At 51.2% G+C, this 223,396-nt stretch overlaps 7 protein-coding genes across 14 annotated transcripts in view; 5 read left to right on the top strand and 2 right to left on the bottom strand.

Moving 5' to 3' along the window:
- The first annotated feature begins 41,494 nt into the window (after window positions 1-41,494).
- Window positions 41,495-61,030, top strand: TOP6BL (TOP6B like initiator of meiotic double strand breaks). Its single transcript, XM_090257957.1, has 8 exons — window positions 41,495-41,640; window positions 43,933-44,079; window positions 47,769-47,890; window positions 48,671-48,781; window positions 50,851-50,949; window positions 59,297-59,375; window positions 60,600-60,781; window positions 60,868-61,030. The coding sequence occupies exons 1-8, from the start codon at window positions 41,610-41,612 to the stop codon at window positions 60,925-60,927; spliced, it is 831 nt and encodes a 276-aa protein (XP_090114083.1). The 5' UTR covers window positions 41,495-41,609; the 3' UTR covers window positions 60,928-61,030.
- Window positions 61,031-61,103: 73 nt separating this feature from the next.
- On the top strand, window positions 61,104-64,172 carry RCE1 (Ras converting CAAX endopeptidase 1). 3 transcript variants are annotated; one of them, XM_090257954.1, is made up of 8 exons: window positions 61,104-61,322; window positions 61,472-61,574; window positions 61,652-61,735; window positions 61,988-62,066; window positions 62,558-62,725; window positions 62,845-62,916; window positions 63,187-63,249; window positions 63,555-64,172. In XM_090257954.1, the coding sequence occupies exons 1-8, from the start codon at window positions 61,138-61,140 to the stop codon at window positions 63,788-63,790; spliced, it is 990 nt and encodes a 329-aa protein (XP_090114080.1). In that variant the 5' UTR covers window positions 61,104-61,137; the 3' UTR covers window positions 63,791-64,172. The 3 variants fall into 3 exon arrangements, with proteins under 3 accessions (XP_090114080.1, XP_090114081.1, XP_090114082.1); XM_090257956.1 differs by having other exon boundaries at window positions 61,125-61,322; window positions 61,656-61,735; XM_090257955.1 differs by lacking the exon at window positions 63,187-63,249.
- Window positions 64,173-65,908: 1,736 nt separating this feature from the next.
- On the bottom strand, window positions 65,909-155,961 carry PC (pyruvate carboxylase). Of its 2 annotated transcripts, none has more exons than XM_090257950.1 (21): window positions 155,878-155,961; window positions 90,536-90,671; window positions 90,207-90,391; window positions 89,808-89,973; window positions 89,534-89,679; window positions 89,306-89,423; window positions 88,868-89,019; window positions 87,385-87,503; window positions 81,565-81,727; window positions 79,845-80,027; window positions 70,520-70,664; window positions 70,082-70,171; window positions 69,772-69,993; window positions 69,166-69,322; window positions 68,356-68,596; window positions 67,972-68,221; window positions 67,512-67,756; window positions 67,251-67,430; window positions 66,927-67,175; window positions 66,541-66,681; window positions 65,909-66,465 (listed from the first exon to the last, which is right to left on the bottom strand). In XM_090257950.1, the coding sequence occupies exons 2-21, from the start codon at window positions 90,669-90,671 to the stop codon at window positions 66,217-66,219; spliced, it is 3,537 nt and encodes a 1,178-aa protein (XP_090114076.1). In that variant the 5' UTR covers window positions 155,878-155,961; the 3' UTR covers window positions 65,909-66,216. The 2 variants fall into 2 exon arrangements, with proteins under 2 accessions (XP_090114076.1, XP_090114077.1); XM_090257951.1 differs by lacking the exon at window positions 155,878-155,961 and adding an exon at window positions 113,693-113,863.
- Window positions 72,821-77,243, top strand: LRFN4 (leucine rich repeat and fibronectin type III domain containing 4). Of its 2 annotated transcripts, none has more exons than XM_090257953.1 (3): window positions 72,821-74,074; window positions 74,518-75,876; window positions 76,406-77,243. In XM_090257953.1, exons 2-3 carry the CDS (start codon window positions 74,528-74,530, stop codon window positions 76,965-76,967), a joined length of 1,911 nt encoding a protein of 636 aa, XP_090114079.1. In that variant the 5' UTR covers window positions 72,821-74,074; window positions 74,518-74,527; the 3' UTR covers window positions 76,968-77,243. The 2 variants fall into 2 exon arrangements, with proteins under 2 accessions (XP_090114079.1, XP_090114078.1); XM_090257952.1 differs by having other exon boundaries at window positions 74,287-75,876.
- Window positions 155,481-175,911, bottom strand: LOC150017436 (scavenger receptor cysteine-rich domain-containing protein SCART1-like; the record flags this gene model as incomplete). The annotated part of the gene is given in 13 exon segments (XM_090291825.1): window positions 155,481-155,572; window positions 167,252-167,566; window positions 168,164-168,475; window positions 168,899-169,051; window positions 171,950-171,983; window positions 172,261-172,583; window positions 172,658-172,717; window positions 172,906-173,220; window positions 174,780-175,094; window positions 175,165-175,482; window positions 175,616-175,669; window positions 175,672-175,872; window positions 175,875-175,911. Coding segments are annotated over 13 exon segments (2,529 nt in total), but the record flags the coding sequence as incomplete, so codon positions are not given.
- Window positions 175,912-190,220: 14,309 nt separating this feature from the next.
- Window positions 190,221-191,938, top strand: CUNH11orf86 (chromosome unknown C11orf86 homolog). Of its 2 annotated transcripts, none has more exons than XM_090267438.1 (2): window positions 190,221-190,570; window positions 191,147-191,938. In XM_090267438.1, exons 1-2 carry the CDS (start codon window positions 190,232-190,234, stop codon window positions 191,240-191,242), a joined length of 435 nt encoding a protein of 144 aa, XP_090123564.1. In that variant the 5' UTR covers window positions 190,221-190,231; the 3' UTR covers window positions 191,243-191,938. The 2 variants fall into 2 exon arrangements, with proteins under 2 accessions (XP_090123564.1, XP_090123563.1); XM_090267437.1 differs by having other exon boundaries at window positions 191,144-191,938.
- Window positions 191,939-213,060: 21,122 nt separating this feature from the next.
- SYT12 (synaptotagmin 12) overlaps window positions 213,061-223,396 on the top strand; it is an 18,756-nt gene continuing 8,420 nt past the window's right edge. For all 3 annotated transcript variants that reach the window (XM_090257940.1, XM_090257948.1, XM_090257949.1), the window contains exons 1-3: window positions 213,061-213,254; window positions 218,606-218,662; window positions 222,788-222,981. In XM_090257940.1, the coding sequence (XP_090114066.1) occupies window positions 218,629-218,662; window positions 222,788-222,981 (228 nt within the window). In that variant the 5' untranslated portion in view covers window positions 213,061-213,254; window positions 218,606-218,628. The remainder of the gene's footprint in view (window positions 213,255-218,605; window positions 218,663-222,787; window positions 222,982-223,396) is intronic.

Here is a 223,396-nt window from a genome sequence, read left to right as displayed (position 1 = left end):
GATTCGGCTTTGTACAGAACAGTTTGAACGGAATCTTAGGTTATTCTGCCCATGAAGATGTGGACCTGTTTCTGCCAGGGAAATGCCTGAAATGGCCCAGGTGAGGGCAATGTGAAGAATGTGCTTTGCCTGAATTATTGGGTTTAAGGTTTTATTTATTTATGAGTCATGGAATTTTGGGATTTTGCTCCTTTCTGAAAAGGTATGCATACTGAATCAAATATATAAGTAATTGAAATACTTTCCAGATAGGGTCTTGGCAAGCAGAAATAATTTGTGTTAAACCCACCTGAAAACGTTTTCAAAGTCCGGAAAAGTCCTTTTACCAATCCTAATACTCATATCATCCCGACTCTCCGGCCTTGGTGTTCCGAGTCTATAAAATGGGTTGGGAGGAGGGTCAAGGAGTTCAACTGAAAGATGTCCTTGAAGTTCTCTTCTAGGTCTGATAGTCTGATTCTAAATTGAAGAGTGATTCTACCACCAAATTGGAACTTGGCCTTTTGGTGTGTGCCTCACTATTAGCTGTGATCAGTCTATTTATTACCTATTTTTTAAACAGTCACTCCTTCAGGCAGCGGAATCACAGAAGTGACAGCATAAGCTGTAACTGTTCCCAGAGGCAGAAGTGAGTGTGTTCGGGGGAGGTGGGGGTGGGGATGTTAAAGCTGGTGGGATGAGAGTCAGCTGATTTGCCAGAGGAGCTGGAACCCCCAACCTCTGCTGCTGTGCTGGTTATCCGGAACAGAGAGTCTCAACAACAGCCTGGTAGATTGTGACCCAATTAAAAGACAAGAATATTAGGCCTTCTCATTTAGCATAATAATGACGTCTTTTGTATAGTGAGCTCCCAAGTCCAGCATTTCATAATCCTTTAAAAAGCTTCATCAGGTAAACATCATTCCCATTTTATTGACAAGCAAACTGACGTTCGGAGAGCTAAGTGAATGCCCAAGTTTAGAGAGGGGGTTTAGCAGTATAGTTTAAAGTATCCATTTTGGAGTCAGACTGCCTGAGTGTAAAACCTAGTTTTGCCACTAGCTGTTGGCCTTGGGCAGGTTACTTAACCTGCCTGGAATTCAGTTTCCTCACCTGTAAAATGGTATCATCATGTGGGGATCTAATGAGTTACTGCAGATGAAGCACTAGAACAGTGCCTGGCACATAGTGAGCACTCAGCCAGTGTTAGCAATTGTTATTTTACCATATCATCACTTTGCCATACTGTCTCCCAATGGGGAGGAAGTGTTCTCCATAAAGAGAACGCTGAGATCACTTGTCTCAGCCCCGTACCCGAGTTGCTTTGGAAACTGCTATTTTGCTCTGTAGTGCGTCAGTACAGTGAAGGGTGAAGAAAACGTCTGCTTCCTCTTTACATAAGTTGCAGAAGTAAATTGAATGATGTCCACCAATTATGCTGAACTTCTCAGAGAATCCAGATTTTCTGCTTATGTTGCCAAGACTCATGGAAAGGTCTTGGTAGAATTTCCTGCCACCAAACCTACAGATGGAGCTAAATTCTTAGCTCTTGTTCCTGTACCATGAAGAAGAGTTCCTCCTTCTGTCTGAGATGGATTCTTCTGGCTCCTTCCCTAAGTCCCATCTCCTCCCACAACCTCATGGCTCTGATTCCTTCTGGTGAGCCCCCTCTCTTCTGGATCCTTCCCGTCAGCATTTAAACATGCTCAAGTACCTGCCAGCTTAAAAAATAAGTGAGAACCCCCGATCCTCCTCCACATTGCCCTTACTCTTTGTGATCACCATCTCCATGAGGCACTAGAACTCACGGGCTCCATTTCCTTGCCTCCCATTTAATTAAACATTCATTCAAAAACTATCTGGCTTATGTGCCAGGCATTGTGCTGGGATCTGGGGAACTAATGATGAGTAAAATGGACATTGCCTTTGTCTTCTTGGAGTTCATAGGCTGGTGGGGTAATATATTCATCACAAAGTATATATGAGGTCTGTCCAGAAGGTATCCAGCCATGTAATATGAAGAATAGAGACATTTATTGAAGAAGATACAAGATACAAGAAACATTGTACATAGGACAATGACTTCATAGTCCCCTTCAGAGTAGGCACCTTGGGACCTTACACAGTTCGCTGAGCTGCTATCAGCTGCCCTGTCATATTTTCCTGCCCTGTCATATTTTCCTGAATCTCATCGATGGTCTGAAATCTCTTCCCTTTCATAGGTGATTTAAGTTTTGGGAAAAGCCAGAAGTCACAGGGCACCAAATCTGAGCTGTAGTGGGGCTGAGTCACCTGGGTGATTTGATGTTTTGCCAAAAAACTTCTCACGAGACATTATGCATGAGCAGGTACATTGTTGTGATGAAGCTGCCCATCACCAGTTGCCCAGAGCTGTGGCCTTCTGAGTCATCAGAATAGTTTCTGTGGAGGGATGTTCAAGCTCAACACGAAATTGGATGCAGATTCGTTGCTCTGCTCGCTCAGTCATTTTGAATACAACGGCCACACAGTACACATGCTCACTCAATGGCGTCTACTGCCCCCACTGACTAGTACAATGAAGTCATCGTTGTTCACACAGGCGCCTTCCAATCCACTCTCATTGGCTACCAGGTTGCGTCGATATCGAGCAAACCATTTTTGTTATATTAACAATGGTTGGCCTTTTTCTGGACAGACATCAGATTTATAATCATAAAATATAATGAGTGTTATGATTGAAAAGTTCAGGATGCTATGTGAGACTATAACAGTGATTCATAACCTGGTGAGAGAGGTCAGATCTGAAATATGAGGGCATTAACCAGGCAGAATAATAATAGCCATTACTAACATTAATTGGGAATCACCTCTCTAGGACTTTACACATATAATTCCATTTAATTCTTGTCACAACTGTGAGATGTGAGGATCAACCCCATTTTACAGAAGAGGAAATGGAGTCGCTGAGAGATTAAGTGCCTTGCCCAGTGTCATTGAGGCGGGCAAGGGGAGAGCTGGGATTTTAATCAACTCAGACAGTCAGACACTTGAGCCATGTTCTCAGCCACAGGGTCACAGAGTGTGTGGATGCCAGGCCTGATGCTGTAGCATGCACTGTGCATGTGAGAGATGGAAGGGAGGGCCGTGGGCGGGAAAACGGAGGGCAAGAGAGAGAATGCGTGGTGAACTCAGGCCGGGAAGAAAGGGATTTTTACATTTTTCTGCAGAAGCTTCCTTTTAAATATCAAAAGCTGGAACCTGATAAACCGAAAGCTCAGAATTTATGCCACCAACTGTTTAATTGGAAAGAACATGTAAGTTTCCCTTCCACACACAAAATATAATATTTTTTAAGCTTGGAGCAGAATTGAAAAGGATTGGGAAAGGAGAGAAAGAGGGTTTAGATGCAACTGCAGGGCCTTGTTTGCTGTCTCCGCCATCAGACTGCCGTGGACGGGAGGGCCTCATGCCCAGCCATTCCTGGAACTCAGAGCAGGCGCAGCCTTCCCAAGTACCCTGTGCTAACGGGCAACCACCACCGAGTACAAATGGCATTGTCACCTGTGTAGGCAACAGCAGGTAAATTCCATCTCCTCGCCACCTCTGGCCTTCTCATCCCCTAAGCCTGATCCTCCTCGGCTCCTTGACATTTGGAGGAAATCTGAAGAGCTCCTCAGTGCCCTGCCCGGGAGGAATGTGCGAAGGACTCGGAGGCTGGAAGTCAGGGTGCCTGTGGGGATTGCTTGGCAGTGGGGGATGGGGGGTGGGGGGAACCTGGCCAAGCTACAGAGCAGATGGAGGTTCAGCACTCCCAGGAATCACTGAGGTGGGAGCCACCAAGCTCCCCATGGCACAATCACCGTGCTTTGTCTACACCAAGACCACAGGTTCCATCTGCCAGGGAAGTCTGCCGTAGATGCAGTGGCCGTAGAGCCCTGCGGCCAAGGCCAAGGCCAAGCGAAGGAAGCTGCTCTTTAGCAGTTACATAAGAGGGATAGAAGATGGCTCTTGACCTTGATGCCCCTACCCTGATGTCAGAGTGAAACATAAACCCAAACTAGAGCACCACGAAGGGAGGGTACAGGGAGGCGAGCCGTAAGAGATGGCATATACCACTTTTAAGGTTTATCACTTTTCTGCCATTAGTAGGAAGGGGGGCTGAAGGGCTACTTTGAGAAATAAAGTTACGTATTTCCTTACCAGAGTCTATGACCGAGATGAAAATAAGCCTGCAATACAAGTAAAGGTCAGAAAGGCGGGCTTCCAAGGGGAGCGCCAGTGCTTCACAAGGACAGACCTGACCTCCTGTGACTGCTGTGGACCAAAGGGCCAGTGTAACGCCAGCTCTGCCCATCATTTGCAAACAATGACCATATATTTGAAAGTGAAAGTCTGCAGATGAGCCAAGGTAGAGTCTTAAGTCAAATGGTGTATTCTGATGGTGGGGTGTGGAGAGGTGGGTCCTGACTGGAGCTCCCTTACACGGGGTGGAAAAGTCTGGGGCTCTAGGAGCCCTGAGGGGTGGGTTCTGAGCCGAGCACTGTTGTGGGTGAACACTATTGTTGACTGAACTGGAGAAAATGGAACTGCTTTGAGGGCACAGATGTATTATATCCATTTATCTTTGTCCAGCTTGGATCCAAAACAGCAGTTATTTATAAACTAGCCCTCCAAAACTATTTTTAAGTTCCAACCTAAACATCATTAAAAACTGGGCCTAAAAACCTATTTGAATGGTTCTAACCCATCTAGGAGCAGGCTGGGATCAACCATGGTCCTTAATATTTTTGATTTTAACCTGTCAATAATGAACCATTCCTTTCTTCTAAGAAGCTTATGCCACAAGCCCCCAATAACACACAGACCCCTTGAAAAAATGTCTGATCACAGCCATACACCTGAAATAAAATTGGGCACCATCTGTTTACAACTAATAGCTGAAAGGAAGTCTTTGGGGTTCCTTGATCAAATTGCACTGGAAAATGTGAATTGTCCTGGGAAACCTACCTAGAACCCAAATAGTGTAAATTCAGTGTACATCTTTGAAGCTATAGAAATTTTAGGTGTGGCTGAGTGGATTGAGTGCTGGCCTGTGAACCAAAGGGTCACCTGTTAGGGCACATGTCTGGGTTGTGAGCCAGGTCCCCAGCTGGGGGCGTGTGAGAGGCAACCACACATTGATGTTTTTCTCTCTTTCTCCCTTCCTTCCCCTCTCTTTAAAAATAAATAAATAAAATCTATTTTTTTTTAAAGAAATTTTAGGTCCGTTTTCTGTATGTAACCTAATTTACTTGTGCTGTGGTACTATTATTGTTCAACTATTATTGGCATCTGAAACTTTCTGGTGGTTAGGAACAAGACTCCGAAGTCTTATGGCCTTTTAAAAATTCTGGACCTTTACATTCTAACTGTGTGACCTTGAACAAGGTATTTAATTTCTCTGAGCCTCGGTTTTCTCATCTGTCAATAGGGGATGATTTTAAAGGAGTAAGTTGTAGTGAGAAATTAAATAATGTCTATCAGGTGCATGATGCCTGGTGCTGATAAGGACCAAACAAATGTTAGCTGTTGCTATTATCATTATTTGGCTTGTTTTGTATGTAGGCAAATCTTGCCTTAAGTAAAACATACAGGCATACCTTGGAGATATTGCAGGTTTGGTAGCAGACCAATGCAATAAAGAAAATATCGCACTATAGTGAATGAGTTATAATCTTTTTGCTGGTGGAGGGTCTTGCCTTCAATTTGTATAAAACACCACATCCCTGAAGCTCTATAAAGAGAAGCACAATAAAACAAGGTGTGCCTGTAATGAGGTATGAAAATCTCAATTTGCATAAAAGGTTAAGGGGGGAGGTTATTTGTATTACGGGGTTTCTTTTAAACAGTCAACTTTCCAGTATCTAAATCATCTAAAATGATTTGATGCACACAAAACTGAGTTTATATGATGTTTTAGGAACACAGCTATTGCATGAAATAGGGAGGTGAATTAGGACAGTGTTTCTCAACGTTAAATACACTAAACATATTATGCAAACTAGATCAATTCTCTATCTTGGATACCAGGAAGACATGAGGAAGGCGGGAGAGGGAGGCTGTTCAGGAAGAGGGGGTGGAGAAAAGGGAAATGAATTGGAAAAAAATATTGTTCCTTTGGTTGGGAAATACTACATTAAATGACTTCTAAGATTTCTGCTAATTTGAGGATTCTAAAACTCTCAAATTGTTTCACAGATGTTATTTTAACTATATTCCTGGGAGAATTTTCCTATTTTAGTTGTGGAAAACTAGAACGTAACTCCTAAAGCGGGTGGTAAAATGGGAAAAGAATTCAGACATTCTGACCCTTTTAGACTTTATATCCCACAGCCTGTTTTCAACTGGTAAGAATGAAAGTTAGAGAAACAACCCTGGCCAGGTGGTTCAGTTGGTTGGAAAGTCATTCCATACACCAAAAGGTTGTAGGTTCGATCCCTGGTCAGGGTACATACCTGGGTTGCAGATCTGATCCTCCGTTGGGAGTGTGTGTTTCTCTTTCACATTGATGTCTCTCTCTCTCTCTTAAAAAAAAAAAAAAATCACTAAGAACATCCTTGAGTGAGGATTAGAAAAAAAGAAAAAGAAGAAAGTTGGGAAAAACAGAAGATAGAAGTGGCCTGAAAGCTAGAACAGATGAAAATCAAGTCAACTTCAGAGATCAGTAAACAATCAGCTCACTTGAGGTTCCATGTTACCAGCTTTAAAGGCTGTATACCAGCATGGTGAGTACTTCAGAGTGCTGTGGGCATGCAAAGACTGAACCAAGACTGAACATGTGCAGCCAGTGTCCTTCTCAGCGGGGCTCCCAGAAGACAGCTTTTGTCCCAGTTAGCCTATTTGCCCTTCAAATAAAGTTGATCATCTGGCCTTTGGATCAATAGGTTTACTTGGCCATATGTGACCAGATTGTACTGCTGTTGCCATTCCTGAGTCTTCTACGCCACAAAGAAGACTTTCCTTCCAGTGAACATGAGCTGACAGGACAAATGCACCTGCCTAGAAAGAAGGTAAAAAGCCAATCACAGAGGGCAGAACCACTTTGTGATGTAGACTTTATTGGTTATCTAGGAAGAGGAGAAATTGGACACTAACTGGAAAGGAATACAATCTCTTGGGCGGGCCCAGAACCTGCTACTGGTGGAGAAACCAGAGACTTTGTGCGAAGGGTGATTATCAGCCAGGAAAAACAGGAAGCTGCCCAGTGCCATCCTCAGTCATTTTAAGAAGGAGGAAGAAAACAGGGAATGAGGGTGAAGGAGAAAACAGTCTGGTCATGCAAACTTCGATAGTGTCCTGAGCAGATCTTTACTTTGCCCATAAATCTTAGAGTGAAGAGGAACACATGCTGTAGTTGAAGAAATGGCACAAAAGTCAGCATCACTCTGGCCTCTAGTGCCCCTCTAAGCTGACATTCCTCTGCCTGAACATGCCTGTTTGACCCCTGATAGGAAAGTAGAGAGGTGAGTAGTGAAGCTGCCCCAGATTCTGTGCTCCAGGTGGAGAAGGCCTCAAGAAGGTGAAGGGATGAGCTAATCTGAGCTCCATGGCCCCATTTCCAAGGCTGTGATTAGTGGAGAGACACGCGGGACCTGTTCCATTTCAGGAAACCCGGTTATGGGAAGGGGTGGGAGGCAGACTTCGCTCAAGACCTGAGAGAAGCAGTTAACCCTTTCCTATTGTCTGTGTGGGAACGAGCCTCTTTTAATAGTTTCTCGGGGGGAAAGCAGCTCCTCAAATCAACTTCATTTTGCATCAGCCTCGTAAGGGGGACCTCAGGGATGTTTTTCACCTGAGTTCCTGTGGTCAGTCTCTTCAGGGCCTTTGAATGCTCTAGGGCAGCTTTGGATCATGGGAGGACCAAAGAAGTGTCTAGGAATGACATACAGAGAAAGGGCACACTCAGAAGGGAAAGCCAGCTCAACAGTTCTGAAAATGTCACTGTTCACCTGGCAGCACTCCCTAGGGTTCGGGTCAGGGTCAATCTGGGGCTCTTCAGGTGGGGTCTCCTCTGGCCAGATGGGGATTTCTTCTCAGAATAAACAGGATGTCCAAAGTGGACATGAAACGCTAATCCGCATCTTGAGGTGAGCGGGGGAACACAAGAAGAATCAGTACGCCACTAAGTTGAAGGACTGGGGAGTCAATGCCATGAAGGCAGTGCTAAAACCCTGAACACTAGGGCCGCAAATATCTAGACCAGCATCCCAAAGGCCCTTGGTTGACCTGGGTGACAAAGGTGACCTTAACCTTAGGCAGATCATTTAACTTCTTTGGGCTTCAAATTTCTTCATCTATTGAAGATAATTGATAACCTCTTAGTTCCTTCTGGCTTCAACATTCAATTGCTCTGAAGATGAGGTCCGAGTAAAAAGAGTTTTAATAATGTGGATTCAGTCCAATATTATATTAGATACTAGACCCCAAACAGGTTGGGGGCAAAAATTGCTGGGTGAGAGAGGGGCTGGATGCTATGGCGTCTTCAAGCCTTCGTTTGTGGGAGATGAGGACTTCTGAGTTCATTGGCTCCTTAGCTTTTATATGGAGGGATTTGCTTCTCATAGTAATATTCATGTTCCCACACTATAGACGTTTGAGACAAGCCATTAGGCAGGTCACATCCAGGTGGGGGATGCACTGGGTAGCTGTGGGGAGTCAAAAGAGGGGTTAAGAGATTCTTGTTTCAGATTTTGGCTCTGCCATGTACAAACTCAGTGTGATAGAACCTTTCTTGGACCCCATCTTCATCCTGTATAAAATGATAACAACATCTCCTAAACAAGGTTGGGAGGGTTACTTAAGATAAATAAGAAAAAGTGAAGACCATTTAGCACAGAGGAGATGCCCATGAAATGTCCAGCCCACATCAAACCTTGCCTGACGGCAGGAGTTTATGCTGTGGATGACGTCCTGATGGCAGGCCCTTGTATCAAACAAAGGCTCCCTTCCTCAATTCCGCCTGCATCTGGTAGGGAGGGGTGGGAGCTGCGTGCAGGGCTGCTTCTGTTAGGCCTCCCCTGCCTCGAGGATGGTGGTGTGTGTTCCACTGCACGTTCGTTCCCAAGGCTCGCTCCGAGGACAAGGGCTGTAAGCCAGGATGACCAGCTTGCCTGAAGTACTTCTACTCTGGCAACTGTTCTCCACCCTCCGTTCCCGATGCCATTCTCAAGGTGGGGCATTTTCTGCTGAGCCACGGGAGATATTTTAAAGAGCTATCTTCCTGAACTTGGTTTCTCACCCATCAAATAGCGACAATAGTAGTTGTCTCACTACATACTGAGAGAGCTAAAAAGTTACATAAAGAGCCCTGGCTGGTGGCGCTCAGTGGATTGAGTGCTGGCCTAAACCGGAGGGTCGTTGGCTCTATTCTCAGTCGGGGCACATGCTTAGGTTGCGAGCCGGAACCCCTTCCCCTCTCTCTAAAAACAAATAAATAAAATCTTTTGCAAAAAAAGTTACATAAAGAGGCAGTGGTGACAACAGGCAGTCAAAAAATGTCAGCTCCTTTCCCCTTGGCAACTACCCTTCCTAAAGGGGACACCTGAGAGAGAAGGGGGTGAAAGGGAGAGAAAGGCTTCCATGATCCCCCAAATGCCATCTCATGGAAGCCGAGATGGTATTATGATGAATTTTCCAGAAATAAAGGCCACCTTTCTCTGTGAGCAACTGAGATGGGGGAGCGGTCACCGCGCTGAGCTCAGACCCAAGAGAGCTCCGATCCGGTCACCGTAGGCTTGTTCTGCGGGCAGCGCCTGGGCCGTGCACCGCACAGGAGCCCCGCCAGCCACCCCTGCCTGCGCCGGCCACCCCTGGCTTGGTGGAGCTGGGGTGGAAGAATTTTCCCTGAAGGGAAGCGGCCAACACCCTGTCCCACCCTTCTCCTCGGGCAACTCTCCGCCAGGCAGGAACCTCTCACCAGTTTTCTTTCTGGTGCCAGATCATCCATTTAAAACAGGTTCACCAGCACCCGCCCCCCACCCGCGCGCCTCCGTGAACTGGCCCAGAGGACTTAACTACCTTCCTTTCGCGTGGGAACACTCTGGGCAAACCCCAGAGCTCCTCCTGTCCGCGGAGCCTAGGAAAGCCAGCTCCAGCCCTTGGTATCGTTAGCGGAGTCCGAGGTGGGGAGGCTCCAGGTCCTGCCTGGGCACCTTGGAATTAGGCTTGGGGACATACTTGGGACAGGTTGCCAATAAAAATACAGGCCGCCCAGTTTTGAATTTCAAATGAACAAATAACTTTTAAAATATGTTTGTCCCCACTATTGCATGGGGTATACGTACGCTTCAGATTTTTAAAATTGTTATTAATAAGTATTATTTTTGCTTTTTAAACGAACTCAAATTCAACTGTCTGCTCTGTATTTTTATTTGCTAAGCCTGGGACCCAGAGGTTAGTCTGGGCACTTGGGGTAGTCCCCGCAGGAGGCGATGCTTCTCGGGAGGGTCAAGGGCCAGCTGCGCCTTGGCGGGGCCGTGGGAAAGTCTCTTTCGAGAGGAAGGAGGAGTCGTGGCCTGGCCTCATTCCCGCTCGCCGTCAGCCTCGCTCACAGCCCGCGGGGTGTCTAGCCCGGCAGGACACCCACCTGCCGCCGCGGCCACGTGAGGCTCCCCACGGCTCCTCGCGGCTCCTGTCAGGCTCGGGTGGCGCGCGGCCCGGTGGGGGGCGGGGCGGCGTCGAGTGCGCAGGCGCAGCGGGCTGGTGGGCGGGGCGCACGCGCGAGCGGGAAGAGGCAGCGTGGTGTGTGCAGCCCGGCGTGGGCGCCCGCGGACTTCGAAGTCGCGGTTGGCACCCCGCGGCTGGGTGTCCCCGCCGCTCCCCGTGCAGAATGGAGGGGACGGCCGCGGCAGTCTGTGAGGTGATGCGGGAAAGGGGGAGAAAGCAGAAGACGCCAGGAGGAGAAGGGCGTTGTGAGGAGGCCGAGAAGTCGGGGCGGAGAGGTCTCTCGCTGCCTGAGGTGGCAAAGGGACGGTCCGGAGTGACATGACATGAGGCCACCCAGCCGGCCGCACGCGGGGTTGTGAGGAGCGGACGAGCCCCCCGGCGTGGGTGCATCTGGGCAGTGAAGCTCCGGGGCCTTCGGGGGGCGGGTAGTTACTCAGCGGAGGGAATGGGCAATGCTGCCGCCCTCGCGAGGCGATAGCGCCGCCCCCACCCCCCACCCCCGCGCAGGGAGGGCAGCGGGGTGGGCAACCCTGGGGGGGACCTCGGGACCACCGCGTGCCCAACGGAGTGAGGGGAGGCGGCTGGCCTGGCCCCGTCCTGGAGCAGCTGCTGGGCAACGCGAGGCCGCACGCGGCGCCGAGCGCACGGCGGACCGGAGGCCGGTGAGCCCAGCTCGCCGCGTTCGCCCCTCCTCAGCGCCTGCGCCGCCGTTAGCTGGGTTAGGGCTCGGCCCCGGCCTTGTGAGGTGCACGACGGCGGATGAACGGAGCCGTGAGCCACGCGGGGGGCGGGGGGCCTCCCTGAAAGAGCCCTTCCGCTCTTCTGCCGCCTTTGTTAGCGTCCAGGAAAGCTGGAGGGCGAGGTGTCGCGGACCCCGGGGCGGAACCCGGGGCCTCTGTCATTTCCCCGCTGCCCCCTCGTGTGGAGCGGGAAGCTGCGGGGCAGTCTTAACGCAGGGAGCGCGGCCCGTCGGAGGGCGCGTGACGGGCGGCGCTAGGCCTCGGGCGCGCCTGGCACGAACTCGGGCCTTAGTCTCCAAGCCCCCGTACCGAGGTCCCATTACCTTTAAAAACGAGGGGGGCGGGGCGGGCTCGTCCTTTTCCCTGTGGTACCTTCGTGTGGAAGGGCTACTTTCATAGGTAATAATGGAATTAAATACGACCTATGTCATTTCTAACTTGTCTGATCAGATCGAATGTTTGATCCAGCCACCTGGGAGACGTGCCCAACTTAAAACACTGTGTGGAGTGTTTACTGCCGCCGGCCTCCTTAGGAATGACGCGCGCTCTTTACTGAGCATTTACTACATGCCGGGCACTGTCCTAAGCGGTGCGCGCCAGACCGCTGCGGTAGAGCGGGTCCCATTTTTGTGAATGAGGACGCTGAGGCGCACAGAGGTGACCCGCCCACGGTCAGTCCGCGGGAGAATCCGGATCGTCAGGATTCCAGAACAGGCACCTGACCCAGAGCCAGGGCGCCCGACTGGCTTTCTGACCCTGGAAATGTTGATTTGGTGACAGGTAAAGGCCATTCGGAACTTAATGTTGGCTTTTGTTTGGGAAGGAGAAAAGAAACAGGAAAAACAACCTCCCACTTGATTTTTTCAAATTATCATTTCCAGATGAACTTATCCTTTGAATCGAGCAATTTAATGTCTCCGTTTCCTGTCTCGTTGGGCATTGTGTCGAATTTCACTGCCTCCTTTTTTGTCACTCCATCCCCCCAGGCTATTTCTTCTGTTTAGACACAGTGCTTTGGTCTGAACAAAGGTAAATGTGACATTTTGCAAGCAAGGATGTTATTTTTTGAAATTAGAATTATTAAACTGTATTGTACACATTTATGATCATGATTTCTAAAGAGTTTTTCTTTGAATTGTGCCCTTTGCAGATTTTGAAATATTTAATAATTCACTGGAAGTGTGAAACAGCAAAGGGAGCAAGGCTAGAAGGAGGACAGCTAGTGATTTCCATAGAAGCATTAAATTTTAAGCATCAGACAAATACTCTTCATTGTGTAACAACTAGTAAGTGGAGGAAGAAAAAAGAATGTTGATTTTCTGTCTTTCTTTGTCATCATTTATGTTATAGTTTATTTAAAAAAATAATTAGTCATAATCTTTTATCATGTTATCACTTCAGGGTTGCCCCATAGTTAAAATACTTAAGTAATTATGTATTAAGTACCTGGTGGTAGATTTACAAATGTGTCATGCAGGAAAGGTGAGTAGACTGACTCTTATCACAGGATTTAAAAAAAAATGTATTTTTAAAATCTGTTTCTATAGAGAGGGGAAGAAAGGAGAAAAAGAGGGAGTGAAAACATCAATGTGTGGTTGCCTCTCACGCGCCCCCAACTGGGGACCTGACCCACGACTCAGACCCAGCCGTGCATCCTGACCAGGAATCGAACTGGCGACCCTTTGGTTCACAGGCTGGCGCTCAATCCACTGAGCCACACCACCCAGGGCCACAGGAATTTCTTTTTTTTTTTTTTTTTACTGCTTAAGGTAAAATTGCTCAGAAACAATCTCTCTCTTGCTTTTTTTGTTTAACCTGTTCTTTCACAGAAAAATTATATTACATTGAATATTATATCCTTTTTCTTTCATGACTACCTTTTGGTACTTGGTGCATTGAGTGGCACTGAAACTGATTTTCTTGGACTTGTGAAGTGATAACTTTTTTGTTTGTCTGGGTGTTTGTGTGTGTGTGTGTGGTGTGTGTGTGTGTGCGTGTGTGTGTATTGAAGGATATTTTGGAATGAAATTGTCCCTTCAGTCTTAGAGGAGTCACCCTGGGCCCCAGTTCAGGTTGGGTGGTACTTCAGGCTCTACAAGAGGTTTCTCACCTGAACTGTAACGACCTGCCTTCTCTTTGTGTGCCTGGCAGTAAATATCCTCAAGAGAGGAACAATAGGTTCATTTGCTTCTATTCTACAGGAACCCCACTGTGACTGGACAGAGTTCCCACAATTCATAAGAGAGACGCCTTATGTGGCTTGGGCAGCGCTTTTCTATATCTGATATATTAGATTGTGCATTGATTCTAATACAGTAGACTGTTGCCAGGGTAGCAAAGTTGATTTCAGTCAAGGCGAAGGACTTGAGCCACAGTAGCTTTTGGCAAGAAACCTAATTCCAAAGGCATTTGGAGCCTAATGGATTTTTTTAGCTCATCTAGTATAGGGGACATTTCTCTTCTATACTGTCTCTGATCTTTCTGTAATTAATTTTATTTTGGTAGGGGGAAAGGTGATATATGCTTCTCATAAAACATTCCAACATTACAGAAATATATATTATGGAAAGTGAGACTTTTTGGTAATCTCACCCTTGTGATAATTATTCAATAACATTCAATATATATTCTTCTAGATTTTTAAATTCATGTGGTCATATCTTACCAGGTGGATGGAAAGCCAGATTGCCTGCATTCGGTGATTTAGGGGTCAGAGGGGTGTTGAATATCTCAGCATTTAGTGTTTATATTCTCTCAATCCATTTGCTGTTAGTACAACTTTGGTTCTCTTCTCAGTCCAGAGACCCATATTCTACCTTTTTAAGGGATAACCTCTCCCTCACCCCACCCCATGGGGGTCAGGGACGGCCATTCCCTAGAATGCTGAAGGGAGGAGGGAAGCTAAAGGTCTGACTGCTTCCTAAAGTCATTTTCTTCAGTCGACTCTTCTTATTTTAGCTCCTACCTTACCCCTACTTTCAGAGGCTCCTGATACTGCCATTCCTGAGTTTTGGGGGAATTCGTTGTATACTTTGGGTTGTTTCTTTCCTTCTCATTTTCTGTCTTATAATTCAGCTTGTTAGGTCTCCTAAATCCTTTCCCACAGTTCTGTTTTTCAGTTTCTAGAACTTTCTTATAATTGTCTCTGTGTCTTATTCTCTATCCTTGTGGTTTAGTCCCTTTAAAAGTATCATATTTCTATTGTTTTATTCAGATTTTGGGAGGGATTAAAAGAGATATTTGTGTTCAATCTGCCATCTTTACCTGAAAGTGTGATGTGGTGTTTTTCATCTGAAATTTTTGATGATGAGCAACTGAGTATTACTTACCTGGGCCTGCTGTAACAAAGTACCACAAACTGGTGTCTTAAAATAAAATACGTTTATTTTCTCACAGTTATGGAGGCTAGAAGTCCAAAATCAAAGTATCAGTAGATCTGGTTCCTTTTGGAGGCTTTGAGGGAGAAATCTATTTCATGATTCTCTCCTACCTTCTGGAAGGCCCTTGGTGTTTCTTGGACTGTAGATATGTCATCCCAGTCTCTGCCTCTGTCTTCATGTGGTGTTCTCCCCTGTTTTAGCCTGTGTCTGTGTCTTCATGTGGCTGCTTATAAAGGACACCACGGGGATTTAGGGCCACCCTAATTCAGTCCAACCTCATCTTGACGTGATAACATCCATGAAGACCCTATTTCCAAATAAGGTCATGTTCGTAAGTACTGGGGCTTAGTTCTTCAAAACCTCTTTTGGAGGCACAGAATTCAACTCACAACAAACCAGCAAATTTTATTACTGGAATGATTCATCCTGAGACGCTGAGAGGTGACTGTGTGGTTTCTTCTCATCCGTAGTTGTTGAAGGCCCTAACAAGCATTACTTGTTGCTGTGCTTCTCACAGTGTGTGCTACAGGGTGTTTGTATGAGTTACGACGAAGGAGTTATGGGGTCATCTAAATTTGGGAAATGCTGGTTAAAATCCAAGAGTTTAATTAATTTTATTATTTTTTCAGTTACAGTTTACATTCAACATTATTTTGTATTAGTTTCAGGTGTACAGCATAGGGGTTAGACATATACTTTACAAAGTGGAATCTAAAGTTTCATTACTTTAGGTCTTCTCAAAACCTCTATTATGCCAGCATGGACTGTGAATCATTCAAAATGGTTTGTCTATAACATTTCCCAAACATATTTGACCACATAGCTCTTAAATACCTTTTTTTTAAAGATCATCTTCTGTTCTACAAAGGAAATTTTGGAGAATGCTATTGCTTTAAAAATGTGTGCTACAGATTGGTCTTTACTGTCATCTTTGCATTTGAAGGATAGCACAGAAGCAGAAGTGTAGCTGAAAACTGGGGGCTGGATGGGGTGTAGAATGATTGCTTTCTCTGAGCATGTGCACCAAAAGAGACCCATTTTCAACAATTGTTGACATGATAATTGGTAAAACTAAGAAAAGGTGTTAGAAGAAACAGTGTGATATACAATTGAGAAATATCATGGACACACTGCAAGACATACAGGTTTTGTTATTTTTCTTGTTAATGTCCTAGCTCCTCGCTAATCACTAATATAGGCCTGCTACCACCTGCCATCCCTGTCCCAATTATCCACTCCCCTTTAAGTTAGGACCAGGATATGTCTGTGAGGAACACTAAGAAAAAAAAGATGATTGTCTTGCCCTGGCTGGTGTGACTCAGTGGATTGAGTGCTGGCCTACAAACTGAAGGGTTGCTGGTTCGATTCCCAGTCAGGGCACATACCTGGGTTGCCCCAGTTGGGAACGTGATGTATCTTTCCCCGTCTTTCTCCTTCCCTTCCCCTCTCTCTAAAAATAAATAAAAAAAATATTTTTAAAAGATAATTGTCTTTTATTAAATGTTCTATGCTACTTGAACTCAGGCCTTCTGAAACATGTACAGTAGTCCCTCTCTATATCGCGGGATTTTAAAAAATATTATATTTAATTATTTATCATGGATTTTTCGCTATATCGTGGGATTTTGCGGTACTGTATACGTATATTGTTAAAGTGATGTAGGTTTAAGAGTGTAGAATATATTTAAGAACATAAGTAGTGTTTATAAAAGTATGGGAAAGGTTAATAAAGGACTGGGAACAGTTTATAAGTCTGTGGGAAGGGTTTATAAAGCCTTAAAATATATATAAATACTAAAATAAATGTAAGGTTCCTACTTCGTGGATTTTCACCTATCGCGCGGGGGGCAGGGGGGTTGTCTAGAACATAATACCCACGATAAGTGAGGGAATACTGTACCATTTGTCTAGATCAGTAGTTCTCAACCTTCCTAATGCCGCGACCCTTTAATACAGTTCCTCATGTTGTGGTGACCCCCAACCATAACTAAAGCATAGTGATTAATCACAAAAACAATATGTAATTATATATGTGTTTTCCAATGGTCTTAGGCGACCCCTGTGAAAGGGTTGTTCGACCCCCAAAGGGGTCGCGACCCACAGGTTGAGAACCGCTGGTTAGATCATTCAAAATCTGGAGATCTAGAGCATTGCTTATCCAATAGAACTTTTTGCGATGATGGAAATGTTCTATACCTGTGCTCTTCAGTACAGTAGCCATTAGCTACACCTGGCTATTGAGCGCTTGAAATGTGGCCAGCTAGTGTGACTGAGGAACTGTAGTTTTCATTTAATTTAGCTAAATTTAAATAGCCACATGTAGTCAGTGGCTACTGTACTGGGCAGCACACCTTTAGAGAATGCTGTTGCCTCTCATTCTAGTTCAGTGATTCTCAACCTTTTTTTCCTGCTTGAAGGATACATGTTTCTTGAGGGATAGACACATTCCTATTGGTTCCTGTGGCAGTGATTCTTAGATCCTCAACTGTCAAGTCACATTCCTCAGGGAGAGGGCAGGTTCAGTTTGGAAAAAAGCCTCAATGTGGTCTAATGTTCAGATTTAGAACTCTAGGTACAGAGAATTCTTACCTGATAGTCTAGTAAAAGGTATTTTCTACTACAGAGTAAATTGGTTAAAAGAAGGGCCAAATTTTTTAACTGAATTTTATACTGGCATATGGGTTATTGGCATGATATACTTTGGTTACTAGCTACAGTTCACAGTCTTCCTATAATCCTTTTCTACCAGGAATAGTAGTATCCAAAGAGGCAGTCCTGGTATTGAATATAGCTGAAAAGACTTGCTATTTAGTCCCATACCCAAGAAGCTATTCTGCCCCCAAACACTCATGGTAGCCTCATAATTTTTCTTTGGTGCCTCCATTTTCACTGAACTTCCTTAGTCATGGTCACCTTTGTTTTTTTTTTTAAAGATTTTATTTATTTTTAGAGAGAGGGGAGGGAAGGAGAAAGAGAGGGAGAGAAACATCTATCTGTTGTCTCTAGCATGACCCCAACGGCGGACCTGGCCTGCAGCCCAGGCATGTGTTCTGACTGGAATTGAACTGGTGACCTTTTGGTTTGCTGAATGACACCCAACCCACTGAGCCACGCTGGTCAGGGGCAGTAGCGGTCACCTTTTTAATGTTGTGTCTATAAGCACTGTTTTCAGGCTTCCATTTGATTCTTTAGATAAAATCCGTTTAATTGTTTTGTTTGTGATATTTTCTTGTATTCTGTTTTTGCTTTTACAGTTGCTTCTGCAGGAAGCATTTATGGTGGTTTGATCTGCAAGACATTTCTAAAAGGTAAAGAATTACCCAATTTTCATGAGACTAAATCTCTTCCTGGCAATTAATTTAGTATTTTCTGAAACAGACTTATAGTGAAAGCTAGGTTTGCCAGACTTACTTAGCAAATAAAAATACGGAATGGTCACTTATATTTGAATTTCAGGTAAATAGTGAATAATTGTTTTAGTATGTTCCATTCAACATTTTACCTGGCAATCCTACTGAAAGGTGATCTATAAAATTGTAGAGATAAAGGAATGGACAAGACACCGAGGTCACTGTTGCGTCTCTTAATACTCTATGCAAACTCAGGAAAAATTTATCCAGATGTAAAATAAAAATTTTAGTAAAATATTTGTTCCCATATATCTCAGAGGAATAATGTATGGAGAATGCTTTTACCATAAATGATTTAGCTACTCTAAATACTGTTCTCACCATGCCAAAGTTGGTATAATTTAGGAGCTTTCAGTGATCTTGATATTAGAAGTTCTTTCCTTTGAATTGAGAATGATCAAGCTAAAGAACATACATTTATTTTAAGGAGACTAATATGCTCCTGAGAACTATTGTGCTTTCATTTTTATCTTCTGTGGTTGTGTGATTTATAAGTATTACCCCATAGGCCTAGCTTTTCCTGATGAATGGTTTAGTTACAAATTTTACAAAATTATTTTTAAAGGAAAATTTCCCCAACTAAATCTGGAAGATAAGTAGATTGTGGTGGTTTCTTTTTAAATTTACATTTTCATTGCTTTAAGAAAATATGTTATGTATTAAATATGGAAACAACCAAAAGGCTACATTAGATATGTCGTCGTCGGCAGCCGTCCGTCTCGAGAGACGATGGTGTAGCTTCTTAAGAGTCTATCTGCACCGCCGAGAATGGCTGTGCAGTCCGACTCGGGAGTGACACGGTATCTGTCTCCTCCCGTGTTGAATCGACATCTTGTGATGACGCCGGAGTGTCCTCTCCAGTGAAGCTGAAGCTACAGAGCCTGGGCAGGGTGATATGGAGGGTCTGCTGTTGCCCATGCAGCAGACCCCCCCTCTCTTCGCAGCTGAGGGATCCAAGGGAAAGACGGAGTCAATACAGCTTGGCTTCAGGTGCGCCGCAGGAGTTGCTGGTGTTGACTACAACGTCAAACCGCCTTAGGGACTCCGGCTCCGGATTTTCTGTCGGGGTTTACTCCCTTAGCCTTTCCCCTGAAGAGGTATGCCGCAAGGCAGCGGAGGTTTTTTGGAATCAGAGTTTTCCTTCTCTGATGTGCCCTGACTGGAAGATCGAACCAGCGACACTTAGCTCGCCGGCCGACGCTCAATCCACTGAGCCAAACCAGCCAGGGCACATTAGATATGTATAAGTAAATAAATAAGATAAATCTTTAAAAAAAAAAGAAATGTATGTTATAAAATAGATATTATGAAATGTATTACCATTGGATTTTTAAAAAATGGTAAGATCTCTCAGTGCTTTTTAAAATGCAATCAATTAAAATTTTAATTTGTACCCAAATTTCCAGCAACTTGGTTATTGCATAAATCAGAGACCTTCCTTTGGAATTTTAAAAAATGGTAAGATCTCTCAGTGCTTTTTAAAATGCAATCAATTAAAATTTTAATTTGTACCCAAATTTCCAGCAACTTGGTTATTGCATAAATCAGAGACCTTCCTTTGGAATTTTAAAAAATGGTAAGATCTCTCAGTGCTTTTTAAAATGCAATCAATTAAAATTTTAATTTGTACCCAAATTTCCAGCAACTTGGTTATTGCATAAATCAGAGACCTTCCTTTATCTTGGTCATATCAAAGATAAAGAAGAAACTATTTTTACTATTCATGAGATAAATGACTTTAAATACATAAATATATAGGAAACAATTCTACATTTTGAAACTTCTTTTATGAAGGAATCTTTAGTTTAAATATGAGTATTGAAAAGTGCTTGCTTGCTAAATTAAGGGTCAGAGAGAGAGAGAGAAAGAGAGATGTGAGAGAGAAGCATTGATTGGTAGCCTCCTGTACATGCCCCAACCAGGGATCAAACCTGCAACTTAGGTATGTCCCTGGCTGGGAATTGAACCTGCAACATTTTGGTGTCCAAACATCAAAGCCACCCAGCCAGGGCTTATATCCTGGATTCTTAAGAGACCTTAGCTTTTTGCTCTGTGATCCTAATTTTTAGATTTTGCTTGGTGTGCACACATTTAAAAGCAGTAATGTGGAGGAAAAGTAATAAAACAAGAAATAGATTTTTGTTCTTTGCTCTATAACAGATATTCTGTGGGAGCTTGGGTAAGATGTCCTCCCTGTAAAAATAATCACAGTGATGATTTACTGAGCATTTACTATGCACTGAACCTTGTGCTCGACACGGAGGGGTTACAGTGGTCAGCAAGCTCTATTTGGTGTCTTCCCTGTGCCCTTACATAGAATATCTTAATCGCTTAATTCTGTTGCCTCCCAAAGCTTATGCCTGGAAGAAAGAGAGAATCAGCTTATTGTCCTGGAGAGTTTGCTGTTATTGTAAGACTTTTAGGAAATCTGAATCCAACTTTAAGAATCATGAGTTGACTGCCTCAATATAATTGAATATATGTGTCAGTATTTAGTTCTCTTCCTTTTTGGATTATTCCCTTGAAATGATACAAAGAATGGAAAGATCATTCCTAATGCCGCTGTTCCAACTAATGTGTGTGAAGGTGCTTTGAAAGAAAGGGAGTGTGTTATTAGCACTAGGGAGGAGGATAGGAGTTTTTTCTTCAGTGTAAACCTATACTTAACATGCCTGTACAGTCATGGTCCGATCATACATAATGCTGCCTTTGCTTAATATTTGTGAAAGTGCTTTGAAAAAAAGTGAAAAGTCATGTAAGTACAAGGAAATGGTTTTATTATCATTGTTAATACTAGAGAGAAGATATCACTAGACAGTTTGTTTCATGGTGACTTAGTTTTAGTTTAATTATTTAAAAGCTCAGTGTAATTGTATGCATATTTACTTAATCTGTTTTTATAGTCTTGTGATAAAGTGGAGGTGGCTTTTGTACAAAGAGAAAGTACTGCACATTAAGCACACAATAAAAATCCAGTCTTTTAATCATACTGAGTAGCCGCCTTTAGCCTGTCTTCTATTTGGATGTCAGGACTCTTAATACTACTAATCTCCACTCAGTAATGCTATCTATTTTTACTAGTTAGTAACAGAAATGACTCATTGAAGCTCACAAAGGAAACTGTCCAAAATCAAAATTTGAATCCCTTAGCTTTCTGGCTTATGCATCATTCATTATGCTTTTACACCCCTCCCTATATCACGGTTCACTTATCGCGGCCTCACTATCGCGGGATTTTGCGGTGCTGTATACGTATGTTGTTAAAGTTATGTAGGTTTAAGAGTGTAGAATAAATGTAAGGTTCCTACTTTGCGGGGGAGTATGCGTGTGTGTGTCTAGAACGTAATACCCGCGATAAGTGAGGGAATACTGTATTTCTATTGTTATTTATTTAGCATCCCTGTAACATCATTAGCAAACTGCTTTAAATTGGTCCATTCACAAATCTTTTCATTCTTTAATTAGCTCTGGTGGCTGATTCATTAACCCATCAGATTTCTAGATGTAAAGAATTACGTATCTATACAAAATCAATAGTATGCCTCTGAATTCAGTTTGTTAACTACATTGTCTGCTTCATTGCTCAGTTCATTTCTCTCTCTACCTAAAATAAGGTCTGATGTCTCTTTAGGGGAACTGTGCAATGTAGAGCCATCCAACATCATCTTTCTTTAGTCTTCAATCTATTCTGTCAGGGTTGTATCAAGGTAATTTTTCTCTGGATCTGGAATACTTCAGATCAATTCCTATATAAACAGACTCATATTTCTAGGTGTTTTATTTATGCTGGAGTAATAAACAATAACCAAAAAAACCCTTCTTATTTTTCTACCTCTCTTTAATGGTCTGTGCTCTCTTTCCCCCCCCCCTTCCCTTAGTTCATGTCCATGGGTCGTACATATAAGTTCTTTGGCTTCTCCATTTCCTATACTGTTCTTAACATCCCCACTTATTTTGTTCCTACCAGTTATGCTTCTTGATCCCTAAACATTTTTCCCTATTCTCCCCTTCCCCCTCCCCACTGACAACCCTCCATAGGGTCTCCATATCTGTGGTTCTGTTCCTGTTCTAGTTGTTTGCTTAGTTTATTTTTTTTTAAGATTAATTTGTTGATAGGAGTTTGTTGTCATTTTGCTGTTCATAGTTTTTGGCCTTTTTTTTTCTTAAATGTGTTCCTCTAACATTTCATATAAGGGCTTGGTGATGATGAACTACCTTAGCTTTACCTTGTCTGGGAAGCACGTTATCTGCCCTTCCACTCTAAATGATAGCTTTGCTGGATAGAGTAATCTTGGTTGTAGGCCCTTGCTTTTCATCACTTTGAATATTCTTGCCAGTCCCTTCTTGCCTGCAGTTTCTTTTGAGAAATCAGCTGGCAGTCTTATGGGAACTCCTTTGTAAATAACTCTTTTCTTTTCTCTTGCTGTTTTTAAGATTCTCTCTTTAACCTTTGGCATTTTGATTATGATGTGTCTTGGTATGACCCTCTTTGGGTCTAGCTTGTTTGGGACTCTCTGTGCTTCCTGGACTTGTATGTCTATTTCCTACACCAAATTAGGAAAGTTTTCCTTCACTATTTTTTCAAATAAGTTTTCAATTTCTTGTTCTTCCTCTTCTCTTTCTGGCACTGCCATGATTCAGATGTTGGCATGTTTAAAGTTGTCCCAGAGGTTCCTAAGCCTCTCCTCTTTTTTCTTTTCCTTTCAATTCTTGTTTCTTCATTCTGTACTGGTTGATTTTATTTTTCCCTTATGTTCCAAGTCATTGATTTGAACCCCAGTTTCTTTCCCTTCATCATTAGTTTCATGTGGATTTTCCTTCATTTCTCTTAGCTTAGCCTTCCCTTCTTCCCTTCTGCATTTGTTGTACTCAAGCATATCTGTCAAGTCTATGAGCATCATTATCACCACTATTTTGATCTCTGTATCTGTTAGGTTCTCCTTGTTGCTTAATTTTTCCATTGAAACCTTGATCTGCTCCCTCTTTTGGGCCATACGTCTCTGTCTCCTCAACTTGACAGGCTCCTGTGTTTGCCTGTGTCTTAGGTAGAGCAGTTGCACCTGTTACATTGTAAGTGGTGGAGCCTTAGGTATTCGTCAGTACCAGGTGACCTGTTTCACCATGCCGTGGTGCTATATGTGGGGGAGGGATCTGAGAGGGAACAGTGCCGCTTGCTCAGCACTCGCCCCTTTCCAGGCACTTCACCTGTTCCCTCTATGTGGCTGGCGCCCCTCTAGCTGTTGTTCTGGTGATGGTTCCCAGAGTGGATGGGTTTGCAGATGATCTAGGACCAGGGGGCATTTAAATGGACTCTCCTCAGAGAATGGCAGTTTCTTCCACTGCCCCAGCCCCCATTGGTTTTCACAGCCAGAAGCAATGCAACTTTGTTTTCCTGGCTCTGGAACCATGAGCTGGCCTGAGGCTGGGATTGTTCCCCAGGTGTCTCTTCTGGATTTTATAATGTGTGACTGCTCTTTCCAAGAGCCAGCCACAACCACTGCCTTGCTGCCACAGCTGCCACACTGCATGTTCTCTGCCCCGACTCTGTCCCTCCTATCTGTCTGGATGAGTGTTGCTTCTTTATATCTTTGTTTGTTGGACTTCCATAAAGTTCAATTTCCTGGTAGTTCTGGTTGTTTTTTTGTTTTGAGGCAGATGTAATCCTTCTTATGGTTGTCGAAGGAGGCAAAGCCTGTCTACCTATGCCTCCATCTTGACCTGATCTCATTCATTCCTGAGAGGTAGGTCAGACTGCAGTGTTATCACCATTTCCATTTCAGAGATAAGGAAATTTAGACTTAATGTCAGCTTCATATATTAAGTTTAGAAGTAAGGAAGAGTGTGGACTCCTAGTCATTGGTTACCCTGTAAATCCACACTTAATCTTCAAGCTTTTTATATGTTCTAAACAGTCTCTTGCTGCCAGATTAGCATAATACATGTCAAAATTTATAAAGAGAAGATTAACTAAAGACCAAAATAAATTAAATGAATTTGTCTTCTTTTGCTTTCTTAATATTTCTTTACTCCTTTCCCTATTATGTTTATCTAATTCTACTTCACAATTGAAAATATGTTCAATATTTGATGTTCGATCCCTGGTGTGTATGGAAGGCAACTGATTAATGTTTCTCCTTCTCTCTCTCTCTCTCTCTCTCTCCCTTTCCCCTCCTCCTTTCTTCCTCTAAAATCAATAAACATATTCTTGGGTGAGGATTTAAAAAAAATACAAACATATGCCCTGGCTGGGTGGCTCAGTTGGTTGCAGTGTTGTCCCCATACACCCAGAAAGGTTGCAGGTTCTTCCCCCAGTCAGGGCACATACCTGGGTTGTGGATTTGATCCAGGTTGGGGCGCGTATGGGAGGCAACTGATCAAGGTTTCTCTCTCACATAGATGTTTCTCTCTCGCTCTCTCTCCCCCTTGTCAGAAGATTGGCGCAAAGCATTCTGGTTCAGTGCCAAGTTCATTAAACTTCAATGTTGCATAACCTTGCTGCTATATTATTCTGGGCTTTGTGATTGAATTATATTTGAAAACAAACTAATGGTAAGAAAAACATTACTCATTAAGATTGATAGTTAAAACTTGATCTTGGTAATGTCCATATTTTTTAAGATGGGTAAAGCTTTATTAGGTGTATAGTATGAATGCTTTAGGAGAAAATTGTGCTGTTATTTTGAGATATAGCTTATTGTTATTGCATTTTTTAAGTTGGATTCCTGTATAATACTAACACTGTCAACCTCATTTACAAGGTAGAACTTGCAGAGACTGAGATATCTATATTCATACTTAGTTCTTTATAAAACTGTAGAGAGGAAATAAGGGATGGCATTTTATAAAATGGAAAACTTGTTTTTTCCTTTTGTAATGGGAGTGCCAGGGTACAGAAAGGAAGAAGAGTGGTATATACTCTGAAGGCTCTTTGATGAGGGTGACCCAGGACTCACTGATTCCTTGTGGAAAGATAGTTGAGCCCACACATGTAAATACACCAAATGGTTAATTTATGAACTAAACTAGCAAGGTTTACTTTTCTTTGCTAAAGATTACCTTAATAAACAATATACTGTATTAGGTAAATGCCTGAGAGGGTCGTTCTTGAATTTTTCTGCTTTTGGTTCCAAATAAGCTCACTTACTGGGCTCATGTTTATTAAATAATGAATTGATTTATTAAAAATACAAGAATATCAGATAGAGCTATCAGCTGTGAAGATTTCTGGCATTGGATATGACCTTGTGGAAATTAACTGAAAACAAAAATGATTTAAAAAACAGGAAAAATTGAAAACATGAGATTAAATGTCTTAACCCTATAATGTAATTCTAAATGTTCAAGCAATTTGCTGATGCATAGCTATTTCCAGTCATATTTTAAATTTTGCAGATAATCTTTTCATCAGGGAAAAGCCTTCTTGGCTCTTAAGTTTAATAAACAATTCCAGAAATTCTGGTACCTATTCAAATTGCTTGTTCTATTTTGTCGTCATTTCTTCTCACACAGAAATGCAATCTGTACTGCCCGGGTTCTCTGCAAAACTGAACTGGACTTCGGAGGAAGCCAGCCATTCTCAGGACGTATCCAGGGTGGCACCTTTCCAGATGACTTTTGAGGCAGGTTTTGTTGTGGGTCTATAAGTCACTGATGTTTTGATTCTTACTTTTGTACAAATCTTATAACAGGAAAGAAAAGGCTTGGTGCATCACATTCCAAGTTAAAATGAGATAAAGCATTGGCTTCCAAAATACTAATATTTGTGTTCTGTTCCAAAAGATTCTGATTAACTGGTCTAGGATGTTGAATTAAGTCTGCTTGGGCTGCCATAAAAAATACCAGGGATTGGGTGGCTTAAACAACAGAAATTTCTTTTCTTGTACTTCTGGAGACTAGAAGTCTAAAATCAAAGTGCTCTGTTACTGTTACTGGTCTTTCCTCTGTACACATATGGAGTGAGCTGGCTGGTGTCTCTTCTTATAAGGACCCCAGCTCTATCAAATTAGGGCCCCAGCCTTATTACCTTGTTTACGCTTCATTGCATCCTTAAGGCCCTACCTCCAAATGCAGTCCCTATGGTGGGGTAGGCTTCAACATGAATTTTGAGGGATATAATTCAGTCCATAACAGGTGCGGCCTGGACTTTGGAATACTTTAAAAATCCCAATGATTCCTGATTTTTAGGTAAGTTTGAGAACCACTGAAAGAAGACATTATTTAAATTTGGATCTCCTGACAAAGAAAATAAAAATGGATTCCCAGTGCAGATCCTATTTGGATACATTTTTTATGTTGGCTTAAAGATTTTTATTGATTTGTAGCCCAGATTTATGAGTGACAGTTGAGTTATTTCCTTTAACAGTTATCCAGTCATCTATCTTTTCTTCCTTTGAGCTGGTGAAGACATAAAGAATTGGAGTACCTTGAACATTCTCCCAAGAAGCACTTGGGAGGCCTTTTTCCATATTCAAACAATTATATGCTCCTTCTAAAAGGAATGGCTATGGTATCAGGACAATAAATATCCCTGGCTGTGCCTTATCTTATTTAGGGGAACTGAAGGGTAAACAATCTGGAGAAATTAATGGTTAGTCAGCCCTGAAACTATTAATGTCAAATAGCAAATAAAAAGCTGATACCAGTGAACCAAGGAAGGCAGTTCTAGAAAAAGAGAGCACGTGCTTTAGCCAGTCTGCACAAACAATGATAATTCTTATACCTACCATTTATATATTATTTAAGCCTCCTGAAAACTCTGAAGTGGATAGGACAAGGATTATCACCCTATTTTATGGATAAGAAAATTGTGATTCAGAATTTGAATAACTTTCTGAAGGTCCTACAAAAGTTAAGTGACAGAATTTGAACTAGTCTTACTCATTAATCAGTGCTACTTTATTATCTGTTCATTCATTCAGAAACTTGTTTTTGTTCAAGTCAGCCTCACTATGCTAGAAGGTACAGGGTTCCAAAACATGTGACTTGATCCCAAAAAACTTGGAATCTAAAGGAAAAAATAGACAAATAATTCAACACAGTGTAATATGTCTCATGGTAAAGGTAAGCACTGAATGCTGTGATATAGAAGAAGGGTACCTAACCCAGTGGGAAGGGGTCAAGAGCTAGAGGTCTTGATGAGGCTGAAATACAGTTTTTCTGGATATAAGGGGTTCAGAAACTTGAAAGAATAGGAAGTTGTCATCAGAGTGATAAAGTTTCTCTTTATCTCTTTTTTCTTAAAGCAGTGTTTCAGAAAAATCAAAGTGAGCATTTAGAACACAGATAGTTTTACTTAATCAAGGTAGCCATCGTTAACATCTTGGTGTATAGTTTTTCACATAAGAGAGACATTTCAGTTTAAAGTTTCCAGATTGGCACAAGCTCTGGCTATGGAAATAGGTGGCTGGAAATGAGTGGAAGTCAAGATCATTGGAGTTGAAGAGGCCAGGGAGTTGTGAGACTAAGTTGTTGCTTAGCCTGGTCAACTATTTGGATGAGGAAGTCCGTCAAGAGGACGGCAGGACTTGGAATGCGGAGGGGAACCGTGAGCTTAGCGCCCAGTAGGCCTCTGGTGACGGATGAAGAAAGTTTGTGAAAGAGCAGTGTAACCTCAGAGGAACAAGGACTTCCTGAAAGCACTTGTTCCATTATGTCTCACTGTCTTTGGCACTGGGCAGCTATTTAAAAGTTATTTGAATGAAGAGAATGAGAGGAGAAAAAGGAGACTGTGAAAGATTTCATTACATACACCTCAGCTGGGGAGAAGGGTCGGGTAGCAAGATTCACAGCAGATATCCGTGAAGAAGCTGTAATAAACCCTGGCCGGGGAGCTGAGTGAGGGAGAGCTGCCGTCCTGGTATCCCAGGGCTTCAGGTTTGATCCCTGGTCAAGGCACATACAAGAATCAACCAATGAGTGTACACGTCAGTGGAACAGCAAACCCATCTCTCTCCCTCTCTCCCTCCCCCTCTCCTCTCCCTCTTCCCTTCTCTTTTCTCCTCTCTCTCTCAAATCAATTTTTTAAAAAAGCTGTAATAAATGATCCACTGCGTTGGGCATGCGAGGAGAGCTGATCTCAGGCAGGATGGAGAAAAGCTTCATTCAGGAGGGAAGCAGGAGGGGTTTGGTTATGCTGAGTCAGTCCTGCATCCTGGGGTCCGTTAGGCTGGGTAACATGTCCCTCCGAAAACAATTTGACTTTACAAGATCGTTTTGACATCTTTATCCTTTTTTATATTTATTTTTGCCATAATACTAAATGATAAAATGGATAGAGATACACATATATGCATACAAACATATCTCTATTTATACCTATTGATCTCTGTATTTATCTATTTAAAGAGACACAGTGATTGTCTTTCTCCTGTAAAGTCATAAAGGGCCCATGACTGCATACGTTTGTTTTTCAAAATATAGCAGTTCCCGTATTCTATCCTATAATTAGACTTGTATTTAAAGGTGAAGGCTGAAACATATAATTCAACAGTGGTTTCTGCTGCCCAGGGCTGACAGCATCTATTTTTTCCTAACAACACTTAAGTAAATTCACTGCTTCTGTAGGTATGTCAGGCTGGGGTACTGGGTTTCTAACACCCAATTATAAAAGGCTGTAAAAGACATTGCACTCAAGAGTATGTCTGTCTGTCTTATCTGTTTGTTGGTCTCAGTAATTTAGGAGTAGACCTTAAAAGAAGCTATTTGCTTTGTGTTAACTATCCTCTGCTGACCTGAATCAGGTCTCTCATCTTCTCAGTCTGGAATAGGTTCCAATCTTTGTATTTTTTTTAGCATCTCCTACATATCTAAATCATAATACTTTTTACATTGTTATGAAAATGATTTATTTGTATTTCTCTTCTGTTTAACTATGGTGTCTTCATATTGAGATTGTTTTACTTATCTCTGTAGGTCCAGGTACAAAATAAGCTACATTAAGTGTTATATGAGTGAATAAATACATATATTCAGTAGTAATACATAAACACTGCCAGGATTCATAAAAAAAAAAATGATATATTATGTAATATCTGATTCAGATAGCTGTATGTATAGAAAAAGAACATTCTTTGGAGAGGCAGCATTGCATAGTGAGAAGTGGGGTTTGGAGTTGGTCAGATCTAGGTTTGAATCCCAGTTCTGCCACTTAACTAGCCATGTGTAATGTTAGGCAAATTAATTAGCTTATTTAGTCTCATTATCCTCATCAGTAAAATGGGGGTATTTGGTGCTTGCATATAAACTGCTTGTCATGTCGCAGGTGTTCAGTAAATAGTAGCTCTCATCATTTCTAATAGTAGCCCCGCTGTGGTAGCTGCTTAAGGAACTTTCACTTATTTGATTGCCTTGTTGCTAGATATAATTAGCCCTTTCTGCGATACACCCTATAATCACCAAGGTTACGGGAGTCTGAAACTGTTCCAAGAAGTTGTTTTGGAAGTGTTAAGGACAGAAAATGCTTTAAAGAAACTATTGTTTTTCTTTCTGAACATTTTATAATAACAAGTTTTTAATGAAGGATGTGACTATAACGTGTGTGCTGCAGTTACCGCTTAATTACTGTTTGTGTGTATGAATACTCCTAGATTTGTTTCCAGAATTTTCTAATAATTCCCAGTAATTTTTCTTCATATTTTTATGTTTTTTTCTAATTATCCTCACCCATCACGCAGTTCTTTGTTACTTTTTCAGTGTACTTATAAAAAGTATTACAATTCATTCTTTAATAGATATTTTACATGTTTCTCTTGATTGTATTATGAGATTTTGAGGTTGGTTTTTCTTTTCTCTTTTTCTTTCATGTGTATTCAGTACATGGCTCTGTATTCTCTGAGTCACCAACAAGATCTTACTGATTTTTCTGACTCTGTTTCTTCTTCTCATTCTCTTGAACTTCTCCTTTTTTTGGAGACTTTTTCTGACTTTGGTTTTAGGGACACTATATTAAATATAGGGAGTTAGTATAGAAAAGTGGTTAATACTAAAGCTTTGGAACCAAATTAGGTACCCTTGGGAAAGTTTTTAATCTCCTTGAGACTCACTTTTTTTCATCCAGAAAATGTGAGTTATAGGTATCTAATAGGGTTTTTGTGACAGGTAATGAAGTAATATAAGTAAGATACTTCAGCACCATTCCTGGAATAGAGAAAGCCTTCATTGGGTGGTAAATCTCATTATGTTGGCAGGGAGGTGTCAGGGTATGTTGGAAAGAGCATGGACAATTAGATTTAAGTAGACTTAGGGTCAAATTCTGGCTCTGCCACTAAACAGCTTAGTGACCTTAGGTGAGTTGCGTAACTTCTCTGAGCCTCATTTTGTTTTTGTTTTTGTTTTTAATCTACAAAGAAAGGATAGTAAATACCTGCTTCCAGGATTGTTTGAGATTGTAGGTCTTACTCTGATTATTGTTTACGATCACCTGCATAGTGCTTGCCACATAGTAGGCATTTAACAAGTAGTATCTATTATTGTTTCCATGTATATAACATTTTCTTTTAGATTATTATTTGATCCTTAAAGTAGTTCTGTGATGCTTAGGGTATAAGCCCAGCAGTGGAATCACTTGGAAATAAGGAACAAACTGACAGCAACCAGAGGGGATGGGGGAGGGGGATAATGGGGGAAAGAAGAAGGGCCTAGTCAAGGGACAAGTATAAAAGACCCATGGACATGGACAACAGGGTGGGGATTGACTGTGGGGGGTGGGGAGGTGGCGCAGGGGAGAGCAATAGGGGAAAAAGTGGGACAATTGTAATTGAACAACAATACAAAATAAAAAAATTAGACTTCAGGTCAAGATGGAGGTGTAGACAGACACACTGTATCTCCCTCCACAACTAAGAAGGAACACAACTACCTCAAAACTAAAGACAACCAGAAGTTCCAGAAAATCGAAAGTGCATGAAAGTCCAGCAAACAAAGATATAAAGAAGAAATACTCACCCAGACAGGTAGGAGGGGCGGAGCCGGGGTGGAGAGGACGCGGTGTGGTGGCGGCAGTAGCGGTGGCAGCAGCAGGCCAGCAGAAAGCGCAGCCACTCGTTTTAAAAAGTCAGGAGGGACACCTGCGGAGCGTTCCCAGCTCCTCACCAGACCTCGCAGCTCACAGTCCCAGCACTGGGGAAAATCAAGCCTCATTGCTTCTGACTGTGCAGACCAGTGGGGGTTGGGGCGGAGGCAGAAACTGCCAGTCTCTCAGCAGAGTCCGCTTGTTTAAAGGTCCTCCACTGTCCTAGAACATCTGCAGACCCACCCACTCTGGGAACAACGGCCAGGGCAGCAGCTTGAAGGGCGCCGGTCTGGTGCGGAAGTGGGAGAGGTGCCTGGAAAAGGGGCGAGTGCTGGGCAGGCGGCGTTGTTCCCTCTCGGACCCCACCCACCCCACATACAGCGCCACAACGTGGTGAAACAGGTCGCCCTGCACTGACGATTCCCTAAGGCTCCGCCCCTTACAACGTAACAGCAGTGACAGCTCTACCTGGGGTGCGGAGGTAAACACACAGGAGCCTGTCAGAATGAGGAGACAGAGAAGTGTGGCCCAAAAGGGGAAATGGATCAAGGTTCCAGTGGGAGAACTAAGTGATGAGAAGACAGCCAACCTCACAGATGAGTAGACAGACAACCTAACAGACACAGAATTCAAAGCACTGGTGATAAAGATGCTCACAGGCTTGACAGACATGCTTGAGTACGGCAGATGCATAAGAGAAGTGAAGGCTATGCTAAGTGAAATGAAGGAAAATCCACACAAAACCAATGGTGAAGGGAAGGAAACTGGGGTTCAAATCAATGATTTGGAACATAAGGAAGAAAAAAACAGTCAACCAATGCAGAATGAGGAAGCAAGAATTGAAAAAAATGAGGAAAGCTCCCCAAATTTTGTGAAGGAGATGGGCATACAGGTCCAGGAAGCACGGAGGGTCCCAGGCGAGCTGGACCCAGAGGGACCACACCAGGACACATCATGACTGAGATGCCAAAGGTGAAAGATAAAGAGTCCTGGGGGCAGCAAGAGAGAGGCAGAGTTGCCTACAGGGGGGTGCCTATAGGACTATCAGATGATTTCTCAGAGGATACTTTGCAGACAGGAAGGGACTGGCAAGCAGTATTTAGTGTGATGAAAGGCAACCTGCAACCAGGATTACTCTGTCCAGCAAAGCTATCACTTAGAATGGAAGGGCAGATGAAGTGCTTCCCAGACAAGGTGAAGCTAAAGGAGTTCACCATCACTAAGCCATTATTATGTGAAATGTCAGAGGGACTTACTTAAGAAAAAGAAGATCAAAACTATGAACATTAAAATGACAACTCACAACTATCAACAACTGAATCTAAAAAAAAACCAAAATCCAACTAAGCAAACCAGAATAGGAACAGAATCATAGGTGTGGGGATCATTTGGAGGGTTATCAGCTGGGAGGGGGAAGGGGGAGAAATGGGGAAATGGTGCAGGGACTAAGAAGCATAACCGGTTGGTACAAAATAGACAGGGGGAAGTTAAGAATAACATAGGAAAGGTGAAGCCAAAGAACTTACATGCACGACCCATGGACATGAACTAAGGGGGGTGGGATTGCTGGGGGAAGGGGGTACTGGGCAGAGGGGAGCAAAGGGGAAAAATTGGAACTACTGTAACAACATAATAAAATATACTTAAAAAATAAAAAGATATCAAGGATATATTATTAAATGAAAAAGAAAACAAAAAATGTTCTACGAGGTAAAAAGGGTAAGTATTCCTCTTTTGCTGATTAGGAAATAATGTCCAGAGCAGTTAAGTGATTTTCAAAAATTCATAATTACTTAAGTAATTTTTACTAGCCAGTGCTAGAACACAGGTCTTCTGGCTTTTGAGCTGTCTGCTATACAGCTAAAAGTATTCCCTAAAAGTAAATGTTTGGAAAAATGAATTTACGTTCAAAATAGGTTTCTTTCAGCGTCTGCTCCTTTGACTTCATATATGTTCTCTTTTTTAAAATAAGATTATATTTAGCCCTGGCTGGTGTGGCTCAGTGGATTGAGCACGCCAGCCTGCAAACCAGAGGATCTCCGGTTTGATTCCCAGTCGGCACATGCCTGGGTTGCAGGCCAGGTCCCCAGTTGGGGGTGTGAGAGAGGCAACTGTGATTCATGTATCTCTGGCACATTGATGTTTCTCTCCCTCTCTTTCTCCCTCCCTTTCCCTTTCTCTAGAGATTTTGGGAATGGGAGGGAGAGAAACATCATGCAGAAGAGATACATCAAATCGGTTGCCTCTCACACTCCCTTCGCTGGGGACCTAGCCTGCAACCCAGGCATGTGCCATGACTGGGAATCGAACTGACGACCGTTTGGTTCGCAAGCTGATGCTCAATCCAGTGAGCCACACCAGGCAGGACCATTCATATTCTTAATAAATATTAATCCACATTAGGATTGTTGAGTTTAAATATAGACTTACTCTTCTCAGCTCCAGTGTGACTTACTTCTAAATTAGTTCTAAATTTGTCCCAAAAGGTGGTTTTGAGATTGTAGGTTTTACTCTGATCATTGCGTCTCTTGAAGTTGCATGAAATAAGTATTTTAACCGAAGAAATGATGGGTATTATTAGTTCCCTTTTTTGTTGAATTCTCAGACCCAAAGATGTTTCCCCTTTGACGTCTGCAAAGCTTTCTGAGGTGGAAGAAATACCGTAATTCGATTCGTTTGTACCTTTGGGTTTGTGTATGTGTGCTGGATGCTGTGCTGTGTTGTTACAGGCTGATGAAAAGCCCAGAGCTGTGAAGACAGATAGTCTGGTTATAAAGAATTTTTTACGCAGAATTGTCATGGTGCACCCTAAGGTAAGCTGTTCTTTTGAACAATAGACTCTCTTATTTAAGTCATGTTTTCAAGCGACCTATACTCTGTAAAACATGGAAGGATCTGGTTGGTTTTCTTTTAGTGACGCGATTACAGTTTTTAATATTGAATTGATTTGGTTTCTTTGTCCCAAAGGCAGCCTTGATATTGGTCATGTGACATAGCTGGAAGCCCTTGATATAGAGAGAACTCTCTTTTGGGTTCTTATTTTCACTTCTTTACTGTTTTATTGAATCATTTTGAACATCTCTTTTCCCCCTCTCTTTCATTTGTCTGTTAAACCTGGATGAAGAACCTTGCTGATTATCTCCTTTTCTAATGTGACAGTAAGAGCAAATAAGGAAATTTTGATAAAGAACTTTGAACTTTTGAGAGCTAACTTTTTATTATCTGTAATTAGATATGTTCATTAAGATGCACACAGCTAAGTATGCTCTATAGCTTCCCCCCTTTTTTCTCTTCTTGCCTTCCGACTTTTTTTTTGCTGTCAGCAGGGTTCAGTGCTTATTTTTTGCCAGTCACTCTTCTAAGTGTGTTCTGTGCTCTTACTCATTCAGCCCTCATAATGCCCCTCATGAAACAGGCTTTAGCATCCCCATTTTATAGCTGAGGAAACTACGGCACAGAGGTCACGTAACTTGCAGAGCCATGATGGGAGCGTTGAAATCTGGCTATGGAGTCCCTTATTACCCGTTATGTTATATAGAAAGGAGAATGTAGGTTGAAGGTAGGAAATAGTTATACAGTGAAATAAATGGGAGGGAAGACAAAAGTCAGATGGGGCAGGGAAGAAACAGCAAAGGAAAGAAGCACGCAATGGTCCTTGTGTGATTAACAATGGAAAGAATAGGGAGAAAAACCGATAGTTCCTTTAAGAAGGAGAAAAAGATACATTGGGAGAACAGCAAAGGATAAAAGGGTAGGATTTCCTGATAATTTGTGACTATTTGGAATTGTAGTGTTGGATGCAAATGTTTAAGGGGCAGAATTTGCCCTGGCTGGTGTGGCTCGGGGGTTCGAGTATCGACCTGCAAACGAAAGGGTCGCCAGTCTGATTCCCAGTGAGGGCACGTGCCTGGGTTGCAGGCCGGGTTCACAGATGGGGGCACGTAACAGGCAACCACACAGTGATGTTCCTCTCCCTCTCTCCCTCCCTTCCCCTCGCTCTAAAAATAAATTTAAAGATTAATTAATTAATTAATTTTTAAAATAGATGCAGAATTTGAACACAGACAAGTGCTAATTATGTTTAGGGATAGTGCAAGTTATAAAAGGGTGATATAAAGAATATCTCCTTAGGAATTGAGTGTAGATGTTTTTATTCTCCATCATGTTGGTTTTTTTTTTAAAGATTTTATTTATTTATTTTTAGAGAGAGGGGAAGGGAGAGAGAAAGAGAGGGAGATAAACATCACTGTGTGGTTGCCTCTCACGTTCCCCTAACTGGGGACCTGGCCCGCAGCCCAGGCACGTGCCCTGACTGGGACTCGAACCAGCTACCCTTTGGTTCGCAGGCCAGTGCTCAATCCACTGAACCACACTAGCCAGGGCTCTGTACTGGTTTTATGTTAAATATCACACCATTTATTTTGCAGATTAGGTTTAATTTCAGTGTAAAGATGAATGGAATCCTCTCCACGGAAATCTTTGGGTAAGTCCTTTTTTGGAGGGAGGGTAAGTCCTTAAATCACAGCTCTGCAGCTTTTCTCAGTCATTATTGTCCTATTTTCAGTAGGTTCAGAGACTGATTTATTGAGTCAAAGTTACTTTGAAACTATGAGACCCCTATACTTATTCTATATTAGTTTTTAATGAGTAAATAGATTCATCCAAGCCTTTTCTGTCCTTCCCTTTCACTAGAGTGGGTGAACTTAAAAATTGTCTTTTAGCCTTCATTAATTGGTTACTGAATTCCAGTAATCTCTGGGGGTGGTAATAGTCATGTATCAAAATTTGTATCAGGCAGAAATTGGTATTAGAAACTTTGAGGTATGGCTTAGCTTTTCTTTGCCTTGCAGGTCAGAGAATGAACCTACTTTGAACCTGTCAAACGGAATCGCTCTTGTCGTAAACTGTCAGCACTATATGAGGTGAAGGGGGAGAGCGTTGCTGTCCCTCTCCGTGTCTTACTCTCCCGTTCTCCACCTTCTCCAGACCGCAGGAAGTCCGTGGCGGAGGCGCTACATAGTATGGAGTAGACAGAACCCTCTGCCTTGTTTCCCTGTGCTCTTCAACTACCACAGAATTCGAAATGAACATGAATTATAGCAAGAGAAAAATCTTCCTTATATTTAGGTCCAACTAATTTATTTTTTTATTCAATAGTTTCTTCCTCCATTTATACCCTCTGAAACAGAACTTGGTAGTCATAGGATCTTAAGACTTGAAGAGACTGCTCATGGTTTTTAAGTCTGTTTTCCTACTCATGTCCAGAATTATACCTTAGATTAGAATATTTTTTTATTCTTTAATATGTGCAGGAAACAAAACCACCACTCCACATATTTCTTTTTTCTTTTTGCCTTTTTTTATTGTTCTTTTACAGTTGTCCCATTTTTTCCCCTGTTGCTCTCCCCTCTGCCCCCCGTCCACATATTTATTTAGTAGCCTTCTAGTACCATACATTCCTTATAGGTAGTCATCTTGTTATCATAGATCGTGGACACATTTCCCTGGGTGATGTGATTATTTAAGAGAGAGAGGAAAAGGTCCATTAATATTTCTTTTGTGTTTAGAAAAGAGTGTTGGAAAAAAAAAAAAAAAGAAAAGAGTGTTGGAAAATAAGCAAATAGTGAATTTCACTAGATTCTTCCTAGGAGAGAAAGGTGTCCTAATGTTTTCTCATTACTCCTATCAAACAGTAACCTCAGACCTTTTTCAAGGGACGGTGTAGCGTGTCTGGGAGAAGTCTTTAGTATCATGAGGCCAGTTTTAGGTTATTTGTGATTAAGAAGCCCCCTCAGTTCTACTTCTACCATGCTGATCTTTGAATGGTGTTGGAAACCTCTGCTCAGATCCATAGAATAATTTAATGGATGAAATACATTTTTGAGAACATAAAATTGCCACTGTGGCAGTAAAAGCAGGAGCCATGATGCCATTCATGAAATACGAATTTGTCTCTGTCTACTGCTTGTGATTCCCTGAGTGGGAATCACAAACTCCAACAAAACTGATACGGCGGGTTATATGGTTATGCTAGAGACTATAAAAGGAATTTTGAATGCCCTTTTAAAGAACTTCTTAAGAGGGAAAAAGCTAAATTTGTCTTACCTGTTTTTTGACAGTAGACCAAAATTTGGTACAACTCAATTACTCTGCAACAGAATCCATCCTGTTCTAGGACATCCAGTAACGCTTTTCATCCCTAATGACGTGGCTGGCACAGACCTGTTGGGAGGGCTGATACTGACTCCGGCTGCTGCTGTGTGTCCCTGTCCGAAGATCTTTTCCAACCAGCTGAATAGGATTTCTTCAGTTTCCATATCCTTTTCGTGACAGAATCCATATAATTGTCGTTGAAAATGAATTGTTATGTCCCGGTTTTAGAAAAGCCTTTAGCATATAAACTGTGTGTCCAGAAGGCAATATGATTTGTATAAAAACAAAAATCCAATGTGAAAGCCAAGCTTGAGAATTTTTCCAAGACACTGAAAACTGTAAGATGTGCCACGTGTGCCGCACGTTTCCCATTGTCCAGTATGACTAGAGCGTGGAATGAATGGGCAGAGGCAACATTTGAACAGTTAATGGCTGAAGCAGCTGAAACATTTAAAAGCTCAACAGTCAAGCAGGATAAATAAAAAGATATCCATACCTGTAAAAGATTAAAGACAGAGACAAGTCTTAAAATCAGCCAGGGAAAGACAGATTATCTTCTAAAGAGAAACAAATTGACAGCTCACTTTATCATGCCAAGAGCAGGTAGTAGAATCATATGTTAATATCTAGAAATAAAATAATTATCAACCTCGAATTCCATACCCAGTCAAAATATCCCTCAAAGTAAAAGGTAATGAACTTACCTATAAATTATATTAATGTTGTAGTCCATACAGTAAGAAAAAATAATTCAACTGACTTTAGAATTTAGGGTTTTGATTGTACATTCTTGATGGCATATCCTCTAAGGATGAAGTTAATGGCAAATAACTTTTAAAATTTATTCAATGTCTTGATTCTTGATAGTCATGTTACTATTATATTGAAATTTTTGTATGTATACTTATAAAACAAATAAGTAATTATGTTAACATGGTTAGGAACAAAAAATTTTAGCATAAGAGAAGATTTATGAGTATAAATTCAAAAAATGGAAAAAATTAAAACAATCTTAAAGTGGAATTGAAAATACTGTTGTGACTCACTAATTTGTCTGACTTTTAAAATTATATATTTTTTAGTTCTGTTCACTGAAAAAACCTAGAAGCAGTGAGCACTCATGACACCCAAAATGTGTTCTCTAAGTACCATTGCTCGCTAAAAAAGAGAAATGGCTGATTCTAGGTCTAAAATAGAAATGAACAAGACAAACTGGATATCTTGTTGGGCCACAAAGCAAGGAAGCTATCAAAGGCCCATAAGATTATGTCAAAAGGTCTTAGAAACTTCCACTTCCAGCCATTATAGAATAGCAGGGACTGGATTTAACTTCCCACTTTGAACAACTAAAAAATGGACAAATTATATTAAACAATGGTTTTCATATATTACACAACAGGTAGTGTAGGATATTGGATCTGGAAAGAGGCTACACAAAAAAGTGAACCCTGTGATTGCCCCACCAGACTTCCTAGAGGGGGTTTCCAGGCTACAACACAGGGAAGGGATGCATCTGGTGAATCTCTCTTTGCTGCCTCAATTTGGCAACCTCCTGTGCTTGTTTCTGTCTATTAGGTAGAGCTGCTTTGACTCTGTGTGTTAGTAGCATGGCCTGTGTAGCAAAATGCCTATAAATTGTGTGGGGTGGAGCCTTGGGTAATTGCCAGGGCAGGGCCATCGCCTTCACTGCTTTGTGGCTCTTTTTGTGGTGGGGGCTCAGAGAGGGGACAATGTCACTGCCTGACTTCTGGCAATTTGGCACCTGCCCCTGTTTCCAGTCACTTCACCCACTTGCCATATGTAACTGGCATCCTTCCAGTTGCTGCCCTGGGGTTTGAATACATTCTAAGACCATGGGAGCCCTTTAAGTGGTGAAAATCTGGCAGTTTCTTCCGCTGCCCCCACCCCCACTGGTTTTTACAGCCAGAGGTAATGGAGTTTAGTCTTCCCAGTGCTGGAACCGTGGGCTCTGTGGTCTGGCCTGGGGCTGGGATCGCTTGCTCCCAGGGTATCCCTTCTGATTTTTATCCATCACATGTGACTGTGGGACTGCCTGTTCCGCCACTACCGCGTGTCCGAGCCACCATGCCTCTCCACCCCGCTCTGCAACGCCACCCCTCCTGTCTATTTGGATGAATGTGGCTTCTTTCAGTCCTTGGTTGTCTGACTGCCATATAGCTCGATTGTCTGAGGTTCTGGTTGTTGTTTGTTTTTGAGGTCTAGTTGTAATTCTTTCTATGGTTGTGTGAGGACGCGAAGCACGTCTGCCTACGCCTCCACCTTGACCGGAAGTTGGAGCCACATCTTTAATGTAATGAAAGAAAAAAAGAAAACTTTTAACCTGGAATTTTATACCCAGATAAAATATTTTTGAAAAATGAAGGCAAAGTAAAGACTTTTTCAGGTATACAGAAGATGAAAGACTTCATTACCAGCAGTCCTGTGTTATAAGAAACATTAAAGGAAATCCTTCAGGCAGAAGGAAGATAATACCAGATGGAATTCTGGATGTACTCAACTAAAGAGGAGCACTAGTAATAGTAACTGTCTTGGTATATATGAAAGATTTTTGCCCAGTTTTTAAAATCTTCTTAAAAGATAATTGTTGAAAGCAAAAATTGCAACAGCATATAAGACTTATACCATATGTGGAAGTAAAATTGTGACAGCAACAGGAAGGTGAGGAGGGGACAGAGGGAAGTGTATTGTTGAAAGACCCGTACTGTGTGTGTGTCAGCTGTTACAACATCACTTGGAGGTAGACTATGATAAGTTATTGCTGTATATTATAAAGCCTCAAACACTCCCTAAATTAATACAACAAATAGTTATAAGAAAAAAAGGGATAAGTGGAATTATAAATTATATCCAATCCAAAATAGAATCCAAAGAATAGAAAAGAGAAAAGAGAAAGCAGAATGCTAGGAACAAATGGAAAACATTTAACAAGATGGTATATTTAAATCCAGCCATAGCAGTATTCTTATTAAATGTAAATGGTTAACCCGACTGAAAGGCAATCACGTATTTTGACTCTTCAGCTACTCCACTCTTATTTTGAGTTTGAGCACCTCGAAGCTCTCCTGGCTCTAAAGAGTGAATGTGTGTTGGCCTTAGCTTATGTTTTTAGATTTGTGATGGACACTTCTTTATGGGCACTGCCAACCTTTGTTCTTTTGTGACTTTTGATAATGCCCAGTGCCTACTGGGTAAGAATTTTAATCTTCACATTCAGTGCCTTGTGTTTATCCTATTAAAAAGATGAAAACAAAGAAAAGTAAAGGAAAAATATATTATGGTCTCTTTGGTTCAGGGGCAAAAAGTGTTAGGCAGTAGTTCATAACTGGGCAATTTTGCTTTCAGATGACATTGGCAATGTCTGGAGACATTTTCGATTGCCATGAATGGAGGGAGGGGTAGAGGCCAGGGATGCTGCTGAACATCCTACAACGCAGGACGCGGCGGGACACAGACAACAAAGAATTACTTTGCTTAAAGTGTCAGTTGTGCTGAGATTGAGAAACCTTGGGTTAGGGAAAGGATGAGAGTGGAAATGGGAAGTCAAGAGCAAGGAAGCCATCCCAGGGGCTTGTCCTTCTTTGTCTTGGTTATGGGGTTAGAGAAGGTGAGGAGTTTTCTTTCCAATTGGAATATACTCAAATACTTACTGGAAAATATTCCTTTGAATATACTTCTATGCTAGCTTATATCACATTGTATTACAGTTTACTGGTTTTTACATGTGTCTCCCATACTATATATATATGATAACTTGAAGGGAAGTATTTAATCTGAATATTTCATCTTTGCATCTCCAGAACGTAGTACACTGTTTAACTGGGGTGCCACTCAATCTGTGATTGGATGAGTGGGATGAATAAATAACTAATTGTACTAATACTATACCTGTAGCTCACACACATTAAATGCAGAATAAATTTCTGAGGATCTAGTGGATCTACCTCTGGTACCTGACACCTGTCTTCAATGTGTAAAGGGCTTAATACATAACTGCCTTGCACACTAGTTTATTTCTGGGTGTGTGAACCAGGTTAATGTTATGTTTGTTTTATGCAAATGAATTCATATTCATAAAAAACTAAAATTTGCAAGTTTTCTTTAGCACCTATACATATTTCTGTATGGACCTTCAGGTCTGCCTCTGCTACTGCCAGGCCAGGAGCAGTCAATTACTGCCATCTTCAAAGATATCTCTCATTTCATTGACTGGAAGAAATACCACTTGTGTACGATGCCCAGCGTGGACCTCAATTTGGAGAGAGGTATATCTCCGTCTCTTAGCACAGGAATAAAGAAAACTGGAGACTATCAGAAAAATGCAAGGAAATATAAGTAGCAGGTGTAAGTTTGAGATTCGCTTGGAGTGAGGCAAACGGTGTCTAGAGGGAGTGCCCGTCAGAGCCTAGCCGTTTCCCATTACATGGTGATGCTGGTTCTCCTCTCACTCCTTCTTTTGCCACCTCTGTTTCTGGTCCTCTTGAAGTAACCAGTGGCCTTCATCTTCCAGGGACTCGTTCAGAGGGTTTCTGTTGTACCTTAATCTGTCCGTGCTGGGGTTTTAGAAAGGTTAGTAAGGGAACAATTACATTTTTGAACTATTGTGGAAGAGAAATGTTTCCTAATGAGGTGAGAAAATCCCACATAAAATTACTTAGAAAAAATCAGAACACCACATAAATACAAGGCAGCAGGATAAATCTCATAGTAATAAACCTAGGAACCTGGCTGTAATATTCATGTAGCGCCTACCCAATATTAGTTTTGGGTGAATCATGTTGGAAGTTGGATGCTTAAAAACTGGACTAACAAATAAGACTGTGAAATAGGTATATGCAGCTGTGAGTTGATGTCTAGGAAGTTTATGGTCTTGAGCTTGACTGTTGTTAGCTAGACTCCTTGGACATTTGGAAGGTAGTCTGGTCATCTGGATCCCGAGGAAGATGACCAAAGCCTCCTGAGATGGGGCAGTATCTCAGGGGAGTGATAGAATCTTCATCTAGGAAGTAAGCCTTAGAGTAAGGCTCCTTTTTGAAAGTAGGCAGTTATTCCAGAGGGTGGACTGAAAGGAGGGTGTCCTTGGACAGGGTCCCTGGAGGTAAGTGGTTTTGTGAAGAAAGAATGTTTGGTTTTAAGAGGATGTCATGTCATCAGGATTTTTAAATCTCTAGGGCTCTCCATGTCTTCTGTTCACTTTCCCTTTTATTTCCAGGCTTTGTTGGTTTCTTTTATTTTTTTGCCAATTTATGATGCCTGAACTTTCTCAGTTAGCTTTGGAAATGAGTGATGTAGAAAATGTCCCCTTGTCTTACTTCTTACTCTAAAGGACAGACCAGGAACCCAAGGTACTTCTCTATGTGGAGCTGGGTGAAATTTAGGACTATCCTGATTATATTGTAAAGGACCAAGGTACTAGAAAGTGACCACAGGATGTCAGATTACTTGGGAATACAAATATCACAGAGTATTGTGATTAAAAGCAGATTTTGGAGCCAGTCCGGAACTGTCTCACAGCTTACTCTTTCATGTTGGGCAATGTCTTTAACCTGTCTGTGCCTCTTGTCTGTAAAAGGGCCTAAGAATAGGTCCTACGCCATAGTGTTGTGAAGTCTAAATGCAAAGAATATAATAGGTTACATGGCATGTAGGGGGCTGGTTTGGCTCAGTGGATTGAGCGTCGGCCTGCGAGCTAAGTGTCGCTGGTTCGATCTTCCAGTCAGGGCACATCAGAGAAGGAAAACTCTGACTCCAAAAAACCTCCGCTGCCTTGCGGCATACCTCTTCAGGGGAAAGGCTAAGGGAGTAAACCCCGACAGAAAATCCGGAGCCGGAGTCCCTAAGGCGGTTTGACGTTGTAGTCAACACCGGCAACTCCTGCGGCGCACCTGAAGCCAAGCTGTATTGACTCCGTCTTTCCCTTGGACCCTTCAGCTGCGAAGAGAGGGGGGGTCTGCTGCATGGGCAACAGCAGACCCTCCATATCACCCTGCCCAGGCTCTGTAGCTTCAGCTTCACTGGAGAGGACACTCCAGCGTCATCACAAGATGTCGACTCAACACGGGAGGAGACAGATATCGTGTCACTCCCGAGTCGGACTGCACAGCCATTCTCGGCGGTGCAGATAGACTCTTAAGAAGCTACACCATCGTCTCTCGAGACGGACAGCTGCCTACGACATGGCATGTAGTAAGCATTCCATACAAGTTAGCTGTTATCATTACTCAGGTTTGACTCTGACCTCTTAGTCACAATACTTAACTTTAGAAAGTTTTATAAGGAATGCATGAATTTACTGTATCATGCTTCCCAGTAAATGCTGGGGAGTGCTGTTTGGTTTGTATTTTGCACACCTAGCTGTTGTTTTGATGTCCTTCCTGTGAATCACTATTATTTCGCTTCTATCCTGTGGACAGAGAAACAGATTCAGGGGAAGAAGTGAGTGTTCAAATTTAGATCTATCTCAGATCCTTCTTTGTTTCAGGTATAGGTTCTTTATTCAGGTAGCGTTTTGAGGGCTTTACTTACATTAGTATACTATGTGATCTCTTGTCCCCTAGATACGGTGCTTCCAGATGTGAGTTTCCAGGTGGAATCCAGTGAGGGGGCTCAGTCTCAAACTATGGACCCTCAAGGACAAACTCTACTGCTTATTCTCTTCGTGGATTTCCACAGCGGATTTCCAGTCCAGCAAATGGGGCTCTGGGGTAGGTGTGAGAAAACGGGTATGCTTAAATGTTAAGAAAATAAAAGAAGACTTTATATGATGCACATATCTCAGATATACAGTATTCCCTCACTTATCATGGGTATTACATTCTAGACACCACCACCCTGTGATAGGTGACAATCCGCGTAGTAGGAACCTTACGTTTATTTTAGTATTTATATATATTTTAAGGCTTTATAAACCCTTCCCACACACTTATAAACCGTTCCCAGTCCCTTATTAATCTTTCCCAATCCCTTATTAACCTTTTCCACACTTTTATAAACACTACTTATGTTCTTAAACATATTCTACGCTCTTAAACCTACGTAACTTTAACAACATACGTATACGGTACCACAAAATCCCGTAATATAGCGAAAAATCCGCGGTAAGTAATTAAATATAATATTTTAAAAATCCCGTGATACAGTGAGGCAGCGATAAGTGAACCGTGATATAGAGAGGGACTGCTGTATTTCTGTAGAATAAAGAATTTCAATAAAGAAAAACCTTGCTTCAGTAAAGTTAGACAAATGCTCTGTGGAAAAGATCTGTATCTTGAAGCATCACTTAAATGATGACATTTCTAGGTTTGGTGACCAAAAATCAGCAGACACTTCCTCTAATGCTCCCTACAGGGTATATTCCCTTGGATGGGTGGTTTTCACCCTTAGCTGCACAGTATATTACCTGGGTAGCTTCTAAGAAATGCCCAAGCCTCAGCCTCAGAGTTTCTGATTTCCTTGGGCTGGGGTGGGGCTCAGGTATCAGAACGTTTTTGAAGCTTTTCAGGCTTGAGAACTGTTCACTTCCCTACTGCTTATCCAGCTGGGATTAAGAAATGCTACTGGATTTCCATGAGGAGCTGTGTGAGTGTGCTGGTGTGAACAGCACTCTGTGATGGCGGTGCAGAGCTCCGACAAGGGAGAAGTTGTCCCTTAGGCACAGAAGGGGGAGCCTGGGGCGTTTATCTGACAGATGGGTGATGACCTGTTGTCCGAAAGGTTCTCTCTGTTAGAGGTAAAGCAGGGTTTTCACTGTTTTCTGGTCCGTGAAATACATGCATCAGAGTCATCTGGAAGATTTGAAAAGGTGCAGCTATTTTGCTATAATGTAAAAATCTGGCATGGCTTAAGTATTTTGCATTTTTAACGAGATTCTCAGGTGATCCTTAAATATAGTAAAGTTTGAAAACCACTGAGTATAAGTGGGAGTTGACTTACACATTTTAACCCAATAAATCTGGGACCCAAGTTTAAAAGTGTTTCTCAATGTCCTTCTAAACGTCGAAGGAAGTAGCAAGAAGCAAAGCTTATAAACTTTCGGGGAACGGTTCGTAACCTTTCTTTCGGTGTTCCTGGAATGTTTCTGAGTTCCTTCTCTGTGGGCCAATGCTTTTGCTTGGGATTCTGCTCTCAGAACATCCTGGGGCCGTTTGATGTGGCCCTGCTCGCACCGGGTCACCAGAGGAACGAGACAGCCCGCAGCCCCGATCAGAAGAGCTCACGCTGACTGGGGCCAGCTATCTGCTGAACAAGCCTCGTCAGCTGTGGGACCCTCCTGCGGCCTGCTCCCCATGCCCCTCCTGTCTTTCCCCAGCCTGTGCGAGTGCTTTCCTGGGCTCTGGCTTGCAGCTCTTCATTTGAGGAGCTGGTGTTCTATGGTGTCCCCCTGTTCCACTCATTAAGGCCCTTCCAAGTCTAAAGACCCCCCCCTTTTTTTTTTGAGACCTGCTGACAGGAACACCATATTCAGTCTTCCTTGTGATGACATAAAGCCTGATACCATGTTCTGAATCCTATTGAACGTACCTTACGAACTCAGATCCCTCCGAAACCAGTGTTCCCTGTCATTCTTGTAGTACCGTGATAGTGTGAACACCTCTGTGTCGCTTGACTCTAAAGGCCTGCAGCATCTCAGGTACTATTCAGTATGAGATTAAACAGGAATACATTACTGCATTAATGAAAAGTACCTTTGCCCTGGCTAGTGTGGCTCAGATGGTTGGAGCATCGCCCTGTAACCAAAAGGTTGTGGGTTCAATTCCTGGTCAGGGCACATGCCTAGGTTGTGGGTTTGATCTCTGGTCCCAAAGCCTCCGATCCCTGGTCCGGGCATGTACAGGAGGCAACCAATTGATGCTTCTCTCGCACATCGATGTCTCTCTCTCTTCCTTCTCTCTGAAAGCAATGAAGAAAGGTCCTCCGGTGAGGATTAAAAAAATTTTAATAGTATTTAAAAAAATTTCCTTATGCATCTGGTAGTTTAGGATTAGGCTTTGAAGATGATGTGCTGTGAGGGTGGGTAGGTACAGGTATATGGATAGAGATAGTCATTTTCTCGTTTTCTCTCCTTTCTCATATCCTTGAAAGCTTTCTCTAGTGCTCCTTTTCAGAAACAGATTGGGCAGAACTACAGTCTGCTTCCATGTGTCTTAAAAAAAACCACCCAATTGGCCTTCTGCCCACCTCGTCATGGTAACTTTGCTATGATTAACTCATTATTTTGCCACAGTGTTAAAGGCATCTGGTGGTATCCGCAGTTTTAGGAACAAACTTGTAGCTTTTTAATTAAATGCCTGCTTTTAAAAGAGTTCTGAGTTCTTGAGGCTATTCTTAGGACCAAACTGTGGAAAATAGTAATCCAGATGATACCGTCATAGCAATGGCAATGCTTCCCCCTTGAATATTGCAATGTACATTTCAAAACACTTCATCTATGTTATCCCAGCTTATTTGTACAAAATAGCCACGAGAGCAGGTGATATAAAGCCCTTTTCTGTATTGAAGTGAGAAAAACGAAGGGACTTTGTCACCACTCGTTGGGAGTAGAATTGACCCTGGAATCTCTGTTCTCCTGACTCCAGTTGCAGACCCCCTTTGAGCAGACCACATATTCCCTTTCCTGCCAGTAGAGCATCATGGTGCCTGCCTCATGGTAGAAAATGCTCTCCTGACTTGCATTTTTAATGCAATCCTGAGGGAAGCCAGCCAACCGTGGGCTGCTTCACCATTGTACCTTTGAACAGACGACCCAGGGGAGAGCAGAAAAACACCGAAAAGAGATTAATTAAGAAGCACTTTGGGCATGGGCCCCGTAGAGTGGATTTGTTGTCCTGGGTCGCATCAGGACCATCAGTGCTCGCTGTTGCTGAGGACACGTTTTGCCCGTCACTCTCGCACGTTAGCTCTTCTGAATGAGGCTGAGTAGTGGTGCCTGCGGTTACTTTATCGGGGACCGTCTCCCATTTACAAAGGGCCTTAAACAGAAGTCTTCAGAGTCACAGTTGTGAGGCCTTTTTCTCTGCCCCAGCACGTGTGAAAGGACTGACACTGACAGGGACGGGCTTGCCGCGGCAGGCGCTCAGGGGTGCAGTGGGGGGCACCGGCACCCTTGGTGGTAGTGTGTGGTATGTATTCGTGTTTCTCGTGTGAATTCCACAGGGCCCTGCATTTGTTTCTTCAAAATTAATGTCATCTTCACTTTAGTTTTCCTGAGCTTTCTCTCATTTGTGAGTAGGAATTGGGTGAGTTGGTAAGTTGCTGGGGTTTTTGTTTTTGTTGTTGTTTTTTGTTTTGGTCTAAAATAATTATTCATGGGTGGGCAGAAGTAAACTAGCGGAGGAACAGCAGCTCTGAAGTGGTCGTGCTCACTCAGGGTCACCAACATCCTCTCCCCCTTTAGGAGTCCACACTTTGCTCACAACTCACCTCAGTGCGATCCTCAGGGAGAGCCGCCACATGGTGCCGGATTCCATCCAGCTTGCCGTGGACCGGGCCTTGGAGCAGCACCACCGAGCTGCCAAGGTAACGAGAAATTCACAGTTTTCTTTCTCCTGCCCTCTCTACCAAAGGGGCAGCTAGACTGTACGGCAGGCAGGGCCCGAGACCCTGTCCTTCCTAGTGCTGCTTCCTTTCCTCTTTCCTCCCCGGAGCTGACCCCGTACACTGCATCTAGCCCAGGAACCCAAGCTTTCACGCAGACGGGCCACTGGAACCAGCCTGCTTAGTTTTACTTCCCAGTCAGGAAGTTTGTAAATAGGGATAAAATAGTAGAGAAAAATGGCTCATAACGCGCCCCCTCCGTGCCTATGGGCCTCCCTTTCCCACACATGCTTCTGGAGCTCCTGCTTCACCGAATCCGCCGTCTTCCTCCATTTTGTAACCATCACGACGCTCTTCTTCTAACCTCACTTTCTGCATTCCTTCAGCCTGAGCACTTTTGGTAACACATTTCCCACTTCATATGGTCCCCTTTTCAGGGAAAAAGCACACACTAAGAGACCAAAGCTTAAAGCTTTTAAAATCATAAGTGTATCTGTTTTACAGACCAGTGTCTTGTTGATTGTCTTTTCTGAGTGTGTCTGTCAGTGTGTCGTCCTTACGAAGGGAGAAAACATTCTTTTTTACTTATTTCAATCCCTGAGCACCCTTTGCATGTCATGATCTCAGGAACTATTGCTGATGCAGGAAAGATGGTGGCAGTCTTGCTCAGACTGAAACCTTTGGCTCCTTTGGGAAGCTCTCAGCCAGCAGCTTGGGATTATTATAAACTGTGGGCTCCGCCTTACTTGTGTTGCTGTCTAGGCTCGTCAGAAACTGCAGACCGCGCTCTCCGTGGCCGTGAGTTCCGTTATGAGCATCGTGACCGGCAGCACCAGCCACAGCTTCCGAAAGATCTGTTTTCAGGCCCTTCAGGTTAGTGGGAGGTTGGGAATACTTTCAAGCACCAGGGCTTTAATGACCTTCTACCTTTCTTAGTAATATGTGCAGTGCTTTTAGGAACATTATTGAATTAGATCTTATTGTGATCTTATATAGTACCAGGCCGGTGGTGTCTTAAGAAATATTTGTTGAATAGATAGATAGTGGTGTGTATACTATTTTATGAGAAAATAGATTATTTAAATTTTTAATTCCTTTAGGTCAGGCAGCTAGTTATGAGCAGAGTTAGGATTAGATCAGTGATTCCCAATTCCCTGTTGAATGTTCTATTACCTACTGGTGACAGAATACATTGGAAATACTGAGCAGCCTTAAGGCAGTATGGAGTGATATATAACAAGTTTGGGAATCAGAGGCCTAAGTTCAAATCTTGGCTTATTTATAATACTTATTAGCTATATGGATTTAGGCCTGTACTTAACTTCCCTGAGCTTCATCTGTAAGTTGGAAAAACTAATAGTACCTCGGAGAGTTACCATGTGGGTGAGGGCTAAATGCAAGTGCATAGCACGTGGTGGGTTCTCATAAATGTTAATTTCCTTTCTTTTAGGAATGTGTGCTATTTGGTATTATCAGTGGGATAATCCATTAACTCCATGTCTGTGGCTTCATTTATTTAAACATTTTTTTCTTAAAAAGATAGTGTACACATAAAATTATAAATAATAACTTAAAAATTTTATGACTTTATTCATATATAATTTGACATTTTCCTGTTTCAGCAGTCTCAGAATTTGTATTGGTTACCTGATATTCCACTGTGTTGGTTTAATCTAATTTAATAAAGCATTTCCTTAGTGATAGATATTTAAGTTGTTCACATTCTTTTTGCCAGTATAAATAGTGCTTCAGTTATATCCTTTACTTTATGATGCCCTAACTGGCATGGCTCAGTTGGTTGAGCGTTGTCCGGCAAAGCAAAAGGGTCCCCTTTTTGATTCTGGGTCAGGGCACATGCCTGGGTCGGCCTGGTCCCCAGTTGGGGGCGTGTGAGAGGCAACACACATCCATGTTTTCCTCTTCCTCCCTCCCCTTCTCTCCAAAAATAAATAAAATAAAATCTTAAAAAATTTTTTTAATTGTTTAAAAATATCTTTAACTTTCTGAATTTCTTCATCCTGTGTACTTTTGATAATGTATTTCTTACTTCATATGGCCCCCTTTTCAAGAAAAAAAACAACCAGACTCAGAGACCAAAGCTTAAAGCTTTTTTTAAAAATAGTGTCTTATTGCTTGTAATTTCAGATGTCTTGCCTCTTTTGAATTATTTCCTAAAATAAATTTCTATAAGTGGAGCTGCTGGGTCAAAGAAGGTAACACCTTTATAATCTCGTGCATTTTGCCGTAGCTTCAGCTTTCTGGGTCATGTGGGCAGTATGGGGTGGTGGGAGTACTCTGTGGGCAGCTCTATGGTCATCCTATAAGACTAGCTAGCTGTAACATCTTTGGTTGGTCACTTCTTAAATTTCTGTTTTTTTAACTGTAAAACTAGGATGTTGCATTAGGTGATAATTCTGGTCCCCTTTAACTCTGCTACCCTACAATTTTATACTAAAAAGGAGAGGCTGTTACCCATTCCTTAGGCATGCAAACTGTATTATTTTGTTCCTAGTCCCCCTAAAAGACTTAACGGAGGAAAAGTTCTTGCATCAGTCTTATTTGTTCGGTGGGACATCTGCTCTCTTGGAACTTGTTTTAGAGGAGAGCAGTTTACATGCCCCCTCAGGAACAGATGGATCTCTGGGATATTTATCTCCTATAGAGGTAGGAGAAGAAAGGCCTTGCTTGACAGAGCTTGCTTACGTAACAGGAATTGAAAGAAATATAGGAGCCACTACTGCCAGAGTAATGCCAAGTGTCTCGGGCCTTCTTTCCACCTCTCTTGTGTCCATAGGAACTCACAAAACTCCCAACACGACATGAGTAGTGTCAGTGGTTTGCCTTCGTATTTGTCTCATCTTTCAATATAAACTTTTTCTGCATATCTCTCCTTTGGTTGCCAGTACTGGAACTGAGGACATTCTGTCTCTGGCCCGTTTTAGGCAGCTGACACGCAGGAGTTTGGGACCAAACTGCACAAATCGTTTCATGAGGTCATCCAGCACCGAGTTCTTCCCCACTGCTCATGTGAGGTGAAGCAGGTAATTGTGAAGTAATAATCAGTACTCTGGTGGAAATGCTCCATATTTATGTACGGGAGCCCCGAAGACAGGGTGGGTAGGTACAGGTGCTGTAGATTGCACAATCTGAGGTTAGCTTTTCAGCAAGGAAGCCTGTGGTTTAGAAAAACTTCATGAAACGCAGTATCACTTAGGGATTAAGAACATTGTTAGATGTTGCTTGATTTCTATTTCTGCCATTGACCAGTTGTGTGGTATTGTTATGGAAGCTAGTTAACCTTTCTAAGCCTCAATTTATCTGTAAAGTATTCTGATGCATACCTGAAGTGATTGTGAGGTTTGAATAAAGTAATGTATGGATGTAGGATGCTAAGCACATAGCTATTCTTATAATGGTGATGTTATGATAGAATTTTCTCGTTTAGTCTTGCCTAATAAAACACATACTTTCATCCATTCCACTTTTTGGATGCTGGAGATAAAGAGTTGCATTGGGGTCTCTGCCCTCAAGGTCTGATAGGTTCATCCAGTTTTGTGACAGGCTCCTCTAGTGAAATTTTGTATCTCAATTCCAGGTATAGCTGGTGGTAGTGTTCCAACTGCAGCCCATTTTTCTGACTCTTGGCTCCAATCAGTATGGTTGAATTTTCTGGAACTAAAGTATAAGATGAGTAAATAAAAAAGATTAAGGGCAAAATTATTAAACAGTGGCTTCTGGCCAAGATGGAATAACAGGACCTAAATTTACCTTCCTGCCTGAAATAACAAAAACTGGACACAGCATCAGAAACAGTGGTTCTCAAGATATTGGGCATCAGATGATGCGTGGGCTGGTCATTCCTGAGAGAGAGACAGAACAAATGAAGTAAACCCTGGGATTGCCTGAGCATGCTGCCTCGAGAAAGTGGAGGCCGTGAACAGGGAGGGGGAATCCAGGTAACGTTTAGTGGTCTCCCTGAGCTGAAAAAATGAAGCTGGGAATCCAGGGGCGCCAAAGCAGCTTGAGTTCTCGGGGCAGAGAAGAGAGAGCTGCACAGAGAGGGAATTCTGGAGATCTGCAGAGGCTCCTCCCTCTAGTATTGAGTTGAGTACTGATGAGCTCATTCATGCGAAGAAACTATCCAGGTAGAGAACCATCCAGAAAGATTAGAAGAAAAAATAAGAAGAGCTTACACAGGGATGACACAGAGAGAGGAAAGGCAGAATTTTGGAGACAATAGAAAGATCACTGGTTGCCTGGGGTTACAGGGGAAGGAGGAATGAATAGGTGGAGCATAGAGGACTTCTAGGGCACTGTAATGGTGGGTCCATGTCATTATACATTTGTCTAAACTCATAGAATGTAGGACACCAAGAGTAACCCTAATGTAAACTACAGACCTGGGATGATACTGTGTCAGTGCAGGTTTATCCCTTGTAACGAACGTACCACTCTGGGGCGGGGGGATGTGGATGTTGATAATGGGAAAGGTTATGCAGGTATATGAGAAATCTCTGTACCTTCTGCCCAATTTAGTATGAACTTAAAACTGATCTAAAAAGTTGTCCTTTAAAAAATAAGGCAGAAAAAGATGAAAAAGAAGAAAAGGATACAAAAGACAAATGAGACAAAAACAATGAGCAAGATGATATATTTAAATCCAGCCATATCAATTATCATATTAAATGTAAATGGTCTAAACAACCCAATTAAAGACAGAGATTGTTAGACTGAGTGAGGAAGCAAGAGCTAACTATGCTGCCTACTAGAATCCCACTTTAAATATAAAGACAGAAATAGATTAAAAGTAGAAGGATGGAAAAAGGTATACCATGCTTACACAGAGAGAGAGCGTGCGCACTGGAGAGGCGGTAGTAGTGTCAGGCAGAGTAGATTTCAGAGCAAAGAATGTTTCCAGGGATAAATAGGGTTATTTCATAATGATGAATATACATACAATGAGTAAAATATAATGTAGACAGTAGCCCTAAACATTCATGAAACACTTTAGAGAGCTTTAAAATACATGAAGCAAAACTAATAGGACTATAAGGAGAAATAGACAAATTCACAATTGTGTTTGGAGATTTCAACATATGCCTCAGTAATTGCTAGAACAAGTAGACGGAAAATCAGTACGTCTGTAGAAGTTTTGAATTAACGCTATGAATTAACTTGACCTAACTGATATTTATAAAATACTCTGCCCAGCCACAGCAGAGTATACTTCTTTGTTTTTAAGTACACAAGGGACACTTAGCAAAACAGACCATATTCTGAGCCAGTAAATATATCTCAATAAATTTTGAACAATCCAAGTCATATAAAATATCTTTTTGAACACAATGGAATTAAAATCAATAGCAAAAAGACACCTAGAAAATTCCAAATATTTGGAAGCTAAATGACACACAAAGAAGTCCATGGGTCAAACATAAAATCAAAAGGGAAATTAAAAAATATTTTAGTTTCCTTAAAATAAAAACACAAGTTAAAATTTGAGGGATGGAGCCAATGTAGCACTTAGAGGGGAAAATATCTATGTTAGGAAAGAAAAAAGCCTCAGGCTCTGGCTGGTGTGGCTCAATGTATTGAGCGCTGGTGCGTGAGAGGCAGCCACACATTCCTGTTTCTTTTCTTTTTTCTCTCTCTTCCCCTCTCTCTAAAAATAAATAAATAATCTTTCTTTAAAAAGTACAAATTAAAAAAAGAAAGAAAAAGGCCTCAAATCGATGACCTGAGCTTCCAACTTAAACTAGAACAAAAAGAGCAAATTAAATAAGTTAAAAGAAATGGTATAAAAATCTGAGTGGAAGTTAGTTAAAACAGAAAAACAATAGAGAAAAATCAATGGAATTTAAAGGTTGTTCATTGAGAAGATTGATAAATATTGAGCCAGACTAATCAGGATAAAAAGAGAGAAGGCATAATTGTCACTACCAGAAATTAGAGAGATGGTATCAGATATTAAAAGTATTTTCATGGAACATTATGAACAGCATTATTACTGTAAATTTGATCATTTAGATTAAATGGACAAATTCCTTGAAAGACATAAATTTTCAAAGTTCACTCAAGAAGGAATAGCTCTATATACCTGGTAGAATTATGTCTATTAAAGAAATTTAATTTTAGTTTAAAACATTACTGTATATAAATATTCATAATATTTACAAACTCTAAAAACTCAGTAAGAAAACAAGCAACCCAAATTTTAAATTGGCAAAAGATTTGAACATTTCACAAAAGGAGAGACAAAGATAGCAAATAAACATATAAATATACTCAACACCGTCAGTCATTAAGGAAAGGCAAATCAAAACCACAAGAAGATACTACTCCACACCTGCTTGGAGTAAAATAACTGACCATGCCAGGTGTTGGCAAGAATGTGGAGGAACTGGAACTCGTATACCCTATTTGTGGGAGTGAAAAATGGTGCAACCACTTTGGAGAACTGTTGGCAGTTTCTTAAAAAGTTAAATATACACTCATCACACAACCCTGCCATTCTCCTAGGTATTTATCCAAGAGAAATGAAAGCGTATGTCCGCACCACGACTCTTACACTGAGGTTCATGGCATCGCTGTCATACTTGTAACAGCAAAAAGCTGGAAACCACCCAGTGTCAACAGGTAAAGCGGACAGACAAGTGTGGTATATTTATTCAAGGGACTACTGCTCAGCAATAAAAGAAACGGACTATTGATACACAAAATAGCATGGATCAATCCCTACACAGCCATACTGAAAATTTAAAAACCTGGAAATTCAAGAGTACATACTGTGATTGCATTTATGTAAAATTTTATAAAATACCAACTAAGCAATAGTTACAGATCGGTGGCTGCTTGAAGATGGGCGGGAAGGGAGTTGGAGGGAGCTACTTTTAAGGGCAGAGGAAACTTTTGAGGGAGATGGATCTGTTCTTTGTCTTGATTGCGGTGATGGTTTCACAAGCATGTACATATGTCAAAACATCAAATTGTACATTAGATATATATACATATATGTGGTTCATTGTATATGTGCAAGGTGTATCTCAAACTTGTTATTAAAAATTACAGGCATTGTTTCTAAGAGAAGAACAGAGCCCTAAGCACTTCTGCCCTTCTCTCCGTCTCCTACTAGTTTGCCTGATTGGATGGGCAAGTTGAGGTGTCCAGGCTTGCAAGGGCCGCAGCATCTCCTCTATTTTCCCATCCTTTGCTTTGTAACTAGAAAGGCAGAGGACAGCGGCAAAGCCCCTGTAAATGCTCCCATTAGTACACCTTTTTCCATGGCTCCATGAATACTCTTACTGGTTTCCCTCCAACTTGGAAACCTGCTGCCCACAACTCAAAGCGAATGCCCATTGTATCAGTTTCCTACAGATGCTGTAACAAATTACCATTAACTTGGTGGCTTCAAAACAACAGAAACTTGTTTGATTCCCAGTCAGGGCACATCCCTGGGTTGCAGGTCAGGTCCCCACTTGGGGGTGCAAGAGAGGCAACCACACACTGATGTTTCTCTCCCTCTCTTTCTCCCTCCCTTCCTCTCTCTCTAAAAATAAATTTAAAAAATTTTTTAAAAACCCCAGAAATTTATTATCTCAGTTCTGGAGTCCAGAAGTCTGAAGTCAAGGTGTTAGCAGGGCCATGCTCCCTCCAAAGGCTCTAGGGGACACCCTTGGTTACCCCCTTCTAGTTTCTGTGGGTTAAGATGTTCCAGTTCTCTGCCTCCATCTCCACATGCCCTTTCCCTTTGTTTCTCAAACTTACCTCTGCCTTTCTCTGAACTCAGGACACCTGTCATTGGGTTTAGGGCTCACTCTGACTCCACAATGGTCTTATCTTGAGGTTCTTAATTACATCTGCAAAGACCCCTTTTCTGAATAAGGTCATATTCACGGGTTCTGGGGGTTAAGACTTGGCGATATCTTCCCGTGAGTCACTATTCAATTCACTATAGCCATCCACAGCTTTGAATTTCTATGGGTAGGTTCAGGCTAAGGTGCAGTGCTGTTGCCATAGGACCTGGGCGACATAGGCAGGATCTAGAAGTGTTTCCGGCTGTGACTTCCTTTTGCTTGGGCTTCTCTGACACCCTAGTGAGATCTCAAAGGAAGTGATCTGACCTCTTTTGCCCCATTCTGTTGCTATAGTGATGACTCATAGCCTCAGGGCCATTCACAGCCCAGTTAATTTGGCAGGTGGCTAATAAACCTGAAGTTCACTAACCTGTGCCAAGATTTCCACTTCACTCTCCACAAAGACCCTGTGAGGTAGGTTGTAGTTTTCCCATTCTATGGGTGAAGAAACTGGTTAGAGAAATCTCTGATTTGCCCAGAATCACAGTCAATAAATGGCAAGGCTAGAATTTGTACTGAGGTCTCCTGGTGCTGAAGCCAGGTAGGACTCGATCGCAAGCCCAGGGAAGATTAGTAATCAGAGGCATTGAGTAGAAACCATGCTTCTCCACTTGAGATCATTACTGTTTCCCTCTGACAATGGCTGTTTAGTGATAACTCGCTAGTGGCACAAGAGTGACACCCAGTGGCTCCAGCTAAAAACTACAAGATGAATGGTAACAGGTCAAATTCTTTTACCTCTGGACCAATCAGTCCCTCAGTTTCCATTTCTAAACAGGTAAAATAGCTGTCCTCTGGAATATAGAATAACATTACCTACGGCTATTATATAGCTTATGGAGAATGGGAGGAATGAGAGAATATTGTTTCAGAGTTTTGTAGAATATATGCAGGGAAAGGTTATGACCAGGTGTTGGAATAGTGGACAGTGGGCCATGAAGCAGTAGACAAGATCCTCCAGGGTTTCATGTCGCAGATGTGTGTAGGGACTGAAAACTTCAACTAGAATAAGCAGGAGCAATAACAGGGAGGCAGCTTTCTAAGGAAAAATACTGTTATCCCCAGGGTGGGGGCGGAGTGGAGACCAGAACTGAATGTCTCATAGAGTGTAAAATCCAAGGACGTGTATCCTGAGGCTAGAGAGGCCTGTCTCCTTCGGGGAACCTGATGAAGAAGGGTGGGCGAGGCTCCTCTGGGGCTCAGAGCTTTCCATCTGAATGTGGGTATCTCCTTGGCGAGCCCAGTATCAAGATAGGAGGTTTGTCTGTTACATGAGATTTTCTTCTCTCAAAGAAGAAAAGAAGTGTTTGGAAATTTTCCTAATACTTTTCTTTTTTCGCATTTTGGGGCCATCTTTTTACCCCTTCTATATAATTACTTAGAAATTGAAACTTACTTTAGTAAACAATATATGGTAGAATGTGTATTTTTATTCAGTTATAAGTCATGCACCAGAAAACTTACCAATTTAAATTGTACAGTTCAGTGGTTTTAAGTATATTTACCACTAAATTCAAGAACATCTCCATCGTGCCAAAAAGAACTGCTGTACCTGATTTGTAGTCAGTCCGCATTCTACCTCCCATTCCCTGGCAACCATGACTGTACTTTCCATCTCTGTGGGTTTGCCAAACTTGGTATTTTATATAAGTGGAATCATGCAATAAGTGGCCTTTTGTGTGTGGCTTCTTTCACTTAACATGTTTTTAAGGTTCATTCGTAACATTAACAGTATTCATTCCTGGATAATATTTCGTTGTATGGATACACAGTAGTCCACCCTTTTCCTCCGGGGATACATTCCCAAACCCCCAGGAACCCTGTATATACTATGTTTCCCCTGTGCTTGCTTACCTTTTCACTTAAACAGATTAACCTATTTACTCATTAAGTAAAATAAGAGTTACTTGAACACCTAAGCACTGTGGTATGACAGCAGTCAATCTGATAACCTAGACTGCTACTAAGTGACTACGAGGCTGGGAGCGCATACAGTGTGGATACGCTGGACCAAGGGAGGAGGATCCACCTCCCGAGTGGGATGGAGCAGGACAGCATGAGATTCCATCACACAACTCAGAATGGTGTGCAATTTAAAACTTCTGAATTGCTTATTTCTGGAATTTTCCATTTAACATTGGACCGTGGTTGACGTGGGTAACTGAAACCACAGAAAGTGAAACCAAGGAACCAAACCAAGTGAAACCACATTTTATTTCTCCATCAGTTAATGGACATTTGTGTTAGTCCTACTTTTCGGCTATTATGAATAATGCTGCTATGAACTTTTTTGTGTGGCTATGTTTGTAATTCTCTTGGGTACATACCTAGGAGTAGAATTGCTGGTCAGTCATATAACTCTGTATTTAACTTTTTGAGGAACTCCCAAACTGTTTTCCAAACTGGTTGCACCATTTTTCTTTCCCACCAATACCATGTAAATGTTCCAATTTTTCCATATCTTCACCAACACTTGTTATTGTCTGTCGTCATAGTGGGTGTTAAGTGGTATCTAATGGTAGTTTTGATTTGCATTCCTCAACTAATGATATTGATCATCTTTTCATGTGTATGTTGGGCATTTGTATCTCTTTGGAGAAATGTCTATTCAACTCGTTTTTAAATGGATTATTTGTTATTTTGTTGAGTTATAAGTTCTTTATTCTGAATACAAGTCCCTTGTCACGTAAAACTTGCAAATATTTTTCTCACTCTTGTGTTGACTTTGCACTTTTAATGTTTAAAGAGAGGGAAAGGGAGAAAGAGAGGGAAAGAAAGATCAATGTGTGGTTGCCTTTTGCATGCCCTCAACTGGGGACCTGGCCTGCAACCCAGGAATGTGCTCTGACTGGGAGTCGAACCAGTGACCCTTAGGTTCGCAAGCTGATGCTCAGTCCACTGAGCCACACCAGCCAGGGCTGCATTTTATAGTGTCCTTTGAAGCACAAAAGTTTTTAACTTTGATGAAGAGGATATCTATTTTTATATAATTGTACTTTTGAAAAACAAATAGCTAGGAGGATTGGGTTCTGATCTTAGTACCTTTGTTTCTCTGTCCAAATTGAATCAAGTGTGGCAGGACTTTGAAAGGCTAGTGAGGACTATAAAACGTGCCCTGTGGCCAGTCATTTCTTGAGTGTTTACGCTGTGCAAGGTACTGTGCTAGATGTAGAGATGTAGGCATGATTAACCTTACCTTTCAAGGAATTTATGGTAGAAAAAAATGGACCACATAAAAATGAACAGAGGCTTACAGTGCATGCTTCAGAGCCCGAGGAGTGGGGCAGACAGTAGGTGGGTGACCAGAGTTCAGAGGAGGAAGGACATGCCTGGAGTAAGCTTCAAAGCTGTAGCACAAGTCAGTCTTGAAGGCTGGGGGCTGGGTAGGATTCACAGGAGCCAGGAAGAGGTGAAAGGGAGTGGCAGGTGAAAGTGGACAGCCCTGCACAGTGAACAAGGCCGCGAGGCCCATTCATGTCACTGGGACACGTTCATGCTTCTGCAACACTAACTCAGGACTTCTAATTTTCTTAAGCAACTGCTCCCAGAGAAAAATGATACAGAGGACAGACCAGAGAATGCACATGAGAACAGCAGCCTGGAGCTCCTCATAGGTAAGGTTTCAGCTTTTCAGGTGAGCTCTGGATCAAAGCTGGGAAGTAAAAAAACATGACTTGAAGGCTTTCAAACTGCGCCTTCCACCACACCGGTGTCCTTCTGGAGCGCTGTTGGCTCTCGCCACCACTGGGTGTTCTGGGGCAGCAGGCAGCATTCCATCTCAAAAGCTGGCATGACAGGACTAGAATTTCCTCCTAGTTTGTGCAGTTATGGATAGGTGTGCATGATGGGGGCGGGGCCCTGAAGCCATGTCTCTTCTTGATTATTAGTGTTGGTACCACAGCTCTCCCTAGTTTTGGTTACTAATCTGTTGGGAGCTCCAGAGGCTGCTTCTGGAGGTCGTTCCTGGGTGCAGACACCACCTCAACCTTGAGGTGTTATAGAGAGGTGTCAGTGTGTGTAATGTGATGGTGATTATACTGGTCTTTTCTCCCCCCCACCTCACCCCCAATACTTAAAATAGCACGCGGGCCCAGCAGAGGCAGGGATAGTGTATGGCTGGAAATAACCACAGCCAGCGGTGCCTGGACCTGTGTGGTGCAGGCGCCAGGCACTATTCTGAACTTTAAAAAATGTATTAATGCTCTTAATTCTCCAAGTAATCCTATGAGGTACAGGTGCCTTTATTTCCTCATTTTACAGATGAGGAAACTGAGGCCCAGAGATGTCAAACTTAACTCACTCAAGGTCACACAAGTAGTAAATGGCAGAGCCAGAATCCAAACCCAGGCAACCTGGCTCCAGTCTGTCTCTAAAAGGGCCAAACTAGCGGGGATGCACTGCCGGACAAAATAGTGCTTCAGATTTGGGAATCAGCCAGTAGGAAGGCTGCCTGTGGGCACTGCCCAGTGCCGCACGAGCAACTACGGGAGGCCAGCTTTCAGGCAGGGGAATCCGAACTTGGCAGGGAGGGAGGCGCCAGCTAGTGCAGCCTCCACGGAGAACCTGTGCAGGCGGTGACCAGTGGGTGCACGCCCCAAGAAAGGGCTTGGGTACGATCCCAGTTGCCCCTTCCCAGGCTTAGCTGAGGGGGATGGAGAGACCCTGATGCCATGCTGCAGCCCCAGCCTGAGCCTGAAGGCTAGGAGCTGCTGGGTTCGAGGGCCTCTGCGGGGGGAGCGCTTACAGAGCCGCGCCCCAGCCCCTCCCCTTCCGCCCAGGCTTTCCCCAGGGTCCTTAGAGCACAGGGCGGCGGGACCAGTACGCTCGTTTTCTCTTAGGAACCAGCGGGCAAGTAGAAAACAAGAGGCTCAAGAAGGGCATCCTCCGCGCGGAGGAAACGCGGGCTTTCCACTCTGCCAGGGCCCCGAATCCTTCAGAGGCTGCCCTGAGGCGCACGGATCCGCCCGAGGCCTCCCGGACCCCTAGCGGAAGCAGGGCGGGCCCCGGGAGCGGCCCGGAGGTAACCAGGCGAGGGCTGCGCAGGGGAGGGCTGGAGCCCGGCTGCCGCCGACGCGTGCTCAGCCCGGGCCCCCTTTCCTCCCGCAGGACGCGCTGTGGCTGCAGGAGGTCTCCAACCTTTCGGAATGGCTGAGCCCCGGCCCCTGAGCCAAGCCCTCTCCCCAGGCGTCCGCGCCGGCCTGGCCGACGCCGAGGCCACGTGTATTCTGTTGTTCAATAAACCTGCTCCCAGCGCGTCGGGTCTGTCTCAGTGTCGTGGGCGGGGCCCGCGGCGCCGCCGGATGACGTCACCGACGCGTCCCGGGGGCGGGGAGGCGCCGGGTTCCGTCACTGGTGCGCGCCGCGGGCCCGGGCGCGATGGCGGCGCTGGGCGGGGACGGGTTGCGTCTGCTGTCTGTGTCGCGGCCGGAGCGGCAGCCTGAGACGGCGGCTCTGGGCGGCCCGGGCCCCGGGCTGTGCTGCTGGGTGTCCGTGTTCTCCTGCCTCAGCCTCGCCTGCTCCTACGTGGGCAGCCTCTACGTGTGGAAGAGCGAGCTGCCCAGGTGCGGGGGCTGTGCGCGCCCGGGCGCGCGCGGCGGAACCTGCGCCTTCGTGAGGCGGGGCTGCGGGGCGGAGCGTGGGCGAGCCGAGGGCGGGGCCGAGCTGTCAGGCGGCGACGGTGGGCCCCCTGAACATAATGCCCCCTCCGTAGGGACCACCCTGCCGTCATCAAGCGGCGCTTCACCAGTGTCCTGGTGGTGTCCAGTCTCTCGCCCCTCTGCGTGCTGCTCTGGAGGGAACTCACTGGCATCCAGGTGCGGAGGCGGCGGGGGAGAGGGCAACGGGGGAGCTCGGAGGGAACAAGACTGATGCCCCCTTTCCTGTGGCTCAGCCAGGCACATCCCTGCTCACCCTGATGGGCTTCAGGCTGGAGGGCATTTTCCCAGCAGCGCTGCTACCCCTGCTGCTGACCATGGTGAGTCCTCTACCCTCTGCCTCTGGTCTTTGTTATTGGTGCGGCGTCCCTTTCTGTGACCTTTTTTCTTATCCTGATTGTGTCTAGTTTCTGCCTGATGGGAGACAGGAATTGTGAGGTGGTTCGAGGCCCGCGGGTATGCAAGGGTGGGAAATCCGACAGAGAAGAGGAAGCTCAAGACCTTGTCTCGGCAAAGGCAGTGGGTTATAGTTTAAGCCTTTCATTTGATTGCTCCGGTTTTTGTGTTTCCAGATCCTTTTTCTGGGCCCACTGATACAGCTGTCCATGGATTGCCCCTGTGACCTGGCAGATGGGTTGAAAGTTGTCTTAGGTGAGTCCTCAGGGCTGAGGGCTGAGAAAAGTACGCAGACAGTGGATCCAGGACAGAGGGAATTGGGATGAGAGTTGAACACGTGAGATGTTTTGTGTTTTATTTATCAGTCAGTGGGAACATATAGCAGGTGTCCTCTAAGAGTTGTCTTCTGATGGTCAAGGAACTCCCTAGGGACCTCTAGAAGGGTACGTGGTGTGGATTAGAGATCATCTTCCCTGCTTCCCCTAACCTTTGGCTTCTCCAAGCCAGAGGTGGTCTTGGGAAGATTTTGATGTTCCAGACATCCCGTCTCAACTACTGATGGCTTCCCATTCAATCTTCTTGAGACATTGTCTTACACTGATAAAGCTGCATGCTTAGCTATTCCGAGTATGAATGACTAACCTGAGTTTGGCCAGGAAAATGTAGTGGGAGGGGCCCTTGGGGCCTCTATGGTCTCTGTGTTCAACAGCTAGCGACACGTTGTGTGTCTTGAATCTCTTCCCTAGCCCCTCAGTCCTGGGCCCGCTGCCTCACAGACATGCGTTGGCTTCGGAACCAAGTGATTGCACCCCTGACAGAGGAGCTGGTGTTCCGGGCCTGCATGCTGCCCATGTTAGCACCGTGTACTGGCCTGGGCCCTGCTGTGTTCACCTGCCCACTTTTCTTTGGAGTTGGTGAGTCTCTCCAACTTGGTCCAGCTGAGATGTTCCTAGCATGAGAGCTGAGAATGGGGCGTGGGGCAAGGGTAGGGCAGGCTGGGAGCAATGTGACATGGTTCTCACCTTCTTCCCAGCCCATTTTCACCACATTTTTGAGCAGCTCCGATTCCGCCAGAGCAGTGTGGGGAGCATCTTCTTGTCTGCAGGTGAGTCCTAGAGAGCATGCCTGGGGCAGTCCTGGGTTGGGGTGTGTGAGGTGCCTCTAACAGCAACTCTGGAAAAAAGAGCTGGGATGAGGTCTGTAGTATCAAAGGGGCTGCAGACCATGGGGACTTGGGGTGTAGAGGACAGCCATAGGTACTGGAGGAGGCAGTCATTGCCCCCAGAGGGAAGGGGATGTCTCTGGCTGACGAGCCTCTAGTGCTGGGACAGGAAGGGCATGCAGGTGTGGTCACTCGCGGCCTCCCCATCTCCAGCGTTCCAGTTCTCCTACACAGCTGTCTTCGGTGCCTACACTGCTTTCCTCTTCATTCGCACAGGTTGGTCCTCATTCTCTCACGTGTCCCCGGGGGCTCAGGGGCCCACAGGAGTGGGTGGGAGAATGGGGAGACTGTTTATTCTAGGAGCAACAAGATTTTTAACTACAGCCCTTGAGCCAGGCTGAGCCAAAGCCCCTCAGCCTGGTGAGGTCTGAGAGGTGGAAGGAAGCAGAGGCTGTGGTGTGTGGGTAGGTGGGCAGGTGGGGCACTGATCTCCTGTTCCAGGGAATGACGGTCATTAGCCCCAGAAGGGCTGGAGGAGGGGGTGGGGCTGCTCGGCAAGCCGCTCTGTCTCCCCTCCCCAGGACACCTGATTGGGCCGGTTCTCTGCCACTCCTTCTGCAATTACATGGGCTTCCCTGCCGTCTGTGCAGCCCTGGAGCATCCACAGAGGCGGCCCCTGCTGGCAGGCTATGCCCTGGGTGTAGGACTCTTCCTGCTTCTGCTCCAGCCCCTCACGGACCCCAAGCTCTACGGCAGTCTTCCCCTTTGTGTGCTCTTGGAGCGGGCAGGGGACTCAGAGGCTCCCCTATGCTCCTGACCCATGCTCCTGTACACCTATGAACTCTCATGGGCTCCTCAGCCCCTCCCCATCAAGGGGTCCTGCAGGGGAGGAGCTGGCTGGGATCCCGAGATCTCAGGAATTTTTGTAGGGGATTGAAGCCAGAGCTAGTTGAATCCCAGGGACCAAGAGAAAGGAGCAGAAAGGTGGGGTCCCTCTCAGACGGGGGGTTGGGGAGCAGGTCCCAGGAGCCATGCACTCCGTTCCTCGCTGTGGACTGTTTCTCTGAGCTCCTGTGCCCCGGAAAAGCTGCTGGGGATAGAATTTACAGATCCCCTCCCCCCAACTTCCCAGGGTTTTCTCATTGTCTTTTTGCATCAGGACTTTGTATTGGGATATTAAAGAGATTTAACTTGGGTAACATGGCTTTGAACCTTTGGGAATTAGACTATTTGGGTCTTGGGAGTGTGCCTGGTAGGGACAGTTCCCTGCAGTAGGGTCAGGATGGGGGCCTCTGGCTGCCTTGGGTCTTGTAGCTTCCTTCCTGAGGCCAGCCCAAGTCAGCCCAGGTGGGCCTAGGCCTGCAGGTACCAGGTATGAGCCCGACTCATCCCAGCCTGTGACCTGGCTACCAGGGTCAGCATGTGGGGACCCCAGTGATAGAGCCTCTAACCCGTGTCCACTGAGAGGGTTGAGGATTCCACTATGGGGCCTCTACTAGGATCTCCCCAAAGTCCACCAGCCTAATGTTACATAAGAAGAAACAGAGCTACAACGTGAGCAGAACCAGTTCAGAGGCACCTGCAAATAGCAGCTTTCCTGGCTCTGCACCTCGGACCTCTGCTGCCGTGCTACTGGTCTGGTCCCGGGAGGAACCGGAACAAATGCTGTAGCCCTGAGGGCGGCAGCCCCGCTGAGCAGCACTAGCCCAGGGTTTCTTCCTAGCGCCTGCTGGCATCCTCAGCTCTTCCTCTTGTTTTTGGAATGGCTTCCAGGTCCCATTCCAAACTTAACGTGCATGTTCTGAGTCCCACTCCCTGAGGAACTCAGGACATGGATGTGCAGTCACTCCCCATGGTGCCCCCGGGTTGGCAGTGACTAAACTACATTCACCTGGATCTGAAAGGGCATCATGACAGTCACACGCCTACCTTGCTGGAAAGTTCTGTGCAGCAGCTGTTGGAGAGGCAGAGGGAGTAAGCGCGGGCCTGATCAGAGGGTCTTTGGAATCTTGGAGTCCAGAGAGGAGGCAGCCCAGGCCCATGGAGAGAGTAAGTTGTGGTACCCTGAGAGCATGGGCTGGCAGGGTGCCGGGATGGTCCCCTGGAGGCTGGGGTCAGAGTACCTGGGCTCTGCCATACCCCTTCCTCACATTCGTGCTCAGGAACTGACCCTCAATACATCACCCACCATCCCCTCGCTAGCCTCCCTCCCCTGTACAATGACGCGGGCAGGGTGGCTGTCTCACCATGCAGGTGAGGGAACTGGGGCTCAGGATAGGATTCTTCTGAGAGCTGGTAGTGGGGGGTGGGCAGGATCAGATCCTAGGACTCTCAGTCCAGTGCTCCTAACCTCCCAAAGTCACACCCAAAAGTTCCTCCAGTAAGGGTCTCACCCACCTCCCAGAACCGGTGCCAATTTGCATCCAGGGCTGAGAGAATGGGTGGGAGGTTGGCCCGGGGTTTACAAAGGGAAGCAGTGTGGTTGGGAGACAGGTCCCCTGACAACCTAGGTTTGAGCCCTTTCTGCCTCTTACTAGCTGCGACATCCTGGGCAAGTTATTGAACCTTCCTGTAGTTCCATCTGTGTCCATAAAATGGGTGAAGGTGATGACCTGACTTAATAGGCCCCACTTACCCCACCCATCCCACCCCCAAGCTCTCAGTAATGCCTGGCTAATCCTGTTTGGGGTGTGTATACAGTAGGTCGTGGCTTAAATCAAGGCCACTACCGTCACCCTCACTACCCTCCAGGGAGGAAGTTACAGCTGGTCTGAGGAGTCGGGAAGCCCTGCCCCTCTCTTGAGTGGCACGTGAGATGGGCTGCAAAAGACCCACCATGGAGTGCAGGGGAAAGTCAGTTTTATTGAGCAAAGTTCTTAAGACCTGGGGTGTAGGTTTCCTCCCCCCCCACCCCCCCAGAGGTCGGACCCCCCCCCCTCCGGCCCTCCCGCTCTCCTGGGTCCCAGGCCCACCTGTGCCACTACCTGCAGTCTCCAGCAAAGACAGGACCCTATTTGGCAAGAGGTGAATGTGTGAGCTACCGTCCACCAGCAGGGAAGGGACAGATGGCTGGGGAGGGGGATGGCCGCTGCAAGCACTGCCTGCTGCTGCAAGCAGCTGAGGACAGGATCTCGGGGCGAGGCCTTCCTGCCCGTGGGGCACTGGCTGGCGGGGCCTGCCCAGGCAGCACGGTGGCTGTAGAAGGCTGAGGGTGGGGATGGCAGGGCTGCGAGTCCAGCAGGGTCACTCAATCTCCAGGATGAGGTCATCACCCTCCAGGGTCATGTCTGTGGTTACGTGGACCTTGAGGACAGTGCCCTCTGTGGGTGAGGTCACCACAGTCTCCATCTTCATGGCACTGAGCACACATAGGGGCTGGCCTTTGGCCACCTTGTCCCCTGCTGCCACCTTGATATCTATCACCTTCCCAGGCATGGGTGCTCCGATCTGGCCCTTCACATCCTTCAGAGCCTTCGGGTGGAAGTGCATCTCCTGCAGGTGGCAGAGAGGACATGAGACACCAGGCCCTGCCTGTCCCCACCACCTAGCTGGGACGGGGAGCTGTACCTTCATGGCCTGAGTGTCCTTGACCAGAATGGACCGCAGCTGTCCATTGAGCTCGAAGAAGACCTGCCTCTGGCCAGCCCAGTTCAGGTCACTTACAGCCAGGGCTTTGATGTGCAGCGTCTTGCCCCGCTCCAGCTCCACCTGCAGGGAGGGTGCGGGCGCTCAGAGCAGAAGGGGCAAGGGCAGGGAGAGCAGCCCTGCTGTGTGTCTCGGCTCCTTCCTAATAAAGGCCTGGCCTCTTGGTCTCCCAAGGGTGCTTTGTGTACCCACAGCTCTGGAGGCCTGGTGACAGCCAAGCCGACTTGGCACTCTAGATGTGCTGGGGTCCTTAAGGGAGGGGGGCAGGGCACCTTGGCTGGAGTGTACATAGATACAGAGCCACTGACCTCAAACTCCTCTGCAATTTTGGGACCCTGCAGGAAGAGGCGGGTATCGAGGCTGTCCACGGGGCCAAAGGTGGCAGTGAAGTCCTTGAAGGTGGCGAAGACATCAGGGTACATGGCTGCTGAGAGCACGTCCTCCGGGGTCACCTCCTCCCCGTGCCGCTCTGTCAGTTCCTTCTCCAGCGCCTGCAGGTCCAGGGGAGGGAGGGAGGCTCCAGGCCGCCCCTCCACCCTTGGCAGGTCCTTTAACACCTGGGGAGCACAGCAGAGGGTCAGGCCTAATTCTTGCACCCAATCCCACCTCCCATTGGTCTGGGCCTTCCCTACCTTGGAACGAAGGGGCTCAGGGAATCCCCCATGGGGGATGCCGATGTAGCCCTGCAGGAACTCCACCACAGAGCGGGGGAAGGACAGCTCTTCTGCCTGGGCCTCGGCCTCTGCCCGGCTCAACCCATTCTGCACCATGAACTGGGCCAGATCCCCCACGATCTTGGAGGAGGGTGTCACCTGAGGAGATGGGCCCTGGGTTAGGGTGCCAGGCACCATACAGAGGCCCAGAAGCATAGGTAAGGACACGGTGTGGCTCACCTTGATGAGGTCCCCTAGCATCTGGTTGGCCTCCACATAGGCCTTCTTGACCTCCTTGAACTTGGAGCCAAGCCCCATGCTGTGTGCCTGGAAGTGCAGGTTGGTGTACTGGCCGCCTGGGATCTCATTCTCGTACACGTCTGAGTTGCCAGACTTCATGGTAGCCGTGCAGTCGAAGGCCGCGTACAGTCCCCGGGCCCCCTCCCAATACTCACTGTAGTCAAACACGCGCTCCAGGGGTACCCCTGCAGGGAGGCCAGAGGCAGGGGAGAGGGTGGAAATGTGCTGAACTCTCAGCTGCTCCTCCCAGGACCCCAGGGCAGCTCGGGTCCCAGCTCAGACTGAGGTGGTGGAAGGCAAGGCCAGGCAAGAGCATTTGAAGCCTAGGATAGGCCAGACTTGGACTGGTCGGGGCTGTGGCTTTCAGAGGGGAGTGGCCGTGGGCTGCCCCTCTTCCTACCTGTATCTAGGGGAGTCCCTCGGGTACAGGCCACCAGGGCCCCCATGCTGGGCTGTGAAGTCATCCCGGACATGGAATCAGATGCCACATCCACCACATCAGCCCCAGCCTGAGCGCAGGCCAGCATGGCTGCCACGCCAGCCCCTGATGTGTCGTGGGTGTGGATGTGCAGCGGGAGGTCCGGGAAGCGGTCCCGGAGGGAGCCGACCAGCATGGTGCAGGCCGCCGGCTTCAGCAGCCCTGCCATGTCCTGGGGGAAGAGGAAAAGATGGTAGGAAGGGGGCACGTTTGTGCACGGTGGAGGAGGTGGGGGGGAATTTGGGAGGGAGTCAGAGGCGGTGGGAAAGTGGGGGGACTGCTGGAGGGGAGGCTGGGCCTAGGCACCTTGATGCACAGGATGTGGGTGCCAGCTCGCACCAGCTCTTCAGCCAAGTCCATGTAGTACTGCAGCGAGTACTTGGTGCGGCTGGGATCGGCCACATCACCCGTGTAAGAGATGGCGGCCTCGACCACGCCGCCGGCCCTGCCCACTGCCTCCATGCCCAGCAGCAGATTGGGCAGGTAGTTGAGGGAGTCAAAGACCCGGAAGACATCCATGCCATTCTCCTTGGCCACCTCACAGAACCTGAGTGGGTAGGAAAGCCCAGGGGTTAGCCACATCACGCTCACCCCACACATCCTCTGGCCCCTGGCCCACCTGCAGCCCCTGGGGTATGAGTGAGGGTCAGGCCTGGCCAGAGGTGTGTTGTCCACAGAGCAGGGGTGGGTACCACAGTGTGGACAGGGGCCCCTCCAGGGCAGCTTGGGCTGGGCAGGGTGGTCCTAGAGACGTCCGGCACTAGCTGTGCCCAGGTCAGAACTGTTAGCTGGGGGTTCTTTGCTTTTCAAAGGAATGAAAGGCTGAGGGAGAAAGCACTGAACAGGAAGTCCTGAGGTCAGGTTCCAGCCCCAACACTACACCACATGGCCTGGGACAAGTCACCTGCCTTCTTAGGACCTCCACTGTTGTGATCTAGAAGCCATTCCTGTTCTCTGTAATTCCGCATTTCATGACATTTCCAAATAGCCCTTACCAGTGCAGCTACTGGGAGGCTTGGTTTTGAGCCTACTGTGGGGAGCAGAGGCCATTGCAGTGTGGCCTGGCACCTACTGGGCCATGCCACGTGGTGTCTGCCCACCCAGCCCCAGGCTCACTTGAAGACCACATTGTCGGGGTAGTTGGTGTAGCCCACGGCATTGGCCCCCCGGAGAAGCATCTGGAACGGGATGTTGGGGATGAGCTCCCGGAGCTCCTGCAAACGCCGCCAAGGGCACTCATACAGGAAGCGCATTGCAACATCAAACGTGGCTCCTGCACAGGGACCAAGAGGTCCAAGTCAGCCCCACATGTCCCAGGGACCCCACCACACCCTGCAGCTCTGAGGCTCTGGCCCTAATGCCAGGCCCTGCTTCAGGGTACCTCATATTCCCACCCAAAATCTCAGACTCTTTCCTTTAGTGATCTCGGGGGGGCGAAGGGGGGATACAGGCTCTCTCTGTCCTTTCTTTAACAGCCCCCACCCAGTTCTCTGTGCTGTGATTAACGTTCACCCTCTGGCCCTGAGCTGCCTGGGTCTCAGCTTTGATCTCACCTGGCACCAGGCCTGGCCAGAGTGGGCACCAGTTACTGTTTGCTGAAAAAACTTACACTGCTCCTTGTTCAGTTCCTACCAGTTCCCTCGATGTTAATGTCTCCAGCTCCCCCTAGCCACACTGTGGGTGCCCAGTTCCTGCCAGGTACTGCCCCACCTTCCAGCCTACCTCCCCAGTTCTCTATGCTGAAGAGCTTGCTGAAGTTGTGGGCAACATAGGGGGAAATCTTTTTGAGGTCGTGGGTTCGAACGCGAGTGGCCAGCAGCGACTGGTGGGCATCCCGGAAGGTCGTGTCCATCAGCAGCAGCCCTTGATGGTTCCGCACAGCTCGAGCAAAGCCCTCAGGCCCCTCTTGCAGCAGGATGTCTCTGAAACCAGCCGGGGGCGAGCCTAGGGCAGACCGGGTATTAGCACTCATCCTGCAGGTGGCATCCCTGTCCCCCCCCCCCCCCGAGTTGGCAGAATGGATCTCACCTACCTATGGGCACCACAGGGACAACAGGGTCTGTGGAGCTGGGGCTGGCCTTGACGGGGATTGGAGTGGTTGGGCCATTCACCATGACATGTCCTGCAGGGAGAATGGGCAGTGGATCAGGGCAGGTTGGGCTAAGTCTAAGTTGAGGGCAGGAGCAAAGTAGGTGGGGTTGGAGGTGGGGGTTCCCTCCAGGTTCCCCAGGACAGCTGGCCCCTGTCCTCTCCAAAGCCAGGCCCTCCTGTGTCTAGGCAGTGGGGACCTGTTGAGGCCATGTGAATAGAAAAGGGGGTCTCTAAAGTCAGGAGCAAAGATGGTGGGCAGGGTGGGAAGGCAAAGCAAAGAAGGACCAGACTGAGGGCAGGGGCGCTAGGAAGCTCTCTGGGTAGGGGACCAGGACAGAAGCATCTGGGAGGGGAGAGGAGGGCAGGGTCGGGGCCGGACCGAGGTAGTGCAGCAGCTTCTGGGCCCGGTTCTGTGCGGGCCGCAGCTGGAATAGCTCCGGGTTCTCGTCAATGAACTGGGTGTCCACGGTGCCCGCCAGGAACTGCTGGTTGTTGAGCACGTTCTGCAGGAAGGGGATGTTGGTCTACAGGACAGAGATGGGTGGGAAGGTGTCACCATTCAGCATGAACAGGGACAGAAGACGCTGAGGATGCCACCCAGGCCAGCACAGCTCCCCAAGCTCCCCAGGATGCCAAGCTCCCTGTGGAGTGGAATTCCCCCATCTCCCCACCACCATCCGCCTTCTGGCAGAGTTCCCTACGCTGTCAGGGGGCTGAGCCCACTTCCTCCCTCCTCGTTCCCCGCAGAGCATGTGCTGACTCCCACCTCCTCCTTCCTCAGGGATCTGAAAACAAGCGCCTCCATGCCTCCCACAGCTCGGAGGCACCAAGCAGCCAGCCTCCTGCCCTCCCAGTCAGGCTTCTTGAAAGAGGCCCCTCCCTTCCACAGACTGGCCCCCACCCCCAACACAGTGATATTCTCACTAAAGCCCCTCCTGTGGCTAAGCGCAGTGGCACCTCCCAGACATCTTGCCCCCTCCTCCTCCTCCCTGGGGGCTCCTTTTGCCCCTGCAGGATGGAGTTTCCAAGCTGTCACTGGCCTCTCACAGCAGGCTCTCCCTGGGCAGCCCCAGCCTTGGCCTCCCGCTCCAGGACCAAGACCTGGAGTGGAAGTGCCTCCTGGGCACCTCTCCTGTGTACCTCATACAAGCTCACCAAGCCCAGAACCAGCTTCCTCACCCTGTTCTCTGTCTGCTAGTGGGCACCTAGCTGTCTGCCCAGTCCAAACCTGTGACTTGTCCCCCTCACCACGCCCTCCTCCCATGTCACTGGTGAAGCCAGGCTATTCTGCCAGGGCCATCTCTGGCCATGCCTGGCTTGCCTTGGGCTTTCCCACCTTTGCGCCTGCCTGGTAAGCTCTTCCTAGAAGTCTGAGGTCAAAGGCCTTTGTCCTCAGCTCCCTCCCTCCCAGCAGAGCTGGCTCTGCTTTCTAGCAGGCCGCAGGCCTCAGGCCTCCAAGGGATCAGCTGTCAGAAAGCTCCTCCCTCGGCTTTGTCCTTTGGAATAGCTGCATTTCTCACATGCCTGGAAGCATTTTGAGGGGCAGGGTGATGTCTTAGGCACCCATGTCCCTGTGTATTGCGCACACGGGCCCCCTTGGTTCTGCTCATTAAATAGCCAGGTGATGATATGAAGCTGCGATAGGGAAAGTCCAACCTAGAAGCTGCGCAGGGGGGTTGCCAGCCAGCGCTGTGAGATGCCCTGTGACTATGAGGCCAGGTGGCCATGCAGCTGGGATTCCAGTGTGTGTGCTATGATCACATGGCTACAGCCCTGGCTGTCACTTCAGAGGAGGCATCTCCTTGTGTCACCCATTCGTGCTCTCTGCTGGCACCTTCAGTAAAGGCTCCAGGTCCAACTGTTGCTGCTCTGAGGAACTACCTGCCCCCCTAGGGCTTCTATCACCTGGAGGCCAGGTGGGAAGGGTGCCTCCCCCACCACCATCTCACAGGTGGCCCAGCCAACATTGCCTCAGAGGTTGGCGTGTCTGTCCCTGAGATTAGTCCCTGCCCCTATTAAAGAGGAGACATTTTAATTGGGCCAAGGTGTGGCATGCGAGTAGAGGAAACCAAGTTAAACAATCTAAAGAGCCTAAAACCACAGAAGTAAGGAGGAGCCTCACGGGCCTCCTGTAAAACCCTGCATTTCTCTTCTGGAGACTCTGCCCCCTCTGTCATTTTGCGGGGCATGTCATCCCGCTGTGCTGTAAGTTCCACAGGGGCAGGAACCAGGCTCATCTGGTCCCTGATGGTACCCCAGCCCCCAGTACAGGGCAGCACATGATGGATGCTAGCAAACATGTTCAGTGAATGAAAACATTTTTGATGGGGAGACTAGGAACAAAGAACTAGCTGATGCCATTGAGCCTGGGCTAGAATCCAACGCCTTCATCTTACAGACTCAGCAGCTGAGGCCCAGGGAGTGGCAAGAGAAAGGCTTCCCCGCTACAGGTGGCTAAGCCCCCAAGTGGCATCATTTCCTCACCTCTCACCAGTGTGGTGCAGGAGTACAAGCATTAACACCCCTTGCCCTAGATGAGGAAGTTGTTTCAGTGGTTAAATGACTTGCCCACAGTTACCTGCTGTACCAGGCAGGATTAGAGTTCCAACTCTTCCCAACTTCCCAGCCACCAGGCCCCTAAGATTCATGTCTGGAGGGAAGGGAAGGAGGCAGGGGCTTTCCAGGTTGCCTGAGGACTAGGACATAGTAGGCAGTGAGGTTCCTTCCCAGTTTCCTTCCTGGGCAACCACTACGAAGGATCAGGGCACATGACCTAGTCTGGAGCCCTCTGCGCTCCCACCCAAGCCTGGCTATCAGAGGCAAGAAACCGGGGCTCCCCACCCCCACGACCACCAGGAGTCCTTTTTCGGCTGAGCCAAGCTCATCCCAGACCACTCTCCTAGGGAAACGGCCCGCACGGCCGAAAAGGGAGGGACCACTGACGCGCAGCTTCAAACGGCGTGCCTCCGCCGGCCTGCTGGGAAACCGAGCCACGCAGACCAATCGGACTGGAGGCAGAGACCGGTTGGCTCCCAAGCTGGCTGGTCGGGCGGGAGCCTGGGAAGGGGGAGGGCAGGGCAGGCAACGGGTGCGGCGCCAACTCGGAGACTAAGCCCTCCCGGCCCCACCCCGCAGCAGCCCTGACGGGGGCGTCGCCCCAGCCCCCCTTCCAGGGCTCCGTGCGTATTGGGGACCCTCCACGTGACTCGGTGATGCAGAACGGTTATGACCTTCAGCGTGTCTGTGAATGCGAGGGTCCTAGCAACAGCGCGGGTTTGCGCCCGGCCCCGCCTGTGGGTGTGGGGACGTGGGTGTGTGGGCATGTGTGGGTGTGTTGGGGAGGGCGCCCAGCAACATGTGACAAAGACTCCCATTTCTGGGAGATGGTGAAGGGGCCCGCGAGCTGGCGCTTTGTCTGGCTGTCTGCAGTGACGGTTCGCGCAGTGGCGGCGGGCGCCCTTGCGGTGCAGGATGCAGGGGCGCCAGGGTATCCGGGGGCGCGCGCGCCTCTGCCAGTGTGAGTGCGCTGCGGCAGGGCCCGGGGGCTGCGCGCGCGGTGGGTCCGCTTCGGCCTGGGCCTCGGGCGTGACCCGGAGCCACCCGTGAGAGCTGCAGTGGTCGCGTGTCCCTGTGACCTCGGGAGCCGGCCCGGGTGGATCCCCGCGCACTCCTCCCTGTCCGCCCTCCACGTGCGTGTCCGCGCCGCGCGTGCTCGCTAGCGCGCACCCGCCTGCCTGTCGCCACCGCCGCGAGCCGCGCCGGGAAAAGGTGCCGGGGACCGATTGAGCCGGGGCTGGGCCATGGGCCGTAGGGCGAGCCGTGGGCTGGTGGTCAGCCCCGGGCCTCACCCCCACGGGAGAGCTGCCTGGAGTCGGTGGGGGCTGGCCGCACCCACGGGGAGGCCGGCCTGTGTCCCCTGAACCACGGATACCAGGTGAGCACCCCCCCCTTCCTCCTCGGGGCACAGCGTTCGGGCTGGCTTGAGAGGGAAGAGCACCAGGGAGGGGTTTGGGGGACGGCTTACCTGGTGGGGGAAGGAATGGTGCGGAGGTGGGGTGAGTGGGTGCTGGCGATTCCAGGGACGCTAGGGAAAGGAAGTTACGGGACCCTCCCTGCTCTCATGCCCACCTCTGCTTCCTGCCTCAGGTGGTGAGCCTTGTCCCCAGAGCCTGGACTCCCCCTAACTGCTTGGGAGATGTGACCTTTACTCCAGGGTGCTGGCCCTGCAGGCCACAGCCTTCCCTCATCCCTGAGGGGCCCCTTGGGCCTCTGATGAGCACCCACACTCAGGCCACGCTCTGGAAGCTGGCCCCTGGGACTGGGCCCTGGGCACCTGAGCCAGCCCACCTGTGCCTGGGCTTCGGCCCTTCCCTGCAGGGCTCCCACCATGGCCCTGCCGCTCCTGCTGCTGCTGCTGGCCAGTGGAGCGGCCGCCTGCCCGCTGCCCTGCGTCTGCCAGAACCTGTCTGAGTCGCTCAGCACCCTCTGTGCCCATCGGGGCCTGCTGTTCGTGCCACCCAACGTGGACCGGCGTACAGTGGAGCTGCGGCTGGCGGACAACTTCATCCAGGCTTTGGGGCCACCAGACTTCCGCAACATGACTGGGTTGGTGGACTTGACCCTGTCCCGAAATGCTATCACCCGCATTGGGGCCCGCTCCTTTGGGGACCTGGAGAGCCTGCGCTCCCTGCACCTGGATGGCAACAGGCTGGTAGAGCTGGGCACCGGCAGCCTGCGGGGCCCCATCAACCTGCAGCACCTCATCCTGAGCGGCAACCAGCTGGGCCGCATCGCACCGGGGGCCTTCGACGACTTCCTGGACAGCCTGGAGGACCTGGACCTGTCCTACAACAACCTGCGGCAGGTGCCCTGGGCTGGCATCGGTGCCATGCCCGCCCTGCACACCCTCAACCTGGACCACAACCTCATTGACACGCTGCCTCCGGGCGCCTTCGCCCAACTTGGCCAGCTCTCCCGCCTCGACCTCACGTCCAACCGCCTGACCACCCTGGCTCCCGACCCACTCTTCTCTCGGGGGCGCGACGCAGAGGCCTCGCCCTCCCCCCTGGTGCTGAGCTTCAGCGGGAACCCCCTGCACTGCAACTGCGAGCTGCTGTGGCTGCGGCGGCTGGCGCGGCCCGACGACCTGGAGACGTGCGCCTCCCCGCCAGGCCTGGCCGGCCGCTACTTCTGGGCAGTGCCCGAGGGCGAGTTCTTCTGTGAGCCGCCCCTCATTGCCCGCCACACGCAGCGCCTGTGGGTGCTGGAGGGCCAGCGGGCCACACTGCGGTGCCGGGCCCTCGGGGACCCTGTGCCCACCATGCACTGGGTCGGCCCTGACGACCGGCTCGTCGGCAACTCCTCCCGAGCCCGGGCTTTCCCCAATGGGACCCTGGAGATTGGGGTGACAGGCTCTGGGGATGCAGGGGACTATACCTGCATTGCCACCAACCCTGCTGGGGAGGCCACAGCCCACGTAGAGCTACGGGTGCTGGCCTTGCCCCATGGCGGGAACAGCAGCGCTGAGGGGGGCCGCCCCGGGCCCTCGGACATTGCTGCCTCAGCCCGCACTGCTGCCGAGGGCGAGGGGACACTAGAGTCTGAGCCAGCCGTGCAGGTGACAGAGGTGACTGCCACCTCAGGGTTGGTGAGCTGGGGGCCAGGGCGGCCCGCAGACCCCGTGTGGATGTTCCAAATCCAGTACAACAGCAGCGAGGATGAGACCCTCATCTACCGGTGAGGATGTACTTTGCAGCCCTTCGGCTCCACCCCTCCAGGGCTGGCCACCGCTCTGGCTCCTTCTGTCCTTGGGGCTTCCACACCCCCCTCCTCAGCTTCTGAGCGGCCTGGGGGCGGTAGGCTATGGGGGAGGGGAGGCTCAGGCACCAGGAAGAGGAGGTGGGCGTGCGCACCAGGTCTCTCCCAGGAGGCCGAGCCACCGGGGGCCTCCTGGCTGGTGCGTGAGCACACAGCCAGCTGCAAACGCACCCCACTTGTCTCTGGTGGTGGGGTTCTCTCCTTAGTGGGCCCTGGGCCTGAGTGTCAGGGCGCACTCCCACCTGGCCCCCGCACTGTCTCCAGTGCCGCACACGCATGCCTGACTTGGTTTCTCTGCCTTCCTGAGTGAACACACAGGGCCCCTGTGGTCCTGGGGGAAGAGGGTGTTCAGAGCTGGGACCTGGGAACACAGGGGAGGGCGGTCACGGGTGGGGCTGGGGCCTGGACCCCAAAGATCTGGGCTCTGACCACCAGACCTTGCCTGCAGGATCGTCCCAGCCTCTAGCCACCACTTCTTGCTGAAGCACCTGGTCCCTGGTGCCGACTATGACCTCTGCCTGCTGGCCCTGTCACCTGCTGCTGGGCCTTCCGACCTCACGGCCACCAAGCTGCTGGGCTGTGCCCACTTCTCCACGCTGCCAGCCATGCCCCTGTGCCACGCCCCGCAGGCCCACATGCTGGGCGGGACTCTGACCGTGGCGGTAGGGGGGGTTCTGGTGGCTGCCTTACTGGTCTTCACTGTGGCCTTGCTGGTTCGGGGCCGGGGGGCCGGGAATGGCCGCCTTCCCCTCAAGCTCAGTCACGTCCAGTCGCAGACCAACGGAGGCCCCAGCCCCACTCCCAAGACCCACCCACCACGGAGCCCCCCGCCTCGCCCCCAGCGCAGCTGCTCTCTGGACCTGGGAGACACCGGCGGGTGCTACGGTTATGCCAGGCGCCTAGGAGGGGCCTGGGCCCGACGGAGCCACTCTGTGCATGGGGGACTGCTCGGGGCAGGGTGCCAGGGGATGGGGGGCAGTGCGGAGCGGCTGGAAGAGAGTGTGGTGTGATGGGAAGGGAGTCAGCCCCAAGGGACGGGTGCGGGGCAGGCAGCCACCTCGCCTGGGTGGATCGGCCCTGCCTGGGAGTCCCTCCCAGTTTTACCCTCGGTACCTCAGGCCCCTTGCACTTGGCAGGACAGAGGGCCCTTTCCCTGGTTCCGGCCCACAGATGGGCATAAGGGGACAGGTCCCTCCGACGGGTGCTCACAACCACCAAGGCAGGGGCTGCAGCCACCAAGTGGGAGTCTTGTTTTTCTTTATAATAAAATTGTTGGGGACACCTCAGTGCTGGTCTCTGGTGTCATCCTGCTAGTGGGAGGGGGGACAAGTGGGCCAATGGAGGCACACAGATAGGACAGGGTCAGGGGCTGGGACTGCCAGTCCCGTGGAGGTGGCCCAAGCAGGTCTAGATGCTCTGGTCTGGTGGCTTCTAACCCGGTGAGCCCAGGCCTGGCCCCTGGAACACTAGACTGGATGAGTGAGCCCTCTGTGCTGTGCCTGCCATGTGAGAGCATCCCCTGGGTGTGGCCCCTCCTGGCACGCCGTGGACAGGATGTGACGTCCTCACGGCAGCATGGATGATACAGTGCACAGAGTGGCCACAGCCCTTTGGGGCAAAGGGCCCCGGCCAGGCAACAGCCTAACACAACTCAGTGAGGAAGTCCCCGCGGCCTTGCTTGTGACTTATTCACCACTTCCCAGGCCGTCTTCTGGATTTGTAAAATGCCACTGTCATCCCAAAGGGACGGGGACGGGCTTGGACTCTCACTGCCCAGGGCCCCCGGGCTTTGCTTGGGCTCATCTGCAAAGACCAAGTCAAACCTCCCTCACTGGACACAAGAGGGACCCCCATCCCTGCCCGGCCACTCTGCTTAGTTCCCCCTCAAGGAGCCACAGTCCATGGTGGCGGCCTTGTCCTGCTTCCTCTGGCCCTAGGCGTGGGCTCTGCCAGCCCCCCGAACCCTCGCTGCTCCTGGGCACCAGCTGGGAGGGAGAGTGCTCTGAACCCCACATTCGCAGGCACGTGTGCTACTCCACCCCACGCCAGAAGCACCCAGATGCTTCAAGGATGTGCAGGTGCCCGGGCTCCACTGTGAAGGGCGTCGCGGGCACACCAGGGCCTGCAGTGGTGCCTGGGCCATGGTGGCCCCAGTGCCTGTGCTGACGGCTGTGTGTCAGCTTCTGTGTGAGGCCCATGTGGTTCTGATGAGCAGCGCGGTGAGAGCTGGCCCAGTAAGGGGTGCGCACACACGTGTGCAGGCCAAGCTCACACGTGTGGGTGTGCGCAGTGATGACACTCACGCGTGTCTGCCCGCCCAGCCCGGAACACATACCTGGATGTAGCCCAAGAACGATCCTGGTTTAAGTAAATGAAACAAGGTTCTCAGAGAAGAGCAGGGGCCGTGAGCCCTCCCCGGGCCGGGACAGAGGGCGGGGGCGGCACAGGGCTCCGGGCAGGAAGGGCGGGAGGGCAGGGCAGGGAGCGGCGGGGGAGGCAGAGGCAGCAGGGCCAGGAGCTGCAGGGCTGGTGGGGCTCCAGGAGTGGCAGGAGCCCGTGACCTGGTCTGGCTGCACATTTGAAGGGAACACTGGCCTTTCACCTTGTGGCCCACGGCCCTGGTCTTCCTGCTCCACCTCCAGGGCTCGGGAGCCCTCCAGGCTTAGGAACAGGTGGCCCACGGCCCAGAGGCACAGCCACAGAGCAAGCCAGGGTCACCAACAAGGGTGACCGGGCAACAGGTGGGGGCGGGGGCGTGGTGGGGTGGCTGGGTCCCCCACAGGGGTCACTGTGTGCACTGGCCACCCAGCCCGGAAGCAGCCCCAGGACACCATGCGGGGGAAACCGAGCTCCCTCAGCAAGAAAGTGGGGTGAGCACATGACGTCATGAAACAGCCCCTGGACCAGAAGCCCTGAGGCTCCTCACAGAAAAGAAGAGGGCAGGGCCCCGCCCCCCAGCACCAGGGAACGTGTTCCCTGCGAGCTGGGCTGACACTGAGGGGAGACGGTGTGGGCACAGGCTCGCACCCTCCCCCCTTCCCTCCCCTGTGCTTTTTCCAAAGGCTCTGCACCCACCGGGGCACCTGCAGGCCGCACCCCAGACCGTGTCAAGGGGAGAGGGGTGACTCAGGGCGCTGAGGGCACCACTGCCCACGAGCCTGACCGCACCGGCCGAGTCTGGACCACGGGCAGGGCTGGACGCAGCTGAGAGGAGGTGGCGAGGGAGAGGGGCCCCAGCCAGCACCCCTGCACCCCTCACGCGCAGCAGGCAGGGAGGGTGCCCCCTGCTACGGGCGGCTGTCCTTTAGGAACCCCCAGAAGAGGAGGAAGAGTGGGGCTGCCTGGCGGCCCCCCTCACAGTAAGGCTGGGCGGCACAGAGCATCTGATGGCAGCGTCTGCCCAGGGGATGCCCATGGATATACGGTCAGCACTGACCTCAAGGACAACATGTGGCTTCGTCTCTAGCTACAGACTCGGGTCAGACCGAAGGACACACTGGGTCCTGCCCGGCCATGGGGCTGCGAGCCCCTGAGGGCGGGCCCCTGGCTGCCTCCTGCCCTGCACTCAGGCCCCTGGCGGCAGCCTCCCTTCTCGGCTGTTCCCGAAGCCCCAAACACTGCTCAAAACACAGGCTCCGAGGCCCCCACCCAAACCTATCCCAGAGGGAGGCCTGGTGACGGATTCACACACTCTCCAGGTGTTCTCACTCAGGAGGGGTAGGAGAAGTGTGGGCCCACAGAACAAGACCACTCTGGCTGCGGGCTGGATCCCAGGCCGACGCCCGGGGACGCCCAGGGGCCTGGAAGCGGCAGGGACAGCATGCAGCCGGGACAGGCCACGTGTGGCGAGGGGCGCGGCGGAGGCGGGCCGGCCTGCAGTCTCTCACCTTCACGCCTCGGACGCGGAACTCGGCCAGGGCCCTGCTCATCTTGGTGGCAGCTGTGGGGTGGTCTTTGCCGTGCGCGATGACTTTGACCAGCAGGGAGTCGTAGTGGGGGGAGATGACAGCTCCCTGGAAGGCGGAGGCGTTGTCCAGGCGGATGCCCATGCCCTCCCCGCTCCGGAACACCTACGGAGAGAGGCGGGCGGGCTCAGGCACGGGGGCGGCCCCCAGTCCCGGCTGGACAAGGTGCACCAGGGCGCCCCGGCAAACCCCAGCTCTGGCGTGTGAAGTTCCATTTAATTTCTGCCAGCGCCCAGAGAGAAAAGCAGGGGGAGTGGTGGGTCAGAGAGGCAGACCTCGGGGGGCACACAGGGGCTCCCGACGCACAGCCTAGTAGAGAAGGGACACAGGCTTGGGGTGTCTGGGGTGACTAGCCACACGTGAAGCCCGTGATGGGGGCAGGGGAACCCTATGTGGCACAGGTAAGGAAGACGAGGGTAGGAGCGACAGCCCATGCTTCCGCTTCTAAGGGACACAGGCCTGTGTTCAATAAAAAGGAACTTAATAAAATATTTAAGCGTGAACACTCAGCTGTGAGCAGAACTGCCAGCTAAAAATATTCTGTGGTAAACCAGGCCCGGAGGAGCCAGGCCTGGGAAGGGGAGGCGGAGGGAGGCAGCGGCCAGTGCAGGGCTGCCCCTTCCTGGCTGAGGGCAGAGAGGCCCGGACAGCACCCTGGCCTCTCGGCCACCCCGCCTACGGCCTCGGGCTGTTCCCGAAACAGAAGCCCGCTGCCAGGGTGGCCTCAGCTCTACCAGCTCTGTGCAACTTTCGGAACCCAGATGGCCCCTCCCGCCACTGTCGCTTGTTTCCCAGAAGCCTAGGATGTGTCTCAAACTCGACCTCGGTCTCCTCCCTGGACTCAGATTCTTCTGAGCCCCGGTCCTGCGTCCTGGGAGGGGCAGGCCGTTGGGGAGGCAGCAGAGCCAGAGACGACAGCGCTGCCAACACCAGGACCCAGAGGGAGTCCTCGCCGGCGTGAGACGGGGCCAGGGAGCGGGCACAGAGCAGGCCAGAGGGCTGGTGCTCTCCGCGTGGGGAAGGGCGCAGGGACGGGAGGGGCGCGCGATGGCTTCCCATGTGAGAGGAAGGAGAAGGTGCGGGAAGGGTCCCCGGAGAAGGCGCGGGTCCAAGCCCACCTCAGCCTCCGGCCATGAGCCTGCCTCTCGGCCTCCTCCCTGCCCTCCACCACCTCCCCGACTCCCACATTTATCCTTGCTCAGCGTGGCCCCTCTGCTGGGACATCAGGGTGCTAATCCTCTGCTGTAGCCCCTGGATGCTGGCTTACCAGCCACCCTCCCTCGGAACGAAGGCAGGACAGAGGCCAGTGGCACCACTCTGTTTTTGGGCTCTTGTGAGAACAAGAGTCCAGGGCCTCGGCCTCATTTCTGGGGACCCTGCCTTTGGCTCCACCGTCTGCTCTGCCCCCTGAATGGGTGACCCCCCTGCTGGCTTACTAGCCTGTACACAGGGCAGCCTCTCCCCAGGGTGCCCCTCCCTTCCTCTAGGACAGGGCCTGGCTCCCATGCACTGTAAGCCAGCTTCAGACCAGCCCGAGAAAGGGTCCTCCCTCACTCTGTGCCCCTCAGAAGCAGTCGGGCCTGAGAGTCCTGACACAGGCAGAGACCTTGACTGCCAGGCCAGATGTCAGAAAGTGGCCCACCTCAATGCGGCCGGTATCCGGCTGGAAGCTGCGGGCGGGGTCCTCAGTGGTGACCCGGCACTGGATGGCACAGCCGTTGATGCGGATGTTCTCTTGCCGCAGACCCAGGTCAGGCAGGCTCCGGCCCTCGGCCACGTGGATCTGGGCGTGGACCAGGTCCACACTGCAGGGAGGGGGGGGGGCACAGGTCAGGAGGGGGGCATGAGGCAGGCGATGAACTTGGCCCCCCTGCCCTGCCCGACCCCCGGAACTCTGCACAGTCTGAATAAGGAGGACGTGGCAGCTGGAGGGGCAGCCGAACCCTTGCATCTACCTGTTCTTACACCCTCCTCCCAAACGACCCCGCCCTGTGCTCTGCCCTCTTTCTCCCTGGGGTCTCTCAGCCCTCCTGCTGTCCCCGACCTCCCCCTGGGCGAAGCCTGGGTTTGAAGTCTCAGACACCCTGTTCTTAGAGTCATTTGTGCTGCTCTGTGTGTGTGTTGGGGGGGGTGGCGTTGTGAGAGAATGGGGTGTGAAGGCCAGACTCCTTGAAATGGGGACCACAGTTCTGGGAGGGTCCACACAGGTGGGAGCTGTGGCCAGGATGCCGTCCTTCCAGGACCTTGTTGCAGGTCCCCCGACCCCCGAGAAGACCTGAGGCCACGGAGTTCTCCGAGTGGGCAGGCTTTATAAGCTCAGCCTCACTGACTGCTGGCCCCTAAGGACAACAGCAAACCCAAGTGGACGAGCTGTTTGTAAAAAACTGCAGTGTTGGACTTCCAGTCAAGATGGAGGCGTAGGCAGATGTGCTTCGCCTCCTCACACAACCACAGAAAGAATTACAACTAGACCTCAAAACAAATAACACCCAGAACCGTCAGAAAATCATGCTGTATGGAAGTCTGACAACCAAGGATTTAAAGAAGCTACATCCATCCAAACGGGCAGGAGGGGTGGAGACGCGGTGTGGCACCCAGGCCAGATCGCAGAGCCCAGGGTTCCAGCACCAGGAAGGTAAATACCCATAACTTCTGGCTGTAAAAACCAGTTGGGGTTGGGGCAGTAGAAGAAACTACTGAATTTTCAGAAGACTTCACTTAAAGGGCCCGCATGGACTTAGAACTTATGTAGACCCACCCCCTCTAGGATACAGCACCAAGGCAACAGCTGGAAGGGCACAAGTCACACAGGGTGAGTCCCAGGCAAACGTCCAGAAGCCAGGCAGCAGCACTGTCCCCTCTCTGAGCCCTCCCCGCACACAGAGCCACAAAGCCATGAAGTGGGTCGCCCTGCCCTGGAGATTACCTAAGCCTCCACCCCACATAATTTACAGGTGCCTTTTCTACAACAGGCTACGCTACTAAGACAAGGAGTCAAAGCAGCCCCACTTAATACCCAGAAACAAGCACAGTGGGGCTGCGAAACTGAGGAGACAAAGAAACATGGCCCAAATGAAAGAACAGAACAAAACCCCAGAAAAAGGACTAAACAAAACAGAGATAGCCAACCTATCAGATGCAGAGTTCAAAACACTGGTGATCAGGGTGCTCAGAGAACTCACTGAGTACGGCAAAAAAAAGGAAGAAATGAAGGCTACATTAAGTGAAATAAAGAAAAATCTACAGGGAATCAACAGTGGAGGGAATGAAGCTGGGATTCAAATCAACAATTTGGAACATGAAGAAATAAGCATTCAACTAGAACAGCAAGAAGAAAAAAGAATTCAAAAAAACAAAGACAGTATAAGGCGCCTCTGGGGCATCTCCAAACATATTAACATCTGAATCATGGAGGTGCCAGAGGAGAAGAGTAAGAGTAAGATATTGAAAACTTATCTGAAAAAATAATGAAAGAAAACTTCCCTATTTGGTGAAGGAAATAGACATACAAGTCCAGGAAGCACAGAGGGTCCCAAATAAGTTGGACCCAAAGAGGACCACACCAAGACACATCATAATTAAAATGCCAAAGGTGAAAGATAAAGAGAGAATCTTAAAAGTAGCAAGAGAAAAGCAGAGAGTTACCTATAAAAGAGTCCCCATAAGACTGTCAGTTGATTTCTCAAAAGGAACTCTGCAGGCAAGAAGGGACTGGCAAGCAGTGTTCAATGTGAGGAAGCAAGGACCTGCAACCAGGATTACTCTGTCCAGCAAAGCTATCATTTAGAATGGAAGGACAGATGAAGTGCTTCCCAGACAAGGTAAAGCTAAAGGAGTTCCTCATCACCAAGCCATTATTGCATGAAATGTTAAAGGGACTTTAAAAAGAAGACCAAAAGTATGAACACTAAAAAGGCAACAATTTCACAACTATCAACAATTAAATCTAAAACAAACAAACTAAGCAAACAACCAGAATAGGAACGGAATCATAGGTGTGGGGATCATCTGGAGGGTTATCAGCTGGGAGTGGGGAGGGGGAGAATTGGGGAAATGGTGCAGGGACTAAGAAGCATAATCGATTGGTACCAAATAGACAGGGGGAAGTGAAGAATAATATAGGAAAGGGTGAAGCCAAAGAACTTAAACGCACGACCCACGGACATGAACTAAGGGTGGGGACTGCTAGAGGGAAGGGGCATACTGGGCAGAGGGGGGCAAAGGGGAAAAAATTTGAACAACTATGATAGCATAAGCAATAAAATATATTTTTAAAAATAAAAACAAACCACAGTATTTTAAATTTGTTACTGAGGCTTGTGGTAAGGACAGCCCGGGAGCCACCCTGGCAGACTGTCCTGCGTGTTGTATATTTCTTGCTAAATCACTTCAGAGCAGGGATGACGGTCACCATGCATCACCACGTCTGCACGCCATGGGGCTTCATCTCCATGATGACGTTCTGAGAGCCACTACCGCTTTAATCGGAGGAGGGCTCGAGGGTCAGAGAGACTGCGGCCCACCCAAGCTCCATGCGGCTGGTGACCTGGGAGCAAGCTGCACTCCTGCCTGTGTCTGCCTGACACAGACGCCCGCTCTCCAGCAAACCAAGGCTTCCCTTCTTCACAGAGCAGGCTGGCGGCAGGCTCATGGGGGACAATTTTACAGCAGCACAGTGGGGACAGACGTGTGGGGCCAGAGTATGAGGCTGCAGTGTCATCTCCCTTCAGCCTTTATCTCAGGAGAGCAAGGAGTCTGGGGCCCCCGTGCACCTGCTGGGCCTCCTCAATCTCAGGGCGGTTAGGGGTCGGGGAAGGAACGGTCAGGATAGTTCCATGGTGAGATGGCCTGGCTCCAAGGCAGGGCTTACCACTTACCACTTAAATGGTTCAAAATATGTATCTGGAAACAATGGAAGACCATTTTATTTGTTTATAAAATGGACAGGTTTTTAAAAATGTCTGTACTTGATGCTTGTGGTAAAACGAATTGGGATGAACAACGGAGAAAACTATTTTGGTGAGACACTGCTTAACCTCGGCTCAGCCCCCCCCCCCCCCCCCACGGTGGCAGCCCTCACAACTCTGTGGAGACACAGGCAGAGGGTCAGGCACCGCAAGGTGAACTGACGCACCCTTGGTAAACACCAGAGCCAGAAACCGCCTCACTGTCTAGTGACAGAGAACTATGTGAACAACCGACTTATTCAGATGACGGAAGAGTGTGCAGCCCCTGAAGGTATTCAAAAAGTCCAGTGGCCTGGGGGATGCCTTCAGCTAATATTGAACTTAAAAAGTCAAATAAAAATTCTATACAGGACTTCCGGCCAAGATGGAGGCTTAGACGGACACGCTAGGTCTCCCTCTACAACTAGAGAGGAATACAACTACTTCAAAACAAAGGATAACTAGAAATTCCAGAAAATAAAACTACACGGAAGCCCAACACATGAAGTTATAAACCAGCGGTGCCATTTGGGCAGGTAAGAGTTAAAGAGGGCAGCGCTGTTTGCGGTCGCACCTGGAGCGGCAGGGCGGCAATTCCGGCTGCGGTCAAGCCCCTGGCGGTGCGCGACCCCAGCACTGGGGAGAGCAGCCACCGCATCGCCTTGAACAGTGAGGCCCAGGGGGGCGGGAGGACGGATCCCGGTCTCCTAGCTGAATAACTGTGTGAATCCATCTTGGACCCCCGCCCCCAAAGAAAGCACCACAGGGCTGCGAAATAGGTCGCAGACAGGCGCCGGTCGCTGATTTGTGACGCGTACGCAGGCACTGCCCCCTGCCCCCTATAGCCAGCCCAAGAAAACAAAACGCATCTGTCAAAATGAGGCAGACAACTATAGAAATCCCGGTGACACAGCTCACCAGGCAACAGATAGAGAACCTGACAGACGAACAGATAAGAAACCTGTCAGAGGCTCAGTTCTGGGCCATTGTTATCAGGTGGCTTACAGAATTCACAAAAGAGCAGGAAAAAGATAAGAAAGAAGCGAAAAACATTCATAACGAAAGGAACAAAACCACATACGAGACAGATGGTGAGGAAAAAAAATCCAGAGTTCATTTCAACAAACTGGAATATGGAGAAGGAACAAGCAGTCAACCAATGCAGCGAGAGGAAATGGGAAGCAACAATGAAAGGATCAGAAACCTCTGGGACAGCTATAAAAGGCCCAACATAAGAATCATTGGTTTGCCAGAGAGTGAGGAAGATGAACTAGAACTTGAAAAATTGAGTGAAGATATAATAAAGGAGAACTTCCCAGACTTGGGGAAGGGAATAGACTTGCAGGTCCAGGAAGCAAGGAGAGTTCCCAAGAGACTGGACCCAGGGAGAACCACTCCAAGACACATTATAATCAAAATGTCAAAAATTAAAGATAAAGAGAGAATCTTAAAAGCAGCAAGAGAGAAGAAAAGAATTATGTACAAAGGGGTCTCAATTAGACTATCAGCTGACTTCTCAAGGGAGACCCTACAAGCAAGAAGGGACTGGCAAGAAATATTCAAAGTAATGAAAATCCAAAACCTACAACCACGAATACTCTATCCAGCGAAATTGTCATTCAGAATAGAAGGACAGAGAAAGTGTTTCCAGGACAAAATAAAACTGAAAGAGTTCATTAGATCCAAACCACTGTTATATGAGATGTTAAAGGGACTGGTTTAAAAAACAGAAGCTAGGGAGATGAAACAAAGGCAAACTAAACAGGCAACGAGAGTGGAAAAGGAACTGTGGGTACGGGAAGCATATTGGGGGGAGGTCAACAGGGAGGGGGAGTGGGGAGAGGGAGGGAGATGATATAGGAATTGGGGATCATGGTAGGAGGGAATGGAATAGACGGAGAGAAGTTGGGAGGAACTGTATGCACAACTAATGGACATAATCTAAAAGGGGGGGACAACTGGAGGGAGGGGGGCCACCGGGTGGAGGGGAGCAGAGGGAAGGGAAATTGGCACAAATGTAATATTTTAATCAATAAAACACATTAAAAAAAAAATTCTATACAGAACATCGCAATTATGTTAAACTATTTACAAAGTAAATAAAGATGGAAAGAAACCAAAGATTTCCAGTGGATTTAGGCTTGGGTTCCAGTCCCAGCTGTGTGACTTGGGCAAGTCTCTTAACCTCTCTGAGCCTCGGCTTCCTCATCTAAAAAATGGGGACAGCTGGCCCCTTCCTCCCGTGTGGCTGTGTCTTGCAGCCCACTGCACGGCTGGGAGCCTCTTCAGCATCCAGTTCTGGGGGTGGGGCCCCAAATCATTTTTATTCGCTGCTTTGTGCTAATACATAACCACGTGATGCTTTTATAATAACTTCTGTAAAGAGTAACCAGACCCCTAAGTGCTCTCTGCCCCAAGGAGAGTGAGCTGAGCTCCTGGCCCCGGAGCCACCTGGGCGGCTCTTACACAAAGCCCAGAGGACCCCTCTTCCCTGCCCCTGTCCCGCCCCCGCTCACTCAGTGATCTCCTCCGTGACAGTGTGCTCCACCTGCAGGCGGGAGTTGACCTCGATGAAGTAGTGCTTGCCGTGCTTGTCCACCAGGAACTCCACGGTGCCCGCGTTCTCGTACCCCACCTGCGGGCGGCCGTGTCAGTACGCGGGCGGGGCGCCGGGGGCCTGGCGGGCAGTCTGACCTGCCGGTCGGTGCCATGAAAACAGACCGCAGGCAGCCGCCAGCTCTGCGCTGGGGAGGGGAGCACCCAGAGCCCACGGCCGGGCCCCTGCCTCGGTGTCTCCCCACGCGCCACCAGAGCCTCAGAGGGCTGCACCCAGCTTGCCTGGGCCAGGCAGCTGCCGAAGCTCCCGTTGCCCCAGGCTCAGCGCCCCTCCCCAGCGGCCTCCTTGGTTTTCCAGCACAGGGACCCCCCCACCCCACCCCACTCCATGTACCCCGGCCCCTTCTGGGCCCCTCCAGTTCTCAGAGGTCTTCAGAAAGTCCCCCTCTACTCCGCTCGGTTGTCACCTCAGACCACTACGCAAGGAGAGGCCACGAGAGAAATCAGCCAATGGTGACTCTCACTCAAAATTCAACCCTGAGGCCAGCTTCACTGTGGTCTTCCCGAACCACACGCTGGACTTCAGACAGCTCCCTCACACTTGTTGTGGAATGAGAATCACCACCAAAATCATCACCCAATTAACAGGACCAAAATCAAGGTAAAAACCCTCCTCATAAGAAAAAACCAAAACCGCAATTCTTAAATCAGTGCCTCGAGGTGACTGGCTGAAGCCCACCGCGGCGTGCCACCCTGGTTTTCAGGTTGGGGAAGATGACAGAACCGCCTGCCGCCCCCACTCCTGGACGGCCTGAGAGTCTGGGAGGGGCAGATCTGAGCAGACGCGCTCACTCGGGGCCGGGAAGGGAGCAGAGGTGGGGACGGGAGGCCTGGACTCGGAGAGGAGGTGGGCCCAGAGAGCAGGTCCAGCCATGGCAGGTGCTCCCCTGAGGACAGGGGACAGGTCACTGCTGGGGCCACGTCCGGCACCATGCGCCAGCAGAGCAGACTGGCTGAAGCCGGACCTCAGAGGTAAAGGTCATAATGAAGGTGACGCAGGGGCCGCTGAGAACGAGTGGAAGAACTGCCGCAATAGTGTTTCTTAGTCCTGAGGGGGCCCGCTGACCTCACCGCTTCTGCGCCACGCGGAAACCGAGTCTGCACGGGGCGCGGAGGGCTGGCTGGCGGGCTCTTCCCCTCCCTCCTCTCCGCCCTTCTGGGCCCCAGGCCTGGCCTCCGGGCCTGGCACCTCTGCTGTCCCAAGGACTCCTCATCAACCCACTGTCCCCCAACAGAGCCCCTCCCCGCTCCCAGAGCCGGTCACAGCGGGACCCAGTGATCACCGGCCCTGAGGCCCACGCCAGCAGGGGCCTGAAGCGAACCTGTAGGAGCAGGCTCCTGTCTCTAGGGGGGAAACTGTGCCCAAGAGCCCCTGCCCTTCACCTGCTTCGCAAGTTTGACAGAGTCGCTGGTGAGCCGGGCCCGAAGCTGAGGGTCCAGGTGGGCGGCAGGCGCGATCTCGACCACCTTCTGGTGCCGCCGCTGGATGGAGCAGTCCCGTTCGTACAGGTGCAGCACGTTCCCGTACTGGTCCCCTAGAGTGGGGGGCGAACGGCTCGGCTGCTCCTGGAACCCAAGCACCTCCTAAAGGCCCCCCAATCCCACACACCCGCCGCGGCCCATCCGTGCCCGCTCCCGGCCGCCGGGGCGGCCGCGGGAGGACTGGCGCAGCATGCGGGGCCCCGACCTGCCCAGCGCCCACAGCCCGGCCGGCACGGCAGGGCGGCTTCCTGAGGGAGAGCGCCCGGCCCGGCCCGATGGCCATGCAGCCGGGAAGGCCGGGCTTGCGGGCAGCTGCGGCCCGGGGACAGCCCCGCTCACCTAGGATCTGCACCTCGATGTGGCGCGGCTTCTCGATGAACTTCTCCACAAACAGGGCCCCGTTCCCGAAGGCGGCCAGAGCCTCCGAGTAGGCCCGGGTGTAGTTTTCCTCCAGCTCCTGGGGGCGGGCGCAAGCCGAGCAGACATTGGGCCCCTCTGCACCAGCCCGACCGGCTCCCAGACCTGCAGAGGCTCTGCAGTGGCTTCCCGGCCCCGGCCCCTGCTCACCTCGTAGCTGTGCACGACCCTCATGCCGCGGCCCCCGCCCCCGTAAGCAGCCTTGAAGATGATGGGGAAGCCGTACGTGTTGGAGAACTCATGGGCCTCGTGCAGGGACGTGATGGGGGCGTCCGTGCCAGGGACCACAGGGACACCTGTAGAGACAGACATGCGGGGCCTTAGCCATAGGCTGGAGTCCCTGCCAAAACCTGCCAGCCCCCCACCCCCGGAGGGCCCCTCTTGAGGAGCCGCACAGTCCCTGTGGCTTGCTTGCCACATTTACCTGCGGCGATGGCGATGGCCCGGGCCTCCACCTTATCGCCCATCTTTCGCACCACCTCTGGGCTTGGCCCAATGAACCGGACCCCGGCATCCTGGCAGGCCTGGGCAAAGTCCGCGCGCTCCGACAGAAACCCGTAGCCAGGGTGCACCGCGTCCACGTTGTTTTCCTGGGGACAGGGGTGGCAGAAGAGCGCCGTGCCCCTCAAGTTCCATCACACAGGCTGTGACCAAACCCTGTGGCCCTTGCGCCCCCCCCCCCCCCCGGCCCCTCACTTGCCCCGTCCATCCGTCCATCCATCCAACCACACACTTCCTACCGGCTGGCGTGGTGACTGGGCACAGCACAGGGAGGGCACAGGACCCTGCCTGGCCCCTACGAGGCAGCCCCGGCCCGGCTCACCTTGGCCACCTTGATGATGTCTGGGATGTGCAGATAGGCCTGCACGGGGGCGAGGCCCCGGCCGATGAGGTAGGCTTCATCCGCCTTCTGCCGGTGCATCTGGCCCGTGTCCTGCTCCGAGTACACGGCCACCGTGCGGATGCCCAGCTCCGTGCAGGCCCGGAACACGCGGATGGCGATCTCACCTGGGGGGACCGGGCCAACGGGACAAGAAGTCAGATTCCTGGGTCCTAAGAGAAGCCGATATCATGGCGGGGAGCCGGGTGGAGGAGGAAAGCTGAGGTTGGGGTTGGACCCATGGCTCCTCTTCCTGTCCCCAGAGCGCTCACCCCTGTTGGCCACCATGACTTTCTTGATGGGCTTGTACTCCAGGCGCCGGACATTTGGGGAGGCAGCGGGGGCGGTGGAGGTTCGGCGGATGCCCTGGAGCTTCAGGCCCCCACAGATGGTTCGGAACTTCAGCATCTGGGGAGGGAAGTCAGAGCCAGGCTAGAGCAACCTCAGCATGGAAGGTCCCTGGGAAGAGTGAGGGTCCCACCTCAGCCCACAGCAACCTCAGGCGAAGGCCAGCACCATCACCTTCCCCGTCCCCTGGGGGGCTGACTGGCCGCAGGGAGGGAAGTTCATCAAGCCTAGTGGGCCCAGGCTCACCCTGACACGCTAACGCTCACTGTTACAGCAGTTTCAGGGCCGCGCAGAGGCCCGGGGTGACCGAGCCGTGCATGCGCGTCCTCAGAGTCCCCTTCGATGCTCTCTGCGGGCTGCAGCAGCCCGGTTGGGAACCTCCCCCACCACCCTGACCCATGTGTGTCCCGCCCTTGGGGTTCTCTCTGGCTGGATGATGATTGTAACCATGGCCCAGGGAACCCACATCCCTGTGACCTCTCAGGAAGCAAAGCCTCTGTTCGGTTAAAACGCAGGTCTCCTTAAACAGCAGCAGCAACCTCCCTGTCTCCTGCGGGCTCCTGACACACCCTCGGTGAGTCAGCTGCGCGCAGGGAGATAGGCTGGGCAGAAAAGGACAGATTCTGCACGATGCCACTCACGAGGTCCCCAGAGTCCAGTTTACACACAGAGACAGCAGGACGGCCGGTGAGAGAGGCTGGGAGGGGGCAGGGAGTTAGGGTTCCATGGGGACAGACGAGATTGGGGTGACAAAGTTCTACAGATGGATGGGGGTGTGGGTCGGACAGCAGTGTGTGTGTACCTAATGCCGCCAGACTGGACACTTACAAATAGTTCATGTGGCAAATTCTGTTATGTGTGTTTAACCACCAAAAAAAAAAAAAAAAAAAGGATTTTTAAAAAAACCAACTGAGAGAAACTTACATCCCAGAATGTAGAACATCTTTAGAGGTAAACCTCATTTTACAGATGAAGAAAACCAAGGCCCAGACAAGTTTTAAAAGATTTGTTCAAAGTCACACAGCTGCCCACCCAGCCTGGCATTCGGTCCTTCACCCTCTCCCTTTATCTAAATAACCATGTGATTTATTTCTTAGTAAAGTTTAAAATGCTTGACTCAACCATTGGTTCTATGTAGGGAACATAAAAACATAATAAATAAAACAGATATTGGCTTCTTATGGCCAATGAGATGGAGAAGGAGAAATAAACACCAAATAGAAAGACGAGAAGAAACGAAAAAAGGAAATAAATAGAAAAAAGAGAAGAGGGAAGCTGTGGGACAAGGGAGAGGGGCCAGGCGCAGCCCGGCCCAGCGCGGGGACAGACTGGGCAGGCCCCTGCTCTCCCAGCATGCGTACCAGAGGAAGGAGCAGAGAAAAGGAAAATACAAGACAGGAATAAGGTCCTCTCAGATCCCAACTGGTGCCTCAAAAGTAAGAGAACAGGCAATATTTTGTGAGTTTCCTGGTAGGGGTGGGGGCCGGGGGGAGCTCCCTGGGGCTGGGTACGAGGGCGGGCGTCTCTGAGGAGGGGCGCACACCAGCATCTACACAGGAGAAGCAGAAGCAGGAAGCCACACACAGACCGGGGGGAAGCACCAGGCAGGAGGAACGGTGACCACCCAGGCCCGAGGGGAGGAGCTGGATGTGTTCAAGGTCCAGGGCCAAGAGCTGAGGGGCAGGGGCACCCAGGGGTGAGGAGAGGCTGAAGGTGCTGACAGCGCCTTGGGCTCCCAGCCTCTCTCCAGCCTCTTCATTTGCCTCCGAGCACCATGGTGGGAGGAGGAGGGGAAGACCTGCTGCACTTTGGGAAAGTCTCTGCACTGGAGAGCAGCGAGGGCTGCATGTTCGGGCCGTGCAGAGGCTGAGACGGGCGATACAGTGGGAGCAATGGGGGATGGACAGAACTGGGAGATGCCCTGGCCGGTGTGGCTCAGTGGACTGAGCACCAGCCTGTGAACCGAAAGGTCGCTGGTTCGATTCCCCGGCAGCGCACGTGCCTGGGTCGTGGGCCAGGTCCCCAGTTTGGGGTGTGTGAGAGGCAACCACACACTGATGTTTCTCTCACACATCATGTTTCTCTCCCTCTTTTTCCCTTCTTCCCCTTTCTCTAAAAATAAATAAATAAAATCTTTTGTAAAAAACTCAGTATTGTTTAAAAATTGGGGAGACTTGGGGGTGCAACAGGCAAGATGCACTGAAAGATCCGCTGTGGAAGATGAGGGAAAAGGAGTCGCCCAGGACAGCAGGTGGGAACGCCCTTCCCTGCAGCAGGAGGGACTGGAGAGAGCCAGGCCCCGTGGGGACAGGGCTGGAGCCCTCAGAAGAGCTCAGCGCAGGCAGGACGCCTGGATGTGGTTGGCAAATGGGTGGCTTTTGAGGCCATGGGCCTGGAGTAGATCAGCCGGCAGAGAACGGGCTAGAGAGGTTGGCAGGCACCTTTGGGCCACCCCAGCTGAGTGCGGAGGAGGAGGATGAACCAACGAAGGAGACCGGAGGGCCGCCCCAGAGAGGGGAGGAAAGGCGGGAGCACGCGCGCTGGGGAGCTGTTAGCCCTGAGAGGCAGAGAGCCGAGGACCGTGCAGGTCACTGCTCAAGTCAAGACAAGCCGTGGTCCAGGCGGGAGGCTGCGCCCGGGGTCGAACCCAGCTGCGTGAACACGGCATCAGTCCTGCTGGGCCCTGGCTCGTCCTCTAAAGTGAGAGATGCTGCCCTTACTTACTCATTACAAAGTGGGCGGAGCTGGCAGACAGCATGGTAACCAAGCGATCCAGGTTAACGTCGCTGGCATGAAGCAGACATCACGTGCCTCCTGAGAGGGGGCCAAGGAAGGCCTGCAGGTGTCTCTGCCAGGCTGTGGCCTAACACGGAGGCAACAGGAGCCAAGTCCAAACTAAGGGGCATTCCACAGAACAACTGGCCTGTACTCTTCAAACATGTCAAAGGTCGCGAAAGGCAAATGCTACAGAACTTCCGGGTTCAAAGAGACTAAGGAGATGTAACATGGAAATGCAGGTGTGACCCTGGACTGGACCTGGGATTTCTGTTCGACAAAGGACATTACAGGGATACCTGATAAATTTTAAATACGGTCTGTGTCAACGTTTAAAGGTTTAGGGGCATTATGCCTGCAACTTACACTCAAATGGCCCAGGGAGAAACAGAAGAATGAAACAACCGTGGTGAATAGCAGCGGTAGGGGAACTCGGGTAAGGAGTGTAAGAGGATTTTTTGTACTGCTTTTGCAACTTCTCCGTAAATCTGAAATTATTTCAAAATAAGAAGTAAAAAGGGCTATATTCCTAGCAGACACTGATGGAGGAGACCACCATGGGGAGCGACACTTGCTCACAACAGGTGCCAAAGTATCTGCTAGGTGCTCAGTGTTGGACACGCTTTTACCCCTTAACCTAAAGCCCAGTGAACGGCAGGTGCCACCTGGTTAGCTCCCCGCAGACCTCAACCAGCAGCTGGCTCCAGGTGACCTGGCTGGCCCCTGGGAGGGAAAGCCTTTCCTGGCTGAGAGGCTGGAGCAGGCGGGCCCTGGCAGTCGATGGTACACACACCAGAGAGCAGGTGTGGGGTGCAAATCTCATCCTGGCCACCAAACGCCTGCTCTGCACAGGGGTGCAGGCAGGATCTGCGGGCGGGGCAGGGCAGGGCAGGGCAGGGCAGTGTGAGTCCAAACTACCGCACAGGGCAAAGACAAGAAAAGGCAAAAGGCTGCTTCAGGGCAACGCAGCACCAGAACAGTAAATACAGGTGGCTGACACACCCTTAACACGCTCCCTTCACCAGAAACCATCGCGGTCAGAAGGGAGCAGTGAGGGGCCACTTTTGCCTGTTAAATGAGCACCAGTGCTGGAAACAGTGACGTCAGTGCTGGTGAGCCCCACCAGAGACAGGCCCGGGAGGTGCTGTCTGGGTACCAGCGCTCTGGAAGCCTTTGAAAAACCTATCAGGAGACTCTAAGATATATGTGCCCCTGGGCCGGGTCACTGCCATTCTAGAAATCCAACCCAAGGAAATGTGCTAAAATGGGACCTAGGGTCCCCTGCTGAGAGAGGAAGCTGGCCTAGACCTGTGACCTGAGCAATCCAGGCCCTGGGGAGCAGGGTGAGAGGAGGGGAAAGATCAGGGCCCTTGGGCTGGAGTCAGGCAGGAGGGAAGTGAGGCAGAGGGCAGCCCAGCCAGAGGCCAGAGCCAGCAGGCCTGGGGCTGCCTCCGTGGGGCCTGCCCTGCTGTGGGATCCGCGCGCCTGAGGCCTCACCTGCTCTGTAAGATCAGCCCCCCCCCACCTTGGCGGCTCGTCCTGGGGGTCAGTGGGCACTAAGTCTGAGCTGCTCTCACTACCCTCCCACAGCCTTTCCACCCAGATGAGCACAGGGGCCAAGAGGGAACCCCTGCCCTCCCCAAACCCCCACACTCAGACTCACGACCCACAGCATTGCTCTTACTCCCCGCCCACCGCAGAGCGGGGAACTCGGTGGGCATCCTGGGGCCAGGGCCAGTGCACACGGCTCCTGTGCACACAGATGACAGACTGGAGACCCACACCTGACTTGGGCGTGAGGGGACGCGGGGCTGTGCCCTCTGCAGAGCACTCACCCCTCACCAGCCAGGAGCCCTGAGCTGCTTCTGCCAAGGAGGCCCGCAGGCAGCCGGCTGCTCCGCCTGAAGTCACTGGCCCCAGAAGACAAAGTTCTCAGGCACCAGCTCGCTGGAGGCGTGGGCAGCAGCTAAGGCTGAAATGAGGGGAAGAGGGTGCTGCAGTGGAGCACCTTCCGGCCTCCTTCCACTCTGGGGCCCAGGAGGACAGGTGGGGAGGTTGGGTCATGCAGACAGGACACCAGGGAAAGGAGAGGGACAGCAGGCTTCTTGCTGCCACTGAGGTTAAAGGTGCAGAATCATCAGCCAGAGGGCAGAGGGTGGCCTGAGGCAGCTGGTCCCCAGGGGCTCTTGAGGATGACAGAGGCCATAAGTCACCCTGCCCCTCAGAGCCTAGAAAGCCTGCAACCCACTTCATGGCTTAGTCACACACGACAGCTCCCACCCCCCATGACAGGCTTGGGACCCGAGGACACAAAGATGAATAAAAACAAGTCCTCGTTCCAGACCATCCGCACTCCCCTCAGAGCCCAGAGCCCAGTCTTTCCTTCCCAGACCTGAAACCCAGGGGGCGGCCGCCTGGTGCTTCCTTGGGCCTTCCCAGGAGCAGCTCCAGCTGGCGGCAGATGTGGGCCGCCTCGCAGAGCCCCCTCCTCCTGGAAGCTGGGCCCTCGTGGGCTGTGTGTGTGCCGATGCCGCGATGGGTCCAAGGGAGGAGACTCCCATTGCTTCCTGAACCTTGTCCCAGCCCCTGCACAGCAATTGGGCACCAGAGGCAGAAGCCGCTTGGTTGGAGGCACCGGTGGGAGCCGCCCGGAGCAGCAGAGCACCCGAGGTGGGAGCCGAGGTCTCGGGGCACCCACCTCCCTTCCCACAACCCGCTGGAGGGGCTGCCTCTGGTGGTAAACAGGACCCCTGGCCCCGGTCCAGCCCTGGCTCCCTGCGGTGACCTGAGTGCCAGCACCTCCTCAGTGGCACTTTCCCAAAAAGAGCTTCCAGAGGACTGGCCTTCCCTCTGGCACTGTCCTGGCGGCATCCCTGTCTCCCTCGCACAGGAGGCAAGGGCGCTGCCGCAGGAGAGAGGTGTGGGCAGGGCGAGGCTCCCGCCGTGGGGCCACACTGTGCCCTGCTTTTCGGGTTTTTGATTGGTGGATGATAACCAGGAAGTCCTCAAGGTCACTGACAGTTTGGCTAAGAAGCTTCCTTAAAAACTGAGGGCCTTGTTCAGCCAAGCTGGGTCTAGGAAACCCCGGGCTCCGTGGCATGAGCTGACCCCTCTGGGGGCGCTGAGCCCGGGGCCAGCTCCTCACCAGCGCCGTGGCTGGGTCTCCGCGTAGGAAAGGCTGCCAGGTGCAGCGGGCCCCTGGCGACCTGGCTTGGGGACACTGCGGCACCTTGCTCAGCGATGGTGAGGCCCATGGGCAAAACTCTCCTCTCCTGAGCTCAGAGACCGGGGAAATGATGACTAAGAGGAAGCAACCAGCATCGCCCGCAGACTCTAGCCCGGCTGCCTCTCTGACAGGAGCTGACAGTCCCAGAGAGGCCTCTTTGCTACTCTTCCCAAATGCCAGCTGACAGCCAGACCCCTTCCTCAGCCTCGGGTTGTGCACGAGAGACAGGGAACAGCACGGCCTCCCACTGGGGACGTGTAAACACGCCTGCTGGCGACACCCGCCCCTGCCTCTCGGCAGGGCTCCACGGGCTGTCTACTTGTGTCTAAGCTTCAACTTTCTCCTCCAACCCCGGGCACTCAGTAAGCTCGGTGGTCTCCCTCCAGAAGGGAGTGATGACAGCCAGTCCCGAAGGAGCCTACGCCACCCCGGGGAGCGAGGCAGGGTGAAGGTCCTGACATCGTCTGCGCCGGTCCTGATGACCTGCCTGTGTCGCTTCTGCGTCCAGCGTTCCCCGGCCCCACCCGCATGCCCGGCCTGTGCCCGGGGCTCCCCACAGCGGTGCTACAGACACCAGCTCAGGGGACCCTCAGGCCTCCTCCTCACTCCCCGTACAGGTAACGGGCCCGGGGTAATGGGATTAAGTACACCCACGGTCTCCCAGCAGGCCCAGATTCGAGCCCAGTTTCCGTGCTCCCTGCAGAGCGGGAGCCCTGACGCATCGCACACGGAGTCAGGCACGGTGGCTTTCCTCAGAAGCACAGTGTGACAGGCACTTGGAAACAGAGACCACGCCTGATAAAACGACGGCACTGAACCGGGCTGCAGCGGGGCCGCCTACGGCACCCTGCCCCCCCCCTCCCCCCCCCACCGAAGAGCGGGCTGGCAGGGCTGGGTAGCCCTGAGAAGCTAGGGAGTTTCAACTGGTCCAGTCAATCATCAAAACGGCACCAGAAATCTCACCACTTCAGAGCTGAGCTACCTCCCAGGCGGCCCTTGTGACCGCTGTCGGGCCGTCACCGTCTCAGTTTTGGTCCAGGTGATACGGCCCGTGTGTGCAGGGCGGCCACGCTCTCGGCCAGAGCAGCCTGGCGGGACCAGGGCAGGGCGGCCACCTGAATGGCCCTGGAAGGCTCCTTCAAGGGTTTGTGTTGCTCCTACCCTGACATCCCTGTTCTTCACGCAGCATCTCCACCAGCCTCCGAGGGCGGCTGCGGGCAGGAGGCCCGGCGGGAGAAAGGCCAGGGCTCAACCTCAGGGCTGGCTGGCCAGCAGGTCCGCTTCAAAACCCACTGTCTGGGCCAAGCCCCCCGGCACCGACACCTCGGAGGTGGGTTAGAGAGCAGCCGGGGCGGCGATGAGGAGGAGAACTCGTCAGAAACAGGGCCCAGGAATCTCCAGATTAACCAGCGAGGCTTCTCTACGTGACTCCCTACTACCCCCCAGCACCCCCAGCAGCCCACCAGGCTCTGCCCCCCGCGCCCCCGGCCTCAGCAGCAGCCAACAAAGCAGGTCAGAGCCATGAAAAACGGTTTCCCAGCAGAAACCTCACGCCGTGGCGGAAGCGAGCCTCTGATGGACGGGGCTGCTCTCCCTCTGCCTCTAGAGCCCCTTCCTCCAGGCAGCCCTGTGCTGCCCTGTGTCCAGAGGGAGTGGGGGGACACCCAGGGCTGGCAGCCGGCGGGGACAGATGAAAGGAAAGGACCACCTGACCTTCGGGGCTGCAAACCGTGGGTATCAAAGTGCCCAGAAGACAGACTGAGGCTGAGCTTATAGGTGGGGATGCAGAAGCCAAGAAGGTGGCAGAGGAAGGAGGAAGAAGGTGAAAGAGAACACCGAAGGCAGGACGCAGCATGGAGGAGACATGCACGTGGGCCTGGGACAGCCCAGCCAGCGGCGCCTGCCCTGGGAGGCCCGCGGAGCTTCAGCCCCGGCCAGCGTGGCTCCACATCTCCCAGGCCGCGGGAGAGAGGGGAGGGTGGGACAGAAACATCCGGGACAATGAGCACGGCGTGGGCCACGGGGTTTGTGGACTGCGGGGTGGGAGGCTGCGAGGAAGGAGGCGAGGGGGGGTCTCGGAGCCTGCGGGGAATGGCAGGGAAGTACAGGCACAAGTGGGGGGCTGGCGGGTCCCAGCCTCATTGAGGGCAGGACGACTTTCAGGGCGAACACTGCCCCCTGGCGCAAAAGGAGCGCTACTGCCGACCTGCACACGCCTGCCCCGTCCCTGAGCCGCGGTGGGCCGCCTCTGGCCCTGAGTTCTCCCCATCCTTTCACACCGGCTCAGGGGGGCCTTCCTGGACACCCCCGCCTCCTCAGCTGGCTCGGGTGTCCTCCCCGGGGCAGCCATTCCAGCTCTACCATTGTCCTTGCCACCCCCCACTGCCCTCCTGCTTAGGAAGCCTCTCCTGAAGGTCACATCTGTGTCCTCGGGAAGGAGCATTTAATGTTATAACCCATCTCAACGGGACACTGTGAGGACCTTGGGGACAGGACCCTCCATCTGTTCTGTCCCCCAGAGTCTCCCTAGCACTCTGCATAGTGCCCGCCACTGAATTACATGTCTGGGGAATGAACGAACACACAAATGAGTGGATGGACGGAGGGCTGGCTGGGTGACAGACGGCTGGATGCTCCAGGTCACACAGTGAGTCTGCAGAGGCGCGTGAGCCCAGAAGTATTACAAGCTCTTAGAGATTAACAAGGCACGGCCCCCGCCACGCAGCACACGCACGTCAGCGGGACGGACAAGCAGCGCGTGCACGTGGAGCAGAGCCCCAAGTGTCGGCACAGAAAGTCAGAGGGGCGAGACCGGCAAACAGTGCCGCACAAAGGTGTGGGCGGGAGCTTGCGGGCACTGAAACGTGGGCGGCGGGACAGAAGAAACCGGGCAGGGAGAAGAGGAGTGCAGTTCAGGGCGCCCCCTCTGCCATTCTGAGGACGCAGGATTTGGGGAGGACAGACCAGAGACAGAGGGCAAACGAGAAAGACGTCCTAATGCAAGGAGGGATCATGAGAACCGAGTTAGTACCGCCGGCACCTGTTAGATGAGGGGGGAAGAGGCCACAGGTCAGGGTGACGCTGGGCTCCTGCTCCAAGGGCAGGGTGAAGGCCAAGTTTAAACAAGGGGACTCTGAGGAGGAAAGTGGCATAGAGAGTAGATACTTAGAAAAAGCTAGAATTCCTCTCCCCAGAGGAGAGAAACTATTGCATTGAGAGGCGGCAGCTATTTTAAAAAGGCAACAAGAAAGAGCTCTAGGAAATTAAAAATAGCGTTGAAGACATTTTAAAACATAATAAACAGAAGAATTAGAAGACAGTCGAGGACATCACCAGAAAGCACAGCAATAAGACTTGTCGCACGGCCAACAGGAGAAAGGCACGGAGAGGTGAGGCCAGGTACAGGGAGCCCGGGCCCGCTTCCGGGAGGCCCCAGGGCGAGCAGGGGAGAATTACCCAGGACGCTTCCTGGGGCTGAAGGACGTGCCCCGCAGTCTCTGAGGTTCCAGCACGAAGCCCAAAGTCACGCCTGGAAATGGGATCCAGGGGCAGCCCACTGGCTTCCTGTATTCATTTCTCGGGGCTACGGTACGAATGACCGCAGGCCTGGGGGCTTGAAACAACAGAAGTGTACCCTCTTTTCGTCTGGGAGGGAGGAGCTCAGCATGTTCCACTGGGGTGAAATCAAGGGGCTGGCAGGGCCCCGCTGCCTCCAGAGGCTCCCGGGAAGTGTCCTTCCTCGCATCCTCTAGCTTCTGGTGGCTGCTGAAGGCCTCTGCCCGTGACTGCCCCATCCCAGTCTGTCTTCACACAGCCTTCTCTGCAAAATGTGCCTAATCTGCTGCCTCTCTCTCTGAGGACATGTGTGGATGCATTTAGAGCTCCCCAGACAATCCAGGATCATCTCCCCATGTCGAGGTCCTTCACTTCATCACAAAGGCTGGTTTTCCTTATAAGGTGACATTTACAGGTCCCAAGGATGAGGCCCTAGGTGCATCATCACTCAGGCTACTACACATCTAAAGAAAACAAGGACAAGGTGGTCACATCACAGTCTTCAACAGTGACACGGAGCCAGAAGCTACTTCTAAGGGAAAATGTTCTCCAACCTAGAGTTCTCTACCCAGTTAGACTATTAATCAAGTGTCGGGGCAAAATAAAGATATTTCAGACATACCTGGCCAAGGAAAGTTTACCTCCGTCATGCCTATTTGCCCGGGAAACTCCTGGGGGACAGACGCTAACAAACAAGGGAGGAAATGAACCAAGGCCGAGGAAGACTTGGGATGCAGGGACCTGGGAAGCCCGCACAGAAGGAGGCAAGGGGAAGGACTCTCAGCGAGCGGGGAAGGAGGCTCCTGCGTGCGGGCTGTCTAGCCGCCTAGGGCACCACAGGGCAGCAGCAGAGGCCAGAAAGCTTCCAGGGGTAGGGACTTCCCCAGGGGGAAGAAGGGGAGGCTTAAACAAACAAAAAAGGCTGGATTATTTGAAGTCTCTGAAGCAATAGAGGAAATAACAATTGACAATGTGACTCGGGACAAAGGAACGAGGCAAACAGTAACTCCTGGAAACTGGGAAGTTATACCAGAAAATGTTACCACATATACACACGGTATCCTCAAGGGTGAGCATTAACTTGATTTCAATAATGTAAAAACTAAAAATGTGCTTCAACAGAAACGGTCTATGCTGAGAGGACCGGGGACAGTGGGCCCAAGTCTAGGGGCTGGCTCGGGGGAGGTGACAGGGAGCTAACCCTTCCATAGACGGAGGCCAATAAACTGAGCCCGATGTTACCTGGAAACAGGAGGGGAAGCAGCTAGGCGTTAAAGGGGCTCTCTCAGGGGGGCCAGCCAGGGAGGCCGGGCTGGACAGGGACTGAGGGGTTTCTCCAGGCCTCGTGGCACAGTGTGACTTTCTGAAGTGTCCGCATGTACTATTTCGATGAAATAACAGTTAAATTTAACCAGAGGACAAGCATGCTCCACAAACAGTTGCACTTCCCCTTCTTCCCTAATCCCCAGGGGCTGCACCCTCCAGGGTGGCTGGGTGTGCTTCCCCTTTGCTGATTTCACACTGATTAGACATCTGGGTACCCAGAACCATGTGCTTGTGTTCTAATTCTTCCATAAATAATTTACTGTCTTTTTTACCTTGCTTTTTTCACCCAATATAATATTTGGAATCTATTCACAGGACACAAGGAAATGTAGCTCAGCAACTTCAATGGCTGTGTAATAATATTAAGTGTACAATTTATCTCAGAGAAGGAAAACTCTGACTCCAAAAAACCTCCGCTGCCTTGCGGCATACCTCTTCTGGGGAAAGGCTAAGGGAGTAAACCCCGACAGAAAATCCGGAGCCGGAGTCCCTAAGGCGGTTTGACGTTGTAGTCAACACCGGCAACTCCTGCGGCGCACCTGAAGCCAAGCTGTATTGACTCCGTCTTTCCCTTGGACCCTTCAGCTGCGAAGAGAGGGGGGGTCTGCTGCATGGGCAACAGCAGACCCTCCATATCACCCTGCCCAGGCTCTGTAGCTTCAGCTTCACTGGAGAGGACACTCCAGCGTCATTGCAAGATGTCGATTCAACACGGGAGGAGACAGATACCGTGTCACTCCCGAGTCGGACTGCACAACCATTCTCGGCGGTGCAGATAGACTCTTAAGAAGCTACACCATCGTCTCTCGAGACGGACGGCTGCTGACGACGACGACAGTTTATCCATGCCCAGCTGAGGGGCCTACAGGTTGTTTTTCAATTTTAACCAGTAAGAACTATGACACGTAGGTTGGCAAATGGTTGCTGTTGAAACCGGGCACCAGGTGCATGAACTTCACTGTACTATTCACGCCATTCTCTATGTATGTTTGAAAATAGTTATGCTAGAAAGTCTATTAAAATATTAAAAATGAATAACCGTGGTCCCATACACAAAATGTGCAAGAATTCCTCTAAGGTCTACACCTAAAATTGGAACTGCCACATGAGATGGTAGGCACGCTTTCAGGGTCTATGCTGCCGTATTGCTCCCACGTCCTAGTCATTTCTGCAGCCATGTGGAAGGATAACTGCTCTTCTACTTGCCCACCTCCCTGCCAGCTCCTCTACTGTCAGACTTTGATTTCTGTCAATCTCATGGGCATAAATTTTCATTTCCCTGCTCGGTAGTAAAATTGGGTATTTTCTCATGATTGTGGAAATAATTTTAGGTTTTCTCTTTGATGAATTGTCTGTTTGTATCATTTGCTCCTTTTTCTGCTGGGCTGGTTGTCATTTTCTTCCTGAGCTGTACTAAATCTTTTTTTTTTTAAATCCTCATCCGAGGACATGCTTATTGATTTTAGAGAGAGGGGAAGGGAAGGAGAGAGAGAGGGAGAGAAGCACTGATGTGATAGAAACATAGATTGGCTGCCTCTCATACATGGCCCTATTGAACCCGCACCCTAGGCATGTGCCCTGACCGGGAATCAAACCCGTGGCCTTTTGGTTTACAGGAACAATGCTCCAACCAACTGAGCCACACCGGCCAGGGCTGTCCTAAGTCTCTCTGCATTGTAGACATGAGTCTATTCTTCATTATAAAGGTGGTAGACGTGAGAAAATGCCTAGCAAGTTAGAGGAAGAGGAACGGAAAAGAAAAGGGCTGCAGAAGTAGAGATGGGGGTGCGGGTAAAACCCGGAGCAAATGGGGGAGGAAGGCTCTGAGGCTCAGGTTGAAGGCTGGCCTTGAACTGGACGGAGAACGCACCCCCCTCTGAGACCAAACATCTCCGTGTTCTGGGGCAGTCCTAAAGTACAACACCCCAGTGTCTGGCCACAGGCTGCTATAAGGGTGCAGCTGATCGGGACCCAGGGGTCACCCAATGCACAGCCTCAGTCAGGGTCTGAAAGGACCAGTGGCTTTTGCACTGTGGCTCTCCAGGCCGAGGAGCCCAGCATTGTGTTGCGGGAGGCATGGCGGGAGAAGCAGCAGCCCAAGCAGACAGGTCTGCAGCTGACAGGGCTTCCTGTTCACGTAGAAACCCCTTGTTAGCCACGGCTGCTCCAAGGGGCAGGACTAACGCGCTTCAGCTGCACCAGAGACGGCTGGGATTCATCGTGAAGCAACGCATCTGGCCAGGCAGCCCAGTAACACAGATCAGTTAGAAAAGGCAGTGGCGTTTCCCTCTGAGGGCGCTTGAAAGGGACTTAGTTTTCTGAATGGATGGGTTTAGGTCGAGAGAGTCTTCTGGAAGAGGAAAATGTGAAATGGACGGTATGAGATTTCTTAAATTTCTGTTGTGATGCTCTATCCTTTGAGAATGAGAAGCAAAGCAGTTTTCTACCTGTATTTGGCATGCTCCTGCAAAACGCTGTTTTAATATTCCTTCTTTACAGAAAAAAAAAGCAAAAGTTAGACACGCCTGGAGTTTAGATATTAAGTACGTTTTACTTTAAAATGAACCATGGGCCCTGGCTGGGTAGCTCAGTTGGTTAGAGCGCTGTCCCGACACCAAGGTTGCAAGTTTGACCCCGTCAGGGCACGTACAAAAATCATCTAATGAACACATACATAAGTGGGACAACAAATCTGTGTTTCTCCGCCTCTCTCTCTCTCTCATATGAATAAATAAAATAAAATAAAATGTACCACGAGCCAGGGATTTGGAGCCCTCAGAGCAACCTGGCTGGGAGATGTTAGCAGCAAGACCAATTACTGGTCTTCCCGCTCCTCCCGAACCCCTGACTCTGTCAGCCAAGGAGATGCTAACGAGCTGAGGGCTGCAGGTGTTAGTGAATGCAAATGCGAACTGTTCAGTTAAAACCTGAATTTCAGATAAAGAGCATTTTTTTTTTTTTCGGATACAAACTTCATCACCTCCCCGAGAGCCACACCTGAAAAACCGCCCAGGCAGCCAGGTATGCCACCCTGACCCAGAGACCAGCAGCGAGAGGAGGGGCTGGGTGAGTGGCCTCCTCTTCCATTTTCCCTTTTGGCTACGGAACCCAAAAAGAGGCCTCTGCTTCTTTCGTGAGGCCTGGAGTACAGAGCGCTTAGTTCGGTCAGTGCACGCGGATGAGCCAAGGGAGAAAGGCTGAAGCCCTCTCTCCACGCCTTAGGGTAGCTCAGAAGCCTTTCTGCAACACCGACTAACCTGCGAGGCTATCAGAATAAAAACTTTAATAATCTCAACATGAAAATTATTCTTTTGTTTTTAAGGCACTGATTTATATTGTTTCTTAACACCCTTTCTCTTCCTCCCTCTCTATTTGGAATTTTTAAATTCTATTTTTTTTTTTTCAGTTAGATTTGACATTCAACTGGGAGGAGACGAGCACATTCGGCCTGCTCGATGTCCAGCCACCTTCTCGTTCACTTAACTCCCACGGGAGCAGCCTTCATTTTACTAAACAAGGCCCCACAGGCCCCACAGGAAGCGGCCAGCCTATCCAAGTCCAGAGTCCCTGTGTTCTCACCTCGCTTGGTTCCTGGTTTGCATTAGGGGCCCCAAACTGTTACACTGACCCAAATACAACTGAGTTGGAGTGAAGACTTTCTACCTGAGCTGGGGTCTTCCCATGCTCTGAGGCCCCGAAAGAGAGGCCGAGCGTGCACCTCTGCCTCGCCAGGGGGCCAGGGCCAGGGCCAGCAAGCAGTTACAAAACTCGGAGCGAGTTTCTTCACTAAGTCAGTCTTTTAGCTTACCAGACCACTCCCGGGGGCCAGGTGTTTGCGTGTGTGTTGTTGAGAGCATTATTGAGATACAATCCATATACCATACAGTTCATATAGTTATGTCCCCTCTTTAATCGCAGATGCATAAAAGAAGCTGCAAAACAGTTATTCTCTGGAGCATTTGAGACCTGGCTCCCTGGCCTGTGTCATCAGTTTCGCTCAGATAACCTCATGAAAATTCTCTACAGCTTTGGACGTTTCTTACACCGACACCACTTTTTGGCTATTGTGAACAATGCTGCTATGAACATGCGTAGAAGCCTTTGGGGGGGGTCACGTGTTTTCATTTCTCTTGCGTATGTTTTCAGAAGTGGCACCGCTGGATCGGATGGTCACTGCAGGTGGAACTGCGTGAGGAGCTGGCAGGCTGCTCCCCACAGCAGCTGTCCCCCTCCTCGTCCCACCGCATTCACGTCTCTCCGATTAGCCCGCCTAGGGGGCGTCGAGTGGCCCCGCACTGTAGTTTTGATTTACATTTCCCTGATGGCTAATGGCACTGAGCATATTTTCATGTGCTTACTGACCATTGTCTATCTTCTTTGGAGAAATACCTATTGAGATCCTTTGCCCATTTTTAAATTGGATTATTTTATTATTATTATTATTGTTATTACTATTATTATTTTTAATCCTCCACCTGAGGATATGTTTGTTGATTTTAGAGAAAGGGGGAGAGGGAGAGAAAAACATTAATCAGTTGCCTCTCATACACACCCTAACCAGGGACCTGGCCCACAACCCAGGCATGTGGTCTGACTGGGAATCAAACCAGCGGCCTTTCACTTTGCTGGACAACACCCAACCCACTGGGCCACCCCAGTCAGGACACATTGTGTAACTGTCTTGATTGCCATAGCTTTGTAGTAAGTTTTGAAATCAGGATGCGTAAGTCCTCCAACTGTGTTCTTTTTCAAGATTCTTTTGGCTGTTCTGGTTCCCTTGCATTTATTTAATTTTAGAATCATCTTGTCAATCTGTGGAAATAAAGGCAGCTGGGATTGTGATAGGGACTGCACCGAATCTGTAGATCAAACTGGCGAGTATTGCCATTTAACAACATTAAGTCTTCTCACCCTGTTGTGTGGCTCAGTGGGTTGGGTGTCGTCCCACAGACTGTAGGGTCACTGGTTCAATTCCCGGTCAGGGCACATGCCTGGGCCAGGTCCCTGGTTGGGGGAATGCAAGAGGTAACCAACCAATCGATGTTTCTCTTCCTCTCTTCCTCTCTCTCCAAAAATAAATAAATAAAATCTTTTTAAAAAATTAAGTCTTCTGACCCACAAACATGGGGATTCCATTTGTTTAGGTCTTCTTTAATTTTTTTCAAAGTTTTATAGTTTTCAGATCACAAGCTTTATACTTCCTTTGTTAAATGTATTCCTATTTTATTCTTCTTGATGCTATTGTAAATATAATTTCTTTCTTCATTTTCAGTTTGCTCGCTGCTACTGTTAGGAATACAGTTGATTTTTGTACATTAATATTTGTCCAACAACCTTCCTGAACTCACTTATTAGTGCTAGTAGATTTTTAGTGAATGCCTTAGGTTTTCCTATACAAGATCGTGTCAGCTGCAAATAAACTTTTCCTTCCTCCTTTCCCGTCTGTATGCCTTTCACTTCATTATCTCTCATAATTGCCCAGGTAACCGAATATGGACCTGGTGACTGATTTCAATTGGGAGGCAGACCCTCCCGCTGAAGCAGCAGCTGCTCTGACCCCCGGCAGGCAGCCGGTAGCTCTCCTTCTCCCACTTCTCCTGGCTGGTTCCTCTCTGCTCGCTTCCCTGTGCCCCCCATCTCTGCCCACTCTGTGTCCAGGAAAACACCCCTGCAGACAGAGGCGCCTCTGCTCCCTTGCTTACTGGCCGGCTGCCCAGGGGTTCAGCCAAAGGGAGGCACAAGACAGAGAGAGGAGGGTGGGAGGAGAGAGCACGGGGCATATCTTCCCCACTCTCTACGGGCTCTGGGGCCGCAGTCCTGGCCAGGGTTGTGTCCTGCCACTATGACAGTCCCTGGTGGGTGTCCCAGCCTCCACACTGTCAACCCTCCATTTCCTCTCCTGACCCCTTCAAGCCTAGCATGTTGCTCCTCCCCGAGTGCCTCAACTTCCCTTGGGTGCCCGACTTACATGGGCTGATTTGGTTTTTCAGAACTGGTGTGTGACCACCCACATTGCTGGCCAGCCTTTACAGCCTGTTCTGGGGGACACCCGCACCGCACACATCCCCCAGAGGAAGGCACTGTGGAACCTCGCTCGGCGTGAAAACATGGTTCTCCCCGCAGTGCAGAGTCCATGAGCCAAGGAAATGGCAAGGGAATTCAGTGGCCCAGAGCTTCAGTTTCCAAAAGGCAGAAGTAAACAGCAACCCCGACAGGCTGTGACCTTGACTGGGGTTGCTGCTGCTCTCTCTCCCTATTCTTGACCCCCTGGAAAATGTAGCTCTGTAACCCTTAAATTTGACCTTTCGCTCTCTGCTTTGGAGTTCAAGCATGAAAACTGGGCCAGAGGCTTCCCAGAGATGGTGCCCTGGGCCCCCACTATTGCTGGTTTTTATCCTAATGACCACAGCCACCAGGCAGTGCCAAAACCACTGATGCTGTTTGCGTTTGCGTGCGCTGGCTACTGAGCGCCAGTGATTGCTTTAACCCGCATCACCTCATTTAATTATCAGAAACTTTGTAAGGCAGGTGTTAAGGACCCGCCTGTGAGCAGATTTAAGATCTATGACTCAATACAAGTTAACACACTCTCTTCCCTGCCTGCCAGCCTCCCTCTACGCCTCCTCACCCCCCCAGCTTGGCACCTGGCCAATCCCAGGCCTTGGATCACTGTGTGAAGGGCCTCCTCCCCCTTCAGCTGGGTCAGAGTCACACCCATGTCTTGTCCCCTCTCTACCAAAGCCCTTCCTCATCACGGTCACACTGCCCCTCCATGGAAGGAGGCCCGCTGGGCACCCCGCTGAGTGGGGCAGAAACTTCCCCTGCGGTGTTCTGCAGAAACGATCAGAGGCTCAGAGGCTCACACCCACCTGCGCCCTGATGTGCACACCCAGGAGGGGCCAGGAGCTCTGGCAGCAGCTCTGAGCAGGCCGACTGGCCAAGCCTGGGAGAAGTCAGGCTGCTGGAAATTCCCTGGGGAGGAGGGAGCACCCCAGCTGAGAACTTCAGACCTTACGGGAAAACTGGGTTTGGACTGAGGTAGTAAGTGAATTACGAAACCTCCAGGTGACAAACGGCCTTTCGCATCTTCACAGTCCCAACCCCAAGGGCACATGTACAAGGATGCCTGCCCCTGTCTGAGGGAAGAGGTGGTGTCTTATAATAACAGTGAAAACAATTATTCATAATAGCTACACGTGTCTGTTAAGTGCCAGGCCCTGGACAAGGCACCACTCAGGTCATCCTCCCAACACTTGTAATGTGGGTATTATTCTACACGACAGCTTTATTGCGCTGTCACTTGCATATTATAATTATATTTGACAATATTTTTATGGCAGTTTATAAAGTACTTTAATAGAGGCTCTCATATGTTGCTAATGGCCACCTTGACCAGCCGGAAGGGCAGGATGATCTTCATTTCACAGATAAGGAAAACCGGGCTTTCCAGCCCCATCTGCTGTGGCCCCCCCCCCCCCCCGCCCGTACCCCAGCACTGTTTCTGAACTCACTCTCCCGCAGGATAAAGGGAAGGATAAAGGGGAAAGCAGCTAAGGTCCTAGAAGGCTGGGGATGATGGAGTGCCAGCGAGGGCAGCCTTGAAGAGGAGGTGGGGACCATATGTCCCCATGCGCTGCTGTAGACCGTGCACTGCTCTGATTCCGTGGAAAGGGCAAGGTCTCAGAGTCAGAAAAGTCAGATTCAAATCCTACCTCTGACACCATCTGGTTGTATGACCTTGGGAATCACGCTGTCTCTCTGCACCTGTATGATATTGTAATCTATAAGAAATATGAGGCCTGTCCATAAACTATCCAGCCATGTACTATGAAAGACAGACATTTCTTGAAGAAGGTACAAGATACAAGAAACATTGTACACAGGACAATGATGCCTCAGTCCCCTTCAAAGTAGGCACCTTGGGACCTCACAAAATTCTCTTAGTGTAATGAGCTTCTTGAAGAAATCTGGTTCATAGGTAGCGGTTTGAATCAGCTCATTAGCAACTGCACCATGATGTTCCTTCTGCTCTGGTAGAAGCTGGGGAACGAATTTTGCCATGACGCGTTTCATGCCAAGACCCTGCATCAAAATCTCAGACACAGTGGTGTTTGGAGTCCCCAGATGAGCTTCTAGTTCTCACACTGTCAGTCACCGACCTTTGTTGATTGCAGCCTGTACACGCTAAACATGCTCAGGTGCTCTGCTCGTTGCAGGCCTTCCAGAACTTGGATCACTTTCAACAGACTCTCGACCATCTTTGAAGCGTCTGTGCCGCACTTTTATTTGTGCTGCACTCAATGCGTCATCCCCGAAAGCCTTCTGAATCACCTGAATAGTTTCTGCGGAGGAATGTTCAAGCTTAACGCAAAATTTGATGCAGATTCATTATTCTACTCACTCAGTCATTCTGAATGCGACAGCCACACAGTACACACGCTAACTCAGCGGTGTCTACCACCCCGCTGACTAGTACAGTGAAGGCGTCCTTGTTCACACATGCGCATTCCAGCCCGCTGGCCTGGGCTGCCAGGTTACAGCAACGTCCCACAAACCGTTCTCGTTATATCAGGTTGGTGTGAAAGTAATGTCTGACTTTTTTACAAGAAAGTTTTAGATACTATTTATTAAATTTGTGCCTCTTCTTATAATTTTTTGATGTCACAGTGACTAATTTATACCTTACTTTTTCAGATTATCAAAGTATTGTTCATAATCATCTGCAATATTTGAACCCATGTTCGTCCCATCTAAAGACCACATTAGAAATGTTTTACTCTGTGAGTTTCATAAAAGTGCCAATACAAGGACAGCAGCAAAGTCTAGTCAGAGCCCTTATGGGGATGATGCAGGGACTGAAAAAGAAGTTGCAGGAGGTGGTTCTCCCATTTCCAAAGTGGGGATTTCAGTTTAAAAAATGAGCCAAAAGAGGGTCATCCAAAAAAACTTGATTCCGAAGTGTTGGAAGCTGTTGTCACAGAAAACCCCACCATCACCTCTAGGGAATGTGCAGAACAATGTAACGTAGACCATACAACCGTGCTACGCCAACTGAAAAGGATCGGAAAGGTGTCAGTGGTTGGAAAATGGGGCCCATACGAACTGTTCTCCAGAGAATCTGCAACAGTGCGTTGACTGTTATGAATCATTGCTTTATATTAAAAGTGGCTGTACTTTTTCCTGACTATATATATATATATGAAATATATAATTACATATGAAATATATAATTTGGTTTTTGTCCCTGCTTCCTGGTACAGAGCTCATGAAACCCTTATAATTTTCTGCGGGTAGGGGAGACAGGAACATCTTTTGTTGTTCATAATAAGCCCCTTTTGAATGCATCTGAGTCTGTGCAGATGAGATCACTCCTAGGGAGTCCCTACACAGCTTCAGGATGGGGGCTGGTTGGCAAAGAAACCAACCCTGAGATTAGAGAGTTGGGCGGGGGTCAGGGCTGGAGACTGAGTTAATCACCAATGGCCAATGATGTAATCAACCTTGCCTATAAAAGAACTCTAAACAATGGGGTTAAGAGAGCTTCCAGGTTGGTAAATGCATCCATGTGCTGGGAGGGAGACGCACACCAACTCCATAGGACAAGCTCCCGCCCTGGGGGCCCTCCCACACCTCACCCTATGCACCTCTTCATCTGGCTGTATCCTTTACAATAAACTGGCAGTAGTAAGTAACACACTTTGAGTTCTGTGAACTGTTCCTGCAAATCATCAAAACTGAGGAGGGGACCAAGGGAGTGTCCAGTTCGGAGTTGATTGGTCAGAAGATCGGGAGGGAGGCCTGGACTTGCCATCCGCATCTGGAGTGGGGCAGCTTGCAGGACTGAGCCCTTCGCCTGGGGGGTCTGCACTAACTCTGGGAAGTTAGTGTCAGAACTGAATTGAATTGTAGGACACCCAGCTGGTGCCGAAGAAAATGGAAGAACTGGTTGGTGTGAGAAAAAAAACCCACGTTCGGTGTTGGAAGTGTTGAATTAAAAACAGTTAAGCCTTGGCTGGTGTGGATCAGTGGATTGAGTGCCTGCCTGTGAACCAAGGGGTTGCCAGTTCGATTCCAAGTCAGGGCACATGCCTGGGTTGTGGGCTGGGTCCCTGGTTGGGAACATGTGAGAGGCAGTCACACACTGATGTTTCTCTCCCTCTCTTTCTCCCTCCCTTCCCCTCCCTCTAAAATTAAATAAATAAATAACCTAAAAAAACAAACAGTTAAAACCTTGCCAGCTCAACTATAAATTCTTTACCCTCTAGCACACAAGGCTGACCACTAAGCATCCTGACGCATGTGAACGTTCACTGTCCTTCAGCTTCATCGGCTGTAAACCACAATACACCGTTCCAAGGACTAGGGTTAGACTCATACCTGAGCCATCCAGTGTTTATTGAGCCCCGAAGGCCCACAGCACACACTTGCGGGACAGAGGGTAACATAAAACATGGGCTTGGCCTTCAAGAAACTTTTTACCTGGTGAGGAGACAAGACCAGCACACCCAAAACATGAGGCACACTGACTGCCTACTCCTGTATATGTCAAGACACTGCTTTGAGAGAAAAAAGAAACGGGGAAGGGTGAGCGATGCAGAGCAACGTAAACCCTCATGGGGGCGGGGACCTGACCTGGGCGCAGAGGAAGAGTCCTCGCACACGATGGGGTGTCAGCACCTGGACAGGCCGTGAGAGGGAACAGGAGGGGTCAACGGTCTTCTCCCTGCAAACATGGTCTAGCTTGACTAATCGAGGGGTCAGGGTCGGGTGGCACAAGGTACATGCTGATCAGAGGAGAAGTCTGGCACAGAACCAATGGAAGGTGGAGGCGGAGAGGGTTAGTGAAATGATAAGCAGAGAAAAAGTCCTCATCCATTCACTCATTCATTCATTCATTCATTCGATATTAACTGAGCCTTTGCAACGTGCCAAGTTCTGGAGATGGAGCTGAACAAGAGAGAAGAGGTCCTGCCCTCACGAACTGACATTTCATTCTAGTCAGAAGGAGACCAAGTGCACAGGCAAGATTATTCCAGATCCTTCCAGATTAGTAAGTGCTGATTTGTCTCTGTGCCTCAGACTCCCTTCTGACGACAGATGTCACTTAGAGACGTGACAGTGAACAAAGCCATAGGCGCCCATCCCTCCATCCCTGGTCCAGAACCCCAGGGAGAAAAGGGACAGAGCAGAGGGGACTGTCTGTCCCTGGGACCACACACATGCACAGCCAGTTTCTTTCTCCTTGAGCTGCTATCCCACAACTTGGAAGAGAGTCTGCTTGTTTGCAGATGAAGATAAGAACCAGAAGCCATCTGGGGCCCTATCAGTTTCTCCTCCCCCTGAACTGAGTGAAAGGTTTTTCTAAGCAAAGGGGAGAAGTTCTCTCCTTTTAAAGCTAAGCAGTGAGTTCTGCTCAAATGCCGGAAAGCTGGTTTCCCAAAAGGCGAGTAATTAGACGCTTTCCCTTCACTGCTGGCTAGGGTAGAATCACAAATGCACGTCTTGGGGAGAGCTGATCTATAAGGGCACATGTTACCCTCTTGTGAGCCACTGGCCTGCCATGCCCTCCTTAGGAAGGTTTGTAAATGCTTGAACATACTGTTAACCCACCCAGATCAATGCATTCGATGTGGCGTTATCCCAGCCACCACACCAGTCAAGAACAGGCCTCTCCGCAGGAAAGACTGGCCTTTCTGCTCGGCAGCTCCAGAGCGCTTCGTCAAGGCCCAGACGGCCATGATGCTGAAGCACAGCACTTGGGGGCCCCTGGGCTCCTGGCCTGGTGCTGGACTCAGAGCAGACCCTTCCCTGACCCCTGGCAGCTCCACCATTTCCTAAGAGATCCCAGTCAAGGAAACCATGTGACTTTTCCCCCAACTGTCACCACCATACCAAAGCATTCTGGGCCAGAGCTCAGGGACCCATGGCCCATCTTCCTCTGCCCCCATCTCAGGCAGAACCCATTTTCATTGTCAAGTGGGGTTTGCTACCTTGGTGCTCCTCAGCTTTGACCATCCCTGACCAGGACCGGACCAATGGGCCTGTGAGCAACGATCCAGCCCACCCCTCCCCTGGATTCCGGTTTCTAAGGACAGTCCCAGAATCCCTCTGCCCTCTCCTTCCCCAAATACGAGAAGGCTGCCAGGTGCCAAAGGGAAGCGAGACAATGGGCACCCCACCAGGACAGCATGCCTCTTACCGTGGCTGCTGGGCAGCAGAGCGCCAGGGAGGCTACACTGTTCCTGGTGCCCGGACGCCCAGATCCGCCTGCTGCCTGCTCACAATCGATGTTTCAGCCTCGGCCTCTATCAACGACTTTCCAGAACTGCCCTCTCCCCTACAGCCCAGAGGACAGACAGGCTGCCTGTGAGCCAATCTCTGGCTCAGCGGTAGACCTTGAACGGACTATCTGAGGGAAGAACATAAAACAAAACCAGGTCAAGGGTGAGCTGGGCGGGAACGGTCAGCACCCAGCGCCCAGGATTCCAACGGAACAATGAAAGGGCCGTGGTGTTTGGGTTTTACACAGGAAGGAGGGCCAGGGCCAGGCAGGCAGCGGCAGCCAGGAGAGAGCTTCTGGCCTAAGAAAAGGAGCAGAGGAGCCAATGGGAGAAGAAAAAGATCAGGAGTCTAATGTCGTCCTCTTTCTGCCGAGACCTTGCTACGCCTGAGGATGTCCCCCTGGGAACTGGTGAACATCGTGGGGCCAGGAGACTGGGTTCCTCATGAGGAGACATGTTACCTAGTGGCTCTTATGAGCCACTGGCCTGGTATGACTTCATTAGCAAGGTTTTAAATTGCTTGAACATACTATTAACCTCACCCAGATCAATTCATTCAATGTGGTGTCCCAGCCAGTCAAGAACAGGAATAGAGTTCCCACCCACTGGGCGCCGTCTCACTGTCACCCAAGCAAGCAGCAAGCCAGGCTGAGCTCGGAAGGAGCGCGTGGAGAAAGCCCAGTCAGTAACTCACTGTGTATCTTTGCTTAGCTTCCAGAGTCCCAGGTTAATTAGTTAGAGAGGGCCTCCTGGGCCAAGCCCTCACGCCTGACAGGGCGAGTGTGGCTGAGCCTACGAAGGAAATGCGGGCACCTGCTGGGGCAGAGGGCCTGAGTCAGGCAGAGGTCGGTCCAAATGCACCCGTGTCTCCAGGGGACCCTCTAGTTAAATGAAAACTCAAGTGTGGGAGGGAACCTGCTCATTCCTCCCAGGTCCAGGATGCTGACCTGCACAGGTACGTCTGATCCCACCTTACTCCATCCCCCTCCAGAGCTGACAACAAGCAGCTTTCTGCTTCCTCTCTAGCCCACCAGGAAGGATGCTAACCACGAGCAAACCCTGACGAAGGCAGACAGGGCAGCTCCCGGAAGATGAGGACAGAGTGACCCCCGCTGGAGGCACTGCCCGGGGTTAGCAGCAGAAGAGGGTTGGCTAGAACACCGAGGTGAGGGAACCACCAGCGGAGACTCCCTGCTGGTGGCGTTTTGCCCTCTGAGCTGGGGCTAGACTAGTCCTCCTCCTGCCTCAGGACAGGCGCCTGGTGCTTCTTCCCTGCTGGAGGCAGAGAGGTGCCTCTGACTCCCACTTCTGCTTTGAGACTGGTCATCTGGCTGGTGACCTGCTGGGTGGGTGAGCTGGAGGGAATGGTCAGCATCGGGCCGGCAAACAGGCCTCAGCCTCATCCCAGGAACAAGGACAGGAGCAAGAATGGTCTAAGGGACATTTCTACAGCATAAGATCTTAGCCTGTTTTTCAAGCGTTTTCCATACCTTCCCTGGGAAGAAGCCAGGAGAGGGACATTTATCGCCACTGCTGGAGGGAGGGGAAACCCTCAGGACACTAGAGTAGGAATTTGTTGAAATCAGAAGGATGGGGACACTTTACCAGATGCCCTGGATAGGCCAGTGACACATGGGTTACAGAGCTGGGTGACACCAGAGTCTCATGGAGGATGAGCCAGGCATGAGAGAAGAACAGGATTCTGGAGTGAGACAGACCTGGACTTCACCTTAGATCTGCTATGTGTGACCTTGGGCAAACCATTTTACCTCCGAGTCTTAATTTTGTCGTTTGTAAACTGGGGATTAACCACACATCCCTTGCAGGCTTGTTTGAGAGAGCTCAACGGATCTGATTTTTGTGAATAACCAGTTTCTATTTCCAAATATTCCCAGTTCTTCTCATAAAAGTAGAACCTTCCTCATGAGCGAGGTGGGCAGACAGGAAGAAGAAATACACCCTAACATGCTACTGTTCCTCCAACTTCTGTTAAACTCCCAACATTGAAGAGCTCAGCAGAAGGACAAAGGTAGGGGAGGGCCCGGCGGTGAAGCAGGCCCAGGTGGCCGGGAGCGCACACTCCTTTCCCGTGACCTTCTCCCGGCCACTTTCTGGCAGCCCAGAGGGCTGTGAAACCTGGCACCTTTCTCCTCGTGGTACTCCGCGTCTGGGGCGAGATCAAGGAAGTGAGTCACCTAGCTTTGAACAAGATTAGTCTCAGGAAGTACGGAGTCCTGCGTTCTGAGAGAAGAGAGGGTTTGAGGGGATGCAGGGCTTTGCTTGGGTTTCCCCAGGGCCAGAGGGGACTGCCAACAGCTTCTCGTGGCACTGATGCCACTCATGGGACGCTTCTCGTGGGCCCCAGCCACCTCCGCTCATGCTTTATCTCATGGAGACCGGGCAGAAGAACAGCAACCTTTAGAACAGGTGTCTCTACTCCTCCTGCAGAGTAAAGGCTGCGTGAAAGCTGGTCCACCTCCGACTCAGCTCTGCCTGCAGTGGCCATTGCAGATTGTTCCTGGGCTGGGTCCGAAGTATCACCGCCAGCCGCCACGGCAGCAGCTGTGCCGTGTGTTCTGCTCAGCCCAGTGCAGCCTGCCTGGGGCTCCGTCAGCAGGGGGTGGGGGGCAGAGTGGCTGGGGCACAGTCCTAGCCTCCTGGTCCTACCCTCCCGGCTCCCAGGATCAGGGGAGTCGGGAAACATGCTTTTTAACCACCAACCAGCAGTCTGCATGCTCGTGACCTGTATGCTCACTACAAGGTTCTCCCAGTGGGGGGGGGCTGGGGGGGGCTTTCTGTCCGCAAAGCAAACACAGTGCTGTGTGACTCCTGGATGTGGGACCCTCGTCTTTATCTATTAATTTGTCTTAAAAATAAAGCTATAACAGGTTAACATAAATATAGTTAATAAAACATAACTATATTTTTACAAACTTAGAAGAGTGGTCTTGTTTTACATTTTTGCAAATCTCTTTAAGGTCCCGCTTAAGACTGGATTCTCATATCTGCATTTCTGTGTTCAGTCTGTTGTGATAAATTATGTTTACGAGGACAATCTGGACTCGCCCAGTAACAGAGTTGTAAAAGGAGGAACACATTAATAGCCTTTTCAGACAATTGTGGATGCTCCTGTTTGAAACCACACAAAAACTTGACAAACAGTACTTAATTATAGTGTGAAATATAAAACCCTATGAGCTTGTAATGTGCTCTGTTATGTTAATAAAATCTATTGCTTTGTCCTGAACTGTGAAAGGGCCTTTTACCCAACAAGATTCTGTAACCCACATACTGGTCACCGGGAAATAGCGGTTCATGGAGCTATGCCAGGGGTTTCCACACCGTATCATAAATGTCAGGACGGTGCCTGCGGAATCTCACCACCAGCCTCATCAGGAGAGTCTCTGAAGTGTTGCGAAGCCGCCCGGCTCATGATGAGGATGCGAGCTCGCCAGAATTCTAATTCTTTTCTGGAGAGCTCTAATTTCACCATTGGCGACGAATACTATTAGCTGTTTTCTTTGAAGCAACAGGCTGAGCTGCATTCCCTTTAGAGAAAATACCCATCAGATACCCGTCTGAGCAGCCACCGCGGCCTGTCTGTCGTTCTTTCAGCAAAGGCAAGCGTCCCCCGAAAAACTGGCTAACTCGGCTGCCCCTCGAACGACCCCGGGGGCGCTTCTCCCCCAGCCGACCGCCGCGGGCCTGGGCAGCGTTCCCGTCCCGTGGCAGCACACAGGTGACTGAGGACAGCGCGCAGCGCAGAGTTAACACGGGCCACTTTACTGCTGCGAGGCCAGTCTCGCCCCCCTGACCGCCAGCGCCTGGGGGCGGAGGGCTGGCTCAGTAGGTGCACAGGGGCCACGGCCGGACCCCCGCGGGGGCGCCAGCAGGTTTGCTCTGTCAGCGCTTCTGCCCCATCAGCGCAGAGGTCAGCCGCAGTGGAAAAGGCAAACAACTCTCGGTATTATGAAAATCTTTCTGCCTTGGGGACCTCCTTGAAATGGTCCGGAGAGGCTGCAGGGGCCTGGGGACCCCACTTGAAGAGGCACTGGTCTGAGAAGGCCACCCCCACAGATTGAGCAAAGGGAAAATCAACCTGAAGGGAAAACCCACAGCCTTCTTCGCTCGGTGACGGTGATGGGAGCAGAGGTATCAGAGGGGAGCTGAGGACGGGTGCGACTCCTGTAAAGTCAGGACAGGGGGCTGGGGGACGGGGGGCTGGGAGACGGGGGGCTGGGCCCGCAGTCTCAGCTGAGCAGACTGCTGCCTGGGGCTTCAAACCCAACAAGGTGCCGGCTTCCCCCGCGCCCCCCACACCACCTGCCCAGGCTTTGGCCTCAGCACAGAAGAGGCTCCGTGACTCCTCGGGACTGTCTGCCCGCCTCCACCCTAGAGATGGAGAGGTGCTGAGCGAGCCGGGCTGGGGAAGGAGAGCCAGCAGGCTTACAGAACGAGGGCAGCAAGTACCAGCATGTGCCTTTGCCCGGCCGCCCCCAGCCTCCATTCACCCAGGGGAGGGGCGGGGGGGGTGCCCACCAATTCTCTAAATCCCCACCCCATTCCTCCCTTCCTGCCAATTCAGAGCAGGCCTAGTTTCCTGCCAACGAGCTTCTTGGTTCAATGTTAACAACGGGGCTTGTCCCTCTTCTCCCACAGCTAAGGTCTCTCCATAGGGAAGACCCCTTCCCTCAGCACCCCAGTAATTACCTCCCACCCAGTGGCAAGCAGCATAAGACCCCGCTGGCTCAAAGCCCTCCCCTCCGAGGATACTCAGAAAGACAGTGTGAAGCCAGGTGGGGTTCTCCTCAGACACCAGACGTTACAACCGTAGCAGCAGGAAAGCCTCTGGCCTGGGGAGCCAAATGCAGAAAACAAAGTGGCATTCAGGGCCCAGGGACAAACAATAGGCCCTTATCCTCTTCTCTGGTCCAGGCCAAGAGCTGCTAAGCAGAGCCGGAGGGCCCAATGGGTAGCCCCGGCGCAGGGCTGCCCCTAGGATGTGCGATGCCCCAGGGAAACATTTGGGGGGATCCCCTCCTTTATATGAAAGACTGGAGTCACTCAAAATCAGTGTGTTGGCATCTTCTGGGCAGCTCAGTCACATGCTCTGCGACCACCAGGAGGGGCTTTCCTGCTGGGACTGGGCCCAGACGGGGGCCCTGGGACAACCCTGCAGAGCGTCTGGTTGATCTGGTTGGCCCTACACAGGGCGGAGTGTTGAGAGCACCCCAAAGGGGCCGACGTGATCCCAGCCCGGGTTCGGAAGGCCCAGCCAAAATGGCACTGGAGGGGGACTAAGAAGACTTAGAGGGAGATACTCCGAAGTTGCCTCCCTCCAGTGCCGAATCCTGGACCGAGGCCACCGGGCCTGGGGGAGGGGCTGGCCCCGCTGACACAGCCACGGTGGTGGGCCGGAAAGGTTAGGGAGGCGGCCTTTGAAACACAATCTAGGCACACACAGCCCAGGTGATTCCTGTTTCCTGGTCGCCTAGGCAACGCCAGGGCTCAGTCTCCTCCACCTGCCTCCTCCAGGGGGCCAAGGTGGTTTGTTTTGAATTTCACAGCCAGTCTCTCCCAGGCTGGTGTGGCTCAGTGGATTGAGTGACGGCTTGTGATCTGAAAGGTTACCAGATCGATCCCCAGTCAGGGCACAGGCCTGGGTTGCAGGCCAGGTCCCCTGTTGGGGGCGTGCGGGAGGCAAAACGGGTCAATGTGTCTCCCACACGTCGATGTTTCTCTCACTCTGTTTCTCCCTCCCTTCCCTTCTCTCTAAAATAAATAAATAAAATTAAACAAATAAATAAATAAAATTAAACTGCTCCTGCCTTTCAAAAAAAAAAAAGGCCAGGAAGAAAGACACCCAGAAGACTTTGCTGTGAGTTCTCTGAGGGAAGGACGGAGCCTGCCTGGAAATAAAACTGTGAGGAAAGAACAAGCCCCAGTAAGCCACAAGCAGATAATCCGCTGCTAGCCCAGAAAGCACTTAATTCAGCTTGAAACAGGCCCTGTCCCCTTGAGGCCTTTCTGCCATCTCGATGACGCCACAAGGGCAGTGCCACCCAGGATGCAAGGACGTGCCCGCGGGAAGGGGCTCACCAGGTGGACAGACGGCTCCAGGAACCCGATTCCAGCCCAGGACCGGCCGCCGCTGTAGCCCCTTCCAGCCTCTGAGGCGGGACAGTGAGAAGCTCGGGAAATTCTTTGGCAGGTGGAACGGGAAACTCAGACAGATAATTGATTCAGACTGGGCCCACCCAGTGCCCGGACTCACCTGCCTCCTTCTGCCCTGCCCAACCACTCCCTGAAGCATTAAGTCCCCTGGGGCAATGAAGTTCTGATCCCCATCAGATAATCTTAGGAACAAAGCCTCAGGTCTGTTGACCACAGAGAGAGTTTGGGGCAAACTAGAGATAACATCTAGGCCTGTTGTTTCAGAAAAGCAGCAAAATCAGATAAAGTGAGGCCATGTCTGACATCAGGTCCAGATGCAATGACCACTGGTCCCCGACCCTAGTGCTGGCCAATCAGTAGAGACAATGACCCTAAAAGGACATACATGGAAAGCTGATAAATATTATATTGAGATCCTTCCCTGAGACCACCCCTAAAATTTCTGTCTTTAGAAAACAGATAAAAACCCTTAAGACAAAGAACCCAGCACACATGCTTTGCTTTCATTCTGCAAGGGCTTTGCTTTTGCCTCAGTATGTTGCTTCCTGAGTCCACGCAGCCCAATGGGCTCACTTCTTCTGTCTCCAAAGGGCTAACGCAGCTCCGCCAAGGCGACTCCTCTTCTGTGATCTTTCCTCTTCTGTCTCAGCCCTTCCTTTGTCTCACTGATCCCAGCTTTAATAAACATGCTCTCGGAACTTCGAGCCAAGATGGAGGTGTAGACGAACATGCTGCATCTCCCTCCACAACTAAGAAGGAATACAACTTCCTCAAAACTAGAGACAACCAGAAGTTCCAGAACATCGAGCTGCATGGAAGCCCAACAAACAAAGATATAAAGAAGAAATACTCATCCATACAGGTAGGAGGGGGGGAGCTGGGGCGGAGAGGACATGGTGTGGTGGCACCAGGACAGTGGCTGTGGCTGGCAGAAAAAGCAGTCACACATTTAAGAAAAAGTCAGGAGGGACACCTGGGCAGTGCTCCCAGCACCCGACCAGACCTCGCAGCTCACATTTCCAGCGCTGGGAAAATCAAGCCCCATTGCTTCTGACTGTGCAGACCAGTGGGGGTTGGGGCAGAGGCAGAAGCTGCTGATCTCTCAGCAGAGTCCACTTGTTTAAAGGGCCCCCACGGTCCTAGAACATCCACAAACCCACCCACTCTGGGAACCACAGCCAAGGCAACAGCTAGAGGGCACCAGTCCCGTACGGGAAGTGGGAGAGGTGCCTGGAAAAGGGGTGAGTGCTGGGCAGGTTATATTGTTCCCTCTCAGACCCCCCCCCCCACATACAGTGCCACAACAGTAGTGAAATAGGTCGCCCTGTACTGACGAATACCCAAGGCTCCACTCCTTACAATGTAACAGGAATAATAGCTCCACCTAAGACACAGAGGCAAACAAACACAGGAGCCTGTCAAGATGAGGAAACAGAGAAGTATGGCCCAAAAGAGGGAGCAGATCAAGGTTCCAGTGGGAGAACTAAGTGACAAGGAGATAGCCAACCTAACAGACGCAGAGTTCAAAACACTGGTGATAAAGATGCTCACAGGCTTGACAGACATGCTTGAGTACAGCACACACTTAAAGGAAGAAGTGAAGGCTATGCTAAGTGAAATGAAGAAAAATCCACACAAAACCAGTGGTGAAGGGAAGGAAGCTGGGTTTCAAATCAATGATTTGGAACATAAGGAAGAAATAAACAGTTAACCAGTACAGAACAAGGAAATAAGAATTGAAAAAAACAAGGAGAGGCTTAGAAACCTCTGGGACAACTTTAAATGTATCAACATCCAAATCATAGGGGTGCCAGAAGGAGAAGAGGAAGAGTAAGAAATTGAAAACTTATGTGAAAAATAATGGAGGAAAACTTCCCTATTTGGTGAAGGAAATACACATACAAGTCCAGGAAGCACAGGGAGTCCCAGACAAGCTAGACTCTTAAGAGGACCACACCAAGACACATCATAATTAAAATGCCAATGGTTCAGGACAAAGAGAGAATCTTAAAAGCAGCAAGAGAAAAGCAGAGAGTTACCCACAAAAGGGTGCCTATAAGACTATCTGCTGATTTCTCAGAAGAAACTCTGCAGGCAAGGGACTGGAAATAAGGTATTCAAAGTGATGAAAAGCAAGGACCTACAACCAAGACTAATTTATCCAGCAAAGCCATCATTTAGAATGGAAGGGCAGATGAAGTGCTTCCCAGACAAGGTAAAGCTAAAGGAGTTCATCAACACCAAGCCCTTATTATATGAAATATTAAAGGGACACATTTAAGAAAAAGAAGATCAAAACTATGAACACTAAAATGACAACAAACTCACAACTATCAACAACTGAATCTAAAAAAAAAAAAAAAAATCCAACTAAGCAAACCAGAATAGAAACAGAATCATAGATATGGGGATCATTTGGAGGGTTATAAGCAAGGGGAAGGAGGGGGAAGGAGGAGAAATGGGGACATGGTGCATGGACTAAGAAGCATAACCGGTTGGTACAAAACAGACAGGGGAAGTTAAGAATAATATAGGAAAGGGAGAAGCCAAAGAACTTATACGCACGACCCATGGACATGAACTTGAGGAAGGGCGGTTGCTGGAGGGGAGGGGGGTACTGGGTGGAGAGGGCAAAAGGGGAAAATTTGGGACAACTGTAATAACCAATAAAATGTATTTAAAAATAATAATAATAAAAAATAAACATGCTCTCAAAATCACCTGGACTCTTTCCTGTGTGACGTCAAGACCCAAGAGCCCACATCATTGGTAGCACCCCTACTCCAGGTCACAGAGAGTCTGAGTCGCTGAAACCTGCCTAAGGTTCCCTCCCCAGACACTGTCAGCTGGGGAGGCAGATAAATGCCCAGGGACAGGCTTCCCCTGGCCCGTCCCCCAGGTTAGGGCACACCCCTCACCCCCAGTGCTCCCCTTTGCAGCACTTATCACCCCTGTAATTAAACAGTAACTGGCATTCTGCCAGCCCCCCCGCCCCCACCTCCCGCAAGGATGGGAGTCCAGGCTCAGTCGTTCTGGTGCCCTGCTGTGTCTCCAGCACTAAGAACACAGTGACTGTTCAAACAGCTGTGGAGCAAAGCAAGCCTTTCTCAAGTCTGTTGACCACAGACACAGAGTGGCACCTGGAAGCTGAGGGCCGGCTGCAGCCCACTCCCTGCCTGGTGGCCATGTAGAAACCAAGGGCTCTGGGGTGGACTCATCCCTGCCCTCGCGGAAGCTACCGAGAGAGGGGAAACAGGCCTCCTCAAGCCTCACTCACGGGAAGTGAGTCCGTGGGAGACAGTGTGCCGAGTTCCAAGACTAATATCCTGAGGTCTCCTGCTGGAGGAACAGAGGGTGCAGTACTGTAATTTGTAAGACTGGTCACTCAGATGACCCAAATATACTTCCCATGTATATGGTCTGGCTGGAAACCCTCGTAATTCCCCAGTAGTGATAGTGAAAGAGGTGTCCTGTTGGGCCGACGAGATGGCTTGTGGGAAGCACCCACAGATGGGGGCTGGTTGCCAATGGAGCCCCCGTGAGCTCCCCATGAGCTTTCAGTCCCTGCCCCACTCTCCACCTCTACCCAGCCCACCCCCAACCTCCTCCTGGGAGGGGAGAGGGGCTGGAGGCTGAACCAATTGCCAATGACTTAATCAATCGTGCGTACGCAAGAAGTCCCCACAAAAACCAAGCGGGTGGGTTCGGACAGCTCCAGGACGGAGAACGTGTGGCGACCCGGGGGGAGCAGCGCACCGGGCGAGGGCATGGGAGCTCTGTGCCCAGTCCCGCGTGCCTTGCCCAACCTACAGCAGGTTGGTCAGGGCACAGGTAAGAGCCTGGGCTTGCCTTGGCTTCTGAAGCGTGTTTGGGCTGGGGGCGGGGAAGGGCGCCTTGTGGGACTGGGCCCTGGAGCTGTGGAAGCTGATGCTATCTCAGGGAGACGGTGTCAGAACTGAGTTTGGTGGTGCAGGGGTCACTCCCTCGCCCCCGCACTGAAATTGGGCCTGGGAACCCTAACGAGGGCAATCAGGTAGGAGTCCTGGCCGAGGAGCAAGCATGGGGAACAGAAGGCCGGTTCCAGTCCTCTGAGGCCCCAGACATAGTCTGGTCCCCCACTTCTGTTTGGGTCTCCCCTAAGCTATTGCTCCCAATTCTCAGCGCTTCAGGCTCAGTGCTAACTTCCTTTCCCCCCACACTAGCTCAGTCTCCCCTTCAGTGCTCCCCACACCGTTACCTCCCCCAGCCCCGCCCCCTCCTGTAGAACACGCCAGCCTGCATTTCTCCTACACCAAGGGTCTCCCGCTGGTGGCACCGGCAAGAACAGACCTCCTCCCTGCTCTGCCCCCCACCTCCAGGCTTTCCAGGGAGGGCACCTGGCTCTCACTCACCGCAGTAAGTCCTCACGGAGGGACCCCCACCACTGGGCCCAGCAATGGGCAGGCCAGGCTCGAGGCTGAGGACCACATGCCTGTTCTGCTTGGTTGCCAAGCGGTTTCATACATGCAGTCTGTGTTCCTAACAAGTTCAAAGCCTTATTTCCCAAGTGACGTGGGTGGCCAGAGGCAGCGAAGCGGCTCACCCCAGTGCCAGGCCTGAGACCATGGCTGATTCAGTCTGGTGTTCCAGATCTGTCACAGCAGGGGGCCAAGTAGGCACCGAGTCAGTGTTTAAGGAATTAATAAACGCTGAAGGGAGAGAAACAGGGCATCACAGAATGTGCAGGAGACGTGGTGGCAGAACACCCGGACCCCAGGTGAGGTCCTCCGTGACCTCAGGCCAAGCATCTGCAAAATGATACCCCATAACCCGCTCAGGAATGCATGTGAGAGTATTGTACTTAGCTTCCTGCGAAGGTCTGGTATGTACAGGTTTGCCGAGATGGCCCCTCACCGTTTCCTACCCGGGAGGAAGGAGCTCAAGGGCGTGGAGAATTGATAAGCTACGAAAAGAGGTCAGGTCTGAAATTCCAGAAGTAAGCTCTCAGGAAAGCTGGAGCCGGGCCTAGAGGACCGATCCTGTTTTATAATGGCTGTGTGTTTGCTGCCTCGTCCGTGGTTCTCAGGCTTTGCCTGGGGTGTGTGTGTGCTTGGCCTAGGCCAGACCTACGCTTCAGAGCACTCCATCACCTAAATGAAGGCATGTCAATGGCTCTGGCGGGTGTAAGAAAGTCACCGATGAGGGGAAAGGTCTGGAAAAGAGCTGGTGTTCTGTGTACTGAAGGCGACCAAAGTTCTGCCACCCTGAAGCTGCCTTTTTGGGATACTGACTTGATGCTGTTTATTAAGAAATAAAACTCAGAGGAAGAATATCTGACCCTCCCCCCTCATCTTTTTGCCCAAGAGACCCTGAGAGGAAAACCTGCTCTAGGAAGGAGACCCCAGGACGTCCGCCTCTGCCAAACCCGAATTAAGCACAGCGGTGTGAGAGGGCTCCAGGCAGGGCCCCGTGGGTTCCCACGCACTTGGGGGTTTCTCCTGTGAGTCTGTCTCTGTTCATTTGATTATTACCCGAGCTAGAAGAACTTAGAAGGTGGGAGGGAAAGTATTAACTTTTTTTTTAGCCCTCACGAGAAAGGACTGACCTTGGGTGACCTGGGGCAAGAAGGGCCTCGGCACCAGGCCTCCGCCTTCTGGGGCAGCAGTGCTCACTCGCAGCCAAGGGCGACCGGAGCCTGGGAGCCTAGACGGTCCAGGAGGCCCCCCTGCTATGGCGACAGGGGGAGACTGGCAGCACTCCCCTAAGCCGGTACGGGTTCTTATCCCTCGCGGAGCAGCCCCTCCACTGCAAAATCTGCCAAAATGCCCAAGTTCCTTCCGGGCTGCAGCCTTTGAGCTCTCTAGGTGGTATGGGGAACAGCAAGGGAAACCCTTCCTCCTCCCTAAGGGTTCTGCATGAAAGGAAAGTTCATGTGAAGACAAACAATTCTTGCTTCCACCCGCAGCTCCTGCCGCAGGGAGACACACCATCAGGTCTCAAAGTCCACAGTCTACGCCGCTCTTAACGTTTCCACTTCTAAGGCTCCCCCACAGGCTGAGGCATACGTGTGTGACCTCCACATGCTCAGCTCACCTTGGCCTCAAAGCAGAGCCCCCCAGGAGGAGAGGGCCCCGGAGGAGAGGAGGGCAAGCCTCAGGTCCTGGAGACCTCTTCTACCTGGAAGCCACTCTGCCCTGCAGCTCAGAGAGGAGCCAGGCAAACTCACAAACTTCATATCCCCACAAATCGGAGGGCTTCATGGGCATCCCTGCGAGAGACTCAGGCAGTCCTGGCGCCATGGGCCCAAATGGACTATCTCAAGCCACTGGGTTAGTCTCAAAGGGTAAAGGAAATGAAGATGTTTCTATTTTCAAATTCTCCCTTTACTCGTACCCTTAAGGAGCATCTTTGCAGAACCCTGGGTATGGCTTCCTGTAGCTGATAACACTGGGGAGCATAGTTTTCATTGCGTTAGATCTGACTCTTGTTTTTCACTAACTTTTGGCATCTGAATCCAAAAATGATCAGTTTTTCTCTGTCACATCACCTTTTTAAGATACAGAATACCCTCCCTTTGTCCCAAAAATCATACAAAATGTACATGCAAAGGAAAATAAAGAAAAAATTACCTAAATATATTGTTTATTTAGAGTTATTTTATCCATATAAAGGCTATATATTGCTACTCTAAGTCAAATTGTGTACAAGTAGTAAAGTTCTGCTACCAAACATACATATTAAGGTATTTTATCTTTTCAAACAACAGGCTAGGAAATGCCAAAATGAGATACTTGAAACAGTCTCCTTCAGTTGGCAAAGCTTTCACAAATTGCTTCAGGAGACCCAGTTTCATGTGCAGAGGTGAGAATATAATGTTTCTGTCAACAAGTGGCTCATGGAGAATGTCTGGATCACCAGGTTTGAGGTCAGATCTTGGAGGCCAATTTGACTCCACCCAATGCTTCTCACGAGCTCTGCTGTCCCACATACACAGAAAACAGGGATACTTGGTGTATCTGCATTGCTGACCAAGAAGGAAGCAGAACATTTTAAAGTCAACACAGATGATCCAATTGTGCTTGTGATATTGCAACAGATCAATGACTCTCTTTATGTCTTCATATTCTTCATGAAAACAAACTGAATGGCCAATTGGGACTGAGCCAAATAAATTGCCATCATGGAGCAGGACACGCCTCAAGCTCCGCTTTGAGCTATCAATGAACAGTCGCCATTCAGTTGCGTTATAGATTGGAATTCCCAATTCCTCCATTAAACCATGTATGTTATGGCAATACACAAAGCCACCATCACTTCAAAAGTACTGCAGAAATGCACTTCCTCTTGATTGACAGTAAGATGTCTTCGCTCCTTTTTCAAGCAAGTTTTTCTTGTGCAGTCTTGATGCTGGGAGTTCTGAAGCTTTTTTGGATAATCCCAAATCCCATGCCAAATCATTCAACTCATGCTGATCAAATCCCTTACGAACTGAGTCATCTTCAATTTCAAAATCTTCATCGTTGCTGTCACTTAGTTCTTCACCCTACTCCTGTCTTTCGTAAGAGGGTAGTTCAGTGAAAACTGGCACTGGGATTTCAGCTGAATGAGGCACTGGGCGTATAGCTGATGGCAGACTAGGGTACTCTATTTTACATTTATTTTTCTTTTATATCCTGACGTTTTCACTCTACAAAAGTAACAGTCACTTGAATGATCTCTGGGCTCTCGCCAACCATAGGCATACCAAATGGCAATTTATCACGTGTTCCCTTCGGCCGCATCCGTAAACTCTGGACACACTGCTTGCACACCTTGTGAGGGGCCCAAGACTTACCTTGATCACCAAGTTTTACTTTAAAACATGCAAAATAGGCTTGCCTGACAAATGCGCTGTTTGTCCTTTGACTGGGAATGGTGAAACTGCCACAGATATAACAAAACGAATCAGGGTTGTTTGGGCACTTACGAGGAGAAATAGCAGAGGCAGACATGATCTGAAGGAAAGGAAATAAGTACGTACGTAAATAAAAAATAAATTCTGCTAACCCGTTGTATACAGACAAGAACTCGGACTACACTTCGGAATATGATTCACTATACAGAGCGGCACACAACCTCTCACCACACTGTCTCGTGTGTAACTGAATAGCCTAGACAAGTATGAACCTGTCGTTGGTCTCCAAGGTCATCCCCCGCCCCTCCCCACTTGAGGGAGGTTTGCTCTCAGCCAATAGGAGAGCACTAGTGCTTCCCTCGATCCAGGCTCCATCCAGCCTAGAGTGGTCACATTAAGATAAGCTGTAGAGAAAAACTTGATGTGGTAGAAGAAAACTAACTGTAGTTTTGAAATCAGCACACCTGTTTAAGTCTAAAATAGCTGAAAAATCGAACTCGACAGGGATTATGTTAAAAATTGTTCCCCTATGTATGATGTTATGTGTATAAAACCTGAAAAATGCCACAAAAAAGCTGTTAGAATAAATGAATTCAGCAAAGTAGCAGGATGCAAAGTCAACACACAAAAGTCAGTTGTATTTCTATATATAAAGAATGAACAATATGAAAAGAAAATTACAAAAACAATTCCATTTACAATAGCATCAAAAAGAGTAAAATATTTAGAAATTAACCTAACCAAGTAGGGGAAAGACTTGTATAATGAAAACTACAAAACACTGCTAAAAAAAATTAAGACATAAGTAAATGAAAATACATTCCATGCTTATGAATTAGCATGTCAATACTACCCAAAGAAATCTCACAGATTTAATGCAATCTCTATCAAAATCCTAATGAAGGCCCTGGCTGGGTAGCTTAGTTGGTTAGAGCATTGTCCCAATATGCCAAGGTTGTGAGTTCAATCCCCATTAAAGGCACATACAAGAATCGACCAGTGAACGTATAAATAACTAGAAAAACAAATCAATGTTCCTTTCTCTCTCTATCCCTTCTCTCTCTCTAATCAATAAATAAGAAAAAGTTTTTAAAATCCTAATGGCTCTTTTTGCAGAAAAAGAAAAACCTACCTTAAAATTCATATGAAATGTCAAGGGACATTGAATAGCCAAGACAATCTTTAAAAAGGAAAACAAAACTGGAGAAGTAGTGTAAGAGAGTGGACAGAAGCCTCAGAATTTGGGGAACGGGACTCGGTGGAGCACAGCTGGTTTCCTGGGAGACGCCTCTGCGCATCTGCGGCTGGTAGCTAGTTTCTTAGTTATGCAAATGGCTGTGGCCATTTCACAGCACCAAGGAGACTAGAGGGGCTTTGACCATAGAATGGTGACAAAAAAGCTGATGGGGCCTGCATGAGATTTTGCGAGTGGCCAGGACCTGTCACCACACTGACTGTCATCACAGGCCGCGGTCGGTGTTTAAAAATAAGGCGGCAGCCATGTGAGGAGGAGGGCCACGCGGTTCTGAGAGGACACAGAGGAACCCCACCGGCCTGCCCTGAGGGCTGACGTGAAGGAGGCCCCACTGTCCACTGGGGGAGGAAGCATGCGGAAGGAGTGTGCTGGAGGGGCGTGACGGAGCCGCAGGTCGTAGCGGCCATGTGGGAAGCAACCACGCAGTGTACGGTCAGGGTCCAGCCATGTGGCCGGGGCTGGTAGGAAAGTGAGCCTGCTGCTGCTTCGACTGTGCCCACTCCAGCTGGCTCAGAAGCCACTGAGGCCCGTGTCTTGCAGACCCGGACTCTCTCTGGACTCTTGGAACTCGGAACAAACAGAGAGGACACACTCTTAGGACTTGTGCCTTTCCTGGACTTCACCAGGATCCAGTGTAACACAGCACACATTTTCCAGGACTATGATACAGAGTCTGAAGACATCGTACCCCAGATCCTGAAGGAGACAGCTGACAGATAAGGGATGGGGGACTTCTGGGCATGTTTTTGGCTTCTAGCCTTTTGGGGAGCAAGGGAAGTACGGGGTCCCGTGGGAGAACAGGGCTCTGCACTGAAGTGCTCACATCCCGTCCCCCCCCTCAGGTTGGAATATTGTAAATAAAGACCTGTTTTTCTCAACACGAATTGTTGGGTCTTACACCAGGGTGCCACATGAATGACCCCCCCTTTGCTCGGTAACACCCATACCTTTTTATTTCAAAACCTACTACAAAACTAAAGTCATCAAAGCAATCTAAGGCAAAAGACAGACAGACAGACCAATGAAACTGAACAGAGAGCTCAGATAAACTCTCATATATATGGTCAAATGCTTTCTGAAAAGGATGCCAAGACCTGCAATGGGGAAAGGACAGTCTTTTCAACAAACAGTGCTGGGAAAACTGGGTATCTACATGCAAAAGAATGAAGTTGGACCCTCACCGAACACCATATATAAAAATTAACTCATAACGGATCAAGGAACAAAATGTAAGACCTAAAACAATAAAACTCTCAGATGAAACATAGAGGGAAGAATGGAAGTCATTGATTCACGGGGACAGAGTTTCAGTTTTGTAAGCTGAAGGAGTTACAGGGATGGACGGTGGTGATGGCCGGACAACACTGTGAACGTACTTAATACCACTGAACTGCACACTTAAAAATGGTTAAGACTGTAAATTCTCTGTTATGTGTAATCTACCACAATAAGAAAATAGGGCTAAATAAATTTTTAAAATTAAAATAAGGAGCCCTTTTGGTATACAGACAATAGAAAAATATTTGAGTTTTTTTAAAAACACCAAAACAAACAGGAATCAGGTCAGCCTGAAATTAACACCTACCAAGATCAATGTGGCAGTAGCAGAATAACAATGGAGTATTCACGCAGTCTCCTCCGGAATGCAAAAAAAGTGTAGGAATTATGGGGAATTTCAGAAATCAAAAGGGCAAAATATTTGGAAAAAGAACTATGTGAAAGTAAGAATCTGCAACTGGAGATAAGGAGGAAGGGGGACAGGGGTGTGAAATAGATGTCATTTTTAAAGATCCCTTAAGACGTGTATTAATAATTGCCTGTGTGATATTCCTGCCCTTGAAAGCAACCCTTTCTATACAGTGAATGGAGTGGACCTAGCCCCTGGGAAGACCTAGTAGGTATGAATATGCCAACAACAGGTCTCTAAAACGGGCAGACCCAATTGATTCCCTTTTCCATTACAAATTCACAAAGTGGCCTTCTGGGAAAAATCAGCGTCACATGAGTTTGAAATTAATGAGTCAGATTTTCAGGTCCAACCTAAGCATCAAAGGACTATAATTCTGGAGGAGAGGCCAGACAGACCACCTCTATACCTTCATTGTGATGTTGGTGGACTAATTTTCAAGTGTGAAGGCCAAAGACCTGGGAGAATGAAAGCCATATTCCCAGGTACGCAAGGACCTGACCAATAACCACCACCCAAAAGTTAAACAGGCTTTTCTAGCTGGACTAGATAACCATCCACCCCTTCTGTTGAAAACAAAAAAAAATACTGAATAAAACACATATGTGTATGTATATGTGTGTGTAAGCATGCACACACATACACACATGCACGTGCACGCAAATGTTCCTAAAAGCATAGACAAGTTAGCAGGCCAAAATCTAAACCAAGAGACAAGGAAACACTGAAGCATTTGTCCTGAGGGCATTTGCAGAACCAGGCAAAGGCACAATCTTCAAAGGTTCAAAGGGCATAGGGGCACAGGTGAGAAGTCTAAGGTGACCTTCCCTCATGTGAAATTGGGGACTTTCAAGAGCATACCTTGGAGATATTGTGGGTTCGGTTCCAGACCACCGCAATAACGTGACTATCACAATAAAGTGAGTCACATGAAATTTTTGGTTCCCTAGTATATATAAAAGTAATGCCCACGTTATACTATAGTCTATTAAATGTGCAATAGCATTATCTCTAAAAAAAAACAATGTACACATTTTATTTTTTAAATACTTTATTGCTAACCATCATCTGAGCTCTCAGTGAGCGGTAATCTTTATGCTGGTGGAGGGTCTTGCCTTGATGGCTGCTGACTGATCAGGGTGAAGGTTGCTGAAGGCTGGGTGGCTGTGGTAATTTCTTAAAATAAAACGATAAGGAAGTCTGCCGCATTGACTGACTTGCGCAAACAATTTCTCTGTAGCATGCCATGCTGTTTGATAGCATTTTACCCACAGCTGACCTTCTTTCTCATTGGAGTCCATCCTCGCCAACCCTGCCGCCGCTCTCTCAGCTAGGTTATGTAATGTTCTAAGTCCTTCGTTGTCATCTCACCAATCTTCGCAGCATCTTCATCAGGAGTATGTTCCATCTCAGGAAACCACTTCCTCTGCTCATCCATAAGAAACAATCCCTTTTATCATGATATTTCAGCAACTCAGTTATATCTTCAGGCTTCACTTCTAATGCTTGCTATTCTACCACATCTACCGTTACTTCCTCTGCTGAAGTCATGACCCCTGACCCCCAATGAGGGCTGGCACCAACTATTTCCAAACTTCTGTTAATGTCGGTGTTTTGACCTCTTCCCATGAATCACAAATTTTCGTAATATCATCTAGAATGGTGAGTCACTTCCAGAGGTTTTCGATTTACTTTGCCCAGATCCATCAGCGGAATTGTAATCTATGGCAGCTATAGCCTTACAAGATGTGCTTCTTAAATAATAAGACTTGAGAATCAAAAATTACTCCTTGATCCATGGGCTGCAGAACAGATGCCGTGCTAGCAGGCATGACAACATTAATCTCACCGTACACCCCCACCAAAGCTCTTGAATGATCAGGTGCATTGTCAATGAACAGTAATATTTTGAAAGGAATCTTTTTTTGAGTGGTAGTTCTCAGTGGTGGGCTTAAAATATCCCGTTCATCATGTTATAAACATACGTGCTGTCATTCAGGCTTTGTTATTCCATTTATGGAGCACAGGCAGAGTAGACTTATCATAATTCATAAGGGCCCGAGCAGTTTAGATGGTAAATGAGCACTGGCCTCAACGTAAAGTCACCAGCTGCATTAGCCCCTAACAAGAGAGTCAGCCTGTTCTTTGAAGATTTGAAGCCAGACACTGACATCTCCTCTATAGCTATGCAAGTCCTAGGTCTTCTTCCAATATAAGGCTTCCCATCTATGTTGAAAATCTGTTGTTTAGCGCAATCACCTTCATTAATTATCTTAGTCCGTCTTCTGGATAATCTGCTGCAACTCCTACAGACGGTTTCTTCCCTTAAACCTCATGCACCCACCTCTGCTAGGTTCGAACTTTTCCTCGGAAGCTTCTCTGCCTCTCTCAGCATTCATAGGATTAAAAGCAGTTAGGCCTTTGCTCTGGATTAGACTGTGGCTCAAGGAAATGTTGTGGCTGGATTGGTTTCTTCTACCCAGACCACTACAACTCTCCTCCCCATCAGCAATAAGGCTGTTTTGCTTTCTTAACATTTGTGTATCACTGGAGTAGCACTTTTAACTTCCAAGAGCTTTTCCTTCGTCTTCACAACGTGGCTAACTGTTTGGCATAAGAGGGCTAGCTTTCAGCTTGTCTTGGTCTTTGATTTACCTTCCTCACTGAGCTTAATCATTTCTAGCTCTTTACTTGAAGTGAGGGATGGGTGACCCTTCCTTTCACCAGAACACTACAGGCCGCTGCAGGGCTATTAACGGGCCTCATTTCAACGTAGTTGTGTCTCACGGAAAGGGGGTCCCAAGGAGAGGGAGAGAGATGGGGGGTGGCCGGTCAGTGGAGCAGTCAGAACACATACAACATTTATCAATTAAGTTCGCCATCTTACAATAGCAGCATTAAAGATCACTGATTACAGATCACCTTAACAAATGTAATAACAATGAAAAAGTTTGAGATACAGCAAGAATTACCAAAATGTGACTCAGAGACATGAAGTGAGCAAATGTGGTTGGAAAAATGGAGCCAACAGACTTGCTGAACATGGGGTTGCCACATACCTTCAACTTGCAAATAAAGCAATACCTGTGAGGTGCAATAAAGGGAAACACAGTGCATGAGGGATGCCTTGACTCCCTCAGAGAGGCGTGAAGCAGAAATGAGCCTGATCTACCTCTCTGCACCCCCAAATGTCTCAACCCTTGTCACTGAGCAGTTAGAGAAACAAACTCACCCCAAGAAGCTGTCATCACAAGACAGCCCTCACAGATCTGCAGGCCAAACACCGAGTGTGTGGGTGACCAAAAAATACTCAATGTTCCACACTGCTGCTGGGAAGAAAGTCTCACATTACTTAGAAGAGCTGGACGTGCCAGCAATTCCGCTCCTAGTTCATACCTGGAGAAACTATTGCTCATGTACAGCATACAAGAATGCTCACCGCAGTGTTGTTCCTAAGAACAGAAACACGGAAGCAGCCCAAAGGCGTCTTGGCACAGGAAGGATGGACACTGTAGCACATTCACAAAGTAGACAGCTTGTAGTGGTGAAAATGAATGGAGCTAACGTATCACGGGGACGGGTCCCAGAGGTCATGCTGGAGTCTATAGTACTGACTCCACACCTTTGATGTTCAAACAGGCAAAACTAAACAACAGGTTAGTTAGAGGTTGTTCACAGGCGGTAAAACTATCAAGAAAACCAAGAGAATGATTACCACTAAAGTCAGAATAGCTGTGGGGTTAAGGGGCTTCAACTGGGGACGGCACATGGGGGCCTCCATGGTCCTTATCCTTTATTTCTTAACCTGGAGGTGGGAACACAGATGTTCACTTCATTATTTTAGTTTAATGTGTGTGTGTTTTAAATACACTTTCTGTAAATGTGATGGATTTTGCAGTAAACACGAGGAAAAGGAAAAACAAGCAGTTGAAGACAGTTTAGCCAGAGGTGTCCTCTAGGGACGTAAGGAAAGTGTTTCATTGAGTTCTATGAACCATTACAGCAAATGATCAAACCTAAGGAGGGTGTTGCGGAAATCCCCTATTTGTAGCTGTTTGGTCAGAAGCACGGGTGGCAGGCAACCTGGGGCTTGTAACCGGCATCAGAAGTGGGGGGCAGTCTTGTGGGGCTGAGCTGTTAACTGAGGTCTGCCCTACGTCCGGTGTATCAGAACTGAATGAAATTACAGGACACTCGGTTGGTGTCACAGAGTTGGAGAATTTGTTGGTTTGGTGGGGGGGGGGGCACATTTAGTGTCAGAACTGTTGTAAATTAAAACACACACACACACACCCCCATCAGAGACCCCTGGCTGGGACCCTAAGAATGACTGGGCTGTTGGGCCTACTTGGCTAGGCTGGCTGCTCTGGGACAAAAATCTCAAAGAAGCAGTGGCTGAAATGTCCTTCTGGGGCCATAAATCTGCTAAGAATGGCCGTATTCGCCCTCTTCCCCAGAAACGCCCTTCATTAGCCCCCTGGGGGAAAGACCTCTTAGAGCTGCGTGTTCTCTCCAGCGGGAAAAGCCAGCCAGCGGGGGAAAGGAAGAGTCCGGAAAACACAGGGGGACGCCAGTCTCAGGACTGGGCTCGGACCTTTCCTTAGACAGGCACAGCGTCCCCCAACTCGTCTCCCGTCTCAGTGTGCTCCTCCCCGTCAGGAGGGGCCCCTCCAAAGTCCCGGCACATGAACCGTGACAACCAAGTCGGTGGGAGAAAAACAGAAACCAGTTACAAATTCATACTCTGAGTATGCGAGAACCCCTCCCTCCAAAGTGCCTCCCTCATCATGCACAGGAAAAAAGGCCCTCTCAAATCTAACATCTACAGATACGCTGTTTTGCTCAGTGTTGAGCAAAAAAATAAAATAAAATAAAATCAGAGCCGAAAGCCCTAAGCCGCCCACAGCAGGGCCCAGCCAGGTGCTTTTTATCCGTTGTTTTGGGGAAGGAAGATGTAAGTGCTCTGAAAGAATTTGCACTGGCTACAGACAAAGAGGCGGGAGGAGGTGGAGAGGGGGCAGTTCTGGGGTAGGGGCACAGTCCATAGGGAGAAACACTGACTGCTTTTGACCGGCTGTGGGCAACACCCCTGAAAGCTCACGCAGGGGCCCGTGGCGGCGGCGGTGGGGGCAGCTAGTTTTCTGACAGCGGCGGGGGCTGGATTCAAAGCTGCAGCAGACAGGTGGGCACCCTTGTTAGCTGGCCCACAGCTCTGAACTGGTTAGCTGTCCTTTCCTCTTTCCCACTCTCTCCCGCCAGCTGTCACTTAATTTAGGACACCTCAGAATTTTTCTCCTGCCATCAGAGTAATCCCCACACTGGCAGGCAGTTCCAGCTGCCTCCCATCCTGCCCTGGAAGCAAAGGGAAAGCGCCAGGTCCCCAAAGGTGCTTCTCTTGGGATTAGTCCTTCCAGCCTGACCTACCCAAGCGGCAGAGGCTCTGGCGGGCTCACCCCTCAGACACATAAATAAGTGGTAAAACTGCCATTTTCCAGAGTACGTATTTTCTCAAGCCACTGAGATTTTGCTTCCCAGCAACTGTTGTCAATTTGATTCAAATACACTCATAAAAATTCTCAGAGGTTTGGACGTTTCTTACGCTGACAGTCGCTGCTTGAGCATGTGTGGGGCCCAGCACATGATCCCTTCTCCCTCCGTCGTCGTCGGCGGCGGCGGCAGCCATCTGTCTCGAGAGACGATGGTGTAGCTTCTTAAGAGTCTATCTGCACCGCCGAGAATGGCTGTGCAGTCCGACTCGGGAGTGACACGGTATCTGTCTCCTCCCGTGTTGAATCGACATCTTGCGATGACGCTGGAGTGTCCTCTCCAGTGAAGCTGAAGCTACAGAGCCTGGGCAGGGTGATATGGAGGGTCTGCTGTTGCCCATGCAGCAGACCCCCCCTCTCTTCGCAGCTGAAGGGTCCAAGGGAAAGACGGAGTCAATACAGCTTGGCTTCAGGTGCGCCGCAGGAGTTGCCGGTGTTGACTACAACGTCAAACCGCCTTAGGGACTCCGGCTCCGGATTTTCTGTCGGGGTTTACTCCCTTAGCCTTTCCCCTGAAGAGGTATGCCGCAAGGCAGCGGAGGTTTTTTGGAGTCAGAGTTTTCCTTCTCTGCCTTCTCCCTCCAATCACAGGATAAGTGACCAGGGCCGGGAGCCCTTGCAGCCTCCAGCCTCCAGGGAAGAGCTGCATCCACAGAGGCACAGCGATGCTTGAGAAAAGAACAGCTTCTTGGAATACTGCACAGTCATAACTTTTGCCCTTCTTAGGCCATGCAGTCAATTGAGAAAACTCAGGATTAGATCACGGGGACTTGATTCTGCCAAATATTGAAATCACCCCTTAAGACTATCAGAAGTAAAAAAAAAATGAAAAGGTGGCCCAAGTCAGCAAAAACACTAATGGTTGTTTTGCAACTGATGGGGGACTCAAATGCTGAAAAATTTTCGTTTCAGGTCACAGCTAATAAGCTTAGTAATCAATGTGTGTAAAAAGCGATTGTTTCAGGAGCTGGAGGTCTGACCCACCTTGCCTCCAGGAGACCAGAAGCAATCCCACCTGTGCCTCAGGAGGCCTGCAAGCCATCAGGATGGTATCTGAGCCCCTGTGCTCCAGGGTGAGGCGACCACCGCCCAGGACACGGGACCACCTCCCAGGGCACAGGGACCACCGCCCAGGGCATAAGGACCACCGCCCAGGACACAGAGGAAAGAATGCTGCAGCTTTTATCCGATTAACCTTTTCCCTGAATTTTAAACCCCTTATCTACTCTTCTCCTTATAAAAAGGGCCCATTTATAGTGGAATTTAAGACGGCCTGTTAGGGAACAAACCCACTGTCCTCTCAGATTGCCGACCACCTGAATAAAGCGCTCATAAAGACTCAATCCCTGTCTCTGCTTATTGGGTCTGGCAGGTGACAGGCAGCACAGACACCGGCTTTTCCAATTTCACAACCAGCTGGAATGGGTTAGTCAAAATCCAGGAAAGCTGAGGAAAGCCTTCAGGGCTTACTGAAATGGCCTCGGTAAACATGACACAGGGAGGAGAGGCACAAGTGCAAGTGACAATATTGTTAGGCAGCCGTCCGTCTCGAGAGACGATGGTGTAGCTTCTTAAGAGTCTATCTGCACCGCCAAGAATGGCTGTGCAGTCCAACTCGGGAGTGACATGGTATCTGTCTCCTCCAGTGTTGAATCGACATCTTGCGATGACGCTGGAGTGTCCTCTCCAGTGAAGCTGAAGCTACAGAGCCTGGGCAGGGTAATATGGAGGGTCTGCTGTTGCCCATGCAGCAGACCCCCCCTCTCTTCGCAGCTGAAGGATCCAAGGGAAAGACGGAGTCAATACAGCTTGGCTTCAGGTGCGCCGCAGGAGTTGCCGGTGTTGACTACAACGTCAAACCGCCTTAGGGACTCCGGCTCCGGATTTTCTGTCGGGGTTTACTCCCTTAGCCTTTCCCCTGAAGAGGTATGCCGCAAGGCAGCGGAGGTTTTTTGGAGTCAGAGTTTTCCTTCTCTGATGTGCCCTGACTGGAAGATCGAACCAGCGACACTTAGCTCGCAGGCCGACGCTCAATCCACTGAGCTAAACCAGCCAGGGCCAAGTGACAATATATGGCTCTAGTTACAGAAGCTACAAACGCCCATCAAGAGAGGAAGTAGGGACTTCCGGCCAACATGGAGGCCTAGACAGACACGCTGCGTCTCCTTCCACAACTAAGAAGGAATACAACTGCCTCAAAACTAGAGACAACCAGAAGTTCCAGAACATCGAGCTGCATTGAAGTCCAGCAAACAAAGATATAAAGAAGAAATATTCATCCAGATAGGTAGGAGGGGCGGAGAGGACACGGTGTGGTGGTGGCGGCGGCAGCAGCGGCAAGCCAGCAGAAAGTGCAGTCACACATTATAAAAGTCAGGAGGGACACCTGGGGAGTGCTCCCAGCCCCAGACCTGACCTTGCACCCCATGGTCCCAGCACCGGGGAAAATCAAGCCTCATTGCTTCTGACTGTGCAGACCAGTGGGGGTTGGGGCGGAGGCAGAAACTGCCGGTCTCTCAGCAGAGTCCGCTTGTTTAAAGGGCCCCACGGTCCTAGAACATCCACAAACCCACCCACTCTGGGAACGACGGCCAGGGCAGCAGCTAGAGGGGTGCCAGTCCCATACGGAAGTGGGAGAAATGCCTGGAAAAGGGGCAAGTGCTGAGCAAGTGTCATTGTTCCCTCTCAGACCCCTCCCCCACAACAGCGCCACAACGTGGTGAAACGGGTCACCCTGCACTGACGAACCCCTAAGGCTCTGCCCCTTACAACATAACAGGAACAATAGCTCCACCTAAGACACAGAGGCAAACACACACAGGAGCCTGTCAAGTTGAGGAGACAGAAAAGTATGGCCCAAAAGAGGGAATGGATCAAGGTTCCAGTGGGAGAACTAAACGATGAGGAGATAACCAACCTCATAGATGAGGAGAGAGACAACCTAACAGACGCAGAATTCAAAACACTGGTGATAAAGATGCTCACAGGCTTGACAGATATGCTTGTGTATGGCAAACACTTAAGGGAAGAAGTGAAGGCTATGCTAAGTGAAACGAAGGAAAATCCACACAAAACCAGTGGTGAAGGGAAGGAAGCCAGGGTTCAAACCAATGATTTGGAACATAAGGAAGAAAAAAACAGTCAATCAGTGTGTTACAGAAACAGGGGAGTCCAAAAATCCCCAGAGTTTGCAGCTAGGGGATGGGGAGAAGGAAGCAGCTTTTAGAATGCCTCCACATGCCTGAGGCTGGTGGCCAATGTCTTTCTTATGCAAAATGGCTTTAATGCATGCAAAGCCTCAGGTAGATGGGAGGAGTCTTGAACCAGAGGACAGTATGGAGAAAGCACACAGAGCGTACGTAAGGTTCTGTGAATGGTCAGAACTGTTTGCAACGCCCACTGCGTCAGAGGACACAGTCAGGGATATATAAGCAGCTGCGGACATTTTAGCTCTCTCTCTCTCTCTCTCTCGCTCGCGCGCTCGCTCTCGGGCTCTCATGTGCTTCCTCCACGTGGCTTGGTGAAGGGGCCTTCTCCATGTGGCTTGGAGAAGGGGTCTCCAGGCTGCTTTAAGAGGCTCTCACCATGCGGTTTTAAGGAGAGGAGATCCATGCGGTTTGCAGGAAGAAGGCAGTTTGCAAGGAGGCTGAGAATCCAGGCGGTCCTGCATTGAGAGCTGGAGGGCACCACAGCACAGAAAGGACCTCCCCAATCATAACTGAGTGTTTGGCAGCTGCTGGTAAAGCGGAACTGTGTTTGGAAAGTAGGGAAACGGTTTCTCTAACTTTTCTAAAACTAACCTGGTTTGGTAGGGGGGAGGCAAGAATATGTGTTTATAGGTGTTTTAAAGAATATAAGACTTAACAACAGAAATCCGCAAATAACTAAATCTATATAACTGTTAAATAAACAATTCTTTTTCTTTTCACTAAACTCTGGTATTGAGAGTTATAATTTTGGCAGCAGGCCATCGGACCCCTAACTAAAGAGCCCTTGGGTTTGTTTTCAATTGGAGCAGCCCAGGGGTTCTGTAACAAGTGCAGAATGAGGAAACAAGAATTGAAAGAAAAAAAAAAATGAGGAGAGGCTTAGGAACCTCTGGGGCAATTTTAAACACGCCAACATTGAACCATAGGGGTGCCAGAAGGAAAAGAGGAAGAGCAAGAAATTGAAAACTTATGTGAAAAAATAATGGAGGAAAACCTCCCTATTTGGTGAAGGAAACAGACATACAAGTCCACAAAGCACAGAGAGTCCCAAACAAGCTAGACCCAAAGAGGACCACACCAAGACACATCATAATTAAAATGCCAAAGATTCAAGATAAAGAGAGAATCTTAAAAGCAGCAAGAGAAAAGCAGAGTTACCTACAAAGGGGTGCCTATAAGACTATCAGCTGATTTCTCAGAGGACACTTTGAAGGCAAGAGGGGACTGGCAAGAAGTATTCAATGTGAGGAAAAGCAAGGACCTTCAACCAAGATTACTCTATCCAGCAAAGCTATCATTTAGAATGGAAGGGCCGATGAAGTACTTCCCAGACAAGGTGAAGCTAAAGGAGTTCATCATCACCAAGCCATTGTTATATAAAATGTCAGAGGGACACATTTAAGAAAAAGAAGATGAAAACTATGAACATTAAAATGACAACAAAGTTGCAACTATCAACAACTGAATCTAAAAAATAAGAACAAAACCCAACTAAGCAAACCAGAATAGGAACAGGATCATAGGTATGGGGATCATTCAGAGGGTTATCAGCTGGGAGGGGGGCGGGGGAGAAAAGGGGAAACGGTGCAGGGACTAAGAAGCATAATTGGTTGGTACAAAATAGACAGGGGGAAGTTAAGAATAACATAGGAAAGGTGAAGCCAAAGAACTTATATGCACGACCCATGGACATGAACTAAGGAGGGTGGGATTGCTGGAGGGAAGGGGGGTACTGGGCAGAGGGGAGCAAAAGCAAAAAAAGTTGGGACTACTATAACAGCATAATCAATAAAATATAGTTTTTTTTAAAAAGGGAGACGAAGTAGGAAAGGCAGAGCTTCACGCTGGTCTCTTCAGCCCTGTGCAAAATGATACCGGGACAGCACACCAACATCCTGTGGGAGAGCAGGAAGAACACGAGGCCAGGAATCAGGATCGCCGTGTTCAGAGCTCGCTCTGCCTTACTGGTGGAGCTGGGTGAGTCATCGAACCCATTAAAACCTCTGGTTCATCATCCACAAACACCAAAATCATAACTTTAACCAGTGACAGTAAGAACTGTCAGGTGAAACTATGGATGAAAAACGGGCCACATACTAAACTGACAAGCTCAGGGGAGGCCTGCATGGCCGCGGCATTACAGACAGAAAGTAGCCACATGGGACAGTCAGAAATTAAAACCCCCTAACTAAAGGCAGGTCATGGCAGGCAGTGATGCCCTAGGCTGGTGTCTTCCCAGACAAAGGTCAGTCTTTACCTTAACTGAGCTTGTCTATCGTCTTTTTGCATCTAGGATAACATACCTTTGGAAGGTCAGGGAATTTCCTTTCTTTCCCCCCTGGACCCCTCCAGGCACAACCACCTCAGCAAAGAATAGACCATAAATTCCCTCATTGTTATTGTTATCTTGTTTTCATGTTAATGTTGGCTATTAACTATCCTACACCGGCAAGTGGAAAAGAAGCAGGTGTCTGTTCTGTCTACTTTGTATCCATCCAGAGATTCCCCCACTTTGGTTCTCCTGGCGCCCGAATCTATCACCAGTGAACTTCCCGGAACCCCCTTATGTCTTCCCCTTTGATTCTGATGTATAAAATATGTGGGAAAACTGCCATCTTCCAGAGCATTTGCTCAATCCAGAGACTTTGCTTCCCAGCAAGTTTTGCCAATTTGGCTCAAATAAACTCATAAAAATTCTCTACAGGTCTGAACATTTCTTCTGTTGACAAAATGATAAAACTAGAAAGTGCTGTACACATGTGGAAGAAAAAGGGGTTCTGTAGGAAAAGTGCCAAGACCAGTGAAAGCAGCCGCACAGGGCGATCTGACCCTAAGTCTCTAACGGGGCGGGGCACGGTAGGCGGTCAGGCCCCAGGCCCATAACTTGAGTAGAAGGTTTATCTTTGCCTTAAGGGAGCCCTGCCCAGGTGCCTGCGCATCTAGGTTAACACGCCTTTGGAATGCCGGAGGGATTCTTTCTCAGACCCTTGGAGGCAGGACCACCCCCAAGGGAGCACGGACTTGGTTAATTAACGCTCCTGCAGTCCAGGCCCACACCTTGCTTCTCACCCCCCTCCCCCCGCGGAGTCTTTCTTAGGTCTTCCTTCAGTCTCTTAATGCCGAAAAGCAGCTGCAAAACTTCTTCTCCAGAGCATCTGAGATCTTGCTTCCCAGCATATGTCCTCAAATAAACTTTTAATAAAATTCTCTATAGGTTTGCATGTTTCTTACATTGACATGGTAAAGGCTGAATTCACCTTTGGGGGCCAACCTTTTTTTTTTTGTATCGTAATTCCATTCTGCCATCCCCAGGCTTTCAGCAACATTTAGTGAAATGTCTGGTAATATTTTTAAAAGCTGTGTTTTAAGAAATTACAAGACAGGTCTGTTTGTATGTTTAAGACAAAATGGTGCCTGAGACAGGGAGAAGTAAGTGACATGAAGAAAGGAGTGGACAGACAGCTGGCCAAGGAAATAAGAAACCCAGGCAGATTTCATTCATCTAACAAAAAAAAATTTTGAGCCCATGTATGTTCCCGGCTTGGTGTTAGGGCCAGAGACCCCATGTTGCCTGCCCCCAAAACCTGCCACCTCCGTCAGGACTTGCAAAACAGGCTGTGGTCAGTGGCCACTGTGTTCTCAGGAACGATGGCCTGCAGTCTCGCAGGACCTGAGCCGACACCGGGGATAAAACAAAGAGGGTGTCCCTCACCAGCCATTTACCCCATCACGAAGGTCCCTATTGTCAGAGGCGACAGAGGCACAGCTGCCAGCACCGTGCTGAGAACTGGTTTCTCTCCCCCTGAGCATTCCCCAGGAGCAAGGGCCATAAATATCCTAGACTTTGTTCCCACAGCAACCATCCCTAACCAGAGCGCACTGTTACTTCACCTACATCCTGGACTCTGGAGCTGACCAGCAGGATGACTCAGGCCCTCTGGGAGACTGTGTCCTGCCCTTAAAAATCCCCCTACCCCGTCCCTTGTCCGCTTGGACTCCGCCCACCTGCTTGAACATCCTTCTATAAAGGCTTTGAATTGATCCGCCCGACTCCTCCCTTCTTCGGGCACAATCTAACACTTGGTAGAACATATAATAAGAATTCCTTAGGTATTCCTAGAAATACTTGAGGAAAGGAAATAGGTAAAAGACAGACGTCCTGCAGGTCAAGTGTAAAAGAAGCTTGAGTAATTGTTTTCGGGGGACTAAACTGACATGGTATCCCTGAAGATGTAAGAGATCAGAGCCACCTAAGACTCAAAGATCAAATACAGTTGAAGGTTTCACATGGAACCCAGTTTCATACCACTGCCTTCTGGGCAGCCATGGTTCCCAAGGGCAAATGAGTTCTTAGCCTTATCAAAGATGCGTGGTTCGTAACGAGTTGCTTATCTCTTTGATTATGAAAGGGCTAGATGTATGTCTCTTTTGAGTTTATCCTGCTTGGAATTCACTGAGCCTCTTGGGTGCATAAATTATTGTTTTTCATCAAATTTGAGATTTTTTTGGCCATTATTTCTTCAAATAATTGTTCTGCTCCTTTCTCTCTATCCTCTCCTTCTAGGATTTGCATTATGTGTCTGTTGATAGACTTGATGGTATTCTACAGGTTCCGAGGTTCTGCTCATTTTCCTCCATTCTTTTTCTTTCTGTTCCTCAGACTGGATAATCTCAACTGACCTTTCAACAAGTTGGCTGATTCTTTCTTCTGCCAGTCGGACTCTGATACTGAGGTCCTCTAGTGACTTTTTGATGAGACACTGTTCTCATACTTCCCTTTTGTTTTTTAGACATATTGTAAAATAGCTAATTTAAAGTCTTGTCAGCCCTGACCAGCGTGGCTCAGCTGACTGGGCATCGTCCTACAAAGCAAAATGTCGCCAGTTTGATTCCCGGTCGGGGCTTGTATGAGAGGCAACTGATTGATGTTTCTCTCTCTCACATCAATGTTTCTCTTCTCCTCTTTCTCCCTCCCTTCCCTTCTCTCTAAAAATAAATAAATAAAATTTTTTAAAAGTAAAAATAAAATTTTGTCTATAAAGTACAAGGTCTGGGCTTCCTCAGGGACAGTTTCTACTGACTGCTGCTTTCCTGTGCATGTGCCATTCTTTCTTGTTTCTTTGTGCACCTCATAATTTTTGTTGTTGTTAAAAACAAGATTCAGCCATTTTTCTTGAATAAATGTCCCTTACTTGGATTGCTGTAAGTCTTTGGTTAATTACCAGAATTCTAAACAAGTTGATTTTGAAGATTTTTGCCATTTTTCCCATTTCCTCAAAGGAGGAGCATCTTTTAACAAGTCCACCATTCTGCAGGAATCTGTATTTCATATGGCATTTAGAAAGAGGTTTTCATTTCCCAAAATAGCCCCAAGTAGTGTTATGAGTAGCATCCTTCTATTTTTTTAAAGATTTTATTTATTTATTTTTAGAGAGAGGAGAAGAGAGGGGGAGAGAGAGAGAGAAACATCGATGTGTGAGAGAAACGTTAATCAATTGCCTCTCACAAGCCCCCAACTGGGGACCTGGCCCACAACCCAGGCATGTGCCCTGACTGGGAATCAAACCAGCGACCTTTCAGTTCGCAGGCCAGCGCTCAATCCACTGAGCCACACCAGCCAGGGCTGCACCTTTCTATATATTTTTTAAGTTTGATTCTTTAAAATTAAAAGACACGGAAAAAATTTATAAACATGTAACTTTTTCATTTACACATCGGAGAAAAAAAACTGTATAGCATTCCAAAATAACCTAAATGAGACGTTATGTATTGTTTAATGTACCTTTCTCACGGCTCTTGTTGTGTGGTAATAAATTAAAAATGACAGTTTGATTAGGTATATGGACTATTTTTAAAGCTGAATGGAATGACACGGAACAGACCACATCTGTAGCAATCTTTTCTGATGTACATTTTGGTGTTTCCATATTTCCTGGTATGAAAATGCCGACCTGAACAGCATAGTGTGTTTGTGCGCTTGCCCCGCTATACTTTAGGTTACATTCCTAGAATTGCAGTTATCCGTGTCAAATGCTTCTTTTTTTTTTTTAAGTTTTAGGTTTAATCTTCTCTGTATTCCCTCCCTGCCATCTAATGCCCTGCCCTGTGGTGGAGCACATTTTCCTCTCTCTGTGAACACAGAGCCTGTCACTCAGTGACGTCACTGCCATCTTTCGCTGTTCATGACACAGGGCTCCTTCACCACCCTGACGGGGGGACTAGAACCAAAGGTGAGGAGAGACTATTTAAAACTCCTGCAGAGTAGGAATCTGAACCAGCCCTCCACTCAAGTATCCTTTTCTTGGAACCCCACAAACTGTCCCTCTTTACCCACATGGGGCCCCATACACAGCAAACATCAGGAGAGGGCTCAGACTGCACTAAATTGTCAACCAGGTCCCACTCACCACCCCCCAGCTTCCTCAGGCCACATCCAGTGACCAGGACAGCAATGCAAGTCCACATCTGTGTATCACCTAGGACCCAAGTCTCTACCAAGAATTTAATAGCTATGGTCCCTCTGAAGAGATCAGTAGCTCTCCATGGGGAGGTCAGGGAGAAGTCAGGGTTCTCACCATATCCAGGGGGGTAAACTGACGAATGAGAAAAGGCAGGCATGCGTTTCAGGTGCCGGAATTTCTTGGTAACCAAGCCTGACGGAAACCGATAACTCTTAAGTACTAGACTCCCTTTCTCTTCACCTGCAAATATAGAAGATATAGAGCGGAAATGCCAGGCCTGGACTCGGAAGACTGAACTCAAATTCTAGCGCCGCTCTGTCACTGGTCCTTGGTCAGACGAAGCCTTGGGAGATCCACAAACTCTAAATTCCCTCTACTCCTGTGGCCACAGTACACAAGATATGAAACCTTCGATAGATCAGTACAATCCAGCCACCAGGTACAGCAGCTGGGGCAGAGGTGCGGAGTTCCACACAATGTGTCTGTTCCATCCAGGGCACATGGGCCGTGAGACCACCCCGACTGGGGAGCAAAATGGCAATAAATCAGTGCTCTGTCTAGCAGTTGGAGGTCAAACGTCAAGACCTAGTTTCATCCTAGCCACGGATCTTTTAAATGATAAAGAAATGTCATCCAATTGAGAAAGAAACTCCAAAGTTTCATAGGAAAAAGTAATTTAGTTTGAGATCCTATCATTATTTCCTTACTAGGCAAGCGTCTTTAATTCCGGGAAGATGTAACATTATCCTGCCCTGACCGGTATGGCTCAGGTGTATTCCCTCCCTGCCATCTAATGCCCTGCCCTGTGGTGGAGCACATTTTCCTCTCTCTGTGAACACAGAGCCTGTCACTCAGGGACGTCACTGCCATCTTTCGCTGTTCATTACACAGGGCTCCTTCACCACCCTGACGGGGGGACTAGAACCAAAGGTGAGCATCACCCCACAAAGTGAAAGGTCGCCGGTTTGATCATGCCTGGGTTGTGGGTTCAGTCCCAGGCAGGGCTCATAGAAGAGGCAACCCATCAATGTTTCTCTCCCTCTTCCCCTCTCTCAAATAAATAAATAAATAAATTTAAGAATAAATATCTTAAGAAAATTAAAAACCACAGTATTTATAACTTTGTGTTAAGAAATCTGTATTTGTTACTTTATGTACTTCAATGTTCAAGGAAATTTGGTCTGTTCAGAGTAACAAGTCGGTCTCAAGATTCCAATTAAAATATGTAATTAAGTCATTGGTGTGGACTTGTGGTTTTCAGTAGGAATTGTACTAAGTTTTTAATTTTAATCAGTATTGGCAGATGATAGACAAGCACATGCAAGGATGCTCAATGTCATTAGTCACCAGGGAAATTCACACTGAAACCATGCAACACCACTACGCGCCTTTCAGAATGGCTAAGGTAGAAAAGACTGACCATACCCAGTGTTGATGAGGTTGTGGGGGGACTGGAATTCGCACACACTGTCGGTGGGAACGTGAAACGGTGTCATCACTTTGAAAGGTGGCTGGGCAGTTTAAGTTAGACAGACACCTACCATGTGACCCAGCCACTCCACTCCCCAACATTTGCTCAAGAGAAAAGGAAATATATGTCCATACAAAGACTTGAACACAAACATTCATAGCAGCTTTATTTACATTCACGAAAAACTGGGAACAACTGAAATGACCAGTAGCAGGTGAATGAATGGGGAAACGGATCGTGGGAGAGCCACATAATGAATACTATGAAGCAGCAAAAAGGAGGAACTCTTAACATATCCAACAAATCTCAAAATAACGATGCTGAGTGAAAGAGGCCAGACAAAAGAGTACATCCTGTATGATTCCACATATATAAAATTCCAGAAAATGCAAACTAATCTATGGCAGCAGAAAGCAGTTCAGTGGTTACTTGGGAATGGGGGGAGCAGAGACGGATGGAGGGAGGGATTGCCAAGGGGTACGAGGACACTTGGAGGTGACGGATATGGTCTATCTTTATTGAGGTTAAGGTTTCACAAGTATATGCATATGTCAAAACTTATATATTGTATACTTTAAATATATGCAATCTATTACATCAAAAATACATCAATAAGGGATTAAGAAAAAAAAAACCTCATAGACATAGACAACAGTTTGGGGAGGCAAGTAGAAGAGGGTAAAGGGGGGATAAATGGTAAGAGAAGAAGACTTGACTTTGGGTGGTGAACACATAATACGATATACAGGTGAAGTTTTGGGTTGGCCAAAAAACCCATTACATTTTTTTCCATAAAATAAAAGACACATTTTTTCATTTTCACCAATAACTTTATTGATCTGGATATTTTGAGTATGTCGGCTCCCTCCTGCTATTGGCTTCTAATGGAGAGAGGCCAGGGTGCTGCTACACATCTCCCAATGCATAAGACACCCCACAGCAGAGAGTTATTTGGCAAAGATGTCAACAGTACCAAGAAACTTCACAAACCACTTTTGACATGTGCGATCAGTCACAGCACCTTCTCCATACACTGCACAAGTCTTTTTTTGTGTTTCAGTCATGTTTTTACCTCTCTTGAAATAATAAAGCATAATATGCTGAAAATGTTGAGTATTTTCTTCAATCTTCATTAAAATGGCTGCACAAAAATTCACCAATTTTGATAACTTATTTTTAAATGCATGCTGATATGACAGCTGTCACAACGCAATCTAACAAAATTGTTTCAAATGAAGTTAAAGACAACTAAGCGCTACTAGAGCCGTCACCAGGAAAAAAACAAATGAACTTTTTGGCCAACCCAATAGTATAGAATTGTACACCTGAAAACTTGAAACCTATAATTTTATTAACCAATGTCACCTGAACAAATTCAATAAAATTTTTAAAAATATTTCAATAAAGCTGTTACAAAACATAGGGCTGTAAGAATGTTTAAGATCATTTAAGAGTCAGCTTAATGTATTAGACTTACAGGAATTGTTTTTAAGTATTAGGAATGTCTGTTAAATCAGACACTTGGAAATACTAAAATAATTAAAGGAAGATAAATGTAATTTATAAATTTAATTAAAATTTTTTAAACAAGTTAAGTTCACAAATGAGATCACGTATGAATCAAAAGACCCCTTCAAAGTGATTATGAAAATTTTCTAGAATCATAAATAGAACAGGAAGATTATAGGCTACATGTAAAACTAATCTTGGAAGACTAGCCCTTAAAGGAACACCAGCCCTTAAAGGAAGACCTAGATTTTTGAATTTGTAACGTTAACAAGTTGAAAACCAATTTATCTTTTCATCCAAAGTAACTTCTGAATAATCTTTGCATTACACAAAACCCAGGGGTAGGGATGGGCATGGCATCAAAAGCAGGCATGCACGGTGGGGCTCACACATCAGCAGCTGGTGCCACTCTGTAGGGACTGCGGCCTTTCCCAGACCCTGGCTGGCCAAGGGCAGAAGTATCCTCAGACACTAAGCATGACTCAGCATGGCCAGGTCATGGAGTTTTCCCAGAGGCCTCAGCCAGGGATGGATGTCATCAGGGGAGAAGCTGCCACACGTGGAGATTGGCCCTGCTCCACGCACGGCTGGTGGAAACGTACTTGGATCAGCTTTGCATACCCCAGTCCCTACCTCCTTCTCTGGCCTGCAGGAAGGGTAAGGACCAGGAAGCAAGGGCCAGCAGCAATGAGGGGATGCGTGGGTCATGCCTGCTGGCGTAATACTCTAAAAAAATAAAAATAAATAAATAAAAGCCAGCCCACATCCACCTCCCTCCAGAATCACCAAGGAGATACAGCAAAGGAGGACGGGACCTAGTTCTGGTAACTAAGCAAAGCTCCAGGACTCAGCAGGGACTGAGGGACTGAAGACCAAATAGGCTTTAACACGTTAAATGACCTGGGAGAAGGCAGCTGCCCTCGGCCACTCGTTTTCCCCTCCTGCTGTTGGATTTGGGGGGAGGTGGGGTGGGGATCAGAATACTGAACTCTGCTCATCAGCCTTCTCTGGACCCCCATTTCTCAGCTCCATCAGATCGGTGCTTAGGGGCCTTCACACAGCCCCCACCACTCCCTGCAGACACGCAGAGCAGAGCAGTAACAGTCACCTCTGCCACCAGGAGGACGGGCGTGAGCAGAGAGAACAGGGCGGCAGGCACTCTGCCTCCCTAGCTTAGCTGAGAAAACTCAATCAAGGCTGCTGGCCCAAGACCCAGGACCAGAGGGAACTGTGGGAAAATCTCAGAACGGAGAACAACTCCCAGGTCATGAAGGGTGTCCTGAGGAAAACCCCTGTACAATGAGTGGAAACCCAGAAAAATCCCCGCACAAAAGAATCTCTGCTCTGGGCGCTGAACACGAGCTCTGGGGAAAGTTGTCCCTGAGCAACCAAGTCCCCAGGACACCTGGCTATGAGATGGGACAGCAGCTGGCGTGCCTGTGGGTGAAGGCAAGAATGTTAGCACGTCTGAAATGTGGGGGCGAATGCTGGACAGACAGCGATGCTCACACCTGGCTCAGATGCCCACCGGGACCAGAAGCGGGAGACAGGACCGGACCCCACCCCGAGGGCCTCGGCACGTGCGCTGAGGAGATGTACCCAGCTCGGTGCAGTTGGGGGGGGGGGTACCCGTGTGAGGGAACCCTGAAAAGCAGGAGGCTATGCACAGGGCAGTGCTGCCCGAGCACTGAGAGAGGACTGCCACCTTTACCCCTGCGTCGCTGGGATGCACGGAGGTGGAGCGCCCAGTGGTTTTACAGCCACGGGCCTCCCAGCGTCCCTCACCGGCCAGAACCTGCTCTCCATGCTGACTCAGGGGCCTGCTCAGAGGCCACACGGCCCTAGAGATGCTTCCTCTGGTCCTGAGGAGCCTTGACACCCTCCCCACGACCAGCGTCCCCAGCCACACCCTCCCAGAAGTAGGGCTTCCTGCTCAGGCTGACCAGCTGCCAGCGGAGCCAGCAGGGAGCCAGGTGTCGCGGTGAAAACCAAGGAAGGCTGGGAACAGACGAGGACGGCTTATATATTCCCACAAGCACAGCTGGGCCTTTGTCGCGTATGGAGCCGGAGAGCTGACGTGCCAGGCTGCTAACGCTGACCGCCGCTCCTGAGGACGCGGCCCCCGCAGTCCCCTGACCTGGGTGCAGGCGCGGGACTCACCCTCGGGCTTTGTCAGCGCTCAGGGCAGGCGCTATCGGAAGCAGAAGACAAAGAACTGTTAGCCCCACTTGCCCAGGCACTGCCCCAGGCCCCCGGGGGTGGCAAGAACACAGGTTCAGAACCCAGAGGAGAACGGTCACTTTGCTTCCATCAATTGGGGGTTGGGGGGGGGGCTGAGAGCACAAGGCTGAGACCGCCCAGGTCTGTGGTCCAGGCCTGGGCCCCCCCCCCCACCCCCCACCACTGTGCTGCTGGCCCCTGTAACCCTCAGAGCCCGTCCCCGCATATGCGAAGCAGGAGCAACGCCACCACCCACCTCATAAGGTTCCAACGGGCCCACGCACACGCACACGCGGCGCTGACACCACGCCTGTCCAGAGGACACAGACGTTGGCCAATGTGCTCAGTAAGAAGCGTGTAAGTAAAACCCTTTCTTGGCACCAGCTACACAAGAACAAGAAGTTCTAGAAACTTCTTGTTTTATCTGAAACGCTTTCTCTTCCCGCCCATTTCCACCCAGCCCCAGGCCTGCTTTCTCAGCAGAGCTGAGTCTAATGCTCCAGGAGCTGCCCCCTCCAGATCAGATTCTCCGAGCGCGGGGCCTGTCTCACTCCGCACTTGGTATTCATTCTTCTGAGCGCCGACAGGTCTCCGATTTCCCCAACCATTTCCTCAGCTCCTTTCCTAAAGAGCCCCCTCAGTAACAGCACACCCGTGATGAGACCCCTGGGAGCCCAGAGCCGGTGGTACGTGACCACTTTGGGAAATTTACAGACTGCTTTGTTTTGAAAAGGCCATACCTGTCACTCAGCTCTAGCCCCTGGTAAATAAAGAACAAAATGGAAACCCAGGCCAGACAGCCATCAAAGGGACTGAATCCATGTTCCAAGAAAACCAGGTGCCTTGGTCGATTATGTCAAGGCTGAGAATGAATGTTTGGGGCATTCAATTCAATAAAATATTTATTGGGCATATACTGTCCACAGGAACCACTCCAGAACACACAGGCTCTGCTCCCAAAACGCCAAAAAACAAGTTGTCGGGGACCGATACACAGAGGGTAAAAGTGGGATAATACATGAGAGCGACCCACGCAGGGACTCAGCCTGACAGCCTGAGACGGACCCCAGACACGCTGTTTCCTAGCCCGGTGACTCCGGGGGCCTTAGCTCACCCACAGCCCCTCACCTGTAAGTGAGGAGCCAATGGTCCCTTTGCTGTAGGGCCGTTGTGACAATCAAATGGTACGTGAAAGGGGCTTCGCAAGGCCCCTGCCACCACATAATGAAAGCGGGCTTTTCTTATTAATAACAATACGTCATTACTTATCATCATTATTGAAAGAGAGAAGCCATGTCCAACTGAACAGACTGGGCAAGGCTGAGTGCAGGAAAGCCTGAAGAACAGTTTTGGCAGGCTAAGAGGAGAAGTCCTGCAGAGAACAAGGACACCAGGGACAAGAACAGTGGAGGAACAGACACTAAGAAGCAAGTTCGGGGGCAACAGCAGTCTCATGAGGACTGAGGCAGACAGAGGAGGGCACCTGTTGGGTCAAATGGAAGAAAAAGCCCAGTCGGGGGGTCAGATATTTTCATTCGACAGGTAAGAGAAAAGGGCTTATTCTTCGTGTCACTTGCCCCTCTCCCACCATCGGGCCCTCCTCCTCCGGCTGAGACCACAGCTGGGACCAGAGGCAGGTAAGGCAGAGGTGAGCAGTGGTCTGTCAGGCCCAGGTGAGGTTTCCGCGTGAGCAGGCAAAGCGCCCCACTTCTGAAGGGATGTCTCCAGGTGACAGACAGTGCGCTTTCCGGGCGCCCACTCAGAAAAGGGTGAGACGCTGTTGGGAGGCAGCCCAAGAGGGGGCGCATGCCCATCCTCCAGGGAAGCGCTTCCTCACGCGGAAGAGCACCACAGGGCCCTGGGCCGGCTGGGCCCCGCACAGGCCCGGGACGGGGTGCTGAAGTCGGACCGGGGGAAGCACGGAGGAGAACAAACAGGCAGTGGCCTGTCCTGGCACAAAGGGATCCGAGGCTGCGACCCCCAGGACAAGCCTCCCTGGGGGTGAGCGACCCCAGAGGCGAGAACTGGCACACGCAGGGTCAGTGACGCAGGGTCAGTGACGTGGAGCACGCTTCGGCAGCAGGACCTAAGGCACAGAGGGGGCTGGCAGATAAGTTGCGGAAACTTTGGATGACGGCCTAACTCAATTCGACAAATCAATACTGAACAACTACAGCTCCTTCCTGCAGCGCAGGACAGGGCAGCCACTGAGAAACGCAGGGCGCCTGCTCACAGTGGCGTGGAACACAGACAGACACGGCTGTAGCTCAGGCCCCCCGCGGGGCCCTCGGAGCCCAGCCAAGGGCCCTGGCGCCTGCGGACGGACGCAGGTTCCTTTCTGCCTTAGCAGCACCTCAGCAGGTGCCCTCACCTTGTCACACCTGTACAGGCCTCTTCACAGCGACCAAGCAACCTTCTCACACCCAACTGGGAAGTGCTATTTCTCCCCCATTCCCCTTCCACCTGACTCAGCCTTCCTCTTGCAGGTCCTAGTCACTTAGAACTCACCTCTCCTCCATAATAAAACCTCGGCCCCTCAAATCGAATCCCTGCTTCTTCTGTCCCGGCTCCTGGGGAATCAAGGGAGGCTCACGGCTCATCCCATCCACAAAGTTGTCCCCAATCCACCCCGTCCGGCCCCCAGCCAGTCCCTTTAGCCTCTCCCAGGCCTCCTCCTCCGTATGCGGTTACGCCTGATTTGTGGGCGTCTCCTCAACTTCCTCCCCACGTTCTTGTAGGGGCCACAGCTCACCAGCATGGGCTCTCCACAAACATCTGCCGCGTGCTGACTCGCTGCTGACGTTCTATTTCTTTTTCTCTCCCCCAGTCAGTTTGTCAGTAATTCTAGGGCAAGGACTAATCTCATCTTCCAAGTCTTCTCTCATCCCCCAGTCTGGGGATCTGAACGTGGTAGGTGTGCAAACGAAGGCCATGAAGAGTCAAGAGTTAACAACAGTTTGGCTGAACTAAGTGGCTGGTGGTTATGGACTGAATGATGCCTTTTAACCCTGTTGCCAAATCTGTTGCCCCCAGAAGACAACAAGGATGCCAGCCTGTTAAACCAAGCCCGCCGTGGTCCGGGGACAGCCAACTGACCTGGAGTCTGCACGATCCTTCCCCTTGTGGGAAGGCCGCCCTCCCCTCCACACCCCCACTCTTATTAGGGATTTCTGGACCCAAGGGTAGGTAGGATGATGACCATGCCCAGCTTGAAGCAGCTAGAGGATCACGAGACCTTCACCCATTGTCCTTTATAAGATTATAAAGGGTCTTAAGTCTGAGAGTGAGGGATTGTTATTTTTATTGTTAAAATAATTAATTAATCATTTATTTATTTTAAAAAAACAAGACTATATGAAAGGGTGAAGCGGGAGAGCTTGTATGTACGACCCATGGGCATGGACTTGGGACGGGATTGCTGGGGGAGGGGGTACTGGATGAAGGGGAGCAAAGGGGAAAAATTGGAACTATTGCAACAATATAATCAATAAAATATACTTTTAAAAAAAAAGTCAAGAGTTAAGATGGAGAGCAGGCAGACAGCAAGGCTGTAGCTCTGAGTTCATAGAAATGCTGGGCACATGCACTCCCAGCAGGCGCATTTGCATCACAGGCAGCGGCAGGAGGACCCGGGAAGCCAGGGCTGCCGGTCACGGTGGGAGCAACCGAGAAGGCAGAGACTCCTGGGTGCACTCGGGAGGCTCTAGAGTTGCGACCTGGCAAACACGGGCGCCTCTTTAAGCCTCAGTTTTCTCGGCGGCAGAATGGGGATAATGAGCCCTGGCATGCTTCCTCGCAAAACGAAGAGTCAGGTTTTTAAGACAGTCAAAGCTGCCAGGGAGCAAGGCCCCGGCCTAAGCCCAGCACGTGTGGGATGAGAAAGGAGCTTCCCGGAGGCGGAGCAACTCACTCCGGGAGGCACCTGCACGCGAGTCCTGGAAGCCAAGGCTTCTGGGTCCGAGGCCAGGAGGGCACTTCCCAGCCCGCCGCTGCCCGCCGCTGCCCCGCGCTGCCCCAGCCAAGCGCACTCTGTAAACTGCTAAAAACCATAAGGAACGGGCTGGGTCCAGCCCCACCTCCCAACTGAGCGGCCGTGGGCGAATCGCCGCTGCTGGGCGCCTCAAGCTTCTTCGCCCGAAACTAAGTGGAACGCAGGCCACTCCGCGGCGGAGCTAGGAGAACCCCAGTGGGACACGGCAAACCCTCGCGGTACAGGCCACGGCTTTCTACGGAACTAACTTCCACTACGACGGGGGAAACTTGGGTTCCCGATTCCGACAGACGCGGGTTCAAACCCTCCCTCAGGGACCTAGCGCGAGGGCATTTCGGGCTCGGTGCGTCAGTTTCTCCATCTGCAAAACGGGCCCGAAAGCACGAATAAGGTCGCCGGCGGCTGCCAGGGGTGCGGGGTGGACAAGGCCTGACTGCGTCCGCACGGGAGGGATACTCGCGTGGGTCCGGGGCGGCGGGGCGACGGGCCCGCGCCGACCGTCTCCCGCGAGAGGGGGAAGGGAGGGGCGGCGCTACTCGCGTGGCGTCCCGCCCGCTGCTGTCTCCTCTAGCCGTCACTCGTGAAGCCCGCGCTTCCTTGGCACGCACGACCCTTACATAAGCGTCCCCCGCGGCGGCGCCGGCGCACGCCCACCCGCTCCGACCCGCCGCAGAAAGAGGAAGGTGCACAGCACCGCGGGCACTTACCTCCTCACCACCGCCTCAAGTCGTCTCCACCGCCTCCACCGACGCTACCTCCACTGACAGGGAACAGCTGCGGTCTCCGCGCAACTAAACTTGCTGCAGTCCTGGCCCCGCCTTTGGACTTTCTATTGGCTCAAGCAGCCCAACCCCTCCTATTATTGGACAGTGGGCTCCGTCACTCACCACTCCCCCGCTCAGAATTCCTCCCTACGTAGGTCTGCCCGTCACGTTTAAGCCTTGGCGCCCCACGTTAGCCCCGCCCCTCGCGTCCCCGGCGGGCGCTTAGATTGGTTAGGAGGCTGGAAGGGCCCGCCCCTGGCGCACCGCCGCCTACTCCCTTGTCTACAGAGCCCCACGTGGGTTGCCCGGCTCGGGCTGCAGCCCTCAATAGGCGGAAGTGGCCGAGCTCCGACACCCTGTGATAGGTTGCCGGCGGGGGTGGGGACGTGCGATTCATTCACCCGAGTAGCACGTGTCTCCCAAAGCCGCAAGCATAACAGATCTTACCTTACCAGAGCGCAGGGATCCGGGTTAGACGCAAAAAAAGCAACCGGATGGAGAAGAGGTCGGAGGAAAGCGTTTGCGAAGGGCAGGAGGAAGGAGATGGCGCACAGGTTTACGGGACTGTGCCCTTTAGCAGCTGCGGGGCGGGTGGTGATGGGCAGAAGTCCGTCTCTGTGTAACCTTGGACAAGCAACCTCTCCCCTCTGAGCCTCAGTCTCCTACTCTGCAAGTTGAGGCAACTCAGGACCTAGAGGTTGTAGAAGGCTTGGTTGAACGGAAAGCTTCCTAAGTCATAAGCCACGCTCTGTGCCAACCAGGGGAGAGGGGAGTCACCAAAAGAAACCCAAATCTCTGCCTTCCAGTGAGAGAACACAGACGATAAGCAAATAAAATATACGGTACATCAGATGGTAATCAAGGCACGGGGAAAAAATGACCTGCTTCCATTCTGTTGGGAGGATCAAGGGCTATGAGAACATCTTGTTAACTAAAAATTGCTAATTGAGCATGGAGAGATAATGCAACTCCATTCTCCAACTTTCTAGTCTTTCCTTCAGGTTGGCTGAACTCCAACCTGGGTCAATCCACATAGCCATCTTAGTAGCAGTAAATGAATTAAAATTCCAGTTCTCCAGATTCACGTACTCATTTGATTAACAAACACCTTGAGCACCTACTATGGGCCTTGTGCTATGCCTGGGACTCAGTGGTGAAAAAGACAGAGCTCATACCATCATGCCATAGAACTAAGATTCTATTAGATATCTAGGTCCAAGGACGTTCTACCTCACAACTTTTTATGCAGGAAAGAGTTAAAGCTGTGAGACCTTGGGCAGGTCTCTCAGGGCTGAATTTCCTCATAAAAGGGTTTGGACTCGATGGACATTAACTCTGTCATTTACTTGTTCCTATTAGTCTTCTAGTGCGTGACTACACTGTGACTTCAACACTCCCTGCCTGTATTTTCTCTCCTCTGCTATGTACCTGTATGACGTGGGTCCCCATGTCCCTCAGAAAAGGCAAGGCCCTACTCTAGAGCAGGCCATGCTACGGGGGTCATGACGCATTGTCTGAGTTCTGGCTGGTCCCTGTGAACTCCTGGGTCTGGAGCAGAGGGCAGGTGGCTCCACCCTGGTTCAGGTGACTCCTTTGGTCAACATCACCAGGGGAAGGTCTGAACAAAGAAACTAAATGAAAACTAGAAAATGGACTGCTGCCCTGGCTGGTGTGGCTCTGTGGATTGAGCACCAGCCTGTGAATCAAAGGGTTGCCGGTTCGATTCCCAGTCAGGGCACATGCCTGTGTTGCAGGTCAGGTCCCCAGTTGGGGGTGCAGTGAGAGGCAACCACACATTGATCTTTCTCTCCCTTTCTTTCTCTCTCCCTTTCCCTCTCTCTAAAAATAAATACGATCTTTAAAAAAACAAAAAAGAAAATGAACTGCTGTGAACAAAGTGTGGATTTTGAACAGTTAGCTCAGGCACATAAATGACCTAGTTCATGTTTAATTAGGAAATAAGACACCTCTCCATCCAGGCTATCCTATCTCCAGTCCCCAGGAGGACAAAGTTGGGAGATGTATTCCATCCTGGATAGAAAACTGCCCTGGCAAAAGCAAAAGCCTGGGTGGGGAGTTTCACATGGCTAGAAAAAGCATTTTTCAGAGTGGGCTTCTGTACTACTAGTGACAGAATCTCCTTGGGTCAGGGTGCCAGAGGGAAGCACAAATTCCTGAGCCCGAGCCCATGGTTCTTATGCATATTAACTGCCAACTCAGAGGTCTTAAAATCACCAGCAGAATACCACTCAAGTCCATTTCTGAGGAACAGGATCCCCTGCATTGCATTGCTTGTTTTAGAAGCTCCTCAAATGGTTGTAATGTGGGTCAGTATTGTGAGACCTAGAGAAATCACTACCCAGACTTTCCTGATGATAAAAACCCTCTGGGGCTCTTTAAAAACAAAAGAGATTCCTGGACTCCCGACCCCTGTGGATTTTGATTCAGTAAGTCTGGATTCAGTAAGTTTGGGATGGAACCCAGGAATCTTTATTTTTATTTTTTACAAGTCCCAACTGATTTTTGAGATCTGGAAAGCTTGAGAAACTTGGCTGAGTTCCTAGGAGGATGCAGGCAGGGTGAGGCAGGACAGACAGGCTGAGCGCAGCCAGGAGTCCAGCTCGGAACTAGTTCTCTTACTGTATTGTAAGAGCTGCTTGGGCAAAGAGATGAATTATCAATTGACATATACACAACTTTAAACTACATATGTGTATCTGCACTGCCCCTCTCCTCATTTCTGGTGGACATGATATATCTCCAAGGAAATTCCAGTGACCTTAACCATTAGGCTTATAGTTCTGTCTGATTATCCTGTAGGGTGTGTGAAGACCCACGTCTGATCCATGGTTGTTGGAACACATTTACTGAGGACGTTTGCCAACCTGACTCTGCGGGGCTGGATTCAAGGCACACTACTGACTGTGCGTCTTTGGGCAAGTTGCTTCACCTCTCTGAGTTTCAGTTATTATCTAAAAGATGGGGCTAAGCTCCAGAGCAGTATGAGTGTGAAATGCAATCACAGAGATAAGGATCCCTTGCATTGCCTACCAACTTTAGTCAGATTCCTTTTCCTGGCTCTGGAACCTCCAGAGAGTAGGCTTCGGTTTGTCTTTCCAGATTATTCTCTGGCCCAAGGGCAACCATGACTGTTCCCAGGCTCTAGTCACCTGTAGGATCCCACCCACATCTCTACTGCATTGGTCCTGCCTTTGAGACTGAGCTCTAACGCCACCTCCTCCAGGAAGCCCGCACAGATTCTCCCCATCCCTAAACCAGATGTGGTCCCCCATTCTTTTCCATGCATCCTCAACATTTGGTGTCTCTTTTAAGATGCCTGCCTTTATGTATATCAGAATTCCTTTGCCAGGGGTGGAGATTCTACCCTGCTCCCCTTGGCCTCATTCCTAGGCATCAGTGAAACCAGGTCTTGCCTGTGGTGTGTAGCTGTGGGTTAATTTCAATGACTCACTAATAATAAGGAACATCTGGGCAACCTGCCCCAGTTTGCCGTCTTCCGTACATCTAAGCCTCACTACAACCTTAAATGGCAGCAGCCACGTGACTCTCAGAATCACCTTTGGAAATAGGTACTGTGTGTTTCATTAAATTCAAGGCACATATTTTTTGTTTGTTTTTCTGCATTTTAACCCTTGAAATGGTTCTACATCTTCCAATAAATGAGCAGTGGGTACTCTTTCTTTTTAATAAATATTAATTAATTATTTTTTTAACAAGGTTATTTTATTTTATTATTTTATTTTATTTATCTGTTTTTAGAGAGAGGGGAAAGGAGAAAGAGAGGGAGAGAAACATCAATGTGCGGTTGTCTCTCACGCACCCCCAACTGGGGACCTGGCATGCAACCTAGTCATGTGCCCTGACTGGGAATCAAACCAGCGACACTTGGCTCACAGGGGTATTCTTTCTTAATGGTGTGTAAAAGAACACTCCCTTTCCATTGCGGCCATCTTAGAAATGATGAGATAAGGTATTTCCTCCATTTTGTATCTGAGAAACTGTAAACACATGAGGTTAAGCCACGCACTTGGGGCACAGAGCCACCTCGTGAAAGGGCTTTCCCCTCAGGCAGTGTGATGGGCCTAGAATCCAGGTCCCACAGGGGAGCAGCCTCCGTGAGGCCCCACAACAGCCCTGCCTCCTGGTGCTCGTGCCCTCCTGGGATCCCCTCCCTCGAGTACTGGCTGGACCTGGGGACTGGCCTTGAAGGAGCAGGATGGATCGTACATGATGTGAGGTCACTTCCGAGATTAAGACTGTGGCTTCTGCCTGCCTGCTAGACCCACCCTCTCATCTGCTGGCTCTGATCAAAGCCAGGCGCCCCCTGGTAAGCTGCTCTGTGGAGAGACCCACGTGGCAACGGTCAACAACCTACAAGAAACTGAGCCCCTCAATGCAACAGCCTGCGAGGAACCAAGTCCTGCCAACAACTGTTAGTGACCTTGGAGGCAGATCCAGCCCCAGCTGAACCTTGAGGTGACCGCAGCCCCTCGCCTGGAGCCTGCAAGGGACCCTGAACCAGAGGCGCATTCAGCCAGGCCTGGATTCCTGACCCGCAGACACTGAGGTCGTACATGAGTGCTGCTTTAAGCCACTAATTATGGGGTAATTTGTTATGAAGCAACAGACAGTTATTAGTCTCCAGTATTTAAGGCTAAGTATTTAATCTCATGTCCTGGGGACAGAGAGATGAATGGTGCCCTAGCCTCCAAGGGACGCCCCGCTGCTCCTGTGTGCATTTAATTGGCTGGAGAGGAAACCGCCGTTATGCTGGCTTCCTGGGGAGGCGTCACACTGCAGGGCCTGGCCAGGTGAGTAAGAACTGGCCAGGTGAGCAAGGCTGGGAGGCTGTGGCAAGGGAGGGAGAGAACACAGATTTCTCCTTGTCCTCCAGGGATTTGGAAAGTTGTAGAATTACACACTTGGCGGTGAAACAGGCTGGTGAGCCAGGACAAGTGAACTAGGGAAACTGAGACAGAGAGCTGAACAAAATGGCTGAGCAACTTACCGTCATATACAGAAGGTCACCTCCCTAGAGATGACAACCTAGGCCTCCCCTGTATTTCAGCGCCAGGCCCAGAAAAGCAGAAAAACCAGGTGGGTGACACCAGGACCAGGTGCAATGACTAAGGACCTCTTGCCCTGGCACTGACCAATCAGTGAAGACCACGACGCTGAAAGGGCTCACGTGGAGACCTGGTGAATAGTCTGCTGACCCCCTTCCCTGAGACCTCCCCTGAGATTCCCGCCTGTAAGAGAGAGAGACTCAAGGCAAAGGATCCAGCGTTCGCTCTTCCTTCGAGGAGCAGCCCGTGCCATTCCCTTCCCCTTCTTCTTCCCCTACTAGGGGAGCCACGGGCTGCAGCAGCTCATCCCAGGCTCACCCCCTGAAGCTGTCTCCAAGGCCCCCTTTTCTCTGACTTCCCAGGGAGCTCAGGCAGCCCAGCTTAGGCTCTTTCCTGTTGCTTCTTCTATGCTTTACCATCCCAGCTTTAAAAAAAAAAATCCTCACAAAGGCCTGTTTCCATTGATTTTTAGAGAAAGCATCATTGATTGGCTGCCTCCCACACGTGCCCCAACCAGGGATGGAACCCACAAACTTTCCGTGCCCAAAGAACACTCCAACCAGCTGAGTCACGTGGCCAGGGCTGTCCCCAGCTTTAATAAACGTATCCTCATAGTCACCTGGACTCGTGTTGTGAAATCTCTCCTACATGAAGCCAAGAACCCACTCATTCCTGGGTGGCTCTAGGCAGCCCTGCTCAGGGACATCGTCGTCGTCGGCAGCCGTCCGTCTCGAGAGACGATGGCGTAGCTTCTCGAGAGTCTATCTGCACCGCCGAGAATGGCTGTGCAGTCCGATTCGGGAGTGACAATCCCTGCCGCACTTGGTACAGGTGAAGGCAGATGGCCGTTGTTGCTGCTGTTGACGCTGCTTCCGCCTCGATCTTTTCTGGACCGCCTCCTCGTTGCGCGCAGCCTCTGCGCGGGACGTACCTTGCCTGACCGCGAGCCTCCAGGCTAGGCGGTCGTCTGCTTGAACTTCCCATGTGTTGAGATTGATGGAGCATTGTGTCATGTCCTTTTTGCAGATGTCTTTGAACCGCAGTTTTGGGCGCCCTGTCATCCTCTTGCCTTCTGCTAGCTCGCCGTAGAGGAGGTCTTTGGGGATACGGCCTGCATCCATTCTTTTGACATGGCCGAGCCACCTGAGGCGTCTCTCGCTAAGAACTGCATGCAAACTGCTCATATTGGCTCGCTTCAGCACCTCGGTGTTGGGGACCTTATCCTGCCAGGCGACATGCAGGACGCGTCGCAGGCACCTCATGTGGAAGCTGTTGAGTTTCCTTTCGTGCCTTGCGTAGGTGGTCCACGTCTCGCTGCCATAGAGGAGAGTGCTGAGTACGCAGGCTTGGTAGATGCGCAGTCTGGTTTTCTCAGTGAGGCTGGAATTGTTCCACGCTTGCCGGTTCAGTCTGGCCATAACTGTGGCTGCCCTGGCGATTCTCCGGTTGACCTCCAAGTCGACTGACAGAGAGCTCGAGATGGTGGACCCGAGGTAAGTGAAGTCGTTGACAACCTCCAGGGTGTATCCGTCGATGGTGATGCATGGGGGAGTCCCCGAACCCGAACCCGAACCCTAACCCTAACCCCTAACCCTAACCCCTAACCCTACCCCTACCCCTAACCCTAACCCTGACCCTGACCCTGACCCTGACCCTAACCCTAACCCTGACCCCAGTAGAGTCAGTGCACTCCTGCGCTTTTCTAGCACAGAGTGCCTTAGCACAGTGCTCTCCAAGGAAGCATCTGCCTCCGCTAGCCCAGGGAGTAGACTAACAAGCAAAGTACTTGCAGAGTACTAAAGAAGCTTAAAACGAGACCTGAGTTTGTTACTTTGCAGCATCAGCTGATGCCTCTGGTGTTTGGTGACTACCTGTTGAAACCATAGCATGATTGGAAACTACGAGTTTAGATTCTAAAGAATAAAGACATGTCTCTTTACATTTAGGCGAAACAAGTATTTAAGGCATCACCTTTCCTTGTAGGGAATGACTGTGTTTCCATCGTGAACGGAACAGATGAAGGTAGTTGCCAGAAGTGCTGTGTGCGAGGAGGCTATCCCAGTAAGATGGGCTATGCTCGGGGCTGCTGGGAGCACTCTGAGCTCTCTTCTGGTCAGATGCGTGGGTGAACGATGACTGCGGGACTCTTCCACTCCAATTTACAACTTAACTGTGTCAGGGTCTTCTTGGAGCCAGTGTTAATTAGATTCTCATCTTGGCTGGCTTCCAAACTAGCACAGATTGTTTTGAAAATAATCATCCTTTCACTTTTAAGAATATTTAAAGGGAATGCCCAATTGCTACTGTTACAGAACCCCTGGGCTGCTCCAATAGAAACAGAACCCACAGGCTGTTTTGTTAGGGGCCCGATTCCCCGCCGCCAGAATTATAACTCTCGATACCAGAGTTTAGTGAAAAGAAAAATAATTGTTTATTTCACAGTTATATAGATTTAGATTTACGGATTTCTGTCTTTAACTCTTTTAAAACACCCACAAACACATATTTCTGCCTCCCCCTACCAAACAAGGCTAGTTTTAGAAAAGTCAGAGATACCGTTTCCCTATTTTCTAGACATGGTTTAGCTTTACCGGTAGCTGCCAATCATTCGGTTCTGATTGGGGAGACTTTGTCTGTGTTAAGGTGCTCACCAGCTTTTTCATCCAAAAACCTCATGCATTCTCGGCCTCCTTGTAAACTGCGTGTAGTTTTTCCTTCTTTGTAAGTCGCGTGGGAGAATCCTCCTCTGTAATCCGCATGGTCAGTGTGTGTACCCCCTCTAAAAACGACATGGAGAACCTTCCTTTCAAAACTTCATAGTCGGTCCCCTTCTTTGTAAAGCAGCATGGTCAGACCCGTTAAAATGTCCGCTGCTTATTTTTAAATCCCTGACTGTGTCCTGTGATGCAGTGAGCATGGCACTCAGTTCTGACCATTCACAGAACCTCACGCAGGCTCTGTGTGCTTTTTCCATACCATCCCCCGGTCCGAGACCCCTCCCATCTCCTTGAGGCCTTAAAAGCATTCGAGTCGTTTGGGTAACAGAGACACTAGCCCCCTAGCCTCAGGCATGTTAAGGCATCATTCTCCCCATCCCCTCAGCCGCAAGCTCTGGGGGTTTTTGGACATCCATGTTCTGTAATGTGAGAAACGTTCACAATAAAAACCAGGACATAGGACTTGAGCAGCAAAGTGAGGCGTTTACTCACGAGTCTGCAGAGTTGGGCACACCCTCAACCAGGAGAACGTGCATGCAAAGTAGACAAAGAAGGCTGACTTTATAGTAAGGCGCCCCACCCTAAAGTGAAATTGACTAGCTCCCCCACCGCTTTCCTTCTTCCTTGTTTCTCCATTACTGGTTACTCCAGAGTTACAATCTAATGCCCTCATCTAAATGTCCCTATTGTGACTTGCAAATATGCTAACGCTGTCAACTCCCTTCCCAGAGATCCTCTAATTGCATTTGCCTGAGACCCTTTAATTACATTTGCCATTTGTTACTAACGACTTTCTACTCGTTTGGGAGTCACTGTGTCCTTGTTTCCTACAGTTCCCCTCTGTCTCTTTTGGAAAATTGACTACTCAATCCATTCCATTTATCCCTTCGAATCTAAGGAGGATTTCTCAACTTTCTTCCTCAGAGTTAGGATTCCCCTTGGCCTCTAGGAGGAGATTATGAAAAGTTGCTGGCATTGGTTTTCTTAGTGCATTGTCATTTAGTCTCTGAACTAAACCTCTGAGTGTGAGTGCGCACTCCCGGGAGTGTGAGTGCGCACTCCCCGGAGTGTGAGTGTGAGTGCGCACTCCCCGGAGTGTGAGTGTGAGTGCGCACTCCCCGGAGTGTGAGTGCGCGCCCAGGAGGGTGAGTGCTGCGCACTCCCAGGACAGTGAGAGTGCGCTCAACAGACTGTGAGTGCATGCTCCCCGGAGTGTGAGTGTGAGTGCGCACTCCCCGGAGTGTGAGTGTGAGTGCGCACTCCCGGGAGTGTGAGTGTGAGTGCGCACTCCCCGGAGTGTGAGTGTGAGTGCGCGCCCAGGAGGGTGAGTGCTGCGCGCTAGCAGGAGTGTGAGTGCCAGCTCGCCAGAGTGCGAGTGTGACTGCATGCTCCCCGGAGTGTGTGAGTGTCCACTCCCCGGAGTGTGCATGTGAGTGCGCACTCCCCGGAGTGTGAGTGTGAGTGCGCGCCCAGGAGGGTGAGTGCTGCGCGATCGTGGGAGTGTGAGTGCCAGCTCGCTGGAGTGAGTGTGAGTGCATGCTCCCCGGAGTGTGTGAGTGCGCACTCCCTGGAGTGTGAGTGTGAGTGCGCACTCCCCGGAGTGTGAGTGCGCACTCCCCAGAGTGTGTGAGTGCGCACTTCCCGGAGTGTGAGTGTGAGTGCGCACTCCCCGGAGTGTGAGTGCGCACCCAGGAGGGTGAGTGCTGCGCACTCCCGGGACAGTGAGTGTGCGCTCATCAGACTGTGAGTGCATGCTCCCCGGAGTGTGTGAGTGCGCACTCCCCAGAGTATGAGTGTGAGTGCGCACTCCCAGGACAGTGAGAGTGCGCTCCTCAGACTGTGAGTGCATGCTCCCCGGAGTGTGTTTGCACTCCCCAGAGTGTGAGTGTGAGTGCGCACTCCCTGGAGCGTGAGTGTGAGTGCGCACTCCTGGGAGTGTGAATGTGAGTGCGCAGTCCACGGAGTGCAATTAGATAACCGCGTTACATTGTAACTCCGGAGTAACCAGTAATGGAGAAACGGGGAAGAAGAAGGGAGGGGGAGCTAATTGCGTTAGGGCGGGGGAGCTAATCGCTCTCACTTTAGAGCAGAGAAGATAATCACTTTAGGGTGGCAATTTTAGGGTGGAGAAGATAATCACTTTAGGGTGGCAATTTCAGGGTGGGGAAGCTAAGACTATAAAACCAGTTTCCTTTGTCTACTTGGCACGCACATTCTCCTGGCTGTGGGGGTGCGCCCGGCTCTGCACACTCGTGAATAAAGGCCTCGTTTTACTGCTCAAGTCCTGTGTCCCAGTTTTTATTGTGAGCGTTTCTCACAGATATATGGCCCAAATGAAAAAACAGACCAAAACTCCAGGAAAAGAATTAAACAAAATGGAGATAAGCAATATATCAGATGCAGAGTTCAAAACACTGATTATTAAGGATACTCAAGGAGCTTAGTGAGGACCTCAACAGCATAAAAAAAAAAAAAAATCCAGCCAGAAATGAAGGATATGCTAATTGAAATAAAGAACAATTTACAGGGAAATAGTGGTAGACTGGGTGAAGCCAAGAATTAAATAAATGATTTGGAACATAAAGAAGCCAAAGGAAAAAAAAATACCCCAAACAAAAACAACACACGCACACACAAACAACAAAAAAACCCAGAACAACAAGAAGAAAAAAATCCAACTTCCAGTCAAAATGGAGGCCTAGACAGACATGCTGCGTCTCCCTCCACAACTGAGGAATACAACTACCTCAAAACTAGATCAAAACAGAAGTTCCAGAAAATCAAGCTGCATGAAGTCCAACAAACAAAGATATAAAGGAAAAATACTCATCCAGATGGGAGGGAGGGGCAGAGCTGGGGTGGAGAGAGCATGGTGTGGTGGTGGCAGCTGTGGTGGCAGCAGGGGCAGCGGTGGCAGCAGTGGCCTGGCAGAAAGCACAGTCACACACTTTAAAGAGTTAGGAGGGACACCTGTGAAGCTACCCCAGTGCCGGGCTGGAAGGAGCAGTTCACGGTCCCAGCGCCTGGGAAAATGGAGCTTCATTGCTTCTGACTGTGCAGGCCAGTGGGGGTTGGGGTGGAGGGGGAGGCTGCCGGTCTCTCAGCTTGTTTTAAGGGCCCCCATGGTCCTGGAATGTCTGCAGATCCACTCACTCTGGGAACAACAGCCAGAGCAATAGCTGGAGAGGCTCTAGTCCCATACGGAAGTGGGAGAAGTGCCTGGAGAGGGGGGCGAGTGCTAAGCAGGTTTCCTCTCAGACCCCTCCCCCACACAGCGCCACAACGTGGTGAAACTGATTGCCTTGTACTGATGAATCCCTAAGGCTCTGCCCCTTACAACGTAACAGGTGCAACAGCTCTACCTAAGACAGAGGGGCAAACAAACACAGGAGCCTGTCAAGATGAAGAGAGAGAGAAATATTGGGACAACTATAATAGCATAATCAATAAAACATATATTTTTAAAAAGGAAATTAAGAGAACAATTTGCTTTATAGTCACATAAACACTTACTTTCCCCTGAGCACCTGAGCCCAGCATCCCGGCTGTGCCCACACTGGCGCCCGAGCCCCCGCGGGCAGTGGAACAGCAGGCTCTCGTTGCCCACACAGTGGAAGGCCTCCGTCCACACGGGCCCAGAGCCCTGGCCAAAGTGGGCGCCCCGTGGCGTGGACACTGCCGAGCCGCACTGCAGCTCCCAACACACCACGTGGGCCGTGGCCTCGTCCAGGTCATCATCGCAGACGGTGCCCCAGGTCAGACCACGCCTCACCTCCAGGCGCCCAGCACAGGGGTGCTCGTCGCCCACCAGCCGGGCCTCAGTGTGTCCTGGGGGAGACACTGGACTGAAACAGCCCCTCAGGGGCTGGCACAAGATCTGCACGCCACTGGCAAAGTGACCCATTTGTGCCACCCACCCGCCAGTCCCATGGGACTGGAGGAGGGACAGGAGGACCAGGACCACCAGGTCTGGCACAGCCCCTAGGGACCTCGAGGTGGGCACTGGATTCCTGGGGACCTGCAGGCTAGGATGACCTTCCCATCCCTGGATCCCTGGACAACTCACTCAAGAGTCTACAGCAAACACTCATTCCCCTCCCTGTCGGCCCTGCACCCCAAGGGCCCAGGGTCCCCAACTCGGTGTTATCCCTGTCCCCACTTGAACTGCATTTCTGGCCAGCACTTCAGTTTCTAAAAGACCACGTGGTCAGAGCCTGTGCCGCATCTGACACGGGAGGGGGCCATGTCCCAGGCTACTGGGCCACCAGGAGGCTCCAAGTTGCTGTCCCTCCCGGGGCAGGATGCAGGCTGGTGGGCAGAGGGTGGACAGACTCCTTCGCCTCTCCTCCAGGCAGTGGACGGCCCCTTCAGTCCCCGGCACAGCTGTGAGAGGACGCCTCCCTCTCAGAGGCGGGGTGTCCGTACCTGAACACACGACCTGGGCATCTGTCAGAAGGCTGCACTGGTCCAGAAAGTTCAGGTTGAACCGGCAGTTGAAGATGCTGGACTCTGTCCCCTGGCAGGTCACGACCTTAGGTCCCTGGCCCTTGGAGCCCCCCGAAAGGTGGGGTCCAGACATGTGGAGGGCTGAGTCACACCCCAGACTCCTGCAGAAGACACTCGCCTCCTCCATGTACAAGCCACACCTCAGGACAGAGCTTTGACTCAATCTGGTCTCAAAGGTCCCTGCACAGGGGCTGCCTCCTCCGCTGAGGCCCGCTCTCCCCAGGTTCCCACCTGCGGGCAGCACAGGGCCCGCCCTGCTGTTCACCTGAGCCCTGCTGGTCTAGGGCTTGCACCCCACTCCGCACAGTGGCTCCCAGATTGAGAGGTTGGCTTTCTGGGGTGTAGAGCCCACGGCTTGTCTACTGCATCCCATCCCCACTGCCCAGTCCCTCCCAGAAGGCCTCCAGGAGTGGATGCAGGAATGAACGCTAAGCACTGGGTTTCTGGGGCTTCTGCGCACGCAGAGCCCAAGCCGGAGCAGAGGGGCCGTGGGAGAGGAAGGCAGGGTCCCTTCACTTCAGAAGCTCATGCGTCACCCATGAGCTCATTGCCTGACCATTTGTCGGGGAGGAGCAAACAGAACCCAGAAAAGACTGCCTGGCATGTGCAACCCGTGTGGCGAAAGCGCAGGCGCTCCCCTTCCATGCCACCCACCTCCGCTATTGTGGGGCCATAGCAAAGCCATGGGGTGTGAGCGCCACAGTCCCGCCATTCGAGGCTTCCACCTGGGGCACCCGCCTCTCAGCAGAGCCATCGACTTCAGCTGCAGCTCCGGCTCCGGCTCCGGCTCCAGCTGCGTAGCGGGGCCTTCGGCAAGAACACGAGGAGGGCGCTCATGGCAAAGATGTGCCCAAGAAGTTTTGTCCAGAATTTTCAAAAATTAGAAATCTGATTTTCACTTTCCACCCTAACGTGTACCCTTAATTTCAGTTCCCTCAAGTTTCTCACACTTTCTTTTGACGATGTTCATGGCATGTATGAAGTAAAATCTCTATAGACATTTTCTGGAAAATCACGGAGTTGGGGGCTTGGCCTCTGACATACCCATGGGTCACTGTCACTTGCCTGCCAAGGGCTGAGACAGCCCCTCCCTCTGGGGCCGGGCCTGGGACCCTCCCGGGTGGACCCCCTCAGAGCCCAGCGCTCAGCACAGCCACACCCACCTGCAGAGAGGGTCCAGCAGGCCAGCAGGAGGGGCCCCAGCCCAAGAGGGGACAACGGCATCCCTGGTCACCTCTGCCACTGTGCGCCCCAGGCCCAGGAGAATGTGCCCGCCAAGAGCAGCAGGCAGACTCCAGCTCAGTGCTCAGCCGTCCTGAGAAACAAGCGGGAACCCCACCTCCTCCCCAGCATATCAGAGGTGTCATCTGTCACGCGGAGCAGGGGCTCACCCACCAGGCCTCAACCCAGGCAGTGCCGGCTGCTTGTGGTGCGGCCGGGGCTGGGCTTCCTGCAGACCCAGGTGGGAGCCTCGTGGACGAGCACCACCTCAGGGCCAGGGGTGGGCTCTGTGGGAGATGCACTTCCTCTGCCTCACACAGAAGGTGCACTGACAAAGACGCCGTTCCCACGTGTATAAAAGACACAGCAATTTGATCAAAGACGTTAAAAACGGGCATGACCATGACCAGCAATAGGAAAACATGCAAACAGCACTCTCTGGGACGATGGAGTCCTGGAAAAGTGGCCTAATGCCCCGAAAAAGGGGAGCAAGTACTTGGTGGAAGACGTTTAAAATGGCCACATGGGCAAGGGCCCGGCTGGCTGCATGTTCTAGGTGTGATGTGCACAGGGAGCGGGAAGCAGGCCCAAAGTGCTGCTGTAGCTCATGTGTGTATCTGTGCATCTGTTCAAAGAAACACGCTCCGTGGACAGAAACCAGGCTGTGGAGGTACCCATTTCCAAGAGATAGAAGTGTATTTCATTTCCTTTCTTGGTCCTATGAGTTTCACAGTCTACAGTAATGTGTATTTTTTTCTAATCTGAATAACATCAGTGACAGTTACTTTCCAAAAGGCTTCCCAGAGAAGCACTTCCAAAGGGCAGCTTGGGCCTTCCCACCAGCATGGGTCTCCAGGGAGGACCCTGTCAGCCGGACCCTCTGTGCTGAGGCTCCAGCTCCTCCTGAGGCGCAACCCGGCCATGTGCTTGGCCACGCTCCTGGCCTGGGCCTTGGGGTCGTTCAGCATGTGCACACGAGCCAGAAGGGCCACCTCTTGAGGCCACAGGGGCCCTGTGTGTGCTCAATCATCCAGGACACCCCTTCTCGTCCTCCGAGGCTCTGTCAGGGGCAGGCGCCCAGCCTCGCTGGATGTCACCCCATCTCGTTCATCGCAGCTTCCTGCCTAAAAGGGACCTTTTAGTTCTTGACACCACAAGCTGGGCCCCTTGCAGCCCTGGGCATGGGAGGCGGTGCCCAGAGAGTCCCCAGCAGGCAACAGCCCACTGAGAGGTGGGTGGCACTCGCTGCCGTCACTGGGAGACCCTATAGATGAGGGTCCTGGTCCTTCCCAGGTTGCTGACAGAGGAGTGGGAGTCAAGAGAGACTTGAACGTGTGGCCATTTGCAAACCTATCCCAGACCCACCCAGGGGAGAGGATACACAGAAACATTGCCCAGCAGGGGTGCAGGGCGCTGTGGTCTGGGAGGCGCAGTCACTGGGGGCCTGGTGGGGTCATCGGAGCAGGGCAGCTTCACATGGTGGGGACTTGGGCATAGCCCCTTACCCGGGTGGAGAGCGGTCTGCCCGTGAAAGGAGGGTGGCCGGGAACTGGCTCACAGGGAGCCCCACCCCACGCCCTGGAGCACCTGGGCAGGAGGCTGGGGGCGAGGTGAGGACAGGTGGAAATACCCACATCCACATCCAACCCGGGTGAGGCAGAGAGGGGGCCCAACACAGAGCCTGGGCCATGGTGGGCGTCTGAGGGATGTTCTGAGATGAATTAATGGGTGGATGAATGAGTTCAAGGGGTGTGTAATGATGTCCTATTTAGAAATGAGGAAATGAAAGTCCCTGGGAGTCTCGCTGGTGTCCACCATGGCCAGCTCACGGTCACCACATTCTGCAACAGGGGCCAGCGTGGTCTTCTGTCCCTTCCTGGGCTCTGGGGCCCGGGTTGCAAGGAGCCCACCTGTGTTCAAGGAGAGAGACGCGCATTGGGCCCTGAGCAGCTCCTCAGAGCCCCCAGGGTCAGTGCCCCTCAAAGCCAGAGGGCCCGACCTGGACTGGACAGTGAGCTGGGGCAAGGGCCATGTGGTACCCACCCCGTGCCACCTCCCAGCATCTGCTCAGGCCCCAGGAAGCTGACTGGACTCTGCACAGCCATGAAAAGAAACCCAAATAAAAATCAAGGGTCCTCCCTCAGCTCCACGCCTGCCCATAGGTTCCATTGTAACAAGTAACTCTGAGGGGACTGCGCGGTGGCAGGACTGAGGGCTCCGGACACACAGTGAGGGGCTCTCGGGGTCTTTAAATGTAGACGCCAGCCAGGGCCGAGGCCTGGACGTAGGACCAGTACATCAGCGCAAGCACCACAGACAGCAGGGCGCACAGGTGCACGCCCGCGGGGCTCAGGGGTGGCCGCTCCTCCTGCTCCCGCTCCTGCTCCCGCTCCTCCTGCTGCTCCTCCTGCTCCCGCTCCTCCTCCTCCTCCTCCTGCTGCTCCTCCTGCTCCTCCCGCTCCTCCTGAGGAAGCACACGCCTACCCTGTGCTGGCACCAGGGCCGTGGTCCCCGTCACCTGAAGGAGAAAGGGGCCGAAACTTGCTGTGCGGAAAAGAGGCAGCCACAGCCCTAAGCAGCCCAGCTCCTCCGAGCAACGTCCCAGCCCCCTCAGCCGGAGCCTGTCCTGTCACGGGACCCCCACGGAGGCAGCCTGTGCCCCACCACCCAGAGGGCCCCAGCGCACGGGCAGCCTCAGGGCCAGGTCGGGAGCAGCCACAGTGAGGGAACACCCCAGAGCAGCCCTCCTGAGACCCCCTTCCCCAGCCCCCAACAGCACCCCTCTTGCCCCCCACCCACTCATGGGAGCAGCGCACGCCGGCGTCCTCCTTGTGCCCGCAGTCCGCGCGTCCCCACGGCCCCGTCGCACAGCCCTGCAGGGACGCCTCGCTGCCCTGGCAGCCCACCTCGTCCAGCCACACGGGCCCTGAGCCTGGGCCAAAGGCGGCCCCCGCCAGGGCGCTCACGGCCCCGCCACAGCCCAGTTGGCGGCACACGACCTCCGCGTCCGCCAGGTCCCAGGAGTCGTCGCACACGGTGCCCCAGGAGCCGGCGTGCCACAGCTCCACGCGGCCGGAGCAGCGGTCCTCGCCCCCGCGCACGCGCACCGCACCGTCCTCTGCAAAGGGGTCTGTGGTCACTGCGGGGCGGGACCGGGCTGAGGAGTGGACAGACCGATGGACAGAGCCATACCTGGGCAGCTGTGGGTGGAGGAGCAGTTAAGCATCTCCCCGGAATCCTGGTTCATTCTCTCTGACAACCCTATTGGGTTAAACAGTGGCTGTCTCAGAGTAAATGCCCTGGAGAACTTCAGAGTGCAGTTGCTGGAGCCCAAGGGATCCCCAGGCCCCCAGCCATGGGTCCGTGGCAGCCCCTGTGGACAACCTGTCAGGATATGCAAGCCCCTCCAGCCCCCCACCCAGAGACCACCAGGGCCCTACCTGAACAGGTGATCCAGACCTCCTCTCCACGGGCACAGGACTGCGGGTTCCACGGGGCTGAGGGGCACTGCCACAGCGTGGAGTTCCGCAGCTGGCGGCACTCAATGTTGTCCACCCAGGAGATGCTCAGGTCAGTGTGGACGGGCCTGTTCTCCAGCCAGCCCTGCTCCCCACAGCCCAGCTGCTTGCACAGGATGGACAAGGAGGCGTCCTTCAGCGCGTTACTGCACACAGCGCCCCACGTGCCATTGTAGAAGACGTCCAGCCAGCCGGCACAGTGCTGGGGGCCACCTCTCACCCTCAGGGCCACTGAGCCTGGAAGACAAGCAGGGTCAGGCCAGGGGACGTCTCGAAGGAGGAGGCCACCACGAGGGGCCCTGGCACTGAGATGGCTGCCACTCGAGGCCCCTGCCCTGGGGAGGCCCTGTATTGACCTGCGTCCCCACAGCCACCCCTGCCCAGGACGGGGGCAGCAGGTGCGCACAGGGCTCCGACGCCCCCCCCACTGTAACGTCTCAGCAGGTGTGCCGGCTGCTGGGCCAGCAACCCCCCCTTGGGAATTACCTGAAATACAGAATAACCTACCGGCATAAGATAATCAATTTAGCAATGATTATAATTTTTTTTAATTAAAAAAAAGGAATTAGCCCAGAGCACCATGTCCAGATACAGCAGCAGTCCAGGCTGGCCCGTGTCAATGGTCGGTCATCATACCCTTGACCAGTGGAGTCTCGCCGGAGAGACGCATTAAGAAAACCAAAACACTGCCACACGTCAGTTTTAGACGATCCTTCACACTGATGTTATGAGGGCCTGTACACATCAGAAACCCTAAACCAGGGTCCATGGAGAAAGCTGTATGTGAATTGCATATGACAGGGTCGTACGTATTTAAAAGCAGCTTAGAAAAAAACACAGGAAGAAAATACACCCATGACAGGTGACGAAAGTGGCCACACGGCTCTGCCGTGTCTGTGCCCCTCGCGATGAGCCTGTTCCCCGCCCACCCCGTCTGGGCTGCCCTCGGGTCCGCGGCAGCTGAACCAACGGGCAGAGTGGCTGGATCCCAGCCTGGGCCCTGGCCTGTGGGACCCTGCGCCAGGCTCGGTCCCAAGAAAAAGAGCATCTCCGCTCCTGCCAACAGCCAGTCCCCAGCAACAGTGCACAGAGGGAGGAAGAACTGCAGGACATTAAAACACAAGGACAAATTGAAGGGCACATCCGAGATCATGGACCAAAACTGATGAACCAGCAAATCAATGAGACGGACAGCACCCAGGGACACACCTCCAGCGAGCAGAAGGGGAGCGGAAGACAGTGGCCCTCGGTGTCACGTAAAAAGAAACACAAGGACTGAAACAGAGGCGCACGTCTCAGACGTAGCTGAAAACATTCCTGAGCCCAGATTGGTGAGGGGTGACCCCGACAGCGCCCTGAGACACCTCCCAGGCTCACCCCCGACCACGGACGAAATTCTGTCACTCAACAACAGTGACACCCAGACAGGAAGCACATGGAGAGCCTCAGATACGTACGAGCTGAGAACCTTAAAAATTACTCTAGAAAAGTCCTGCAGCTAAACCAGGTGTCAGGGAAGCCTGGCCCAGGGACACCCGGAGCGGCAGTGAGAGGCTGGGGGAGAGAGACCGTGCCCCGCCCCCGCCCCCGCCCAGAAGGGGAGGCGCTCTGTCCTGCCGCGTCGCCGGGGCCAGGGGACAGTGCCAGCGCCCACCGTGGAGCTCTCCGTCCTGGAAAAGCTGGACCCGGAGAGAAGAGCGAACTTGCGAAGAGCGGGTAGGCACTGTTCCCCACAAAGACAGCTCGACCACGGACACCCAGCTGCCCCGTGAAGGGACTCAGCTAACAGGACCCACTGGAGCAGAAGGCGCCGGCGTCCTCCTTGTGCCCACAGTCGTGCTGGCACCAGCCCCGCGACGGGCACTGCCACAGCACAGCCTCACGGCCCTCGCAGCCAAGCTCGTCCAGCCAGATGCGTCCGGCCCCGGCCCCGAAGGGAGCGGCCCCCAGGGCGCTGAGGGCGCGACCACAGCCCAGCTGCCGGCAGACCACGTGCGCGTCCCGCAGGTCCCAGCCGCCATCGCACACGGTGCCCCACGTGCCGCCGTGCAGCACCTCCACGCGCCCCGCACAGTGGCCGGGCCCCGCCACCAGCCGCACCCGGAGGCTCCCTGCGGAGAGACCACGTCAGCGCGGACCGGCCCCCACGAGGATAGAGGGAGGCGCGGGGTGCTCACTCACCAGAGCACACGACGCCCACGTCCCTCGAAGCCCCCGCAGGCTCCAGCAGAGACGCAGACATGTTGCACTGGCTCAGGCGGGTATCGTTGCCCAGGCAGCGCACGCGGCTCAGCCCCACCCTGCCGGCCCCACGCGCTGGCGCAGGCGCGTCATAGGCTCGCTCGGCCTCTCCGCACCCCAGCTGCCGGCATGCAACGCCCGCGCCGTGCAGGTCCCATGTGTCGTCTAGGACGCGGCCCCACACACCGTCCAGGGCTACCTCCACGCGGCCGTCACAGCGGCTCCGGCCGTCCAGCAGCCGCAGGGCGTGGGGGAGACCTGGGGAGAGGCGGCCGGTGACAGGAGCAAGCAGGGTGTGAGCGGGAGGGACCCTGGGCCTGTGACGGGGCGAGGACCGCCGCCTTCGCAGGGCCCATCACCATCAGCCCCCAGAGCCACCCTTCCTGCTGACCTCCCTGAGCAGACCACAGTGGCTGGTTCCCCAGGGCACAGGCGGGGGCCCCGGGGTGCTCACTGGGCAATTCCACAAATAGGGCTCCATCCCAACACAGTGAAACCTGTCGGGCCAGATGGGAGCGTCCCTGTGCCCGAAATGGCCTCCTCCAGGTGTGGCAACCGCGCCACCACAGTTGAGCTGGTGGCAGAGGCCGGTGGCATCTGTTAAGTCCCAGCGGGTGTCACAGAGGGGTGCCTAGGCCCCCTGAACCTGTGAGACCGCCCCTCACAGCTGCTGCTGCCGTTTACCAGTCAGAACCCTGGGGTGGGGGGAGGGGGAGTCAGCATTGCTCCCTGACCCTGCAGACCCCATCCTTAATGTGAGTGTTGTCAAGCAGACCACTCGCGCACTTGGATGGACACACCGAGAGCAAGTCAACATCTTTGAGGAATGATTTCGTAAATTACAGATACAGAATATCTGCACGTCACAGCCACACGGACGGTACTTACGCTCGGTCTAAGGTGAGAGACGGCTCATGACTTCTCTCTGTGTACTGGGCGGAACGGTGCTCAAAACTGTGGTCATAACGCCTCATCTCCATACGCGCCCTCCTTCCAGAGACGCTCCGGTTCCTCTCTCCACTGGGCGGCGAGAAGGATGACGAAGGCCAGAGAGTGAAACCAACAAGCCGCGTCAGGCGGGGGCGAGACGAACCTGAGAGACAGAACGTGACTCGTCCAAAGTCCAACACTTACTCAGCCGTCAAGCCAGAGGGAGTCTCACTTCCCATCCAAGGCTTCATGGGTGAGGGTGACAACGCCAGGCCGTGACGACGGGCTTTCGGTGTCCGAACCCAGTGAAACCTCCCTGCTCCTCGTGTCCCACGATGCGGGCCAGGGAGCCCCCGCAGCTCATCCCCTCTCTCTCCACACAGTGACTCGGGGACCCGGGGCTTCTCGGCTCTGCGGCTGCACCGAGGGCCCCGGAGGCCGGCTGCCCCTCCACGCTCAGCTGGCGAGGCCCACGGACCAGCGGCACGCAGGACCCACGGACCGGCAGTGGGAGGAGGGCCCGGAGGGCCGCTCCCTCCGGTCCCGCCTCTGGCCGGACCTGGACCGCAGGGCGGGAGGGCTGGGAGACGCAGGACAGCGCGACCCCCGTGCATTGCGCACCCGGGACGGCCGCCCGCCTCCCTGTCCCCAGCACGTGCAGCCGACTCTGCCCACCTTCTCCAAGAGGAGTGACCGGTGAGAGGACTGAAAGAACGGGACGTCACGCCAACCAACGCAGCCCCTCCGAGGCCCGTGAGTAAAGACGACACTGTCCACTCGTTTCCAGAGACAGTCGGCTCGCTGTCCAGACTCACTTTCTCCACCCCCACCCCACCCCCGCCCCTTTATTTCTTCCTGACGACAGAGAACGCGTCATTCTGGAGCCAACGTCCAGCGGCCAGCCGTCCCCGCACTGATGACAACCACGATCTTGAGACAGAACAGAGAAGCCAGTGCCTGTGGATTTTGGAAGGAAGCAGTAGCCAGCCAACTGCGGACAGAATTCATGACTGGATGACTGACCGGCACGGCGGTGACCCGACGGGTTTCCTGCCTGGATGTCAGCTCTGTGCTGAAGGCGGTGAGCCTCGGCACAGCTCCACGGGCAGGATGGGATGGAAGCAGAGAGGACTGGACAGGTGCCGGTCGGAGCCAGCGTCGGGGCTGCCAGGGACCCTTCCCTCGGCTCCTCTCCTGGCCCTGCTCCCGCCCTGAAGCTACACCCAGAGCCAGGGTCAGCTCCTGAAATGCCCAAGCAAAGCTGGAAAATTGACCCCTGTGTTCCACCAGCTGTGGAAATCCTGCTTATTCTTTCTCTTTTTCCTCCCGCCAGTTTGCCCTGAAAACCACCCAGTTACGTGAAGCTTCCACGCGGCGCACGGAGGGAGAGGAGTCTCACTGAGGTCCTGAGGGAAACCAGAGCACCATCCGAAGGACCAGAGAACTGGTGGGGAGTCCAGGAGAAGACGCCCGGAGGGGGAGCTGGGCCCGCACGGAGCTCACCGCGGGGGCCACCATGAGCTCTCCGCCACGCTGGCGCCGAGGTCACCCCCACAGACACCGAGACAGACCTGCGCCACTGTCATCACAGACTTAACTGTGGTCTCCCGACCTCTGCCGCCCGGTCGTGGGAAGACAGACCGGGGAACCCCGTTGAGTAAGGGAGTCGTGGCGGCACATCCATCGGTAGCATCATCCCAAGTCTTGAGGGAGGAAGTCCCGGGACTGGAACGGGCACAGGGCTCCGTGGGAGGGGCTGGAGCTCCGGGCACCAGCCTGCAGACCCGCTGCGCCCTCGATTCTATTTCCGAGAACGGGTTCATTTTTACAAATAAAGCTATTTTTCTTTTGTCTTTTTAGTGGTTTCCTATGTTTCCTGCGTGAAAGACTCAATTTTTTATCTGAAGGGTACACATAAAACCCTTGCTCTGACCCTAAAACCCTCACTCTCACCCTAAAACCCTAACCCCGACCCCCTAACTCCAACCCCGACCCCTGCCCCCTAACCCTAAGCCTGACCCTTTCACAGAGCAGGCGTGTATTTAACATTTTTTATACACGTTGTCATTTCCTTCGCCAGCAAAGTCGCACTGGTTTATAGCACTGTGCGCATGTGATCAAAATCACATCCCTGAAAGAAACTAATTTTCAGGATATTTGCGAGGCATGACAGCTGAAATGATATTTTGTTGGTTTAAATACTATTCGGTTTCTAGCTACCTTTGCTGCTCCCCTGTGTACATTATCCATTTCTGTTTTTCTGTGAAAACGTCTTCACATTCCTTGACATTTTTGCTCTTTTTCACTTTGCACTGCTTTGTGAGAGCTCTTCAGCCGTGGGCACTGGTAGCCCTACTGTGTGTGCTGCAAACATTCTGTGATTGGTCCTCTGCGCTCGGGGTGTCTTTGCGTGTGGAGCAGCGTTGTGTACGCGCCCCCAGCCCACCTTTCCTTCGCGACCTCCCTCGCTGGCTGGGCACCTGCACCTGCCGGGCCGCCCCCCAGCCGCAGCCCCTTGGAAGTTTCCTTGTTGACGGCCCTGTGCCTTCCATCGAATTCTCTGAGCGCCTGGGACTAATCTGAGTCTTGGCTGAAGAGCAGGATCTAACTGCAGTCTGCTCCCTCCCCAAAGCTAACCATCTGAGCGGGCTGTGTGGGCTAATTCTTGCCCACAGTTCACGTGCAGGACCTCCTCCTACACCAGGGCAGCAGCGGGGGCGGGGAGGGGCGCCTGTCCCCGCCGGGAGTCACCGTACCTAGCCCACGTCCCCACTTTTCAAACTCCCGTGGGAGGTCTGCGGAGGCACAGGCAGCCCACGCGCCACGACCTGGGGGACAGGACAGCCCACGCGCCACGACCTGGGGGACAGGACAGCCCACGCGCCACAACCTGGGGGACAGGACAGCCCACGCGCCACGACCTGGGGGACAGGACAGCCCACGCGCCACGACCTGGGGGACAGGACAGCCCGCGCGCCACGACCTGGGGGACAGGGCAGCCCGCGCGCCACGACCTGGGGGACAGGAAAGGGCTTCTCATCCTGAAAGACTCTCTCAGGCTGTGGAAGAAAATGACTCCTCTTGTTGAGCCAGAACGTGGTCATAACAAAGGCCACTGGGCTGTAAACCAAGACATCTGCTCCTGGCCTGGCTCTGCCACTGATTTGCGCTGGGATTTGGGGACAGTCCCTTCACCTCCCTGGCCCTCGGCCTCTTTGTGAGAGAAATGGGGACCATACGAATGTCAAGGCCCCATTCAGCTCCCCCCGGTACGACTTTGCGATCTGCTGGGCAGCAGAGTCAGGGACACAAGGCCTGGAGCAGACCCTCGACCTTGTCCCTCGCTCCACAGGGGCCTCCACCAGTCCTGCTCTGCCGGCTGTCTGCCCGAGGCCTTCCCCAGGGGCGCACCCCAAGGTGGAAGCTTCAGCACGTGGTTTCCAGCACTTTGGCCCTGGGCGAGTTCCTTAACCCCTCCATGCTCAGCTCCCTCGTGCATGAGATGGGACGATGAAAGGGACCTCCTCCTAGAACCGACAGCGTGGAAGGCTCAGCACCACGAAGTGCCTGTCACGGCACCTGATGCGCCGTCAGTGCTGGGGAAGATGGCGCTGGCCTGAAGGGTGGTTAGGAAACTGACGTGGGAGCCCTAGTTTCTGGCCCCTCGTCCTCAGAGTGCTCCCTGCAGCTCAGAAGCAGGACGCTAGGCACAGGCTCTGCTTTTCAAGGATGCGTTCGGCCTCCACACTGGGGGCACCGGAACAAGCCCCAGGGGCCTGAATTCAACCATTGGCTGCAGGGCAGCGCCGTTCTCAAAGCTGCTCATCGGGAGGCTGGCGGAGCCGGGGCCTTTCCGGGCTTCCTGGCCAGCCGGGGAGCCTGGTCTCCACTTCCTCCGCGTGTCCTGTGGCCCGCGGGTGCGTTTGTCTGAGCAGAGGGGCAGAGGCCGCTGGCCGGGACAGGCCGCGCTCCTGCTGCGCGGCAGTGACTGAAGCTGCCCGGGAGCCGGAGCTCCCTGGGCCCAGAGCACCGGGGCCTGGAGAGGCAGCTACCCCGCGTCCGAACACTCTGAGAACGGCGCTGCCCGCAGCAGCAGCCCCGGGCTGCCGGGCACCTGCGCGCATCAGGCACAAGGTGGCAGAGTCGGCCATCGCCCACAGAGAAGATAACGTGGTTGTCCTGCTGCTGGCAAGGAAAGCAGCTCTGAGGTGACACTTTGTTCTGCTCAGGCTGCTGGGACAAAGCACCTCACGCTGGGGACTCACACGCAGAGGCGGTCTCAGCCCTGGAGGCTGGCGCTTTGAGGCTCAGGCACCCGCAGGGCTGCGCCCTCTGAGGCCGAGGGACGCTCCGCTCCAGCCCCTCCCGGCTCCCTTGGAGTTCCTTGGCTTATAGACACAGCACCCCGATCCCTGCCTTCATGTGGACATGGAGCCCTCCCTGTGCACATGTCTGTGTCCTCATCTGCTTCTTTTGTAAGGACACCTGTCTCAGTGAATTAGGGGCCCTTCCCCGGTGTGACCGCATCCTAACTGACCACACCTGCAACGGCCCTGTTTCTAAAGGTGGGCACATCCTGAGGTCCTAGGGGTCAGGGTTTCACCTGAATGTGGGGGGACAGAAACAACTCAAGCCCTAACAGTGGGTTTCCCCGTGGGGTGGGGGTGGGGGGAGGACTGAGTCCAATGTATCTGTTTCAAAGCTCCTGGGAGACCACGGCCCGGTGTCTCCTAGGCCTCTGGCAGGGAGGCGCTTAGAGGTCCTGGCGGCCCGTCCTCAGCTGACCGGTGGTCTCCCTGTCACTCGTGCTGCCTCCCGTGGGCCGGGACACCCCTCCGAGGAAGAACTCACTCTGCTTCCCTCCGTGGCCAGCTCCGTAACGCAGCTGGAGCCTCTCCCTGGAGCTCCGTCCCACGCACCCTGTCCCTCTGCTTTGGGTCACAGGCTGAGCACCTGCCTCGCCCCAGCAGCTCCGGGTCAGCGAACACCACGCGCCGGGACGCGCTAAGCGCGGCAAACGCACTCCGCGCCTGTGTTCGCACCACACTCGTAGGAGATGCGCGATTACTGACACCCCCATCCCACAGACGAAGGGGTGAGGCCCCGAGGGGCTCAGGGGCCGGCTCCCAGCAGCCCCGCAGGAAAGGCCAAGCAGGGTCAGCCTGGAGCGCCTGCTCCGCCCCCGAGACCAGGGAGCCGGCGGGCCCAGGCCGGCTCGGTCCCAGGGGCTGTCGCACCAGCGGGCGTGCCCCACGGCGCGGGGGCTGAGGAACACGGGACGCCCTCTGGGGGCAGAAGACCCCTCACACGGGTGCGTCTCAGCGACCCCTTCCGAAGGGGGCGGCTCGTCCACGGCCCTGGAATCGGGCTCCTCTGCAGCGCGGCGGCGGGCAGTGGAGACAGCACCCTGGGGACCTGCCACGCCCCGTCTGGGGCTCCGGCGGACTCCCGCACCCACGTTACCGGCCGCCCATCTCTAAGTCTTCTCCCGCCCACGGGTCCAAACGGACTCAGTTTTGTGGGCTCCACGCTGGAAACTGCCCGCCGAGTGTGGACCCCCCTTACCTGCCGTGTGAGGCTCGTGCGGGTCTGTGAGTCCCAGGCCGGGCTGGCGGGTGTCAACGGCCCTGCAGGGCGACAGGTGCTCGGCGCACGCGCGCCTGCGGTGCGGGCGGACCCCGCGGCCTCCTGTGCCTGCGGTCCGCTCCGTGACCTCGATGCGTGACCCGGGCGCCGGGCCCTCGGAGCAGCGAGGGGAGCAGGGCGGGGTCCGCGGCGCGGGCCTCCGGTGACTGTGCTGCCCACGGGCTCCCTTCCGCGTCGTGTCAGCGCAGCAGGCGCAGCGGCGCTTGCCGCAGGGCATCGTGGGCCGCGCTCAGCTTCCTGTGCCCGCGCCGGAAGGGGCGGGGCCGGGGGCCGGGTGGACGCACGTGCGCCGACGCGACGCTGCGCCTGCGCGCCTCCAGCGCCTCCGTGTTCCGCCCCCCGCCCCCTCCGCGCGGGGTCGGTAGTGAGCCTGGGGGCGGAAGGCAGGAAACGCTCGCCGCGAGACGGGGAAACTAGGGACTGCTGCGCCTGCCCCCGCGGGGTTTCGTTTTGTGGCATCCGTCACCCCACCGTCCCGATGGGGCGCAGGAAAGGGGGGACACGGGATCCTCCTGTTCTGCTCCCCTTCCCTGACTTCCCGGCGCCCTCCGCCCTCCGCCGCGTCGCCGGGGTCCTGCGCCTCGTGCCCTGCGCGCCCTGCAAGCCCAGAGACCCTCGGGCCCCAGGCTGCCGTGGGCGCCCCCGTGTCCCGCCCACCTGCGCGGAGGGACGGCCCGTGCCTGGCTCGCAGGTGACTCCTGAGCGCGCTTCTCACTTGGCTCCGCGGCCGGACGCGGTTGGACAAAATATAAAGGGGGGGGGGGGGCAGCTGAGAGGCCCGGCGACAGCAGCAAACCCGTCGGTACCAGCTCCGCGGCCGTCCTGCGACACTGTTTTTAAACTCAGGTAGGAACTCCTTCAGAGTCTCTCCAGAGATGCTCTGTTTGCTCCCGTGGGAGGCAAGTCATTGGGAAGGGTTAGTTTTAACGAGCAGAGAGGAGAGAACACTGAGCCGGGATACACGGCTAAAACGTGTTTTATCCAGAAAAACAAGAGGGATCTGTTTGCAGTGCACAGCCAAGGGACACAAAACCACCTTTCCAGGGACACGCATGGCGACGCGCAGGGCGTCTGAGCTCTGGAGCGGGGCTGGCCCGGGGCGCGGGGCGGCGGGGACCCTCGCGTGGCTCAATCACACGGAGCCCGCCGGCCGGGACCTCCGAGCCCCGCCCGCCTCCAGGGACCGAGGTCCGAGGGGCGACTGCGTTCCCCGAGAACTTCGCGTGCGCCGGTCTTCCCCGTGGACTGACTCAGACGCCTCGGGCAGCTGCGCGCGGAGCGTCGGTGCCCCAGCGGCCTGGCACCTGCGCCCCGCCCGGCTCCACGCAGCCGCGCGCGTCACCCGCAGGCCCCCGGCTCGGGCAGAGGCCGCCTGCGCTCGGCAGGGCAGCAGGGCCGCGCGGTGAGCGGAGCCGGGCGCGGGAAGGAGGCGGCACAGCGGCGCACGTGGGAGGGCCTCCCGGCCAACCTCCGGACTGTCCCGGTCCCAGGCTGGGGGACGGTTCGGAGGGGCCCAGGGGAGCACCAGGCTCCATGGAGCAAAGGTGGCCTGAGGGCCTCCTTCTCTGTCCAGGTTTCCAGCTCTTGGGTGTGGCCTGGGCACGGCCAGCGCCTCGAGTGTCCCCCCCCGCCCCCACCGTGGGGAGCTGCCCACAGGGCTGTGTGCGGCCTCCACGCCGCCTTTCACGACAGCAGTGGAATCCGTTCCCACGCACAGGGACACAGCACGCTGGTTGCTGGGGGAGGGGATATAAGGGCACTAACGGTAATGGAGAAAAAATACAATAAAGATTAAACTTTTAAAATCCATTCCCTTCCTCTCTCCGCCCGAGACTTCACTGTGGGGCTGCGTGCTGGCCGGGGAGACGGCAGTCGTATGGTTCGCTGTCCTTTGTTAGAAGGTAAACTGAGCTCGTACTCTATCCCACTATCTTCTCTTCGGGAGTAACAGACTCTTCCCGGTTTGGCTCTCATCGCCTTTCCCTCCGCAGGCACTTCGGCCAGCGCGTCGCCTCCTCTCCGTGTGTGTGCTCAGTACCAGCTCTTCTTCTCGGGTTCACAGCATGTTCACCTCTCACTCACTGAAGTAGCGTCTTTCTTTTGACCATCTTCTCAGTTTATTGTCCATTTGTATTCCACCACCAGATTTCCCACTTTGGAAATGACCCTATTCTTAAATGTCTTCACTTCTTCACAACACATCCTCTAATTAACTCGGTGTAAGCCGTTGTCTGTACTTGTCACTCAACGAAAACCGCACCGTGGCAGCATCTCCACAGGCCGCTTGTCCTCATCTCCCTGTAGTGGTCATTATAGCTCAGCGGTTCTGCACCTTCCTAACGCCGCGACCCTTTAACACACTTCCTCATGTTGTGACCCCCAGCCATAATAAAACATAGTGATTAATCACAAAAACAATATGTAATTATATATGTGTTTTCCGATGGTCTTAGGCGACCCCTGTGAAAGGGTCGTTTGACCCCCAGAGGGGTCGTGACCCACAGACTGAGAACCGCTGTTATAGCTGATCATCTCCTCTCCTTGAAGTTCTCTGCTTCCTGGATGCCACACCAACTAAACTTTCCTCATTAGTCCCCAGAATTAGGCTGCTCTTCTGTTACAGGCACCTCCCTGCCCGACACCAGTGCACACACAGTAGGCAGGATTGGTCTTGATTTAACTTTCTATCGTTAAACACACACACACAGACACACCCCTCTCTTGCCCTGACTGGTGTGGCTCAGTTGATTCAGTGTCACCCAGCAAAACAAAAGGTCACTGGTTTGAGTCCCAGTCAGGGCACATGCCTGGGTTGCAGGTTCAATCCCCTGTCATGGTACAGGTGAGAGGCACCCAGATTGAAGTTTCTCTTGTACAGCAATGTTTCTTTCCCTCTCTTTCTCCCTGTCTTCCCCTCTCTCTAAAAATAAATAAAAAATATTTTAAAAAATAAATAAAAATAATCTCTCTTGTCCTGACTGTGTTACTCAGTTGGTTAGAGCATCGTCCCCATATGCCAAGGTTGCAGATTTGATCTCTGGTCAGGGCACATACAAGAAACAACCAATAAATGCATAAACATTTATGTTTCTCACAAAAAATCAATCAATAAAAAAATTAAAAATGCAACAACCCTTCTTTCAGCTTCTTGGTCCATCTTCTAAGGCCGTGGTTTCAGATGTCACTTCTGTTCAACCAGCCTCTGTATTGTATCACCTGCTCATATACTTTCATTAAAGTTTATGTCCACAGGGACATCTGGTTCTTAACCTAAAGAACGAAAACCTAAGATGTCCCAATTGAGTTAATTCTCTTCTCTTTAAGTGTTAGTTAGTGGCTTGGAAAGTCACAGGAAAAGCTGCGTTTGTGGAAGTTTTAGTCAATTTCTCTTTTTTTCTTTCATAATGGTCATCTGACTGTATCATCCCCATGGTTTTTGGTTTGCTTTTCTGCGTATTTAAAGAGACAGTTGGTTAATGTTCCTTTGTATTCAGTGTTTTTCACTGAGCCATTCCACAGGACCAGTCTTTGGCCTATTGTAGACCCTCTTGCTTCAAAACCCAGCCGTAGATCAGAGATGCCAGGGAGCGCTGTCACTAATACTCCAGTCAAGGCACAGGCCACGATGAGCACAGTGAACGTGCCCAAGACCTGCACGGGCCAGTCAGCTATCAGGGCTGAGTAACTTTTTGTTATCTTGAGGGGTCTGGATGCCATGATGCACACCGAATGGCAGCAAAGTCGTGTGTTTCCTGGTTACCTTCACTATTTTATTTCTAATATCCACACTAGGTGGCACCAGAAAAGTGCTTTTCTTTATGACCTGCACTCAGGATTCATTCCCAAGGCGAACAATATTAAGCAGCAAAGAAGACCGGTTTTCTTGGTAGCAAAGTCATTTGATATTAATGAAATTCACACTAGATGGCAGCTGAGAGAAACTTTATGATCAAGTACACTCGGGTGTTATTCATCGCTTGCACACTAGATGGCAACAGAGCAGTGAGGCTTTGATGACCTTCACTAGTGATCGCTGATTTGCACGCCAGGTGACAACAGAGAAGTGCTATTCATGGCTGACGTGCAGCCGTTATTCCCTAGTTCAACACTAGATGGCAGAAGATAAGAGCTTTCCCCCTGAGCTCCGCTCAGGTGTTCTTTACAGGGTGCACACCAGATGGCTTCGGAGAATTGCTTTTCATGACGACACACTCAGGTGGTACTCACTGGTGGCACAGTTGATGAGAGCACAAAAAGGGCACTTTCTGGTTCCCTCCAGCCAGATGTTATTCCCACTCTGCCAACAAGATGACAGCAGAGCATTTCCTATTGAAAATACACATTAGTAAAATGGACCCTAAAATAGGGAAAACAGAAACATAAATTACCCATCCAGGCACCTCTTCCTCATGCTCATTGTCATCTCATTTTTCTGGGGTTTCTCTCTCTGGAAAGGGAAGGAACAAGGCAGAGTTGTTCGGCAGCTCCCCTAAGATCTGCCCCCACCCAGTGCCTTCATCTCCCCCAGCTGGGCACCCCCAGTGAGGATCCGTGAAGCGGAAGCCTCAGGGTCTACTGATTCTGATGTGTCCACTAGCACAGTTTATCACAATATACTGGACACACTGAGATAAAATAAGTAAATGTTAAACGGTAGAAATAGATTAATACTTGCAAGCGGCAAGCCTAAGACTGGGTTTGGACCTGGTGGGTGCAGGCTCTCACACTCCCAGTGGGACTAGGCCCCTCTCCAGCCCTCTGCCTGCAGGCCCGCCGGACCCCTGCTGCAGCTGGAACTGAGGGCCTCGACTAGACACCACTCGAGGAGTGTAATCCAGCGCGCACGTGGTGTGTCAGGACATGGGGCTGCTAGGAGGTCATTGGTTCACGAAGGTGGAGCCCTCCTGAAGGAATGAAAGTCTAGTCCCCTGCAAGAGCCTGGAGTGCAGTGTTCCCAAGGCTGCCACATTCTTGGGAGAAGACCCCAGGATGTCACGGCCCTTCCACAGAGGCAGAGAGGGCGCGGGACACAGGGAACTCAATGTGGCAAGTGGGAAGTGCCCAGAGGAAAGAGGCAGGGCCCCCTTCCATAGCCGTCAGGCAGCCTCTTTTGAGCCTCGAAGAACCTCATGGAAGAAAGGCAGGATGGCCTAGCAGGGCACGGAGAAGCCAGGGGCTTTGTTTCTCGGGGTGCTTGTGTGCTTGTGAGTTGGTTTTCCTGTCCTGACACTGCTGAGGGGGGACTGGGCCTCAGTGTGGCATCCTGGCTGATGCCAGACACCACAAACCGATGGAAGGACCTCACGCAAGCCCATGGCTCATTGGGAGGCTCTCTGAGCTGGAATTTCCAGTCAAAATTCCTCCTCTTCCTTCACACACACACCCCATTTTCCTCAGGACAGTGGGGGAGCTGTGGCTCCCAGTCACTGACGGACCTTCTGGAAAGTGCTTCCAGAGGTGAGGGTGCCTCTCATGGCAGAAGCCCCCACCCACAGCCACCCCAGCCTCAGGAAAGGGCAGGGTTAGTGTAAGACCGGGGCGGGTCAGGGTTCTTGCCCAACTGTCCCTCACTGAGCACGGCAGCTGCTCCCCGCAGGCCGCGTCTCGGCGTGAAAGTCAAGAACAACCAAAACCCACCCCGCAATGCCTTTCCCTCCATGGAGCCCGCACCTCTGGGACCGGGGGGGGGACATCCGGGGCTTCGTGGGCGTCTTTCACAGCAAAGAGGACCTTGCTGGGCACTGGAGTCACGGTCCACATGCCACGTGGAGCCCAGTTCCCACCATGTGGAAGGTGGTGGGTCCCGGTGAAGCCGGGGGGGGGGGGGGGCATGCAAGCACCCTGGGGGGCGAGGGGCTGGAGCCCCGTGGGCAGTGCTCCGGGCCGTGTGCTCTGGACATGTGCTGGAGGGAGGTCTCTGTCCTCCCACGGAGAGCCCTTCAGCGCTCCCCACTGTGTGCTGGGGGTGCGTCTGGCCAGAGGCGACTTTCCTAAACATGCACAAAAGTGACACAGAACCTAGCAGTGAGCCCTGCCCTCTGCCCTCAGAAAGCTCCAGTCTGATCAGAGATGACTCATGTCGACCAGCGAAAAGGACAGGGACAGGTCCTGCTCAGGGACAGGTCCGCTGTCTATAACAGCAAGAGAGTGTTCAGCAGCTACATGCTCCATGGGAGGAGCAAGTGATTCACCCCCAAGGCATCTTAGGGGTTTGTGAGTCAGCGAGCCCCTCCCTGCCCTGACTCTGGTGGGAGGGGATTTGGGCTGGCTATGCTGAGGTGAGGGCTTGGAGATTGTGTAATGGTTTTGTTGCTTTTTAACCAGGGTCAGGGGAGGCCGGTGGGTTAGCCCTTAGGGGAGTGGTGAGGGTTGGAACACAGAGGCCTGGGTGTGGCTCTCAGTTCACCTTTGGGATGGGCGGGGACAGAAGGCCAGGCCCTGCCCTTCCATTCTCCTCTTCACAACGGCCCTGTCTTAGCTCCTCTGTCTGGGACCTGAGCCTGGTGGACATTAAGGGCCCCTTCACCCAGGAAGGCCTTGCACCTGAAAGAGGAAACAGCCAGGTCAGGCTCAGGGAGAAGTCTGAGGTGAGCCAACCTCTGCAGCCAGCCCTTCTCTGACCCCAGACAGGGGTGCCCTGTGCAGCAGCCAAACACAGAGGAGGTGTGGGCCCAGCATCAGGTCCTGCCCTTGCCACCAACACAGGCAGGAGAGCAGAGCGTTGGCTCTGAGGCCAGGCTGACCCAGGCAGGGTTCCCGGCACTGCCACATGCCGGGCACACACTCTGGCCAGGTACTGACTCTCTCCGAGGCTCAGTTTCCTGATCTATAAAGGAGGGATGAGAACACCCCCCTCATCGACTGTCATTATATTTAAAGGAAATTCATGGAGGAACCAAGAAAGGTGCTCAGACAATAGCAGTTAAGACAAAAAGAAGTGTGGGCTGGGTGTGTGAGCTCCCTCTCAGCCCTCACGTCTATGACTCGGAGGACCTGCAGGACAGCCGAAGTCCTTTTCCCTTGGCCTCGTCTTTGGAGGAGGGAGGCTAGTGGTAGTCTTGCGTTTAGAGCATCGCATTCATGATTTCATTTGATTTTCACAACAAGCTGTTTTACTGATGACAAGATCAACTGAGAGGGGAAGGAGTCTGCCTGGGATAACGAATGTCACAAACTCACTTGTGCAGAGCACCCGCTAAGCACCAGGCCCTGGGTGGTGCGTTACCATACTCAATGCTGTCCAACGGTGGGGCAAAGGTGGAATGACCACTGTAAGGAGAAAGTATCTTCAGACCGAAAGGCAAAGGAAGTAACTTCATAGACCACAACAGTTTATTATAGGGCCATTTACTTTCCGGCAATGGGGCTGAGCAGAAAGCAGGCCCAGGAGTTTTGAGCAAATTATTCTCAGCTAACGACTCCTGGTTGCTGTGCTGCTTTTAATAATATGCAACAGGTACTGCTGATTGACAAGACAAAGCGACAAAGAATGCAGTGGCCCCAGTGGAACTGTCACCAGGTTGATATTCATCCTGGCCATCACTAACACAAGTATTTATGTTATGGTTTAAGGAACAAAGGTCATCCTTCACTAGAAGGCTTTGATGGGCATCCAAAGGACAATGGTTGGTCCAAGGTCACAGCCCGAAAGGACACGAAGACAGAGATCTACATCTACACATCCTCACCGTAATCCTCTGAGTTATTTGTTCCTGTTACAGACGAGGAAATTGGGAGAAGTTGCCCAAGGTGGCCCGGCTGCAATAGTGAAGCTGCAATCTCCCCAGAGGCAGCTGGTCCCCAGAACCTGAGCTCCTGACCCTGATCTCTGCTGGAAAATTAGGAGCAGAGTTAGGCCTGGCAAAAATCCAGGTCTCCTGACTCCCAACCTAGAGCTGTCCTGTTTCTTTTTTTAAAATTTGTTATTATAGTGAAATATACAAAAACATGCAATTTACCATCTTAGCCATTTTTGTGTACGATTCAGTAGTGTTACACCCACACTGTCATGCCACCAATCCCCAGAACATTTTCATCCTGCCAGACAAAGGTTCTTTAGTCATTAAACAATTCTCCCTTCCCCACAGCCCCTGGCAAGCACCATGCCACTTTCTGTCTCCATGTTTTGATTATTCTAGGTTGGAGCTCTCCTGTTTCTTAAAGTTCATCTCTGTGTTGCTCTTGAGTCTGTTCTCAGTGTCAACAGAACAAGTTTGGACAGCCGGGGCTGCAGGAGTTCAGGGGAGGCCAAGCTCCTCAGGGATGATGTGGTCAGGGAAGGCTGCCTGGAGGTGGAGGGATGGGAAGGAGAGGCCTGCACTCTTTGCCCAAGGAGGTGACTCAGGGATGCTTGGCCCCTGTGGCCTGCCCTTTGGTTTATGATGGCCACCTCAGCAGCACCAACCTTTGCCCCCAAGTGAGTGCCCGTCAGATGAGTGGAGGCACTAGGCCTCCTCAGTGGCCAGTGACTTGCCAAGGTCCTGGAGCAGCCTCTGGAACCATGGGGACGGGGCTCCGCAGCCAGTCCTTGCGAGGACCACAGCGCTCCTATGGCAAGCTCCAGGAGCCCTGGGGGAAGCCAGCGGGGGGCCAGCTGCGTCGCGCGCTGAGCCTCAGACAGGATCGTGGGAAGTCCAGAGCCTCAGATGGAGTCCCAGAAAGGCTGGACTCCCCTGATCAGGAGCAGCAGCCGGGAGGCCTAGGGGACACAGAAGAGCTGATCCAGGCTCAGCGAGGAGGCAGCCGGCGGTGGATGAGGCAATACCAACAGGTTTGACTGATGGCTGGATGAGTGCATGCTACAGGGAGAGGGTGGGGACACCCAGAGAGGGACCAAGGGCAGCCAAGGCTCCGGGGTAGAAGCCTACAGGGAGGGCCAAGGACCTAGAAGACAACAGAGCTTTTTTGGGAGATGAGGCTGGAGAGAAAGGTATCCAGGAACCATATTTCAGAGGGCCCTGACAGCATTTGGAATCTGTCCCAGAGGCACTGGGGAGTCACGGAAGGTTTTACAGCAAGTCCGTAATGTAGTCAGAGCTGTTTTAAGATGATTCATCTGGCGGCGTGTTTGATGGGTGGATCTTCCTGGAGGCAAGGAGATCAGCCAGAACAACTTCCCAGGGTTATATCCTGTGTTCCCCTTACCCTGGAAAGGGGGGATCCAGCCCCTCGTGGTGGGAGCTGCCCTCCTCAGGCCCCTGCCTCCTCCTGTAGAAGAAAGGATCCCTAGTGCTTCTGTCTCTGGGGTCTACCACCACCTCGTGGCTGTAGGTGGAACAACACCTGGAGTCCACCATCTGCCTTCAGACCTGTGTGACCTGATTTCCCCACTCCTGTCTCCCAGCAGGTGAGGAGAAGGTGGGAGAGCTTCGTTGCCAGCTTCCCCAGTGTGACCCTGAGCCGGCCAACCTCCCCGCAGCCCCCTCTGGGCACCAGCAGTTAAGGATGCTAGAAGCCATGGTGGTCCCTGCTGAGCTCGGATGAGACGGCCACATCTGCCGACCTACCTCTTTGTGGACTTGCCTTACGTGGCCCTGAGGCCTCTGCCACCAGCTAAACTGAGGGCCTTGTGTTGCCCTCTGCTCTGGCCTCCCTCTCCGTGGCCCTCTCGCAGCTAAGACCCCAACATGGCTGAGAAGAAGGGAGCACAGCTCTGCCTCCTGGTAGATTCTGCCCTCTGGAGGATGTCATGGGGTCCCCCTGGACAGTGACATGTATGAAGAGGGTCTTAGAAGCCTGCTCAGAAGTGAGGGTGTCGACACCGCTGGTCCCCACACAAGACTGGTCGTAAACTTTCAGGACAGAGCTCAGGGAAGCCAGAACCATGGCTGAGAGGCTCTCAAACCGGCCTTGTCATTGGACCATGTCCCTCCTGCCCTTCCTCCCTGCCAGCTGATGGTGGTGGGTGGGGCATGGCCTCCCACACAGCCTGCCAGCCCCCTGAGGGCAAGGAGCTAGTCTGGGGCCTGGATATTGTCACTTTGATCCTTACAGTATGCTGATGAAGAAAACAGGGAAGCCTTCCCTCCCCATGTGACAGAGGGGAAACTGAGGCCCAGAAGATTGCCTGGCATCCCTGGCCCCATGCCACACAGGCCCCAGCACTGGGGTGGAATAAAGTTTGCTGAAATCAAGTAAATGATTTGCCTAGTGACTAACTCACCCCTAAGCCTCTCTCAGCAACCCCTTTTGGGGGCAGGCCCGGCCCAGAGCTTCCAGAATGGCAGGGCAGGGGCACCAAGGGCAGGTCACCCTGCCCAGACCTAGCTCCCTAGGAGGCTGGGTCTTTCCTGCCACTTCTCTCTTCTCTTGACCTCAGAGCAATTGCCACATCACTGTGTGCTGACTGCAGCCAGCTTCAGAGGACCTGGCTGTCACGGGCATCTTGCCTTTGTGCCCTGCCCTGTAGAGCAAGGCTTACTCTGAGGCTCATAGAGGGTTAGGGGCTCACCCAGGGCCGCCCAGAGGGGAGTGGCTAACCCCAAAGAGCCTGAGCTCTTTGAGGCACACTGGTACTTTATGGGGGGTCCCTGGAATCCTTTTGCTTCAAGCAAACCCAAGTTTAAAGGTAAAGGAACGACTGTAAGCATCCTGGTGCGGGTCTGTCCTGGGGTGGCGGGAGTACCTGCAGGTCCAAGACTGAGAGGAGGTTCCCTGTTTCCCCAGAGCTCAGAAGCCTGGCAGGGCTATTGAGGAGCACGGGGGGTCCTGGGACATTTTTGTCCCAGACAGCCAGTGGGATCAGAGATTGGGATGCTGGCGTGGAACCTGGACTGTGGGAGCTGACCAAAAGCTTCAAGCCCAATTAGCCACAAGGTTTAGGTGTCCCCTGCCCAGCACCCTCCTGCAGTAGCCCCTGGAGGTGTCTCTGAGGGATTCCAGGACACCAGGGAAGATAGTTTGAGTCCAGAGCTCTGACAAAGCCTCTGCATATCCAGAGAAGGAAACTGAGCCAGAATGGGATGGGAGTTCTCATCCTCCAGGTCTCTGCCCTGGAGGTTCATCCTGATTTATTTGTCCCCAGGAATTCCACAGCCCAACACTCTGCTGTTCTTCCACATGTCTCACTCTGTGATCAGTTTGTCCAGCTATAAGTTTCTGTCGATCACAAAACAGAAATTTCCACGGGCACCCAGCTTGCTCACCACTGGGACCCCATGCCCCACTCGAGCCTGGCGCGTAGTAGGTGCTCAATATGTGGTTGCCAAGAGAACAAGAGACTGGCCCAAAGTCATTCACTGAGTTGGTAGCTGATCCAGGCCCACAGGGCACAGGGCAGGGGCCTTCTACTCAGACAGAACAATTTGACCCAGCCTCAGCAGCATCCCTACCACCAGGGAGCACATGTCCAGGACCGTTGGCAGAGGTTTCACCAAAACGCACACAGAGACTTTGACAGGTGTTTCCAAAGATGGCCTAAGCCACCATTCCAATGGCACACGCCATCTTTCATTGTGTCTTTACCATACCTCCCATTGAGAGAGGCATTCTACGCGGGCCTTGGGACCTGCTTTGGCCAATAGAACACCAGGAAACAGTGTCTGAGACCTCTGGGCTAGGCCCTAAGAGGCTTTGCAGCTGCCTTGGGGACGAGTCCAGGCGATCCTGCTAGTGGGTTGGAAGGTGGCACCCAGACACCATGTTCTAATCCCTAGAACCTGTGAATTTCACCCTACTTGGAAAAAAAGGTCCTTGCAGATATAATTATGAAGGTTCTTGAGATGACCTCAGCTTGGATTACAGGGCGAGGGGCCTAAGCCCAAGGACAAGTAACCTGATAACAGAGAATCACAAAGGAAAGGACACAGAAGAGGGCCAAGCCAGAGGTTGGAGTGCTGTGGCCACAAGCCCAGGAAGCCCAGGATGGCCGACAGTCCCCAGAAGCTGGAAGAGGCAGAAAGGATCCTCCCCTAGAACCTCCAGAGGGAGCTCAGCCCTGCCAGCACTTGGTTTCAGACTTCTGAACTTGTTTTAAGACATCAAGTTCAGGAAAATGTTACAGCAGCCCCAGGAAACTCACACCGCGTGTTCATGATTCCACCTGGCAGAGTGTGGCAGAGTGTGGCACCAAACCTGATGTCCCAGCTAGGCAAGTCCCAACCTTCCTTGCAGTCAGGTGTGGCCATGTACCCGAGTTCTCCCCAGTACAATGTGGGCAGCAGTGACAGGCACACCTCCCAGACAGAGTCATGAAACCTTCTTGCCCACCACCCCCCTCACTGGCCAGCCTGAAGCAAAGGGTCCAAGGGGACTCCATCCAAGGCTAGGGGATGGCAGTGACGCTGAAGCAGAACCCCCGGCCACCCATTTGGACTGTGATTGGAATGCAAATAGATGTCACTGTGCTAAGCCACTGATTTGGGGTTGCTCCAGCCACACACTTATCTCAGCTTATTTGATGTGTTTCCCTCGGGAGACCAGAAACTCCAAGGGGGCAGGACAGCCCTCTTCTTGCCCCCTGCGGACAGCGTGCCTTGGACAGCGTCCGCCTCACTGCAGGTGCGCAGGGGTCAGTTGCTGAATCACTAGCACACTGCAGCCAGACTCAGAGGATGAGTGGGAGTGAGCAGGCCAAGGGAGGGGCAGGTCTTTCAGGTGGAGCGAGGCCTTGAGGCCAGAGCGGACAGGGAGCGTTTGGGAGGCACAAACCATTCAGACAATCTAGGACAGAGGTCCCCAGCCTCCTCCATGCGGACGCAGTAATGGGCCACACAGCAGGAGGTGAGCTTCAGTGTGATGTGCTTAAATTGTCCTGAAACCATCCTCCGCACCCCGGCCCGTGGATGAATTGTCTTCCACGAAACGGGTCCCCGGGGCCAAAAAGGTTGGGGGCCGCTGATCTAGGGCACACCAGGTGCCCTTGGCTTAGGATCCGGACATACTTGCTGTGAATGATCCTCCTCCCTGACTCCCCGCCTCCCCACGGGTGCCCTCTTCAGGCCTTGCATGTTCTGGTTTCATCTGTGTGTGAAAACTTCCCTCTCGGGGGGTGGAGAGGCCACTGGGAAGGACATTGAGCCTCAGGCCAGGCTCTGTGACTGCCACCCCATACTCACACCCTTGGGGCCTCAGTGCCCTTATCTGTCCAAGACATAAGATAACCTTGCTTTGCTAGCTGTGGGTACGGTGAGGTGACAGGAGAAGGCCTGAGTACCCCACTGAGTTGGGCCAGGGCCAGGGCCAGGGCTGCGCTCGGAACGGGGAGAAGAAGCAGGCGTCAGGCTGCTTCCGGGTGGGTCAGCTCCCGAGCCAGCGAGCAAGCAGACCTCAGAGGACACGGCCGACATCACGGAGACACGGGGGTGTCACTCCTCATGGACGCCTGATGTGGGCAGCCAGCGTGGCCCACGCAGAGAGGGACCCGAACAGCACAAAGGCCCTGGGCGCTGAGCTTATCCACCCTCAGGCCAATGTCTGCCCACGGGTCACAAAGAGACCCCCCCTTGCTGAGTCAGCGTCATGCTTCTTTGTTCTATTTTGCTAGAGCACAGAGGGCAGAGCCTCCCAGTCCTCTCCCAGGCCCTGAGGTCCCAAAGCCAAGAGGTGGAAGGGCCTGGGACCCTCCCGCCAACCACCACCACCTCCTAGCGCCTCCCTGCTGAACGTCCCTGCCACGGCCTGCCACTCCACACATGTTTCGGGAAGTGGGAGCTCAGTGCTTATCTGAACTGTCCATGTGAACTCTGCCCTCAAGGAGCTCACAGTCCTGATGGAAAGGGAGACAGACAGACAAAGAAGCAAAATGGAGTAAGTGCTCACCGGGGCCACATGGTGAGGCCGATTAAGCAGGACGCCTAACTCCTGAACCAGTGACGCTCTGGGCTTGGCCAGACACCTTCCCCAGGTCCATGTGGCCGGCACCACACCGATGGGAGGGAGGAGGCCGCACGTAGTGGAAAAAAATATCCTGCAGCGGAAACGGGGCCACTTGGCTGCACTAATGGGGAGAGCGACCAGGCGAGCAGGGAACATTGCCTCCCCTGGCGCCTCTCAGAGCGATTGCGGCAAAGTCGGGCGGAAGCAAAGCTGGACTCTCTCCCCGGAGCTCCTGCCTCCCTGCCCAGATGCTCCACCTATACTGGGTGCCCAGAGCCCCTTGGCTCAGGAGCACCCATCTCAGTGAGCCCAGCCCCTCGGAGGGGCCAGGCAGGCCCTGGCCTGGGAGTCAAACCTGGGGCTCAAACCCTGCCCTGCAACTAACTTGCTAAGTGACCCTGAGCAACTCGTCGCCCTCGTCTGCTCTTCCTTTCCTCCTCTGTGAAGTGGGGATTGTGACCTTTGCGTCTCCCCTGAGCTGAGAGGCAGAGGATGCCAAGTGTGCAAAAGCCTTGCAAACTGTAGAGTGTCGGGTCCCGAGAGGGAACACCATCGTGGCCCTCGTCCTCGTCACTGTCATCATCAGGCTGGAGGGTAAGTGTGTAAAATCTCTGGGCAAATGCCCAAGTGAGAACCCTGGCTCTGCCACTCACTACCTGGTTGGCCTTGGGCAAGTCGCTTGACCTCTCTGTGCCTTGGTTTCCCCATCTGTTCAATAAAAATAATAACTCTCTCCTCGCAGGGTTGACTCTGTGTGACTCTGGGCACATCCCCTTTCTGAGCCTTTGCAGCCTCCTCTGGGAAGTGAGGGTGTAATAATAGCGCCTGGCCAGAGGCGTCTTGGAGACTAGATGAGCCAAGGCACACAGGGGCTGTGCCCAGGGCCAGCCACCGGGAGCGCCATCCATGAGAGCCCTGGGAAGCCTGACAGAGCCCAGCGTGTCCTCGGCTTACCCTGGCCTGGGCAGGCCCGTGGGCGTCAAGCTCCAGGAAGGTGGGCCAAGCCGCAGAGCACACGGCCTCGCCGGGGCCTCCCGGGAGGTGGTCTCTCTGTTAGTGCCCGTGCAGGAGTGGGCGTGGGAGGAAGCCTCTCTCCTCACCCCACCCCCACCCCCACTGTGGCGGTCACCACACCCTCCCTGTCCTCACCCCCCGCCAGGCCATGTCTCCCTTCTCAGAGGGCCAGGCACAAGCAGTCAATTCCACCAACATGTAGCAAGGCTCTCAGAGCCCGGCTCAGGTGCGGACTTGGGAGGGGAGGACGAGGGTCCACAGCAGTGACTGCCACGTTAAGGCAGCAGCACTCCCTGGCTGGCTCAGGGAGCAGCGGTGCCCAGAGAAGGGTGCAGTGAGCTCTCACAGGGTGGGCATCAGAGAAGGCTTCCTGAGGAGCGCGTAGCAGAGCCGAGTGCGGTTCATCGCAATGGAAATAGAGGGGAGGGCATGCGGGGCAGAGGGAGCCGAGAGCGATCAGGGAAAGGCCCAGAGGTGTGAAACCGCTGGTAGGTTCGAAGATCCAGGCACAACTCAGTTCTTCTGGGGAGAAAGAGGGACTTGGGAAGTGAGGTAGACAGGCAGACAAGGACCACAGCGGCCCTTTTCCTGGGAGCCCCTTCCGCATTCTTTGCCCTCTGCATCTCTTCCGTTTGTCTGCTCGCCTAGACCCTTCGCTACCGCCTTTGTAGTAATCCAGTGAACACGGGTGCTCCCTGCGTTCTGTGAGCCTTTCTAGCAAAGCATAGAGCTCGGAAGGGGGTCTGGTCCGACAGAAACACTTACGATTGGTGTTGGAAGTGGGGCAGCCTATGGGACTGAGTCCTCTGCCTGGGGGAGGGGAGATCTGCGCTAACTCTGGGCAGTCGGTGTCGGAACTGGATTGAATTGTGGAACACCCAGCTGGTGTCTGGAGAGTCAGAGAATTGTTGTGTGTTTTTTTTTAACGTATATTTTATTGATTGTAGTATTGTTACATAGTCCCATTTTTTTCCCCTTTGCTCCCCTCTGCCCAGTACTCCCCCTCCCTCCAGCAATCCCACCCCCCCTTAGTTCATGTCCATGGGTCGTGCATATAAGTGCTTTGGTTTCACATTTTACTATATTATTCTTAACTTCCCCCTGTCTATTTTGTACCAACCAGTTATGCTTCTTAGTCCCTGCACCATTTCCCTATTTCTCCCCCTCCCCGCTCCCAGCTGATAACCCTCCAAATGATTCTTATACCTATGATTCTGTTCCTATTCTGGTTTGCTTAGTTGGATTTCGTTTTTACTTTTTGATTCAGTTGTTGATAGTTGTGAGTTTGTTGTCATTTTAGTGTTCATAGTTTTGACCTTCTTTTTCTTAAGTAAGTCCCTTTGACATTTCATATAATAATGGCTTGGTGATGATGAACTCCTTCAGCTTCACCTTGTCTGGGAAGCATTCAATCGGCCCTTCCATTCCAAATGATATCATTGCTGGATAGAGTAATCCTGGTTGCAGGTCGCCTTCCATCACATTGAATACTGCCTGCCTGCCAATCACTTCCTGCCTGCCAAGTGTCCTCTGAGAAATCAGCTGATAGTCCTATAGGCACCCCCCTGTAGGCAACTCTCCGCCTCTCTCTTGCTGCCCCCAGGACTATCTTTATTGTTCACCTTTGCCATCTCAGTCATGATGTGTCCTGGTGTGGTCCCCTCTGGGTCCAGCTCACCTGGGACCCTCCATGCTTCCCAGACCTGTATGTCCATCTCTTTCACAAAATTTGGGGAGTTTTCCTCATCTTTTTCAATTCTTGCTTCCTCATTCTGCACTGGTTGACTGTTTATTTCTTCCTTATATTCCAAATCATTGTTTTGAATCCCGGCTTCCTTCCCATCACCATTGGTTTTGTGTGGATTTTCCTTCGTTTCACTTAGCATAGCCTTCACTTCTTCCCTTATGCATTTGCCATATGCAAGCATATCTGTCAAGCCTGTAAGCATTGTTATCACCAATGTTTTGAATTCTACGTCTGTTAGGTTGTCTATCTCCTCATCTGTGAGGTTGGCTATCTCCTCGTCGCTTAGTTCTCCCACTGGAACCTTGATCCCTTTCCCCTTTTGGGCCATACTTCTTTGTCTCCTCATTTTGATAGGCTCCTGTGTTTGTTTGCCTCTGTGTCTTAGGTAGAGCTGTTGCCCCTGTTACATTGTAAAGGACAGAGCCTTAGAAATTCATCAATGTGGGGCGACCCATTTCACCCCGTTGTGACGCTGTAGGCGGGGCAGGGGTCTGAGAGGGAACAATGCCGCTTGCCCAGCACTCGCCCCTTTTCCAGGCACTTCTCTCACTTCCGTATGGGACTGGCACCCCTCTAGCTGCTGCCCTGGCCGTCGTTCCCGGAGTGGGTGGGTCTGCCGACGTTCTAGGACTGTGGGGACCCTTTAAACAATCGAATTCCACTGAGAGACCAGCAGCTTCTGCCTCCACCCCAACCCCCACTGGTCTGCACAGTCAGAAGCAATGAGGCTTGATTTTCCCTGGTGCTGGGACTGTGAGCTGGGAGATCGGGGCTGGGGCTGGGAGCGCTCCCCAGGTGTCCCTCCTGACTTTAAAATGTGTGATTGCACTTTCTGCTGGCCTGCTGCTGCCACGGCTGCTGCTGCCACCACACCACGTCCTCTCTGTCCCAGCTCCGCCCCTCCTACCTGTCTGGATGAGTATTTCTTCTTTATATCTTTGTTTGTTGGACTTCCATGCAGTTTGATTTTCTGGAACTTCTGGTTGTCTCTAGTTTTGAGGTAGTTGTGTTCCTTCTTAGTTGTAGAGGGAGACACAGTGTGCCTGTCTACGCCTCCACCTTGGCCAGAAGTCCATCGAGAATTGTTTAAAACCAGGGAAAACCTGCACGTTTGGTGTCAGAGCATTGTGAAAATAGAGAGGAATTATCTTCCTTTCTGATGCTCACGGGAGAGAGTACTCAGGAGGTGCACGCTGAAATATTTCAGGGCGATGGAGCTCAATGGTTGCAACCTCTTCTCAAATGATTAAAGTATATGTATTATATTATATAAAAGAGTGTAAACCGTAAAGCAAATGTGGCAAAAATTGGTAAATCAAGGTGAAAAGCATCAGGGAGTTTCTTAAAACTTTCCAAAGGGAGAAACAGTATCACCTATGAAATGTTCTTGACAAAAAAGGTCAAGCCTGCATTTTATCAAACTCCTAGATCCAGCTTTCAATTTATGAGGACCCTGGGGACAGAGAAACACATGAAATTACCCCATGGGTCTGCACTGAGCAAAACCCAGACATGGCAATTCCCACAGGACAAAGCCAGGCTTTGTCTTAACAAATAAGTTGCAAAGAAGAAAAGAGGTGGAAGGGAAAACTCTAGAGAAAAAGATACCTGACGTGTTAACCAACTGCAATGCATTAATCTTATTTGGAGACCAATTTAAGCTATAAAAGAAGAAAACATTTATGAAATATCTGGAACATTGGCCAAATATTTGATGATATTATAGAACAATTCCTTTTTAGAGGTAAAAATGATATTATAGTTACATTAATAAAAGACTCTTCATGGCTCAGTGGATTGAACGTCGGCCTGTGAACGAAGTGTTGCTGGTTTGATTCCCAGTCAGGGCACATGACTGGGTGACCAATGTTTCTCTCCCTCTCTTTCTACTTTCCCCTCTCTCTAAAAACAAATAAATAAAATAATTAAAATATTTAAAATAAAATAAAATAAAAGACTCCTCATCTTTTAGATTATTCTTACCTTTTTTTTGATGAAATACTACAATAACTAGGATTTGTTTTGAAGGTGAGGGAACTGGATGGGGACGTGGATGAAGCAAGAGCAGTTTTGAGCTGATAGCTGCTAAAGCTGGGTGATAGGGACCTAGTGATGGAGGCTGGGTGATACAGGTTGGGTGATGGAGGCTGGGTGCATGAGAATGGGTGATAGGGACTGGGTGATGAAGACTGGGTAGTGAAGATGAGGTGAGGGGATGCTCTGCCTAACTTTGCATGTGTTCAAAATTCTCCATAATCAAGAGTTATTGAAAAGCAACCCTCTCTGTAAGTGGTGGCCATGTGGAGATGGCTGACATCTGAACAGCTCTGTGTCCCCTGGGTGTGAAGCTGGGGTGCAGGGTGCTGGAGACGCCCTGTTAGGTGACTCATGGAGGGGCTCTGTCTGATGACGAAGACTCTGGTGTCCAAGTTGTCTCTTTACAGTTGTTTCATAAAATGTGAAGAGTGGAAAATATATCTAAACCAGAATGTAGCTGTTGGCTACCCCTGCTGTTTCCACTGCTGGTGACAGCGGGTGCCCCACAGGGCAGGTTCCCCTGCTCCATGCAGTGAAGGATACCTGCTGTTCCAGCAAGGACTTGGGACCCAGACTGGACACAAGGAGGAGCAGAAGCCAGGCAGATGTTTGGACTTGCAGCCAGCTCTGGCTGTGGCAGGAGGGAACACTTATCTCTGTATATTTGGAAATTTGTGGGCATATTTATTTGCTGGGAAGTCTGGGTCCCCTCCCCCTCCACCCCTGGGTGGGTGCTGGAAGCCAGAGTGGCCAAACGACAGAAACCAGTGAAGGATCAAGAGTGGGCAGATTGGGGGTGGTGCTAAGGCCAGGGCAGGGCACAGAGGGTGAGAAACAGTGACAGGCTTGCTGGGGGCAGAGTTGGCCCGGCTGTGGGAGGGCCTGGGCAGAGCCACCAACATGCTGAGTGGACTTGGACACATGTCCCCTCTCTCAACCTTGGTTTCTACATCAAGCAGTTACATCCCAAGTTGGATAGATCCAGGCTGGAATCCTGACTTTGCCACTTGCTAGCTCTGGTGTGGCAAATCGTGGGAAGAGTCTGCTTTCTAATTATGAAAGGGAGAAAATAAGAAGCCAACATTATGGGTTACCCTGAGGAGTCGCTGAGGCAAGTGTGGAAGCTCTTAGCCTGGGGCTAAGTGCTCTGGAGCCCTTGCTACTGTGAATGAAATAAACTTGACAAGCTCAGTGACCGGAAGTCACGCACAGGAGGGCCTGATCGCAAGTTCTTAACTGGGCGCGCTGTGGCGGGAAGTCGCGCAGGCCTGTAACTTCCTTAGCAAAGGTTAATCTTTACCCTAAGCGATCGCTGTCCATTGTGCTTATTCTCCTGGGACAGCGCACCTTTGAATTGTCGAGTAATTTTCTTTTCCAGACCCCCCGGGCTCACCCGCCTGCACCAGAGCTCCGACCCCGGAACTCCTCCTGGCTACCTTGGTGCCTGGCCACCCGTCTCCACGTGCTGCAGATGTTAACCGTCCTATACCCACCCATGGGAAAAGGATGTGTCTCTCCCTTTTACCCGGTTCTAGAGAGTTCCCCACTTTGCTTTCTCCTCCCCTGCCCATCTACGGCCCATGGATTTCACGTAACCCTCCTCACGTTTTCTCCTTTGGTTCCAATGTGTAAAATGAGCCACAAAACTGCCATTCTCCGGAGCATTTTCTCCATCCGTTGAGACCTTGCTTTGGGCATCCTCAAAAATTTTTGCTCAAATTCTTGTAAAAGTTTTCTCTAGGTTTGTATATTCTTTTGTTGACTCTTCATAACCATAGGCACCATAAACACAGTTAACAGACAAGTGACGCGGGATTAAAAGAGTAACTTGACACTGGAGAAGCTGTCACCTGAGTCATGTGACTGAAGTCAACACCAACAGCAATAAGCAATCTGACAAAAATGACACTTTATCTCTGTGGTCTTCCCCCAAAACTCATAACTTCTGTCTAATCATGAGAAAAACAGACAAAATTCTACTGAGGGACAGTCTACAAAATAGCTGACTGGTTCCCCTCAGCCCTGGCTGCTGTGGCTCAGTGGACTGAGCATCGGCCTGCGAGCCAAGTGTCGCTTGTTCGATCCCCAGTCAGGGCACATGACTAGGTTGCACGTCAGGTCCCAGTTGGGGGCGCGAGTGAGAGGCAACCACACAGTGATGTTTCTCTCCCTCTCTTTCTCCTTTCCCCTCTCTCTAAAAATAAATAGACAAATTATTAAAAACAAATAAATTGCCCATGTCATACAAAAACAAGAAGTCTAAGAAACTGTCACAACCAAGAGAAGCCTAAGGAGATGTGGGAACTAAATGTAGTGTATGTCCTGGGACAGAAGAAGGGCATTAGGTAAAAACTAAGGAAATCTGAGTAAAGTTTGGATTTTAATGAACAGTAATGTATAAATTCTGGGTAATTAATCGTGAAAATTGTACCATAGTATAGGAAGTGTTATTATTAATATAGGAAAGTGGATGTGGGTACTCTGTGCTACCTTCTCAATTCTTCTGAAATCTAAAACTATTCTAAATTGAAGAGGGTATTTAAGAAGAAACAAGAGACAACCTTAGAGAAAATATTTGCAACATATAACACAAAGAATACATAAGAACTCCTGTAAGTGGGCAAAGGAAGGAAATGGGCAAATTCACAGAAGAGAAGACAAATTGGCCAATACTGCCATGAAGAGATACCCCTGATTTCTCTGTAACCAGAGAAATGTAAACTAAAACAACAAGGAACCATCATTTATCACCATCAAATCACTGCTGTCCAGTACTGAAAAGGATGTCGGGGTGGGGGTGGGGGGAGGTAGTGTTGGCGGAAGTATAAATTGATACAATCTTTGGAGGAGGCAACTTAGCGATAACTTTTAAGATAAAAATGCTCATGACCATTGTGTCTGTTGCAGCATTATTTATAATAACAATAATGAGACACAACATTGGTCCGTCGATAGGAAACCATGATGTCCACAGACAATGGGATACAGGCAGCCTCCAGATCCACAAGCTCCATATCCACAAAGAACCAACCTGGGATCGAAATACTTGAAAAAATAAGTTATGTTGTTGCTGACAACGTATATAGTTAGGCTGATGGTGGTTGCATCTGCACTGAACAAATAGAGACTTTTTTTCTTGTCGTTATTCCCTAAATGATAGCATATAATACTTGATACAATGTCAACTGAAATATAAGTAACCTAGAGATGCTTTAAAGTATAGGGGAGGATGTGCATAGGTTATATGCAAATACCATACACAATTTTATATAAGGGACTTGAGCATCCTTGGGTTTTAGTATCCGTGGGGGTCCTGGAGCCACTCCCCCCATGGATACCGAGGGACGACTGTACTCTGCAATAAAGAAAAAGCATGAAATAGAGCCACAGCACCAATAGTGCAATAATCACAGTTCCCACTGCGTACCTTTCACATGTACTAGCCTCTCCCCAAATGTAATTTTCTCAGTTCTCTGAAAGAGGCCAGGATCTGAAAGTTCAGTGTTATTGACTGGATTGTGCCCCCTAAACTCATACGTTGAAGTCCTAACCCCCAGTGTGACTATATTTGAAGATGGGGCCTTTGGGAAGCAATTCATGTGTAATGAGTACATAAGGGTGGGGCCCTAATGATATAGGACTGGTGGCCTCACAAAAAAAGGAGAGACGCCAGGGAGCGCACAAAGAAAACAGGCCATGTGAGGACACAGTGAGAAGTCAGCCACCTACAAGCCAGGAAGGGAGTTCTCACCAGAAACCAAGCCTGCCAGCATCTTGATCTTGGACGTCTAACCTCCATAACTATGAGAAAATCAATTTCTGTTGTTGAAGCCACCCAGTCTGCAGTATTTTGTTATGACAGCCGGAGCAGATGGACTGTCAGGTAGGGGAGAACAGCTCAAGGAGGCAGGCAGGACCAGCTACAGAACGTGCAGGGCCGTGAGCAAAATAAAAATGCTGGGCTCTATTCAAAAATGCCTGACCATTTGAAGACAGTAACAGCAGAGCACGGAACTATTCAAGCACAGGGCCCCAGGCCCACGCACAGGCTGTGCGCCCAGGAAGCCGGCCCTGAGGCCTTGAACTAATAATACAGAGGGGTCCTCCCGTGGGCTAGTGCAGAGACCGGCATGCACGACCAGGTCAGACAGTGAGTGCAGAGGACGTGCGGTGAGCACCGGCTGAGGGAGAAGACATCCTGCAGGAAGAGCCAGGGTGAGGAACGGGCAGGCGGCAGAGTTGTTAGTTTTTACACGGAGAATCCTCAGTTCCTGAGTGGGAGGCAGTTATAAGAGGGATTGGGAGAGGGAAGAAAATATTTCTTTATTGAAAAACTGGATTTGGATCAAAGGGTTTCTTTTTATTTCTGAGGAGAAGCACTTCCTCCTCAATCCTGAGGACATTCCTCTTTATTTTATTTTTCTCCTCCTTTCAGTTGTTTTAACTCATCTCTTCATTGGTCAACTCATTATTACTTGTTGCTCATTTGTTTGAATTTCACCTCTGCCACTGCTAGTGTTTGTTCTTGGCCATCTCTCTCTGTCTGTCTCTCTCTCTCTGTCTCTCTCTCTCTCGCTCTCTCTCTCTCTCTCTCTCTTCAGTGGAAAATCATTTGATTTATTCTCCCACTAGAGGAAAGTAGAAGCCACACTTAAGTACAATCACAAATCGCATCAAATACCTGAATTCCCTTATAAGGTCCCATTTATAATTTGTCATAAAGCAAACTTTCTTTAAAAATAGCTCTCCCTCCCCAACTTTATTGGGATATGGTTGACATATAACATTGTGTAAGTTTAAGGTATACTACAATACATCACATAAGTACCATTTCTTCCTTTGTGTGTGGTGAGAACATTTAAGATCTACTCTTGCAGCAAATTTCAAGTATATAATACGATCTTATTAGCTACAACCACCATGCTGTACCTTAGATTCCCAGAACATATTGTTTAGAACTAGAAGTTTGTGCCCTTGGACCATCTCCCCATTTCCCCCAGCCCCTGCAGCCACCACCCTACTCTCTGTTTCTATGAGTTCAGCTATTTAAAGTCCGCCTGTAATTGAGATCAAACAGTATTTGTCTTTCTCTTTCTGATTGATTTCACTTGGCATAATTTCCTCAGGGTTTATCCATGTTGTCATGAATGGCAGGATTTCCTTCTTTCTCATGGCTGAATAATATTCCATTGTATATACACGGGTGGGCAAAAGTAGGTTAATAATAATAAATAACACAGCCCTGGCTGATGTGGCTCAGTGGATTGAGTGCTGGCCCCCAAACCGGAAGGTCGCTGGTTCAATTCCCAGTCAGGACACATACCTGGGTTGTGGGCCAGGTCCCTCGCTAGGCTTGTGTGAGAGGCAACTGACGGATATATCACATGGATGTTTCTCTCCCTCTCTTCCTCCCTCCCTTCCCCTCTCGCTAAAACTAAATAATAAAATAAAATCGTTAACAAATAAAAAAATACAATAATTAATAAGTAAATGGTAATACAAGGATAAACTGTTTCATATACACACAACTGTAATCCCACTTTTGCCTGCCTCTGTATATACCTCACCTTTATCCATTCACCTGTCAACAGATACTTAGGTTGTTTCCATATCTTTTTGGCTACATTCCTTGACCTCAGCTGCTAAATATGTAAAGTGGGGGCTGATAAAAGAAACTTCGAAATGGGGGTGTTGGAAGGATTAAATGAGTCAATGCTCATGCATGTGCCTGGCACTGAAGGCCTTCATAAATCTAAGTTTTTGATTTCCAAGCATTGACAGAGCTCCTGCTGTATGTTAGGCCTAAAGGATCAAGAGGCAGAAAAGACATGTCACCTACACTTCAGTTGGCCAGTACCCAGTAGGGACAGGCCCAGAAACAAATAATTCCAGGCCAGACACCGTGTGTGATATATTAGCGAGGGGCCCAGGTGCCGTGGAGGAGGACAGTGACTGACTCGCTGGAGCAGATACGGAAGGCATCACAGGAGAGCGTTTTGAAGGATGAAGAGGTGTTTGCCCGGAGAGAAGCAGATAGAGAGCATTCCAAACAAAAGGAATTGCATTGAGCAAAAGCTTGGAGACAAGAAAGGGCTGGGTGTGTGGGGAACTAGTAGGGCGTTGTGGTGGAAGCTTAAAGTCTATGGCCCCGGGGGAGGATGAAGGGTAGACTACAGGCTGAGGGATAGGTGAGAAAATACAATGAAAATATCTGGCCTGTGATTTCTGGCTTACTGAGACATTTAGAGAAAATACTTTGCCACCTCCCAGGCTAAGGAAAGAAATAACGGAGCCCTAAGAATTACCCTGAAGAAGAATCGGCACTCATTCATGCCTCCCCCAGGGATACATCCGTGCCAGCTCTATCCTGGGCTCCCGTGAGGGGGAGGGCATGGCATGATTTCTGGAGCTAGCAACCTTGCCCGAATCCAGACTCCAGCTCTGACTTGCGGCCCTGAGGGGTGCGCAGGACAGGTTAGAGCCAGGAGGGCCATCAGTGTCCAGACAGTGAGCATCGCGATTTAGCTGGAGGCGGGCATTTCCAAGCCCCACTGATGCGCTGGTCCCCCAGCGCTTTCTTGGTCTGCGTGCCCAGCCCTGAGCTCATCCCCCTCTGTCTTGCCATGACTGTTCCGGCTCTGTCAGCTGACTGCCCAGCTCCCTGCTGGTGACACCTGCCACCACCTCCAAATGCTTTCTCTGGCTGCCACGCATCCTGCTCATGCCATGAGGCCCTGATGCCTCTCCTTGGGTGTCCTGAAGGCAGGCCGCCCCGGCTGTGGCGCTGGGCAGGGGTCGGGAGATGCATCACTGTGGCTCTTCCGCCCTGTTTTAACAGGGGCCTTTTGGCAATGGCGCCCACATTCTCTTGGTCTCGCCCCCTGGAACAGGCTAAGCCACGGGAATTCCAGGCCTGGGGAGTAGGGGGAAAATTCGAGGGCCAGGCCATTTGAGGCTTTCCTAGGCCCCCCATCCTTCTTTCTCCTCGAGCCTTATGGGTGAGATCCAGGTTGGAGAATAAAGGGTGAAGGATAACAGCAGGGGGGATGGGGGGGCTGGTGCCATGGCTGTTTTGACAAATAGAGGCAGCAACAAGGCTTGGCATGGGGGTCTGAGGTCCCAAATGGGCCTAGGTGTCCTGTCCTGCGCTCCTCAGGCCGCTGGGACCCTTGTGGCCTCATAGCCCCAACATCAACATTCCCTGGAGGCTGAGTCTGTCAAAAACAGTGGTGCGGCTACGGCTACGGGAGGAGCATCTCAGCCAGTGAGCATGCGCCCAGAGAGCTGGATGGGGCTGGGGGTGGGGTTGGGAGAGTCTCTCCAACCCTGGGCCTCTGAGTCACAGAGGCAGATGGACAGACTGACACCCAACAGGAGGGAGATCACCCTGGGCACACACTGGGTGGCTGAGATGGGGGCCCTCTGGCCAAAATCCAGAGCTGCAGTATCCCCTTGAACTTCCTCTGCCTCAAGGCCAGTGGCAGCTTCCCCTGACCAAGGGGGTCTTTGTTGCAGATGAAGGAGGCAGCCCAGGTGTCTCGTGGGTACAGAGATCAACTGTCCCCGGGGGGTGGGGATTTGCAACAAGGGAGCAGGTGGGCTGAGGCCAGTGCTGGGGGAACAAGTTCCTGACACTTGGGTGGTATTTGCACCTCCAGGCCTTCCTCAGCTGCCCCCAGCAACACAGCCCCCTCCTGGGGCCCAGACCCATCTCCTCAGAGGGCAGCTCTCCACCGAGCTGTGTTGATGACAGCTCCTGGGGCGGGGGGGCACCTTCCTGCCCCGGTGTGGATGGGGGAGGCATGTAAGATCAGGCAAGGTGGGTGCCCTCAGGTCATCGGATGATGGGCACCTCAATTAAGAGCAAAGGGAGGTTAAGGGGCTCCTTGGAGAGAGAGGGCCCAGGATTTGGGGTCAGGGCTTGTGGGCCCCACATGGCCGGTGATGTCAGCCGTCCTAGACTTTTGTTCCTCTAGAGTTAGTAACAGCATCAACCTGGCGGGATCAAAGGAGATAATGAAAATAGAGTGTTTGGAACATGTCTGACAGATCCCAGACTATGGCTTTTATTACTTTGTGTGTCTGCTGTTTTGATCTTTATAAAGTCTCTCCCTGTATGTGACCAGAAAAACCGTGAATACAGAGGTGTCTAGTCACTCCTTCCTTCCTCACTGGCAGGGAGGGCGGGACACCTCAGGGGGGCGGGAACGGGAGGAAGGGGGCTGCAGAGGCCAGAGGGAGGCCTGGCTGCACTTCACTGGGAAGGCCAGAGAGCTCAGGGCTTGAGAAAAACATCAGCTACACGAGGAGGTGGGGGTTAAGTGCAGGGTCAGCACAGGCAAGCCTGAACAGAGGGCTCAGGAGAGTTTGGAGCCAGATGGAGAGAAATCTGGGGAGCAGCAGTCATGGGTAACGGAAGATGGGAAAACAGGCTTTTTGCTATGCATTCTGAATGCTCTTCTTTGGCATTTTCTAGAAAGGTCTCTGGAAAGATGTAAATAACTTTTCAGCCATGTTAGATGCTAGACTAATGTTTCTTTAAATGCATCAGGACAGAGTGTCCAAATAGTGCACACTACCCCGAAAAGAGCGCCACTAAAGCTCCCCGTAGCAAGCGTGTGCTGGAACCACCCGCTATTTCGTGAGCCTGTGGATGGCGTAGCAGGAACAGTAGGACCTTCTCTTCCTGATTGGTCGTCGTGCCCCCAAGACAAGCCCAGGTGTGTCTGTTCCTCTTCCTGATGGGACTCTGTCCGAAGCCCCATCTTCTCTGCTTGGATCCCGCAATAGCTTCCTAACCCCCGGTCCTCCTACCCCACTCCACAGAGCAGCCGGGAAAAGTCACGAGGGATGACATCAATCATGTTGGCCCCTGCTCCTGTCACCCCCAGACCTGCCACTGTCCACCTCCCTGATTCATCTCTCGTCACTGTCCCCTGAGGCTACCAGGACTCTGCCTGCTTGTGCAACATACCAGCGTCTCCGTGGCCCCAGGGCGTTGGCACTCGCTCTTTCCTCTGCCTGGCATGCCCCAGGGAGGCCTGTCATTTTAGCTCAAAGGTCACCTCCTCAGAAGCTTTCCTCGACCACCCAGTTGCTCTCTGTTACATCATCCTGCTTTATTTTCTTCATGACACTTATCATAATCTGGCCCAAAGGCTCGAGCATCCAGACCTCAGGACAGCACCGCCCCTGAGGTGCCCTGGCTCCTCTGGGACTAGCTGCAGTTGTTCCCGAGGCCGATGAAGAGTGAGCAGGGTTCCCGCTGGGAGATGGTACAAGCAGGCCCACAGCCATGAAGACGATGGCAGGCTCAAGGGAGCTGGCTGCAGCTGCTGGAGCTTGGGGACTTCATGACAGGCTCAAGGGAGATGATGACGCAGGCTGTAACCTTCACGGACCAGCACTGCAGCCACAACCTAGACTCCAAGTCACGTGGGACCTTCCCATCTCTGGGGATATTCACGGTTCAGACAGCTCCTGGCCAGAGGCAGATAATTCATGTGAGTCATGTCACTCTCTCCAGGGCCACCACAGCCTGGACACCTGATGGGTGGCATCCCCTCCTGGGGGACTTACATTCTGCTAGGGATCCCAGAGAGGATGCGGACCCTCAAGACAGAGCCACCTCCGGAAATGGCTTATGTAGCTTGCAGGGTGTGTAGGGGAGGCTGGAGGTGGGCTCAGCGTGGGCAGGGGAGGGTAAAGCTCGGCCCCTCCCTCTGCTATCACTCCCCTGGTCACCTTGCGATGGGGCCCCCAGATGCCATTGCCTACCCCCGCTCCTCAACACCCACTCTGGATCCAAGCTCCCCCCACCCCCCACCTCCCGCTAGCATTGTATTCAGCCATTCATTCATTCATTCATTCATTCACACAACAAACATGTATTGGGTGCCTACGGCATGCCAGGCACTGTTCCAGATATGCTACAGGGGAGAAATAGACACGGCCTGTCCAAGTATAGAATTAAAAGAAGGGACTCTGAAGCCAGGCTGCCTGGATTCAAATGTTCGCTCTGCTACTTTCCAGCGGCGTGAACGCGAGCAAGCCGCACAGCCTCTCTGAGCCCCAACTGCCGTAACTACAAAACAGGGCTCAGAACAGTACCTCCCTGCGGGACTGAGTGAGGATTCACTGCCTTGACACATGTTAAGAGAGCACTCGACACACAGCAAATGTAGCACAGGTTTGTGATAGTTAATCTCGTGGTGGAGGCAGAAAATGAACTGTAAACAAACAAATAAAATAACTGCAGATTATGGCTGGCGTTTTCAAGTAAATAAACAGTGTGCTGTGGATGGGGTGCTACAGGGGTCGTCAGGAGGGTCTCTCTGAAGAGGTGGCTTCTTCAGGGTGACGCGCAGAGGAGGGAGGAAGCAGTCTTGGCGAGAAGAGGGAAGACGTTTTCCAGGCAAAGGGACAAGCAAGCGAGAGTCCTTGAGGCTGAAAGGGCTTGGCAGGTGTCAGGAGCACCAGAAGGCTGGGGGTGGGAGAAGGGTGGGTGAGGAGGGGGCCCGCAGGACAGATCAGAGAGGCCAGCGGGCCTGTGCGCAGCAGAGAGGAGTCTGGCGTCTGTTCCAGTGCAGCGGGCAGCCACACGAGGCTTCGTTCTGTTTTGGTTTTGTAAGTTGTATTGAAGGATATCACACACAGAGAAAAGTATACAAATCATCAGTGTGCAAGATCACAAGTTTTCACTTGTGAAGGCACGGCGGGGAGCAGCACTGAGGGCAAAGCCAGAATGTGAGTAGCGCCCCAGAATTTCCTGCAGGCCACCACCTGATGGTGATCGCCACCTCACTGGTTACAGTAGAGACTAGTTTTGCCTGTTTTTTGAACTTTCAATAAATGGAATCATACAACGGGTGTTTGTGTGTCTGGCGTCCTTCACTCAACATTACCAGGGAAATTCATCTACCTTGTTGCAGACGGTGGTAGTTTGCCGCTCCCCCCCCCCCTTTGCCGAGTGGTATGCCACTGTGACTAACAAGGCAGTTGACACCCGACTGCTGGTGGCACATGTAGTCCCTGTCTTTGGTGCACATGGGCATGCTTTTCTGTTCCTAAATGGATTTATAACCTGAACTTGACAAGCTCTCCCTTCATGCTCCCTCCATACATACCTGCATCAGCCTGGGGGGCTGACCCCAGAACCAAACCAGCCTCAACTTCACCCTTTTGCTGTTCCAATAGAAGCTCCCCTGTACCACCGGGTGTCTGTCCCTTTGTGCATGGGTGATGTGCCTAACTCACCACTTCCTCCCATACCGGGAACCCGGCCATTCCTCAGGCCCGGGCATCCTCACCTGGAAAGTGGGCTCAGTCCTACCTAATTGCGTGTGGCTGTGAAGATTAAGTAAGAAATGGCAGTGAAAACCCACAACCCAGTGCCCAGTCCCCGGCCCCTAAGGGGTATAGTTATTGCCCTTTTTCCTTCCTCTTCCAGGTCCAGAAAATGAACAGAAAACAAGGGCGGGCACTGTGAGTGAGAGTGAAACTATTCCTGGCTCCCCAGGGTCCTGCCTTCTCGATCAAGGAAGCCCCCTCCCTGCAAAGCTAGCACAGACCCGGCTCTTCCGGAGAGGGCAGCCCGAAGGCCCAGGGGGTAGATGGTCCGGGACCACTGCTGCCTTTGCACATGCGCCCCCGACCTGAGATGCTCATCGCTCTTCCCCACCCCATCCCACCCCAGGTCCTCCAAGAGGCCTCCTCAGGTGCCCACCGAGCCCGCTCTCCTGGTTACTGTGCCCACGGCAGGTGGCACCGTCTCCCAAGAAGCCCAGCCCCTCTTAATGTGCGCACTCCGCCCCCAGACTGCGCAGGTAGGGTGGGACCTGTCCCCCTGTTCCCGGAAGATGGAAGATCGCCCACACCTGACACTGCCTAGCGTCGAGCGGGGGCGTCATAAATGTCTCCTAAATGACTCATTCACTCCTTTGGCAGAGAAAGCACGACCCCTAAGTGGTTAAGAGTATGAGCTTTGAAGTCAAACACACCTAGATTCAACTCTTGGTTCTGACCTTTGGCTCTTTGACCTTGGGAAGGTCATTGCACCTATGAGCCTGTTTCTTCATGTAAAAAATGGAGTGACCACGACCCCACTAGGTCGTTGTGCGGATTAAGAGAGACAATGTTGGCCTAATCATGGTGGGAGAGGGTAATTAATTCATTATCCATTCAGAGAGGGGGACACCTCCCACTGCTCCGCCTGCTTCCTCAGCGGTTTCTAGGAGGTGCGCAGTATCGGGCTGTTTTACAGAAAAAGAAACTGAGGCCCAGAAAGGGAACAAGAGAACCCGCGCGCGGTAGACTGGGGCTAGACCCCGGGCCTCCTGACTCTCAGTCCAGTGCTCAGCCTGCCTCTTGGAGCCGCTGGTGAAGACGTCCAAACCCTCGTCCCCTGACGTGGGAGTGAGGGGCTGGGCTCGGCCTCGGGGAGACCCCCACCCCCCGACTCGGAGGCGCGCTTGGGGATCTTCGGCTCAGACCCCAGAAGCTCTGTGCAGCTCCCGGGAGCAGAGAGAGCGCTTGGGGTTGTCACTTTAAATTAAAGACGGAGCGGGCGGGCGGGCGAGCGCAGGGGAGCGCGCGGTGGGCTCCTGGGAGCGTGCCCAGACTGCGGCGCAGCTCCCGCCCGCCGCTCCGGCCCGGCCGAGCCCCCGGCCCGCGCCCCGCTCCTCCGAGGCGGGCGCCGGGCGGCACTGCAGGGGTGGCGTTGCGGGCGACCGCCGCACTTGGTGCTGGTGCGTGAGCGCAGCCGGAGGCCAGCCGGGACCCCGGAGCCGGGAGCCGGGAGCCGGGAGCCGGGGTCCACGCCGGAGCAGGAGCCGGAGCCAGGGTGAGTACGCACCTTGCCGCCCCGCTCTCGCGGCGCGCGGACACACACAGGGCCTCCTCCCCGCGCCGCGAACCCCTGGGCTCCGCGCACTCCACGCGTCTGCACACCCGCGCGGCGCTTGCACACGCAAGACCGGCACAGCGCACGCCGGGCGCCCTTCCCCGGCTCGGCCACTCCGCGCACTGCGCATCGCATCGCGCCCCGCACGCCCGCCCCGCGTGTGCACACGCGCGGCTCCCCTGGCCATTTACACGCCTCCCTGGCTCCCGCGATGCACGCACGCCCCTCACGTTCACAACATCCTGAGTGGCCCCCCACTACCCCTGCCCGCTTCACACAGCTCTCCAGGCAGCTCCCCACACTCCCCTGCCCGTATACCCTAGGGCTTCCCGCAGCCCGGGTGCTGGTCTTCAGGAAATGCCCCCGTCCTGAGAGGCATGTCCAATCCTATCGCCAGGAGGCCCGGGAGCGCGGGAGCCCGGGAAAGGATCCTCAGCGGCCGGATGTCACCGGCCTGCGTGGGGGGGCTTTCCAGGCGCCCCTCGGAACCTCGACGCCGCTGCTCTTTGGGAGAGGGAGCTTGCCCGTCTCAGGGCCTCCCTCGGACCGTAGATTTGGGCTGAAGATGCGGTGGGAGTGGGCAGAACGTGACGACCAGCCCTGTGGGCGGAGGAGCCCTGAGCCAGCAAACCTGGTCACCCCCTTTCCTGGGGCTGCAGAGGGACCGTGAGCTCCCTCTTCAGTCACTGACGCCATCCCCTCCCCAAAGTGCCTGGGAAACTTGCACCCTGGAATGTCAGCCCCTTCCGCAGGGCGCCGCGGGTTTGGAAAGAGCAGCTTTGTACTTCCTGTTAGAAATGGGGAAACTGAGGCCCAGGCCAGGCTGCGATCCACCTCAGGTCACTCAGCCCACCGGGAGAAGGGTCAAGGCAAGGACCCAAGCCCTCTCCTCCCCTAAGCAGCTTGGGAGAGTGGGGCCTCCCAGCCTGGGGTTCAGGCTTGGACTCTGCCTCTTGTCAGCTCTGGTGACTGTGGGCAGGTCACTTCCTGCACCTCAGTTTTCTTACCAGTACAATGAGCAAAGTAGCAGCCCCCGCAGAGGGCAGCAGGGAGCATTTGCTGAAATAATACTTGGCAAGTCCTAGTGGTGCCCAGTAAATGCCAGCTGCCACCACCCTAACCAGTCTGTCCTGTGGGTTCCTATGGGCTTTGGGGGCATGAGTAGTAGGATGTGGTTATGTCAAAAAGTGGGGAGCACTTGAAAAGCATTTCAGACCTCAAGATCCTAAAGAGTTTTGCAGCCTGGGAGGTCAAGGGCTACCCTGTCCCCACCCCAGTCTTTCCCATTACCTGCGGGCTTCAGGGTGAGGGCAGGGGAGAAAACACCTGGTGGGCCAGGGATGTGATTGGAGACGTAATGACCAAAGCGATGGGGTCGGGGGAGCAGAGGCTTAGGGCCCCCTGCCCCTGCAGAGGCACAAAATTCCTGGAAAGCCGTTTCTCTGACCAGCCCAGGTGGGGCCTTGACTGTGGTCAGATTCTGCAAGGCCATCTCCCGCCCACCTCCACCCCTGAAAAGCCTACTCAGGAGGTGGCATGGTGACCGAGAGTCCAGGCCCAGATCCATCGCACCTTGGTGCCAATCCCAGTGTTGCTACTCATAGGCTGAGTGACCAGGGACCCCAGTGTCCTCATCTTTTAAATGGGGACCCATTTATCTATTCAATCATCAGGTTGTATTGTGTGCCTACTGCAGGCTAGGCATGGTGCTCAGCATTCGGCATCTGTCATGCCTAATTCTTTAATTCTTACAGCGTTTGGTAGGTGTTGCCACGTAGGCATGATTAAGCCTGGATTTAAAACTTGGCCTGTTTTTAATGAGCACGCTCCATGCAGGCTAGGGTTTGGGACTTCGGGGCCAGAATATATAGATTGGGTAGGGAAGGGTGCCAGGAAGGGGACAAGGATCTGAGGAACTCAGATGCGCTTTTGGGGCAGCTCCGGCTCTCCCCTCAGCCTTATTGAGCCCCATTTCCTCTGTGTCAGAAGCTGGGGGAAGCTGGTCACAGGCTGTCCTGGCCTCAGATGTGCCTCATCAGCATCCCGGTCTGAGCCAAAGCCGCAGCCCCTCTGCCTGGCTCACCTCCAGGCCGCCAGCGGGAGCCTGGGGGGTTGTCCCAGTTGGTGAAACAGAGTCGGGGGTCCTGGAGACAGTGAGGAGCGCCATTAAGAAGGGCGCTGGAGGCAGAGCCAGATCTTGCTGGTTATGTGACCTTGGGCAAGCGAATTCACTGCCTCACTTTCCTCCTCTGTGGAGTGGGGATAATAGTGGGATGTGCCCAAGAGGGGTCTTGGGGGAGGTGAGTTCCTTGGCAGAGGGGCTGTGGCTGCTAATAGAAGAGGCACTAGACCCTGCAGCAGGCTTGCTGCCAGGCCCAGCTCCAGGACGGCTGGCCGTGTGGCTTTGGACAACTCAGTTACCCTTTCTGAACCTCCCCGAGCTCATCTGAGGCCGGCTTCCCAGGCTCATGAACGGAGATGCTCCCAGGAGCCATCAGGGTCTGGCAGTGAAGGCAGGGGCGTGAGGTGCCAGCTCGTGGAGCTGGTGCCCTGTCTGCAGGGGCAGAGCCTGCCCAGCTCCAGCTCAGGCTGTTGGGAAGGTTGGGGAGAGACAGAGCCACTGTCCACAGATCTCACTTTTAAAGGGAAGCTGGAGATTCATGCTTTTTGTTTTGTTTTTTTAGAAATCCATTTTTAATGGGAAATTTACCAATTTTTATGTTGGCAGCTCACTTTAAGAGAAATGAAACAGATCTACAGGCCGGTCGTATGATTCGGCAGAGCTCAAACAAGGGGCAGGGCAGCCTTTTGGACAAATTGCCAGGCCAAGGCCACCGCAGCTAATGTTTGCCAAGCCCAACCGTATTCACTTCTCATTCCACCCTCCGGGCACCCTGATAGGACAGTCATTTTACAAATGAACAACCAAGGCTCAGAGCTAGTGAGGGGGCAGATCTCTCCTCACCCGCTGAAGCAGATGTGCCTTCATGGGGCACCACTGTGGGCACTTCCGGCCTGGGTGTGCATTCACACCTTCACAGAAATCACAGCTCCCAGGCACGGGAGGAAGGGCCTGACGAGGGGAGGGGAAGGACAGGTGGGCAATGTGGGATCTGGGGTCTGAGCTGGTCCCGCCTTGGAGGGGTGGGGGCCCCGGACAGCCAGAGGTCTGATCAGCAGATTCTGTCCCCAGACATGTGTGCTTGCCACAGGGGCATCCCCAGCACACGCTGCTGGCATTGCCGTCCTTGTGCGGCCCCACTCTTGCAAAATCAGCTTGTGCCAGGTGAGCAGGAAAGAAAGCTGCTGGCGTTATCAGGTTCCCAGCAAGGCAGAGGCAAGCTGGGGCCCGCGTACTCACATTAACACCTGTGTTCCGGTAGGTCCAAACCCCCTCCTGCCAGGAACTAAGGCCACCTGGGGCTTGTACACAGCGCTCTCTTTGGCCTGCAAGTTCTCAGGAAACTTCTGAAATCGCGTGCTCGTCTGCACATCGGGCACAGGAGTAGGAGCCTGCAGCCAGAGGCCTGTGTTGAAGTTTCTTAGCTATATGGCCTAGCGCAAGTGGCCTTACCTTCATGCCTCAGGACTCCCCTCTGCAAACCAGAGGTAATAGTAGTACATACCTGTTGGGTTGCTAAAGATTAAATGAGGAAATATACAGGCCCAGGGCTCAGAGCTGCGCTTGGGTGTGAAGGAGTGCCTGGCAGGGTTAGCTATCATTCTCATGATCTCCAGCCCAGGTCCCATCACCAAGACAACCAGCATCTCAGGAGATGGGGGCAGCAGCAGGGCAGCTGGGCACCAGGAGCTGCCTGTGCACCTGGCAGGGCTTCTCCCTGTTCTGCCCTGCCTCCCGAGGCCTCCCGCCCCGGTGCTTGAGCCATCCCTTGTCTGGATCAAGGCACCTCAACTGCTTGGTTCCAAAGCCACAGACTGCGGAGAACCCCAGGATTCCGGGAACTGCCCAGGAAAATGTTCACCCTCTGATTGAACCCCAGTCCCAAAGGGAACCCACAGAATGATTCAAAGGGTTGCAAACAGGCTAGCCATGGCCAAGCAGCTTTTTATTTACACGGTGCCTGAATAGTGTTTACATTGTTTGTGAATCGGTGCAACATTTAAAAATCCAGAAACTGCACAAAAACTATCCAAGCTTTCCTTTCAAGAGCCAGAAGGTCCAGCCATGCCAGGCTGACATTCCTGGGAACAGAAAAGTGCTGCTCTTGACCTGGCAGGCCCTCTGCTGTTCTCCCACCCTGCCCCGCCCCCTTGTCCCCCCTCACCTGTCTGGCCATCTCTCTGAGCCATGCAGGAACACAGAGTTTGGGGTGGGGCTTCACGTGTCCCTTGAACTGAGACCCATACAACTCATCCCCGCCTCCCCTTTCCACCCCCCGCCCCCATTTAGAATACATCTGTGAGCCAAGTGTACTTCTTAGCAACAACAATAATAAAACCTTGAGCAGGCTCAGAGTTCAGGTAATGGCTTGTATGAGCTTCCAGACCTTGGAGGGTGCAGGGTGCGGTGAGGAGGGAAGGAAGAGAGAATAGCACACTGCATTGCAGAAACGCAGGCCTTCACCATCAAGTGTAAACAAAACTTTTGAGGTGCAGTCATGCGTCCTTAATGAAGGGAAATTCGTGATTAGGCAATTTCCTCCCTCCTTGTCTGAGTGTGACAAACCTAGACGCTCTAGCCCCCTGCACACCGAGGCCATGTGGTCTGCCTACCCTATGACTCCTTGGCTACCAACCTGTACAGCATGTCACTGTACTGAGCATTAGCCAATTGTCACCCGTTGTACTATCACGTTATGACAGCTGTGAAGTTACCAGGGAATAGGAATTTTCAGCTCCGTTGTGTAACCAAGAGTCAGTGCTGGTCAGCCTACAGTTGGGACGCTGGTAGGACGGAAGTGAGGGCAGAGGGCAAACACAGCAGCAGGGGACCCAGCAACGTTTGCATTTCAAATAAGCAGTGATACATATTTAGTGTAAGTATGCACCAATTTTTGGATGTTCTTATACTAAAAATTAGAATCTCAAATTCAGATGTCACGGGGCGTCTTGGGTTTTATCTGGCAACCCTGAGGTGAAGTCTTGCCAGGCTTAGAGGAAGCTTTGGACACCATTCTTTAAAAATGCTCTTTTTCGAAAACCTCGCACTTTGGCCCAGGCCCCGCTCATAGCTCAGGAGGACAGGCACACGGGCACCAGGGGGCCAGGGCACAGGGTTGGGGTTGGGGACCCTCTGAAGCCCTCCCCTCTGACTCTCTTTCCCCTTCTAGGTGCAGCCACTGCAGCGGGCACCATGGCCGTGGGCGTGACAGAGCGCCACCTGAGCGGTGAGTCCCAGCAGGGCCCTCCCACCAGGCCTGGGGGGCAGGTATCAGTAGGACACCAGTCATGCCCCTGCTTTACTGGTGAGGACCGTTAGTGACTTGCCCAAGGCCACACAGCCTTGTGGACGCAGGGCTGGGACCAGTTTGAAATCTCTTCATCTTTCTGCTCCTGTGGCTTCTGTGGAAGTGCCTTGAGGGGATCCCCCAGGAGGCCCGGGTCCCGCTGCTCCCTAAGGATGAGCCTGTGACGGGGGAACCGCTCACCAGGGCCATTTCTGGAGCCTCTCAAGTAGCCAAGTGAGAGGAAACCCAGGAAGGTGAGGCTAGGTCCACAGGGCACGGAACGCGGAGATCGCCCAGACCAGGGGTGGCAAACACCTGGGGCGCAGCTGCCACCTGCCCTGTGTGCCCCGGCAGGCACTGAGCTTGGGAGTGGCGTCACGTGACATCAGACACACACCTCACCATCATTTCTCCTTCTGCTTCTGTCCCCACTTACAGGTGGGAGAAGGGAAGCTCAGAGAAGGAAAGGGACAGGGAGGAAGGATCAGGATCAGGACGTGAACCCAAGCCTCCTGACCGCTGCGCTGGCTCTTGCCCTAGCACAGCCCCCAGCCAGCCCAGGGCTGAGCAGAGGGGTGCCCCAGGGATCCCCTCCCCCAACCCCAGCCAGGGATGCTCACCTGGTGGGGCCTTGGGCAAGTGATGAAACCTTTCGGAGCCTCCATTTACTTATCTGTAAATTGGGGCGATGAGGCCGCCTCGAAAACCGCTGGGAAGTCCCAGGGAGCTGACCGATGTGAGGCGCCCAGCACAGTGGGAGCCAGCCCTCCCCAGCCCCAGGCCTTTGCACACGCTGCTCCCTTTGCCTGGAGCGCCTCCCTGCCTCCGCCTGGCCAGGCCCTCGCTCTGAGCAGAGGTTACCAGCACAGATCTGGAACGAGACTGGCAGCAAATGTCTCCTGTGTCCCTCAGCTTCCTTGTCTGTAAAAGGGCATAACAATAGAACCTTCTTCACACGGTTGTTCCGAGGACTCAGTGGGTTAACACACGTGACGTGCTGGAACAGAGCGTGGCAAATAGGAAATAAAAGCAGCCTATTATAACTCCAGCTCCTCCTCCTCATTTCTGCTCTCAGCCTAGACCTCACTTCCCTTGGGAAGTCTTCCTGTCCTGTCCTAAGGCTGGTACTCAATGAATGAATAGATCAATGAGTATCAGTTGTCATCATGTTGTCATTTCATGTCACTTTCCTGAGGCTTTTCCTTCCATGCCCTCGGCCTCAGCCCCCTTTCCTGTCTGTGGGGGCTCTGGCTTCAGTCCCTCATGTCCCTGGGATCCTTCCTCTAAGAGGATCGGGCCCTGCCTCTCCACCTTGCTGTGCCCACCTGGGCCAGCCCACTTGCCTGCCCCCTGCCGACACCCAGGCCCTGCTGTGCAGGTCTCAGCAGGAGCCCCTCACCAGGCCCCTCACTTGCCAGTTAAGCAGGTACATTCCCATCCCCATCCCCCATTCACCAGGCTCCCAGGACTTTCCCGACTAGGCAGGGCTGGCCCTCTGGCCCCCTGTGGATCTTCGTTGTGGTTTTATTTAGACCACAAATTGCATTCCAGCGGCTGGAGTCCCAAGGACACGGGACTTGCTCCCAGCCCTGCACTCTTCCTTCCTGCTCTTCTCAATGCGCCCTGGCCCTCCCAGGCCTTGTCCATTGGCTGCGTGATTCTTACATCAAATCGTGTGGTTATACCATGTTGGGAATTGTTTTTTGTTTTTCTCTTACCATTGCCTGAAACGTTTCTCTGCATTGCCACAGTGACACCCTAGTGACCTCAATGGTCATTCTCAAAGGCCGGTGACATTCCCTCCTAAGACCACACCGGGGCCCTGGGTCAGACCTTCAGGCTGTTTCCAGATTTCTGCTGTTTATAAAAATTCAGCCTTGATGACTCACAGCAGACAGAAAGCTTGCTGGGATTTTTCCCGTAGAGTAAGTTCGCTGGGCAGAACCACTGGACGGGGATATTTTGCGGTCATCTCCTTTTCTGGACACGGAGGCTGAGCCCGGAGAGGCTCTGTGGCCTGAACCCTTCACCTCTGTGGCCGTGAGCCCACAGAGAGATGCGTCCTTTCCCCTCTCCCAGCCTCAGTTGTCCCCTAGAAACTGGAGGCAGGGACCTCAGCTGGTGCTAAGGGCTGGATCACTGCCGGGCTGCAGGCTGCGCCCCGCCTTTCTCGGGAATGCATTAGTATAGATTCTGGCTAACGCTGGCTGGGGTTCCGGGCAACCAGAGCAGAGCGGGGCCCCGGGCAGGCCGAGGCCTCCCTCTGCCAGAGGGGCCGCCGCTGCTGTGTGGTTCTTCCTGGTGTGGCTGGGCTTCAGGGAGCAGAGGCAAAGAGCCCGTCCAGCACCCAGTGCCCACTCCCCCTCTCCTACTGGGCACTCTGAGCACTCTGGGTTTTGTACACCCACTCTTCTTCCTGGCCAACCCCCCGGCCCTGCTGCTTTGGCCTGGCACACTTCTTGCTCCCCCTTCATATCTCAGCTTAGATGTGCCTCCAGGAAGGGACATCCTCCTCCAGCTCCAGGAAGCCCTCCTGGGCTGTTCCCATTGCTGTTTTGTCTATTTGCCCACCCCACCCCCTAAACTGTGAGCTGGGCCTGAGGCCGACTCCCTCCGTAGGATGCACACACACAGTAGGTGCTCAGCGGCTGAGCCATGATAAATCTCCACCCCTGAAATGCCCTTTCCTCCTCTCTTTGCTCTGCTAACAGGGAACTGCATTGGTAGAGACCTGGCGGGGCAGTGGTTAGCCCTGCTTGCTCTGGAGTCTGGCTGTCAGAATTGGAATCCCAGTACCACCCCTTCCTGGCGTTGTGACCTTGGGCAGGTTCTTTGTGTGCCTCAGTTCCCCCATGTGAATTGACTAGAGAGGCAACATTGAGAATGGTTAAGAGACCTCTATTTGCCAGTGGAGTGACCTTCTGCACAATGAATCCCACTGTCCCATTGGCTCCTTTGGGGGACTGCAAGGCCAAGTTTCCTTTTAATGTGTGTGGTGATGCTTGGTGTTGTGCTCAGTGAGAATTCACCCAACATGGTTAAGGAGGTAGTCAATTACGGTGTGGAGCCAGTGAGGCTCAGATGAGGAACGTTATTTACTTGTCAGTGGACAAACAGCATCTGAGCATCAGGGTGTCACCCCAGCGCCTCGCACTGCTGGCTGGCTGACATTTTTTTTCTTTTCTTTTTTTTTTTTGGTAACAGCTTGATTGAGATAAAGTTCATATACCATGAATTTACCCACTTAACGTATATAATTCATTGGGCTTCAGTATATTATGCAACCATTGGCCCAATCAATTTTTGGAGTATATTCATTATCCAAAAAAGAAACTCCGAATTCCACATTTCTCCCTACTCCTCAGCTTCCCAGCCACAGGCAGTCACTAACCTACCTTCTGTGTCTGCATGGATTTGCCTCTCTTGGACATGTAAATGGAACCATACAACATATGCCCTTTCGTGTCTGGCTTTTTTCACTTAGCAAGATGTTTTTGAGGATCGTCCATAGTATTATATGTACCAGTACTTCATTCCTTTTTATTGCTGAGTAATATTCCTTTGTATGGAAATGCTACATTTCATTTCTCCATTCACCAATTGACGGACACGGGGTTGTTCTAGGCGAGGTTTGAGGAAAAAATGGGATCATTTTTTTGCCCCTCAAATCCTCTTCCTCTTTCCACAGACCCCAAAAGGCTACTTTGATTATCTGGAAACAAAAGGTCCTCTGACAGCTGAGGTCCAAGAACTCAAAGAGGCAAGAACAACCCTGTTTGTTTAAAGCCTAGTGAATATTTAACCATTGTTCACAGCTCTTCATCTGTTCTAGTCAAGTGTCTGTGTGTGTGGGAAAGAGGGTAAAGCAGAAATCACAGAGGGTGTATTCTTGCTCAACACTGGATCCCCGTACCTAGCGCCTAGCCTACCGCGTAGAAGGCACTCAGTAAATATCCATTCAATGAAGAAGTCGGTTGATGCTCACCCACGTGCTCCCTGGGTGGGAGTCTATGACCACTGAGGGGCCCCGGGGCCCACTAATGAGGGGCTGCTTTTGCCTTGCAGTCATCAAGAGCCCACCTGACTGGGAGGTGGGGGTCTATGCCGCCGGGGCCCTGGCACTGCTGGGAATTGCAGCTGTGAGCCTGTGGAAGCTCTGGACATCGGGGAGCTTCCCCAGCCCCTCCCCATTCCCCAACTATGACTACAGGTACCTTCAGCAGAAATATGGCGAGACCTACGCAGAGGCCAGGCAGAAGGTGAGGCTTCCGCACTCGTAGGTGCACACGGAGTCCTGGGCCCCGTGACCCCGCCGTCCACTCTCAGGACTAACCTCTACTCCCTCCCGCCTCGCTCCCTCCTGGTTAATTTCCTCTGGTGAACAGGGGCCTTCATCCTCCTCCATATCTCCGAGCTAGCCCAGTGCATACTCGTTGAATGAATCCAGGAGTACTGATTGAATGAATGAACGATTTCCACTTTTAAAACCATCCTGTAAAAAATAATGGGAAAATGTAAATAAGAAGAAAAACTTCTCCCAAATGCCACCACTCAGAGGCAAATAATAGTTAATCATTTTTTAAACTATTAACACATTGATTTCTTTCCAATATATTTAATGTAATCCCCGCCCCCGTATTTTTTTCCTGTGTGGTTTTTACACAAGGGGCATCC

This window comes from Furipterus horrens, unplaced genomic scaffold (genome assembly GCF_987537825.1).
Source record: "Furipterus horrens unplaced genomic scaffold, mFurHor1.1.pri manual_scaffold_2, whole genome shotgun sequence".
Classification (NCBI taxonomy): Eukaryota; Metazoa; Chordata; class Mammalia; order Chiroptera; family Furipteridae; genus Furipterus; species Furipterus horrens.
Note: the sequence above shows the minus strand (reverse complement) of the source record. Positions and strands in the feature narration are given on the sequence as shown.

Coding starts and splice junctions, on each gene's coding strand:
- PC (XM_090257950.1), bottom strand. CDS start 90,671: ATGCTGAAGTTCCGAACCATCTGTGGGGGCCTGAAGCTCCAGGGCATC. Junction 90,392..90,535: donor AGTCATGGTGGCCAACAGGG/GTGAGCGCTCTG, acceptor CGGTCCCCCCAG/GTGAGATCGCCATCCGCGTG. Junction 89,974..90,206: donor ACATCATCAAGGTGGCCAAG/GTGAGCCGGGCC, acceptor CCCTGTCCCCAG/GAAAACAACGTGGACGCGGT.
- LRFN4 (XM_090257953.1), top strand. CDS start 74,528: ATGGCCCTGCCGCTCCTGCTGCTGCTGCTGGCCAGTGGAGCGGCCGCC. Junction 75,877..76,405: donor GATGAGACCCTCATCTACCG/GTGAGGATGTAC, acceptor CCTTGCCTGCAG/GATCGTCCCAGCCTCTAGCC.
- TOP6BL (XM_090257957.1), top strand. CDS start 41,610: ATGCCCAGCGTGGACCTCAATTTGGAGAGAG. Junction 41,641..43,932: donor GGACCTCAATTTGGAGAGAG/GTATATCTCCGT, acceptor CTTGTCCCCTAG/ATACGGTGCTTCCAGATGTG. Junction 47,891..48,670: donor AGCACCACCGAGCTGCCAAG/GTAACGAGAAAT, acceptor GTTGCTGTCTAG/GCTCGTCAGAAACTGCAGAC.
- CUNH11orf86 (XM_090267437.1), top strand. CDS start 190,232: ATGAGTGGAGGCACTAGGCCTCCTCAGTGGCCAGTGACTTGCCAAGGT. Junction 190,571..191,143: donor GGATGAGGCAATACCAACAG/GTTTGACTGATG, acceptor CCTGTCTCCCAG/CAGGTGAGGAGAAGGTGGGA.
- RCE1 (XM_090257954.1), top strand. CDS start 61,138: ATGGCGGCGCTGGGCGGGGACGGGTTGCGTCTGCTGTCTGTGTCGCGG. Junction 62,726..62,844: donor CCCACTTTTCTTTGGAGTTG/GTGAGTCTCTCC, acceptor CCTTCTTCCCAG/CCCATTTTCACCACATTTTT. Junction 63,250..63,554: donor TTTCCTCTTCATTCGCACAG/GTTGGTCCTCAT, acceptor TCCCCTCCCCAG/GACACCTGATTGGGCCGGTT.